Source organism: Hemitrygon akajei, chromosome 31 (genome assembly GCF_048418815.1).
Source record: "Hemitrygon akajei chromosome 31, sHemAka1.3, whole genome shotgun sequence".
Taxonomy (NCBI): Eukaryota; Metazoa; Chordata; class Chondrichthyes; order Myliobatiformes; family Dasyatidae; genus Hemitrygon; species Hemitrygon akajei.
This window is the reverse complement of record NC_133154.1, coordinates 18,589,313-18,833,105: the sequence shown is the minus strand read 5'-3', so window position 1 is coordinate 18,833,105 and position 243,793 is coordinate 18,589,313. Positions and strand designations below refer to the sequence as shown.

The 243,793-nt window shown below is 43.9% G+C and overlaps 3 protein-coding genes across 7 annotated transcripts in view; 1 reads left to right on the top strand and 2 right to left on the bottom strand.

Moving 5' to 3' along the window:
- Positions 1 to 1,346: 1,346 nt before the first annotated feature.
- On the bottom strand, positions 1,347 to 54,321 carry dmc1 (DNA meiotic recombinase 1). Of its 3 annotated transcripts, none has more exons than XM_073033344.1 (14): positions 54,273 to 54,321; positions 51,178 to 51,281; positions 45,507 to 45,551; positions 43,622 to 43,768; positions 40,012 to 40,094; positions 38,269 to 38,321; positions 37,004 to 37,045; positions 36,254 to 36,326; positions 31,768 to 31,859; positions 20,482 to 20,555; positions 12,870 to 12,984; positions 9,542 to 9,602; positions 5,447 to 5,563; positions 1,347 to 1,545 (listed from the first exon to the last, which is right to left on the bottom strand). In XM_073033344.1, the coding sequence occupies exons 2-14, from the start codon at positions 51,232 to 51,234 to the stop codon at positions 1,476 to 1,478; spliced, it is 1,029 nt and encodes a 342-aa protein (XP_072889445.1). In that variant the 5' UTR covers positions 51,235 to 51,281; positions 54,273 to 54,321; the 3' UTR covers positions 1,347 to 1,475. The 3 variants fall into 3 exon arrangements, with proteins under 3 accessions (XP_072889445.1, XP_072889446.1, XP_072889447.1); XM_073033345.1 differs by having other exon boundaries at positions 1,347 to 1,540; XM_073033346.1 differs by lacking the exon at positions 5,447 to 5,563.
- An 11,002-nt stretch (positions 54,322 to 65,323) lies between these two features.
- Positions 65,324 to 147,590, bottom strand: sun2 (Sad1 and UNC84 domain containing 2). 3 transcript variants are annotated; one of them, XM_073033534.1, is made up of 19 exons: positions 147,523 to 147,590; positions 133,699 to 133,837; positions 114,951 to 115,128; positions 104,829 to 105,010; positions 101,871 to 102,023; positions 97,595 to 97,663; positions 96,584 to 96,677; positions 96,342 to 96,397; positions 88,360 to 88,490; positions 83,979 to 84,215; positions 83,566 to 83,643; positions 80,843 to 80,886; positions 79,979 to 80,138; positions 78,579 to 78,803; positions 76,940 to 77,024; positions 74,005 to 74,120; positions 72,390 to 72,557; positions 66,398 to 66,490; positions 65,324 to 65,664 (listed from the first exon to the last, which is right to left on the bottom strand). In XM_073033534.1, the coding sequence occupies exons 3-19, from the start codon at positions 115,070 to 115,072 to the stop codon at positions 65,551 to 65,553; spliced, it is 2,127 nt and encodes a 708-aa protein (XP_072889635.1). In that variant the 5' UTR covers positions 115,073 to 115,128; positions 133,699 to 133,837; positions 147,523 to 147,590; the 3' UTR covers positions 65,324 to 65,550. The 3 variants fall into 3 exon arrangements, with proteins under 3 accessions (XP_072889635.1, XP_072889634.1, XP_072889636.1); XM_073033533.1 differs by lacking the exons at positions 133,699 to 133,837; positions 147,523 to 147,590 and adding an exon at positions 129,823 to 130,160; XM_073033535.1 differs by lacking the exons at positions 133,699 to 133,837; positions 147,523 to 147,590 and adding an exon at positions 129,823 to 130,160 and having other exon boundaries at positions 83,979 to 84,203.
- Positions 147,591 to 231,289: 83,699 nt separating this feature from the next.
- Positions 231,290 to 243,793, top strand: part of LOC140719441 (platelet-derived growth factor subunit B-like) — a 16,609-nt gene continuing 4,105 nt past the window's right edge. The window contains exons 1-4 of the mRNA XM_073034115.1: positions 231,290 to 232,027; positions 232,675 to 232,732; positions 237,891 to 237,980; positions 240,667 to 240,860. Of these exons, the coding sequence (XP_072890216.1) occupies positions 231,974 to 232,027; positions 232,675 to 232,732; positions 237,891 to 237,980; positions 240,667 to 240,860 (396 nt within the window). The 5' untranslated portion in view covers positions 231,290 to 231,973. The remainder of the gene's footprint in view (positions 232,028 to 232,674; positions 232,733 to 237,890; positions 237,981 to 240,666; positions 240,861 to 243,793) is intronic.

The following is a 243,793-nucleotide window of genomic DNA, read 5'->3' as shown; positions in this document are numbered from 1 at the left end:
GACTCTGCTGTTGTCCTTCATTCACTCAAACGGAACTTTAACATTCCAGCTATTACAGTGTCAACGCTGGTATAGTGACAAGAGAAAGCAATTTCACATCAGGAATAATAGCATAGCAAATACAGGATCAACAGGAAGCTAACCTCTCACATGCAAATACACAAATTTTGTCGTGGCATCCTGTCTCCAGGCTGAAAAAGAATGCAGAGCCTGGATCGGGGGTAGTGAATTGGTCTACTGAATAACAGTCCATAAGTGAATTACGCTACATTATAATGCAAAATAAAACCAAAATCTTCTTGGGTGTGGTCAAAAATTCTAATGGAATTTTTCCAGTTTCCAACTATTATCTGAAGTAATTCCCAGATCTATAAACACTTTCAATAAGTCCAGAGCCTACTGAGTGGCAGATGCTGCTGTAATGAATAGAGATAACTTAAATAGGGAATGGAAATGCAAGTTGCCATAAAACACAAATCATTTAACCAATGTTTATAATGGCTTGTAATTATTTAATATGGTTCTAATAAAAAAGACATAAACATTTAAAAACTGTTAGCTTCCTTGGCAGTTTTGGAGAAGTTTAAGCTGTGTTCCAGCTTTGCCTTCTGCCAAAACCCTTTGGAGACATTTCCTGGATGACTTTGGCTGGCAGTCCTTGTTCAGGAATTGATTTTAAAATGATGTTCAGCCCTCTGTGATCTTAAGGTTTAATTCTCTCTCAGCTAAATATTGAGATATAATTACATTATAGCATTTACAACAATGTTTCTCATTGCCTTGGCATACTGAATAATTTATTTCAAAACAGAGTGTATATCAAATATTTGACAGGTAATACAAGATTCAACTGTGTGGGCTCTGCTTATCTGTATGTATCTATTATACAGACTGAAGATTTTCCAGGTGTGTTGTGTGCAGTGCTACAAAGGATGTGGCAAAGGGGACGCGTGAATTACTGTAATAATAGGTTATACATATATAATCAAATAAACATTTAATATGTGCCTCTACATCTGCAGTGAATGGAAATAGCTTTTTAAAGAATGTCGTTAAGTTATACTTCTGTTGTTGCATTGCAGACCACTGCCTAAACTGCAAATACATAATACTAAATCATAAGAGACACATGGATTTATTCTATGGCATGTTCTGGTATAATTAAATGCCATCCTATAACCCAATCAAACTCAGGTTTGTATGCGAAAGAGTTCTACTATTTATTTTGTAATATCGTTGTAGTCTCTCAATGTGATTTACTTCCAAGAATTCGGGAGTGCCTAATTTTGAATGTGCCTAGACAAAATAGAGGTTAGATATCAAAACATACGTTACGCCACAAAAAATGATTTTTCACAGTTTTTTAATGTAAATCTGAATTAATTTGTAATCTTTTAAATTTCTATACTTTAATAGTTAAACAAATTAGTACTCAGGAAACTCAAAATATCATGCTCATCCCTGTTCTGGAAGTCTCACTCCTTTGCATCACTAATTCCTCCAGCAGTAATGGCAAAAGTGGCTTCATTCTCTGGTAAGTCTGGGCTGAAAACAAGGGAATAAACCTTTGCATGAAATGAAGAATATAGCAACAAGCAATTGATGCAACTCTTTGGTGCTTTTGCTCCATAAAAGCCTCTCCCACCTAATTTTACCTCATCACCCTATTCGCATATTCTTCTTTGCCCGTTTTCAACCTGCACTTGCAGTTTCCCTTAAAACATGCATGAGGAAATATCTCCTCAGCATACGGTGTACTGACCTTCATTAAAAATGGAACTGAGTTTAAGAGCCAAGAGGTAACGTTGCAGCTATATATGTTGGAGTACTGTGCTCAATTCTGGTCGCCTCACCACAGGAAGGACATGGAAACCATAGAAAGGGTGCAGAGGAGATTTACAGGGATGTTGCCTGGATTGGACATCATGCCTTATGAGAATAGGTTGAGTGAACTTGGCCTTTTCTCCCTGGAGCGACAGAGGATGAGAGGTGACCTGATAGAGGTGTATAAGATACTGGTGGTGCAATGGCATCAGCGCCAAACTCCAGAGCAAAGGCTCCCGAGTTCGAATCCAAGTCAGGCCACCCCCGAGCGCGCTTTCCATCCGTGCTGGGTTAAGCGTCGAGATAGCCACTCAGCCTCGTAAAACAAAAAGGGTCAAGTCAGGAACATTCATATCATGACCCGGTTAATCTGAAAAGGAGACCAATCCTGACACCATGCGCCAGACAAGAATGGCTGATTGTCTGGTGCAACATGCTAAAAAAAACCTAACCTAATGCAACCTTCCAGCACATTAAAAGCTGTGATCTTCAGGGCTGTGGATCAAGCACACAAGCAACTTTTAAATGTGATGAGAGGTTTAGACATTGAATTCCAGACCACTGCTGCCCTCAGGGTGAAAAAAACATTTATTTCTAATCCTCCTACCAATTACTTTAAAATTGTGAACTTTGGTTTTGACCCCTTAGCCAAGGATCTTCTCATACTTGCTTCCTGTCACTGATCCAAAATGAGATCCAATTTGTCACCTTTCCTTAGATACCATGCATCTGTATTATTCTAAAGAGCCTGCCACGTCAATGTTGTTAAAAACCATGTTAAGATTGTCAGACAACCTATGCAAGCTGGACAGGTTCCACTTGAGGTAGAACATCGTTGAGGGAAGGTTGGTGCTGTCAGGAAGGGTTTAAACTAATTTGAAAGAGAATGTAGTTCGTGGGGATTTGATGTCAAGTATAGAAGTCAACCCAGTCAGCAAAGCATGCATAAGGGCGATAAAGCACATGGGAAGAATGGAAGATTATACTGCATCTAATTTAATGTAAGAAGTCTGACTGGCAAAGTAGATGAACTAACAGCTTGATCAGCACATGGGAACATGATATTTTGTAAACACTGATACGTAATTGAGAGGACAGTAATGGAAACTCAACAATCCAGTGTAGAGAACCTTCAGACATAACTTGAGATGATGTAAGAGGTGAGGGCATTGAAATATTGATTAAAGGAACCATTACATCAGTACTAAAGGAGGATACCTTGAAAGGCTAATAAAATCAAATGAAGCAATATGGGTACAAAAAGGGGGTGACCCTTTTTGCTGGGGGTATATTACAGGCCTTCTACCAGTCAGTAGAAGATACAGAATAAGTCATAAAGTACTACAGGACAGAAACAGCCCTTTAGTCCACTTGGTCCATGCCAAACTGTTATTCTGACCAGTTCCACTGACTCGCACCTGGCTCATAGCCTTCCATACCCCTCCCATCAATGTACTTATCCAAATTTCTCTTAAGTGTTGCAATCAAACTCGCATCCATCACTTTTGCAGACAGGACCACCAGGTCTATGCTGACCTATCTGTCAACATAAATTAATGCCATTTGTCTGAATTAGGACCATATCCTGGTATGCCAAGTTTCCATCTAAATGCCTTTCCATGTTATCCCTCAGGTCTCCTTTAAAATTCATTTCTCTCAGCTTAAACCAACATTCTTCTGCTTATGCAGAAAAGATTTCTTTTTACTGTCTCCCATCTATACCTTTCATAAATCTTATATTCTTCAGTCAGGTCACCCTTCAGCCTTCTTTGCCCCAGGTGCCTTTCCAATTCTTCCTATAGCTGAAATATTCCAATTCAGGCAACATCCTGGTGAAATCTCCTCTGCATTCTCTTCTGTGAAATCACATCCTTCCTGTAGCATCACAACCAGAAATGCACACAGTATTCCAAGTGTGGCCTAACCAGTGTTTTGTAAAGTTGCAAAATAAATGTCCAAAAGTTATATACTGTTCTGTGAAATATAAAGGCAAACATGTTATAAGCCCTTTACTTTATCCTATTACGTAATCTTTGTCGCCTCTTTCTGAGAACTATGAACTTGATCACACCCCCTTCCAGGTTTTTCTGTTTATCAACATTCCTGTGACCTACCATTTTCTGTACATTAGATTCCCAAATACATGACCTTGTATTTGTCACGATTAAAGTCCAACAGCAAACGCTCCTCCCAGCATTCCATCTGATCATTACTTTTTGTGCTGTCAACTCAGTATTCATTTTATTTAATTATTCTTTTCAATTTAGAGATACGCCCAGTAACAGGCCCTTCCAGCCCAATGAGCCTGCGCTGCCCAAATACACCCAAATAATCAATTAACCTATTAACCTCTACATCTTTGGAATGTGAGAGAAAACCGGAGCAACTGGAGGAAACCCACATGGTCCCGGGAAAACATACAAACTCCTTACAGACAGCGTTTAAAATTGAACCCAGGTCACTTGTGCCGCATTAGTGTTACACTAACTACATCCCTCCACCAGTTCCCTCCTATCACCAAGCAAATTTTGGGTCCAATTTTAACAAGCTTGCCTTGAATCCCATACCTCTGGACCAGCCTACCATGTGGGACCTTGTCATGTTCTTTATTGAAATCCATATATACAACATCTACTGTCCTGCCTTCATCATTCATTGAACCTCCTCAAAAACAGACATCCAATTAGTGACATGGTATTTCACCTGCATAAACCATGTTAACTATTCCTGATCAGTTCCTGCATTTTCAAGAGTACGTAAAGCAAATCCCTTAGAGTTTACTTCTTTGGTTGTCCTACCACTGATATACATTTGTTATGCTAAAGACTCATCAAAGGAGGCCATTTAGTTTGAGCTTAAAGAAACTAAAAAAGGATTGTTTTACTGTGTGATAAAGACCTTGTCACAGTCAGTGGAAGATATAAGTATTGACTTGTAGACACAACACTATGTGGTGTAAGATACTTAACTGGGACTTCCCCTGAAAGGCTTTGAGAGGATAATTTTAAACTGTGTTCAAGAGATGTTTTTGAGCTTTTACGTAAGTAGCCCTATTCAAAAAGAGGCAGTACTGGATCTAATCTTAGGGAATGTAGCCAGACAAGTAATTGAAGTGACAATGGGAGACATTGACCAAAACCCTGTATGTTTCAAGATATGGAAAGGGATAAGGATGGATCAGAAATTAAAACCCTTAATTGAGGGAAGGCTGATTTCAGCAAGACAGGAAATGGGAGCAGCTGCTTGCTGTAAATGTAGAGCCTAAATAAAGATAGCTTCCTTGGGTTTCCACTTGACTAGGCAGATTTAGCACATTCCTAAGCTAAAGTTTTTTCATGGAAAATAGACATGACTAGAAAGGACAATCTCAATTGTCCTTCAACAGAGGAGGCAATTAAGAGTGAGTCTGGAGTTATACTGTATATGGATCAGACGGGAAGGACAACAAATTACATTCACTTTTAAATTTGTGAACTAGTGTAATTTTTATGGCAACTGGTAGTTTCATGGTTATCATTATTGATTATCAAATTTGCTGTGAGTTATGATACCTACACTAGTGAATCACGGTTTGCATTTTTTAGATTAAGCATTTGTGCTATTAATGCACCAAGTGCATTACCTATCATAGATTTTCGCAATACGTAGTTCACCCCGTCCTTTCCGTAGACTAATCCTTGTTGTAGATGCATGAGCCAGAATGTGACCACCAATTGGTTTCTTTGGATCTGCTTGGAAGCTTGAAACAAAAAAAAACATTTGAGGGATATAATCCATTAGAAATAATCAAGTATTGCTGTGCTATTTAAGCTATGAATCTAAAACAAAATATGAGGTAGTGATTGCAATAAACATTTTTATGTTCTCCACTGCTTTTTGGGTGGCACAGTAACACAGCAGGTAGTACTGCAACCTCACAGCTCTGGCAGCCTGAGTTTGATCCTGATCTCAGATGCTATACATTTGGAATTTTCATGTTTTCCTGTGACTTTCATTCTCCCCTTAGTGTTACGGTTTCGTCTCACATTCCAAAAGTATGCTTAAGTTAACTGGTGACTAGTAGTGGGTGTTGGGAGAATTGAATGGGGTTGGGATTGATGGGATTAAAGAGGTAAATTAATGGGAATGAGGAAAGATTCAAAATAGTATTAGTGCAAGATTAACATAAAAGGGTGCTTCATAGTCAGCACGTTCTGTGCTCTACATGAGAAAATAAACCCCCATATCACATACTTACAAGTAATACACACACAATGTTGGAGGAACTCAACAGGCCAGGCAGCCTCTGTGGAAAAGAGTAAACAGTTGACATTTCAGGCGAGATCCTGGGTCTCGGCCCAAAATGTCAACTATTTACTCTTTTCCACAGAGGCTGCCTGGCTTGTTAAGCTCCTCCAGCATTTTGTGTGTGTTACTTTGATTTTCAGCATCTTCAGATTTTCTTGTTTGTGATTCAAATACAAATAGTTATTCTGTATTTGTTGTAATAAATTGAAGTATTCCTACAAGAGCTTGGAGAAAAACAGCTGATTGCAAGTCAACAATTTTCCATTCATGGAGTGTAAGTTCAGCGCTCACTAATAGAAAATCCCACCACACTAAATCCCTCCATAAAGGATTTCTTACGTAGCATGTAATAATCATTTTTCTTGAAATAAACAATCCACTAAAATTCCCTACTACTACCATGCCTAAATTAAAGATTCATATTGAAATAGCGACAACCAAGTTTGAAGGGGCTTTGTTAAGTTCACTGTAGCTATTAATTATTTTTGTTGTCTCTTAGGGTGGTTTCCAGGATGAAGTATAAAACAGTTATGTAAGCTATAAAAGTTGAACAGATACAGTAGTTATTTATACAGGAAGTACAACATATGCTGCACAGTGTCAGGTCAGGAACAGAAGTATGCTCAGGAGGAAGGGAATTTTTTTATAATGAGAATGAACTCCAGCAAGGAACGAGAGTACATCCAGTTATGTTCTACCATCCCCTTTGTGCTCTTTTTCCACAGAAGGACAAACAAAAGGAGTGTTTCATATTCGGGTCACCTTAAAAATCAACATAATAAATTTCCTGTGTTTGTGAACAGCCCAATTCCAGGGATATTGAATCAACAAAGCTTGAGGAGTGCTACAGAGAATATTTATAGGTAATTTAAGATGCACGCATGCAGATTTTTATGGTCCCAATTCAGCTACAGGAAATCATGAGTGATTTTAAGAAACAATTCTATGTTGTCCTGAATCCTGCCAAACACCTTACTAAAGTCCACGTAGAGAACATACACATCTTTGCCTTGTCAATCACCTTCGTCACCTTCTCAAAAACTCAGTCAAGTTAATATGATATGATGTACTCAGCACAGTCCCAAATTAGGCTATTATTTCCCAAATGCTCATAAATTCTATCCCTACGGATCTCTCCAGAAGTTCAACACACTGTCTATAGTTTCCAGGATTATCCTCATTTCCCTTCCTGAATAATGGAACAACATCAGCTACTCACCAATCCTCCAGGACCTCACCTCTAGTTAGAGAGGACAGGAAGATATTGGTCAAGGCCCCAACAATATAAAAAATTATCTTAATGTGCCGTAGCATATTAGCATGCTCCACGTTGATCTCTGTATCTTTCACATCCTTTTCCTTGGTAAATTCTGATGCAAAGTACTTATTTACAATTGTTTCCATATCCTCTGTCTCCAAGCACATGTCCCTCCTTTATCCATGAGTGGTCTAACTTGTTCTTGAAGTATGTATAGAATTCCTTGGGATTCTTTTAAATCATACTTGCCACGGACTTTGAGGCCACTCCTGGCATTCCTAATTCCCTTCCTGAGTTCTTTTCTGGCTTTTGTATAATCCTCAAGGGGTCTACCTGACTTCCTAAAATTTATATATGCTTCCTTTCGCTTCTTGATTGAAAGCACTGCCTCTTTTGTCATCCAAGGTTCCCTTACCTTGCTATCCTTTTTCTTCCTTTTTACTGGTACAAATTTGTCCCATGGTCTGTGTAGTTGGTCTTTAAACACCCATCACATATCGAATGTGGACTTACCCAAAAACAGTTGTAGACCATTAACTTTCCCTAGTTCCTGACCAATAGTTTCCAGGATTCTGAACTTAAAGAAGGGTAACTTTGAAGGTATGAGACGTGAATTAGCTAAGTTAGACTGAATTTGCTTTGTTTCAATTTAATACTCTCTCACAAGGTCCATATTTATCTTATCTTATATAAAGCTATCTTAAAACTTATGGAGTTGTGGTCACTGTTTCCTAACTGTTCTCCCACTGAAAGGTCGGTTACCTGGCCAGGCTCATTACCCAACACTGGGTCCCGTTCAGCCCTCCTCTTGTTGGACTATCTACATATTCAATTTAGGAAAACTTTCCTGGATGCATCTAACAAATTTTCCTCCCTCTAAATCACTTGCACTAAGGAGGTCCCAGTCTACATTAGGAAAATTGAAGTCACCCACTACAACAACTCTGTTGTTTCTATGCTTTAACCTAATCTGCCTGCATATCTCAGTGTCTCAGTGGCTGGGGGAGGGAGGTGGTCATTAGTATAATCCCATCAGAGTGATCATATCACTTTGTTATTTTTTAAATTTCCACCCATATACATTGGATGAGTCCTCCATTATCTCCCTTCTGAGTGCAACTATGATACTGTCACTGATTAATACTGCGACCTCCCCTACCACCACCCTCCCCTCCCCACCCCATCTTACCCCTCTCTACGTTTTCTAAAACACTGAATCCCTGGTACGTTAAGCATCTATTCCTCACCCTCTCTCAGCCAAGTCTCTGTTATGGTCACATCATAGTTCCACATACTGATTGATGCTCTACATACATCACCCTTACCTTAATAATTCTAGAATTAATATCCATGGATTTCAACCCATCCAATCCATTGCCTTCTGGCCATTTATACTGGTCATGATATTTACCTTATGCTCAATCGCTCCAGTTTCCGACCTGATCTTTGGTTCCCTTCTGCCTGGCAGGCTAGTTTAAACCCTCCAAGTCACACTAGTGAGCTTCCTGGTCAGGATATTGGTTGCCCTCCAGTTAAGGTGCAACCTACCTCTCTGTACAGGTCACCCTGATTCCAGAAGAGGTTACAATGGTCCAAGAACTTGAAATCTTGCCTCCTGCACCAATTCATCAGCCACACATTCATCTATTCTGTCCTTCTATTCCTACCTTGAAAGCAGGAATACCTTTGAGGTGCTGCTTTTCAGCCTCGTTCCTAACTCCCTATGCTCACTGCGTAGAACCTCATTGATAGGAAAGGTTTAAAGGAACATGGACCAAACACAGGTAAATGGGATTTTCTCAGATGGTATCAATGGGCCAGGTTAAAGTGCTGTATAAGTCTATGGCTCTATTGCCTTTATTCTACTAAGCACATTTTATCTTTACTGAATAGAATACAATTAGCCATATCTAAGTAGAGGTAAATGTGATGAATAACACCATACCAGCCTGCCTAATTTAAAATGCTCACATTTGTGTTTAACTGTTTTCATGGCCCTAATTTTGTAATCTCCTGAATACCCTAGAGCTCCCCCAGGCCCAACACCAGTCTAACCCTGAAGTTTCCAACCCATCAGCATCAAGAAAATTAGCTGATATTCTCCTATGTGTTTCCAATGCCACCTGTATATGATGACATACAAATCTGATTAAAAATAAACTGAATGTTTACCTCATGGTTGCTCCGGGATCCGCAGTCATCTGATTGGAAACAAATATGGCCACATTGTATTCTGAAGGAAAAAATGAAGAAAGCAGTTCAACATAACCAATTGTGAAAAAAAACTTTATAGAAAAAGAAATCTGCCATGAATAAATACTCAAAACTTAACACAGTCTCACTTGTAGTAAGGTAAGTCAGCAAGATTCCAGATGGAATTAAACCCATCTTTTAATACCCTTTTAACAGTCATAAAGTTTTCTTTACATGTTAATTGTTTTTATTTAGCCATAATTCTTTCCAACGTATTATTTCACAGCTCTCCTAATATAATTATATAATCATACAGTACAAATATGAGCTATTCAGCCCACCATATCCATGCCAGCCCCTTTGTCCATCTATACGAATACCATTTGACCACATTAAGACTACATCTGTTTATTCCTTGTCTATTTAACTGTCTAAATACCTCTTAAATATAGTAATTGCATCTGATTTCTTCACTTCCTCTGCCAGTATTTTCCAGATATCAGCTGTTCTCTGTGTTATCAAACTTACTTATCAAGTCTCTTTTAACTCTTCTTTCTCTCACCTTAAACCTGTTTATGAAATCCTTATGATAGGAAAAAGATAACTACCTACCCTATTCATGCCTCTCGTGATCTTATATACTCCTATTAGGTCACCTCTTCATTCTGGAGAAAACAAGTCCAACCTATTCAATTTCACCCATGGATAAATCTTTCAGATGTTACTTCTGTGACATAACATGTTGGCTAATAGAACAGCCAATGAATTGGTCCCTATGATTCTGAGGAGGTAGTTGAAACTTCCAGCTGTGTCTTGCAGACATCCAAGTATTTACATGGGCAACTTCCTCCTAAGTATTTCTGCTTCATTTCTTTTTAAGTGCAAGGAACTTTCATGAAAGCCACACATGTTACAATAATTTCAGAAGAATCAGAGCAATATGACTCTTTCATGCAGAGGCTCTTGACAAAATTAGTCACCATATTATAGGAAAGATGTGGTAATGTTGGAGAGAGTGTAAAGGAAATTCACCAGAAAGTGGCCTGGGTTGGATTAGTTATGGGGACAGTGTGCATACACAGGGTTGTTTTCCTTACAATGAAGGAGGTTGAGTGGAGACCTGAGTGGTACATAAAATTATAAGAGGCATAGGCAGATAGTAAGTATCTTTTCACTATAGTCCGTTCATTATGTGCCATGTCGTATGACACAGGTGATCATAGTCTTTCCATGACCATGATTGTTCTTGGTAAATTTTTCTGCAAAAGTGGTTTGCCATTGTCTTCTTCTAGGCAATATCTTTACAAGATGGGTAGTCATATAACCAGGACTTGTGATACGCACCATCTGCTCATATGACCATCCGCCACCTGCTCTCACAGCTTCACGTGACCCCAATTGGGGTCTGAGCAGGTGCTACACTTTGCACAAGGGTAACCTGCAGGTTAGTGGAGGGGAGGAGTGCCTTACACCTCATTTGGTAGAGACATATCTCCACCTTGCCACCCAATTCACAATAATAGTTATTTTAAAAGGTTTAGCTTTAAACATAGAAGAGTATAGCATAGCAACAGGTTTGTGCCAAACCAGTTAGAAAGTCAATTAACATCCACCCCCCAAACTAATCCCTCCTACCTACCCAATGTCCATTACCCTCCATCTTCCTCACATCCATGTGCCTACCTAAATGTCTCTTAAATACCTCCTATGTATTTGCCTCTACCACCATACCATGTAATGCATTCCAAGCATCTACCGCTCTGAGTAAAAAACTTACCCCTCACACCCCCTTTGAACCTACCCCCCTCACCTTCAAGGCATGCCCTCTGGTATTAGACATTTCAACCCTGGGAAACAGATACTCACTGTCCATCCAGTCTATGTTTCTCATAATCTTATAAACCTCTATCAGATCTCCCCTCAGCCCCCGCCACTGCAAAGAAAATAATCCAAGTTTATCCAGTCTCTGAGGCACATGAGGAGGCATCCTTGTAAACGTCTTCTGCGCCCTCTCCAAAGCCTTAATGTTCAGGTGAGTAGTTGGATTTTTTAAAGGGAAATGGTTGAGATTTTTTAAAATTTGGAATTCACTGCCATAGGAGGTGGTGGTATCAGACATAATCACTTTGTTCAATAAATATTTAGGCAGGAGCTTAAGTAGATAAAGCAATGACGGCTGAGGATCTACTGCAGCCAATGGGATTAAGTAGATGGGCACCAAGGTCGGAGAGGCCAGAAGGGCCTCAGCTCTATGACTCTATGAGAGGTGAGTTTGGAGTAGAGTGAAGTAGCAATGCTTGGGAGTCCCAGAAGCATGGAACAGTGATACCACAACAATGGTTAAGGCAGGGATCGAAACAGTGGAAATAGGCTGTCTTTCTGATGGACAGGATAAGGATCAAGAACCCAGTTCATAGTCACACATCAGCCAGGGTCAAAGTCTGGTTTAATCTGAGACATCACCCAGGTTTTTAATAGGTCTAAAATCAATTCCAAAACTTCCTTGCCCAATGTTTATGATAAAACAACATGTCAAAATATATTTCCAAAATATCAAACGTAATATTCCCAAGCCACTTGGTCTGCACAAATAGTATATCCAGCAACTTTCCTGATAGGAATGGCGCTATAAATTAGAACATGCCTGGCTACAAGTTGAATTTTGCTGTAATGGAATTAGTAAAGCCCCTAGAGGAAAAGGAGCCTTAATTAGGTCACATATGTTTTGCAAAACATACTGGAGGACATGGGGATCAAGTGTACTTTCAGCTGGGTAAGAAGTATCATCAAGAGTTTTCTGTTTAAGTAGACAATGTAGGAATGTTTCTGATTGAAAGAATGTTCCATCCTTGCAGTGGAATAAGGCAGAAAGATTGCTATCAACACCACAAATATTCTAGTACATTTGAAGTCAGGGGATGCTAGCTTTGGCTGATATAGTATTAAATCACATCCAACATGGGTTTCCACTTCCAATTTTAGTTAATCCTGAAGAAAATGATACTAATTCAAAGCTTAAGTGATAGCCATATGGCTCTTGCTGTCAATTCACTGCCCAAAACATATGTATGATGACAGAACAGACTAGGAGAAATGGCATACGAAGCAAAAACAGAATCTCTGCTTAAAATCCAAGGCATCTTTTTTAAAAAGTTAACCATGAGAATACAGTCTCCTACCAAGGATACTGTATCTCAAAGATTAATTTTCAAAATAATACAGCGGGCACAGTGATCCCTCACTCTTCATTACTATACAGCTTTGAAATAATGAGCTTTGACATACACATTTATCTGTTAATGCTTACCCTCAGAGATTTTCTGCAGGCGGGAAAGCATCTGAGCCAGCTTCTGCTGGCGCTCTGCAAGCTCACCACGGCCACTGAAATCAACTCGAAAAAGTGCCATGATTGAATCTATGATCTGAGCAATAAATGACCTGTCAGAAAAATTCCTTTAAAAACACTATATCAAAGTTATTAAACTGGAGTTAATTACAGCTAAATTAGGAAACAATTCATTCCAAGCCCGATTTTGAAATATTTGCGGATTAGCAATTGGTAAAATGACTGGAATGTAGTACAGAATATTACTCAGTTTATTTTTGTCTGTGGCTAACCGAACATGATAAACAACACACTTGCCCCAGTATATACAGGAGGGTGCAGTTGAAGTACCTATGAGACTGGAATCATAGTGACACAAATCAACCAGGACTTATTTAGGATTTTCGGCTTTGTTTTCTGCCATCAGCCAGCTGAGGCTCCGGTGGCAGGAAGCTGTAGTTTTTCGGGGCTATTACATGGATGTGGTCTGTGGTCACAGCTTGTAGGCCCATGATTGAAGTGAGGGAACAAGTGGCACTAGAGATATGTGAGAGAGGCCTGTCACTGGAGGAGAAAGATCTGAGTAAAAGAGGAAAGCTGCTATTTTGTGAGGTAACATATCTATGATTGGGAGAGAAGCAGCAGTCGGCATTACAAGAGTAAGAAAAAACTGCATTTATGATGGGAAAGGGTCGACACAGGTAGGGGGAGAAAAACCCTCATTAGAAGGCCAGTCTGTGTTTAGGAAAGAGGCTGCAGATACTAATGTTGCAGAAGCAGGGAAGGACAGGTTCACAACTTCTTATTTTCCTCAAGGTAAAAAGGATGCCATTCAGCCCATCAAGGCTCTGTGAATTCTGAGCATTTCCATCAGTCTCTTTTACTTTGTGGCCTACTCTTTCTCAAATGACAACTTTAGCCACCTACCTACACTTGGGATAATTGAAAGTAACCAATTGAAAGTAACCAATGCAGCTACCAACACATCTTTAGGATATGTGAGATATAGAGAGGCCTGTGAGAACCCATGTTGTCACAGGCACAGTTGGTAGCTGAGATCAGTATCACACCTGGTTCACTGGAGCTGTGCAGCAGCTGCTCTGTCTGCTGCATTACTGTGTTGTTCTTTAAGAAAGCTTAGCACAGCACAGAAGATAAACACTGCAAGAATTTAAAAACAGGATAAGAGAGAGAGGCTCCAAAGATGTGTTGATGTTCCCCTGCCTGGAAGTCTAGTATCTCAGAAACTACTGGAAATACTCAGCAGGTCAGGCTACATTTGTAAGAAGAGAAACAAAGCTAATGGTTCAGGTTAAGGACTCTTTGTTAGAACTGGGAAGGAGCCAAAAGAAATTAGGTAAGCTGTAGAGGTGAGGGGATGTCTCTGATGGGGTAAATCAAGGGTGACCATGGGGGTATAATCTGTATTCAAAGTTATTTGGCCATGAGTGAGTAGGAGAGTGTAATTGCCTCAATTTCTGATCTTATAATAGAAGAATCATTACTGATAAAGCAGCTGAAAATTATTGAGAACTCCCGATGCACTGTCCTGAGGCAGAGTTGATTGACTACCAGTAACTATCTTTGTGCTAAATACAATCCCAGCCAGATGAATGTTTTCCCTTCATTCCTACAAAGTAGCATTTTCTCAGTGCTCTTGCTTCTGGCATTCACCTCCATGTCAAGGTCAAGGAGGCAATGGAGTCTGGAATACTAGTGGCTAAGTGCTGCTTAAACCACCTAACAAGAGTATTCTCTATGTTGATAACTGTGATTGATGTGATTGATGGGGCAGTATTAAAACAGATTGCGTTGATCTTTGTGAACAGAACACAACAGGGTATATATGAATGCTTTAATTGTGCAGGGCACAGTAGGAGGGGAAGAACATTGATACAAGAATGTAGGAGTAGCGAAATACAGAGCAGGAAGACAGACCCACCAGCTCAGATTAGCATGTCTTCCACTTCTAAAGTTCAAGGTCAAGTTCAAGTTTAATTGTCAATCATACATGAATACTGCCAAATGAAACAGCATTGCTCTTGTACGTGTACACACACACACACACACACACACACACACACACACACACACACACACACACACACACACACACACACACACACACACACACACACACACACACACACACTCACTCACTCACTCACTCACACTCTGCAACATTACCTAACAGTGCTATCAGCTGTTTAAACTCTGAAAAAGATGCAGCAGAGTGAAGCCTACACTGATCATTAGTGGCCGTGTTGAACGATAAGGGATAGAGGTAGGTCCATCATGTCAGCTAGAAAGCTGTTTAGTGACGTTCACATTGATAATCCTCAGCAGAGTTCACTGGCCGTCTGTTGCCGTAAGCTCACCTCAGTGTTTAAATGATGTCTCGTATTTCCAAAGGACTTTCTTAACAAACCAAGGCATAGAAGTTGTCATTAGTGTTACCAACATGAGAAAATCTGTAGATGCTGGAAGTTCAAAGTAAAACACACACACACACACTGAAGGAACTCAGCAGCTCAGGCAGCATCTATGGAAAAGAGTAAACAGTTGTCATTTCGGGCTGAGACACATCAACAGGACTGGAAAGGAAGGTGGAGAAGTTAGGTGTGGGGTGGGAGAAGAAAAGAAGTACAAAGTGGTAGATGATGGTGGAATAGGGAGAGGTTCAGTAAAGAGCTGAAATGTTGATTTGGTGGAAGAGATAAAGGGCTGGAGGAGGGGGAATCAGATAGCAGACAACAGACCATGGAAAAAAGGGAAGGGGGAGGAGCACCAGAGGGAGATGATGGGCAGGTATGGAGATAAAGTGAGAGAGGGAAACGAGAATGGGGAATGGTGGAGTGGAGGGTGGGGCATTTACCGGAAGTTCAAGAAATCTATGTTCATGCCATCAAGTTGAATTGGTTGTGATTAGTGCCTGGGTTAATGTACTTACCAGTATTATTTTAAAAGCAGAATGAAGAAAAAATTGGTTAGGGCCTGCGGTTAGCGTCCTGCCATTATAGCTCATGGCGTCAGAGTTCGGAGTACATTTTGTGACTTTGATTAAAGTCACCCGAGAGACACTGAAGCTGGTGGATATGGAAGTATTTATTCAACAAAACAATCAAGGCATGATACTGGAGTCTCTTGGAAGAAGAGACTTCCTGAACCAATATTACATGACATTTTGTTGGTTAAAGAACAAAGGCAACAACAGGACAATTTTTGTAGTTACTATGCATTCATCATGCTTCCTTTGAGTTGCACATAATTTCAAACAGCTAAATTGTCACATCACCAGGCCCAAAATGAGTGTTAATCACCTCTGGCTCTGAACTGCATTCATGCATATGTAAACATCTCAGGTGAATGGGGTATTTCCTGATCTGTAAACAACAACAGTTCCGCAGCTACAAGAAGACCATTGTTCTGAGCTGCATTTTAAATTCAATCTACAATCAGGTCTGAAGACTGGTTGCTGTTGAAATTAATATTTGCTATATTACATAATCTCCACCTGCACGTTTCATTTCCAGCATCATCAGTATGCAAATTTGTACATTTCTCCCCGCGTGTGTGTGGGTTTCCTCTCACAGTCCAAAGACATGCCTATTACTAGGCTAATCGTTGCTTTTTTTATGAGGCCGAGTTGCTAGCTCAACGCTTAATCCAGCATACATGGAAACCGTGTAAGGAGCTGGCTGGATTTGAACACGTGACCCCGAAGTCCGATGCAGCTGCCACTACACCAGCTGGCTAGTAGGTTAACTGGTCATTGTAATTGCCCTGTGATTAGGCTGGGGTTACATCGGTTGGTTGCTGGATAGCACGGCTCGAAGGGGCGGAAGGGCCTGTTTCACACTGTATCTCTAAATACTACACACACACACACACACACACTCACTCACTCTTACTTCAGCTAAATTAAGCCATTGGTTAATTGGAGCAGCTGCCTATTTGGGACAACTCTTAAAGAACAAAACCAAATCAAGAAAATAGCCAGGATTCCCTTCATGAATTTTGGACTCTATGCCGCTTAATTGGGACAGGAGACAGTCAGTCACACGCGCTCCTGTGGCCTTTAGACACTGTACTAGTCTTAGAGCAAACAGTTGTACTTGTGTTCTGTTATCAATTGGGCTGATGGTCACCGAATCAAAAAGCAGTGATTTTTGATAATTTTGTTTTTTAAAAAAATTTGACACCCTTGCCATGAAAAGATTTGACACTAGCCAAAAAAATTACCCTTCAGGACTAAATTAAAAGTTATCCGACGAACACCACTCATTGTTAGCTGTTAAGGAGGAGATTGACAGGTATCCAATTAGTCAGGGTATCAAGGGATACAGGAAAAAAAACGGAAATTGGAACTAGACGGGAGAATAGTTTAGCTCATGGTGGAGTGGCGGAGCAGACTCGATGGGCCGAATGTCCCACTTCTGCACCTTTGTCTTGTGATCTTGTGATCTAGAGATAACTGGAGTGCCAAAATCTACAATTACACATTCGGTACATCAACAAGAGGAACTGTGAGAAGGATGAACATTACATCACAAAACGAAAGCATGAATGTAAGGATCCAGATGATGAAGTGTCCCTCAATCAATGGTTTTTCATTTTAACCATACAAAGTGTATGTGTCAGTGGAACAAAGTTGAAAAAAGTCAGAGGAGCTAGCTAAGAAGGCGGTCACAAAGATTTTAAAGCAACAGATGGTTGAATGGCTCGATGTAAATGCAGGCACCACAATAAATTCAAGAAAGCACATGGTGAGAAGGGTAGTGCTGATGCTGTACATACAGTAACATGGATTTCTATAAAACTCCGACTTGCTTCAAAATTTTGTACAGATGATATCTACAATGCCAATAAAACAAGCCTTTTTTATCATTCCAGGCCAAATGGTTTCTTTCGTTACAAACATACAACACTATCAGGTTCAAAGAAAGCAATGAATCACATAACTGTGCTGTGTTGTTCAAATATGTCAAGAACTGATAAGAAAAAATAGTTGCTTTTTGGGAAATGTGTTAGACCTTAATCTTTAAGAGCTAAGAATGCATATTTTACCAAGCAAGTACTATGCCAGAGTACACTCAATGAATTTCTTTGTGGGTATCCATTATGAACTAATACACAGTTTTATAGTACTGTAGTGTTCCAATTTGTTCTGTATTTATTTCAAATAATTTGTTACTCAGTTAAATGGTAATTTGCCCTTTTTATACCTTTTAAACTATTTGCATGAAACTTTAGATAAATGGGCCAAAACGTATTGGTCCCGATGTTATAAAATGACTAGAGAGCAATACATTACATATTTGAGTTGCAGTTTATAGCTAGGCAGGAAGGAGTGTAGTGCACTTAATATTTCAGTAAATTTGAGTAACATTGTAAATATGTTGATTGATTAAACATTCTTTGTTGACATAATTCATTATGGGTTAAATATATGTGAATGGCATATGTCATTCAATAGGTAAAATGGTCTAATTCTGCTTATATTCATTACACCACCACATCATATTGCACGTGAGCGCTTCACTGAAAAAAGGGGGGAGGAACTAAGTAGAAAAGTACCCCAGCTCCTGTATTATTTTTTCCAATAGTTTCTGGAGTTACAAAACATAAACAGAAAGTATATTCACAGACGCTGACCAGAACTATCGACATTATTCCAATTGTGGTCTAACCTTTGTTTTTAAAGTTGTAACAAATTCTCCCTGCATGCCTTGTCTCTGCCTCAGCTAATGATGGCAAGCATCCAGCATGCCTGCTTCATCGCCCCTTATATACCTGTGCTACCAACTTCAGGGATCTTTGGATATGTATTTCAAGACCTTTTTGTTCCTTAATATTTCCTCTTATTCTATTATGGATTTATTGAGTATGCCCACAGGACAACTAATCTCAGGGTTGTATATGGTGACATATATGCACTTCAATAATAAGTTTACTTTGAACTTTGATTGTGCCACTCAAGGTATATTTCCTAACTTTTTATGACCTCCTAATGCACAATTTAACACTTACCAAAATTAAATTCACTCTGCCATTGTCCTGTTCAATCTATCAGCTTATCCTTATCATTGTGTAACCAAAGACTACCCACCTCACCATCAACACCACCAATTCTTGGTGCACTTACTAATTATACCTATGTCATTAATGTACTGTACATAACAAATAGCAAGGGTTCCAGCACCCACACTCTGTGATACATCACTGGTCACAGGGTTCAAATCACAATAGCAATCCTCTGCTATCACCCTGCCTCCTATTACAAACCTATTTTGGAAGTAATGTATCATGCCTTGATTCCCATGGGCCAGCATTCCATTTGGGATCTTGGTAAAGGCTTTATCAGAGTCTACATGAACTATATGAAGCACACTGTCCTAATCAATATATTTAGTTATCTCTTCAAAAAAACTCATTAAATTCGTTGGAAAGGATCTCCCATCAACAAAGCCATGCTGTCTGTGATCAATCCCTGTCTTTGCACTTGTAGATTATTCCTGTCCTTCATAATTTTTCCAGTAATTTTCCTTTCACTTACAGTGCCTTGAAGAAGTTTTCAGCCCTCACAACTATTTACACATTTTACTGTCTCATTTTTCAAATTTAAAATGTACTGATTTTTGAGCTAACCTACAAAACATAGTGTACCATGTCAAATCAAAAGTAAAATTCCAAAAGCCGCCAACAATTTACTAAAAATTAAAAACTAAAGTTATGAGGCTGAAAAAGTATTCATTCCCCTTGTAATTACTATACTAACTTCCCTCAGGTACAATATATACTGTATTACCTTTCCAACTCACCCAAATTGTTGATGTAGAAAATTGGAGGATCACCTGTTTTCAATTAATTCATAAGGCTAAATACCACCTCTCTCTCTCTCTGTAAGGTCTGACAGTATGGTAGATTTTCAATAGATCAAACCATAATGAAGGCAAGAGAGCATTCAGACAAGTCAGGGAATGATTAATAGAGAAGTACATATCTGGGGGAGGTACAAGACCATCTCAAAGGCACTTCCACGTGCATACTTTGGCGCTCAGTGCAGTCCACGTGGAAAAAGTGGGAAAAATATGAAACCACAGCCACACTGCCGAGGTCAAGCCGCCCCTCTAAATTTAGTCGCCGGATAAAAATGCCACTTGTAAGGGAGGCTACTGTGATATCAACATTCACTCGGAGTGAGCAGCAGAAGTCAGCAACTACAACTGAAGATGAAGCACATGGCTCCTCATCTCTAAGGGCTTGCACAAAAAAGGGAATTTATGGAAGAGGAAGAATCAGGTCCCTCTCTAAAATACAATCAGTTAATGGATCAATTTTTCAAAGTACAACCACATAAAAGCCCCATTCTCTAATAAATGCCTGTACAATAGAATGATGTTGTACCCTCTCTTCAACATATAACTAAATAATGGACACAGCACTCAATAAACAATAGGTCAATGATTCCAGGTGAAAAATAGATTAAGTGCCTATCTTGAATTATACTTCTCAAATCCAGAACACTAATATCTACTATCTTTCATGTACAATGTAGTTTTGGACAATTTGAAAATTATTAGTTAATGGATACCAAGAGTTTGAAAATTCCACCCTCTTCGTGGAATTTGGCTGCTACGTAATCCAGTAATTCCATCTGGTGTTCACCTGTCAATAAAACAGAATGTGAATGAACACAACAATTTTCAAATTCAAAAACAAATAGCAGATTCACATTTCATTAAATGACTCTTATTGAGATAATTTAGTCATTTCTGTTTGAATTCAAAGTGATACTTGAAGAATAATGTCTGATGATGGCAAGGAAAAATATAGTTTGCAATGTTAATAAGGGACAGGATATAAATTTAAGGAACATTCTTTAATTTAATTTTGTGTATTTATCTATGCAATAGCTGAATGCTGATATTAATTGCTCTAATATTGACCTTCCAGAATACTGAACCATAAAATTGTGTTAGGAATCTTAAGGATCTAACTGTTAATGATTATCCAGGCTGATATCTGTGCTTTAGCTTGTACCAGTTTAGCTTTTCATCAGAATATTCAACTCCTGCAATTCGCTGGAGGGGAAAAACAATGTGTTCTTTCTCAGTAGGTTGACTGAGACCCTTAGGTGACCAACAAACAACATGATGTGCATATGCCATGAGACAGATGGCATGGCTTTTAAAGCTTCATGGATTCTTTTCTCAAAGAATCCTTCACTACTCTCAACTTATTTGGCATTTTGTAGTCACATTAACAATCTGCACACAGGTATCATTCAGCTGAGATCCAGTTTGATCATCCTCAGACAGGTGCATTTATTGAATCAATTTCATTTGTGCATGCCATTAGGCTGCAGTAAAATCCATCAGGCTATGCAAAGCCAGGGAACCACTACAGAAAGTAAGAACATAAGAAACAGAAATTGGAATAGGCCATCCACTCTATCAAGATCATGCTTGATTTTCTACCTCAACACCATTTTTTAGCACTGTCACCATATCCCTTGATGCCCTTAATATCCAGAAATCTATCAATCTCTGTTTTGTATGCCTGAACTTCCAGCCTCCAAGATTCCACCTCTCTTGGGGGGAGAGAATTCAAAAGTAAAGACATTTTTCCTTATGTCAGTTTTAACTGGCCTTCTACTTCCCTCTCAATCTCAGTGTGGTCTTAGACTCCTCAATCAGGGGAAATATCCTCACTGCATCTAGTCTGTCAAGCCCTATAAGAACTTAGCATGTTTCAATTAGATTTCCTCTCATTTTTCTAAGCCCTGAAGAATCAGAATCAGGTTTATTATCACCAGCATGTGACATGAAATTTGTTAAGTTGTTGCAGCAGTTCAAAGCAATACATAATATAGACAAAAAGTAGTAATAATAATAATAAATAAGTAAATCTTATTCAGTATATACACTGTATATTGAATAGATCAAAAATTGTGCAAAAAACAGATATGCTACATATTTTTTAAAAAGTGAGGTAGTGTCCAAGGGTGTCCAGGTGGACATTGAATCAGATGGCAGAGAGGAAGAAGCTGTCCCCAAATCACTGACTGTGTGCCTTCAGGCTTCTGTACCTCCTACCTGATGGTAACAGTGAGAAAAGGGTATGCCCTAGGTGCTGAAGGTCCTTAAACATGGACACTGTCTTTCTGAGACACCACTCCTTGAAGATGTCCTGGGTATTTTGTAGGCTAGTACCCAAGACGGAGCTGACTAGATTTACAACCCTCTGCAGCTTCTTTCAGTCCTGTGCAGTAGACCCACTTTGAAAGTGGGCATAGAATGCCAGAATAGAACCCCAGTCCCTCAAGTCTAAAGAATTCTCATTACAAATCTATTATGGCAACACTTTCTTTGCTAAGTAAGGAGACCAAATTTACACAATACACCAGGTATAATCTTACCAGGCATTATACAATTGTAACAAGACCTTCTTGCTCCAATATTCAAATCTTTTTATTATAAAGGTTAACATACAACTTTCCCTCCTCATCTTCTGCCACACCTATGACTGACTAGAGGGCAAGCACAGCAAGTCCCCTTGAATGTCAACCTCCCCTCAATCTCACCATACAATGCTGCTTTTTTAGTGTTCATCAAAGTGAATGACCTCACCCCCACAATCTCTAGAAAGAAAAAAACTGAGAATTTACAGTACATCAGTTTTAAATGACATTTTGTGAATGTGTTCCATTGTTCAAGATTCTTCCACTCATAGAAACATTTCATCACCTGCTCTGTCATATTCCCTTAGAATCTCATATTTCAATAAGATTACCCTTCACTATTCTAAACTCCAAGGAATATATATCTATTTTCTTTAGCCACTCATGATAGGTCAACTTTTTCCTCCCAGAGTTAGCTTAATGAAGCTCTTTTGGACAGCTTTAAGTAAAGGGGTCAAAAAATTGTGCAATGTCTGGCCTCATATATATCCCGTACATTTGTACCTTTCCTAATTCTACTTCCCCATTTCTAAACTCCAGTCCTCATGCAATATATCCCAACTGTCATTTGGTCTCCTAACCACTTACTACGCTTATTGTGAGACCCAGTGCAGATTGAGGGATCACTTCTTGAGTACTTTCATTCTGTTCTCCGTAACAGCCAGTGCCTCCAGGTGACTAGCCATTTTAATTCCACTTCCCATTCCCACAGTGATATCTGGCCACAGCTTCCACATTGTAGCCAGATGCAGATTGTAAGGGCAACACCTCATATTCTATCTTGGTAGCCTCCAACTTGACAGCATCATTGGTTTCTCTAACTTCTGGTAACCACCTCTTTCCTCCCCCTGCTCCCTTTGTTTTTCCTTATCTCTCTGGCCCCTTTACCCCTTCTCCTCCCCCCTCACAATCTGCCCATCACCCACACCTTCCTTCTCTGGCTTTCCACCTCGTTCCCTTTGTTTTATGTTCTAATATCCTCTCCTATCAGATTACTTCTTCTTTAGCCCTTTGCCTCTTCCACTTATCACCTCCCAGCTTCTCACATCATTTCCTTCCCCCTCCCACATCTTCCTATCTTACTCCTCTCACCTGGATTTGCTTATCACTCACCAACTCATGCTCCTTCCTCTTCCCCCACCTATTTATTCCAGCTTCTGCCCTCTTTTCTTTCTGGTCCTGATGAAGGGTCTCAGTCTGAAACATGGACTGTTCCCATGCCTCCATAGATGCTGCCTGACCTGCTACGTTCCCAGGTTCGAGTACAGTATGTTGCCAGACTACCAGCATCTGCAGCCTCTTGTGTTTGTGCTGCACTTATCTGCTAACTTTCTGCAATTCATGCACAATACCTACATTCCATTGTGCTTCATCCATCTGCAATCTTTTTCAATTTAGAAATAGTTTGCCTTTATATTCCACTTACCAAAGTGCATGACCTCATATATCTTCACTCTAAATGCTGTTTGCCTTTTTTTTCACATGCTCACTCAATGGTGCTCACTGTGGTGAACTACATATACCTGTCTGGACACGCCCCCCCATCTGACTGCTCCTGTGGCTCCTCCCACAGACCCTGGTTTAAAGGCGATTGGGGACTCCGCCCCGGCCTCAGTCTCCAGGATGCAGGGTGGTGGTCAATTGCTGCTTGTTCTTTCTTCCAGCCAATAAAAGTATATCACGCCTCACGTCTCGGAGAGTTATTGATGGTGCATCACTCACAATATCGCTAGTTTAGTGTTATCAGCAAACTTAAAAATATGCTATATGGTTCCCTTGATGACAAGGCCTCCATTGATCAGGGTTGACCATGGATGTTGCATCCTAGCTGTCGTGATGTGCAAACCAGGGCAGTACGATATGGAGAGCAAGCTATTGCCCATGTAGCAAACTCCCACTCTCCATGAATCTGATGAACTCAAAGGAACAGCAGAGATTGATACAGTTAATAACCACTCATTTGATGTCAGTATGTCATGTGCTATGTGTTCTAACTCTATTGTCCAAACTCCTGTGAAGCTTCCAAAAACCCAAGTTCATCATATCCACTTGTAGCCTCTTATCTATCCTACCCATCACATCTTCAAAGAACTCCATATTAGTCAAACATCATTTTCCTTACATTATTCCAGGTTTACTTTTCTCAGTCTTATTTCACTTTCATTATAGATTCCAGGTTTTCCCCTTCCACTAATGTTAGGGAAATAGTTCTTGAATTCCTTTTTTTTCCTCTCCCCCTCCTTCCTTTCCTCCATGTTACTCTCTAAACATCTGGAGCAATTTCAGAGTGTGTTAACCCTGGAAGATGGCACCAGAGCAGCTCTTAAGCCACCTTCGTCAAAACTCAGTAGTTGGTATTTATCAGGTTCCACATTCACAAAATTCTTGTATATTTTTGATTAATTCTTAATTTCTTCTCTCTTGTTAGAAACTTAGCAAATTTTGTTTTCTTCCATGAAAAAGATACAAACTAATTATTTAATTTTTCCCCAATCATAACTTCTGTCTCGATCTGCAAGGGATTCACACTTGTATGTCTTTTCCACTTAAATGCCAATAATTAGCTTACAGAACATTTTTGTTTCTTGCCTTTTATTGTGGCGTTTCTCTGCTGAGTTTTAATATGCTCCCAGTTGCCAGGCCTACTGCTATTTCTGGCAACTTAATTAGTCATTTTATTTAAAATAACATTCTTTAATTACAAACAAGAGAAAAATCTGTAGGTGCTGGAAATCCAAGCAACACACACAAAATGCCTGAGGAACTCAGCAGGCCAGGCAGCATCTTTGAAATAAAGTACAGTCGACATTTTGGGCCAAGACTCTTCCTCAGGACATTTCAGATGAAGCATTTACCTTTTGGGTTTTTGTTCCTTTACAAATTTACATAATGAGACACTGCTGCAGCTAGTAGAATGCTGCCTCACAGCTCCACAGATATGGGTTGATTGTTGGTGGTGGGTGCTGCCTATGTGGAACCTGCATATTCTCTCTGTGTTTCTGCTCACAATTTGCAAATGTGTGGTTCATTAATTGTTGCAAATAGTACTTTGTGTTGATAAATAAAAGTATCATTGTGAGGAGATATTGGTCATGGGAATGTGGAGAAAATACAAGATCAAAAGACCATAAGAGACAGGAGTAGAATTTGGCCATTTGGCACATTGAGTCTGCGCCACCATTTCACCATGGCTGATCCATTTCCCTCCCAACTCCATTCTCCTGTCTTCATGTAACTTTTCATGTCCTGACTAATCAAGAACATATCAACCTCTGCCTTAAATACACCCAATGATCTGGCCTCCACAGCTGCCTGCAGCAACAAATTCCACAGATTTACACTCTCTTGACTAAAGAAATTCTTCATCTCTGCCCTAAATGGACATATTTCTATTCTGAGGCTGTGCCCTCTGGTCCTAGACTCTCCCATTAACAGAAACATCCTCTCCACATCTATTCTATCTAGGTCTTTCAATATTCAATAGGTTTCAATGAGGATTTCCCCCTCCCATTCTTCTAATTTCCAGTAAGTACAGGCCCAGAGCCATCAAACACTCCTCATTCAATAATCCTTTCATTCCCAGAAGCATTCTCATGAGCCTCCTCTGAACAGCACATCCTTTCTTTGACAAAGAGCCAAGAACTGCTCATACTACTCCAATGGAGGCCTCATCAGTGCCTTATAGAGCATCAGCATTACATCCTTGCTTTTATATCCTAGTCTTCTTAAAATGAATGTTAACATTGCATTTGCCTTCCTCACCACTGACTTAACCTGTGAGTTAGCCTTTGGGGGACCCTGCATGAGGACTCCCAATACACTATGCACCTCAGATTTTTTGAATTTTCTGCCCATTTAGAAAATAGTCTATGCTTTTGTTCCTTCATGACACAGTATTCCATCTGCACTTCTTTACCCATTTTCCTAATCCATCTAAGTCCTTCTGCAGCCTCCCTGCTTCCATAACACTACCTGCCCCTCCACCTATCCTCGTATCGTCCGAAAACTTGGCCACAAAGCCGTCAATTCCGTCATCCAAACCAATGAAAAGAAGCAGTCCCAACACCAACCCATGCAAAACACCACTAGTCATCATCAGCCAACCAGAAAAGGCTCCCTTTATTCCCAGCCTTGTGCGGCACTTTGTTAAAGGCCTTCTGAATATCCAAGTACACAACATCCACCCAATTCTCTTTTGTCTATCCTGCTTGATATTTCCTCAAAGAATTCCAACAGGTTTGTCAAGCAAGATTTTCCCTTAAAGAAACTAAGCTGACCGGCCAACTTGATCATGTGCCTCCAAGTACCCTGATACCACATCTTTAACAATCAACTCCAACATCTTCCCAGCCAAGGTCCGACTAACTGGCCTGTAATTTCCTTTCTTCTGCCTCTCTCCCTTCTTGAAGATTGGAGTGATATTTGCAATTTTCCAGTCCTCTGGAACCATACCAGAATCCATTGATTCTTGCAAGATCACTACTAGTGCCTCCACAATCTCTTCAGCTCCTCTTTCAGAACCCTGGGGTATAGTCCACCTGGACCAGGTGACCTGTCTACTTTCAGACCTTTCAGCTTCCCAAACACTTTCTCCTTATTAGTAACAACTGTACTTACTTCTGCTACCCCCCCCCCGACATTCTTGAATTACTGGCATACTGTTGCTGTGTTCCACAGTGAAGGCTAATGCAAGATACTTACTAAGTTTGTCTACCTTTTTTTGTACCTTATTACTATCTCTCCCATCATTTTCCAGCAGTCCGATATCGACTCTTATCTCTTTTGCTCTTTATATATCTGTAAAAATACTTTTGGTATCCCCTTTTATACCATTGGCTAGTTTACCTTCATATTTCATCTCTTCTCTCCTGATGGCTTTTTAGATGCGTTCTGCTGATTTCTAAAAGCTTCCAATCCTCTAACTTCCCACCAATTTTGCTATATTATATGCCATCTCTTTTGCTTTTGTGCCACCTTTGTCTGCCCTTCTCAGCCACACTTTAGAATACTTCCTCTCTGGGATGTATCTACCCCATGCCTTCTGAATTGTTCACAGAAAGTCCAATTATTGCTGTTCTGCCGTCATACCCGATAGCGTCCACTTCCAATCAACTTTGTCCAGCTCCTCTCTCATGCCTCTGTAATTCCCTTTACTCCACTGTAATACTGATACATTTGATTTTAGCTTCTCCCTCTCAAACTGCAGGGTGAGTTCCATTATGGGTTAAGATAAGATTAGGGTCAAAATGTGTGTAGATATCACAGACTCAGTTGCCCATTTCCATGCTCTTTCTTTGTATGAATCTAAAGGCATTTCAATATGTTCTCCCGATCAACCACAGCTGGCTCTCCTCTCCTTTCTTCGTAACTTTTATTTAGCATTGCAATTTCACCTTCACATTTAATCACATTACTTTCAAATTCAGTGTAAAATTCTATCATGGTATGACCACTCTTCTGCACCGACTAGGCGGTTCACATGTCTCAACATTTTATTCTCTCTTGGTTCTGATTAACGAGATACAAGAATATGGACATGGGTTCCTGATTGGTCTCCAATAGCTGCAGCAAATTGTTGATCATTGGCTTAAACCTTATTTCTAAGTTTTTCTAGTGTGATTTCCATTCATGGAGCTCTTAGAACATAGAACAGTACAGCACAGGAACAGGCACCTCAGCCCACAACATTGTGCTAAACCAATTAACTTAGTAATCAAATAGGAAACTAAATGAATCTCTTCTGCAAGCACAATGTCCAAATCCTTCCATTTCCAGCACATTCATGTGCCCATTTATCTGCCACCATCCCAGACTGCGCGTTCCAGGCATCCACCACTCTCTGTGTAAAAAGCCTGCCCCTCACATCTTCTTTGAAGTTATCCCCTTTCACCTTAAATGCATGCCCTCTGGTATTAGACATTTCAACCTGAGAAAAAGATACTGTCTTTCTACTCTTACCCATGTCTCACATAATCTTATCAACCTCTATCAAATCTTCCCTCAGCTTCTGCTACTCCAAAGAAGACAACTCAAGTTTGTCCAACCTTTCATCATAGTATATACTCTCTAATCCAGGCAGCATTCTGGTAAACCCCTTCTGCACCCTTTCCAAAGGCTAGATCTGTAATGGGTAATGGGCGACCGGAACTGTATGCAATACTCCAGATGAGGCCTAACTAGAGTTTCATAAAGCTGCAACATAACTTCCTATCTTTTGAACTCAATGCCTCAACTAATAAAGTCACGTAACATCAGCTCCTCTTTTAGCTCGAAATGCCCACTAATAAAGATTGTTCTCAACTACTCTGTCAACCTGCGTAGCCACTTTCAGGGAGTTATGAACTTGGACCCCAAGATCCCTCTGCTCATCAACACTGTTAAAGGTCTTGCCAATTGACTTACAAAGGTGCAACACTTCATATTTGGCCAGTTTAAATTCCATCTGCCATTTTTCTGCACATCTACAACTGATCTATATACCGCTGTATTCTTTGCCAGTCTTCTACACTATCCACACCACCACCAATCTTTGTATAATCTGCAATCTTACTAACCCACCCAAAAACATTTTCATCTTCGACATTTACATCACAAATCACAAAGGTCTCAGTACAGATCCCCGCGAACACTTAATCTGAGACCTCCAGCTAGACCTTCGGCCACTACCTTTGGTCTTCTATAGGAAAGCCAATTCTGAATACAAATGGCAAATTCACCATAGATCTCATGCATCTTCATCTTCTGGATGAGCCTCCCTTGAGGGACCTTATCAAAGGCCTTTCTAAAATCCCTGTAGACAACATCTACAGCCCTATCTTCATCAATCACCCTCGTTGCCTCGTCAAAAAACTCAAATCAATTTAGTAAGACATAACTTGCCCTCCACAAAGCCACACTAGCTCTCCCTAATTAGGCTATGGTTTTCCAAATGCTCATAAATTCTATCCCTAAGATAGAATTCCAGTAACTTCTCTATCACTGACATGAAACTCACCAGTCTATAGTTTCCAGGATTATCCCTGGTTCCCTTCTTGGATAATGAAATAACATTAGCTTCTCACCAGTCTTTCGGGAGCTCGCCCATGGCTAGAAAGGACAATCTCTCCTCTTGCCTCTCTCTGTAACCTGGGCTATATTCTATATGGCCCCGGGGACTTATCCAACTTAATGTTCTTTAAGAGATGCAACACCAGCTCCTCCTTTAGCTTAAAATGCCCAAGCTTATCAATATTCTCAACATTGATCTCCCTATCCTCCGCATCCTTCACCTTGATAAATATTGATGTAAAGTAATCATTAAATATTTCACTCACATCCTCTCCAAGAAAATGTTCGCCCCTCCATCCTTGAGTGGTCCTACCCTCTTGATGTATTTATAGAACGCCTTGGGAATGTCGCTTCCCTAGCTTTTTTTGCCCATAACAGATGTGCTGATATTTTATATAGGCATCCATTAGTCTCGTGAGACCATGGATTTGCGCCTTGAAAGGTTTCCTGGGCAGGGTTGTATGGGAGACCGGCAGTTGGCCAAGCTACAAGCCTTCCCCTCTTCACACCGATGTTGTCCAAGGGAAGGGCACTAGGACCCAAGCAGCTTGGCACCGGTGTCGTCGCAGAGCAATGTGTTGTTAAGTGCCTGGCTCAAGGACACAACGTGCTGCCTCAGCTGAGGCTCGACCTTCAGATCACTAGACCTGATGCCTTATCCACTAGGCTACGCACCAACACATGCTGATATACACTCCAAACAGGCCTCAGAGGTGTTGGAAAAAATTGGTAAAAAAGGTGCTGGAAACAATTAGTTGCTCGGGCAGTATCCATGCAAAATGAAACAAAGTTAATGTTTCAGATTAAAGACCCTTCATCACTTTCTCTATCCACAGATGCAGCCCAACCTTTTCCGTGTTTCCAACATTTCTTGCCTTTATTTCAACATCTAGTTTTTAAAATTTTCAATTGCCTCTAGGTTTAACTGCACCCCACTCATCCCCATGAATTCCTTGAGAAATGAAGCACTGCTCTAGATTCTTGTCGCTCATCTCTTGCACTGCTCCTACTAGGTGATGCTCTGTGGAGACAGATGCAATGATGCAGTGTATTGCACTCTGCAGGATTCCAGTTGTTTGGGCCCATAGTTGCTTCACTAGAAGACTCTGTTAATGAGTAATTCACCTCTGCCTCTGAAACATCCGCCTCTCTCTCCAGCTCTTGTGATTGTAATTGTAATAATGATAGTTAGGGAGAAACACATAAGTGCTAGAATCTGGAGCAACAGGCAACTTGCTGGAGGAACTCAGTGGATCTTGACCCCTGCTGAGTTCCTCCAGCAGTTTGTTTTTTCACTCCCTTGCTGTATGAATCTACCTATGTATTTATTATGTGTGTGGGGGGTTAAATGTGGAAAGTAAATTATTTTCTTTAGATCAATATTTATTTGAGCATGACATTGGACTTTGACATTATCTGGGTGTTAAAACTCTTTTTGGTACCGATCCACATTCCTCGGTGTGCTGATCACCCTCTTGCCTTCATGTGTTTCCACCAGGACTTCATATCTCTCTCCAAGTAACTCACAGGACACTTCCTTGATTTTAGTGTGCTCTCTGTGCAGTATAGTCAAAGACACACCACTTGTTTCAGTGAGTTTGGTAATGTTGGAGCAGCTTCTCTGAGGGCTGTGGCTCTTGCTGTAGGTGTTATAGGTAGAAAGGTTAATACAGTTGCATTATGCCTGTTGCCATCGAAGGCCAGGTTTACCATTTCAAACACAAAGTAAATGATTTTTAAATATTGGCAACTGTATATAATGAATGACACACCACAATTTCATCCAGAAACCACAATCTCACACGATCACTGGCATAATGTCTGCTACAATCTTCTCCTCCAGAACCCAAGGGAATAGTTACATTTTAGGTTTCTTACTTTCTCTAATACTGTGTAGACATATTAGTAACCCTAAGTCCCTCCCTGAACTCAATGTGTACTTCATTTACTAAGACCTCATTGAGTAGAGGTTGAACTGAAGGTGCTTCTTCCACCAAAGGAATGGTAAAGGGTTGGAACTCATAAACCAAAAGGTGGGGTAGAGGCGAAGCTGCTTCCATTTTAAAAGTGACTGGATGAATCCCTACAATATCATGATACACATGTTGATTTCCTAAGAACTGGGCAGTGAGATTAGTCCACATCGCTTTTTATTGACTAATGTGGACACCGTGACCTTCGCAATTTCTATGCTGGAAACTTCTATGGTTTCATAAAAGATGATTTACTATGTAAATACATGTATAAATAATTGTGGGAAACAGACAAAGATAAAAAAAAGCATTGCTATACATTACGTTAACCAATATCACTATGCTCGGGATTATCTCACACTTCTCATTGCTTAGTAATGCGTAAATATTTTCTTACTTGTATAGGCACGTGCATACAGCACATTATCCAACACTGCATCTGCATCCACATTAAACCGTTCAGCAATCCCACGTAGTCTATCTGGGCGGCTAATTCAGGATAAGGATTTTTGGTGTATATAACTGGATATTTATAGAATATCACATGATAATATCTAAGTTCCATCAGGATTAATCATTTAAATAATTGTAATACATCATTATAAATACTTAAACGTGTTGAATAAAAAAAACATACTTAGGATTTTACTGCATATGGGCACCATGCTGGATATTTCATAGATTCTGATTATTTAAGGTATCTAGAGATTGTAATTATGTTGTTACGAATGAGGAGCAACTCTGGTGGGCAGAAGGGTGCAGAGTCGCCCCCCCCCCCCTTTTTTGAGAATCGCAAAATCGCTATTATTTCGGGTCTGATACCAAGGGAAATGAGAGAGATAAACAGATCATGTCAGTAATAAGAGAGAGACAACGCAGGGATACACAAAGGTGGAATGTCTCTTCCTAACAAAAGCGGAATGGAACCACTGATTACTGCTATTGTCTCTTGGAGAAAGAATTGTGTATTGAGTACTGTTCTATTCATTGAAACCCCTCGGGGGCAACCAGAGTGGTCTGGTTGAGGGATTGCATCATCCCAACCTGATTGACATCTGAGACCCTGTGAGTGGGGATAAAAGTAGGGTCTGGGGAAACACCCCTCAGACGCACCAGGAGAGACGCTACGAGACCGGTGGGGCTTGTGTGTGTGTCCACCCTTGCCTGGGTGACGAGTCCTCCACGGAACAGTCTAGCTAAAGGACGGAGTGGTCATACGCGAATGGCCACAGCAACAACGCATCGACGGGTCCAGATTGTAAAAGGAAAGTCGGCAAAACCGCGAACAACAACTACTACAGCCTGCATGAACGAACTGAACTTTATATTTCCATCGGACAATTCATTATCCCCTAGACAACGATAGAGCTTATTTCTTATTGATTATTATTATACCCGCACTTTTAGGTTTAGTATTGATGACGTATAGTGTCTGTATATTTGCATTGATATTATTTTTGTGTATTTTTACTAATAAATACTGTTAAAAATAGTATCATCAGACTTCAACGGATACTCCTATCTTTGCTGGTAAGACACCCAGTTACGGGGTTCATAACAATATCTACGTAATAAATACAAATATTCGGCTAGGTCTTCCACAGATGAGATCCTGAGCAGAACAGGAAGATGTGTGTAATTGCCAAATGAATAGGTAGTCGATCTAATATTATGATGGAAGATATCTGGCAATCATTAGGAGTGAGCTATACCAGCTAGTTGAGTGATGTCGCAATGACAACCTTACACACACCATCAGTGAGACCAAGAGCTAGTTGTGGACTTCAAGAAGAAAAGAGGAGGGAACACAAACTAATCCTCATAGAGGGATCAGGAGTGGAGAGAGTGAATAACTTCAAAGTTACTGGGTGTCAATATCTCCAAGGATCTAACTAGGTCCCAACATTTCAATGCCGCTATAAAGAAGGAAAGACAGTGATTATATTTCATTAGGAGTTTGTGGAGATTTGGTTTGTCACCTAAAACACTGAAAAACTTCTACAGATGCACCATGGAGAGCATTCTGACTAGCTGCATAATCGTCTAGTATGATGGGGGGGGGGGGTACTGCACAGATTCATAGTAAGCTGCAGAGAGTTGTAAATTTAGTCAGCTCCATCATGGGCACTAGCCTCCTTAGTATTCAAGAGATCTTCAAGAAGCTGTGCCTCAGAAAAGTAGCTTCCATCATCAAGGACCCCCACCATCCAGGACATGTCCTCTTCTCATTGTTACCATCAGAAGCCTGAAGGCACATACTCAGCGACTTAGGAACAGTTTCTTCCCTCCTGCCATCCGATTTCTAAATGGACATTGAACCCATGAACAGTACCTCACTACTTTTTTTAAAATTTCTGTTTTGTACTACTTACCTTAATTTAACTATTTAATATACGTATATACATACGTATATATTTACTGTAATTCAGTTTTTCTCTACATTTATCATGTATTGCATTGTACTGCTGCTGCAAAGTTAACAAATTTCATGATATATGCTGGTGACATTAAACCTGATTCTGATCAGAATTGATTATTATTGCTTAAGGCCTTCAGACCTCCCAAGTACCAAGGAACTAAATCAGTGGAGAGAACTGAATGAAGAAGAGATCATCAGTAAAGAAAACAAGTAATGGAGGCAGAAACTGGAAGATAAATCCCAGATGTGTGAAACCCATCAATTGATCTTGCAATGAATGCAAACACACCGAACAAGGTAGTGCTGGTGATATATGGTGAAGTTTTGTTGGCAGCTCACAAAACTATTAGATATTCTACTAGATACTATTCTTGTGAACTACGATCACTGCAATCCACACTTGTAATTTCTCTTCAAGAAATCTACTTCTGTACTGTCTAAACGAGCTAACAATTTTATGATCTCCTGAAGGTTTCAGCGAACTTGACTCTCAGAAATGTAGGTACGGCATCTTGAAGATGAAGGTCGACCACCATTGGGGTAGCCATCGTTGGGGCAGACTTCAAGCCAAATTAAGGGTCAAGGCCCAAGAGCAGAAAAAAAAATGGTGTTCAGTCCCATTCTTCTGCACCAATCAAAGCTTCAAGCCAGATTAAAGCATCAAGGCCCCAGAATGGAAATTGAACCAGCGTTCAGTCCCATTACTCCATACTAGCCAAGTATGGGAACAGTTGTTGTCCTACAGCCATTGAGCTCCTGAACATGTTTCACTTGCCTCAACATTGAACCGACTCCACAGCCTGTAGACTAGTTTTCCCTGTCCTATGCATTATCTGTTTACTTTTTTAAATTATTTGCATAATTTGTCATCTTTTGCACGTTGGATGTTTATTTGTCTTTGTGGAGTGTGGTTTTTCCTGAATTCTGTTGTGTTTCTTTATTCTGTGGCTGCACGCAAGGAGATAAATCTCAAGGTTGTATATGGTATACATACTTTGATAATACATTTACTTTGAACTTTCATTCAATCTTCAAAGATCTTTATACAGGTTGAAACAAACAGACATCCCACCACAAGATAGCAATACATCCACGTTAACAAGATAGTAGCAAGTGGTAAGTATCGGTGGCTCAATTATACAGTTGGCAGAGCTGCTGCTTCGCAACTTCAGCCACCTGAGTTCATTCTGGACGCTTGGTTCTGTCTGTGTGGATTTTGCATGTTCTTATGATTCCTCAGGTTGCTTACCTTTCCTTCCACAACCCAAAGACACATGTAGATCTGTCTTTGTTGCAAAGTTTGCAGATGATACGAAGATAGGTGGAGGGGCAGGTAGTTTTGAGAAGATAGAGAGGCTACAGAAGGACTTATTAGGAGAATGGGCAAAGAGGTGGCAGACGGAATACAGCATCAGGAAATGCATGGTCTTGCACTTTGGTAGATGAAACGGTTGACTATTTTCTAAATAGAGAGAAAATACAAAAACCTGAGGTACAGAGGGATTTGGAAATCCTTATGCAGGATTTCCTGAAGGTTCATTTGCAGATTGAGTCTGTGGTGAGGAAGGTAAATGTGATGTTAGTGTTCATTTCAAGAGAACTAGAATATAAAAGCAAGGATGTAATGTTGAGAGTTTATAAAGCACTGGTGAGGTCTCAAATTGTGAGCAGTTTTGGGCCTCTTAGAAAGGATGTGCTGAAACTGGAGAGGATTCAAAGGAGGTTCACAAAAATAATTCCAGGATTAAACGGCTTGTCACATGAAGAGCATTCGATAGCTCCAGGCCTGTATTCACTGGAATTCAGAAGAATGAGGGGTGACTTAATTGAAACCCATCGAATGGTGAAAGGCCTTGAGAGAGTAGATGTGGAGAGGATGTTCAAAACCAGAGTACACAGCCTCAGAATAGAGGGGTGTCCTTTTAGAAAGGAGATGAAGAGGAATTTCTTTGAGACAGAGAGTAGTGAATCTGTGGAATCCCTTGCCAAAGGCAGCTGTGGAGGTCAAGTCTTTATGTATATTTAAGGCAGAGGTTGATAGATTCTTGATTGGTCAGGGCATGAAGGGATACGGGGAGAAGGAAGGAGATTGGGGCTGAGAGGAAAAATGGATTAGACGTGATGAAATGGGGGAGAAGACTTGATGGGTCAAATGGCCTAATTATGCTCCTATATCTTGTGGTCTTATGTTCTTATAACTTCAAAATTATGGTTAAGCCAACTACCTCTATAAATTTCTCTGTGCAATGAGCAGGCAGTGTGTGATTTGTAGATGCAAATTGAAATGCTTGTATTACATCATATTTCTCCTTGTGTCTTAGTAAAATATCTTAAGGCAGTAAAAAGTCAGGATCCAAATACAAGGTAGAAGGAAATAAGAAAATTACCTATCATGTATCAACAGGATCTATAACGACAACAGAAGCAACCATGGAATGCTAAAAGCTAATAAAACAAAGGATACAAGGTATTCTCTGTATCAATGAAAATCACCTTTCCTCCACAGTATCCATTGGGTCCAGGAAGCTGAGCAGTCACTACAATGGAAGAAATCTAAAATTATTTATCAAGGATAAATCAACTGATACAGTGCTGTACTTCTATCCACCTGTATACCAACCTTCCCCCAAGATAGTCTATAAAACTCTCTTTCAATATTTTTATTAGTTTCTGCACAGAGGAATACAGAGTACAAGATATATATTATAAATCAAAAAAAAGTACCAAGTACATTGTATTAAAAATAGAGTTACAATCACAAAACCCTGTATTCATAAAAATTAAATAGTAATATTGAAATATAATAATTTTGTTATACAGAAAAAAAATCTAAACCCACTACCAAAGTCAGAGCTGTTAGGAAAAGCAAGAAAAAAGGGGAAAAATCCCTTATCATGTAATAAAATATATATTAGCCACCATCTGTACTTTTACAACAAATCAAAGGTTTTGAAATCTCGATTCTCCCAAAAAAACTTGTCTGTTGATTACTTCCATCTCCACAAAAGAATCTAACTTTCCAATTACTGCAGGTAAAATGCTATCTTTTTAATTCCCAACAGCTTGCTTTGTTAAACTTTTAAGTATATAATTTGTACTGTTAAGTATGAATCACAACAAAGACTCAGATGTTCTAGTTCACATCTTGCAATTGTTGTAAATTCTTTTAATGTGTTGGCACTAAGCCATTAGTGTGTTTTAAATGAGTGCTTACCACAGAAAGTGTGTGACAGCTGTGTCTTTCCAGTTCTAAATTCTACAAATAAGGACAGAAATTAGTGACTTAAAAATAACGCAATACCCTGAAGATCTGAAAATGCTTTAATGTTAATGAATTACTTCTGAAGTGTAGTCTTGTATACAAATAACACAGCACATTAAGATACAACTATGAGAAATAAATTAAATGATGTTTCAGTGCCTTTGGATCCAGGATCAAAGTTGATCAGAACATCAGCAGTGTAATCCTTTAAATAGTGGCAAGTGGTAAGTATTGGTGGCTCAATGGCACAGCTGGTAGAGCTGCTCCCTTGCAGCTTCAGCCACTTGGATTCATTCTGGCTGCATGGTCCCGTCTGTGTGGACTTCGCAAGTTCTCCTTATGACTCGGGGTGCTCCATGTTCCTTCCATGACCCAAAGACTTGTGGGTTGTTAGATTAATTGTCCACCATAAGTTGCTCCTAGTGTGTAAGTGAGTACTAGAATTTATATGTTTCTTGTTATAGACAAAAGCCAAAATCAAAAATGCTCAAATGCTGATTAAATTGCTTTAGATGAAACAAATTCTATGGGAGATAAACCATCTATTGTAAAGAAACCCTCAAAGAGCACCTCTATAAACTGAAAAGTATTGGAAACATTCAGCATTCTCTTTCTTGACCTGGTGGGCATATCTCATATCCTCACTATTAACAACAAATTGTGCAGACAAGAGAGGATAATGTGCTTGTAATTTTCTCCTTTAACCCAGTTGGATTCATCCTATTAAAGTTATTCCCTTTGTTCTACCTAAATCATCTAATCCCTCCCTCACCTTCTCTAGTACTGAAATATAAACAAGTTTTTCTCCCTTTCCTGGTTCCTTCCAGAACCTGAAACATTTGTTTGAGACACAAGAGACTGCAGTTGCTGGAATCTGCAGCAACAATGTGCTGAAAGAACTCAGTGAGTCAGGCAGCATCTGTGGAAGGAAAAGGACTATTGCTGTTTCAGGTTGAAAGCTACTTCAGGATTGGGAGTGGACAGGCAAGATAGCCAGCATAGAGAGGAGAAAAGAATGGCAAAAAAGGTTTCAGGCACAATTTGTGGAATGAGGAGGTGTGTAAGATGACGGACAGATCGTGCCAGGTAGAAAGACTATGGCAGGTGAATAATAGATGAGGGCAGATAAAGGGAGTGAGGAAAAAAAAGTTGTAGTATTTTGATTTTATTTACTTATTCATTTATATTAACTAATTATTGTTTCTCTATGCACTCACCACCAAACGCCTCTGTAATTGCCATGCTTTCAATTCCTCCACCCAGCAATTTACTGCAAAACAATATGAATATTAATGATGCACAAAATCTCATTCATTTTCTTGCAAAAGGTGCACCACTCATCAGGTATGTTGACATGAATGTAGCAGATAACAATAGTACAGATGCACCCCGCTCAACAAATCCATGCCAACAATGGTGCCCACCCAACTGATATGAATTTCCTTTTTTACTCCATATCCCTCCAAGTACCTATCCATGTGCTTCTAAACGATGATATTGAATCTGTCTCAACCACTTCCTATGGAATGAAGCAGAAGGAAATGTTACCCCTTCGGTCTTTTTAAAATACTTCCACTCTAAGCCTAAACCTATGTCCTTGTTTTAAACTCATCTACCCTGTGAATAAAACTGATACCATCCACCTTATCTATGTCCCTCATTATCTTAAACATCTCTAAAAGCTTGCCCCTTATTTTCCTGTGTTCCAAGGAATAACTTCTTAGCCTGGCCAACCTCTCCCTATGACTCAGGCCTTCTAGTCCTAGCAACATCCTTATAGATCTTCTCTGCACTCCTTTAAATTTAACCATCTAATAGAGTGACCAAAATTGTACACAGTTCTCCAAGCATGGGTTTACCAATTACTTATACAGCAGCAACATAATGTCCCAACTGCTGTCCTCAGTGTCCTGCCTGAAAAGGCCAGTATTTTTTTATATGTGAAAAATATCTTTTTTTTAACCAAACTCTCTACCTGTGACACTTTTCAATGAGCTATGCACATACTCCTAGGATCTCTGTTCCATATACCTTCTTAGTGTCCTATCCTTAATAGTATAAGGCCTTATACTTTGACTTTCCAAAATGCATCACTTCAACCAGTGGTTACAACAGGCAAATGTTTTCAAAGTGAATGAGACATGTGCATCCCATGAATGTATCTCTTTCGTTGCTTTGTAGCTTCTACAGTAACTACAAGAAACATATGCCTAGAAATGTAACTGCACGTTTCTTTTCAGCATAAAGCAAATAAAATTTATTTTATCAGCATTGGAGACATGTGTTCTGAAGGAGGAAAGGTATTATCAGCAAGTACAAGGGATCCCGGTTATCAAAGGATGGATAAAACAAAAGGAAGTATACAGCAGGTGTAAGGAACTGAAAGGAGGCGAGGTTTTTCGGGTGTACAGAAAGTGAAGTGGGGTACTTAAAATAGAAATTAGGAGGGAAAAATGAGTGTGAAATATCTCTAGAGGACAAGACTAAGGGAAATCCCAAAACGTTTTCTAAGTTACTTTGGCCAGGAGGAGAAAGCAGGGACTAAACTGGTAATCTGTGTGTGGAGACACAGGACACAGGTGAAGTCAAAGAGGAATACTGTTAATTTGTATTCATTAAGCACAACGTATTGTAGTTAGAGAATTCAGGGATGGAGGGGACAATGAAATGCTAAAACATTAAAAAGGAACAGGTATTAAGTGTCTTAGCAGGCTAAAAGCTGCTAAATCCATTGGGACTAAGGTGATGCATCCTAGACTGCTACTGAAGGTAAGGTAAGAGATTGTAGAGACCCTGGACAAACTTAGAAGGCACTGGATCAAGAACTACTAAATGGGATTATTATAAATGGTCAGCATAGACATAAAGGACCAAACATGTCATTTTTGTTCTGTATGATTCTAAAATCAAAAATGTGCATATGTTCTGACTTTGCTTCCATAAATAAATATTATTCTCACTCTAATTCTTGGCTGCCAGTAGTAATGTGAAACACTGTTTTCCTCTTCTCACTGTACTCAAATGCAGTGAGAAACCCTGGCTCCTGCAACACATAAACAAGATTTGTTCACAAGTAAATCACTCAAAGTTTTTCAGAAATATCACTCTGCTTGAATAAATTGAACAAATATTGAATAACTATCAGAAAGAATTCACAAAAATTGCATTGGCAGTAGCCAAAAAAGCTATTGCAGTTACTTGGAAATCAGATTCATACTTAAGTATAGATCGTTGGAAGAACGAAATCTTTAGCTGTATTCCACTTGAAAAAATTACTTATAATTTAAGAGATAAATATGAAACATTTCTGAAAATTTGGCGCCCTTATTTACAAAAGATAGGACTAAATATATAGGTGCTCCGAAGATAAAATTACTGGTTATTTGGGGAAATAAATAAATATATATACTAAAGCTATTATGAACTCCATGGAGCATGTGGGGATCTTCCGATATCCAGGCATTCTTTCTTTCTTTCTTTTTTTCTTCTTTTTCTTTCTTTCTTTCTATAGGGATATGTTAGGGGGGAGGGGTTAAGGGGAGGGGGGAAGGGTTGATCAGTTTTTTTCTTTCCTTCTGTAATCATTGAAAACTCAATAAAAATTTTTTTTTAAAAGAAGAACTATCACTATGGGCAATAACAAGAAAATATCATATTATGAGCAGAAACAGAAATATAATAGTCTGCAGATTACATAAACACAAGATATTCCGCAGATGCCAGAAATCCAAAGCAATATATAAAATGCTAGAGGAACTCAGCAGGTCGGACAGCATCTATAGAATTGAATAAACAATCTTTGTTTTGTCCCAAGATCCTTCTTCAGGACTGGAAAAGAAGGGGGAAGGTGCCAGAGAGAAAAAAAAACAATGGGGAAGGGGAAGGTGATAGGTGGAGCCAGGTGGGTAGGAAATGTAAAGGGCTGGAGAGGAAGGAATCTGTTAGGAGATGAAAGTGGACCAGAGGAGAAAGGAATTCAGGGGAGGTGATAGACATGTGAGAAGAGTTAAGAGATCAGAGCGGGGAATAGGGGAAGAGGAGAGGGGGAGGGATTTCTTTTACCATAAGGAGAAATCGATACTAATACCATCAGTTTGGAGACTACTCAAGTGGAATATAAGGTATTGCTCCTTAACCCTGAGGGTGGCAGCTTGCATTTATGTGATATACCATTATAATGTTATTAATTAGTCATCTGAGTGCAACTATCTCAGCTTCAGGACATTGAGTAGAAGGGCCACAAGATCTAAATGACATTCAGGCTTTAGTTGCTAATAGCACATTACCTTTTTAATCATACAAATACAAAGTAATATTCATCTCCAACAAAATTTAAAGTACTGCCCTGTGGCACTCAATGCATTGCTGAATTCAACCACCTATAGATCTGCCATCATCCCTGGCCATGTATCTTACTTGGACATGCCACATTATTACTCCGGCAACATAAACAAGTGCAAGGTCAGACACCAAGGTACTCAATTTCATTACAGAATTCATCACATCAAAGTACACTTCTGATCAAAGTATGTATAATTTATATACCTTGAGATTTGTTTGCTTACAGGCAGCCACAAAGAAGAAACCAATTTTAAAAATTGCCCAAGCCTCGATTACAGTTCAGCATATTAGCAGGACAAAAGCGTGGTGAAACTTGCGACTCTGACAGCCACCAAAGAGAAGAATGAACACCGCAAGAGAGCAAGTGAAATCAGCCAGACTCTCGCGTCCGTATTCAGGCTTTCAGGTCTATATGAGTCAGCATTTAAATTGTCTAAGCACCAGGTAGTGCCTCGCTCTAGGATCCACGCCCCAGCTCAGCAGCACAGCTCAACGCCTTTCTTGATCTCACCAAATCGGCTCTGAGGGAGGGACAGCAGGGGACATAGTGCAGAGAGGGAGAGGATGATAAGTGGTTGGAATGTCAGCGGGAAAGCATTTTGGAATCAGCGACTATACTCTGTGAGTTTTAAGGTATGGAAAATGATAAGGATGGTCTGGGAATTAAAGTCCAGAAATGAAGAAAAGCCGATTTTAATATTGTAAGATATAATCTGGCAAATGTAGAGCTGGAGCAGCTATTTCCAGATCTCACAAGTGGGGTCATTTGAAGCAAACAGATGAGTTCAGGGCCACTGTGTTCCCACCAGAGTGAAATGCAAGAACAGAAAGGCCAAGGGACTCTGGATATCAAGGGATAATTAGAAATGGATAAAAATATGGAGCACATGGCTGTACAGAGAACTGAAAATGAAAGAAGCCCTTCAAGAGTAAAGATATAAAGCGGATACTATGAAGAAATTATGGGGGAGAGCATATGAGAAGGAGACAGGAAAGGGAGAATGAGACCAGGTGGGGGAAAGGTCAAAGGAGGAAATTGGGAGGAGTGAGGGGGTAGGGAATGGTTATGGAAGGGATGTACAAGAATGGAAAGTGGGCAAAAGAAGGAGGAGTACATGAGGGAGAGAGAGGGGAGGGGGAGAGGTAGAGGATGAGAAGAAAGGAGAAGGCACATGAGACAATGACATTCTTACAAACTTTGACCATTATGGTTAAGGTTAATAAACACTTCATAGCGTTTATTCCATGTACTTTAAGTTTCACTCCTGTCACTGACTTTAAGGATAATACCTTCCCCTAGCTACTTATCTACTGAAATGGATTATTAAATAGTTTGTAATAAAATAATAAATAATAGAATTAGAAGTGGGTGAGCAATAGAGTCATAACAACAAGATGGGAACCAGACAAGAGTTTCATATGTGTCCTGCACCAGATGAAATTGCTGCCAGGTATTTAATCATTGTAATTCCAAAGCCCAGTAAATCAAAATGAAGACTGTAGATGCTGGTAACCTGAAAAAGAAATGCTGAAAATACTCAGCCGATCAGGCAATAGTTATAAGAACGAGAAAATCTGCAGATGCTGGAATTCCAAGCAACACACACAAAATGATGCAGTAACTCAGCAGGTCAGGCAACATCTATAGAAAAGAATATCGAATATGAAGGGTCTGGGCCTGAAACGTTGACTGTTTATTCTTTTCCATAGATGCCACCTACCTGCCTGGTTTCTCCAGCAATTTTGTGTGTACTGCAGGCAGTAGCTATTCTGGTTTTATTGCAGATTTCCAGCAACTACAATTTTACCTGGACAATATGACTGTGAGTCAACAGTGAACAGGGGCCAAGAGATTTGCCCTGAGAGTTCTGATCCCCATTTTATAAAATAAATAACTGGATAGGTATCATTCTTCTGGGAAAATAAAACAGAAAAAATGATCTGATGTTATGACTATTGAAATATGGAAAAGATATTCTACTTATAGAAGATAATCACTAATAACTCCAACTAAGAAGATAGAATGTCAAGGTGAAACATTCAAATACATTTAAAAGGATCAACATGAAGGAGGAAGAAACAGAATTCAATGGGGAAGTGCGGAAGGAAGCTCCACCCTTCCTCATTGAGAAATATTGGTATAGTATGAATTAGGTCCATTTTTGGTCAAAAGACATTTGAGTTCTCTAATAATTGGGTGTAACAGGGTAAGTATGTTTGCATTCTTACAATGAGTTTGTTGGCTGCTTCCTTGATTTTATCAACCTTAGCTTCAGAAAGACCCTTAATGTTGCACAACGCCCTTCGTGTTGTCATCTGAATTCCTTTCACTGTACAGATTCCAACTGTTTTCATTTTCTTAATGTCAGCAACATTCTGTAAACAAACACCAAAAAAACCCAATCATTAAGTGCAGAAACAAAGAATTATTTTGTTTAAAATATGCACATAAACTGAAAGTAAAGGATTAGGTCCATTAATGTTTTGGTTTCATGGGCTTTCATCAAAATGGAACTGAAGTGAAACTCTTCAGCCAGAAATAGTTCTTTCTGTCTGCATCAGAACTGGACATTTCTGCCTTTCAATTTTTCTTATTCTATTCATATAGTCTAGCTTATGACTATGTCTCACATTCTCACTAATAACACAATACAAAACAAAATATGCTTATAACTGCTAAGCTAATTAATAACATTAAATGATTTGGACTAACCATATCATAGTTATATTTGCATTCTTCTTTCCACCATGGATCTTACTGAATACTAAATTGTTTTTCTTTTACTCATTTCTGACAAAGCACTCTAAACCATTAACTGCTTCTCTCTCCACAGAAGCTCCCTGACCTTATGAATGTTTCTAGCATTTTCTGTTTTTAATTCAGATTTCCAGCGCTCATCTTAACCCTAAGATATAACTGATATATTTGAAGATTCCTAACTTTCGGTAGAATACCACTTACTGGATTTGCTCACACTAGATCTCAAGAGTGGTATGTCAAAGATGTCAGACGTGCTGGAAATACAAGAGTTGAAAAACAAAACCTAGTCTTGAAAATGGGATCATTGTTATCATAATAAAGGAATAAATTTACTGATCTTTCATGTCTGCTACTTAGATAAGTCCTTAGTGATACAGTTCAGAAAACTTCTAAATAGTCATATTCTTGGAAAAAGTCTTTCAATCTTCGGTAGCAAAACACTTCAGATGTGCATCATAAACCATGATTGTGACATGAACAGCACTTCAAAATGAAGCAACAATTAATTTGAACAATACTCAGTTTAGAGTATTGCATTCAATGCTCACAATGCAGTTTCTTCTATATTGGAGAAACCAAATGCAAATTGAGTGACTATCTATGTAAAGCACTGTTGCAGGGGTGATCCTGAGTTTCCAATTGGTACTTTAATACTCCATCACACTCTCACTCTGACCTAATGGCGGATTCCCACACCAACCCAATGAGACTCAAAATAAACTTGAGGAACAGGACCACATTTTCCATGTGGGGGAACCTTTGGAATTCAATATTAAATTCACCAATTTCAGCTGATTTGTTTCCTCTGCATCAGAATGGTCAATCCTTCTACAATATCTTTGTATCATTTTAATTAATTTCTCTCCATTGGCATAGCCCTATGTGCTGTGCATTTTTGCATCTCTCACGTGTTTCACAGCCTTTACGTCTTTTTATTTGATTTTTTACCTCTCTATTTGCCCTCACTAAAAAATCTACCAAATGGCTTCATCACCAGTTTGTCACAACAAACCTAGCCTCAACCGTAAGGTTATTTCCTCTGTCCTAGCCTCAACCGTAAGGTTATTTCCTCTGTCCTAGCCATCTCTCCCTGCTATTTCTGCAACTTAAAAGAAACTTGTTTTCTTTCATCGTTGTGATGAAGGGTCTTCAACCTGAAACTTTTCTCTTTCCATAACTGCCAACTGCCCAACTGAACATTTTCTGTTTTGCTTCAGGTTTGCATCTTCTGCAGTTACTTTATTTTCATAAACTATGATTCAATGTACGGTCAAATCCACCAACAAATTTATTTGCAACCAAAAGTGAAGATCTAAGATTAAAGCTTAGATAGTCACAGTTTACAGTACTTACAATGCCATGTTTCTGTAAGAGATCAATGTCCTGGAAGAAGGATTCCTGAAGGAACAAAATTTAAATCACATTAGTTCATACCTTTCATCAAATAATACCAAGTTATTACCATAGACCAAAAGATATAGGAGCAGAAGTAGGCCACTCAGCCCATTGAGAAAGGGTCTTTAATTATTACCTCAAACTTAGTGCCTGTATATGTGGTGTATGACAATGACTCTACTAATTAAGCAGGAGGTAAACAGGACAAAGACCTGCAAGAGCTGGTCTGCATCAGAATTAGCTGTATTGTGGGGCTATAGTCATCTGGGAATCAAGGAGAATAAATTACATGGGGAAAACAGGACATCATCAAATCAATAGTTGAGAATGTTTGAGATAGGAGTTGGCAAATTGAGGGACTGCAATAATTAGCAAGGGTTTGGGTTGGCAGGTCTGGGGGTCTGAGCAATAGCCAAGGCTTGAGTGCAGGGATCAATGAATCATTCAAATGAGTCCTCTTGGCTTATCAATGCTAACTGTGATGCCAAGGGAGGTATCAGAGCAATGCTGAGTCATGATATGGAGACAGCTGATAGTAATACAAAAACAGTTCTATTTGAAATTATGAATGGCAGGGTAGAGAAAACACAGGTGGATGTAGTCTACAGACCCCCAAAATGTGATATCTCAAAAGGACACAAAAATAAATGGCAAAATATCTAGGCATCTTTAAAGAGAACTGCATTCAGCATGAGAAATTTTAATCTACATATTAATTGGATGAACCCAACTGGAAAGAATATCACAGAAGAATAATTAGAGGAGGGCGACAGACTTTGCTTTTTAGTACATAAGGTATTGAACCTTCCGGGAACAGGTTATTTTGGATTTGGTCATGACTAATGAGGAAGGATTAATAAGAGATCTTATGGCTAAATATCCCCAATATGATAGGATTCCAGATACATTTTGAGTACAAACATTACAGGAAGAAACAAGTGTCTTCAACTTCAAAAAGAGCAAATATAATGCTGTAAAGCTGGAGTTATCTAAGATGGTTTAGCAAATAAACTGAGAGACAAATCAATGGAGGAACAGTGCCTGATACCTAAACAGGATACTCAGCAGGAATTTATCCCAATTAGAAAGAGGGATTCCGTGAGAAAGATGAACAATCTGTAATTACCAGAGGAGGTAAAGGATAACATTAAATTGAAAACTAGGGCATACAAAATGCTAAAGGCTGGTGGTGGGCCAGAGGACAGAGAAGTTTCTAGGGCTCAGCAGTGAAAGACTAAAAAATTTATAAAGAAGATTGATTTTAAAATAAAAATTAAATGTAATAGCAAGACAAACAGTAAGAATTTCTGTGGATATATAAAAATGAAGAAAGTGGCTACTAGACCACTAGAAAATGAGGTTAGTGAATCAATAATAGAAACAAAGATATGGCAGATATATTATATCAATTTATTTCCTCAGGCTTCATTGAGTAATAGAACAATACAGGATGGAAACTGGCTCTTCAACCCAACATGTCCACGCCAACCATGGTGCCCACCGAGCTAGACCCACTTGCCCATGCTTGCCAGTGTAACGTTAAATCCCTCCTATCCATCTGTGTAACAGAATGTTATTTAACTGTTGTTATTTTAACTACTTCAACCACTTCCTCTGGCAGGCTCATTCCCTCGGAGTGAAAAAGATCCCCCCTAAGATCCCTTTTAAATTTGTATTCCTCATCTTAAACCTAAGCCCTCTAGTTTTTGTTTTCCATTTCTAACAAAAAAGACTATGCCCATTCACCCTTTTTATACAACTCATGATTTTAAGCAACTCTATAGGATCAGCCCTCAATCTCATATGCTCCAGGGAATAAAGTTCTAGCTTGCCCAACTTCTCCATAACTCAGGCCCTTGAGTCCTAACAGCAAGCATTCCTATAAAACTCATAAATCATATCTGTGCTCTTTCTGGTTTAATGATGCCTTCCCTTTAGCAGGAAGACCAAAACTGTACACAATATTCCAAATGTAATCTCACCAATGTCTTATACAATTGCATTATAACATGCTAACTCCTATACTCAATGTCTTGACTTATGAAGGACAGTGAGCCAAATGGCTTCTTCTCAATCTGGTCTATCTGTGATGCGACATTGAGCAAACTTTGTACTTGTACCTCTAGGTCTCACTGTTTCACAACACACACAGGATCTGACCAATGACTGTATAAGTCGTTGGAAACCAATCGACTGCATCCTTGGGATCTATTGGTTGAAACTTTTCAAACTATTTAAATTCTGAGAGGGTACTAGAAATTTGGAAAACATTCATTGTGATCTCCTTATTTTAAAAAAATGGCAAGAAGACAAGAGCTGTGAAACTATAGGCCAGTTAGTTTAATATCCTATTTTCTTGAGTTTTTCTTTAAATTTCATTTCCTTATATCCCCCTATGGTTTTTGTTTCTTCATTCAACCCTTGATATACCTTGAATCCAAGATTCCTTCAACATGTTGTCCTTACTTTTCACTGTTACAGGAATGTTTATTCCTGTCTAAAGATGCTGCCTGATATACTCAGTTCCTTCAGCATTTTGTGAGTGTGGCTCTATCTTAGTTTCCTCACAGTTATTAGATATAAATGGCTGTCCCAGTCTGATTTTGTCAGGTCCTTTGTTTTTTGGTGCTGAAATTGGCCTTCCCATTTTAGGACCTTAATTTTTGATTCACCTTTGCATCTTTACAGATATAGTCACTATTTCCAAAAGACTCTCCCACTAAACACTATAACCACTTACCTTGCAACATTCTCTTAGACCAAATCCAATATTTCCCCTGCTCTTGTTAGATTATCCACGTACTTACTGGGTGCAGTTTAAAAATTCTAATCGTCTTCCACATCAAGGTAATCCAGTTAATACTGGGAAGCAGGAATCGCCTACTACCCTTTTTCTCTTGCATCTCTGTATACCTTCAGTTCCTTCTATTTCCTACTGATTGCTAGGAAACCTGTGATATACCAGAAAAGCAATCGCCCCTTTTTCCTCAAAGCTCTACCCACGTGGGCTCACTTAAACAGGCTTCTTTGAGAGTCTCCCTCATTAGTGAAGCCATGGATTCATTATCAATATTGCAATCATCTCTCAATTATGTCTCAGCGGTAGCAACAATATTAAAATTTCCTGCGCTCATCAATGCTCTTAAGTTCATCTCCCTTACTAGTCAGACTCTTTGCATTAATATAAATTAGGAATTCAATCTTGCATTCCTCTCATATGCCTTATTACTCCTATGTCTGCTCTGCCCACTGGATTGACTTAGTTTTCCTTCTATATTTGACCATAAGTACATGCTCAACACTCAACAACTGTACATTTACTCCAGAATCCACGGAGCCAATGAAGAGGAGAAGGAATATTTTATGCTGTCCTTGTGTTGTGTGAGGGCATGGCTTATTTCCCAGTCAAAAGCTGCTTCCGCCACGTTGGTCATTGATTGGTCCATTTAAAAACTGCAGCTGTTTTTTCTTATTGGCTAGTTTGCGTGTTATGGCACCAATTTCCAGTTCCCGGCATCTTGGGTGGGGGTATAAAATAGCACATGCGGAAGGCATGGTCCTTCGCTCTCTCCTCTATCACCAGGGCATGCTTCATAGAACCATTGGGAAAGTAACCTCTGCATGCACTTTTAGTTAAATACCTGTTTGATGAGTACTTAGTTTTGTAGTTTGTGTAATTAGGGAGACTTGAATGTTTAGTCAAACTTTTTACTATTTGTAAATAAGCGATTAATAAGCTTATTTGTAGTCAGTGTTTACTGTCTCACTCACCAAACCCATGAACCTGCTTCCACATTAAAGCTACAAGACCCATCATCACGTTGAACAGCTTAACTCTTCAAAATAAGGAGGATAAATATGGCAGGAATTTGCAAACATATCATTGTTACTGCACACACTGAGGTACTATGACATTGGACAAACTTACCAAGAAGCAGGAGAAGAAATGAGAGTCTATTGCAGCAATGATTTTCCAATGGATGAGTAATAGTTAATCATTCTTAAAAGGCCAATAACAATGGTAAAAAAACTAAATTGGCCTCTTGCACCAACCTAATAATTGGAAATTGGGACTGAGCACCATTTGGTTTAGGCACCACCTCTATAAATGGGTTTGTCTTCATACAATTGATGCCTGAAAACCATGTAGAATTAGCAATTCAATGTGAAACATTTATAGATAACAGCTCGGCCTTTTTTCTAATTATATCCTCTAATTTACCATCCTTGTTAACCTGGAGGTAGCGGGGTGGAGATACTTCTCTACCAAAGGAGGTGTAAGGGGCTCCTTCCCTCCACTAGCCTGTCACCCTTGGGCAAGGTGTAGCACTTGTTTAGCATCCACCCCCCACCAAGCAGAGTCAAGTGAAGCCATGGGAGCAGGAGGTGGATGGTCATATGAGGAGCTGGTACATATCACAAGTCCTGGTTATGCAACCACTGATGCCAGTGTTACGAATGTGCCACAACTCTGAGGGGCCGAAGGGTACAAAGTCGCCCCCTCCTTTTTGAGAATCGCAAGATCGCTATTAATTCGGGTCTGGGACTCAGGAAATGAGAGAGAATCCACAAGGTTTTGGAATGTGTCCTGGCCTCAGCGAGACAAAGCCACGGATAATGGCCATTGTCTCTTGGAGACGGAATTGTGTATTGAGTACTGTACTGTTCATTGACGCCCTCAGGGGATGACCAGAGTGGGCTGGTTGAGGGATTGCATCATCCTAACCTGATTGACATCTGAGACCCCGTGAGTAAGGATAAAAGAGGGTCTGGGGAACAATCCCTTTAGACGCACCAGGAGAAACGCTGGAAAGCCAGTGACAGCGTTTTATAGCGAACGCTGGTGAGGGCCCGTGTGCGTCCTCCCTTGCCAGGGTAGCGGGCTCATCACGGAAGAACGGCTTAGCTAAAGGAGAGGCCACAAGTGAACAGCCACACCAACGGGACTCCTGACGGATCGAAATCATAAAAAGGAAAGCCGGCAAGTTTCTAAAAATCTCTCTCTCTCCAACCAAAAGGCTGCAGCCTGAATGAACTGAGTGACTTTTATATTTCCATCGGACAATACATTATCCCCTAGACAACGATAGAGCTTATTTCTTATTGATTATTATTATACCCGCACTTTTAGATTTAGTATTGACGACGTATATTATCTGTATGGTTGCATTGATATTATTTTTGTGTATTTTTACTAATAAATACTGTTAAAAATAGTACCATCAGACTTCAACGGACCTCTCTATCTTTGCTGGTAAGTGACCCAGTTACGGGGTTCGTAATACCAGGCAGACAATCTCTGAAGTGTATTGACAATGGCTGGGGTCACCCGTCTTGTAAAGACACTGCCCAGAAGAAGACAATAGCAAACCATTTCTGGTGAAAAACTTGCCAAGATCAATCACGGTGATGGAAGGACCATGATCATCCACGTCATACAACACAACACATAACGAACGAGCGAACAACGTTAACCTGGTGCAATACATGGCAAGAAACCCCACTTCCTAGATGCAGTATCACTTGAATAGTTGATTTCTGAATTGACTTCATATGATTTGGGTGTTAAATTCTGAATTCACTTCACATGACTTGAATGTTTCAGATTCTATTTCTAATATTACTATACCTCTTCATCCTGGAAACCAATGTCCTCTTCCACCACCTGATCCTCCACGGCTTTCATGGTTACAAACAGCAACGTACAGTTATTTCAAAGAATCAGTTGTGCATCTAGAATTACAGAAGACAAAAGTAACTGAAAGCAGAGAAAGAAAGTCATCGACATAGCCCCTTTTCTGAGTGCAGGTCTTACAGAGTTGTTACTAGTGTAATGGAGCAATGAAATAGTGATAAATAATGGTGCGAAGTGCCTGCCATCTTGTGGACTTTACACAGCATTGTCATTGCAATAGACTGGGAATAATAAAACCAAACAAGGAAACACTTGGTAAGCAGAACATGGAAAATTAATAACCTGTATACAACACATTTTCACTTTTGTCATATATTGATCCATTGTATGATGTTTGATCATGTTGTACATTTGGTTATCTGCCAGAAGTAAACTTCAGCTGCACAGGAACAGTAAGAACAGGAATTGCTAGGGATGGTGTATAGGTCAGGCAGTATCTGTAGAGTGGTACAGAATTAACATATCAAGTCCATGACCCTTCCTCAAACCTGGAAAAGTGAAAAAGAAAATCAGCAAGTACTCTCTCACTCACAGTCCACAATAGAGACCGATATCAGAATCAGGTTTATCATCACTCATATATGTTATGAAATTTGTTTTGTTTCTGTGGCTAGCACTACAGTGCAATACATAAAATTACAATAATACTGTGCAAAAATATTTTATATATATATTCAAAACCCCGATTCTGATATGGGTCTCTATTGTAGACTGAAAGTGGGAGGGAAAATCATGGTTGGGAAAAAGGGAAAGGGAGAGGGGAGGGAGCAGAAAGCACCAGAGAGACATTCTGTAATGATCAATAAATCAATTGCTTGGAATCAAAAGACATTTCCTGGTGTCTCAGTGCAGGGTGTGTCTGTACCCATCCCACCCAGCACTCCTCTGCCATATCAAGTCCATGACCTAAAAAGTGAAAAAGAAAGCCAGCACAGTACCGTACTAAGTTACAGAAATTGGGAAAGGTGCAGAGAAAGCCGGGAATATCATCGATAGGATGGAAATCAAGGTTATTCAATTGATGAAACTGCTCTTTATGCCATTTAGGAAGGGGAAATGACTGTTTGCTCTTCACAGTTATCTGTTTGGAAAAGAGTAAATAGAAGAAAATGAATAAAAGTAGAAGAGAAAAAAACATGCTGGAACCATGTAGTATAGAATACAATGTTTCTGGGAATGCAAAACAATTGAAAATCCATTGTTAGGTAGCATCCATGAATTCAGAAAAACTGAATTTAATATATACAGGTGGATGACCTTACGGAACAGGCCAGATCTGATGCAAACAAGAAAAGTTGGTTATGTGAAATTATTAAATATTGAATTTTTAAAGTTCAAAGGAAAACTTATTATCAGAGTATATACATACATGTTACCACATACAACCTTGAGATTCATTTGTAATGTGGCTGAATAGAAAATGAGATACTGTTTGCTGAGCTTATGCTGAGCTAAGGGTTGCCATTGATATCCCCATTTTTCTATCAGTTAACCGTTTGGTAATCTGTACCTGTGCATTTCTACTAATTCTCTGTCAGCAATGGTATCATTTTGCTATGAAACTGATAACTTCAGCAGCTGGATGAACCACCTCTGTTGGTGAAGGTTACATCCTGTTGTGCTCTAACCCTGTTGACAAATACCCTGTGTTAGGTTGCATTGAAAACCTTCTCTCAATGTAAAAGGCTTCAAGGAACCCACAGATGTAAACCACAAGTGAATATCAACAAAAGCACACTGGGTGAAATATAATTTGAAATAAAACACTGGTGCATGAAATGGGTTGAGTTTTGAAGATGGTTTTGTTTAAAGAGACCAAATACTCACAGGTTACTGAAAGCCATCATGAGGTGTGCATGAAATGGAGGAAAGGTGAAGATAGATTGGGGAATCACACAGTGGCATTAAGTGGAGGAGGTAGGTTTAGGAGAGGGGAGGTTCAAAGTAAGCACAGTAAATTGTATTATCAAAGGACGTCTGTCACCATATAAATCCCAAAATTCATTTTCTTGCAGGCAGGCTCTATAAATTCAACAACTAAAACAGAATCAATGAAACACAGCACCAAAAGGGCAAACAAACACGATGGCTGATTAAGTAACCTGTGAGTACATGGTCTATTTGAACAAAACCACTTCGAAAACTGTCCGCCCTGTTACATGCACCAGTGTCTTATTTCAACTTATATTTTGCCCAGTGTTTTTGTCGATATTCACGTAGTTGGCTTCTATCTCCTCAAAAGTTTTTGCGGGCTCCTTGAAGCCTTTCAGCTGAGCGGAGGTGGGTCTAGTACAGCTAAGCCTTTACGTTTAAAGGTTTTCAATGCAATCTGATATTGGGGATTTGTCAGCAGGGTTATGGCACCACAGGGTGAAACTTTATATCATGAGTTGCACACCCGGCTACTTAAGTTACCAGTTTCATGACAAAATTATAACATAGGTAACAGAGAATTAGTAGTTATGCACAGGTAAATAACAACTGGTTAACTTTTAGAAAAGATGGGATATAAAGGGATCCTCACAGGTCGATTGGCTGTGACTAATAGGGCACTGCAAGGATAGGGCTTGGACTCCAAAAACCGACAATCTACATTGGGGGGGGGGGGGTAAATGTCATACACTGTAGTCTGCTGATGATGCAAAACTGGATGTGGCAGTAAATAGGGAGGAGAATGTAAGGACGCATTAAGTAGACCAGCTGGGTAAGAGGACGAAGACTCAATAGATGGAAAATGTGGAAAAAGAGGACGCCATCCACTTCAATGCACGAAACGTATTTCCCACAACCCTAATTCCTCCACTCCCTTCTCAGTTCTCACTCTCCTCATCTTCCCGTCCTTTATTTTCACCACCCTCATAACCTTCACGCTCCATCCCTACCCCTTTTTCTACTGAGGTAGTCACCTCAGTTTCCCCCTGCCCCCATCATTACCTTATCCTCCACTCCCCACACCTCAATTCTAACCACTGCCTCCTCAACCTCTCTTCCTCCACTCCCCCGTCCTTTCGGTTCCCTCTCTATCTCACCAACACGGATGGCGTCGTGCGGCGGCGGGGAAACGACGCCTCAGCTGGCGGCGCGGGCGCGCTCATTGGTCGGTCCACTCACGTGATTCCGAGGCTGAGGCGGGCGGCGCGCTCATTGGGCGGTTCCGTCACGCGGCCTCGCGGCGGCTGCGGGCGCCAGAGCCGGTGTGGCTTGTCACGTGCTGCGAGGTGTGTGAGGACCTGCTGCGGATTTATTTCATCCGTTTTACTCATGTTTTAAACTGACGGCAGGGTTTGGTCGGTGTTAGGGCGCGGGTCGGGATGCCCTGAAGAATGGGAAAGCGCCAGGATAAAATCTTGCCTCACCAGCCGAGATTGCTGTCAGTTTCGATGGACAAAGCTGGCAGATCAGTTGCTATCACATCTGCAAAATCCACACCTATCGTTTCTTAAAGAGTCGTTTGACTTCATCCATCCCGATTCCTAAATTTCAGAAGCCGCACGTTGGCACCAATAACGCTTAGCAGCAATCGGGTTCGATCACCCTCCTTCGAAAGGTATTGCATATTTTCAAAGTAACCTACCCTTCATAGTTTAGATTCGCTGGTGAGTTTAGATGTTGATTTTCAAGTCTTTAGAGATTCTCTGGAATGATATTTAGAATGCAGCAAATGTCTATTAAGTGGTCAGTGACTGAATATCGTTAGTGCCCAAAGTTCAAAGTAAATTTTATTATCAACGTACGTATGTGTCAACATATACAACCCAAAGGTACTGTACATTTTCCTGTGGGCACACTTAACAAATCTATAGAATAGTAGCTATAACAGAATCAATGAACAGCAGTCCCCCCCCCACCCCCAAACTAGGCTAGAGCAGAAGACATCAAACTCTGCAAATGCAAAAAGAAGAAACGGTAATGGATGCTGCTTTCCTGCAAGTGTTTCATGTAGGTGTGCTCAATGATTGGGAGAGATTTACCAATGATAAACTGGGCCGTATCTACTACTTTTTGTAGGATTTCCCGCTCAAGGGCATTGGCATTTCCATATCAGGCTGTGATACAGTTAATATACTCTCCACTACTTATCTATAAGAGTTTGTCAAAGTTTTAGATGTCATGTCTAATCTCCACAAGCTCTTAAGGAAGTACTGCTGGGTGCAGGACAGATCCTCTGAAATGATAACACCAAGGAATTTAAAGTTTCTGATCCCCTCCACCTTTGGTCCCCGATGAGGTCTGGCTTAAGGAACTCCAGTATCCTTCTGAAATCTATAATCAGTTCCTTGGTCTTGCGGAGTAAGAGGTTGTTGTTGTGACACCACTCAGCTAGACTTTCGATCTCCCTCCTATCATCTGAGCTGTGCCAAGTTATAGATATGAAGTGCAGTTAATACAACTATTATTAAACTTACAGCTTCCTTCGTGTGCTAGCCTAGGTAACAACTATTCTGATAAAAGTCAACAACTGAAACATTAACTCTTCCTCCATAGATGCTGCCTGGTCTGCTCTGCGCGTTTCCTGTGCTTCCCGGTTTCATTTCTGTTTTCTGGTGTTTGGTTTTGTTCTGGATTTTCAACAAGCATTTTGTAAAATTAATCACACACACGAGTCAATTTGGACTTCTTTCTCAAGAGATCTATATCTGAATCCTGAGGACCAACTTAAAATAATTTTTAAAGGAACAAAGCTCTATGAAGAGCTTGGAAGTTCCAACAGTCTCATAATCACAATGGGTGTGCATTCTTCAGTGTTGTCAAGGTCATCTTAGAGTCATACAACATGGAAGCAGGCCCTTTGCTCCAACTCATTGATGCTGATCATTATGCCCTTTATGTTAGTTCCATTTGTCCCATATAAACCCCACCTATCTGTGTGTTTATCAAGAAGCATTTTGAATGTTATTGTACCCTCCTTAACCAGTTTTTCTGACAGTTTATTCCGTATGCACGCCATCATCTGCATGAAGAAGTTGCCCCTCAGATCCCTTTTAAATCTTTCACCTCTCACCCTTCTCTGGAGAAAGAAAGACTGTGCATTCACTGTATCACTGCCTGTCATGATTTTGTACACCTCTATAAGATCCCTCAATCTCCTGTCCTTCAAAGAATAACTTCCTAGCCTGCCCTATAACTGAGGCCCTCTAGTCCTGGCAGCATTCTTGTAAACTTCTTCATCCTTTCCAGTTTAATGATGTCTTTCTTACAAAAGGGTGACCAGAACTGTATAAAATGCTCAAAATATTTGTTCATAGCAACTGAATGTCACTAGTAATGCAAGCACCTTTTGTCCATTTTTAATTGCCACTGAATTGACAAGGCATTGGGTATCTGTGGCCCAAGTACCCACCCAATGAGAGCTCAAAAAGAATGGAGAGATGGTCAGTGCTAGGTGGAACACTTTGAAATATAGGAAACTGCAGATCTTGGAATATGGAGCAACACAAAAAGCTGGATGAACTCATGATAGGATGCAAAACTGGGCTGAGAAGTGGCAGATGGAGTTCAACCCAGATAAATGTGAGGTGGTTCATTTTGGTAGGTCAAATAGTATGGTAGAATATGGTAATATGGTATGTAGTGTCTGTGCCCCTAATTTATTCCCATTTGCCTAGGGTGAACTGCCATCGCCCCGCCAACAGTACAATACTTCGGTGTGAATATGGTATAATGCACACCCCCCCAGTATACGCTCTCAACACAAATTTCAAACAATACACCAAAGGCGAGTAAATAATTTGTGCACATATTTTAATACATTGGAGCTCACACCTCCATTAACAACGACCTTCAGAGCCTTTGGCCACCGTCTGAACCGCTGTCCGCTCCCCACACGTCCATCCTCCTCGCTTGTCTCCCGAGAAAAAAAGACCACAAACTCCTGTTTAGCTCACACATACAAGATAGCATAACAATTCTCCATTGGTTAGTTTCCCCCTTATCTGCAGTTAACACTCCAGCTACAGAAACCCATTACAGCATTAAGTAACATTACAGAGAAGCCAATGTGTTAGCCTTAACAGTTAACACCACAGTTAATGGTACTGAGAGCCCTACAAATATTAATGGTAAGACTCTTGGCAGTGTGGAGGATCAGAGGGATTGTGGGATCCAAGTCCATAGGACACTCAAAGCAGCTGTGCAGGTTGACTCTGTGGTTAAGAAGCCGTACAGTGCATTGGCCTTCATGAATCGTGGGATTGAGTTTAGGAGCCGAGAGGTAATGTTGCAGCTATATATACCCTGGTCAGGCCCCACTTGGAGCACTGTGCTCAGTTCTGGTTGCCTCACTACAGGAAGGATGTGGAAACCATAGAAAGGGTGCAGAGAAGATTTACAAGGATGTTGCCTGGATTGGGGAGCATGCCTTATGAGAACAGGTTGAGTGAACTTGGCCTTTTCTCCCTGGAGTGACAGAGGATGAGCGGTGACCTGAGAGAGGTGTATAAGATCATGTGGATTGTCAGAAGCTTTTCCCCTGTGCTTGAAAGTAGGTACAGAGGAGATGTCGGGGTAAATTGTTTTTTTTTTTAAAAACGCAGAGAGTGGTGAGTGCGTCGAATGGGCTACTGGCGACGGTGGTGGAGGCAGATACGATAGGGTCTTTTAAGACTCCTGGACAGGTATGTGGAGCTTAGAAAAATAGAGGGCTATGAGTAACCCTAGGTAATTTCTACAGTAAAGACATGTTTGGCACAGATTTGTGGGCCGAAGGGCTGGTATTGTGCTGTAGGTTTTTTTTCTATGTTTCTATATGGTGATATACACATACTTTGGTAATAAATTTACTTTGAAATTCAGCAAACTCTGAGAATGACACCAGAGTGTTGAAGGAGGATAAGTGAAGGTGTTTAAGGTGAGATATGGGAGAAACATGGTAAATGAAGAGGCAGGGATTTATTATCTTTACCAATGGACATATCACCAGGCCCAGATGAAATATATCCTAGGATGTTGAAAATGTAGGAGAAAATAGCAAAGTTTCTAAGTACATTGACTGCTGGATTAGATAAGAAGATTGTTAATATACAATTTTTGGAAAGAAAATTATATATCAAATACTCACCATTTTAAGCAGTGGTTGGTATGATATTGCAATTCATTCAATAGGGAGTGCACAAATATTTAATTTAACTAGAATAGTCTGGCCTAGCTGACTATTAGTAACACTCAAAATGCTGGAGGAACTCAGCAGGTCAGGCAACATCCATGGAGAGGAATAAACAGTCAATGCTTTGGGCTGAGACCCCTCATCAGGATGGGAAGCAAAAGGGGAAGAAGAGAGAATAAGGTGAGGGGAGGGGGAGGGGTACAATCTGGCAGGTGATAGGTGAAGGGAGGAACTTGAGTTGCCCCAGTATTTTGAGTGTTACTTTGGATTTCCAGTATCTGTGGTATTTCTTGTATTTATGACTAGTTGACTGTTACAATGGCAAACTGGTGTGATTCTGTAATGCCAACTGTTTTAAAAACTCCTATTAGCTCATATTAATGAGACCTAGGTCACTTGCTGTCACTATTTCATAGCAAAGGCCAGACAGCGGCAGCCATCTACCCAACCACCACAGATAGGAAAAATGCACACAGCTAGAATTACTTTCAGTCTGTGGTAAAACTAAGATTTGAAACGGGCTTTCATGCCTGTAAAATAGTTCCAACAACTTGGGAAAGTTTATTTGGATAATTACACACCACTACCACCAAAAGCCTGCTACCAATTTCTTAGCTTTAAACATTGAGAAGTGTATCACAACCTTTTCAATGCATTTGAAGCTTTATTTTTCAGCAGTGCAAACAATAAAACATCAGTAAATTAAGAGAAAAGGATTAAAAAAATAACTTTCAAAATTCTTTGAGTGGTGTAGAAAATGTTTGCATTGATCAAGTAGTTACATCATGATGGAACTGAGTTTATAATACATACAAGGTGTATTTGATTTTTTTTTACAATAGAACACGAAATCCAGAATGAAACAAATACTGTTAGTTTTGCATTTCACTTGAATTGTATATATTATCAGGAATCAAAGCATTATTTTATCACATTACATTAAATCCATGTTGCAATAAAATCAAACAGTAATATTAGGCATATTGGGAGAGAAATGCAATGTTTAGCTCCTGTATTGTAGTTTTAATATTCATTTTGGCTAAAACCTACTGCCTTGCACAGCATGGATGACTCTTGCTTCTTCAACTATTGCATTTTTTTAAAAAAAGCAGACCAATTTTAAGAAATAAATCTTTTGATGTCCCCATTTCTATAGATGGTAGCCCTATCAATAAATTAATACTTCAATACAATAATTATTTAAAAACATTAGCTGGCAATAGCTTAACTTCATTTTGCTGGTTCTTTTAGAATCATTGTGACAAATCCTTTAATAAATCTTAAAGGTGTCTGTGAGCAGTGCAATAGCATAGTAGTGCAAATATTGCCTCATGATACATATAGCAGATACAGTTAATACTGCTGGTCTTTAAGCTAGACTACTTAGCGACTAACATTGTTGTTATGACGTTTTCCATTATGTTATAACCACAGGAAATAAATAGTATGGGAAAGAATAAGATCAGAAAATTCCAATATTAATCTTACTGATGCTAGTGAAAATACAAGATAGTACAATGAAATCAACATGGCAGCAATGTACAAGTGTGAGAAATTTCCATCTTTGCTCTCAGCCTCCTCCCCCACCCTGCCATCAGATGCTTTAAGACAATTGCAGCTTTGAAACACAAATCAAATTAAATGGAATTAATTTAAGAAATAAATCCTGACTTTAAAAATCATTTCCAGATAGCTATAGTGCAATATTGGATGCACATGAATGCAACATTCAATGAACGTACACCAAACTCTCAAAACTCTAGTTCAGTTCATTACTTCCATTTTCCACACCGGCCATTGGAAACTTCTTGGTTAGGCTGCCAATTAGTACACCAGTCGACAATCTATTTTCAAGAACACATGACAGGATTCCAGTCCAAATGTTGTGTTCAAAATAGTCCATGATGCTAAAAGATAACATCCTAAACTACTGCACTAACCTGTTGGTATATGATTAAGTTTCATTTCAATGGCTAGTGAAAGCTTGGCAACAAGTTAATTTTAATAATTTCGAACAATCGTGTACTATAGAGTAAATAAATTTAAAATATTTCACAATTATTGGTGCAGGGAAAAAGAAAGCAGCACAAATGAAATGGAACTTCACCTTCAATTTTGGTGAACTGCATTTCTCTAAAAGCTCAGAGAAACAGCAGAGTAAGTTGTTTGTCTAGCAACAGGCAAAATTGTTGACCGTTTCTGGTCATGGATAAAGCACTAAATGTGTGGGCAGAGGATAAGGGTGCTCACCATCAATCATCAGGTGGGGTACCTTAAAGCAGGTGCTACTATAGGAAAGTAAACCGGAAATGCCATTTCAGTGTGTTCCTTCAGATGATGGTGGCATGATAGATTTTCACTGGATTTTGGTTGAATGGAAATGTTAATGCAGAAAGTACCTGCTTTTGCGTTTACCCTTCCTCAAAGCTCTCACTGTTTGTTTTCTAAATGGACTTTCCTTAAATAGACATTCCTACTTCACAATGTAGCCTGTTCTCCCTGTTCCATATATAGCACTGAGTTTATGAAGCATTGCCCATCCATGAACAAAATCATTTTGACAAACACAAATCAGAACAGTGATGCAAAAGGATCAAAAGAATGAATTGCATCAAGTTGCTAATGTATTTTTAGCCAGATTTCCTTCTTCAATTGACTTAGGTTAAGTGGCTGCTGTCCAATAGTTAAAAATTTGAGGGAATGTATAATTTCATCCTGAACCATATAACCGTATAGCAATGGATACTAAGCTGGAAGGCCTTGTAGCAGATGCATGTTGAAAGCAGCTATGTAAGTGATTTGATGATCTTGTACAAGAGCAATTAAGCTTTGTAGTCAGCATGGTAGCTGGTGTTTGAACTGACTCAGGTCTTTAAGCATTTTAAAATATACCATGTACTACTGGCATGCAATTCTAAAAATTACTGCCTGATTTATAAAGAAAAAAAATCAAATTAAGTTAGATGGCATTTGTTTGTCTGGTACCTTAGCACTCCCACTGGCAATTCCATTTACTGGCAGGGAAGTTAAATGCATACTGGGTGAACAGAAAAACATTCACTTAGATTTAAACTTGCAGTCATTCATAGACTACATACACCAAAATGACTTAAGTTACGGAAACCTGTAGCTCTTAATATTTGTTACAAATCATACAAATGTGCATACAAATTATGCACAGGGCAGGCCACTGCACCTCAAACCTCCTCCACAATCTAACAAGAACATGGCTTATCTAATAGTAACCTCAGCTTTGCATTCCCATCTATCTACATTATGCCTCGTTCTTCAGGAAGTTGTCTACCTCTGCCTTAAAAATATTCCAGGACTCTACCTCCGCCTTTTGAGGATGGAGTTCCTAAGGGTCCTGGTTCTCAAAATTCTAACTTTTCTCATGAGAGAAAACATCTCAGGAACATTTGTTTCAAGGAAGTCTCCTCCTGCTCTGAAAAATACTGCAGGAGATACAAGCCTCCTTTTCCAACTATTTCTCATTCAGGGGCATTGGTTCAATAAATCTTATCTGAATTGCTTCCAGTCCATCAAGAACCTTCCTTAAATGAGATTATTCCAATACACAGTACACCAGGTGAGATCACAGCAGTGCTCGCTATAATAACCACTCCCACCTGAATAGTACTTTTAATGTAGTAACATAGCCCAAGATGCTTCCTAGAGATCAAATTTAGTTTAGCACATCTGATACTTTGTGAAACATTAGTGTGCTGCCTTCAAGGCCCATCTATTTTTTTCATGATAAGATCAGAAGTATGAGTGTACAAATGATTCTATATTCCTCTGCTGATGAAATAATCCACACCTGCACAGAGCAAGAAAAAGGTTGCGTGCAAGCATCGGCTGATATGGGAAATACCAGACAAACAGCAGGTTAGATTGACAATCCTGCACCAAGTAACCATTCATAATTCTGTAGCGTGATGGAATAATCCCCATAAATTTGCATGTGTGCAGCTCCAACAACACAGGACGTTCAACACCAAATGACAAAGTATCATGCAGTATCATTGTCTCTACCAACAACACACAGTAGCTGCAGTCTGTATCATCAACAAAACAAATTACAATTACTCACACAGGCTACTTGGACAATATGTAATACCTCTAACACAGAGGACAAGAGCGTAGATGTGAGAACACACCACCATAACAACTTGTACACCATTCTGATAGAAGTACATCATCCCTAAATTTAAATGTTGTAAATCCTGTTCAGTGGGAACTGAAAGCAGCTTCCCAGGAATGTAGAGAGAGAAGTTGACACCTCATCTGTGCCTTCTCTAGGGCAAATAGGGATGTGCATAAATTCTGGTTTTGCCAGAGACAAACTTATCATTTAGATGAAATTTTAAAAAAGAAATTTAAAGACAGCACGATGTTTCCTGTTGATCTACAAAACATATGTTTCTATTAGTACTCCAAATAAAGACAATACTGGAAGCACTTAGGATCTACGCTGGGGTAAAACAGTTAACATTTCTAATGAAAAGTCATTAACTGAAAAAATGTTCTCTCTATTGATCCTACTAGGTCTAATGATTACAGTTTTAAGATTTTTTTAAACTTTCTTTCAGTACTTGCTTATAAACAATTGAACTGACTTGCTTTTTTCTCTTTTCCTGAAATGTTTCCAGAAATACTGGTTTTAAAATAATGAAAACTCAAGATAACAAAATGTTAAATAATAAATATAAAATAAGTATATTTTAACTGCACTGGGTATTGCACTTCAGAATCTAATACATTGAATGTCACACACTGTACAAATATGCAGAAGGTGTTGGAAAAAATGTCAAAACTATCATTGATTTCATAATCCCAGTTTAAAAATCCTTCCATTGTACACAGTAGTAAATCATAAAAATCTTTACTACAATATCAAATGCCCAAATGAAACAAGATTTGTAGGCATCCTCTTATGTAATGTCACAATTCATATTGGTTAGTGGAAGCTAAACTCCTCAATATTTTCGCCAACACGTTACATTTGCTCAACAATACAAGAAAAATATGTATCCTTTTATTTGAATTTTTGGAACTCCAGTGGAAGTCAACATTGGAATAGTATTTCAGGTCAAATACATCGAGTGAATGTGTCCATGGGCTATGATGAAATATCATTTTTAGCATTGGGAAATAACTGGTGGGGCCTGCTCTCTGTGGTTAAACTTCAGAAAGCAAGACCTTGCATCTATAATGATTTAGATCAGTCTGGATATGTATCAGTGACAAGATGAAAGTTTATAACCTTTCCTCGATTGTCATCGAGATGGTGGTGAATGAACCATATTTTTTTTGATCACTCATTATGATTTGGCAAGTTTCTTGATTGCTAAGCCATTCTGAAGGACAATTAAGAGTCAGAGTATATAACAAATTGTCATGGACATACAGTACATATAAGGGATAGAAAGGTAGGAAATTAATGAAGCAGATGGTCTTCAAACAAACCCAGTCATTGAACTGGATTTCATTTTATTCTTGGTTCAAGAATAATAAGTACTTTGACCATGAATTCAAAACAAATGGGAAATTAGCTCTTTCTGCATCTTGCTTTGAAATTCTGAGTGCTTTTTCTCACAATACTAACTTCAGCACTCAACTGAATATTTGAGAAAATTAATTAGTTGCCAAAGATAAACTGATTGTTAACTTTTATGGTGGGTGAGCCAAGCACAAAAAAAACTTTTACAAATGCATAAACAGCCAAAAATCTTATCCCAAACTATAACAAAGAGTTTGCCATTCTGACTTGTTTAGTAATTGAACCACTAAGTAACGATTTCAACCAGAAACCCACCACACCCTAGCTGATGCTAAGAGAAGAGATGGAGATTTTGGAAAAACTTTACTGGGCAGTGTAACAGTCCTATGTACGGGACCACAAACCCTCAACAGCAGTAGAACTGTGGTTAAATGACTAAATGGACAATTAGAATCTTAATAGGAAATGCAAGAAATTAAGTAACTGATCAGCTCAAAATAAAAATCAATAAAGTTGGTAATTTGTCAGAGTTATATTCTGGAAAGTAACCATGACAGCAGGTGATTTGGTAAAGAACTCTAGTCCAGATCAATGTGTCTGTTAAAACAGCTAGCAATGGACAATAACTTACCAGCTTTGTTCACTTCCCATGCACATACACAAACAAAAGCAATGTGGATTTTCAGACAGTGATTAATCTTGGTTCATCCAGGCCATCTGAATAGTAGGAATTAGAATTCTTATAAAGATTCCCTAAATTCCTGGGAATGTTGACATTCTTCTATATTCCACACCAAGCCAAGAGGTTTTTGTGTGTTGTGCTGACAAACTTGCATAATATTCTTGTTAAAGGTCTGTGAGGTGGGGTGGATTTATGTCAACTATCAGTTTCTGAAAATTATTAATTTTAGTTAAAATAGTACCGATTTAATGGCAGTGCAATTGGATGCTTGATCAGAATGAGTGTTCCCACAGCATGGTAATAGTTTATTCCTGACAGACACAATGCCTGCACTGGTCCATCCATTGGCTGGAATGTGTGTGGGAATGGCATTAGAATTTCAGTCGGGTGCACAATAACAGTTCTTCCAGCAAATACAAATATTCTACCGTTTGCAAACCATATACCCAGCAGAAGTTAATAGCTATTTACAAAAGAGGAAAAGCCCAGATGCCTCTTTTTAAAAAAAAAGTGAGGCTTTGTTTGCCAGTATTTCCTTGTTATTCCATTGCTGCAGTTGATAGGAAATCAACTTTGAATCAATGTTATGGAATTACTTTAATGTCCAGTACAAAAAGTTTAAAACCATTGCATGTGTTCAAAATCCATAATAAAAATACGTGCTCAAACTTTTCCATTGGGATGAACAGGTGGAAACTGAATCTGAAAGGTGCATTGTGATAGGGAAAAATTTTCATTAACAGTGCATCATAAATAATGGCACACAATAGATTTCTTCCAATCACTTCTCCATATATATTCACAATCTTGAAACTGAGTGTTTCTTTTCAATACATTCCACTAAGTACCTTTGTAATTCCTTCCTGTAAAATGTGCTTTTTTTATTTGCAATAAGCAACATAGCAGAGATTGGGCAGCAGTTAAGAGTAATCGCCAGCACTGAAGCTTCAGATGTGCAGAACATAAAACCTGGCCAGGTCCATGAAGGGCTGTAGAATGCAGGAGGGCAGACTCCTGGAGTTACATCACTGGCTCTCCATGGACACGGAATCGGTAGAGGCAGGTGTATTCAGGATGACCCCAGTTGCTATTCACCCTCAGTTCAATGACTTGATAGGCTGCAAGATCTTTATTCTACAAGTTTAAAGGAAGAACAAAAGACACAGCATCAATTCAGGAAACCTGTGCTACAGTACAAACATATGTGCAGATACATATCAGGGCTTTGGGATGGGGTGGGGGCTTACCTCCAGACCAAATTTACAATTGACATGTTAGTAGCCCATTTTCCAGTTTCACATGGAATCCGGGACATTCTTTTAAGACTATACAGCATTGATAATAAAGGAAAAGTGAAGCTATTGCTTCTTGTAGCATCATAGGTGGGGGAGACACTATGCTCCAAGGGTTGCTTTGTGGCAACTGATTGTGACTAAGTAGCTATAATATCTAAACCTGTACTCTGGTTGGGTTTAACTGGCTTGTGACCAACAACTACAAGTAGATCAGCCTTAAATCCAGTTGCCTTCTGTAACCAACTATAAAACGTCTAGAGGCAGCACATAGAACACGCAATTCATCTTTGTTACCGTGTTTCCGCTTACTGGAATGTATCAGTTTGATCTTCTACAAAGACTGACTGAAGTAAAAATGCCTGAAGTGACAAAATCTGGGTGAAGATTGAAATCACAGCTTAAAAACTAGAGCAAGCCAGTGGTCAGATATTGTCACTTGTCAGAAAACAACTACCAGCTACTATATTGAGCAGCATATTTTAGGAAAAGATAAACATATGAAAATAAAAGCACAAACAAGGTGATAGGATTATTTTAGCAAAGAACCAATGGCCTTTTCTGCACGTTCATACCTGCACCTGGAATGTCTGGATTGAATCTGCTTCTTGGTTATAGGTGTACTGTCCAAACAGGAACCCTTCATCCCGATTCTCATCATCTAAGCCCTGTAAACAAGCAAAATCAACAATATTCTCCAGACAGTAACAGCTGCACCCAGAAATTTCCCCTCCCAAGTTAGTTCAACAATTATATCAGGCAAATGAGTACAGCAGGGCTTTCATTCTTGTTTGTAAGAAAACTTTGTTGAATATAAACCATGAGGACACCACTATTACATCTTGGGGGGGGGGGGGGGGGAGGGTCAGAGATCAGAGTTCATTCCGTTGCAGTCTCTAAAGAGTTTGTACCTTCTCCCCATGACTGCATGGCTTTCAGTGCTCTGGTTTTCTCCTACAGTCCAAAGACATACAGGTTAGTGGGTTAATTGGTCATTATAAATTGTCCTGGGATCAAGCTAGGGTTAAATAGGTGGGCTGCTGGGCAACGCGGAACGTTGGACAGGAAGGACCTATTCCATGTTGTATCTCTAAAGTGTTTTTTAAAATTTAGAAAAAATCATGTTTTTGAAAGAGAATCAGTTCCCTAAATGTTTCAAACAGAAGTATTTCACCTTATTTAATATGAAGTGAATCTGTAACACAAGCAAACTGAATGAAGTGGACATGTCCGACACATGTAGCAAGGAACTTGGTCTCAGGAGCATGTCCAGATTATTGGTTTATTTGTGGCTTCATGTACAACAGAACAAAATCTATATTGTATTCGCTACTGAAGTAGTTCAGTACGGGAGGTGCAATGGAAGCTAGTGCTGCGAAATCTAGAAACCAAATTCAATACAGAGTTAACTGAGGAAAGGTTATTGAGCTGGAACATCAGCTGTGTTTTTTTCTTCTTCACAGATGCTGTCTGATCCACTTAATATCTCCAAATCTTTCTGGTTCAATATCAAGATTTCCAGCATTTGCAATTCTTTGCTTTTAGTCAACTGTACAAGCTTCTACAGATTTAACTAGGAATAGTTATGACCTGGAATGTAGGCACTGAGCCATTTATAACGTCATGTACTGCTGTGTTGCTATTTAGGATTGTGAAGTTCAACTCAATCCGAGTGCTGAATATTTAATCAGTGACGAGAAAAATTAGTGTAAGATGGGGGTATATTGGTAAAAGAAGCATTTTATTTGAGCTAGAGGAAAGTGCAGAGGTTGGAACTAGGAAATACAATGCCTCAAATTGATTTACTCAAAAGCATGCTCTGGAGAAAGACAAACCCAAAGTTTACTAGCCCCTTTACCACAAACATCAGTTGTAGCTGACAACCACAGCTTTTAGCATGTCTGAGCATTGTAGTAATCAAAAATTTAGGGGATTGGGGGTAATGAATACTGGACTAATCGCCCATTAGCACTCACATCTACGGTGATAAAGTACTTTGATATGACCAACTCCTGCAGAAGCAAGGACCTGGACCCACTGCAATTTGCCTGTCACCACAATTGGTCTACAGTGGATGCAATCACAATGGCTCTTCATGTGGCCTTGGATCATCTGGGCAAGACGATAGGTGCAGAAGAAGACCATTCGGCCCTTCGAGGTTGGGTTGCTGTTTATTGACTACAGCTCAGCATTTTAACACAATCAGTCCTATTGTTCTGATCAAAAAGGTCCAAAACCTGGGCCTCTATATCTCCCTCTGCAATTGGATCCTCGACTTTCTCACCAGAAGACCAGTCTGTGCAGATTGGAAATCACATCTCCGACTCGCCAACAACCAACACTGGCACACCTCAAGGATGTGTGCTGTTCTCTCTACACCCATTACTGTGGGGCTAGGCACAGCTCAGATGCCATCTATAAATTTGCAGATGATGCAACTATTGTAGGGACAATTTCAATTGGTGACAAGAAGGCGTACAACAGTGAGATAGATCAGCTAGTGCCATAGCAACAAACTTGCATTCAATGTCAGCAAGACCAAAGAATTGATTGTGAACCTCAAAGGATAAGACAAGGGAACACACCAGTACTCTCAGAGAGTAGAGTGGAAAAAATCAGAATCAGGTTTATTATCACCAGCATGTGATGTGAAATTCGTTAACTTAGCAGCAGCAGTTCAATGCATTACACAATATAGAAGAGGGAAAAAAACAATAAGTAAATTGATTACAGTATACATATATTGAATAGATTAAAAATGTGCTAACTACAGAAATATTGTATATTAAAAAAGTGAGGTAGTGTCCAAGGGTTCAATATCCATTTAGGAATCGGATGGGAGAAGGGAAGAAGCTGTTCCTGAATTGCCTTCAGGTTTCTGTACCTCCTACCTGATGGTAACAATGAAAAAAGGGCATGCCCTGGGTGCTGGAGGTCCTTAGTAACGAATGACACCTTTCTGAGACACCGCTTCTTGAAGATGTCCTGGGTACTTTGTAGGCTGGTACCCGAGATGGAACTGACTAGATTTATAACCCTCTGCAGCTTCTTTTGGTCTTGTGCAGTAGTCCCTCCCCCATACCAAACAGTGATGCAACCTGTCAGAATGCTCTCCACCGTACCTCTATAGACGTTTTGAGTACTTTTGTTGACATTCCAAATCTCTTCAAACTCCTAATGAAGTATAGCCACTGTCTTGCCTTCTTTATAACTGCATCAATATGTTGGAACCAGATTAGATCCTCAGAGATCTTGATACCCAGGAACTTGAAAGTGCTCACTCTCTCCACTTCTGATCCCTCTGAGGATTGGTGTTTTCCTTCGCCTTACCCTTCCTGAAGTCCACAGTCAGCTCTTTTGTCTTCCTGACATTGAGTGCCAGGTTGTTGCTGTGGCACCACGCCACTAGTTGGCATATCTCACTCCTGTACGCCCTCTCGTCACCACCTGAGATTCTACCAACAGTGGTTGTATCGTTAGCAAATTTATAGATGGTATTTGAACTATGCCTAGCCACACAGTCAGGTGTATATAGAGAGTAGAGCAGTGGGCTAAGCACACACCCCTGATGTGTACCAGTGTTGATCGTCAGTGAGGAGGACATGCTTTCACCAATCCGCACAGACTGTGGTCTTCCGGTTATGGAATGTACAGCAAGTCTTTGTAAGCACACACTCAGCCACATAGGTTTTAATGAAGTCGGTAACAACTGCAACATACTCATACAGGTTCAAAGATGAAACCCTGAAAACAGTCCAGTCCACTGATTCAAAGCAGTCCTGTAGACGTTCCTGTGCTTCCCTTGTCCATACCTTCTTGGTCCTCACCACTGGTACTGCAGTCTTCAGCCTCTGCCGATACTCAGGGAGTAGAAGTACAGCTAGGTGATCAGACTTCCCGAAGTGAGGGCGTGGAATAGCACGGTAGGTGTTCTTGATGGTGGTGTAGCAATGGTCCAGTGCGTTGTTTCCTCTGGTATTGCAAGTGATCTGTTGATGGTAATTGCTTAGTGATTTTTTCAGACTGGCCTGGTTAAAATCTCCCAAAATGATAGTGAAGGCATTAGGCTGCATCCGGTACTGAGGGGTTAACCAGGATTCCATGAAATGCAGTCCTAATGTCCCTCTGATCTCAGAGCTAGGGTGCTGAATCATCGATTTTATTCACCAGAGGCACCATGTTTGCCAGCAAGATAGTCATAGGGAGTTTAAAACCCCATTTCCCTAAACGCACTTGTAACCCCGCTCTGCACCCGCGCTTCCTCCGTGGGTGCTTCCGACCACAATCGGTGTTGTTTCTGTCAGTTTTAAGCAGCGATAGTTCGTTTAAATGCATTAATACATCTTTGTTGACTGTACTGACCTTGGAAGCAGTTGTGCTTTTTAGCTGTATCAGGCTGAAACGGGAATATTTAATCATACTGCTGCTATTCAAGTTGCACACAGGTGCCCCGGAAGAATGAGCAATTTCGTGTTCCAGGTTGTCAACAATCTGAGGATCTATCCTGGGCCCAAGCATATTGATGCAGTCACAATGAAGGCTATATTTCATTAGGAATTTGAGAAGATTTAGTATGTCACCAAAGACACTCGCAAATTTATACACATGTAACGTGGAGAGCATTCTAATTGGTTGCATCACTGTCTGGTATGGGTTGGGGGCACTGTACATGATTGAAATAAACTGCACAGCATTGTAAACCCAGTCAGCTCAATTATGAGCATTACCCCTCCCCAGCATCCAGGACATCTTCAACGAGCGATGCCTCTAAAAGGTGGCACCCATCTTTAAGGACCCCCATCACGCAGGACATGCCCTTGTCTCATTGCTACCATCAGGAAGAAGGTTCAGAAGCCTGAAGGCACACACTTAATGATTCAGGAACAGCTTCTTCCCCTCTGCCATCTGATTCTCAAATAGATATCGAACCCATAAATACTACCTCACTACTTCCCCCCCCCTTTTCTCACTATTAATTTAGCATATGCATTTCATTTTTAATTGTGTGTTACAATGTACTGCTGTTGCATAACAAATTTCACAACATATGCCAGTGATAATAAAAATGATTCTGAATATTGGAAAAGCCTTAAAGGTCTGAAGAGTGTCCTGCTCTAAGAGTGAGTGAGTGAGTGAGTGTGTGTGAGAGAGAGAGATTATTATATATCATTTAAAAAAAAAATGTTATTATGGATATGCCCAGCAAATTATTGCCCCCAGGATGTTGCTGAGCTTTCATCTTCAGCTGTTGCAGTCCTTCCCTTGAAGTTGGAGGGCGTTCCAAGAGTTAGACCTGGTGGTAGAGGAGCAGCAATACATTTCTAAGTCGAGATGTTATTCAACTTGATGGGAACCCACGTTATAGTTTTTCATGAGCTTGCTGCTCTTGTGCTGCCTGGAAATTGAGCTCATACTTTGGAAGGTGCTCCAGAGTAACCTGTGCATATAACCAGCACATTTTATATATGGCACATACAGTGGCTACTATTACCAGTGGTGGAGGGTGTGAATGTTCAGGATAGTGCTTTGTCCTGAGTCAACATCCTTGTGAATCTTTTCTACACTTTTTCCAATGGTAATTATGTCCTTCCTACTGCTTAGTGACCTGAATAACACAGTACTCCAAGAGCAACCTAGCCCATGTTTTGTATGACTGTAATATGGCATCTCAACTCTTGTATCAATCATGTCAGTAAGAGATCAGCAGATGCACAGAAAATGTTCAAGTATTTCTCAAAGCCAGCTTAGAAAAGTGCAACTTTCCTACTGGGGATCTCTGGCCCACAAACACTCAATGCAGGGAGCATTCAGGATAGTTGTGAGAACCTCAAGTTTATGTTGCTGGAACAAAAAGAAATATTTTGTGAATGGTGGAAGGAACACATATACCACTTTCCCCTACCTGTTGCCTCATCGCACACTTTCTTCCTTATCTGTGGTACAGTCAGCACATCTCACATAGGTCTCATTAGCCACTTTAGACCCACAGAACCAGAATGGAAACAAATAATTCTCATTTCTAGTTCACCATCATTCAGGAAAACACATGGCATCAATACAATACCATCTCATCTGCTCATCTACAGTTCATTATTGTCCATAGGATATAAGAGTGCATGGAGTTGGGAATGATGGGAATAGAAAAGGATACTTTTATAACAGGGTTTAACATTAGAGGGCTGTAGTATATATCAAACAGGCACTAAGATCTGTGTGTACATTAGAGAATAAGGTGGCATCACAATCAAATATGTAATCCCAAATGAGGCTGATGAAATTCATTCGGGTTACCAGCAACGTTGCTCTATACTGGAACACCGTATTTAGATTGCCAGCATTTTGCCTCTGGACCACTCCGCTATTTGAAAAGTTGTGCTCGTGACCCTTCCAGAATTCATATCCTAGACTGTACAATATTATTTATCCTGGAGCTTGTTAATGTTTACCAGAACCCATGCCAATGATTCCGTTGTGTGACATTAAACATTGAACCCAGTGTCCACAAATACCTCGCTTTGTTCAGCAGCATGCTGAAGAGTTTACTCATATTCAACACGTTTCACTTACAAAAACTGAGAAGTCGCGAGGGGCACTGCTGGTTGAGCCAAGGAGAGCAATTGACCTCGGAATGTGCTCTAGGGTAAAGGCTGTGGGCCTGATTCGAGCAGCAAGCTGAATGACAACAAAGCCTTGTGAGCCTTTGAATGCCCAACAATTCCCAGGGTGAACATCAGGCTGCAAGAGAGAACAAGAAAAACAAATTATGAAACTGTCTACCCACAGTTACCTCAGGAAATCTGTCTCACTTCTTAAAGGCGGTAGCATAGGTAGAGTGCTGAAGGTAGGCATTGACTATACGAGTAAGGAGATCACAATACAACTTTATAAAATATGGGTTAGGCCACCACCGGAATATGTGTGCAGTACGCGTTACCATACTATCAGAGGGATGTGATAGGACAGCGGGTACAGAGATGGAGTGACTGGATAGGTTGGGTTTGTTTTCCTTGAAGAGACCCCAGTAGAGGTATAAGAATATGAGTTGGTGATTGGATAGATTAAAAAAAACACAAACAAACTTCTCCTCAAGACACTGGTTTAAGGCAAGGGGGGAAAGGTATAGAGAGGATCAAAGGAGGAATTTTTGGTTGCCGTTTAAATATATTGCCTAAGTTTGTAGTAGGAGATACTCTCACCACATTTACAAAGTTTTTGTGCAAGTACTTGAATTGCCAAATGCCTTTACATGGGATGGGTACTTGGTCTACGTGGATGTGATGGCCAAAGGACCTTTTTCTGTGCTGTACAGCTCTGAATAGGTTTAGAAAATTTGAACTCTGCCAGACACGAAAAGGGATGTTCTTGCTTTGGAGGGAGTGCAGCAAAGTTTCAGTAGACTGATGTATGCAGAGAAAGTCCTTTTAAACTCCAGTGAATACTCTCACAGAAATCTACAACATCTTAACAGGACTGCAAAGATTAGTTTTAGGTACCTAATGTCAGGGACTAGGGTCACCATCTGAAGATAAAGGGAAGACATAAAGAGGGAGGAAAAATCCAGAGAGCATGAACCTGAAGAATTTTGACACAAGGTAGTTGAAATCAAATCATTAATTATGCTAATGAATTAGATATAGTTCTTAAGGCCTGAAGGATCAAAAATGTGGGAAAAAAATCTGAAGTAAGATAGAATTTATTATCAGCCATAATCATACTAATGTAGGAAAAAGGCTCAAAGGGCCTAATTGCCTGTTTGTGTTAGTACTTTTTATTTCAGTTTTGCACCTCAGAGCTGTGGTGTTTTTAATAAAATGCACTTAGTACTTTTTTTGACTTATATCTTCTTGTACTCTATATTCCTTTATGCAGAAACTAATAAAAATATTGAAAGAGAGCTGTGGTATTGATCAAGCATGCATAATGAACCAGTGCAAGACATTACTTGACATTTATACCAACACCCTGTCACGTAGTGCATAATTCTCCTAAGTGAGAACTTTTCACATAGCCAATGTCACTTCACATGTAAACTAAATGAATGCAAGTTCAAAGCAGGAGGCAGGCCTGAGTCCTGCTGCACTGAGCAGCAAATCTTAAGGTCGTACAGCACATTTGTACCCATCTGTCTCCAGGAGTCAGTGTCTTCAAGAAAGAAGGGAGCAGCAATGTGAGGATTACATACCTGAATGACAGCTCTGGGAGACTGGGAATAGTACCACAGTGGAACTCCGAACAGACTAAGAAGAGCAGTCTTGGTCTCAAAGGTTTCCGAACAGCGAGTGCTGATTACACTGGCACCTAACAAGAGAAAAATTGTTAAATCACTGAAAAGATAAAGACAATCAACTCTTCAAGAAATATCTAATGTTTAGAAAGAACAACAAAATTCTAGCATAGGGCAAGTGCTCATTTGTGCACTGGACACAAATAATGTAGTAATTTACCTAGGAACTTATCAATTCAGTACAACTCCAGAAGTTTCATAAATCAACGGTCTACAGGTAACTTCAGCACAGAACTTTCACTGATGCCCATCTCACAGAATTGTGGTTGGGTGTGAGAATCCTCATAAAATTTAGCATTAATTAACCCAAAATTTTTCCATCCATTGCAACTGTACTGAATGGAGCTATTTTTACAGTGAGTTAATTGCAATGGGGCAAATTTGTGCAGCATAAAATTAAACAAAACTAGAGTGTAAAAAATATTGTTTGTGGTCAGTTGCTGAGACAATTAACATGTCTATATATGATCTTCCTCCCAATTAAAGAAAACAGTAAAGCATTATATTTGACCTTGTTTCAGACAGTGACCAGCAAGGAAGATTTCTTATAGAACAAAATACTGCACAGTAAAGGTCCTTTGGCCCACCAGGTCTGCACTGACCATGATGCCAATTTAACTAACCACATGGTCTGTATTCCTCTTTCACTTCTGTTCATGGTTCTTAAACTTTGCTATTGTATCTGCTTCTACCACCTCACCTAGCAGCACATTCTAGGCAGCTATCACAGCATTAATAAAAACCTGCCTCACACATCTGTAAATGTTCCCCCTCCCACCCTAAAACTATGCCCTCTTCTGTTCCAGTGAAACCCAGTGTAAGCTTTAGAAGAACTATATTTCCAAACGCGAGTTTGTTTTCTTTTCTCGCTCTTCTACTGGTGTTTCAGATTTCATTTGAGTCCTGCTAGTTACCTCCTCCCCTAGCTGGCACCACTGCTTGACTCAAATATCTCCTGGTCACCAGTCTATCACGGAACTTTCCTTTTGTTCTCCCGTTCTCTACAACTTAAACCTTGCTTCAAGGAATAAAACTAACTGGCTAACAGGAGAGAGGACTTGTGAATGGACTTATCAACTGGAGGAAGGTTAAAACAAGTTCCCCAGGGCAGACAAGGACCTCTGCTTTGCTTCGTGTGTATCATACACAATGCTGAGTTTCCAAATCTACAAACAACACAAAACTTAGGGACACGGTGAACTGTGAGGGTCAGAAAGGAAGAAAATACAGATGAGCAGACAGGTGGCACCTTTAATGGAGTGACATGTTATATTTTTGAAAAAACGATGAGAGGAGGCGCAAAATAAACAGGAGGGGAAAATTCTAAAAGGAGTGCTAAAACAGACCTGGAATGAATGGCCCAGGGGCATTGTTCACAAAGAAGGAAAGATGTTTAAAAGAAAAATTAACTTTATAAGTAGAAGCACGGAGTAAAAGAGCAAAGAAATCACAGGGAACATTGCAAATGATACTAAGATAGGAGGCATTGTGGATAATGAAGTAGGTTTTCAAAGCTTGCAGAGAGATTTAGGCCAGTTAGAAGAGTGGGCTGAGTGATGGCAGATGGAGTTTAATGCTGATAAGTGTGAGGTGCTACATTTTGGTAGGAATAATCTAAATAGGACATACATGGTAAATGGTAGGGCATTGAGGAATGCAGTAGAACAGAGTGATCTAGGAATAATGGTGCATAGTTCCCTGAAGGTGGAATCTCATGTGGATAGGGTGGTGAAGAAAGCTTTTGGTATGCTGGCCTTTATAAATCAGAGCATTGAGTATAGGAGTTGGGATGTAATGTTAAAATTGTACAAGGCATTGGCGAGGCCAAATTTGGAGTATTGTGTACAGTTCTGGTCACCGAATTATAGGAAAGATGTCAACAAATTAGAGAGAGTACAGAGGAGATTTACTAGAATGTTACCTGGGTTTCAGCACCTAAGTTACAGAGAAAGGTTGAACAAGTTAGGTCTTTATTCTTTGGAGCATAGAAGGTTGAGGGGGGACTTGATAGAGGTATTTAAAATTATGAGGGGGATAGATAGAGTTGACGTGGATAGGCTTTTTTCATTGAGAGTAGGAGAGATTCAAACAAGAGGACATGAGTTGAGAGTTAAGGGGCAAAAGTTTAGGGGTAACACGAGGGGGAACTTCTTTACTCAGAGAGTGGTAGCTGTGTGGAACGAGCTTCCAGTAAAAATGGTAGAGGCAGGTTCAATTTTGTCATTTAAAATAAGTTGGATAGGTATATGGACAGGAAAGGAATGGAGGGTTATGGGCTGAGTGCAGGTAGGTGGGACTAGGTAAGAGTAAACATTCAGCACAGACTAGAAGGGCCGATATGGCCTGTTTTCGTGCTGTAATTGTTATATAGTTATATTATAAAACAGAGGTTTGGCCATGGCCACAGCTGGAGCAGTGTTTTCAGTTCTAGTCCTTCACCCTGGGAAAGATGCAAAGCTCTGTTAGAGGTGCAGAAGAGATTTATTGATGTGATTCCAAGAATGAGGGACTTAAGGAGATAGAATGAAGTTGGGCCTGGATTTAACAGACAGTGCCCTGGGACACAGCTGTACCAACCAACTGGCTGCTTAAACTTTAGATCTGTTGTGGCTGGTGCAACGTATACTGACCAGGAGATAAAATATTCAATAGCATAAACCTCAGCAACTGTGGGGAAAGCTGCACTATCAACACTGGATACCAGATGTACTTTCCCATTCTGGATATCCTCACAGCAAGAGAGAAAGCCAGCCCTCACAACACACTTTCAACTTGTTTCAACCAGGATTGTACTTGGCCCTGGATTTCCGAGATGAATACATCTGATATTTACCAGCAGATTCCAGTGCGTAATCCACCAATCCAATCCGATCAGCACTGTACAGTTCCAGGGCCTGCTCCACAACGTTTTTTACTTCCTGTGAGTGCCAAAAGGGAAGGCAATAATAAATTGGGAAAAGGATGGGTCAGTAGAGCACATATTTCTGCCCATGTATTCCCTCTATTCCCACAATCTGGAATTAACCACATCCAATAAAAGTTGGCAGTGGGGTGCACAAGGTGGCAGGATCATATGATAAGGTAAACAATCGATTATTAAAATCCACAAGCTGCACTGTAACCTAATGACAAGTAATGAGGAGTTAAAAGTGGTGACAGCTGTTGAACCTTTATCATCACTACCCAATCATGTTTTCGCACAGTGCTCCTGGCCACAACAGTGTAGGATGGGCAAAGAGCGTGTGATTCTATTAGTTCACCTGGTCACCACTCACTGTTACATTCATTGGTTACAGCTGCACTTCCTGACCTTCCTGCAGAAAACATTTGACCACATCCATCAGTGGTCAGCTCAGAGCATACTGCAGACCCTAGCAGGAGAAAAATCACAGTGGATCCTGTGGGATAATTCTCCAAGCAGAATTGAATCATTAGCCAGAATACTTCAATACTATACTCACCAACAGGTACCAAGACCTCATTTGGCTAGCAGAGAGGGGCCCTCCCTACCAGATATTTCCTGTACACTCAGACTCACCACCACATGCTGCCCCTCCCCTAAGATTATGAGCAGATGAGAAAAATCATCCACCTTGTGGGTTACGTTTGCCAATAGGACTGGAAAAGGGTGCAGCTGCACAACAGAAGACTCTGATCTACAAACCGTTCCCAAAGGTACAAAACAGATGATGATTAACTTGGTCACTAATTTTGATCTGTCTGAAATCTGGTCTTCCAGAGTAAGATGTCTGACTGACACATTCCAAGGTGCAGCTGTACATGCCAGGGAACACAATGAAGCTCTCAGTGTATGCATCATGAAGGCTCCAAGGGAAGGACTAGTCGAGGGTTGTTTCCACGCTCTTGACAGATGAATTGTTTAAAGGAGGAAACACAAATGTTTGTAAAACAAAGTATTGAATTGATGAAATGAGGAGAAAGGTGTGCCCATTGCATTTACTGTGTATACTGTGATTTTCTGCTGCTGTAGCTTATATTCTTCAAGATGCTCTTCTGCATCTTCAAAGGTGTTCAAAGATGCTCTTCGGCACACCACTGTTATAAAATGTGGTTATTTGAGTTACTGTCACCTTCCTTACAACTTGAACCAGTCTGGCCATTCTCCTCTGACCTCTCATTAACAAGGCATTTTCACCCATAGAACAACGCACTGGCTGTTTTCTTTATGTTTTTGCACCATTATCTGTAAACTCTAAAGACTATTATGTGTGAAAATCCCAGGAGATCTGCAGTTTGAGATACTCATCTGGCACCAATGGTCAAAGTTATTTACATCACATTTCTTCCCTATTCTGAAGTTTGGTCTTATGCACTAAGTTGCTGCCACATGATTGGCTGTTTAGATATTTGCATTAATGAACAGATGTACAGGCATATCTAATAAAGTGGCCATTGAGTGTATATTATGAATAAAGTACATTTCTGAAACAGAAATGTCTGTTAGGACGTACCTCAAAAATTCCTGCCCTGACAAGTGCTAAATTTTGCTCTGTTGCCTGACCAGGGTTGTATGAAAGACCTGTGAGAATCTTCTTCTCCAAGCCTGCAAGAAGGTTTTCAAGTTCCTTGCGATGCACCAGCTGTGCTGTCAGTGCTTGCCCTGATGGTACCTCTGTGCTGTCCAGCGATGAACCAAACAGCAGCTTGTGGACCAGCGGGACCAGTGCCGCCTGCACCTGAAGACAAGGAGAAGGGTCAGTGCTTCTTCTGGTATAGGGGTTAACACCACACGCAGATAACCAAATCTATGTAAATCAGCACGTTTGTCACCTTAAAAATATATTATGCTTTATTTTATGCTTAAATTTATGTCCTGGGGAGGGAAATAGGGCAAAGGAAAATATGATAGCTGAAAGGATACTAAATAAAATAGAGGAATAGAGGGACCTTTAAAAGCTTATCCACAGATCTCTGACAACAGTGAGATAGGTAATCTTGGAAAATCTGCAGATGCTGGAAATCAAAGTAATACACCCAAAATGTTGCAGGCCAGGTAGCATCTATGGAAAAGAGTAAACAGTTGACGTTTTGGCCTCCAGCATACTGTGTACATCAATTAGGTAATCTTGGAACTACGGAAAACATTAGATTCTGGTCGTCTCACTACTGGACGGGTATGATAGCACCAGAGAGGTGCAAGAAAGATTTACAAGGATGTTGCCGGGAATGGACAATGATGGTTATGAGCGGAGCATCTCCAGGATCTACAGCAGGAAAATGGGAGTAATTCTGAGATTATGAGAAATCTATTGACTTGGACTCAATGGGCTACATTGGCTCCAGTGTAGCAAGTTCCTGGACAGGCACTCACAAATCATTAAGAGAGGACAGGAAAAGGAATATGGTTGGAAAATAAGCCCAACTCAAACTGCCTGGAGTGAGGTATGGAACTACCCAGCCGTCATGCAGGGAACAAGGGCCACTGTAGTGGAGATAGAACTACAGATTATTCCAAGTCTTTTGGGGGGGGAGGAGGGAGAGAGAGAGATACCTTTGAGGTTCTAACATTTGACTATAGTTCATTCTTTGGGGCACTCCTCTGTTTTCATGGATGATTGCGAAGAAAAAACATTTCAGGATGTATATTGTATACATTTCTCTTAACATTAAATTGTACCTTTGAAATCCTAATCCGTTCCAACATTTCCCATCTTGTTAAATGTTAACCTTTTCATGACCTTTCTAGCAATACAGACAGTGCTGAGAATCAAATTCTGTCCATCTAGCTCCAGACAAAACATTCCTTTTCATTTTAAGTTCCTTAACAAGATTGCTTTCTCCAGGGTGACAGAGGCACTAACAAGAGTTTTGATCTTTTTACTGCTTAATAAAAACAATTTGTAGCACCTACATCACCCTTCATACTTTCAACCCTGTTGCCCAGTGCTTGCATATCGGAAACCACGTCTTTCTGGGCCGTGCGTGCAGCCTGCAGCTCCAGCTGGGTCTGGCTTAGTTGGTCTTCCAACTGGCCAACTGCAGACAGTAACTTCTTCTGTTCATCAGTCATGCTGCATTGAACAAGACAAACAGAAAGAGCAGGCTGACAACAACTTAGTTAAAATTTAGTTACTGCAAAATCCCAGAGTAGATTGAAAAATAATTTTTAGCAAATTCTGAAAACACATCAGCACATCCAAAGGAATCCTGCTCCACTCTGTTTACTGCAGCTGACAAGCGCCTCTCACAGCATCCAGAACCAGGAGATTCCCAGTCTCTCCAGTCACCTGGGAGATGTCAACCTCAGTGAGCCAGAGTTAAGAAACAGATAAGTTAACCATGTTTCTCAGTGATTTTTGGGGCCTAAATCTTTGGATCAACAACTAGACAAGGTTCAGCACTTTCGAAATGGTAGCAAGGCAGGAAACGAGGAGACACACACATTAATTCTGCAAGAAGGCAAGAGCAGAGTTGTCCAGTAAAGGGTGTTAAACTTTCATACAGCAGCCAGAGAAGCTCCCCTTCGAGGGGAAAGGCTGCGCTGTTGTTCATCTCCTGACTGGAAACATAGGACCAGTGTTATACTGCTTCCAGCTCAGCCAGAGGCAGACTTACTGCTGTGCAACTACGACAGGCTTCTGATATAGCTGCAGACAATGCGGCCAGCATGTCAACATCCAGCTGCTAATTTGGTAACAGTTAACTTTGCAGCTGTGCCTACCACTGTGAGCAGTTTTACAGTGTCAGGAAATGTGACCACAATCCACCCCTGTACCTTTCAACAGCAGATTCCACTCCCTTCACCTTCTGTAACATCTCCTAAGGAAGGAAATCAACAAAATTCATTTCTTCTTAAATTGCATATTTTAATTCTATTCATATCTACGCTTACCCCACAACAACATGTATATGCACACACACCAAATACATAGTGTCTTTATCTTTGCACTTAGGATATTTCCTTATGACATAGAAGGCAATTTCAGCTCATTGAGTTTCATGCTGTCACAGAAAAACAGAATCCATCATCAGCGACCCTCATCACCCAGGCCATGCTCTCATCTCGCTGCTGCCATCAGGAAGGTGGTACAGGAGCCTCAGGACTCTCACCACCAGGTTCAAGAACAGTTACTACCCCTCAGCCATCAGGCTCTTGAACCAAAGGGCCACTTGGCCACTGAAATGTTCCCAAACCTATGAACTCACTTTCAAGGAATCTTCATTTCATGTTTTTTTATTTCTTGCTTATTTTATTATTATTATTATTTCTTTCTTTGTACATTTGCACAGTTTGGTGTCTTTTTGTCGTCGTGGCCATTCCTCAAGGTCAAGGATGATGGTCTTTGCTTCATTTCCACAAAGCAAAGACACCTGTGCGTGTATTTGTTTAATGTGTACTTGATGTTGCACTCCAAGATCAATGGCATGGAAACCACAACGATGGTGTCTTTTGCATACTGGTTGAATGCCCAAGTTGTTGCACTCTCTCATTGGTTCTGTTATGGTTATTCTAGTATGGATTTATTGGGTATGCCTATAATAAAATGAATCACAGGGTTTATATGGTGACATGCATGTACTTTGATTATAAATTTACTTTGAACTATGCCTACTCAGATAGAATTTCATTCCTCCTAATTTCCCCTGTAACCAGTTCTCTGCATTTCCAAATACTTTCCAAATCCTACCACTCACTTGCACACCAGGGTCAATTTACAACTGGCATGTCTTTGGGATGCGGGAGGAAACCAGAGCATCTCTATAAAATCTACATAGTCACAGTCTAAAATTTATTCTACAGCTATTTCATTTAAACACTTGTTCCATCTGCACACAGATAGTACCCAAGGTCATGATCAAACTTGGTTCATTGGCACAGTGAGAAAGTGGGTCTTCCAGCTGAGACACTGTGCTGCCTTTCTACTGAAATATCAATAATGTCTTGTTTCTAGTCTGACTTCGTGGATTCCAAGGTGGGAACTGCAGACTTTTCCCATAGATGGGGCAGGAGGCAACTGCTAGGAGGGCAATCTGGGATGTGGTATGCATCTTCCACTGCTCACATAGGGAGTCTGTTTGCACCTGATGCATTGACTCGAGGTTCACTTTCAGCAGTCGCAAGCCAGGAATTCCCAGCATATAGTAGGTACACATCGTACATTTTTCCAGATCTATCTACCTGAGCCATAGGGTCTATACTGTGCTTTAGTGTTCTACGCTCATCAGTGTATCTCTTCTCACTACAACTTGGAATAGTGCATCTGTGCCTGACCTTATGTGACTGACTGGATATTGTCTGAGAGACAGCACTGACATTAGTGTGCTTATATCTCCAGTGAATATGGAAGATTGTGAAGGCAGCACTGGATATATTTTATAAGAGATCCAGCATGGTAACAGGCCCTTCCAGTGCAATGAGCCCAAGCCACCCAGTTAACACCCAGTTCAATTAACCAGTATGCCTTTGGAATGTTGGAGGAAACCAAAGAACCCAGAGGAACTCCACGTGGTCACGGGAAGAATGTACAAACTCCATACAGAGAGCAGCAGAATTGAACCAGGGTTGCTGGTGCTATAATGGCATTATGTTACTGTGCCGCCCCAATATCTCTGCAGCATTTTAAGATGTCTGCTGTAGAGAGCCCAGGTACAAGAGGGAAGGGACACTGGACTTTGATCTTGAACATCCTATTCCTCATACATACAATGGCCGTGCAGGCTCCCTTAAGGAGATGATGAAACCAGTTCACACTGATCAGTCTCTGGATGTGTGGATCCAAGTAGGAGACAGTGATGTTGAAGTACACAGAGACTTTTACCTGACTGGATTATTGCCCTACTTACACTGTGTCCTACCTGGTAGACTCAATAAAAGGCTCTTTGTTTCACACACAAGACCACCGAGAGGGCAGGCATGCCTGCCCAGGTTTGATCCAGATGCTTTCCATTTCCCATCCGTCTCAGATTTCAAAATGCCCGATGGTCATTTTTCTCCTTTTTCTGTATGTGCTTGCAACTATTGAATTTTCTAATAGTCTGTGCCCCATATCCATCAATGCTGGATTTGCCGGCTAGCTCAGAATGATCACAGGCCTGGACCAAGACTCCACTACCTGTCACAACTTAATTTAACTGCAGCAACTTAATACCCACAAGATGGAGTGGGATTCTCTGCCAATGAGGCTGGGGAGACTTAATCCCCAAATATATTCTAGGCTGAAGTGACTGACTTTCATATATGGAACATGAGGATAATCGGTTAGCATAGAACGCAGCTCTGAGGTATGGGGCGAAGGAGAGAAGGCCCACCTGATATTGGTGCCAGGTCTCACTTAGATGAAAAGTTATGAACTCACACCTGATTGATAGACAGTGTAGTCAGAGGGCAGGCACAGGATGGGAGATCGAGTCTACAAGAATCTGCTCCCCTAATCACAAGCAGGCCAAGAGAGACTGCCACACTAGAATCATCAACCCCCTTACCTCTCTTGTACCCACCTGGTTTTGACTACTAACTGTTCGTAGCTCAGGCTCCATCTGGCCCTCTTGCTTCTGCTGGATGGCAGCTATGTCAGCCTGGAAGTGAACAGACCAAGTGTCACCAAATTTCCCCAGTTACATCTCCTCTCTCCCCAAGGTCCTGAGCCTCACCAAGAATACACATCCTTACCCTGAGCATCTCCATCCCACACCTTTCCACAGAGAGATTACCAGGCTGCTGACAGCCAGAGCCAGATCTCCTGTGAGACTATCTGCCCACACCTCACCCAAATCACTGTCTGATAACCCCCTACCGCACCCCCCAATGAACTGAATCTCACTGGCTTCACATTTCCCTGATGTCCTGACTCGCAGTGGTGGGAGGGTCCCTAGCCGTGCTACCAGGAGCGGAGACGGAATTTGACACTCACCTGAACCTTTCTCAGCGAGTCAAAGGGCAGGCTGTCCCGAAGCTCCTCCAGTTTCTGGTTGGTCATCTCGCCGAGCAGCTTGGTGATGTGGGCCTGTGTTAGTGGGGGTGTGACATGATCGGGCTGTGCCTCCGTGGGCTGACCCTGCCCATTGCTTTGGTCCAGCCAAGCCCGGAAGTCAGTGGTCAGCTGTTCGAGCTGCAGCTCCATTCTCTGCACTCGTGCCTGCAATTCAGACTAGAAATGATGCTAGACATCAGCCCAGTCCAGTACATTACCCGCCACCACCTGTCAACCAGATGTACTGCCACAGCCAAGGCTCGGCTCTTCTGTGGGGCATCACAGTGAGCAGAGTGTCACCTGAAATCTAAAACACTGCCTTCGCAGCTGACACTGGCAGTCCTCATCTTTGCATCCCTTCAGCCCTCCCCAACTTCTAATCCCAATCAATTTGCCCCCCCAGCCAACCAGCTGCCTACCTCATTATTAACTCCCTCCTCTCTCCACTAATCCCTGTCCCTCACATTTCCTCTGACCCTCCCTTCAGCCATTCCTCCTCCTGTTGCTGTTTCCCTCTGTCACCACCTCCCCCTACTTTTCTAGCTCTCCCGTTCCCTTCTCACCAACTCCCTTGATCAACATTTCTCCAGTGGCAGCCCAGTGTTTGGTTTTAAGCCCTTACTGAAACAAAACACTCACAGACTGAAGAAAGAGCAAATCCCACCTCGGGTATCACGCCTTCACGATGTTAAATTAGATGTTGCATTGTGCCTGAGTGGTGGCAGGCTCTTACCAACACCTCATAACCACAGACACAAAGCAACAAGAGTCTCACTTCTCTTTCTGTGAGGAGACTGTATGCAGTTTGATTCCACATTTACTTACTGGAGCTGACATGCACACTATGGCCTCAGGTGCCTCCTGCACTGTAATGACCAAAATTATCCACTCAAGTTAGTTCTTTGGACTCTTCCTGACTTGTTGCCAATGGAGGAGGAATGGGTGCTAACCACACAGATATAGGCAGCTGACAAGGACTGTGCAAACTGCACACACATGGGTGCAGGGAGGGCAGTGCTGCATAAAATAACCAAAGGCCATGTGTTGTGCAATTCTTAGAAACCAGCCACAATTCTGTCAGCCTGTGAGTGACTGGATGACTGCAAAATAGGTCCTTAATGCTGAACTGGAAGGTCAGGACTCAGACCAGGTGTGTCAGAGGAAACGACAGCCTTCATTCAGAAACCTGCTAGGCCAGGTTTTCTTGAGGATCAAGAAATTAATTCGTGGCGATGAACTGCCCGTCAAGGCAAAAGAAATGCTGAAGCACTCTTCCCACCCCAGCCCTTCCCCACAGGATCTTTAAAGTACAGGTCAATGGCTGCATTACTGTGCAGTCAATTCAGATGTGGGTCCCATCAGATGTCAGCTGCACTGGAATGACAGGCAAGTGAATGGGAGACCAGACAGAGGCACCTTCGGAAGCTGGAGAGATGGATGTTTGATTGACAGGAAGGAGGGGGATAACCAAATCTTCTGTGTTGTGATTGGCAGGGAGGATGGGCAACCAGGTGAATGACAGGGAGGGAAGAATGGCTGATTGGGTCAGACTTGCCCTACACAAGGATTTTTTTTAGTGTGCATTGTCTCAATGTTGGAGGTGAATGGCATCACTCCTTCCCTCGCTCCCCATGTAGAGAGTTCTAACTCATGGAGTTCTCCATGATAATTTTGTAATACAGCCCTCTGATTTGATCACCTCTCTCTGTTTAAAGCTGCTTCTTGAATGAGCTGAAGGGAGAATTTTTCCCATTGGAGAACTGCAATTTGCGGACCAAAGACCAGCCACATAGCACTAGCTTAAGGAACTGTAAGAGGCAAGGGTTTATATACACAACTGGAACAGCATTGGTGTGCTGTAGCCTCTCCAGCTTCAACACCCTGTCAGCTCATCTGCCCACAGGAGGGAGTATATCCATACAGCCATTTCCCTGCAGTCCCCTGTGAGCACACAACTTGCCTGACATCAGTATCATGTGCAAAGAAATTTCCTCCAACTACAAGACAAAAGCAGTTGGTGAACAGTTCAGTGCACTGTTCAAGCCCAGCACCTGCTGCTTGTCCTTCGGCCCAGACTGAGTGCCAAACTGTTATAGGGAGGGAATTTCAAATTCGAAACTTTGATCTCTGAAGGCACAGTGAAGGCAGCAGATAATGGCATTTCAGTGTCCCGGACAAGATGAGTCCGAGTCCGCATGGATTTATGAAGGGAAAATCATGCTCGACTAATCTTATGGAGTTTTTTTTGAGGATGTAACTATGAAAATGGACAAGGGAGAGCCAGTGGATGTAGTGTACCTGGATTTCCAGAAAGCTTTTGATAAAGTCCCACATAGGAGATTAGTGGGCAAAATTAGGGCACATGGTATTGGGGGCAGAGTACTGACATGAATTGAAAATTGGCTGGCTGACAGAAAACAAAGACTAGTGATTAACGGGTCCCTTTCGGAATGGCAGGCTGTGACCAGTGGGGTACCGCAAGGTTCGGTGCTGGGACCGCAGCTGTTCACAATATACATTAATGACTTAGATGAAGGGATTAAAAGTAACATTAGCAAATTTGCTGATGACACAAAGCTGGGTGGCAGTGTGAAATGTCAGCAGGATGTTATAAGAATGCAGGGTGACTTGGACAGGTTGGGTGAGTGGGCAAATGTATGGCAGATGCAGTTTAATGTGGATAAATATGAGGTTATCCGCTTTGGTGGCAAGAACAGGAAGGCAGATTACTATCTAAATGGAGTCAAGTTAGGAAAAGGGGAAGTACAACGAGATCTAGGTGTTCTTGTACATCAGTCAATGAAAGCAAGCATGCAGGTACAGCAGGCAGTGAAGAAAGCTAATGGCATGCTGGCTTTTATAACAAGAGGAATTGAGTATAGGAGTAAAGAGGTCCTTCTGCAGCTGTACAGGGCCCTGGTGAGACCCCACCTGGAGTATTGTGTGCAGTTTTGGTCTCCAAATTTGAGGAAGGACATTCTTGCTATTGAGGGAGTACAGCGTAGGTTCACAAGGTTAATTCCCGGAATGGCGGGACTGTCATATGTTGAAAGATTGGAGCGACTGGGCTTGTATACACTGGAATTTAGAAGGATGAGAGGGGATCTGAGTGAAACATATAAGATTATTAAGGGATTGGACACGCTGGAGGCAGGAAGCATGTTCCCGCTGATGGGTGAGTCCAGAACTAGAGGCCACAGTTTAAGAATAAGGGGTAGGCCATTTAGAACAGAGATGCAGAAAAACTTTTTCACCCAGAGAGTGGTGGATATGTGGAATGCTCTGCCCCAGAAGGCAGTGGAGGCCAAGTCTCTGGATGAATTCAAGAGAGAGTTAGATAGAGCTCTTATAGATAGCGGGGTCAAGGGATATGGGGAGAGGGCAGGAACGGGGTACTGATTGTGTATGATCAGCCATGATCACAGTGAATGGCAGTGCTGGCTAGAAGGGCCGAATGGCCTACTCTTGCACCTACTGTCTATTGTCTATTGATTCGGACCTCCAGGGTGATTGAAAGTTGGTCAAGATAACAGAGGGGGAAGAACACAATCATGGACTGGTTTGAAACTGAAGAACTGCAAAATCAAAATCTCTCATCACAAAGACCCAAAGGTGGGTTAACTGCTGCAATAAATTATCTGTGTAAAACACTGATGGGCTGAATGGTTTTCTTCTGAATATAGATACAAGAGTTTTGGTGATCCAGTGGACGCAACACAATTGAAAGCATCAAATTGTCTGGGAAAGGGTGAGAATATCTGTCACGCATTTAAAAAAAAATCTCCACATTCAAGGGCATTGGTCCACTCTCCTGCATCATACTGAACAGGCACATTGTGAGGAAACTAGACTCTGCAAATGTAACTGGGGTAACAGCCTTTAGTCTGTTGGTCTGCAGGTGATGGGAGATGTCAGCTGAGGAGGCACCGAGGAAGGCAATAGGGCATTTACTTTGGCACCTACATGACTGAGGCTGTCTTTAAAGGGCCAGTTAAGTTTCTCAGATTGTGTTATTGTGGAAGAACTCCAGTGAGTATAGGGATGCACTGGGTATTCACTGGATTCTGGAACCATCCTCGAGTCTCAGATATGGGGACAATTACACTGATAACAACCTATGGATGTGCAAGTTGCTAAAGCCACTGATGGCTGTACCATTATCTGGGGGGAGGGGGGGGGGGGAGTAGACTTTGTGGGAACCTGCAGCCATAGTAGCTCCAGCAAATCTGTGAGCCAGGCTGGAGATGCGACTCCAGGAGCTACAGTGAGATTTGCCACCAGAGTGAACCAAGAGCTACCGACTTAATGCATAGGAGCTCACCTGTAGAGTGAGGTCCAGCACAGGGGTTGCCGGCTCCTGAGGCCCAACTACCCTCTTCTCAGTTCCTGCTCCTTCCACTGGCTTCTCAGCACGAGACCAGATACTTCTGGCTGATAGTAAGAGGCAAACACCTGCAGAGGCAGAACAAAAAGAAAGCATACATTTAAGATACAGGAGGCAATTTGGCTCATAGTGTTGGTGCCAGTTTCCCACTCTAACCCACCTCTGCACTACGTCTGCAGCCCTGCGGGCCTTGGCTCTTCAAGAACACACCAAGCTTCAATGTTGTGAGGGTTTCTGCCTCTCCACTCTTTTAGAGTTCCACACCCCAGCATCCTGGGGGAAGCTTTCTCATCAACCCTCATTTTATCCTTCTACCACTACTTTAAATCTATGCCTCTTGGTTCTTGACCCATCAGCCAAAGAACAGGTCCTTTCTATAAATTCTATCCAGGTTCCCATTTATGCACCTTAATTAAATGTCCCCTCAAACTCCTCTTAAAACAGCTCCAACCCATTCAACTTTTTGTCATGGCTGAAATTCCAGTCCTGGCAACATCCTTATAAATTTCTTCTACACCCTCTCCAGTGTAAACAGATCTTTCATGTCATGTTGAGACAAAAACTGCACAGAAAGCCTTCTGGCATAACCTCCTTGCACTTATATTCTATACCTTGATCGATTTTTAACAAAAAGTATCTTAAAAACATAGAATCATACAACTTGGAAACAGACGACTTGGCCCTACTTGTCCAAGCTGATTAATTTGCCAACCTGAACAAGTCTCATTTACTGACATGTGGACCATATTCCTTTCCTATTCGTATACATGTCTAAATGTATTTTATATGTTGTCATTATACCTTGCTCTATCATTTCTTATGGCAGCTCATTCCATATGCCCAGTACAGTTTGTGTGAAAAGCTGCCCCTATAGATTTTTCCCACTTGCCTTAAATTAATTCCCTCTAGTTTCAGACTCTAGCACCCTGGCAAAAAGATTAATCATTCTTAACTGTGCCTCTCTACATAGATGCTATTCAACTTGAGTATCTTCTGCATTGGTTTATTAGCATTTTGTACTCTCTATCCACTCCATTGGAGAAGAGGCAAGCTGCAGTGATAGGGGATTTGTTGGTTAGGGGTACAGAAAGGAGATTTTGAAAACAAGAACAAGATTCCTGGGTGGTATGTTGCCTCCTGGGTGCCAGGGTCAGGGACATTTCAAATCCAGTCCTCAGGAGGGGGCGCAGCCAGAGGTTGTGGTTAATCTCAGTACCAATGATATATGTAGGAGGGGTGACAGGGTACTACAAAGTGAGTTCAGTGAGTTAGGTGCAAAATTAAAGGATAGAACCTCCAGGGTTGTGATCTCAGGATTGCTACCTGTGCCACATGCTAGTAAGGTCAGAAATAGGAAGATTATACAGTTTAACATGTGGCTAAGGAGATGGTGCAGGAGGTAGGGCTTCAGATTTTTAGAAAATTGGGCTCTCTACCAGGGAAGGTGGGAAAGGAATGGTTTGCATCTCAATTCGAGGGGCAGCTAATATCCTAGCAGGAAGATTTACTAGTGCTGTGCAGGTGGGTGGGGAGGGGGGAGTGAACTAGAAAACGCAGGGGGATGGGAACGAGCACGCCATAAAAGAGTGGAGTAGTTGTAGGAAAGCCATTGTTATGCATACATACGTCAGGAATCAAAAGGTTGAGCATGATGGGACTAATATTCTGAGCTACGTACAGTTCAACACAAGCAGTATTGTAGGAAAGGTGGATGAGCTTAGGGCATGATCAGCATGTGGAGTTATGATACTGTAGCTATTGATTGCCATTGCTGAGACTTGGTTGCAGGAAGGGCAGGACTGGCAGCTCAGTGTTCCGGGGTTCCATTGTTTTAGACGTGGTAAAGCAGGAGGGATTAAAGGGGGAAGGTGGCATTGCTAGTCAGGGAAAATGTCATGGAACTATATTATAAACCACCCAACTATCTACAGGATTTACAAGAGCAAACTTGTAGAGACATTGCAGACTGTTGTAAGAAACAAAACATTGTGATAGTGGGTGATTTTAACTTTCCACATATTGACTGGGACCCCCATACTGTAAAAGGGTTGGAAGGGAAAGTTTATCAAATATGTTCAGGTAAGTTTCCTTAATCAGTAAACAAAATTCCCAACTAGAGAGAGAGTGCAATACTAGATCTTCTATTAGGGAATGAGACAGGACAGGTGACAGAAGTTTACGTAGGGGAACACTTTGCATCTAGTGATCATAATACCATTAGTTTCAAGCTAATTATGGAAAAGGATAGGTCTGGTCTGTGGGTTGAGATTCTAAACTGGAGTAAAGCCAATATTGATGGCATCTGGCAAGTGTAGATTGGGGCAGGTTGTTTCAGACAAAGGTGTACTTGGTAAGGGGGAGACCTTCAGAAGTGTAATTTTGAGAGTACAGAATTTGTACTGCATGTCCCTGTCAGAATAAAAGGCAAGGATAACTGATTTTGGAAATCTTGGCTTTCAAAAGATATTGAAGTCCTGGTTCAGAAAATGAATTAGCTGCATAACAGGTATAGGCAAGTAGGAACAAATGAGGCAGTTAGGGAGTATAAGAAATATAAGAGAACACTAAGGAGAAAATCAGGAGTGCCAAAAGAAGGCACAAGGTTGCTCAAGCAGACAAGGTGAAGGACATTCCCAATGACGTCTACAGATATATTAAGAGCAAAAGGATAAAACTGACAAGGGACAAAATTTGGTGCTCTGGAAGATCAATAAGAAAATCTGTGAGGAGCCGAAAGAAATGGGGGAAATCTGAAATTGATTTTTTGCTGCTGAATTTACTCAAGAGATGGACAGAGTTTATAGAACTAAGGCAAAACAGTAGTGAGGTCATGAACCCTATACAGATTACAGAGGAGGAGTTGTTTGCTGTCGAGGCAAATTAGGGTGGATAAATCCGCAGGGCATAACAAGGTGTTCACTTGATCCCTGTGGGAGGCTAGTGCTGAAATTGCAGAGGCCTTAGCAGAGATATTTTAAACATCCTTAGGCACTGGTGAGGTGCCAGAGGATTGGAGGATAACTAATCTTGTTCCACTTTTTAAGCTAGGCTCTAAGAATTAGCCGGTGAGCCTGACATCAGTAGTGAGAAAATTATTACAAAGTATTTGAAGGGACCGAATAAAGTATTTGGATAGACAGGGACTGATTAGAGATGGTGAAGATGGATTTGTGTGTTGTAGGACTTGTCTAACTAATCTCATTTTTTTGAGGAAGTTACCAGGAAAGTTGAAGGCAAGGCAGTGAATGGACTTAAACTGGACCTTTGAAAAGGTAGCTCATGGGAGCTTGGTCAAGAAGGATCAGTTGTTTGGCATTGAAGATGAGGTAGTAAATTGGATTAGGCATTGGCTTTGCAGAAGCCTGAGAGGTAGTAGATGGTTGCCTCTCTGACTGGAGGTCTTTGACTAGTAGTGCGCCACAAGGATCGGTGCTGGGTCCTTTGTTGTTTGTCATCTATATCAATGATCTGGATAATGCGGTAAACTGGATCAGCAAATTTGTGGATGACATTAAGATTGGGGATGTATTTGACAGTGAGGAAGACTACCATGGCTTGCAGCAGGATCTGCATCAGCTGGAAAAAAACAGATGGAATTTAATGCAGTCAAGTGCAAGGTTTTGCACTTTGGTTGGACCAGCCAGGGTAAGTCTTATACAGCAAGCACTAGGGCACTGAAGAGTGAGTGCATAGAACATGGGGATCTGGGAATACAGGTCCATAATTCTACGAAAGTTACGTCACAGTTAAGTAGGGTCCTAAAGAAAGCTTTTGGCACATTGGCCATCAAAGTATTGGCCATCCAAGTATTGAGTACAGAAGTTGGGATGTTATTTTGAAATTGTAGAACATATTGGTGAGGCCTAATCTGGAGTATTGTGTGCAGTTTTGGTCACCTACCTACAGGAAAGATGTAAATAAGATTGAAAGAGTGCAGAGAAAATTTGCAAGGATGTTCTTGGGACCCAAGGACCTGAATTATGGAGAAAGATTGAATAGGTTAGGACTTTATTCCCTAGAACGTAGAAGATTGAGGAGGTTTGATAGTGGTATACAAAATTATGAGGGATGAGGAAGAAAATTATGAAAGAGCAGGCTCTTTCCACTGAGGTCGAGTGAGACTAGAACTAGAAGTCATGGGTTAAGGGTGAAAAGTGAAATGTTCTCGGGGAACATGAAGGGAAACGTCTTTATTCACAGGGTGGTGAGAGTGTGGAATGAGCTGCCGGTGCAAGTGGTGGATGCAGGTTTGATGTCAACATTTAAGAGAAATTTGGATAGATAGATGGATGGGAGAGGTATGGTAGGCTATGGTTTGGGTGCAGGTCAATGGAACTAGGCAGGTTAATGGTGTTGGACAGACTAGATGAACTGAATGGCCTGTTTCTGTGCTGTAGTGTTCTCTGCCTATTCTCCTGTCCCCAAGGATCTGTGGATATATACTCCAAAGTCCTTCCGTTGCAACACACTACAATATTGTTCTATTGTTGCCTTGTTACAACTCCTGCCACAAATATTGTACTTTACACTTCTCTGGATCAAATTCAGTTTGTCGCCCCTCTGCCCAGCTGACCGGCCTATAAATAAGTGAGAAGGAGTGTTTCAGATTGAGGGAGATAGGAACATTTGAAGAGGGATAATACAATTAAGAATAGTCAGTATGGCTTTGTCAAAGGCAGGTCATGCCTTACAAGCATGATTGAATTTCTTGAGGATGTGACTAAACACATTGACTAAGGTAGAGCAGTAGATGTAGTGTATATGGATTTCAGCAAGGCTTATTGAGAAGGTAAGGAGGCATGGGATCCAAGGGGACATTGCTTTGTGGATCCAGAACTGGCCTGCCCACAGAAGGCAAAAAGAGTGGCTATAGATGAGTCATATTCTGCATGGAGGTCAGTGACCAGTGCTGTGCCTCTGGGACCCTTACTCTTTGTGATTTTTATAAATGACCTGGATGAGGAAGTGGAGGGATGGGTTAGTAAATTTGCTGATGACACAAAGATTTTGGGTGTTGTGGATAGTGTGGAGGGCTGTCAAAGGTCACAGCGGGACATTGATAGGATGGCAAAACTGGGCTGAGAAGTGGCAAATGGAGTTCAACCCAGATAAGTGTGAAGTGGTTCATTTTTGTAGGTCAAATATGATGGCAGAATATAGCATTAATGGTAAGACTCTTAGCAGTGTGGAGGATCAGAGGGATCTTGGGATGCGAATCCATAAGACACTCAAAGCTGCTGTGCAGGTAGACTCCGTGGTTAAGAAGGTATACAGTGCATCCGCCTTCATCAATTGTGGGATTGAGTTTCGGAGCAGAGAAGTAATGTTGCAGCTATGTAGGACCTTGATCAGACCCCACTTGGAGTACTGTGCTCAGTTCTGGTCACCTCACTACAGGAAGGATGTTAAAACCACAGAAAGGGTGCAGAGGAGATTTACAAGAATGTTGCCTGGATTGAGGAGGATGCCTTATGAGAACAGGTTGAGTGAACTTGGTCTTTTCTCCTTGGAGCGACTGAGAACGAGGGGTGACCTGATAGAGGTGTATAAGATGATGAGAGGCAATGGTTGTGTGGATAGTCAGAGGCTTTTTCCCAGGGCTGAAATGGCTGCCACAAGAGGGCACAGTTTTAAGGTGCTTGGAAGTAGGTACAGAGGACATGTCAGGGGTAAGTTGTTGCTTTTTAAAAAAAAACGCAGAGAGTAGTGAGAGCATGGAATGGGCTGCCAGCGCCGGTGGTGGAGGTGGATACAATAGAATACAATAGGCTCTTTTGAGAGACTCCTGGATAGGTACATGGAGCTTAGAAAAATAGATGCCATGAGTAACCCTAGGTGATTTCTAAGGTAAGGACATGTTCGGCACAGCTTTGTGGGCTGAAGGGCCTGTATTGTCTTGTAGGTTTTCTATGTTTCCAAGATCTATTGCAAGAACGTGACAAGTGCACATGCGGACAATCAATCAATCGTGCGGTGAATCATTGGCCCTCCTACGTGTGGGAGGCACACTGTTTGGCGTGGGCTTTCAGGTGCACATCTCTTTGTCTCGGTGAGTTCGGTTCATAGCTCTCACACTGTAAATTGTCCATCTTGTAACATTGTTAACATGATTCAGGTAAATAATGTTTAATCGTACTTCTGCATTGTCATTCTTGCCCCATGGATACGTAACATTTTGGTAAGAAGGATCAAAACAAGAATGGTCCATTAAAGCAATTTTTGGGTTGAGCACATTTACCTATAGGAAATGACTTTGGCTACCCAGACTTCACATCTGAATGTGTATTGTGGATTTAATTTGGAGAGCTGCTCTGAACAATAGGCCCCTAAAAGCCGTGAATCCCAGACCAGACAATGCTGATTAAAATTCATTTGATGTCTGTGGTGTGGGTGCGAATCGGGAGGTGTAAAGTTTGTGTGTAGTTTCAGAGAAAGTATTGTCCATACATTGTAAATATGGGAGGCAGTCAAGACTCTTCAGATTCAGACCCCTCTCAGAAATGTCAATGTTTGCCAGCCGATACTGGCCCATAGGCTACAGTCTCCACTGAGATCACATAAGATTCTGCAAGGCAGCCATCGCTGTGGTGGAAGTCATGCCCAATGGTCTAACTGCAAACATCAAAAGACAGTCTGCTGGTTCTACTAGCAAGTAGGGCACCTCGAGAAAGCATGCTTGGCTAAGCAATGCACCATGAGAAAATAGCAAAATTCAACCATTAACTCCATGCAAGGAGACAGCCAGAGTGAAGTGGGCAGTATTTTCCAAACCCACGACGTGAGCCACCAAAACCAGCCTCCTTACTTGGTTACACTCAATGTGGACAACCAGCCCATGAAATTTAAGCTGGATACTGGGTCAGCTGTCTGTAAACGTATTATCCTTGCACCAGATTCAAAACTTACCATCGTCAAACTCAATTTCTGCAGCTACACTGGAGAGAGCACTGACATGTATGGTGTACTTAGTGGAAATGACTCACTGGGGGATTTCTTTCACTTATCTGTGCCTGTAGTCAGGGGAAGCCAACAACCTAACTTGCTGGGCAGAAATTGGATTAAAAAGATGCTATCGGTGCTGTCCTGCATCAATTGGGGCAAACCCTGTATTGAATTCTATTGCAAAGGTGGCAGCAGATTTTCCATGCTGACACTCCAGTACACAGTGGTCCGGCAGCTAAGTTCAAGGTTAAGGATAACTGCCAGCCGAAGTTTTACAAAGCCTATCCAGTGCCATATGCAGCAGGCCCAAAGGCAGAAGGACTTGATTGACAAGAGATTAGATCTCCTGCAACCAGCCATCCAATATGCAGCAGGCGAGAGGACACAAACAAAAATATGATCTGCACACCAGGCTGCGAATGTTTGATGCCAGAGACAAAGACTAACACACTCATCTCGCGGAAGGAAAACTGGTTACTGGCTGTCATCAGGGATTGTCACGGCTGAGTAGCAGAGCTTGAACTGACAGCCGACTTGTCTTTCCTGCTCTGTGGATACATAACACAATCCCAACAGGGATCTACAACCCCCACCTACTTCTGCACCCTCCTCCTATGTTTATACTTACTGGAAGCGTGTGCATCAGGACAATGATGTTAACAAATACAGAAAAAAATGAATATACAGTACAACCTGCATTCAAACAGCTGTTTGCACCTCGACCTCCAAAATCCAATCAGAACTTTAGACCCCAGACACATCACCCTCAGTATTGTTCGTTGTCACCCTAACCCATGGGCCCCAGCTCTATTTTCAATCCTTCACCCGCCCTCCATTCAACCAGGTCACCACTCACGTCCAGCTTTATGGTTTGCCTCAACTGCTCCCACCTCAATGAGCAACTACTCTTCATGTTGTCCTGCAGACAGGTGATGAATGGAGTGAGTGCTGAGAGTTTAACTGGAGCAGGTCCTTACCCAATAATAACGCCAGCAACACCAGCAGCAGCCACTTCTTCACATAGGGGACACACCTGGAGGGGAAAATACACGTCAGCAGACCCAGCCACTCAGTCCTGCTCCATTCTCGAAACACAACCATAAGTACCAGTGAGAGCAGGCTGCCCCACGGAGGTTGTACTGGTTACAGTAATACGGTGAGGGGGAGGTAGACGAGCGACATTGGTTTTGTTAACCAGTTAGAGGCAGGGAGTACGCACCTAGAGAGCGTGTAGACGTCAAGCAAGGAGACAGCTGTTGTTAACCGGTACCAGGACGTGCCCAACCACCAGTACATCATGGACAGAGCTTTACCTGAAAGATTTGGTGGTACATTATTAGACAACGTTCAACCCAGACGTTTCTGGTCACTGGATGGGGCAATTGCCCAGTCTTTCAGACATGAAAGCCCAGTTAAACTGTGGAACTGCAGCTAGCTAAAGGATTGTTTCCCTTTCTGTGGCTGTGAGAATCTGGGGGAGTTGATGAGCATGTGAAAGAGGACAGGTTGCAGGGAGATGAAAAGGACAATGGCACCAATGAGGCACATAGACCCAATGAGCTGAATGATCTCCTATGTCCGAAGTAAATATGATAAAGTAAATGGGAAAGAGAATGCCTCTTCCTGCCTGCCAGGAGACTTGCTTTTTGGCTGGGCTGTGCTCCCTCATACAGTGGGAGAGATGGCAGTGCATCTAATACTATCCCATAGCAACACAAACTGTGTAAAACTTGCCATGAACATATCCACCATTACATTGCACCCCAATTTCTAAAGGGCTTCCTTTGTTGTAACGCAAGTTAGTAGGTCCAAAAGTGGTCCTGTTCTTTCATCTCCCAAGTGCACATGGATAGCAATTCTGCAACTCAAACCAAGCCTCCCCGAGGAGTTATAATAGGGTTTGATTTGGGTTCAAGTAACTGAGCACTGACAGATGTCAGTCTGTCGTCTCCTGGCCCTCCAGTCTGCAAATCCAACTAACCAATCATTTCTGAATGGCTCAGAAGGAACACACTGCAGTGAGGTCAGAGCGCTTCCCACCAATTCAGGTTCCTTCCCGCATTGTCCCAGCAATTGCAGGCTGCTCTAACAGAACCTGCAAACACCAGTGGTTTAAGGAAAGAGCTTCACTAACAGGGAGACCCATTTGTCAGCAGGTCATCAGTTCACTTGGGGAAACTTTGGAAGCTTTGACCCAAAAGGATTAAGACAAGAAAAGAAAAATTTGCACCTGGAGACAGTACCGAGACCCAGCCCCAGAACCTGGAAACAGGAGAGGTCGCTGCAGGCTGTGAGGAACCTAGAGGGTGGGAAAGAACAGGAAGACGTCACCAAAGCAAACTTACCTCCAAATGGTTTATAACACTCAAGGGGCCACTTGGCCCAGAGCTTGTGCAACTGTTCATAAAGAAACTCAGCAGCTAATTAGCCTCTCAAACTGCCCCCCTGCCCCCAAATGCCCCACAGCCTCTCTCTCTCCCATCATCCAACTCATTCTTCCCCAGAACACCCAATAACCAATCCCCCTCCCCAAATACCCTCCAGTTCATCTCCCACTCTCCTCCATGACCCCATTCTCTTGAAACAACCACAGCCCCTCTCCCGAATCGCGCACTCCTCACAACGCCATCTCACTTCCTTGGAGGTCACAGTGGCCACTAAGCAAGGGATGGCACTTGTTCTAATAACTCTGTAAACATCCTCCCAACCCCATCCTCCAGTCAAAATTTCCCTTAGTTACTACATTCCTAAACAGAGCAGGATTAGCTTCAGACTCTCGAGCACATCGGAGAATAGCTAATATAGCTATTATTTAAAGAGGTACAAAGAAACCAGGATAGCATGACAGTGGTGGGTACGCGTTGGGATTCACCAGCAATAACAGAGTGCCTGGTGAAGACTGATATGATCAGATACATGGACTCATGAAAAGGAAATAATTCTTAACAAGCCTACAGGAGAAGTTTAAGCATGAAACTTGCAGAGTAGACGAGGGGATGTAGGGCATTTGGACTTTCAACAGGATCTCACACAAGAGATTGGTTACAAAATTAAAACACTTGGGATTGAGGACAAGTACTGATATCAACAGGGAACTGGCTGATGAGCAGGAATAAATGGGCCCCTCTCCCCCCAAATGACAGGTCTCTTATGCAAGGAAGGGTGTTCTTGCTGGGGGAGGAGGGCCGTGCAGTGAAGGAACATCTGACCGATTTCTGGTTTCAGCAAAACTGAAGAGAAATTGAGTTAGAGGACTGAGATGAGAAGCTGTGGGATCTTCTACCACAGAAAGCATTAAATAATTTCAAGAAAAAGGCATAGTTCATAACACTAAAGGAACTAAAGGACATGGGAAGAAAGCTGGAACAGGGGATTGATGTGGTTGATTATCCATGATCACATGGATTGGTGGAGGATGTTTAAATGACTAACTCCTACCATTTTCTACTCCTACTATTTATCTTGTGTGCCTTCCTGGCAGCAAAGGTCATGTCATCCCCACCCAGGGCAACTAGACTGGGCCAATCCCCAGGGGTGGGTTTGCAAGCAGTGAGTCTGACCTACATCACACAGTAGAAAGCAATGGTCACCTACAAACAAAAGACTTGCCAATCACCCCAGCTTCAAATCCCCAGCGTCAATACCAGGGACTCACCAGTCTCCAAAAGTTCAATGTGACCTTAGGGGAATACAAGTATAGGGCAGAGGTTCAGCCTTTCACATAGGAACCCACCTCATGATTGGCAGATAGAATTCAACCCGGAAAAGTTTTAAGTGATTCATTTTGGAAGGTTGAATTTGAAGAAAGAATAATGTCAGGACTCGGCAGTAAGGAGGTATAGAGGGATCTTGGGGTCCATTTGAGGACCAAGTTACCAAGCAAGTTGATTGGGTTAAGGTGGTGTATGGTGTGTTGGCCTTCGTTAGTTGGGGGATTGAGTTCAAGAGTTCAACACATAAGCCTTATAAAACTCTGGCTAGACCACATGGAATATTGTGTTCAGTTCTGGATGTTTCACTATAGAAAGGATGTGGAAACTTTAGTGAGGGTGTAGAGGAAATTTATCAGGATGCTGCCTAGACTAGAAGGCATGTCTCATGAAGACATTGCGCAATCTAGAGCTTTTCTCTTTTGAGCAAAGGAGGATGAGAGGTGACTTGATAATGGTGTACAAGATAAGAGGCGCAGATAGAATGGATAGGCAGGAATACTCTCCCAGGGTGGAAATGGCTAATACAAGGGGGCATAATTTTAAGGTGATTGAAGGAATGTACCGGGGGGGGGGGGGGGGGAAGGAAGAGATGTCAGAGGCAAGTCCTTTACACAGAGTGATGGGTGTGTGGAAAGCCCTGCCAGGGATGGTGGTAGAGGCCGATACACCAAGGTCATTTAAAAGACTCTTGATAGGCACGTGGATGATAGAAAACTATAGAATTATGTAGGAGGGAAGGGTTAGATCGATCTTAGAGTAGGTTAAAAGTTCAGCACAACATTATGTGTCAAAGGGTCTGTAAAGTAAAACTCTGCAACATCTTTCCAATATGTCATCTCTCGATGAGTCAAAATTCTCAACCTCATCCAGAGAAAAACAGCTGGCTTGTTCATCATTTAGTCCCTCTCTTCCTCCCCAGAGTGCTACTGATATTATGACAGGAGCACTTGCAATAGACAAGATGCTCGGCAGCAGCTCCCAAAGCATCTGGAAGGACTGGAAAGAGTATTATCTGCAGATGAGGCACCATCCCGTCTCCTCCATCTATTACCAGACTTCCAATTATCAAATACACGAAGAAACAAACAGTGCTCTCGCCAACAAACAAACTGCAAACTTTCAACCTATTTCCTGTGTTAGCTGTCAACCAGAGAAAGACTGCTAAAAGAAGCTTGTCGCCGAGGTATACAGACCTCTGCTGGAGCTGTCAACAAGCTCCCAACTAACATAGTGATCATAGCTGTCAAAAGCAAAAAAAAAGACACACACATGCATTGTTTTTTGGATTACTGGTCATCATTAACACCATCACTGCCATCTCCCTCTGCATTTCACCATGTAGCTGTATGCACAAATAGGTAAGATTATTGAAAGTATGATGTGTTTCACACCAGGATTTACAGATCAAGGCATAAAAACAAAGAAAGGTTTGTTTATTTAATTTTTTTTAAAATTGAGAGCTGTGTAGACTAGTGGCTGGGCCAAGTAGGAGCCGCGTGGTGCTCCACACATGGAAGGATTTCAAGCCTAGGAAAAGACTCAGATAACTGGAATAACAGGAAGGAGCACTTTGGAAAAGTTAAGAATATTTTCCTCGGAATGAGGTGACCTACTAAAGGTTTACATAATTGTAAAGTTATGAAAGAGAAAATGTCTCACTGCAAAGTGATCAGCAACCATAGAGTCAGGAGCTGATACTGTTAGTAATTTTAAGTAGACAGATATACTTGGACAAAAACTGGAGACCTCTGAACTAACTGCTCCCTAGCAGAGTGGGGATGGCTTTCCTCTCCCCAGTTAATGGGTTCTAGGAATGGGGTAATTTGTTATCCCGCCAAAACTCTGTGAATGAGCAATAATCAAAGTGGGAGGGTGGGGAGACAAACGTTCATGTGCAGTGGGTGAAGTCCATGGAAGGCATCTCTCAAAAGTGATGGTGTTTAATGAAAAGTGGAAGCAAGGTGAAGGGCTCAAGCTTGAGAGGGGCATGCCTGTTCACTGCTGACCCTTTGAGAGCGTTGTGGCAGGACTGGTACATGAAAGGCAGGGTGTTTACCCACACACTTGGCTTTGTGGTTCAGGTCTGTACTGAAGAATCTCGCTCAGCTTTGGCACCGAGGAGAGATGTTTGTTATCACTTTGTGTCTCTTTATTAAGTTAACAAAGCCAGACCAAAGCCATGATCATTATTCACTTCCCAGATGGGAGACTCAAACATTTTTCTGCATTTACCAAGACAGTTAGTACATGGCTCTTAGGATCAGTAGTTCAGATAGTGACCACACCAAACAGTGAACTAACTAACACCACAATGTGCAGTAGATCACAGTGACCTGCATCAACGTGGCCAAACACAGTCTTAAAGTCTACAAATAACAAAATTGGGTGCCTCTGTGAAAGGGTCCACCAACATGGGAAGATCAGGGCTGCACTGTTTAAATATTTCCCCATCAGGAGCTGAATGGAAAGATTGTCCACCAGTGCACTACCCCTGCCGCCTGCTGATTGACTGCTCGAAACAACAAGTTACTCCCAATGGATGTTCGAACAAAGGAATGGCCATTCGAGTCCACCCACACTCAGCCCCACCCCACCTCAGCAACAGGCTGCCCACCCCCCACCCGAGTTAAAAACAATCGCAGTTCAATCACAAATGGCCAAACCTCCCTTGCATCCATTCCATAGTGTCCCCCCCCCCCCCCGAAAATGTAGCATCTAATGTACTTTCAGATAGGGATGTGGAGGGGTGGGGCGCAGGATAGAGGACAGAGAGATACAGATTGTTCTATTTACCCAGATGCTCATCCTCTGAGGAGTAACCAGATGTTGAAGATGTGTAGATATCCGAAGGAGCTTGAGATTTTGGCAGAATCGCAGTCCTAAAGCCATTTGCTCTCTTTACCGTCCCAGATAGCCCTTCGTAATTGTCCTCAAAGGTAGGCACACCTTTAGGTTAGAAACATCACACAAGTTACCAAACGAAATCATTTCAAGAAATCACTCACCTCCCAGTCACTACAGCCCAAGGTCAGTAATCTCTTGCAATCACAAGCTACCAGAACCTGTCAGTCCAAGGCCTCCTCTACTGCCACGATGAGGCCGCACTCAGGTTAGAGGAACAGTTTATAGGAAGCCTCCAACCTGATGGCATGAACATGGATTTCTCGAACTTCCAGTAATTGCCCCACACTCACCATTCCCATCTCTCACATCTGCTTACCTGCCCATCACCTCACTCAGGTGCTCCTCCCCCTTCCCTTTCTTCCATGGCCTTCTGTCCTCTCCTATCAGATTCCCCCTTCTCCAGCCCTTTATCTCTTTCACCAATCAACTTCCCAGTTCTTTACTTCACCTCTCCCCCCTCCCGGTTTCACTACCAACTCCTACCTTTTACTTCTTCCTTCTCTCCTCCCAGCTTCTTACACTGACCTCATTTCTTTCCCCCCCAGGTCTGATGAAGTGTCACAGCCCAAAATACTGACTGTTCACTCTTTTCCACAGATGTTGCCTGGCCTGAGTACCTCCAGCATTTTGTGTGTATTACTTTCACAGTCTACATATTGTACCCAGTTTTGGACTATTTACTATTGCAGACAACTCTTCTGCCAGTCTTCCTCACAGTGTCATGCAATAATCGCACAGCAGCTGTTATAAGGCAAGGCAGTATGCTGGTACAGCTCAGTATGTTGTGCAGCAACTGTGGGTGGGGAAGAACTGTTGACATTTCAGATCAAATCCCTGCATCAGTACTAAGCGTGGAGAGGGAAGATGACCGGTATAAAGAGGGGATAGTGGTGAGACAGGGACCTGCAGCAACTGAAGGACTGAGGATAGTGTTGGGGTTAATTCGAGACTGCCATTACAGGTCAGGAGTGGCTCACGTAACACACATAATGTTAGGAGGCCGGGATGCGAGGGAGGGGGGAGCGAAACTGGGGACCCCGCTACACTGATACTATTAGTGTCACGCGATTCAGTAAACAAAAGAAACAGGTAACTCGTGAGCATATGGCTGCGGGCCAATAAGATGGACACAAGTGCCCGATATTACCTAATATGTAGCGGGGGGTGTGCTGGGGGGAAAAGGGGTATAAATAAGAGCAGATTGTAAGGGGAAAACAGAACGCCTTCTCCAGCGACTCCGTGGATTCGCTGTGCCAGTTACGAATTCTGCAATAAAGCCACGTTTTGCTATATTCCGGTGTTAGTTGTCTCTCTTCCTAAAAGAACACAGGGCAGAATTTCAAGCCCAACAATAGGTAATGGATAATGGGCAGATGGAACCAGGGAGAGGGGAGCAAGTTGGTGCAAGCTAGGACAGCAATAAGCAGAAGCACAAAGGCTGGAGTCTGATAAGTAAGGAAGGTGATGATGGGAACCGTTAGGAGAAAGATGAATGGCTGATGAACACAACCAGACTGAGGTAAGGGATATGAGCTGGTGAGTGAACAGATGGATGGAACCAGCAAGACCACAGGGAGTATTGGAGTATAAAAGTATAAATTTTGCTGTGTAACCAAAACTATGCAGTTTTGAAACTTGCTATTTGATATGCATGTACTCAATTTAGTAGGAGAATGAAATCTTAAGAATGTAGAAGACAATGGTGTGTTAATGAGAGGTAACTAAGAGATGTAGATTAGAACATGATTAAGTCAATTGGTAGAAACAATGGTGGCAAGATGTACGTGTGGTACGTGTGATACGCAACTATAGACCGATTACATATGCTAATGCAACTGGACCAGGAGATTGCTATAAAAAATGCTGTGTTCGAGGATCGGGGGGCAATCAGCGACTAGCTCAATGACTGTCTCAGCCTTGATTTGCAAATTAAAGTTTAATACTTCTTGAAGAATCTTCTGCGTCTCCTGGTCATTTGTGGAGCACGAGAAACCACGACAAAAGGAGCAGTGTGAAAATGTGTGATGGGCTAGAAGACCAGGGGATAGAAGCTATGATCTTTGATATGCACAAGTGAAAATAGAAGGGCATTCAGAACTTTAACCTGCAGCAAAGTCTATAAAGGGTTTCTCAGAAGAGGTGGCTGAGGAAAGGCTCTTGGACTTCAAACCTATGCCAGGTTTTGGAACTGTTTCCAGTGAGAGAGGGTTGGACGATCAAGGGCCAAAATTTCTGATGAGCAGAGTTGGATGCTGAAGTTACACAAGGAGAACTGTGCAGGCCACAGGCAGGTGTGGGAGATACTGTCTAGGACACTGATCCTCCTTCCAAGGACTGAGAGGAAACAGGAAGGGCTGTAGTCAGACAGCTCTTTCAAAGTGGGTCGGGCCGAATGGCCTGTTATTTTTGCTGGACTGTACTTTGAGAATCAATCCTCAGTGATGTTGTAGCTTCAGCTCACTGGATCTGTACTGACCACCAATCAACCATTTGTACACTAACCCCACATTGCAATTAACTCTCCCCCCCCCCCCCCCCCCCACACACACACACAGATTCTACCACTCACCTCCATTCTAGGAACAATTTACAGCAATCAATTCACCCATCAACCTGCAGGTCTCTGTGATGGGAGTGGAAATCCCAGAATATCCAGGGGAAACAGGTCAGGGACAATGTGCTAACTCCACACAGGCACTAGCAGCAGCCAGACTCTCTAGCTCTCCTCTACTGCCCACCCCCCACCCACTATTTAGTTTCAGAACAAAAGCTGTTCAGTAGCTGTAAAGATTTCCACGGTGCAAGAGTGCCCAGCTACTCATATCACTATCTCCCAGGGACACATACCAACTGGCTCAGGCTCCTGCCAGCTGGAAATGCTGGCAAATTGCTGAGAGTGTGTGGAAGCGTTGCTGACATGACTGGCAAAGCTGCTCTGACTGTTCACTGAACTGTTGGATGTTGAACGCTTGATGCCAGGTGCAGATACAAGTCCCGAGCGCTTACTGTTTGACTTTCTCTTGGATAACCTGCAACGATAAAGGACATTAATTGAGAATGCAGGCAGAGCAGTACTGAGAAACACCTACATCCCAGAGAAACAGGATACTGCATCCTGAAATACAGCGGTTGTTGTTACAAGGGTAATGAGGCAGTCACTATGTACAAGTCCCATGACAGCTGGAAAGCAAATAGCCAGTCTGATTACAGGCTAAGGACGAGTGGCCAAGAACACAGGCTCCAAAAACGGTCAAGGTCATCAGGATTGCTGCTGAGCACTGCTCAGGTGTTTGGGTTTGCACAGTTGGAAGAATCCAGTTCTTAAAAGACTTATGATACAAGAGGCCATTCAGCCCATCCCTGCCAGTTGAGTGAAAGGAACAGAGCCCAAATCCACTATCCCAACAACACCCTGCAGGCCACACTTCTACAAGTGCATAATCGAAACACACTGAGGATTTCTGCCTTCATCACCCTTTGAGATGTGGTCACATCCCATCACCTTCTGAGGACAAGCGTTCCCCCCACCTCCTCTCTAACCCTACTACCAAATACATTAGATTCCTGTTCCTTGTTTTTTTAAACCCCCTTATGCTATAGGAAATAGGTTCTTCCTATGTGCTCTATCCCCACGGCATCATCATTTTACACCCCTCAATCTAGTCTCCTCTCAGTCTGTATTTCAAAGTAAATTTTCCACCTTTCATTCACAGCTGTAACCTTCCTGTTCTAGCAAAGTCCTCGTAAATCTCCTCTGCACTGTCTCCAACACTTTTTTTTTTACTGAGTTAAGTATTGTATGTAATTAGTTTTGCTACAACAAGTGTATGGGACATTGGAAAAAAGTTGAATTTCCCCATGGGGATGAATAAAGTATCTATCTATCTATCTTTAATGTGATGGTCGCACTGTATGCAATACTCAAGCTATAGAGCAAGTATTATACCCAGTTCCAGTGTAATCTTGTGCACTTCTGCTAATGAAGCATCCCGTGCAGCTTCTGATCTGCAGATGGACACTCCGAGGTCCCTCTGTTCCTCCCAGTTATTGTACCTCATACACCTCCTTAGTACATTAACTCATGCTTTGCCAGATCAAATTACATTTGCTTCTTTCCTGCCCCAATGATCGGAGGGTCTACATCTGCCTGCAGTTCTAAAGCCTTCCTCCTCACCATCAACTACGTGGACAATTTGTGTAACATCTGAAAACTTCATCACATCCCATACATTTATGCCTGAATCATGGAAGTACATTTCACACAGCTAGGGAATGAATCTCTAGCACAACTAACACAACCTCACCATCACTGAACACCCAAAATTACCTGTTTAGAATCCAATTTGCCTTTCTCCCTTGGGTTCTTCAACAAATCCAGGCTCACTGTTTCTAATTAATCCCTTCCTTTTTAAGTGAACAGGCTTTACACTGGCCTTTCAAATTTATCCCAATAAATTGTTCATTGCTCAAGGAGGTCATAATCAGGTTAGTTTTCTAACTTTGTAAAATTCTGGTTTTAAATGTTAGCATCCTCAAACCCTCTAGCATCACTGCTAGATCCAGACTGCACTCAGAATCTCTATACCTACCCTTCAGAACCTCTGCAATCTCCTCCCTCACCTTTTTCAACGTCCTGAATTACTTCATCTGGGCCTGACGATTCATCCACTGTCGAAGCTGAAAACTCCTTAATACTTTTCAAACATGAGAATATCTGCAGATGCTGGAAATCCAAAGCAACACACACACAAAATTCTGGAGAAACTCTGCAGGTCAGGCAGCATCTATGGAAAGGAGTAAACAGTCGACGTTTTGGGTCAAGACCCTTAGATCTTGAACTGAAATGTCAACTATTTTGTGTATGTCAACTATTTACTCTTTTCCATAGAGCTACCTGGCCTGCTGAGTGTCTTAACACACTTGAGATTTTACATTCATTCACCTCACACCATCAGCATCTTCCTCCTTTCTTGTGAAGCCGGTCACATAATCTTCATCGACCTTCCTTGTATCCTCTGCACAAAAAACACCTTTGGATTTTCTTTGCTAAATAGTTTCATACACTCCCTTCTTTCCTAATTTCCCTCCTTTATTGAGCTTTCTGTTGAATCTTGTCAGAAGCTTTCCTCCTCTCCTTAACCTACCATCTATGTATCTTTTCCTCAGAACTCTAGTTTAGCAATTCACCCTTTTCCTTCATGGGAACAGGTATACCCTGAACTCTTTGAATCTCCTACAGTGCCTCCCTTTGCTCCGAGACTGATTCGCCTTTGAGAAGCTGCTTCCACTCTGCTTTTGCTAAATTACTTCTGTTGAATGCAGTTGGCTTTGCCTCAAGTAATAGCCCAGTGAAGCTTACAAATGTGTTACAAATGACATAGGAACATAACGTAGGCTTGCTAGAAATGCTGCAAGCCATATTAAATTACTGTGCACTGCTGCACTTTAAAAACAAAACTCTTTGCTATCTAGCTTCAGCCCCATGGACTTTCAATTTTGAACCTCTGGTGCTGGCCATTTCCCAATACACCTCCCCCCCCCCCCCCCACCCCACCCCACCAAACCATATCCTACTCATCGATTGAACTTGGCTGCTTCAAGTAAGCGCACTCTGCCTCCATCCCTTTCCTTTCATCTTTTCCAAATATACTCCTGCCAGCTGTTCAGCTGCCTCTCTCACTGCACCTTCCTCCTGTAACATTCAGTGTAGCAGAATGAATCCATTCTCCTTTCAAAGATAGTTCTCATCCCACCAATTACCTCCTGTAACTTTATTATTCCTGATCAGGGCCTCACCCTGTCCTTCAGTCATTTATGTACTTCGCATTCACACCTAATTTATCTTCATCCTTTTCCATAACTGGGCTCAATACAGAAAAATGTTGACATCTCTCTCCCCCTTCACCCCTCTCCCCACTCCCCAACAATCCTGCCTCCTTCCAAACCTCATTTCCCAGATTTACTTTGCTCTTCTAAACTGGAGAACTCATTCCAGGAACTAAAATAAGGAGACGATCCCGGTCAAGACAAGAAAGATGCCATAGGTCACTGGATTGAAGTCCAACATCCCCAATTTAGACCTGCCCACAATTAGCACAATGGTCACCATGAACCAGGCATCTCAAAACTTAGAAGGGCACACTGGTGTCCAATAAGAAGATAAGAAGCAGGAGTAGGCAGTCTGGCCCGTTGAGCCTGCTCCACCCCATTCAATAAGATCATGATTGATCTGACCATGGACTCATCTCCACCAACCTGCCTTTTCCCCCATAACCTTTAATTCCCCTACTACGCAAAAATCTATCCAGCCTTGTCTATTTACTGAGGTAGCCTCCACTGCTTCATTGGGCAGAGAATTCCACAGATTCATCACCCTCTGGGAAAAGCAGTTCCTCCTCGTTCATCTCCATCCTAAATCTACTCCCCCAAATTTTGAGGCTATGTCCCCTAGTTCTAGTCCCACCTACCTGTGGAAACAACTGTCCTGCCTCTATCTTATCCATCCCTTTCATAATTTTATATGTTTCTATAAGATCTCCTCTCATTCTTCTGAATTCCAGTGAGTACAGTCCCAAGCGACTCAATCTCTCCTCATAGTCTAAACCCCTTCATCTCTGGAATCAACCTGGTGTACGCCTCGGCAATGCCTCCAAAGCCAGTACATCCTTCCTCAAGTATATCAGAAAGAAGGTTGACAGGAACAACACCGCAGGAGGGACATCATTCCACGTCACACACCTTCCACACACCATAGGCAACTCATGGCCAGACACAAAAGAAAACACAACAATGGAAACCTTAACTAAATTGAAGGACTGAAGGCCCAGAACTGTGCAACAAAGCCAAGCGTTCTGCTAAGAGAGCTGTATGTCACACCTTAACCCACAGCCACTGGAGGCTCCATGCAGCATTATTACAGACCCCAGCAGACATACATCACTCCATTCCAAGGAGCAATAAACTGTACCATTACCATTGTAACCACATCTGCAGAAAGAACTGATCACTGAACTAACTAGCACAGTTCAATACCAGGCACAGATTGCTGTGCAGTGACCCACAAGTCCCAAAATTTACAAAAAGTTTAACACCCCAGTGTGCCATGAGAGAACAAACAGTCTACAAATAGGTGATTGTGAGAGCAGAACAAAGAGGAGAGTGAATTTGGTTATGTTTTCTTCTCGAACCTCCCTGTGGTTTTTGACCATCCACAAAGCTGCAATGTTCACAACACAATCATAAGTATAGGCTCCACTGTCAGATAATATTGAGTTGCAGGGCTTCAGAGAAAACGCTTCATTACGTAAACAAAGTATGGAACTAAACAGTCCTTGTGTCTGAGGGAACTTGTTTACTTACACACAGCATTTCATGTCTTTGTACAACAACAGCACAGGTGGACGTTTGAAATCTGCATTTTCCCACCTGAGAGGTAACCCCTTTGTGAACACACTGGAACTGACTGCCCTCTTGAAAACTCACAGTAAGTGATTACCACATAGAATGCAAGTCACAGTTATGAATCTATACATAAAGTTTAAAGAAAATTTAACCATTTAAAACGTAAATTAAAATGTCACCATATACAACCTTGAGTTTCATTTTCTTGTGGGCATACTCAATAAATCTATAGAATATAACAGAATCAATGAAAGACCACCCAACTAGGGCATTCAACCAGAGTGCAAAAGACAACAAACTGTGCAAATACAAAAAGAATTAATAATAATAAAAATAAATAAACAATAAATATTCAGAACATGAGACGAAGAGTCCTTGCAAGTGAGTCCATTGGTTGTGAGAACATTTCAATGATGGGATAAGTGAAGTTAAGTAAAGTTATCCCCTTTGCTTCAAAACCCTGATGGCTGAGGGGTAATAACTGTTCCTGAACCTGGTGATTTGAGTCCTGAGGCTCTTGTACCTTCTTCCTGAGGGCAGCAACAAGAAGAGAGCATGTCCTTGGTGATGGTGCGGGTCCCTGATGATGGATGTTGCTTTCCTGCAACAGCATTTCATGTAGATGGGCTCAATGGTTGGGAAGGCTTTACCCATGATGGACTGGGCTGTATCCACTACTTGTTGCCAGATTTTCCAGTCGAGGTGTTTCCGTATTAGGCTGTGATGCAGTCAATACACTCTCCACTACACATTCATAGAAGTTCGTCAAAGTTTTAGACGTCATGCCAAATCTCTGCAAACTCCTACAGAAGTAGATGTGCTGCTGTGCTTTCCTTGTAATTGTACTTGCGTGCTGAGCTTTAAGAGCTAAAGGCTGATTTGCTCAAGTCAAAAGGAGAAAGTGGGAATACGAAACCTAACCATATAACAATTACAGCACGGAAACAGGCCATCTCGGCCCTTCTAGTCTGTGCTGAACACTTACTCTCACCTAGTCCCACCTACCTGCACTCAGCCCATAACACTCCATTCCTTCCCTGTCCATAAACCTATCCAGTTTTTTTTTAAATGCCAAAATCGAACCTGCCTCTACCACTTCTACTGGAAGCTCGTTCCACACAGCTACCACCCTCTGAGTAAAGAAATTCCCCCTCGTGTTACCCCTAAGCTTTTGCCCCTTAACTCTCATGTCCTCTTGTTTGAATCTCCCCTACTCTCAATGGAAAAAGCCTATCCACGTCAACTCTATCTATTCTCCTTATAATTTTAAATACCTCTATCAAGTCCCCCCTCAACCTGCTATGCTCCAAAGAATAAAGACCTAACTTGTTCAACCTTTCTCTGTTGACATCTTTCCTATAATTCGGTGACCAGAACTGTACACAATATTCCAAATTTGGCCTCACCAATGCCTTGTACAATTTTAACATTACATCCCAACTCCTATACTCAATGCTCTGATTTACAAAGGCCAGCATACCAAAGTTTTCTTCACCACCCTATCCACATGAGATTCCACCTTCAGGCAACTATGCACCATTATTCCTAGATCACTCTGTTCTACTGCATTCCTCAATGCCCTACCATTTAAGAGTAGGCTACAATTTTAATGACCAATATGGCTTTACTTTTAAAACAAATCTATCAGAGCCACAAAGACACTGCGGTTGAGGAAGGGTAATCTGAGCAGTCACCACAAGTCAACCTCACAGAATCAGTAGCTTGATCTCTCCCCACCCAAAGGGAAGGACAGAATCAGTAGCTTGATCTCTCCCCACCCAAAGGGAAGGAAAATACATGGGATTCAGATCAAAGCCTACAAGAGGGAGAAGGCAGCATTGATAACCTAGTGTCAGTGGCTCATTAAGGTGATTGTGATTTCTCATCATCTAAAGAGAACTGACCACTTCTCTGCTATAGATCGTCCATCTGTTATGTTAGCTCCGAGTATCAATGCCTGACCAGCTGAGCTGTTACCTCTGCCTCTACCCTCTCTCTCCTCTACCTCAGAGCTTTAGTTTCTTTGTTCATGTTCTCTTCAAAATCCTCATGAACCTAATCAACTAGATGCATCAGCAATACGTTATCCTTAATGAAGTGCGATTTTACCATCACAAGCAGCCATGCATCAACTCACTGTACAGTCACGGGGTGGATGAACCATGTTTTTACTAGAACTAGGCCCCAGTTACACTGCTTGGCATATTGAACTGACTTTATTTCTTACATCCTTCACATACACGAGGAGTAAAAATCTTTATGTTACGTCTCCATCTAAATGTGCAATAATAGTAACTTATGATAATTTATAATAAATAAAGCAGTCAATGTAATATAGAATACACTCAAGTCAGCGTGAGTTCATCAGTCTGATGGCCTGGTGGAAGAAGCTGTCCCGGAGCCTGTTGGTCCTGGCTTTTATGCTGCGGTACCATTTCCCGGATGGTAGCAGCTGGGATAGATTGTGGTTGGGATGGCTTGGGTCCCCAGTGATCCTACGGGCCCTTTTCACACACCTGTCCTTGTAAATGTCCTGAATCATGGGACGTTCACAACTACAAATGCGCAGGGCTGACCGCACCACTCTCTACAGAGTCCTGAGATTAAGGGAGGTACGGTTCCCATACCAGGCAGTGATGCAGCCAGTCATCCTATTATTCGAGGAAGTGGGGCTCTCTCTTGCTTTTCAGCAAGGTGACAGCTGCCTCTCCCAAGTTAACAGCCTTAGACCACAGTAAAACTCCAGCTCATCCTGCTAAGACCACAAAGGAACGTTAAAGCAGTGGAAGACTACAAGACATAGGAGCAGAATTCAGCACAACGAGTCTGCTCTAACATTCAACCTTGCTGACTTATTATCCCTCTCAACCCCATTCTCCTGCCTTCTCCCCATAAACTTTCACACCCTTACTAATCAAGAACCTATCAACCTCCACTTCAAATATATCCAGACTTAACCTCCATAGCTGTCTAAGGCAATGAATTCCACAGATTAATCACCTTTTGGGTAAAGAAATTTTTCCTGATCTGTTTTAAAGGGACGTCCTTGTATTCTGAGGCTGTGTCCTCTGGTCCCAGACTCCCCCACTATTAGAAACATCCTCTCAACACCCGCTGTACCCAGGCCTTTCAATATTCAATAGGTTTCAATGAGATCCCCCATCATTCTTCTAAGCTCCAGCAAGTACAGGCCCAGAGCCAACAAACACTCCTTAAACATTAACGCTTTTATTCTCAGGATCATAAGGGGTCCAAAACTGCTCAAAATACTTAAAATTGCTTTAAGACAAAGGGGAAACAGACAGAATTAACGTCAGGTTGGAAGAGCAATACCTTGTAATCCATCTGGGTAGCCTCCAACCTGTTGACATGAACATCGATTTTTCGAACTTCTGGTAATTGCCTCCCATCCTCTCCTTCACCATTTCCTTTTCTTGTTTCCCTCTCCCACTTTCCCTTCTTACCTACCCATCACCTTTCTCTGATGCTCCTCCCCCTTCCCCTTCCTTCCATGGTCTTCTGTACTCTCCCATCAGATTCCAGCCCTTTAGCTCTTTCACCAATCAACTTCCCAGCTCTTCACTTCATCGCCTCCCCCTCTCCTGGTTTCACCTATCACTTGCCACCTTGCATTTATTCCTCCCCCACTTCCTTTCCGGTCCCGATGAAAGGTCTCAGCCCAAAACATCGATTATTTACTCTTTTCTATAGATGCCTACTGGCTTGCTAAGTTCCTCCAGGGTGTCTGTGTGTGCATGTGCATTGCTTTGGCCTATATCAAATCTTCCCTTCCTGGGGGAAGATCCTTGAGAAATTCATTTTCAACCAACTCAAAAACTTTCTGAATGGGAACAATACTCTAGAAAAGTGTCAAGTCAGGTTTTAGAGCAATCCACAGTACGGAGATGGCCCTCACCAAAACCTTAGGCCCAGCACTGCTGCCAGAGTCCCAGTTCTAATTCTTCTAGATCTAAATGCTGCCTTTAACACAACTGACCACAACACTTTCCTAGATTGTCTTGAGAACTGGATTGACCTCTCTGGTAGTGCCCTTAATTGGTTTCGTTCATATACCTAGGAGAGAATCCTTTTGTCCACTTGGAGAGTAATCTTCTAAGTGAGACAATGTACCTTCTGGTGTTGCTCAGGGAAGCTGTCTCTTCTCCTTATACATACTCCCCTTAGGAGACATCATTTAAGAGCATAAACTTGATTTACAGTCATCTAGATGACACACAATTGCATAGCTCTATTAAACCTGATGATGATAACACCTTTTCTTATCTGACTTCTGGTATGGCTCCAATAACTTCATAGAACTAAATAAAGATTAAACTGAAATACTTTAGATTGGTTCCAAAGCCAAAAGCGATAAACTTCTCGATAAACTTAAGAACTTGGCTCTCCTTGTAAAAATCAGAAGTTACAAGCCTGTGCTTTATCCTTTACTCAGATTTGAATTTTAAATCCCACATAAAGAAAGTGACCAGTGCAGCATTTCCACACGGGAAGTCCGTTTCTGTCACGTAAAGATACTGAGAACTAATTTATGTCTTTATATCAAATAGATTAGATTACTGCAGTGCATTTTGTACTGGTCTTCCAAAGCAGTTTTTCAGAATGCTACTGTTAGACTTTTAATTGAAACCAGGATGGGGGAACATACCACTCCTATACTAGCCACTCTGCATCTTTTAGAATTGATTTTAAAAGTTCTCTTACTTGTTTTTAAAGCTCTTAATGGCCTAGGACCAAAGTACAACACAGAATCATCTTTGTCTTATAATCCTGCTTGAGCTTTCGGGTCTTCTTCCACCAGTCTCTTAAATTTAAACAATTTCCCTCAAAAGCTAATTGGCAAGTCAGGTTTTTGAACTACGCTCCTAAACTCTGGGATTCAATAGCTAAAACCGTACAGGGTATAGACCCAGTTGACACTTTCACACGCCAGCTCAAAACCTATTTAAATTTGCTTTCAAACAATGTCTTTGCCTTTTATTTTCATGTTTTATTTTTTAATTTTTTTTCATATTTCTACTTTTATACCATTGTACAGCAACTTGAACTGCATCATCTGTACGAAAATATATAAAATTATGTTATGAACTGATTACTTCTCTATTACAAGTATCACCTGTAACATTGATTCCATGTAGCCTGACCAGCTGATCTATCATCTCTTCCTCCACCCTCTCTCCCTTACCTATCTCATAGCTCTGACGTTTCTTTGTCATGTTCTCGTCAATCGCTCTCATGAACTTATTAACTTCAGCAACACTGTATTCTCATAGTGATCCTAGCTCCACTCTGTCAAAGATGTAGCCTATATCCTGTCAATCGTTGATTCGAGTTCCCACCCTGGAAGCAAGAGCTGTTGGGACTTGCTTTTGGGTTTCTATCCATAAACTGGAGGAAGGGGATGTGGCAGTGGGGTGGGGAAGGGTGAGGTTGATGATGTACGGTTTGATGTGCGCCTAGCCTGACCAAGGTGCAGAGGCCCAGGGGTGCAGAGGTTCCACCTGTACTGATAGCAGGGACTGTGGCTTAGAGAAAGAGACAGGGACTCACCTGACAGGGCTCTCCCTGTAGGATGGTGTACCAACGGTGACAGAGCCCCCGCTGCTGCTCGAAGCATCGTCATCATCCTGGTAATAACCACTTGTGGCAAGGCGTATGCTGCGACGAGACATCCTCGCCGGAGCGCGACCCGGATTCCAATCTGAGCAGTGCGAGTTGCTGACACTAACTGAAAGTAAAGAGAGACAGTGTGATTATCCAGCAGGAGAAGAACTGAAGCATGGGACAGTCCTGTCACCATATTCGTTAGCTGGGCTGGGGGTAGCTTCTCATACAGAGGAACATAGAAATCTACAGCACATTACAGACCCTTCAGCCCACAATGTTGTGCCGACTATGTAACCTAGTCTGGAAACTGCCTAGAATTTCCCTATCATGTAGCCCTCTATTTTTCTAAGCTCCATATATCTATCTAGAAGTCTCCTAAAAGACCCTATTGTGTCTGCCTCTACTATTGTCACTGGCAGTGCATCCTCCACTCTACGTAGAAAAACCTATTCTGACATCCCTCCTGTACCCACTTCCAAGCACCTTAAAACTATTCCCCCTTTTGTTAGTCATTTCAGCCCCAGTAAAAAGCCTCTAGGTATCCACACAATCAATGCCCCTCATCATCTTATACACCTCTGTCAGGTCACCTCTCATCCTCTGTTGCTCCAAGGAGAAAAAGCCAAGTTCACTCAACCTATTCTCATAAGGCATGCTCCCCAATCCAGGCAATATCCTTTTAAATCTCCTCTGCACTCTCTCTATAGTATCCACATCCTTCCTGTAGTGAGGTGACCAGAACTGAGCACAGTACTCCAGTACTCTAAGTTCTTATATAGATTTAACATTACTTCATAGCTCTTGAAATCAATCCTACAGTTGATGAAGGCCATCACACCATACACCTTCTTAACAACACTGTCAACCTGCGCAGCAGCTTTGAGTGTCCTATGGACATGGACCCCAAGATCTCGCTGATCATCCACACTGCCAAGATTCTTACCATTAACATTATATTGTCTTCAAATTTGATGTTGAGCTCCAAGTGCCACTTCTCAGCCCAGTTGTGCATCCTATTGATGTCCTGCTGTAACCTCTGACAACCCTCCATACTATCCACAACACCCCCAACTTCTGTGTTATCAGCAAACTTACTAACCTACCCTTCTACTTCCTCATCCAGGTCATTTATAAAAGTCTCACAGAGGAGGGGTCTCAGAAGAGATCTGGGAAGCATGTGGGAGTCACTCACATTCCTGCTAGGATTGGGGGGGGGGGGGGGTGTTATGGACGGGAACCTGTGACCTGAGACGACAGTGTGGGGCCCTATGAAGGACAGCTCCACATGCTGCTGGGTGTGTGTGGTGGGGGCCATGCTGTTGTCCCACATGAGCTCCCAGCATTAATCATGTACCTCCGTGCATTGCCACACTCCTGGGCATCGTAGGTTCAATCCTCACCATCTCACTCCCATACTCCACTGCAGCGGCTTCAACTGCACAAAGAGGAAACGGGGTTCGGGTCTGTCCGTGCTGGGAGTATTTCCCCCATGCCTTAGCCCAGCAGCAACCACTGGCATTGTGCTCATCATGAACAGCTCAGCTCAGTCAGTGATCAATATCCATCACAAACCCATGATCTTTCACAAATACCTCAATTTCACTTCCACTCTGCTTCCTGCACGGTCTCCATCCTAACCTGCACTTCCACTAGCTGTCATATCTGCTCTGATGGCAGATTCTACAGTTCCCCAAGATGTCTACTTCCTAAACTTTGGCCTCCTCTCCTCCACAGCTGACTCAGCTCTTGACCACTTCTCAACCATTTTCCACACCTTTACTCTCAATGCTCTCCTCCGACCTGCCCAGTATTCACGACCTCCTTTTTTCAGGTCAGACTCCCAACATCAACATGTTTTTAGCTTTTCAACCAGAGGCCGCCAGCCCTAACAAGAACACTGCTTCCACTCAAATCACCTGCTTATACAACAAGTAGTAGATAAAATCTGAAACACCAGCCACAGATTGCGTGACAACAAAGCTACCCACAAAACTACTGTTCACAGGCATTTACGCTGCAGAACTTCTTTTCAGAAAACTGTTCTCCACCTCTTGCTTTCTTTATCTGGATGACAAGTCTAAGTATTCTATATGGGGCCCATTATCAAAAAAACAGGCACTTTCAGCTGGGATGGGAGTGCAGCCACAGATACGAAACCTTCAGATACTGTGTCTGGTAGGTGAAAAGTTAGTTAGCAATGCCCAGCATCACAGCCACTGACTGCCTGCTTCTGGAAAGGGTGACCCAGTTCACTAACCAATCCCCCCCTCCCCCCCCCCCCCCCGACTGGCTGGTAATACATTGCACTTCCTGTATTTCTCTAGTTTGTTTACAAGGTTGGCTGGAGAGATTCCACTGGAGAGAAAATCTTACCGAAAATAAAGAAAAATATGGGTGTTTCCAATCACATTAATAACCCTGTGGCCTAAAGGTACTGGTCCTTCTGCCACCAGCTTCTCTTCCCGTACTTTATGCAAACCCTTCACAATTTTACACAAGCCTACCCCTGGCCTGCTCCACAAGTGTTCAGGTTCACTCAGTCCCAAATCCCTTCACCTCCATTTTGTCTCTGCTCTCATCACTGACCTCCTGACGATAAGGTATCCTGACACAACACCGCAGATGGTCCCAGCAGGAATTTTACAACCCACTTGCTTCAGATCCGATAAGCATTTCTTTTTTTTAAAAAAAAAGAGAAAACACTTCCTCAACAGTCTAACCACCTTTGTGATCTGGTGCCTGCGTGTGTCTGTGTTGACAGCCACATTTTCATCAACTTCCCCCAAGTTCTACCACTCACAGTGGGGGTGCAATTTACACATGGGTCACAGAGAGAACGTACAAACTCCACATTGACTGCACCGGAGGGCAGGATGGAACTCAGGCCACTGGCGCTGTGACACTGCGGCTCTATCAGTTGTTCCTCGTCACTTGGGTTTCCAGATTACTGATAAGAACTAAAGACATTTCAAACATTTTGCAAACCTTTTAGTTATTTTGGAAGAAAAAAAGCAAATCTGAAGTAAAAAACTGGGAGGTGATAGGTGGAAGAGGTGAAGGATAGAAGAAGGAGGAATCTAATAGGGGAGGACAGTGGACCAAGGACAATAAAGGAAATGGGGGGGGGGGGTGGAGTTTCCAGAGGGAGGTGATGGGCAGGTGAACAGAAGGGGTGAAAGGGTAGCTAGAATGGAAAATGAGAGAAGGGGAATGGCGAATAGTTAGAGATATTGATGTTCACGCCACCAGGTTGGAGGCTACCAATTCAGAATATGAGGTGTTGCTCTTCCAACCCAAGTTTGGCCTCATCATGGCAACAGAAAAGGCAATAGACCAACATGTCCGAATAGGACATCTCACCTATCACCTGCCAGTTTGTACTCCTTTTCCCTCCCCTAACCTTTTCCTGACTTCTGCCCCCTAACTTTCCAGTCCTGCTCAAAGGTTTTGGCCTGAATCGCCGACTGCCTATTCCCCTCCATGGATGTGATCTTATCTGCTGGGACCCTCCAGCATTTTGTGTGTGCTGCTGAAGATCTCCAGCACATGTAGAATCGCTTCTTGTGTTAGTGTCCGTGTCTCTTTTATTACTCATTGCACATCCAAGATGATGTTAATTTACTTCCATGTAGTTTCCAAAAGTTTTCCCCAAGATCATAAACGAATACCATGGCCTCTCTCTTTTCTTGAACGAGGTGCTAATAAATGCAAACTCTCTGGGTCCCTGGTACCAACCTTGTATCCAAAAGAAGCCTGGAAGATGTGGGTAATTTCCACTCTTATTGCCATCAGCAGTTGTCCACCCATCCAGGCAGGACGATATCTGCCTTGTCACCACATCAAGTACAGATCTCAGTTTCTGGCACCCGACTGGCTGCACCATTGACATCCCTTGTACTGTCAATTTTCCTTTAAAGGTCCACAGCATTCTGAAATTCAACCTCCTATCCTCTATATTATTTTCCTTCTAACCTCATCTGAGTGTTTATACCCTCATTCCCTCCTTTATTATCCAGCCTAACTCTGTTATGTTCTGTTTCTACTCTCCCCTTTCTCGCTCCCTCTTTCTCTTCCCCCTCCCACTGCACCTCTTTCTTTTCATCCTCTCCCTTCTCACTCTCCACTTCTCTCCCCTTCCCTTTTTTTTCTCCACCGCTTTCATTCCGTCTTCTCCCTCTGTCTGTCTGTCTCTCTCTATCCCACCCTCTCCCTCCCGCCCCCCTCCCTGGTGATACATAGTGCATTATCACACTAAAGAAAGGCAAAATCCTATTTCCAGGCGCAATTGCTGACACACACTTTCATACAGATCATTGAACAATGTTTCTGTACTTAACAAAACCTTTGAATACAATAATTGTTATTTTCAAGATGCTCTCTCATTACACATTCTCCACTTAAACCACTACATTCTCAAGATTCCAGCAATTCCTTCAGCCTGGAAGAACCACAATCAATCTTGTGTGCACATTTCAGCAATTCTTCCCGTCCTTCCCTTAATGCAATTGGTCAAATTATGGCAAACTCAGTCAGAGATCCTAAATACTGAATCAGTAAAAATTAAGATTACTGAGAGACAGGATTTCCTCTGGTCTTCGGTAGCATGTGTTGGGTAATCTGCACAGTTTCTTCTATCACATCTAGTTCCACCCATAGTCTGACTAATTTACCTGAGGTAACAATGGAAATGCAAATTGGGACCCACAGCTGACATCACAATTGCACAGTGACAGCAGAAATCAGTTCAACTCAAGTTCCTTGTGCTGCATAAAAATAACAACCGTGGCGCAGGCACTAGAAATGCTTGTTCAAGACAGGATGTGTTTCAGGGGACTAGAATACAGAAATCAAGGATGCAATGCTGAGGCTTCATAAGGCAATGGTCAGACTGCCCTTGGAGAATTGCACCCCCTTATCTGGGAAAGGCATGCTGGCATTGGAAAAGGTCCTGAGGAGGTTCACAAGAATGATGGGTTTGACATACGAGAAGCATTTGATGGCTCTTGGCCTTGACTCGCTGGACATTAGAAGAATCAGAGGGGATTCATTGAAACTTATTGAATACTGAAAGGCCTGGATAGGGTGGACGTGGAAGAGGATGTTAGTTGGGTAGTCTAGGACCAGGGGGCACAGCCTCAGAATACAGAATTATCCCTTTAAAACAGAGATGGACAGCAATTTTTTAGCCAGAATCTGTGGAATACTTTGCCACAGACAGCTGTAGATGCTAAGTTATGGGCTTTTTTAAAACTGAGGCTGATTAGTAATGGCAAAGGCTACGGGGAGAAGGTGGAAGAATGGGGTTGAGAGGGATTAATAAATCAGCCATGATTGAATCTGCTTCGCCTTTCAATGTGCCAAATGGCCCAATCCACCTCCTACGACTTATTGTCAATGCTCCTACACTCTCAACATCAAGAATTAGCTAACTATGGTGTAGGTCTAACCAGCAGTTCATATATTTAAATATAATCCTATATTTAAGATGGCACTGGTAATTGGTGACTCTGCGCGTGCTCTGCCGAGCAAACTGCCCTCTACACTATCCTATACCTGAGAAACCCTTCTAAACCTCCAATTTGCTACATCTAGCAAGATCAACAACACCCTGGCAAAGTTACTGACCCAGCTGGAGATCATTGACGCGCCAGAATTGGTTCAACTCCAGACCGTACCTGGACCCGATCGTCGAGGCCTGGTCCGAGGTCCACCACATTCCCGGAGACCTGCAGCCTGCTACCGTGTCAGAGTGCCTGGAGACATGGCCCATTCCGACCAGCACCTCTCCGAAGCAAACGAGCACACAGAAGTGATGTCAGAGACCTCAAGATACCCCAGACGCTTCCCCAGAGCGGCCACCGTAGAGCCTCGTTGGTGGCTATCCACAGCTGCCGGAAGTCTGGCCTCCGCCACCGACCTCGGAAATCGAGCCCAGGGCTCGGCTAGAGCGGAGGCTTCCGCAACCGTGACACAGTTCATGGACTTGTTTCAACCGGCAGCCCGGGCCCCCAACAGTTGGAAGTGGCAGCGGAGCCTCCCTCATCACTTGGCCCGACCTGGAGCGCCTGATGACATGACCCGCTGATCGATCCCCGCGGGACGCGTCCACCAACCTCAAAGAGCTGCCAACAACACACTTCATCAATGGAAACCTGGAAAGATGCACAAATTACCGAGGAAGCGTGGGAAAAGAGCTGGGCTGCTGGTCAGATTGAAGTGGAGGGACTTTAGGATCCCTCTGCCCACCATAGATGTGCAAGCCATAGAGAACAAGGTGGATGATCTTAAAGGGAGACTCACCTACTGCAGGGAGATGCAGAACTGCTGTGTATTTTGTTTCACAGAGACCTGGCTCTCCCCTGCCACCCCCGGCTGTGCCATCCGACCAGAGGGATTTTCGATCCATCGGATGGACCGCATGGCGTCTTCGGGCAAGACAAAGGGAGATGGAGTCTGCCTATGATCAATGCTGTGTGGTGCTCGGACACAGTGGCACTGACAAGCTCCTGCAGTCCGGACCTGGAACATCTGTCGGTGAAGTGTCGTCCTTAATATCTGCCACAGGAATTCACCTCGGTCATACTGACAGCAGTCTACATTCCCCCCCAGGCAGATGTGGAGTGTGCTGTGAATACACTGTATGCCAACATCAGTCAACTTGAGACCAGGTATCCGGAGGCTTTGCTCATTACAGCTGGGGACTTTAACCAGGCCAACCTCAGAAAAGCGCTGCCAAAGTTATACCAACATGTCTCCTCCTCCACTAGAGGGCCGAATATACTTGACCACTGCTACACAGCAGTCAAGGATGCCTACCGTTCCGTCCAACGACCTCACTTCGGAAAATCGGACCATCAGGCCGTACTCCTCCTCCTGGCTTACAAACAGAAACTGAAGCAGGAGGTCACGGTGTCAAAAGTGGTGTCGCGTTGGACAGAGGAAACGGATGAGGTCCTCCGTGTCTGCTTTGAATCGGTGGACAGGTTAGTATTCAAGGACTCGGCAGCTAACCTCGATGAGTATGCCTCAGCTGTTATGGACTTTATCTGGAAATGTACAGGGGACTGTGTGTCTCGCAAGATGATACGAGTATTCCCTAACCGGAAGCCTTGGATGAATTATGAGGTCCAGTCCCTTTTGAAGGCTAGAGCTGCGGCTTTTAGGTCCGGAGATACCAGTCGCTACACGGAATCCAGGCGTGAACTCCGGAAAGCCATTAAGGGCGCCAAGAGGCAATATCAAGCCAAGTTGGAAGCCGAGGCTAACCAGAGGGATGCCAGTAGACTATGGCAGGGTCTAAATGAGATCACTGGGCACAAAGAAAAGGCTGGGAATATCAATAACTGTAGCGCTTCTCTTCCTGATGAACTTAACGTATTCTACGCAAGATTCGAACAGAAGAGGAATGTCCCACCCCCTCTGGATGAACCGGACCTGGTGGCATCAAGATTCATCGTCACTGAGGAAGACGTTAGAAGAGCCTTCCTGAAGATAAATCCAAGGAAGGCGACGGGCCCAGATGGTGTCCCGGGACAGGTTCTCCGAGCCTGTGCAAGCGAGCTAGCTGGAGTGTTTGCTGACATCTTCAACTGCTCCCTGCTTCAGTCTAAGATCCCCTCGTGTTTTAAGAAGGCAACGATAATCCCGGTGCCGAAGAAAAGCAAGGTGGCAAGCCTGAATGACTACCGACCTGTGGCTCTAACATCAATTGCTATGAAGTGCTTTGAGCGATTGGTTATGGCACACATCAACCATAACCTACCGGTCAACCTCGATGCTTTGCAATTCGTCTACCGGAGCAACAGGTCAACGGCAGATGCCATCTCTCTGGCACTACATTCCTCCTTAGAACACCTAGAGAATAAAGACGCATATGTAAGGCTCCTTTTCATCGACTACAGCTCTGCCTTTAATACCATCATTACAAATAAACTGATTCCTAATCTCCAGAACCTGGGACTTAGCACTCAGATCTGCAGGTGGATCTTCAACTTCCTCACAGACAGGACTCAGGCTGTAAAGATTGGGGACAAGCTCTCCTCTACAATCACTCTGAGCACCGGTGCCCCACAAGGCTGTGTACTCAGCTCCCTGCTGTACTCACTGTGCACCCATGATTGTGTAGCCAAGTTTCCATCAAACTCAATATATAAGTTTTCTGATGACATCACAATTGTAGGCCGCATCTTGGGTAATGATGAGTCTGAGTACAGAGAGGAAATTAAGAACCTGGTGGCATGGTGCGAAGACAATAACCTATCCCTCAACGTCAGCAAGATGAAGGAATTGGTTGTTGACTTCAGAAGGAGTAGCGGACCACACGACCCCATCTACATCGGTGGTGCGCAGGTGGAACAGGTCAAAAGCTTTAAGTTCCTCGGGGTGAATATCACAAATGACCTGACTTGGTCTAACCAAGCAGAGTCAACTGCCAAGAAGGCCCACCAGCACCTTTACTTCCCGAGAAAGCTGAAGAAATTTGGCCTGTCCCCTAAAACCCTCACTAATTTTTATAGATGTACCATAGAAAGCATTCTTCTAGGGTGCATCACAACCTGGTATGGAAGTTGTCCTGTCCAAGACTGGAAGAAGCTGCAGAAGATCGTGAACACAGCCCAGCACATCACCCAAACCAATCTTCCATCCTTGGACTCACTTTACACCACACGCTGTCGGAGCAGTCCCATGCAGCCAACACACTTTTTGTCCCACTTCCCTCCGGGAGAAGGTTCAGGAGCTTGAAGATACGTACGGCCAGATTTGGGAACAGCTTCTTTCCAACTGTGATAAGACTGCTGAACAGATCCTGACCCGGATCTGGGCCGTACCTCCCAAATATCTGGACCTGACTTGCACTACCGTACTTTCCTTTTTCTATTTTCTAATTACGATTTATAATTTAAATTTTTATTATATTTACTTTGATTTGTACTTCAGGGAGCGCGAAGCGCAGAAACAAATGTCACTGTGATGATTGTACGCTCTAGTATCAATTGTTTGGTGACAAAGTATTTGTATAACATGAATCTGCTCTCCTTGAAAGACTGTACTCTGTCATAGATTTAAACAGCATGGAAATAAACCCCTTCCCCCAACACGTTCATATTCACCAAGTTGCCTACTTAGCTAGTCGCATTTGCCTACGTTGGCACACATCCTTCTAAAGCTTTACAATCTATGAACCTGTCCATTGTCTCTTAAACATTGCAGCTGTTCCCACTTCAACCACTTCCTCTGGCAGCTTGTTCCATGTAATTACCACTCTGTGAAAAATACTCAGGAGGAGGAGGAGCTTAGGAGGATTAATGGCGCCTAACTGCGACTCCTTTGCTTTCATCTTCAGAAACAGCTCTATTTCCATCTTTAACATCCCTATTTTACCATTTTAGGGTTCTTTTGAAGACCCTGACCTGGACTTACATGCTGACGATTGTTCTTTGCGGGAATGGGACCCACTCTCAGGGTTTCACGACCGGCTGTTATTCGGCACGCCAAGGACATGGCCTAAGAGCTTAGCCCACCTTCTTAGGGCAGAGATCTCGTGGCTCTGGAGATGGGTCAGTGTCACTGCAGGAGATCGGTGTGTCGTCAGGGGAGTCAGAAGATCTACGGCTGTGTGTCCAGAGATCCGAGAGCTTTGGGCAAAGAGCTCGGAAAAAGTGACACAATGGACTTCTAACTTTGTAAACCAGCGAGTTGTTTGTTATGTCTCCCCTCTCGCTGTGAAACTGACACACCTCTTTCTCCCTTATTCTCCCTGTGGTATGTCGAATACCGGGTGAACAAGTAGTCTTTGGAGTACGGCAAGTCTGTGTCTTTGATGTTGCTGTGCTCACGCTTGAGAGCTAGGTGGTGGGTGCCGATGCTTCTTTTGCCGGTGGGGGGAGGGGGGATCGTTGCTTGATGCTGCTTATGCGCGTGAGGGAGAGGAGTTGGGTGGGACTTCGGGGTTCTAACATTTAACTGTCATTCGTTCTTTGGGGGCACTCCTGTTTTTGTGGATGGTTGCGAAGAAAAGGCATTTGTATACATTTCTCTGACATTAAATGTACTTTTGAAACCTTGGAAAGTTTGGTCTCCTCAAAGTCTTGTACAGCTGAGGCACGATGCCTCAACTCCTGAGCAATAAAGGTAAACATGTCTTCTCCACTCTTTCTACTTGTGTTGTCACTGTAAGGAAACTATGTATTTGTATCCCGGGTCTCTCTATTTACAATATTCCCGAGCCCTGGTTTAACTTCTCAAAGTACATCACTTCACACTGTATGTTAAACTCCACCCACTTTCCCAGTTGATCTGGTTCCTGTTGTAATCTCAGACAACTTTCTTTACTCTCCACCACACTACCACCAATTTTGGTGTCTTCCATAGGCTTAAGAGTCACGGAAAACTACAGCACAAACAGGCCGTTTGGCCATCCAGTCCTTGCCGAACAATTTAAACACCCAAGTCCCATCGACCCTCTCTCGGACCATAGCCCTTCATACCCCTCCTGTCCAAACCTCTTAAAAGCGCTGAAATCAAAATTGCATCAACCACTTGCACTGCCAGCTTGTTCCGCACTCTCACCACCCTCTGAGTGAAGAAGTTTCCCCTCATGTTCCCCTAAAACATTTCACCTTTCACCCTTAACCCATTACTTCGAGTTGCAGTCTCACCCATACTCACTGGAAAAAGCTTGCTTGTATTTACTCTATCTATACCTGTCAGAATTATGTGTACCTCTATCAAATCTACCCTCAATCTTCTACATTGCAAGGAATAAAGTTCTAACCTATTCAATCTTTCCTTATAATTCAGGTCCTCTATTCCCAGCAACACCATGTAAATTTTCTCTGCACTCTTTCAACCTTATTTACATCTTTCCTGTTCGTAGGTGAGCAAAACTGCACACAATACTCCAAATTAGATCTCACCAACATCTTATACAACTTCCATACAACATCCCAAAGTACTCAATATTTTGACCTATGAAGGCCAAAGTGCCAAAAGCTTTCTTTACAACCCTATCTACCTGTGAAGCCACGTCCAATGAATTATAGACCTGCAACCCTTTGTTTTATCCCACTCCTCAGTGCCCTTCCACTCACTGTGTACGACCTACTCTGGCTGGTCTCCCAAAGTGCAACACCTCACACTTGGCTGGATTAAAATTCCATCTGCCATTTTTCACCTGTCCAGATCCCGCTGCAAGCTTTGATAGTCTTCCTTACTGTCTGCTACACATTCAATCTTGGGGTCATCCACAAATTTGCTGATCCAGTTAACCATATCATCATCCAGATCGCTGACATAGACCAGCCACTGATCCCTGCAGCATTCCACTATCACAGACCTCCAGTCAGAAAGGCAACAATCATCTACTACCACTCTCCGGCTTCTCCTGCAAAGCCAATGTATAATCCATTTTACTACTTCATCTTGAATGCCGAGCGACTGTACCTTCTTGACCAACCTCCGATGCGAGACCTAATCAAAAGCTTTGCTTAAGTCCACATAGGCAGCATCCACTTCCTTGCCTTTGTTAACTTTCCAGGTAACTTCCTTGAAAGACTGCAAGATTGGTTAGACATGATCTACCACATAGAAAACCACATGGATTATCCGCAATTATTCACTGTCTATCCAAATATTCATATATCCAGTCTCTCAGAATACCTTTCAATAACTTACCCACTACTGATGTCAGGCTCACTGGCCTATCATTTTCTGGTTTATTCTTAGAACCTTCCTTAAACAATGGAACACCATTAGCTATCCCCCAATCCTGTAGTACCTCACCTGTCACGACCCATCTCTGGTAGGGCCCCAGCAGTTTCTGCACCTGCCTCCCACAGGACCCGAGGGAACACCTCGTCAGGTTTGCCTCCACACCTCCACACTGATTTGCCTCAAGACAGCAACAACCTCCTCCTCTGTAACCTGTATAGGGTCCACAACCTCGCTGCTCCTTTGACTCACGTCTATTGACTGTGTCCATCTCCTGAGTAAATACAGATGTAAAAAATTCACTTAAGATCTCTCCCATCTCTTCTGGGTTCACGCATAGATTACCATTCTGATCTTCCAGAGGACTAATTTTGTCCCTAGCAATCCTTTTGCTCTTAACATATCTGTAGAAGCCTTTATCTTGTCTGCTAGAATAACCTCATATCTCCTCTTAAACCCTCCTGATTTCACTCTTCATGTTCTCTTGCACTTCTTATACTCAAGTATCTCATTTGTTCCTATCTGCTTATACCTGCTATGAACTTCCATATTTTTCTTAACCTGGGCCTCAATAACTCTTGAACACCAAGGTTCCCTAAACCTGCTATCCTTCTCTTTTATTCTGACAGGCACATACAAGCTTTGTACTCTCAACATTTCACTTTTGAAGACCTGCCACTTACTAATGTACACCTTAGCCAGAAAACAGCCTGTCCCAATCCACACTAGCCAGGTCCTTTCCGATACCATCAAAATTGGCTTTTCTCCAATTTAGAATCTCAACCCGCAGTCCAGACCCATCTTTTTTTACATATTTACTTTGAAACAAATGGCATTATGATCAGTAGGTGCAAACTGCTCCCCAACAGAAACTTCTGTCAACCGCCCTAACAGCAGATCAAGTATCGTGCACTCTCTCTTGTTGGGACTTCTACATACTGACCAAGGAAACTTTCTGAACACATTTGACAAACTCTATCCCATCTAGTCCTTCTACAGAATGGTATTCCCAGTCAATGAGGCAAATTAAAATCACTTACTTTAAGAACCTCATGTTTCTTACAACAGTCTGTGATCTCTATACATGTGTTCCTCTAAGTCCGGTGGACTGTTGGATGGTCTACAATATAGCCCAATTAACATGATCATACCTTTCCTTTGCTCAGTTCCACCCGTAAAACTTCACTAGATGAGTCCTGACTGAGCACTGCCATGACATTTTCCCTGACTAGTATCACCACTCCCCCACCCCCCACATCATGTCGAAAACAACAGAAACCCGGAATACTAAGCTGCCAGTCCTGCCCCTGCTGCAAACTTACTGGCACCTACTTCCACATGTAGAAACACCTGTTTCTACAAACAAGCAACAGGGGATAAAACTTATCCCTACAGCACACCGCCGCTCGTCAACCTTGTTAAACTCTAATGGCTTTGGTAAATTCACATTTTCCCCCAAAGTCACTTCACCCCAAGTTTTTTCTTTAACAGCTTTCCTCCCCACCATTGACAGTTCTTTAACCCCCGCAATATGTAATCCAAGTCACCTGGTACCCCTCAAGCATTCAAAGGACAAGAGAAGTTTGCTACCTGACATCATCCCAGCACCAGGTGAGCGTGGTTACAAAACTCCTTAGATGCTGACTATTGATGGTGAGTCATGGGTGTGGTGAGGATCTACAAGTACGGGGTGCCACTGGATGACAGACTTGAGTGGAGCACCAACACAGAGGCTGTGTACAAGAAGGGCCAGAGTCACCTCTACTTCTTGAGGAAACTGACGTCCTTCGGAGTACGCAGGCCTCTCCTTCACATATTCTACCAGCCTGTTGTCGCCAGTACAATCTTCTATGTGGTGGTGTGCTGGGGCAATGGTATCAACACGGGTGATGCCAACAGGCTCAATAAACTGATTAGAAAGGCTGGCTCTGTTATAGGAAATCAAACTGGACACACTAGAGGCTGTGGTAGAACAAAGGACCCTCCGGAAAACCCTGGCAATTCCAGACAATGTTTCTCACCCTCTGCACGTCACCTTGGCTGAACAGAGGCGCACTATCAGTAATAGACTAAGACGACTGCCTGTTCCAAGGAGCGCTATATGAGGTCATTCTTACTCTCAGCCATGAGGCTTTATAATGAGTCAACTTATAGCTGGGAAAGTGATTCCACCCCCCCCCCCGTTAGATTGTTTGAGAAAACTTATTTTTTCTTTCTTCTCTTCTAATACTTGTATATCTGTGCACTTGTACTGATACTGTGACACTAATTTCCTAGGGGATCAATAAAGTATCTACCTATCTTAAGAGCCAAAACACTACAAGCCAACAAACTCAATTCATCATGGTCACACCAGGCCTGAGATACTGAAACCAGTTCACACTCAAAGTGAGACCAGTGGACAGGGGGCTAGAATCTGGTATTAATACAGGGTCATAAACAGAGAATGTAAGTTTCAGACAACACACACAAAGTGCTGGTGGACTCCATCCTGACGAAGGGTCTCGGCCTGAAACGTCGACAGTGCTTCTCTTTATAGATGCTGCCTGGCCTGCTGTGTTCTACCAGCACTTTGTGTGTGTTGTTTGAACTTCCAGCATCTGCAGATTTCCTCGTAAGTTTCAGATTGCTTTTACAAAACAGCAGCAGATTTGATGAGCCAACTGGCCTCTCCCTGAATTAAATACAACCGTCAATAACTTCCAAAAAGCCGGGGAAGAATTGGGCACAAGAATACGAGTAAATCTGCAGATGCTGGAAATCCAAAGCAACACGCGAAATGCTGGAGGAACTCAGCAGGTCAGACAAGAGCAAACTTCGACGTTTCGGGCCGAGACCTTTCATCAGAACTGGAGAATTGGGAACATATTGTTCTCCCATGATCCAAAGTTAAAGTGCCAGAAAAAGAACAGAAAATCCTCTCAGCTGTAATGCATCTTAATCTTTTTAGTACTGTCTAATATTAGCACCTCCTATGACATCTCCATTCACTTAGTGGTAAAGTGCCCCAGATCGGATGGGGCTCTCGTTTGTTCATACCGAAGGCGGAGACTGCTGGAGGAGTGCCACTGATTCCCACCCACAGAACCCCAGGATAAGCGGTCACCTGTCCGGAGCCTCCTCGGTCACGTTGCCAGCATCAGGAGCCGCCCGCCGGCGAGCCGAATGCCCCTCGAGGAAGGCAGGAGCCGAGAAGGTGCGCCCAACGGAAATGAGATGCAACCTTCCCAAGTAGCACCGCAGATAACGGGTTCTCACGGCAGGCCTCCTCGGGGCCCGGCAGCACAGCACAGCCGCTTCAAACACGTTTGGAGCAGGCTGCAGATCTCCTCATCACCGCCGAGCTCGCAGACACTGGATAATAGCAGCAACCGCCCGCCGCTTCAGGTGAGCCTCAGTCCGGCCGCAACTGCAACGCACCCTTCCCTCCAATCAGACGTCGATCACCGCACAACGGCAGGCCGGGTCGCCGCGTCTATTGGGCAATCTTCCGTCAATCAAAAACATCTTTTTTTTCTTATTGGCTACCGTATTCAAAAGCAACATTTTCTGGTGTGTGTTATTATGACGGTTCGGCGGGCAGCGAATTAAAGAGACAGGCACACAAGGACCCTTGGAAAGGCTCTGGGTTGGCAGGACTTAAATCAAGGGGGAAAGAGTTATTGGATAAGAATGAAAAGCACAAATTTGCCTAAACTTTCCAATTATGCTGCAGGGTGGGATTCCTGATAACACTAATCTACTTTTGACCCATTTGCTCTTTCAAAGGGCAACATTCTCTTTGCACAAATCCACCCCTTTCAATTATAAACCAATTCCCTTCTAGATCTGTATCCATTAACTAGCCCACCAAGCTGGCGGTTCCAAGTGCTTGCCATTCCTGTAATACATGTTTCGAAGTACATTTATTATCAAAGTATGAACGCAGTATACAACCCTGAAACTCCCTTTGTTTCTTTACTTTGTTTTGCAGCCACTTTAAATCGTTACCTCTGACTATCAAACCCTCAGTCACTGCAAATAGCTTCTCTTTATTTAAACCCTTCGCAGTTTTATTGAAGGGTCTCGGCGGGAAACGTCGACTATACTTTTTTCCATAGATGGTGCCAAGAGTTCCTCCGGCATTTTATGTCTGTTGCTTGGATTTCCAGCATCTGCAGATATTCTCTTATTCAGTTTTGATATCTGCTCAGTTCCAAAGAAACGTTTTCATCTTCCCTCGCCCAGCCATGTACTAACTCCTCATTTCCGGAACGTTCCAGTAAATCCCTTTGCGCTCTCTCCAAAACCTTACCATCCTTCAGAACCTTGGGGAGCCTAGGACTGGACACAGAACACAACAGAGCATTCAAATGATAGTTCATAGACGTTTACTGTAACTTCCTGGCTCTGTGCTCAGAGGTCCGGTATGCTGCATTGTTTATAAAATAATTTGTTGCCTACCCAGCTCACCTTTAATCTTCTTTCCCCTCTTGGAACGTCTTTGATGTCTAAATGTCAAGCCTGACATTGAGTTTGCCACATCCAGGCATCACAAGCAATACGAATCATTTGGTAACACAGGAAGTGCAACGGCAGGCAATAAGTGTGAGGTGATGTGTTTTGGAAGGATTAAGAAGGTTAGGATGTACATAATGAATGATACAAACCTAGAGAGTATTGAGGAACAAAGGGACTTTTGTAAGTCCAAGGAGCCCCGAGGACAGCAGCACGGGCTGGAAATGGAACTGGAATTGGAGTTGGTTCATTATTATCACATGTAACAAGACACAGTGAAAAGATTGTCTTGCGTTCTGCTCGTACAGATTAGATAATTACACAGTGTACTGTATTGAGATAAAACAGGATAAAACAGTAACAATGAAGAATAAAGTGTAACAGCTACAGAGAGAGTGTATTGCAGGTAGAGGGTAAGGGAAAATGTCACAATGGGGTTCAAATTTCAATGTAAATTTATTGTCAAAGTATATCACCTTACAGTTCATTTTTCTTGCCAGCACTTACAGGAAAATAAGTACAACAGAATTTTGCAAAATAACTGTAGATAAACAGGCAAAGACTAACGAATAGCAATGTATAAAAGAAGGCAAACTGCAAATAAACAAAATCAAAAAGTAAATGTTATTATTAAAGTACATAGATGTCGCCATTAACAACCCTGAGATTAATATTTCTGCAGATATACTCAGCAAGTCTATAGAATAGTAACTATAACATTTAAGTAACTATAACTATAACTATAATATTTAAGGCAGAAGTTGATCGTTTCCTGATTGGTCAGGGCATCAAAAGATATGGTGAGCGGGCAGGTGTATGGGGTTGAGTGGGATCCGGGATCAGTCATGATGGAATGGCAGAGCAGACTCGATGGGCTGAATGGCCTAATTCTGTTCCTATGTCTTATGATCAATGAAAGATTAACCAGAGTGCAGAAGACATAAACCGTGCCAATGCAAATAAATAAATAAATAGCAATAAATAACAAGAACATGAAATAACAAGATAAGGTATCCTTAAAGTGAGACCACTGTTTGTAGGAACATCTCAATGGATGGGCAAGGGAGTGTAGTTATGCCCTTTTGTTCAAGAGCCTGCTGGTTGTGGGGCAGTAGTTGTTCCCGAACCTGGTGGTGTGAGTATTTTTTGGATTTAAATACAAATAATGCTGAGAACCTGAATTGTAAAGAGTCTTTGAAAATGAATCTGTAGATCATAGAATCAGTTGGGAGTCATGGTGAATTAAGCTATCCACACAGGTAGTTGTAGAGTAATAATTGACCTGGCGGTTTGGCACCTAAGGCCTTTGTACCTACTGTCCAATGGTAGCAGTGAGAAGGGAACATGGACTAGATGATGGAGTGTTTTTGTGATGATTGGTGCTGCTTTCTTGTGACAGTGCTCTATTTAAATGTAGTCAATGGTGGGGAGGGTTTCACCTGTAATGGACTGGCTGATTCCACAAGGTAGATTGTGAGATCAAGAGTCCAACTTACTGTGCTAGGGAATTAATAGTCTTACAACAGCGGGGTAGAAGCTGTCTTTGAGCCTGAAGAGATACGCAGAAGTTTTGCCTTCATTAGCCGGGAATGCAGGGAATGCAGAGGAGATTCTGCCTGGGCTGGAATGTTTCAGTCATTGGGAAGGTCTGGATAGATTGGGCTGGAGACGAAGGTCCTGAGGAAGGACAACGTTATGCTAGGTATGGATGGAGTAGATACTGATACGCTGCGTTCCTCCAGCGCCTTTGTGTGTCGCTCTAGATACCAAGAAACCTTGGCATAGGGCTTAAGGTAAAGGATAGACAATTTAGAGTAATATGAGGATGAATCTTTTCACCTAGATGCTAGTTGAAATCTGACAGGGTGGTGGAGTTAGAGGCTCTCATATTTAGATGAGCAAGAAGACCACAGGCTGAGTGCTGGGAAATAAGATTGATGGCATTGGATGGCAGCTATGGATGGGATGGGCCAAGGGGCTCTATGAATCCATGTCTTTATGGTTTCCTGCACTGAGTTTTATATGCTTTATTTCCTCCTGTTCCCATCAGCTTTTCACTGTTGTTGGTTCTGTTTATTATACTTCCTCTTTTTACATGCTCTGCACATTTCTTTCAGATTCTGCTCAACATCCCAAGGTCTTTCGCATACTGGTACTGCAGCCTGAGCTCTCTATGGGCTTCCTCTGGTGGTCCAAGACACACACACAGACACCACCACAGCTCAAAGAGTCATGAAGTCATCCTGCACAGACACAGGCCCTTTGGCCCACAGAATCTGTGCTATCAACTATCATTGATACTACAATAATCCCATTTACTTAATTCTTCCATATTCTCATCGACTTCCCTCAGATTCTACCATTCACAGTGGGGGCAATTTACACTGACCAGTCAACCTACCAACCCGCACATTATTGGGATGTGGTAGGAAACCAGAGCACCCAAATGAAACCCACATGGTCACAGAGAGAACAGACAACTCACCGGAGGGCAGGATGGAACTCAGGCCACTGGAGCTGTGACACTGCGGCTCTATCAGTTGTTCCTCTTGTCACTTGGGCTTCCATATTACTGATAAGAACTAAAGACATTTCTTCAAACACATTTCGAAAATCTTTAGTTTCTGCAAAAAAGATATGAGATGCACTGAACAAAGTTGTGCTGTGACTCTTTTGGCAGGTGATGGGTGAGGCCAGGTGAGGGATATGATGAAGTAAAAAGCTGTGAGTTGATAGATGGAAGAGACAAAGGGCTGAAGAAGAAGGAATCTAATAGGGGAGGACAGTGGGCCAAGGAAAACAAGGAAAGGAGGAGGGGTTCCAGAGGGAGTTGATGGGCAGGTGAAGAGAAGGGAAGATGAGAGAAGGTGGAGGGAGAATAGACAGAGATATTAATATTCGTGCCATCAGGTTGGAGGCGACCCAAAGGTTGGTGTTGCTCCTCCAACCTAATTTTGGCCTTAACATGGCAGTAGAGAAGGCCATGGGCCAACTTGTCAGAATGTGACTTTGCACTTCTCACCTGCTGGCCTGTACTCCTTTTTCTCCCCTAACTTTCTTTTCCTGGCTTCTACCCCCTTCCTTTCCTGTCTTGATCAAGATTCTTGGCCCGAATCGTCAGCTGTTTATTCTCCTCCATGGAAGCTACCTGATCTGCTGAGTTCCTCCAGCATTTTGTCTGCCTACTAGAATCTCTTCTAGTGCTAGTGTTGGTACCTCTTTTGTTACTCCTTGCACATCCAAGAAAACGTTAATTTACTTCCATATTATTGCTTCTAAAAGTTTTCCCCAGGATCATAAATGAATCCCAAGGCCTCTCGCTCTCCTTTCTTGAACATGGGTCCAACAAGTGCAAACACCCTGGGTCCCTGGCATCATCCTTGTATCCAAAGAAGCCTGGAAGATGTTGGAGCACCTGTGTAGTTTCCATTCTCAATGGCCTCAGCAGCTGGGACCCACCCAACCAGGCTGTATAATATCTGCTTTGTCACTATATCAAGTACTTCCTCTTTGGCTATTTTAATCTCATTTTAACCACCATAGCATTGGGAGGCTGAGGTGATAAAATAGGACATATAGAGAGGAAGTTACACACAAGGAGTGGGACACAAGAAACTGGGTGACAGTCAGGGTGGCAAAAGGGGTTTAAACAGCCAGTGCAGAGTTTCCCCTCAACATACCAGTTTGGATACTTTTGATGACCTAGCAAAGGAAAGTCACTGCGGTCAGGTCTCTGGCACTGAGTCTGGCTCTGTGACTCAGAAGGAAAGGAAGGGGAGAAGAGATGAGCTGTAATGATAAGGGATTTATTAGTTAGGGGAAAAGAAAGGAGCTTCTGTGGACGAGAATGAGGTTCTGGATGGTATGGTGCCTCCTTGGTGCCAGTGTTCAAGACATCTTGGATCAAGTCCTCAGCATTCCTAAGTGAGAGGGTGAGCAGCAGGTGGTCCATGTAGGTACCAATGACATGAGTAGGATGAGTGACGAGGTTCTACAAAGTGAGTTCAGGGATTTAGGTGCTAAGCTAAAGGACAGGACTTCCAGGGTTGTGAACTCAGAATCGCTACCCATGCCACGTACTAGTGAGGCCAAAAATAAGAAGATCATACAGTTTAATACATGGCTAGGAAATCGGTGTAGGAGGGAGGATGCCGGATTTTTGGATTATTGGGCTCTCTTCCAGAGAAGAAAGATGGGACCTGAAGAGACAGTTTGCACCTGATCTGGTGGGGGCCTAATATCCTAGCGGGAAGGTTTGATAGTACTACGTGGTGCTGGAAATGGGGGTTAAACTAGAGTTATACAGGGATGGGAACCAGAGTGCCAGAACAAATAGTGGAGAGGTTGTGGAGACAGATGTTGTTAAGACCTCAAACAAAGTCAGGAATCAAAAGGTTGAGCATGGTGCTACTAGTGTTTTGAGCTGCATATATTTCAATGCAAGAAGTATCGTAGGAAAGGCAGATAAGCTCAGGGCATGGATCAACACATGGAATTATGATATTATACCCATTAATGATAGTTGGTTGCAGGAGGGGCGGGACCAGCAGCTCAGTATTCTGGGGTGATGTTGTTTTAGACCCGACAGAGTGGGAGGGATTAAAGAGGGAAGAGTGGCATTTCTAGTCAGGGAAAATGTCACGGCAGTGCTCAGTCAGGACAGATGGGAAAACTCATCTAGTGAGGCTTTAAGGCTGGAACTCAGGAACAAGAAAGGTATGACCACGTTAATGCGGCTATAATATAGACCACCTAACAGTTCACAGGATTTAGAGGAACAAATTTGAAGAGAGAGAATACACACTGTTACAAGATACATAAAGTTGTTATAGTAGGGTGATTTTAACTTTCCACATATTGACTGGGACTCCCATACTGCAAAGGGGCCAGATTGGATAGAGTTTGTCAAATGTACTCAGGATTATTTCCTTAATCAGTACATAGAAGTCCCAACAAGAGAGTGTGCAAAGTAAAAATGTAGTTTCAAAGTAAATATTTGTTTCAAAGTAAATATGTAAAAAGGTAGGCCTGGCAGGGGTTGAGATTCTAAACTGGAGAAAGGCCAATTTTGATGGTATCAGAAAGGATCCAGCAAGTGTGGATTGGGACAGTCTGTTTTCTGATAAAGGTGTCCTTGGTAAGTGGAAGGTCTTCAAAAGAGAAATTTTGGAAGTTCAACGCTGGTTAAGGAAAAAAAGGAAGTGCATAGCAGAGATAGGCAGGTAGGAACAAAAGGAGGGCTTAAGGAGTTTAAGAAATACAGCGAACACTTAAGAAAGAAATCAGAAGGGATAAAAGAAGGCATGAGGTTGCCAGACAAGTGAAGGAGAATCCTAAGGGATTCTACAGATATGTTCAGCCAAAGGACTGCAAAGGACAAAATGGTCCTCTGAAAGATTAGAATGGTGATCTTTCAGAACCAAAAGAAATGGGGGGGGGGGGAGATCATAAATGGATTTTATGCATCTGTATTTACTTGGGAGACAGACATAGAGTCTGTAGATGTAGGCAAAGCGTTAGTGAGATCGTGGACCTTATACAGATTACAGAGAAGGTATTTGTTGCTTGAGGCAAATTAGGGAGATAAATCCCCAGGGCCTTACAGGGTGTTCCCTTAGACCCTATCGGAGGCAAGTGCCAAAATTGCAGAAGCTCTAGCAGAGATATTTAAGTCATCCTTAAGAGAGGTGAGGTACCAGAGGACTGAAGGATAGCTAATGTTCCACTGTTTAAGAGAAGCTCAAAAAATAGACCAGAAATTATAGGCTAGTGAACCTGACAGCAGTAGTGGGAAAGATTGGAAAGTCTTCTGAAGGACCAGATTCATGATTATTTGGCTAGACAAAGACTGATTAGGGATATTCAACATGGTTTTGTGCATCGTAAATTGTGTCTAACCAATGTTATAGAGTTTTTTGAGGAAGTTACCAGGAAAGTTGATGAAGTCAAGGCAGTGGATGTCATTTACATGAACATTAGCAAGGCTTTTGACATGGTCCCACATTGGAGGTTGGTCAAGAAGGTTTGGTTGCTTGGCATTCAAGATGAGATGGTATACTGGATTAGATTTTGGCTTAGTAGGAGAAGCCTGATAGAAATGGTTATCTCTCTAACTGGAAGCCTGTGATTAGTGGAGTGCTGCAGGAATCGGTGCTGGGTCCTTTGTTGTTTGTCATCTATATCAAAGGTCTGAATGATAATGTGGTTGACTGGATCAGTGAATTTGCGGTTGACACCAAGATTGAGTGTGTAGTGGGCAGCGGGGAAGACCATCAAGGCTTGCAGCGGGATCTGAAAAATGACAGATGGAACTTGATGTGGACAAGTGTGAGGTATTGCACTTCAGTAGGACCAACCAGGGGAGGTCTTACACAGTGAGCAGTAGGGTACTAAAGAGTATGATAAAACAAGGAGATCTAGGAATACAAGTCCATAATTCATTACAAGTGGTGGCACAGGTAGATAGGGTCATAAGAAAAGCTTTTGGCACATTGGCCTTCATAAATCCAAGTGCTGAGTACAGATGGGATGTTACGTTGAAGTTGTATAAGACATTGGTGAGGCCTAATTTAGAGTATTTTGTGTAGTTTTGGTCACCTATCTACAGGAAAGATGTAAATAAGGTTGAAAGAAGACAGGGAAAATTTCCAAGGATGTTGCCGGGACTGGAGCACCTGAGTTATAGGGAAATATTGAACAGCCTAGGAGTTTTGTGCCCAACTGGCTGCACCACTACTCTGACATCCCTTGTACTGTCAATGTTCCTTTTAAGGTCCTTAGCATTCTTAACTTCAATCTGTCTCTATCCACTCTTTTATTTTCCTTCTAACCTCGTCTGAATATTTACATCCTCATTCCCTCCTTAATTTTCCAGATTAATTCTGTTATGTGCAACACACACAAAATGCTGGAGAACTCAGCAAGCCAGGTAGCATCTAGGAAGAGAGTACAGTTGATGTTTCGGTCTGAAATCTCTTGTTTATTAACTCTGTTATATTCTGACTCTCTCTACTCTCCCCTTTCTCACTGTCTCTCTTTATGTTTTCCTCCCTCTCCCACCACACCCCTTTCTTTTCTCCATCTCCCCCTTTCTCCTTTCTTTTCTCATCTCTCCCTCACTTCTTTCTTTTCCCCCCCTCTATCCCTCTCCCTCCTTCTCACTCTCCTTTTCTTTACCTCTTTCTGTCCCTCCTCTGCTTTACCCTCCCCCTTTCTATCTCCTTCCATCTCTCTCAATTCCTCTCCTTCCTTCTCTCACTCCCTCTCTCTCCTTCCAATCCCTCTCCTCCCTTTTCCTCCCTCTCCCTCCCTCTTATCCTTCTCCCTCCCTCCATCTTACTCCCACTCCCTCACCCTCACCCTCCCTCACCATCCCCCTCCTCCTCCCCTCCCCTCCCCATCTCACTCACCATTACTCTCTCCCTCCCCTCTCCTCTTCTCCCTCACCCTCTCCCGCTCTCCTTCACCCTCTTCCTCTTCCTCACCCTCACCTTCTCTCTCCCCCTCCTCTTCCCCTCTCCCTCCCATTCCCCATCTCCCTCAACCTCACCCTCTCAATCACCCACTCCCGCTTTCCCTCACCCTCTTCCTCACCCTCTCCCTCGTCTTCTCCCTCATGCGGAGGCTGATTAGAAAGGGCATCAAAGGTTATGGGGAGAAGGCAGGAGAATGAGATTGAGAGGGGTAATAAATAAGACCATGAGACCATAGGATATAGGAGCAAAACTAGCCATGTGGACCTTTGAGTCTACTCCACCATTTCCTCAAGGCTGATCTGTTTTCTCTCTCAGTCCCAATCTTCTGCCTTCTCCCCGTTTCCCTTCATGTCCTGACTAATTAAGAACCTATCAACCTCTGTCTTAAATATAATCAAAAACTTGGCTTCCACAGCTACCTGTGGCAATGGATTCCACAGATTCATCACTAAAAAAATTCCTCCTTATCTTTGTTCTAAAAGGATGCCCTTCTATTCTGGGACTCCCCCACCCAAGGAAACATCCTCTCCACATCCACTCTATCAAGGCCTTTCAACATTTGATAGGTTTAAATGAGGTCATCCCTCATTCTTCTCAATTCCATTGAATAGAGGTCCAGAGCCATCAAACACCCCTCATATAACAAGCCATTCAATCCTGGAATCATTTTCATGAACCTCCTTTGAACCCTCTTCAGTCTCAGCACATTCTTTCTAAGATAAGGGGCCCAAAACTGCTCACAATACTCCAAGTGAGGCCTCACCAGTGCTTTATAAAGACTCAAAGTTACATTCTTGCTTTTATATTCCAGTCCTCTCAAAGTGAATGCTAATATCGCATTTGCCTTCCTCACCACCAACTCAACCTGCAAATTAACCTTTAGGGAATCATGCATGAGGCCTCCCAAGTGCCTTTGCACCTCTTATTATGAATTCCCTACTCTTTTGTTTCTTCTGCCAAAGTGCATGACCATACACTTCTTGACACTGTATTCCATCTGCCACTTCTTTGCCCATTCTCCTAATCTGCCTAGGTTCTTCTGTAGCCTCTCTACATCCTCAAAACTACCTGCCCCTCCACTTATCTCCATATTGTCTGCAAACTTGGTCACAAAGCCATCAATTCAGTCATCCAAATTATTGACATATAACATAAAAAGAATCGGTCCCAACACAGACCCCTGTAGAGCTCCACTAGTCACCAGCTGCCAACCAGAAAAGGCTCCCTTTATTCCCACTCTTTGCCTCTTGCCAGTCAGCCAATACTCTATCCATGCTCTTAGTATCTTTCCTGCAATACCATGGGCTCTCAACTTGTTAAGCAGCCTCATGTGTGGCACCTTGTCAAAGGCCTTCTGAAAATCCAAGTACACAACATCCACTGATTCTCCTCTGTCTATCCTGCCTGTTATTTCTTCAAAGAATTCCAACAGGTTTGTCAGGCAAGATTTTCACTTAAGGAAACAATGCATATTTTACCATGACATAATTGAATGGTAGAGCAGATTTGATGGGCCAAATGGCCTAATTCTGCTCTTATGTCTTATAGTTAAGCTCTTCTTTAAGCTGTGAGTTACTTCAGGGAAAGCCATTACATATCCATCGGGATGCATCACCAAGTTTTATGGAGGCATTCTGTCTGGATGCAGCCTGGTATGTTATGGCCATTGATCCGCCTGTGACCATAAGAAACTACTGAGAGTTACATACACAACTCAGCGTAGGAAACAAGCCTCCCCTCCGAGGACTCATCGATACTTCTCACTGCCTCAGTAAAGCAGCCAGCGTAATCACATACCCCAGCCATCCCAGATATTCCCTCTTCTTTCCCCTCCCACAGGGCAGAGGACAGAAAGGCCTGAAAGCACATAGCACCATGCTCAGGGAGAACTTCGATCCCACTGTTGTAAGGATTTTGAACAGTACCCCCTCTCCCACCACATGACAAGACGGACTCTTGACCTTATAGTCTTCCTCTCCAGCCCTTTACCTTTCTCACCCACCTGGCTTCACTTATCACCTCCCAGCTATTCCCCCTTCCCCTCCCCTCCCATCTTTTTATTCTGCCGTCTTTCCACTTCCTTTCCACTCCTGGAGAAGGATCTTGGCCCGAAACATCAACTGTTTATTCATTTCCATAGATGCTGCCTGACATGCTGAGTTCCTCCAGCATTGTGTGTGTGTGTTGCTTCAGATTTCCAGCATTTGAACAATCTCTTGATTTTATGATTTGCTGCCCCACCAGGCTCAGAACCGAGCTGCCCAAGGTCCTGGAGAAGATGGAGAAGATATTTCCTTTGTATGTTCTCCTTATGACAACATATATTTCCTCCGGATGTTCCAGCTCCCTCCCACATCCCAAAGACGTGCTAGTTGGTAAGTTAACTGGCTGCTGTGAATTCCCCCTGTTATAGAGGAGTAGTGGAATCTGGGAGGAGTTGATGAGAATTTAGTGTAAATGGTCAGTTGATGGTCAGCACGAATCACTGGGCCTAAGGTCCTGTTTCATGCTGCATCTCTCTGGCTTTGTAGAGAAGTATGAAGAGATTTGATGGCGATGGCAACATTTTTCAACCTCTCACTGCTATGGGCGGAAGTTCCCACTTGCTTCAAAAAGGTAACAGTTATACCAGTGCCTAAGATGAATAATGTGAGCTGCCTTAATGACTATCGCCCAGTAGCACTCACAATCTACAGTGATGAAATGCTTTGAGAGGTTTCCACTAGACTGAACTCCTCCCCTAGCAAGGACCTGGACCCACTGCAATTTGCCTATCGCCACAATAGGTCAATGGCAGATGCAATCTCAATGGCTCTTCACACGGCTTTAGACCACCTGGACAACACAAACACCTACGTCAGGATGCTGTTCATTGACTATAGCTCAGCATTTAACACCCATCATGCCTATAATCCTGATTGATAAGTTACAAAACCCGGGCCTCTGTACTTCCCTCTACAACTGGATCCTCGACTTCCTAACCAGAAGACTACAATCTGTGCAGATTGGTGATAATATCTCTTCCTCGCTGATGATCAACACTGGTGTACCTCAGGGGTGTGTGCTTAGCCCACTGCTCTACTCTCTCTATACCAATGACTGTGTGGCTAGGCATAGCTCAAATACAATCTATAAATTAACTGATTCTATTCCATTGTTGGTAGACGAGAGGGCGTACAGGAGTGAGATATGCCAACTAGTCGAGTGGTATCACAGCAACAACCTGACACTCAACGTCAGTAAGACGAAAGAGCTGATTGTGGACTCCAGGAAGGGTAGGACGAAGGAACACCTACCAATCCTCATAGAGGGTTCAGAAGTAGAGAGAGTGAGCAGTTTCACGTTGCTGAGTATCAAAATCCCAACATATCGATGCAGCTACAAAGAAGGCAAGGCGGCATCTATACTTGATTGGGAGTTTGAAGAGATTTGGTATTTCAACAAAACACTCAAAAACTTCTATAGATGTACCGTGGAGAGCATTCTGACAGGCTGCATCACTGTCTGGTACAGGAGGGGGGTGCTACCGTACAGGATCGGAAGAAGCTGCAGAGGGTTGTAAATCTAGTCAGCTCTATCTTGGGTACCAGCCTACAAAATACCCAGGACATCTTCAAGGAGCAGTGTCTCAGAAAGGCAGTGTCCATTATTAAGGACCCCCATCACCCAGGACATGCCCTCTTCTCATTGTTACCATCAGGTAGGAGGTACAGAAGCCTGAAGGCACGCACTCAGTGATTCAGGAACAGCTTCTTCACCTCTGCCATCCGATTCCTAAATAAACATTGATCCTGTGAACACTACCTCACCTTTTAAATATATATTACGTATTTCTGTTTTTGCACAATTTTAACCCTTTTGTTATATGTATACTGTATTTATTTACTATTATTATCTTTATTTAGTTTTCTTCTTCTATATTATAAATTGCATTGAACTGCTGTTACTAAGTTAACAAATTTCACGACACATGCCGGTGATAATAAACCTGATTCTGATTCTGATTCTGATGACTGGTTTCAAGAGGGTGAGGTGGGTGTCTGGATTAAAGAGGGTAGGTGGCTGATTGGATTCAAGAGGGTGGGTGATTGGATTCAAGAGTGTGGGTGACTGGATTCAAGAGGGTGGGTGATTGGATTCAAGAGTGTGGGTGACTGGATTCAAGAGGGTGGCTGATTGGATTCAAGAGTGTGGGTGACTGGATTCAAGAGGGTGGCTGATTGGATTCAAGAGGGTGGGTGATTGAATTCAAGAGGGTGGCTGATTGGATTCAAGAGGGTGGGTGATTGGATTCAAGAGGGTGGGTGACTGGATTCAAGAGGGTGGCTGATTGGATTCAAGAGGGTGGGTGACTGGATTCAATAGGGTGGGTGACTGGATTCAAGAGGGTGGCTGATTGGATTCAAGAGGGTGGGTGATTGGATTCAAGAGGGTGGGTGACTGGATTCAATAGGGTGGCTGATTGGATTCAAGATGGTGGATGGATGGGAGTTGTTCTTATTAGCAGATGGTTCACAGACCAGGATACAGAGAACTAAGATTCGGGGCAGATACTGCAAAGGGAGTGTGAGGAAAAAAATAATTACTCAGAGAATTAGAATCATAATCAGGTTTAATATCACTAGCGTATGTCATGAAATTTGTTGTTACGTGGCAGCAGTACATTGCAATACATAATAATAAAAACTGTAAATTACATGTAAAAGTATATATATATTTTAAAGTTTAATTAAATAGCTGATGCAAAAAGAGAAAACAAAGTAGTGAGGTAGTGTTCATGGGTTCAATGTCCATTCAGAAATCAGATGGCAGAGGGGAAGAAGTTGCTCCTGAATTATTGAGTCTGTGCCTTCAGGCTTCTGTACCTCCTTCCTGATGGTAACAATGAGAAGAGGGCAGGACCTGGGTGGTGGGGGTTTTAATGATGGATGCCGCCTTTCTGAGGTATCGGTCCTTGAAGATGAACTGGATGTGGGGAGCCTACTGCCCGTGATGGAGCTGACTGAGTTTACAACTTTCTGCAGCTTATTTCAATCCTGTGCAGTGCACCCTCTCCCCGTACCAGAATGGGTATAACCTAGAGTTAGGAAACATTGCATAAACTCCATGGGAATGTCATAAGGATGATGCAAGAAGGCATAGCATAGTTAGATTTTACAAGGCACATGGGAGGAATGCAAGGCTAGGTTACAGCTAATTTAATGTAAGGAGTCTAACTACAGGCAGAGGAGGACATTGATCAGCATATGCAAATACAATACTGTTGATTTTACGGAGACGTGATTGAAAGATGGGCAGGATTATCTATGGTATAGGATTTATAAGGATTATAGGGTGGAATATGGAATATGGGAATAGGGTGGAAAGACATTCTTGCCATAGAGGGAGTACAGAGAAGGTTCACCAGATTGATTCCTGGGATGGCAGGACTTTCATATGAAGAAAGACTGGATTGACTAGGCTTATACTCACTGGAATTTAGAAGATTGAGGGGGGATCTTATTGAAACATATAAAATTCTAAAGGGATTGGACAGGCTAGATGCAGGAAGATTGTTTCCGATGTTGGGGAAGTCCAGAACAAGGGGTCACAGTTTAAGGATAAAGGGGAAGCCTTTTAGGACCGAAATGAGGAAAAACTTCTTCACACGGAGAGTGGTGAATCTGTGGAATTCTCTGCCACAGGAAACAGTTGAGGCCGGTTCATTGGCTATATTTAAGAGGAAGTTAGATATGGCCCTTGTGGCTAAAGGGATCGGGGGTATGGAGAGAAAGCAGGTACAGGGTTCTGAGTTGGATGATCAGCCATGATCATACTGAATGACGGTGCAGGCTCGAAGGGCCAAATGGCCTACTCCTGCACCTATTTTCTATGTTTCTATGTTTCTAATATAACAGGAGAGGGCATGACTTTCTTGATCAAAGACTCCATCCAGTGGTAATGAGGAAGGATATAACAAAGGCTCTTCAAATTAAGCCATTTAGGAACAAAAATGCCAACCACTTTGCTTTAAGTCATTGTACTTTAAATTTTCAGTTTGTTGTGGAGAAGGACAAGGATATTCTGAAAATTAAGGTCCTGAGTTGAGGAAAGGCCAACTTCAATGTGATGGTGACCTGTAAGAATGTACTGGGTGAAACTACCTACAGGTCCAGGGTGACTAGTGGGATGGAGTTCAGGGCCAACAAGTTCCCATAAGGGTGAAGGGTAAGGATGCAAGGTGAATGGTTCCCTAGTATGACAAAGTAGACTGTTGACCTCACAATATACCTTGTTATGGCCTTGCACCTTATTGTCTGCCTGCATTTACTCTATATCTGTAACTCTTTGTTTGAATTCTGTTATAATTTTGCCTCACCGCACGGATGAAATGAAATGATCCTTGTGGATGGCATACAAAACAACGTTTTGAACTTTACCTTGGTACAAGATCACAAGTTCAAAGATCAAAACTAAATTTATTATCAAAGTACATTTACAGTATGTCGCCATATACAACCCTGAGATTCATTTCTTGCGGGCATACTCAATAAATCAGATTACTATAATAGAATCTTTCATTGATTTTATTACGGTTATTGGATTTATTAAGCATGGCCACAAGAAATGAATCTCAGGGTTGCACCAACAGTGCAAAAACAAGCCAGCTTTGGGAGCTTTGTTGCTGTTATATGGACTAGCAAACAGGTGTGCAGCTGTTATTAGTAGCCATGCAGATGACATGAAAATTAGTGGTTCAAGCCAGGAACCAGATGGGAGAGGGAAGTGTGAATGGTAAAGATAGAGGCTGATAGGTGATAGGTAGAAGCAGATAAGGGGGGGGGAGGGTGGAATGCATACAAATGGTGGATCCAAGTCTTCCTTAACTAGTTCCACCTATCACCTACCAACCCCTCCCCCTCACTCTATGTACCAGCTTCCCTCTACACTCTCTGCTGTGATGGAGGGTCTTGACCTGAAAGGTTGAACCATCCCTTTGCTTCCACAGATGCTGCTCAACCTGAAAATTGGTGGTGGTGTTGATGGTGAGGAAGGTAGTCCTCTACCACGGGTAAATATTGATCTAAGATAAGTGGAGCAATGGCAGATGGAGTTTAATCTGGCCAAGTGTGAGGTGGTGCACATTGAGAGGACTAGAGTAGGACTGTACACAATAAATAGATGGACTCTGGAGAATGCCAAGGCAGAGAGGGATCTCAGTGTACAAGTCTATAGATCCCTGAAGGTGGCAAAAGCACAGGAGATAAGGTGGAGAAAAAGGCACGTAGAGTTCTTGCTTTCATTAGTGCCTGCATAGAATGTAAGAACAGGGACGTTAGACCACAACGTGCAGTTCAGGTCATCACACAGTGGGAAGGACATGAGTGCACTAGAGAGGATGCAGAGGGTATACACATTTCTTTTATGAGGAGAGACTGGATAAGCTTTCTCCCCCTTCCCCTCCAGGCCTGATGAAGAGCCTCAGCTCAAAACATTTGACGCTTTATTCTTTTTCATAGATGCTGCCTGACCTGCTGAGTTCTTCCAGCATTTTGCTCTGGATTTCCAGCATCTGCAGGATCTCTTGTGTTTACAATTTGCTGCACAGCTGTGAAGCTTCTTCGAGGGATGCCTACCCTGAGAAAAGTTAAATCTTCTCTTCGATGGGAGTTCACTGAGACTCTCTCTCACTGTTCCCCCTCTGTGATCTCTGCTACTCTCCAACTCTATGAATATGCGCTCATCCAAACACACTACCAGAACAATGTGTATCCTCTCCCTCCGGTGTTCTTCCTCTCTCTCCAATGGTCCACTCGCCTCTCCTATCAGATTCTTTCTTTTTTGGCCTTTTACTTCTTCCACTAATCACCTTCCAGCTTGTACTGCTTCCCCTCCAGCCCCACCTTCTTATTCTCACTTCGTTCCCCTTCCTTTCCAGGCCAGGTGAAGGGTTTCGGCCCAAACCGTCAACTCTTTCTTCCTTTCCATAGATGCCACCTGACCTGCCCAGTTCCTCTGACATTTTGCGTGGGTTACTCTGGGTAAGCTGGATTTGCTTTCCATGGGGCAGATGAGACCTGACAATCATGCACAAAACTCTGAGCGGGTAATGGGACGGATAGTGAGGAAAGTTTTCACTTAGAAGAGGTGTCCAAGGTGATTTCAGAGGACGGATGAGATTGAGGATGGATTTGAGCATAAGAACTTTTCTTTTCACCTTGAGATTGCTTAGAATCCAGACCACACTCCCCGAGGGGGTGAAGGTAGCCAATACTCAATCAGCATTGAGGAACTCTTTAGTTGAAACTTGAGGGCCCATGGCACAGAAGGCTACACGCCAATGCTGTTAATTGGGATTAGCGTAGATAGGTAGTTGAAATCTGGCACAGACTTGGTGGGCCGAAAGGCCTGTTTTTGTGTTGTTACTCTAAATTTAAAAGGGTGTGATGAAGAAAGAGCAAAGGAGGACATATTTGGTAGAACACGGTTTTGGACGATCTGAGGTTATGCACCAGCAAAAAAAAGCAGAAGTGTCAAGTATTTTGAAACGGTGGGAGATTGAGAAACATTGACATTCAAATGTCCCTCTGAGAGCTAACTTGAAGGTGAGGGAAGCAGTAAGTGTGACCCCGAGCTTCCTGTTGTCACTTTAAGCCTCCATCTCGCTCCCACACTCATCTCTGTAACTTTGGCCTCCACTGCCGTTCTAATGAAGCTCAGCCTAAGTTTGGAGAACCAACCCTCATCTTCCTTTGAGGCACACTGCAGCCCTCAGGACTCGATGCTGAGTTCAACCATTTCAGATAACCAGCCTCTCCGGTTTGTGACAGAATCAGCCAGGTCATCCTCCTTACCTCAGATGTTGCCTCATCTGCAAGTAGTCTATTTTGTTTCGGATTTCCAGTAACTGTTGTGTTCTGCCTCTCACAGTTCCAGACAGTTCTTGTGTTTTATTTTACTTCCCTTTCTCTCTTATCTCCATCTTTCATCTATGACACTGACAGTCGGGGTGCCTGTGACAGGGGTGGGGGTGGGGGGGACGTCGGAGGGAAGTGCAGGAGATCCACGTTGCAAGGGTCGATCCAAAGAGGCTGAGGACTCATTTTCCATAGAATAGTACAGCACATTACAGTCCCTTCGGCCCACGATGTTGTGCTGACCCTCAATCCCTGCCTCACATATAAACCCCCACCTTAAATTCCTCCATATACCTGTCTAGTAGTCTCTTAAACTTCACTAGTGTGTCCGCCTCCACCACTGATTCAGGCAGTGCATTCCACGCACCAACTACTCTCTGAGTGAAAAACCTTCCTCTAATATCCCCCTTGAACTTCCCTCCCCTTACCTTAAAACCATGTCCTCTCATACTGAGCAGTGGTGCCCTGGGGAAGAGGCGCTGGCTGTCCACTCTCTTAATATCTTGTACACCTCTATCATGTCTCCTCTCATCCTCCTTCTCTCCAAAGAGTAAAGCCCTAGCTCCGTTAATCTCTGATCATAATCCATACTCTCTATACCAGGCAGCATCCTGGTAAATCTCCTCTGTACCCTTTCCAATGCTTTCACATCCTTCCTATAGTGAGGCGGGGCTTTAGGGCTCATTTTGCAAGTGTTCCTGGATTCTGAATCTTGCTGATTTGGAGAGGTTTGATTCGATACGGTCCTCGGAGAAGAACGGTTTGCCCCACAGCTTGCTGTGGTGTAGGCGGTGCGGTGCTGAACAGAACTAAACTGAATACCTGTGGATTCCTGGTTTGCTGTTTGACATTCCACACGTTGCCTGTTTGCCTTTTGCTGCTTGCACAATCGCTTCTTTTCTCGTGCTTTGGGCGGTTGACGTTTTCTTGAATGGGTTCCATGCTGTTCCTGTGCGTCGTGGCTGCCTGAGGGAGGACGAATCTCGGAGCTGTATTCTGAATGCATACCTTGATAATAAATGCACTTTGAATCTCGTATCCTCCCCCCTCGGCAGCTTGTTTCCCGTCATTTCTCCTGCGTCTATTGTCGCCCCCAGCACCCTGTGAGAGCCCAACGGACAGAGCAGCTGAACTGTTGATCCTGTAGCAGACCACTCTGGCCATCCATCCACGTTGTACCCTCTAAACCCCCCCCCCCCACTCCAGGTAACTGAGTGTGCTTAGCCAACTGCACTACTCTCCCTACACTCATGACAGTGTGGCCATCGGCCACATCTACAAAAGGTGGCGTCCACCATTAAAGACCCTCACCATCCCCTTTTCATGTTAGGACAGTCATGTACTTTGCTACTTAACTGACTGCCCGTTACGCCACTGGCGTTTAGGGCAGCAATGAAGGTCTTCCATCTCCGTCCTTGGCCATCCACAGATGTAGGAAGGTGCTTCATTGCTGTTTCCATAACAGTTTTGTTTGACCAGAATCAGGTTTAATATCACTGGAATATACCGTGAAACTTGTTAACTTTGCGGCAGCAGTACAATGCAATACATAATAATGGAGGGGGAAAACCTGTGAATTACAGTAAAATTATAAATATTAAATAGTTAAATTAAATAAGTAGTGCAAAAAATAGAAATATAACAAGTAGTGAGGTAGTGTTCATGGGTTCAGTGTCCATTCAGAAATTTGAAGGCAGAGGGGAAGAAGCTGTTCCTGAATCACTGAGTGTGTGCCTGTACCTCCTTCCTGACGGTAACAATCAGAAGACGGCATGCCTGGGTGATGGGGGTCCTTAATGACAGAAGCCACTTTTTTGAGACGTTGCTCCTTGGAGATGTCCTGGATACTATGGAGGCAGCTGTTCCTGAATCACTGAGTGTGTACCTACAGGCCATCAATCGTGCAAGTCCGGGGTGAGGACTCAGGAATACCGCAGCACCCAGATGTAGAAGGATTCTTCATTGTTGTTTCCAAAACAATTTTGTTTTACCAGGCAGGGTTGACCATTCTTCTGCTGGCCTCTACCCTTTGACCTGTTTGGCATGCGTGACCCTACCAAGAGCCAAAGCACAAGGCCCTGACTCCACCCAACATTAGCACTACACTTAACAGTACAGGTATTGGCCCAGGTTCAAATCCCTCCACTACAAGGTGGTTTGTTCGTTCTCCCAGGAACCGCGCTAGTTTCCTCTGGTTTCCTTCCACAGTCCAAAGACGGACCAGTTAGTAGATTAATTAATTATTCCTCTCTGCATTGGAGGATTGGGATTAGCGTAGATAGGTAGTTGTAATCTGGCACAGACTTGGTGGGCTGAAAGGCCTGTTTTTGTGTTGTTACTCTAAATTTAAAAGGGTGTGATGAAGAGAAAGCAAAGGAGGGTGCTACTTTACCAGGCCGAGTTGCTAGATCGACGCTCAACCCGGCGTGGATGGAAAGCGTGAAAGGAAGGAGCCGGATTCGAAACCGTGACTGCCCGCCTTGAAGTCTGGTGCTCATGCCACATGGCTCATGGCCGGCTAATAAATTAACAGGCCAGTGAAAATTGTCCCGCGATCGGGCTCGGATTAAATGGCGGGGGGTTGTTGCTGGGCAGCACGGCAGGAAAGGGCCTATTCCGCGCTGTATCCCAATAAATAAATAAATAAATAATCAGCTATCCAATTGCTTGGAAATTCCGGACACTCTACCACCTCTCCAACTCCCCCCCAGACAAAGGTGGAGCCCCTGTGTTCACCCACAGTTTCTGGGTCGCGGAGCCTCATCAACACATTGACGGGGAGAGCCCTCGCGTTAATGGACATTCACCAAAGTACTGTGGGCAGGTAAAATTAGAAGGAGGCTTATAATTTAAATGGAGAGGGGTTGCAGAGCTCGGAGACGCATGATTGACAGAAGGCTAAAACATAGGTCTAGTGAATAATTAACCACCTAACGGGATATTATTCCTGGGGGGGGTGTTGAACACAAAAATCAGGAGGTTATGTTTCAGAGTTGTAGGGCATTAATGAACCCACGTCTGAAGGACTGGGTACAGTACAGGTCTCCTTATTTAGGGATGGATGTCAGAGAGGGTTTACTAGCTGAACACCTGGAATGGGCAGGTTCTCTCATGAGAAGACTGGCTGGGCTTGTATCCACTGGATTCTCTAAAAGCCTGTAAGAACCTGAAAAAGTTTAACGCTGTGGATGATGACAGAATGTTTTCTCTTGTGGGAGAATCTAGAACTTGAAGTCTCTGCGTCAGGATAAGCTTCCCCATTTAAGGTGGAGATGAGGTGAAAACCCTTGCCCTCAGAGTCCTTGGAAAACCAAAGGGAAGCGGAGTCACTGAAGATTTTTAAGGCAGAGAGAAAAGGATTTATGAAGGGTCTCGGACCGAAACGTTGACAGCGCTTCTCCTTATAGACGCTGCCTGGCCTGCTGTGTTTCACCAGCATTTTGTGTGTGTTGTTATGATTCGCGACCTGGGCATGGTCCCGGTCTTACACACTGTCCCCGCTGAGCACGGTCCCAGTCTTACAGACTGTCCCCGCTGCATACAGCCCCAGTATTACAGACTGTCCCCGCTGCATACAGCCCCAGTATTACAGACTGTCCCCGCTGCACACAGTCCCAGTATTACAGACTGTCCCCGCTGCACACAGTCCCAGTATTACAGACTGTCCCCGCTGCATACAGTCCCAGTATTACAGACTGTCCCCGCTGCACACAGTCCCAGTATTACAGACTGTCCACGCTGCATACAGCCCCAGTCTTACAGATTGTCCCCGCTGTGCACAGTCCCAGTATTACAAACTGTTCCCGCTGCACACAGTCCCAGTATTACAGACTGTCCCCGCTGCATACAGTCCCAGTATTACAGACTGTCCCCGCTGCACACAGTCCCAGTATTACAGACTGTCCCCGCTGCATACAGCCCCAGTCTTACAGATTGTCCCCGCTGTGCACAGTCCCAGTATTACAGACTGTCCCCGCTGCATACAGCCCCAGTCTTAGATTGTCCCCGCTGTGCACAGTCCTAGTCATACACACTGTCCCCATTGCGCACAGTCCCGGGTTCCCGGTGATACACACTGTCGCCTCTGCGTACTGTCCTAGTCTTAGACACAGTCCCTGCTGTGCAGATTTCAAGTGCACAGTTCCGGCCGTGCTCGCACTCCTGGTTGTACAAGGACCCAATGTTACTCTCTGGCCCTCCCTTCCTCTTTCTGTCTCTCTCTCTCTCTCTTTCTCTTGCTATCCCTCTGATTCTCCGTTTTTACACCACGAATTGTGGTTTATATCGGGACAATCTGTCGTTATCTAGTTCCTGTAATTCGTTGTTAGTGTGTTTCTGGGTCTGAGTTATTAAATTGTATCAGGTCAGTGATATATTAATAGCCATTTGATTGCCACAGCCACTATTTTTAACGGAGGAAAAGGGTAAATGTAGTCAAAGGCCGCCAGACCATTCTCCTGTCAGGGGAAACGGCTCCCATTATTGGCACACAGATGTATGGGAGTGTATACACAGGCGAGAATGGGGTATTGTTCAATAGGAGACAGGATTCCAACAATCACACTCCAACAATGTGGAGCATCGCTGACAGGTGTAGCCATGACTAATGGTGACTCACATTTCAGCAACAGCACGGGGTGACTCAAAGTAAACCTGACGTTTCTGTATCCATCCCACACAGTCCCGTGGCCGCCTCGTCCACTACACTGTCTGGCCACGGTGTGGCAGCATTGCGGACCTGTGAGTGATGTGCAAGCAGACCTTCCCATCCAGTACACCGACTTGCTGCGGCGATCGGTTGTCCTGGCCTACGATCTCGGAACTGTTCCAGTTCGATGACTTGCAATGTTTGCTTCGTGAGGTCAGTGTGGCAAAATTCCAGCCAGTGTCAGGAGCAGCTACCTGTGGTCGGAAGGTAGCCGGCAGATCCCTCCCACCGGACCTTGCCCACACGTAGTAGCTGTACATGCCAGGCGTTTAATACAGTCACAGACAGCTGAAGCTTGTAGTGGGTGTGTCCCAGCTGCCACTCTACACGTACCGGGCTTTCCTCTGGTTGGAGGATGCTGAGGACCGTACAGAATTACCTGGAATGCACTGCCCCAGAGGGTGATGGAGGCAGAGACTCTCACAGACAAGTCGTTGAAAAGCCTACGCTGCCGGCTGATTGCCTGAAAATGGGTTCAGAATGACCCTAAGAGCAACATCTCACTCCTTCTTGAATATATTTAATAATTCAGCCTCAAGTGTGTTCAATTGAAGAGAATTCCACAGCTCCAGCTCACTGATGTCCAAGTTTCTCCTCTAGCCCCTTATCCTCAGCCTGTCAGGAATGCCTACCCTGAACTTTTCTTGCATTGATTCTGTTCAGTCCCACCAAGATTTTATAAGGTTCAAAAGGTTGCCTCTCCTTCTTCCAGTAAGTATAAGCCTTACCATCCCCAACCTCTTATACGACCATAAGATAGAGGAGCAAAATGAGACCATCTGGCCCATCGAGTCTGCTCCTCCATTCAATAATGGCTGATTTATTATCCCTCTCAATTGCATTTTCCTGCCCTTCCCCATAACATTGTCATCCACCAACTTCTGCTTTAACTATACCCAATGACTTGCCTTCTCCACAACCATCTATAGCAATGAATTCCACAGATTCACCACCCTCTGGCAAAAAATATTCCTCCTCATCTCTGTTCTAAAGGGACGGGCTTCTATTCTGAAGCTGTGCCCTCTGGTCCTAGACTCTCCCACCAGTGGAAACATCCTCTCCACGTCTTCTCTGTCCAGGCCTTTCAATATTCGATAGGTTCAATCAGGATCAGAATCAGGTTTAATATCACTGGAATATGTCATGAAATTTGTTGTTTTTTTTGTCAGCAATACATTGCAATACATGATAATAAAAAACTATAAACTATAATCAGTATATATATAAATAAATGAAATTAAGTAGTGCAAAAAGAGAGGAAAACATAGTGAGTTAATGTTCATGGGTTTATTGTCTATTCAGAGGCTACCTCAGTAAATAAATTTAAGACAAGGTTGGATAGATTTTTGCATATTAGGGGAATTAAGGGTTATGGGGAAAAGGCAGGTAGGTGGAGATGAGCCCATGGCCAGATCAGCCATGATCTTATTGAATGGCAGTGCAGGCTTGATGGGCCAGATGGCCTAATCCTGCTCCTATTTCTTATTTTCTTGTGTTCTTATGTAAATCTGATGTTGGATGGGAAGAAGCTGCCCCTGAAACATTGAGTGTGTGTCTTCAGGCTCTTGTACCTTCTCCTCATTCTTTAAACTTCTGTAAGTACAGGCCCAAATGCTCCTCAAACATTAATCTTTTTATCTGCATTCATTCTCATAAACCACCTATCTCCAATGCCAGCACATCCAGTCTTGGGTATTGGGCCCAAAACTACACACAATACTCAAGGTATAGTTACCCCAAAGCTCTGTACAATTGCAAAAAAGATGCATTTTTCACCTCCCTAGTCTACCTCGTTTGGTTTTGCTTTTTATTGTCTACCTGCACTGTGGCTGTTGCACTTCATTCTTTGATAATTGTTTTACCTTCTTCCACCTCAATGCCCTGTGTAATATTCTGCTCTGTATGAACAGTATACAAAACAAGCTTTTCACTGTATCTAGATAGATAGATAGATAGATAGATACTTTATTCATCCCCATGGGGAAATTCAACTTTTTTTTCCAATGTCCCATACACTTGTTGTAGCAAAACTAATTACATACAATACTTAACTCAGTAAAAAATATGATATGCATCTAAATCACTATCTCAAAAAGCATTAATAATAGCTTTTAAAAAGTTCTTAAGTCCTGGCGGTAGAATTGTAAAGCCTAATGGCATTGGGGAGTATTGACCTCTTCATCCTGTCTGAGGAGCATTGCATCGATAGTAACCTGTCGCTGAAACTGCTTCTCTGTCTCTGGATGGTGCTATGTAGAGGATGTTCAGAGTTATCCATAATTGACCGTAGCCTACTCAGCGCCCTTCGCTCAGCTACCGATGTTAAACTCTCCAGTACTTTGCCCACGACAGAGCCCGCCTTCCTTACCAGCTTATTAAGACGTGAGGCGTCCCTCTTCTTAATGCTTCCTCCCCAACACGCCACCACAAAGAAGAGGGCGCTCTCCACAACTGACCTATAGAACATCTTCAGCATCTCACTACAGACATTGAATGACGCCAACCTTCTTAGGAAGTACAGTCTAGATGCATCTGTGTTGGCAGTCCAGTCTAGCTTCTCGTCTAACTGTACTCCCAGATACTTGTAGGTCTTAACCTGCTCCACACATTCTCCATTAATGATCACTGGCTCCATATGAGGCCTAGATCTCCTAAAGTCCACCACCATCTCCTTGGTCTTGGTGATATTGAGACGCAGGTAGTTTGAGTTGCAACAATAAACCAATAACAATATCAAGTTACACTTCCCTCTTCATGTACTCAAATCCTATCAATATGAAGGCCAATGTACCATTTGCCACCTGAACCTTCTGTGTGCTCACATCCGGTGACTGATGTACAAAGACACCCTGGCACCTCCCCCTGTTCCTACTCTTCTCCTGTTCAGATGGTCATCTTCCTGAATTTGCCACCAGAGTGAATAACCTCACTTTTGTCCGCGTTAAACTCCACTTGCCACGCATCTTCTGTCTGAAGCATGGAACGATCACCCCTGTCTCCGCTTCACAGCTCGCCCACCCACCCAGCTTTATGCCGTCAGCACCTTGGAGAATTGGTTGCTTAATTCGCTGGTCGCAATCATTAATACCCTGCAGTAGCACACTGTACACAGCCTGACACTTGGAAAATAACCCATATATTCCTACCCTTTGTCTCTTGCTGGCCAGCCAATTCTCTGTTCATGTCATCTTTGCTACAGGAAGGCAACATCCACCACCTGAGATGCCATCTTCTCACAGCTACCATTGGACAGGAGATACAGAAGCCTGAAGACCCACACCTCCAGCTTCAAGGGCAGCAACTTCCCTTCAGCCATTCAGTTCTTATGGTCAAAGAGCAATACAGCACAGAGACAGGTCCTGCAGCCCAACTGATCCATGCTGACCACAGCATCGTCCCTGCTAGTCCCAACTTAAATGTTGCAATTCAACCTGCCTCAACCACTTCCTCTGACAGCTCATTCCAGGTACTCACTAGTCTCTGTGTAAAGAAGTTACCTCTCGGGTCTCTTTAAATCTCTCCCCTCTTGTATCTGTACCATACAGTTTTACACTCCCCAACCCTGGTGAAAAGACTATACACATCCATCTTATCCATACCCCTCATGATTCTGTCACCTCCCATGAGGTCATCCTCAATCCTACACTCCATGGAATACAGATCCAGTGTGGCCTACCTCTCTCTAGAACCCAGGCCCTCTAGTCCAGGCAACATCCTTGTAAACCTGTTCTGAAGCCTCTCCAGCTTGACAATGTTTTTCCAGTATCAGGGTGACCAAAACTTTGCACAATACTCCAATGTGGTTGTTAGAGCAATATTGGGGTTTAGGATATATACATTTAGCAATTGACTTTGGCTACCAGTCTTCACATCTGAAAATGTGTTGTGGATTTAATTTGCAGTGCAGCTCTGAACAAAGGATTCCGAAAAGCCATGAATCCCAGACCAGACAAATGCTGATTAAAATTCATTTGGACACCTATGATGTGGGTGCAAATGGGGAGGTGTGAAGTTTGAGTGTGGTTTCAAAGAAAGCATTATCCATTCATTGTGAATAGGGAATTGTTCTTCTGATGTTTAGCACGTGAAATATCGAGCTTCACGTTGGACTAGCCAGACCTTTCGACCGAAAGCATCTCCATATAATGCCTGCTGTGCCTTGTATTGTCGAATACAGAAGCTGCTTTGTATCTAACAGAACATTTCTCTGGTGGCGTCATTCATTCAACAGTGGTCTCACCAATGATTCACGCAACTCAATGCCCTGACTGATGAAGGCCAGCATGCTAAATGTCTTCTTCACCATCCTGTCTACTTGTGCGGCTATTCCCAGTGATACGTGCACTTGTGCTCCCAGGTCCCTGGGTTCCACCACACTTAGATTTAGGCTCTTCTAATATCAAAGAATGTTGACAGTACACAACCTGAAATGCGTACTCTTCACAGACGTCCATGAAACAAGAGACTCCATAGAATGAATGATAGAACACTAAAGCCCCGAAACCCCCCCGCCTCACCCTTCGCAGAAGCATCAGCAAAAGCATCACACCCCCACGACCCCATGACTCGCGCCAGCAAAAGCACCGACCCTCTCCCCCACCATGCATGCAAGCAAAATGACCTTGATTTAGAGTCCATCAAAACTACAGTCCAAAACCCAGCACTTCGGTATCTTAGCCAGACTCTCTCTCAACAGCGAGGGAAAGAGAGGTCGCTCCTGCAGCAACGAGAGAGAAGACCAGCAGCTAGCTGTTCCGATGTTACAAACTTCCGTGTCATTTCTCCAAGCCTCGAGGACCTACAGGCTCACACTCACCATCAAAAGAGAGAGAGGGATCGATCGAGTGCAGGGACCTTCTTCTGACAGCAGCCAGCGATTGGCAATCACACTGCCTGCTGTCCCGGTTTCAGTACCCCGGCGAGGAGCAGGGTTAGCCATCGGGCTGCACCCAGAAGGCGCACGCCTTCCAGGCCATTCCTGGAGATAGCAAAGAGCCAGGCCGCACAGCTGGTCCAAAGACCCACCGCTGGCGAAGGACCATAGTTTGAACTGCAGATCACAGACTCTGACAGAACCCCAACCACCTTGAAAGGAAAGGAAAGGCATAAGAGAAGAAGAATAAGCTGTTTCTCGGATGAACTGGAATAAGTCACCTGGGCCTACAAAAAAACCACTGGAGCCATCTTTCCATACACCTCCGCCCTTTTTTATCAGTGCCCTGCTCTGTATAAGTCCTACCTTTTGGTATGACTGTACAAAGTGAATCACCTCACACTTTTCCAAGTAGAAGCCCATTTGCTATTTTTAATCTCCTCAAATGATCAAGATTTCTTTGTAATTCGTTGTAACCTTCTTTACTATTAACCAGATCCACAAATTTAGTATCGTCAGCAAACTCGCTAATCGTGTCTCGAACATTCATATCCAGATTACTTACATAAAAAATAAATAACAGAAGTCCCAACACTGACCGCTGGGGCTCCCTGCTAGTCACAGGCTTCCAGTTAGAGAATCAGCCTTCAACCATAACTTTCTGCGGCATGTTAGCTTAGCGGTCAGTGTACGTTTCAGCGACCAGAAGATTCCTACTGCTGTCTGTAAGGAGTTTGTACGCTCACCCCATGATCATGTGGGTTTCCTCCAGGTGCTCCAGTTTTCTCCCACATTCCAAAGACATGCGGGTTAGGGGTAGCAAGTTGTGGGCACACTGTGTCGGTGCTGGAAGCATGGCCCCAGCATATCTCAGACTGTTGATCGTTGACACAGAAGATTCATTTTACTGTAGATTCCAATGTTTTGATGTACATCTGACAAGTAAAAAGCTAATCTGTCATTGAGCCAACTCCGAGCCACCACTTTGCTAACTCCCTGTGAATCCCGTGTGAACTAACAAGATGAATGTGCTATTTGGGACCTTGTCAAATCATCATCATCCTTATCGTTACATGCCGTGGCTGATCATGGTAACCGTGATTGTTCGTGGCAAATTTTTCTACAGAAGTGCTTTGCCATTTCCTTCTTCTGGTCAGTGTCTTTACAAGACAAGTGACCCCAGCCATGACCAAACCTTTTCAGAGATTGTCGGTGGTCACATAACCAGGACTTGTGATTTGCACCAGCTGCTCATATGACCGTTCACTACCTGCTCCCATGGCTTCACATGACCCTGATCGGGGGGCTAAGGAGGTGCTAGACCTTGCAGGCTAGCGGAGGGAAGGAGCGCCTTGCACCTCCTTTGATAGAGTTATATCTCCACCCCACCTCCCAATCTTGTCATAGGCCTTCATAAAAATCCATATACTCAACACCCACTGCTCTAACTTCAAATATCCCCTTAGTTAACGTTAAAGAAAAACTCCAAATGATTCATCAGAAATGACCTCCAATGCACAAAACCATGCTAAGTATTCCCGATGAGGCCTTGACTATTAGAGTGATGGTAGATCTTGTCCCTTAGAATTTCCTCCAGTAACTTCACTAGGATCACCAGCCTCTAGTTCCCTGGCTTGAACTCGAGGTACTTCTTGAGCAATTCATCATTAGCCACCCTCCAGTCTTCTGGAACTTCACCAATGGCTAACAACAGCACAAACATCTCTGCTAGGGCCTCTGGGATTTCTTCCCTGCCCTCCCGTAAGGTCCAGGGGTGCACTTGGTCAGACCCTGGGGGATTTGTTCTCCTTAATGTGCTTCACCAGGTGGCAGGGTGGAAATGCGTCTCAACCAAAGGGGGTGTAAGGCGCTCCTTTGCTCCACTACCCTACAGATCACCCTTGGGCAAAGTGTAGTATCCACTTAGCCCCCCCCCGATCAGGATTACGTGAAGCCATGGGAGCAGGTAGTGAACGGTCATATGAGCAGCCGGTGCCTATCACAAGTCCTGGTTATGTGACCACTGATGTCAGGCTGACAATTGCTGAAGGGAAGTGATACTGGCTGGGGTTACCCATCTTGTAAAGACACTGCCCAGAAGAAGGCAATGGCAAACCACTTCTGTAGAAAAATTTGCCACGAACAATCATGCTCATGGAAAGACCACGATTGCCCATGTCATTCAACACGGCACATATTGAAGCAACATGAATGAACTTCATGACTGCTAATGCAACCTGTGTCATCATATGAAGCCTCATTATTTAATACTTGAACCAACCAGCAAAACCCCAATCACTACAGATCAGCAACACTATGACCTCCTTGACCTCTTTGCACTAAAATGGACTTAATTTTGTCTAATTGCATTTTCTTCCAGGAGCATAATTTGTTTAGATTGTGTTTTCTTGTGAAAGCTGCCTGCAAGCAGCTTTTTCTTCAAGCTTGTGCATACCTGTACTAGTGCAGATGACAAACTTGACCTCATCTTCAATTTTGCACAATAATCTTTTTTGTGTGACCTTCTGAAAACTTAATCACATCACCTCACCCACTCTACCAGTTACATCCTCAAAAAAAATACCAGTAAATTTGTCAGCCGTGATTTCCCTTTGCGTATTCATGATGACTGTGGCCAGTTCTGTCATCAGTTTCCAATTATTCTGCCGTTAGACCTTCAGCAATGGGCTCCAAGAAGTTTGCTCAGCTCCTGCATCAGGCAGACCATTCTGTTTTCTCTCTTCCTCCTTCAACAACTTAGACCATAAGAGCATAAGACATAGGAGTAGAATTAGGCCACTCGGCCCATCAAGTCTGCTCTGCCATTCTATCATGGACGATTAATTATCCCTCTCAACCCCATTCTTCTGTGTTCTTCCTGTAACCTTTAATGCCCTGACTAACCAAGACCCACAAAGTTTGCTTTAAATATACTCCATGACTTGGCTTCCACAGCAACTGTGGCAACGAATCCCACAGATATATCATCTTCTGGCTAGAGAAATTATTTCTCATCTCTGTTTCAAATGGATGACTCCCTATTCTGAGGCTGTGCCCTCTGGTCCTCTACTCACCTACTATAGGAAACATCCTCTCCTCATCCACCTTACCAAGGTCTTTCAATATCTGATATGTTTCAATGAGATCCCCACCTCATTCTTCTAAGTTCCAGCAAATGCAGGCCCAGAGCCATCACACACTTCTCTTACGTTAACCCCTTCATTCCTGGAATCATTCTCATGAACCTCCTCTAAACCAACTCTAATGCCAGCACATCTTTTTTTTAATAAAGAGCCCAAATCTGCTCACAATACTCCAATTGCAGTCTGACTAATGCCTCATAAAGCCTCAACATCACACCCTTGTGTCTTATATTCTAGCCTTCTCAAAATAAATGCTAACATTGCATTTGCCTTCCTTACCACTGAATCAACCTGAAAGTCAACCTGCACAAGAACTCTCAAGTCCCTTTGAACCTCTGATTTTGAATTTTTTCCCCATTTAGAAAAAAGTCTATACCTTCATTCCTTCTACCAAAGTGCATGACCATACACTTCCCTACACCATATTCAACTGCCACTTCTTTGCCCATTCTCCCAAACTGTCCAAGTCTGTTGGCAGAATCCCTGCTTCCTCAACACCACCCTCCACCTACCTTGTATCATTTGCAAACTGAGCCACAAAGCCATCAAATCTGTTATCAAAATTATTGACGTATAATGTGAAAAAGCACGGTTTCAAAACCAATCCCTATGGAACACCACTAGTCACCAGCGGCCAACCAGAATATGTCTCCTTTATTCCGAATCTTTGTCTCCTGCCAGCCAGCCAATCTTCTATCCATGCTAGTATCTATCCTGTAATACCATGGCCTCTTATCTTGTTACGCAGCCTCATGTGTGGCACCTTCTGAAAATCCAAATAAACAACATCCACTCACTCTCCTTTGTCTATCCTGCCTGTGAATTCCTCAAAGGTTTCCAATATATTTGTCAGGCAAGATTTCCCCTTAAGGAAACCATCTGACTTTGGTCTACTTTAACATACGCCTCCAAGACACCTGAAACCTCATCTTTAATAATAGACTCCAACATATTCCCAACCACTAAAGTCAATCTAGCTTATAATTTCCTTTCTTCTGCCTCCCGCCCTTCTTAAAGAGTGGAGTGACATTTGGAATTTTCCAGTCCTCTGGAACTATTCTAGAATTTAGTGATTTTGGAAAGATAATTACGAATATCTCCACAATCTCTTCCGCTACCTCTTTCAAAACCCTGGGGTGTAGTCTATGTGGTTCAAGTGACTTATCTACCTTCAGACCTTACAGCTTTCCAAGCATCTTCTCCTTAGTAACAGCAATTACACTCCCTTCTGTCCCCTGACACTCTCAAATTTCTGGCATACTGCCAGTATCTTCCACAGAAAAGGCTGATGCAAAATACTTTCTTTGTTTGTCCACCATTTCTTTTGTCCTATTACTACCTCTCCAACATTATGTTCCAGTGGTCTAATGTCCATTCTTGCATCTCTTTTACTCTTTATATATCTGAAAAAGCTTCTGGTATCATCTTTGATATTATTGGCTGTCCTACCTTCATATTTCATCTTTTTTCTCCCTATGGTTGTTTTAGATGCCTTCTGTTTGTTTTTAAAAGCTTCCCATTCCTGTAAATACCTACTAATATTTGTTATATTATATGCCCTTTCTTTTGCTTTTGTGCTGTCTTTGATTTCCCTTGTCAGCCACGGTTGCGTCATCCTCCCTTTAGAATACATCTTCATCTTTGGGATGTAGCTGTCCTGCACCTTCTGAATTGCCCCCAGAAACAACAACTATTGCTGTTTTGCCATCATCCCTGCTAGGGTTCCCTTCCAATCAATTTTTCCCAGCTCCTCTTTCATGCCTCTGTAATTCCCTTTACTCCACTGTAATACTGATATATTTGGCTTTATGTTCTCCCTCTCAAACTGTAGGGTGAATTGTATTATATTATTATCATTCTCTCCTAATGGTTCCTTTATCTTAAGCTCCCTAATCAAATTTGGTTCATTACACAAATTGCCTTTCCCTAAGTAGGCTCAAAGACAAGCTGCTCTAAAAAGCCATTTTGTAGACATTCTAGAAATTTCCTCTCTTGGGACCCAGCAGCAATCTGATTTTCCCAATCAGATATTGAAATCCTCCATGACTATTGTAACTTTATCCTTATTACATGCCTTTTCTATTCCCTGTTGAAATTTATATCCCACATCCTGGCTACTGTTTGGAAGCTTGTATATAACTCCCTTCAGATTCTTTTTACCTTTGCAAATTCTTAATTCTACCCACAAAAGTTCTGCATCTTCAAATCCTATGTATGTCATCTCCCTCTAAGGATTTGGTTTCATTTTTTTACCAAGCCACCCCATGCCCTCTGCCTACCTGCCTGTCCTTTCAATAAAAAGTTTACCCTTGGAAATTGGGTTCACAACGATGATCTTCTTTCAGCCATGACTCAGTGATGCCTACAACATTATACCTGCTGATCTCAAACTTGGGACACATTATCTATTTTCCAATCCATAGCACCTGCTCTAGAACTGAAAGGTTGTTGGTAGATGGCCAGGTGTACATCCACTATTTCCCAGGCCATTTCCTTAGTCCACTGTGACGTCCATTGTTGGCCCTGGAGATTTATCAGCCTTTCAAATTCCCTCATACTGTTTACCCCAGTAATAACAAGTTCCTTCCTCTTCCTAAACCCTTGCTTTCCCAACATTTCTGGGAAGGCTATTTGTGTCCTTTGTGAAGACAAACCCAATTATGTTAGTTTGGCATCCCTGTGCTCCACAGTTTACATAGCCAAGTCTGCAGAGTGATTGCTAGAAAATGGGACCTGTGTGGCCCTAAGAGCAAAATCTCACTCTCCAGAATATTTTTAATAATTTAGTCTCAACTTCTTTTCCATGGTAGAGAATTCCACAGATTCACTTTCTCCTCTGACCACTTATTCTCTGACTGTGATTGCTGGTCGGGACATGCCCAGCATGGAAAAACTTCCTTGCATTCAGTCTGTCCAGTCTTGTCAGGATTTTAAAAGGTTCAAAATATTCTTTCTCATTCTTCTAAACTCAAGCAAATGTAAGCCTTATCATCCCCAATCTCTTATGCCAGACATGACTTCTCAGGAATCAGCCTGGTAAATGTTTGACATATTCCTGAAGCATGAAGGTCCTCCCTCAGCTAGGGAGACTAAAACTCGAGGCACAAAGATCTCAAGGTGTAGTCATCCCAAAGCTCTGTGCAATTGCAGACAAGACGGATGCTTCATCTCATATCTGCCTCATTTAGACTTGTCTGCTCGGCTGCACTTTCCCAGTGACTGTTGCACATTGTTCTGCGTTATTATTGTTTAACTTTGTTCTACCTCAATGCACTGTGTTGTGATTTGATCTGTAGGCAAGACAAGGTTTTCGCGATATCTCAGTGAGGCCCTCTGTAGGTTGGGATTGAATATGGAGTTTGCTTCCCAGCTGTCTATACGATACACAAGCCAGGACAGTACGACATGGAGAGCAATCTGCTGCCTATGCAGCAGGCTCCTCCCCACCTTCACAGAGCTGATGAATCCAAAGGAACGGCAGAGACTGAGACAGTTCGGCACCAGCTGCATCGCAGGAGTTGCCAGTCAGTGTAGAACTCAATGTAGGACTCCTTTAGGGTCTCCAGATCCGGATTTTTCCTTGGGGTTTACTCCGAAGCCTTCCCCACGAGTAGGGATAGGCACAAGGCAAGGGAGGTTTGAAAACAGTTTTCCTTCTCCTATCACAAACAAGAGAAAATCTGCAGATGCTGGAAATCTGAGCAACACATACAAAATGCTGGAGGAACTCAGCAGGGCAGGCAGCACCTATGGAAAAGGGTACCGTTGACCTTTTGGGCCCGAGACCCTTCATCAGGACTGGAATCAGGATTGCTTCAGGTCTCGGCCCGAAACATTGACTGTACTCCTTTCCATAGTTGCTGCCTGGCCTGCTGAGGAGATAGATAAAGTCAGGTGGGTAGGAAAGTTAAAAGGCTGGAGAGGAAGGAATCTGATAGGAGAGGAGAGTGGAGCATAGAGGAAAGGGAAAGAGGAGGGGACCCGGGGGAGGTGATAGGCAGGTGAGAAAAGGTAAGAGGCCAGAGTGGGGAATAGAGGAAGAGGGAAAGGGGAGGGAAAAAGTTTTTTTTAGTGGAAGGAGGAATCGACACTCATGCCATCAGGTTGGAGGTGTTGCTCCTCCACCCTGAGGGTGGTCTCATCTTGGCACAAGAGGAGGCCATGGACTGACATGTCAGGATGGGAATGGGAATCAGAATTAAAATGTTGGACCACAAGAAAGTTCAGCTTTTGGTGGATGTAGTGGAGTTGCCCAAAGAAGCGGTCGCCCAGTGTATGAAGGGCCCCACCAATGTAGAGGAGGCCGTATCAGGAGCACCAGATATAAGAAATGGCTCCTGCAGACTTCACAGGCCTTATACTCCACTGGCCATGCATCTTTTTTCCGAAGCATGGAACCCAAGCTGCATTATGCCGTCAGCACCTTAGGGAACTGGTCATTTAACTCTCTGGTCACAATCATTAATACAGATTGTGAGTAGCTGAGGTCCCAGCATTATACCTGCTGTCCCACACTGGACACTCCTTGTCACATGGAAAATAACCTGTTTATTCTTACTCCTTGTTTCCGGTTGGCCAACCAATTCTCTGTTCACGTCACCATTGCCTCAGGAGGGCAACATCCATCATCGAAGGTCCCCACCACCCAGGCCATGTCATCTTCTCACCATTAGACAGGAGGTACAGAAGCCTGACGTCCCACACACCACCGGTTTCAACTTCCCTTCAGCATTCAGTTCTTATGGTCATAGAGTAATACAGTATGGAAACAGGCCCTTCAGCGCATCTGCTCTGTTCTGACCAAGGCACCCTCCCTGCTAGTCCCAGTTCCCCATGTTTGTTCCAGAACCGTCCAAGGCCCTACTCCTATCCAAATGCATCTAAAAATGTTGTACTTGCTTCAACCACTTCCTCTGGCAGTTCATTCCGGGTACTCACCACCCTCCATATAAGGACATTACCTTTCAGACCTCTTTAAAATCTCTCCCCTCTTTCCCTCCTCTTTTAATCCACTTCATCCCTCTTACCTTATAAAGGTGCCCTTTAGTTTTGGACTCCCCAACCCTGGGGTGCGAGTCTTGAGGCACCTGTACCTACCTCTTGGCAGCAGTGAGGAAAGAGCCTGGCCTGGGTGTTGAGGATCTGTGATGATGGATGCTGCTTTTCTATGGCAATGTTTCATGTGGATGTGCTCATGGTTGGAAGTGTTTCACCCCGATGCACAGTGCCAAACCCACTACAAATCAAAAACTCTAATCCCTCCTACCTACACCATGTTCACATCCCTGCATCTTCCTCACATCCATGTGCCTATCCAAAGTCTTTTAAAAGCCTCCAATGCATTTACCACTACCACCATACCAGGCATCCACCAGTCTCTGAGTAAAAAACTTACCCCTCACATCCCCTTGAACCTACTCCCTCTCACCTTTGATGCATGCCCTCTGGTATTAGACATTTCAACCCTGGGAAACAGATACTCCCTGTCTACTCTATCTACGCCTCTCATAATCTTCTAATCCTCTATCAGACCTCCCCTCAGCTTCTGCCACTCCTGAGAAAACAACCCAAGTTTATCCAGCCTCTCGTGATAGCACGTGGCCTCTAAACCAGGCAGCATCCTGGTAAACCCCTTCTGCACCCTCTCCAAAGCCTCAACATCCTTCCTATAGTGGGGTAACCAGAACAGTACGCAATACTCCAGATGTGGCCAAACCAGAACTTTATAAAGTTGCAACAAAACCCCTTGACTTCTGAGCTCAATTGACCCTCCTGGAAGTTTAATTATATTACATCACCCAACCCATTCTACTCGTATCTTCAAAAAAATCGAATAAATTATTTTCAACCATGTTTCCCTTTGTATATCTGTGATGACTGTGGCCAAATCTGTCATCAATTTCCAATTATTCTTCCATTAGATCTTCAGCGATGGCCTCTAGAATTTTGTTCACCTCCTATGTCAGGCAGACCAGTTTACCGTTCCGGTTTCTCTCTCACTCCTTACATTATCTCTTTTCCAATCCATAGGACCTGCCCCAGAGCCCGTGATGACTACATGTATGTCCAGGCCACTCCCTTAAGTACTCTGGAACATCAGTTGTTAGCCCTGGCAATTCATTAGCTTTTCAATTTCCCTCATATTGTTTTCCCATTAATACCAAATTCCATCCTCTTTCTCTTTATGTTCAGGTTTTCCTACATTTCAGGGAAGGCTATTTGTGTCCTTTGTGAAGACAAACCCACTGTTCCACATTACACATCTCCCTGTTTCCGATTTTAAAGTTTGCCTTGATCACTTGCCCCCTTCAGATGTATGTAAAAGCTTTGACAGTCAGTTTTGCTGCTCTCTGCAAGCTAACTCTCAATCTATTTTCCTTCTCTTAATCATCCTGTGCTGAGGTCTAATAATTGCTCCCAGGACTTATGTTGGACTGATTTAGTCTCCTCTCAGATCGGAAACCATCCCTGATTTCCCCGGTAAGCCACGGTTGAGCCACTCCTGCTGGTTTCCTTTAGAGTCAGACCAACATGAATTGACTTTATTACTTACATCCTTCATATACATGAGGAATAAAAATCTTTACGTTACATCTCCGTCTATATGTGCAATGTGCAATTTATAGTAATTTGTAATAAATAGTATGCACAACAAGACAGTCAATATAACATAGAAATACAATTGTATCAGCGTGAATTAATCAATCTGATGGCCTGGTGGAAGAAGCTGTCCCGAAGCCTGTTGATCCTGATCTTTATGCTGCGGTACCATTTCCTGGATGGTAGCAGCTGGAGCAGTTTGTGGTTGGGGTGACTCGGGTCCCCAATGATCCTTCAGGCCCTTGTTACACACACATCTCTCTGTAAATGACCTGAATAGTGGGAAGTTCACATCTACAGATGCTGTCCACACCTCTCTCTGCAGAGTCCTGCGATTGAGGGAAGTACAGTTCCCATACCAGGTAGTGATGCAGCCAGTCAGGATGCTCTTAATTGTGCCCCTGTAGAAAGTTCTTAGGATTTGGTGGCCCATACCAAACTTCTTCATCTATCTGAGGTGAAAGAGGTGCTGTTGTGCTTTTTTCACCACACAGCCAGTACGTACAGACCATGTGAGATCCTCGGTGATGTTTATGCCAAGGAACTTAAAGCTGTTCATCCTCTCATCCCCAGATCCATTGACATCAACAGGGGTTAGCCTGTTTCCATTTCCCCTGTAGTCCACAACCAACTCCTTTATTTTTGCAACATTGAGAGGGAGGTTGTTTTCTTGACGCCACTGTGTCCGGGTGATGACTTCTTCTCTGTAGGCTGCCTCGTTATTATTTGAGATTAAGCAATGACAATGACAATGACAATGTAGTATTGTCAGTGAATTTAATTAGCAGATTGGAGCTGTGGGTGACAGAGGTGAGGGAGCCCACTCTTACCACCTGCTGGCAATCTGACAGGAAGTCCAGGATCCAGCTGCATAAGGCAGGGTCAAGGCTGAGGTCTCTGAGCTTCTTGTCGAGCCACAAAGGAACTATGGTGTTGATTGCTGAGCTGTAGTCCAAGAACAACATTCTCACATAAGCATCCTTCTTCTCCAGATGTGTAAGGACGGTGTGTAGAGCTCTGGCTATTGCGTCATCTGTTGATCGGTTGTGTCGATAGGTGAATTATAGGGGGTCCAGTGTGGGTGGCAGCATGTAGCAGATGTGGTCTCTCAAAGCATTTGCTTATTATTGAGGTGAGTGTGACAGAACGCCAGTCGTTCAGACATGTTACCTTGCTCTTGTTAGGTACAGGGACAAAAGCAGGAGGGTACTCTATACTGGGAGAAGGAGAGATTAAAAACATCTGTAAACACAGCTGCCAGTTGTGCTGTGCACGTCCTGACTACCTGCCCTGGGATGCCGTCTGGTCCCTCAGCCTTGTGACTGTCCATGAGTGATTTTGTGGTTCACCTGTGCACTCCTAAAATGTTTGCCTCACCAATTCACCATCAACCCCCAAATAACATTATTCAGTCTATCTTAGCCAACTCTCATGACAAAGTTCCCCGTTTTGATCAGGGGCTCCCAACCTTTTGTATGCCATGGACCCCAACCATTAACTGAGTGGCCCATGGACTCCAAGTTGAAAACCCCTGGTTTAAATTAAGAATATCATCTCAGTTCCTTAATGTTGTTATAACTGGGGGTGGTAATGGGGACAAGCTTCCGCTAACTATTAAATGCTCCAATGGCGTGCGCCTTGAATAGCCTCTGACAACCAAGTCCAGCTCCTAGCCTTCACATGTGGCTTAGCTACTAAGCCTAGCGGAACCGTTTCTACTGACAGGAGAAGGGGCAAAGCCGGGCAACTGGTGCCTTAAAACCAGTCACTTCAATAGGGCTCATCAACCATGGTTGGCAGCTCATCTAGGAGAAGGAAAACTCTGACCTCAAACCCCCACTGCCTGGCGGCTATACCTACTCATGGGGAAGGCTTCGGGAGTAAACCCCGAGGGAAAATTCTGGAGATGGAGTCCCTAAAGCAGTCCTACATTGAGTTCAATGTTGACTGGCAACTCCTGCGACGCTGCTGGTATCAGAATGTATCTCATTCTGCTGTTCCTTCGGGTTCATCAAATGCGTGGAGAGGGGGAGCTTGCTACATGGGCAACAGCTTGCTCTGCGTATTGTCCTGCCCAGGCTTATGTACCTAGACAGCTAGGATTCAATCTCCATGGTAAACTCCGACTGATGGAGGCCTCATCTCAGGATCAACACTTCATAATGAAGTGTTCTACAGATTTTTGATTTTTCTTCCCCATGAGGTCTTGTTCATCCTTTCTCATTACAGAACACTTATTCTGGAGCAGCCAGCTCTCCAGGTGGTTCCTTGAAGCACTGATCCAGCAAAACATCTCATATGCACTCTTCCGCAGTAACACACAAAGTCACCAAAGCAAAACAACTAGCTTCAGGATGCCTTAAACACAGGAGATTCTGCAGATGCAGGAGGTCCAGAGCAACACACACATAAAATGCTGGAGGAACTCAACTAGCCAGGCAGAATAAACAGTCGACGTTTTGGGTGAGGCCTGATGAAGCGTCCCAGTCTGAAACGTCGACTGTTGATTCCCCTCTGTTGATGTTGCCTGGCCTGCTGAGTTCCACCAGCGTTTTATGAGTGTTGCTACAGGAAGCAGCTGAAAGGGTAATTGGTTTACTGGCCTTAATTTCAGGAGTTAACTGGTGGCAAGATGTCCCGCTTGGAAGTGTAGTAACAACCCTTCTCATTGTCCTCCCAAAGTATGAGGCTGTACCTAACACAGGACAGTTCCCAGCCATGGTATACAGGTAGAGGGTGAGTGGGGACTCTGGTATCTTAGCTCAGTGACTTGGGCTGAGGAGGCCAGCCACAGTGTGGTGAGGGTGGAGGTAAGGAATGCCAGTGGTCAGAGTACTGAGAGCAAGCACACACAATGGGACAGAGTGCATGATGGTGAGGCTTCCATCAGTCAGTGTCAACCATGGATGTTGTGTCCTAGCTGCCTAGATACACAAAGCAGTATGCTATAGAGAGCAAGCTGTTGCCCATGTAGCAGACTCCCCCTCTCCATGTGTCTGATGAACCCAAAGGAACGGCAGAGACCGATACAGGTTGGTACCAGCGGCATCACAGGAGCTGCCAGTCAGCATTGAACTCATCTTCGGACTGCCTTAGGGACTCCAGCTCCGGAATTTTCCCTCGGGGTGGTTTTGTCCCGAAGCCTTCCCCATGAGTGGGTATTGACGCAAGGCAGCGGGGGTCTGAGATCAGAGTTTTCCTTTTCCTAGATGATCTGCCAACCACAGCCGACGAGCCCTGTGCAACAAGGCTTGCCAGACAGACCAAGTGATAAACTACATGCAGACTGAAAATCATCAGGTAGTGAGGGGAAAGTGATTTGGGGACAGTTTCTTGGAACAGTGTGTTTGGGGACGGGCAACCAAGGAGCAAGAATACAAGTATTGGCACAATGCATCGGAGTGGGGTGGGTTAGTGAGCTCAGGGTGGAGGGTGTCCCAGACAGCTGAAGAAATTTACATCCTCCTTAGACTGAGATGGGTCGAACGGGGGTATGAACAAAGCTACAGAGAAAGTAGAAGTAAGACCAGGACAAGGGGGTTGAAGCATATCAGGTCCAGAGGGTGGATGAGGAGAGGATACAGAGCGGTTTCCAGCACAGAGCCATTTCCCAGCATGGAGAGCGGGACTGCTGGGATACAGAGCAGTTCCCAGCACAGTGAGCAGGGCTGCTGGGATACAGAGCAGTTCCCAGCATAGTGAGCAGGGCTGCTGGGATACAGAGCAGTTCCCAGCACAGTGAGCAGTGCTGCTGGGATGCAGAGCAGTTCCCAGCACAGAGCTGTTCCCTACTCAGTGAGCAGTGCTGCTGGGATACAGAGCAGTTCCCAGCTCAGTAAGAGGAGCTGCTGGGATACAGACCTATTTCCCTACACAGTGAGCAGGGCTGCTGGGATACAGTGTGGTTCCCAGCACAGTGAGGGGAGCTGCTGGGATACAGAGCAGTTCCCAGCACAGTAAAAGGGGCTGCTGGAATACAGAGCTGTTCCCAGTACAGTGAGAGGGGCTGCTGGGACACAGAGATGTCTCCAACACAGAGCAGTTCCCAGCGCAGCGAGACGGAGAGGGGTTGGGGAAATCGCGGGGTGACAGGGAGTTCACGGCAGCGATGAGTCAGGGGTGAGGCCGCTGAGGAATGTTGTGTTTTCATGCTGCCTCTGCACCTGGACAGACAGCACTCAGACAAGGTGACATCATGCAGCACTGAGCTCACCAGCAGAGCTGAGACTGATGGCCAATGATTAACTCGGGAGCACATTCCAATGCAGTAATCTCTCTTGTCCCTGCATCACTGTCTACAAACAACCTCAGGAACACACTGAAATGGAGAGAGACAGACAGAGGTGCAGAGAGAGAGAGCGAGAAAGAGAGAGAGAGAGGGAAAAGCAAATAACAGGGACAGACATGGACAGAAAGGGATTGAAAGGTATTGAGAGGCAGAGAGTGAATGGAGGAACAGGCAGGGTAGGGGACAGAAGTTAAAAGAGGGGCAGAGAGAGAATGGGAGAGAGGCCAGAAAGGGGGAGAGGAAGGATTGCAGAGAGAAGCACAGATGGAGAAGGGGTGGGCATCAATCTTCAGACTGGGGTACAGAAGCACAGCAGAACTTGAGCACGCAGACTTTGGGGACGATGCACGGATGGGGATTGCATGGGAACTTGTGGAACTAAGGGGACCTTTCTCAGAATTGGCATCTGAATCAGAATCAGGTTTTCTACTTCCAAAGCAGATGACCTCAGATCTTTCCACACCAGCTGCCATGTCATTGCCCATGGTTCCGTCTCCCCGCAACGCTTTCACAATTCACATTTCATCATCAGTAACCTCGGATACTGTTTTCCTCAGTCAAATCACTGACGGGGATTGTCAGCACTCTGCAGACAGTGCTGGAAGAGGCGCAGTGGAGATTCACTGGGATGTTACCTGGGGTGAAGATTTTCTGTTGTGAGGAGAGACTGGGACTGTTTACACCCTAGAGGAGGAGGCTAGGAGGGCACCTTACTGAGATATATAAAATGATGAGGGTAGCTTGCAGGAAACCTTTCCTCGTATCAGAGATAGATAAGACAAGAGAACATAGAGTTAAGACGAGGTGAAGAGATCGTCTTTTTTATTTGCTGAGATACAGCACAGAATAGGCCCTTCCAGGCCTCTGAGCCTGACCGTCCAGCAATCCCCTATATAACACTAGCCTAATCACGAGTCAATTTACAATGACCAATTAACCTACCAACTGGTACGTCTTTGGACTGTGAGAGGAAACCCACACGGTCACGGGAAGAATGTACAAACTCCTTACAGAGGGCGACGGGACTTGAACCCGGGTCGCCAGCACTGTAAGGCGTCGTGCTAACCATTACACTGCCGTGGCCGCCCCAATCTGAGAACGGTCTAAGAATCACCTGAGACGGTGGTGAGGACCTGGTATAGACTACCTGAGGAGGTGGTGGCAGGAGGGTCAGTGCTTAAGAGATATTTATATCGCTTGAATCACCAAGGCATAGACGGAGATGGTCAAGGGCCTGAACATGGGATTGGAACAGATGGTGGTCTCTAGTCAGCACAGACATTGTGGGCCGAGTGGCCTGTTTCCATGCTCTGTGGCTCTATGATGCTATGGATTACATAATTTGTTCTTCAAAAATAATAACTTTCATGGAGAACTAAACAGAAAATAAGATAACGGGTAAGGCCAGTCAGTGAGGCACAAATTTACAACCAACAACCATGAAATACTGAACAATTATTCTGCTTTGTTATTTTCCAAGGAGATGACATTAGAAGAGATAGAATCAAGAGAGATAATTGCTAATTGAGTCTAATTTAGAGAGGTTTTACTCTCTTGTCTGAGTTAGTCATTGCATATTAAAATGCAGAGGCTTTGATTAAAGAGATCACGAAGGAAGGAAACTGGGCTGAGGACGAGGATCAGTTGACAGTAAATGTTACCCCGATTTGTAAAAAGGCCAGGAAACTTTGGATCAGTTCCCTCAAGTCAGTGGTGGGAGCAACAATGGATTTTTACTCACAGATAAATATAGATCTTTTCTGGTGACAGGACAAGTCGATAACGTTGTTAAAATAGCACACTGAATTGTTGGCTTTATTAATAAAGACTGGAATAGAAAGCCGAGGAAGTTATTTTTAGCCCTTGTGAGTCGCTGTTTGGCCCCTTAGTGAAAGCATTGTGTCCGATTTATTGTGTTTAAGGAAAGATTACAAAGACTTGGTGAGAGTGCAGACAAGTACTTCTCAACTGTCCCAGTTTATGTCTTTTTATCTTATTTAGCTTGTTTTCTGATGTTGTGTCATTGCAGCATCATCTTAGCCAAAGCCAAATGCAACATTCTCATTCAAAAGATAGCCAAGGCATTGTTCCCCTTTACAGAAAAGCCCTACAAGGAATTTAACTTAAAGTAAGTAGGATAATGTTCCCGTTTGGGTGGCGGGATGGAGATACGTCACTTCTTCCATCCGCTAGCTTGCAGGTCACCCTTGGGCGAAGTGTAGTACCAATTTACATGAGGGTCATGTGAAGCCATGGCAGCAGGTGGTGGATGGTGCCCCTCACAAGTCCTAGTTATGTGACCACCGACGCCAGGCGGACAATCTCTGGAGAGTATTGATAATGGCTGGGGTCACCCGTCTTGTAAAGACACTGTCCAGAAGAAGGCAATGGCAAACCACTTTTGTAGAAGAATTTGCCAAAAACAATCATGGTCAGGGAAAGGCCACGATCGCCCACCTCGTGTGACACTGCACATAACGAACGAATGAATGTTTCTGTTGCTAAATGTTGGTAACCCCGGGGTCACAGGCCCAGAAGAATCAGGGGAGAGAGACAGAAACGTATTTGAGACACAGGAGATTCTGCAGACGCTGGAAATGTTGATCAACACACACACTAAATGCTGAAGGAACTCAGGCCAGACAGCATCTTTGGAAGGAATTGGACAATCAATGTTTCGGGCCAAGATCCTTTCGTCAGGACTGGAAAGGAAGAGGGAAGAGGCCAGAATATGAAGGTGACAGAAGGGGAAGGAGTACAGGCTGGAAGATGATCGGTGAGGAGGGTGGATGGGTGGATGGGGGAGGAGGCTGATGTGATAATAAATTTAACTTTGAACTTTTAAGCTGGGAGGGGTGATAGATGGAAGAGGTAAAGGGCTGAAGAAGAAGGAGAGGAAAGTAGATCATGGAATAAAGGGAAGGACGTGAGGAACCAAAGGGAGATGATGGGCACATCATGAGAGCAGGGGGGAGAAGGGGTGAGAGGGAATGGAAAAAGAGAGAAGAAGGGGTGGGGTTTCAGAAAAAGAGGTGAGTGGTTACTGGAAGTCAGAGAAATCGCCGTCAAGTTGGAGACTCTCCAGAGAGAATATTGGGCGTTTCTTCTCTAATATGAGTTTGCCCTCATCATGGCAGTAGAGAAGACCATGGACAAACAGGTTGGCGTACGAATGGGAAGCTGAATTGAATCGGTGGCCACCAGAAGGTGCTGGCTGTTGCAGTGGACAGAGCGAAAGTGCTCGACAAAACCACCCCCCAACCTGCGTCAAGTCTCATCGACCGCACCAGGGGCACCAGATATAATGTATAACCTCGACAGACTCACTGGTCCTGAATGGTGGTGAGGAAGGAAGTGCAGGGGTGTTGTAGCATTTGTCACGATTGTGGGGATAAGTGACAGACGGGAGATCAGTGGGGAGGGACAAGTGGGCAAAGGAGTCATGTTGAAAATGGTCCCTTCACTCAACTTCATTAACCCCAATCTGAACTATTCTCACAATCTATGGACTCACTTTCTCTTCGTCTCAGGTTCTCAATATTTATTGCTTATTTATTTATTATGATTATTTTGTTTTCTTTTCCTTTTGTATTTGCACAGTTTATGGTCTTTTGCACATTGGTTGTTTGTCTATATCTTAGTGTGGTTTTTCATTGATTCTATTGTGTTTCTTTGCATTTACTGTGAATGCCCGCAAGAAAATGAATCTCAGGGTTGTATGTATATGGTGACAGATATGTACTTTGACATTAAATTTATGTTGAACTTTAATCCTGAGGGAAATCATGGGTGGTGGGCGGGGACAGGAAAGATGTGCGTGCTCGTAAGATCCCATTAGAGACAGTGGAAGTTGTGGAGAATGATGTGCTGGATACGGGAGCCTGGAGGAGGCAGGTAAACTTACCCCGTTCTATCGGGGGGATAGAGGAGATGTGGGTGAGGGTGGCATTGATTGTGTTGGAAGGGAAATCCAGTTTTCTAAAAATTAAAGAGGCCATCTCAAACATTTTGGAATAGGAAGCCTCAACCTGAGAACCTGGCAGAGATGTAGTAACTGAGAGAGGGAATAGTAACTTTTTACAAGTGACAGGGTGACTAGAGGTATGGTCAAGATAACTGTGGGAGTCAGCGGGCTTGTAAAAGACGTCTGTAGATAATCTGTCTCCGGAGATGGGGATAGAGGGATCAAGAGAGGGGAGAAAGGTATCGGAGATGGATCGAGCAAACTTGAGAAAAGAGTGGATGCTGGAGGAAATGTTGATGAAATGGGTGCAGGAAGTAGTACCAATGCAGCTGTCAATGCAGTACTGAGTTGGGGAGTATTGAAAGAGAAATCGTTGAGTTTCGCCAGAAGGAGGAGGGTGATGGTGGATCTGTTTGGGATCACTGAGAGCTGCAAACGAGGTATCATTAAAGATATTGATGCACATTGAGGTGGACAAACCCCCAAGGTCTTATAAAATCCATAGCTGAGTGTGATAGGGAGAAAGGAAAGAGACTTCTGGGGCTCCAGAGGAGATTTTTGCATCATCTTTATCTATACTGGAGGAAGCTAATAGGAAATAGGAAATAGGAGCAATAGGCCTTCTGGCTCGTCAAACCTGCTCCGCCATTCAATAGGATCGTGGCTGATCTGGCCATGGACTCACCTCCAGCCAACTGCCTTTTCCCGATAACCCTTAATTCCCCTACTATGAAAAATTCTATCCAACCTTGTCTTAAATATATTTACTGAGTAGCCTCCACTGCTTCATTGGGCAGAGAATTCCACAGATTCACCACTCTCTGTGAAAAACAGTTCCTCCTCATCTCAGTCCTAAATCTACTCCCCCCAATCTTGAGGCTATGTCCCCTAGTTCTAGTCTCACCCACCAGTGGAAACAACTTTCCTGTCTCTATCTTATCTACCCCTTTCATAATTTTATATGTTTCTCTATGATCTCTTATTCTTCTGAATTCCAGCGAGTTCAGACCCAGGCAACTCAATCTCTCTAATTTGTTATCATGTACAGCAGCGAGTAGGGATAACTCAGTAAACTGCAGGTTGCTGACCCTTGTGACTAGAGGGAGGAAACTACTGGAAAATATTCTTGAGGATGGGATTTACGTCCACTTGGAAAGGCAGGGACTGTTTAGGGGATTCATCTTGGTACTGTGACTCACGATGATTTGAGCATATTTCTGTTACATTGACTGTTCTATTTATTATAAATGACTATGATTGCACATTGCACATTTAGATGGAAACGTAACGTAAAGATTTTTACACCTCATGTATGTGAAGGATGTAAGAAATAAAATCAATTCAATTCAATTCATAGGAAACCATGCATCTTGATTCTGACTTTTTTTAAGAGGAGGTTACTCAGAATTTTGAAGGCAATGTGGTAGGAAGGGTGTAGAGTACATCTGTATAGACAGAGTGTACAGTACATTTACAAATGCAGGGTGTACAGTATATTTATATAGGCAGGGTGTACAGTACATTTGTATAGGCAGGGTGTACAGTACATTTATATAGGCAGGGTGAACAGTATATTTATACAGGCAGGGTGTACAGTACATTTATAAATGCAGGGTGTACAGTACATTTGTATAGGCAGGGTGAACAGTATATTTGTATAGGCAGGGTGTACAGTACATTTGTATAGGCAGAGTGTACAGTACATTTATAAATACAGTGTGTACAGTACATTTGTATAGGCAGAGTGTACAGTACATTTATAAATGCAGTGTGTACAGTACATTTGTACAGGCAGGGTGTACAGTACATTTATAAATGCAGGGTGTACAGTATATTTGTACAGGCAGGGTGTACAGTATATTTATATAGGCAGGGTGTACAGTATATACGTATAGATAGGAAGCCTAGATCTTCTGCACAGTACTGTGGTAATTTTATGTATTGCACTGTACTGCTGTCACAAAAAAATTAAATTTTATGACATGTGAATGATGATAAACCTGATTTTGATATGGGTCTCTGTCATGGACTGAGAGTGGGAAGAGGGTAGGGAGAGGGGAATCATGGTTGGGAAAGGGAGGGGAGAGGGGAGGGAGCAGGAAGCACCAGAGAGACATTCTGTAATGATCAATAAACCAATTGTTTGGAATCAAATGACATTACCTGGTGTCTCGGGGCTGGGTGTGTGCATCCACACCACCCCCTACCACTGGCACTCCTTCTCTGCAACCTGCCCCCCACCCCTCCCGTGGTATTCCACTCTTGCCGTTCCCAACAACCTTTGCTCTCACCAGATTTACAAACTTGCTCTCCGCTCCACGTTGATAAATACTGTACAGTGCAAAAGCCTTAGGCACCCTTGCTGCACACATGTGCCTAAGACTTTTGCACAGTATATACATTGACCTTAGCAAGGCCTTTGAGAAGGTCCCACAGTAGGCTGGTCCAGAAAGTCAAAGTCAAAGTCAAGGTTATGGTCATGTACACGAGCACCTGTGTGCAGGTAGAATAAACTTAGCTGCAGTAGCACCACAGGCACACTGCATCAGCCAAGCAGCGTTCACAAGGAAAACATGCATAAATTATACACAATTTCTACAAGAAAACACAATTAAATCAAAATTGCAAAAGTCCATTTTAATGCAGAGTTGTCATAGTATTACTAAGCTTTAATGATCAGGGTTTTTCCATTTGGTTTGAAGGGAAGTAGCTGTTCTTGAACCTGGTGGTGTGGGACTTCAGGCTTCTGTACCTCCTGCCGCAACTGGAAATATTGTGAGTAGTTTTTAGAATCAGAATCAGGTTTATTATCACTGGCATGTGTTGTGAAATTTGTTAACTTCGCAGCAGCAGTTTAATGCAATACATAATATAGAAGAAAAATAAATAAATAGATGCAGTAGATGCATATTGAATAGATTAAAAATCATGCAAAAACAGAAATAATATATATTAGAAAAGTGAGGTAGTGTTCACGGGTTCAATATCCATTTAGGAGATCGCAGAGGGGAAGAAGCTGTTTCTGAATCACTGAGTGTGTGCCCTCAGGCTTCTGTACCTCCTACCTGATGGTAACAGTGAGAAAAGGGCATGCCCTGGGTGCCGGAGATCCTTAATAATGGATGCTGCCTTTCTGAGACACCACTCCTTGAAGATGTCCTGAGTACTTTGTAGGCTAGTACCCAAGATGGAGCCGACAAATTTACGACCCTCTATAGCTTCTTTTGGTCCTGTGCCGTACCACCCTCCCCCCCCCCCCCCCATACCAGACAGCCTGTCAGAATGCTCTCCACAGTACATCTATAAAAGTCTGAGTATTTTTGTTGACATGCCAAATCTCTTCAACCTCTTAATGAATTTTGTGCTCCTTATCTGAGAAAGGATGTGCTGACATTAGAGAGGGTTCAAAGGAGGTTCACAAAAATGATTTTGGGATTGAAAGGCTTGTCATACGATGAGCGTTTGATGGCTCTTGGCCTCTACTCACTAGAATGAGGGATGGCCTCATAAAAAAGCTATTGAATGGTGAAAGGCCTCAATAGAGTGGATGTGGAAAGGACATTTCCTCTGGTGGGAGAGTCTAAGACCAGAGGGCACAGCCTCTGAATAGAGGGATGTCCTTTTAAAATGGAGATGAGGAGGAATTTCTTTAGCCAGAGAGTGGAGAAGATGTGGAATTCATTGCCACAGGCACTGTGGAGGTCAAGTCATTGGTTACACTTAAGGCAGAGGTTGATAGATTCTTGATTAGTCAGGGCCTGAAGGGATGCAGTGAGAAGGCAGGAGATTGGTGCTAAGAGGGAAAATGGATCAGCCATGATGAAATGGCGGAGCAGATTCAATGGGTCAAAATGCCCTAATTCGGCTCCTATATTTTATGGTCTTATCTTATCTAAGATAACTAATTTCTTTTATTTTTACCATCCTCACGGGGCTGTAAGTGGCAAGTCCTTACCCCCTCCACTTAGTAAGATAGCTCTTCTTCCTCTCATGGGTAAATTCTGTTCCTATATCTTATGACCATATGGTCTAATTCAGGAGTGAGAAGCTGGCACAGCCTGGGTGGTGGGGATCTTTGACTGGAATTAGAATTGGTTTAGTACCAAGGGAAAAAGAGACAAATTGGTGAACCAAGGGACAAAGTAAAACTTGTCTGGCATACTATTCATTCAGATCATTTCATTACAAGTGCATTGAGGTGGTACAAGTTAAAAAAGTAACAGAATGCAGAATAAGAACAAAAGAACATAAGAAATAGGAGCAGGATTAGGCCATCTGGCCCACCCAGCCTGCTCCACCATTCAATAAGATCATGTCTGATCTGGCCATGGACTCATCTCCACCTACCTGCCTTTTCCCTATAACCCTTAATTCCCCTACTATGCAAAAATCTATCCAGCCTTATCTTAAATGTATTTACTGAGGTAGCCCCCACTGCTTCATTGGGCAGAGAATTCCACAGATTCACCCCCTCTAGGAAAAGCAGTTCCACCTCATCTCCGTCCTAAATCTACTCCCCCAAATCTTGAGGCTCTGTCCCCTAGTTCTAGTCTCACCTACTGGAGGAAACAACTTTCCTGCCTCTATCTTATCTATCCCTTTCATAATTTTATATGTTTCTATAAGATCTCCCCTCATTCTTCTGATTTCCAGTGAGTACAGTCCCAGGCGACTTAATCTCTCCTCCTAGTCTTTAGCTAGGGAGCCCTCATCTCTGGAATCATTCCGGTGAACCTCCTCTGCACCACCTCCATAGTCAGTATATCCTTCTCAAGTAAGGAGACCAGAACTGCATGCAATACTCCAGATGCAGCCTCACCAGTACCCTGTACAGATGCAGCATAACCTCCCTGCTCTTAAATTCAATCCCTCTAGTAATGAAGGCCAACATTCCATTTGCCTTCCTGATAGCCTACTGCACCTGCAAACCAACTTAAGGTGTAACAGCTACAGGGGTTAATTTGTCTTCTTGAGGTAGCATGACTTGTAGATATCTCAAGTCAGCGTAGGACACATGGGATTCAAAGTGTTTTGGCAAAGTGGATCCAAAATTAGCTTGGTGATAAGAGGCAAATGACTGGAAGTTTGTAACCAGTGGTGTACCGTAGGGATCAATGCTGGTAATTTTGTTGTTTGTCATGTATATAAATGTCTACGGCCTGATAAGGAAACTTGCTGGCAACATGAGTTGTAGATAGTGAGGACAGTCACTCAAAGAGACAGAGGGATGTAGGTCAGCTGAAAAGTGGGGCTGATGGGTGGTCATCTAGACCGGAGAGAGTTGACACATTTTGGGTTGTCTAATACTGGCTTGACATATACAGTGAACAGCAGGGACTTCAAACATGTTGATGCATAGAGGGACATTGGAGTGCAAGTTCACAGCTCCCTGAAAATGTTGATACAGGTGGATCAGCCAGAGAATAAAGCATTTGAGTACAAGAGTCTTGACATCAAATTGCAAGGCATAGGTTAGATTACACTTGGAATATCTCACGTTGTTCTGGTCATTGCACTTTGTGGTTGAGCTGGAAGGAATACAGAAGAGATTCATTAAGATATTACCTGGAACTGAAGGCTGGAGTTATAAGGAGAGATTGGATAGGCTGGGGTTGTTCTCACCTTATTGAGGTTAATAAAATGATTAGGAGCAGAGATAGAGTAGATAGTCACAGTCTTTGTCCAAGGGTGGGGATGTCTAAAATGAGCGGACGTAGGTTTACGATGCGAGGAGAAAGGGTAAGGTTTTTACACAGACAGTGGTGGGGATATGGAACAAGGTGTCATAGGAGATGCAGAGGCAGATACAATCACAGTGTTAAAAAGCATTTGGACAGGTTCATGGGTAGGATCGGAATGTCGGAGTAATATAGCTTGGAACCAGGCCATTCGGCCCAACTAGTCCATGCCAACTAAAGATGCCCATCTAAGCTAGACTCATTAGCCCAGATTTGGCTCATATCCTTCTGATATATTTTTTGTAAATCTAATATAGAGTCATAGAACACTACAGCACAAAACCTGGCCCTTTGGCCCATCTAGTCTGTGCCAAACTATTGATCTGCCTAGTCCCATCGACCAGTACTTGGGCCATAGCCCTTCATACCCCTTACATCATGTACACATCCACATTTCTCTTAAATGTTGAAATCAAATCCATAACTATCATTTAAGTTGGCAGTCCATGGATGGAGTTCCCCCCAACGTTCCCCTTAAAGAATTCACCCTTTATCCTTAACCTATGACCTCTAGTTCTAGTCTTATCTAACTTCAGTGGAAAAAGACTGCTTGCATTTACCCTATCTATACCCCTCATAATTTTATATACCTCCATCAAATCTCCTCTCATTCTTCTACACTCTGGGGAATAAAGTCCTAACCTGGTCAACCTTTCCCTATGACTCAGGTCCTCAAGTCCCAGCAACAGTCTTGTAAATTTTCTCTGAACTCCTTCAATCTTATTAATATCTTTCCTGTAGGTAGATGACCAGAACTGCACAAATACTCCATATTAGGTTTCATCAATATCTTATACAACTTCAACATAGCATCTCAAAACCTGTACGTGATACTTTGGCTTCTGAAGACCAATGTGCCGAAAGCTCTCTTTATGACTCTATCTACCTATCACACTACTTTCAAAAATTACGGATCTGTATTCCTCAGTGCCCTACTGCTCACTGTGTAAATCCTACCCTGGCTGGTCCTCTCAAAGTGCAACACCTCACACTTGTCTGCATTAAATTCCTTCTACCATTTTCAGCCCATTTTTCCAGCTGGTCCAGATCCACTGCAAACTCTGTTAACCTTGCTGTCCACGACACCCCAATCTTGGTATCAAGTGCAAACTTGCTGAATCAGTTTACCAGACTATCATGTAGATCATTGATGTAGATGACAAACAAGAAAGGACCCAGCACCGATCCCTGGAGCACACCACTAGTTACAGGCTTCTGGTCAGAGAGGCAACCATCTACTACCACTCTCTGGTTTCTCCCATAGAGCCAATGTCTAATCCAACATACTACCTCATCTTGAATGCCAAGTGACTTAACCTTCTTGACCAAACTTCCATGCAGGACCTTGTCAAAGACCTGTATCTTTCTTCTAAAAATTATACATAACTTATATTTCTCTTTTGAATGTTGTATAAGTTATGCCTTTGATTTTGGTGCAAGTTAAGTTTTCATTACACCTGTGTATACATCACTTAGTTCATATGACAATGACTTTGACTCAAAACCTTTTTTATCCATGAGGGGAATAGAGAGATAGGGACCAAATGGAAGAAAATAGGATTAGGATTAGAATTGGAATCAAGTTTATTGTCACTGACATAAGTCGCGAAATCTGTTGTTTTGTGGCAGCAGTTCAGTGCAATACATAAGATAATTACTATAATCTTTTTTCTGAGGCCTCCGTTGGTCAGAGTTGACCATGGATATATGCATTCCAGCTGTCTAGCTACACAAGCCTGAGCAGTACGATATGAGAGGCAAGCTGTTGCCCACGTAGCAAGCTACCCCTTTCCACGCATCTGATGAACCCAAAGGAACGGCAGAGACTGATACAGTTTGGTACCAGCAGCATCGCAGGAGTTGCCAGTCAGCGTTGAACTCAATGTAATACTGCCTTAGGGACTCCAGATCCGGATTTTCCCCTCGGGGTTTACTCTTGAAGCCTTCGCCATGAGTGGGTATAGCTGCAAGGCAGCGGGGGTTTGAGATCAGAGTTTTTCCTCTCCCAGATGAGCTGTCAACCACAGCTGACGAGACCCATCTGCCAAAAGCGACTGTTTTTAAGGCACCAGTAACCTGCCTTTGCCCCTTCTCCTGTCAGTAGAAACGGTTCCGCCAGGCTTAATAGCTAAGCCACATGTGAAGGCCAGGAGCTGGACTTGGTTGTCAGAAGCTATTTGAGGTGCACGCCATTGGGAACATTTAATAGGTAGTGGGAGCTTATCCCCATTACCAACCCCAGCTATAAAAATCTTAAGGGACCACCATAATCTACAATGCAGTATAATACCATAAGTTATCTGACTCAGCATAGATGTGTTGGGCTGAAGGGCCTGTTTCTGTACTCTATGGCTGTAACTATAACTTGGTCCCTCAAACTTGTCCTGACTTTCAACATGATAATGGCTGCTCTGCCCCAGATCCCAACTCCTCCTCTGCACCAGATCCCCTTCACCCTCAAACCTCCAACCTTTCAGCACTTCCATTTAAATATTTCAGATGAAATAGCCCCCACACTCTCTGGTCTGGAGAATTTCAGAGACTAATTACCCTCTGTGCAACGAAATTTCTCCATACCTCTCTTTTTAAATGACTTTATCAATTCAATAGTCACTTCCCAAAGGTGAATTGGTACTTAAAAGAAGAAAGAGGAAGTGCAAGCATGGGTGGAAAAAGCAGGAGGTTGGAGCTAATTTTCTGAACTTCAGAAGAGATGTTATGCCAATTTAACCAAAAGAGGTGGTGAACAGATGCCCTACTTTTTACTGATGAAGTACAGTTTAGTGAATGCTTCCCGATCAGAGTACGGGCAGCAGGCTGAGTGACAACTTGGCTGAAGCAGTAGAAGACAGATATAGAGGAAAGTGTGCTTCCTCAGGTGGACATGTTCGGAATTGAGACTCCCTGGTCTGAATCGGGATCAGGTTTATTATCACTGACATACAGCATGTTGTAAAATCTGTTGTTTTACAGCAGGAGTACAGAGCAATACATAAAAAAACAATGAATATATAACAAATCAATAATTGATGCAAAAAAAGAACAAAATAATGTTCATAAACATCAGAAATTCTTCAGATGCCGGAAATCCAAAGCAAAACACACAAAATGCTGGAGGAACTCAGCAGTGGAACTGAATAAACAGTCGACATTTTGGGTCGAGACCCTTCAGGACCGGAAAGGGGTGGAGAAGATGTCAGAATAAAATGGTAGTGGGGAGGGGGGTGGCGAAGGAGGATAGCTAGAAGATGACTGGTGAAGCAATGTGGGTAAGAAAGGTAAAGAATTGTGTTCATGGTTTCACTTTCTGTTCAGAAATCTGATGACAGGGGGAGAAAGCTTTTCCTAGAATGTTGAGTGTGTGTGTGTCTTCAGGCTCCTGTCCCTCCTCCCTGATGATAGCAATGAGATGAGGACATGTCTGGATGGTAACATTCCTTAATGACGGACGCTGCCTTCTATTGAAGATGTCCTTGATGGTGGGAAGTCTATTATCCATAACGAAGCTGGCTGAGTTTACAACCCTCTGCAGCTTTATCTAATCCTGTGCAATGGCCCCTCCATACCAGATGGTGATGCACCAGTCAGAATGCTCTCCTTGTCTCATTTGTAGAAATTCACTAGTCTTTGGTGGCATCCAAACCTACTCAAACGCCTAATGAAATGTAGCCACTGTCTCTGTAACTGCATCAATCTGTTGGGCCAGGGATAGACCCTCAGAGCTGTTGATACCCAAAAATCTGAAACTATTCACCCTTTCCACTGCTGACCCCTCGATGAGAACTGTTGTGTGTTCCCTCAACTTCTTCTTGAAGTCCACAATCAATTCCTTGGTCTTGCTGATGTTGAGTGCAAGATTGCCACGTGACACCACTCAACCAGCTAACCTGTCTCACTCCTGTACGCCTCCTCATCACCACCTGAGGTTCTGCTGACAACAGTTGTATCATCAGCAAATTTATAGATGGTACTTGAGCTGCGTCTAGTCATGGGTCTAGAAAGCATAGAGCAGCAGGCTAAACACGCATCCTTGAGGTATGCTTGTGTTAATCGTCAGCAAGGAGGAGATGTTATTCCCAATCCATGCTGACTGGTTTCCTGATGAGAAAGTCCAGGATCCAGTTTGAGAAGGAGATACAGAGGCCCAGATTTAAAGGTTGTTAATTAGTAATAAGGGGACAATGGTGTTGAACACTGAACTGCAATCAATAAATAGCAGTCTGACGTAGGTATCGCTGTGGTCCAAGTGGTCTAAGGCTGAGTGAGCAGCCAGTGAAATTGTAGTCGCTGTAGACCTATTGTGGTGGTAGGCAAATTGCAGTGGGTCCAGGTCCTTGCTTAGGCAGGAGTTGATTCTAGTCATGACCAAAGCTGTTTGTCACAGCAGATGTCTGTGCTACTGGGCGATAGTCATTGAGGAAGCTCACCTTGCTCTTCTTGGGCACCGGTATAAGACCATAGGACATAGAAGCAAAATTAGGCCATTCCGCCCATCAAATTTGATTGATGCCCTTTTGAAGTAGGGGGAACCATACATGGCAACACTTTGGACTTGGAATGAATAGTTCCAATTTGCAGAGAATGCCAAATGCTGCATTATAGTAAATAATGAGAGAAACAAGGATACAATTTAATTATTAATAAAGATGCAGAATTATTACATAAACAGCAGATTATTTTTATTATCAGTGAATACAAGGAGGGAATGGATTGACAAGATACATAAATCATTAAAAATACCAGCAAGGCACAAGGCCATAAAACAAATGAAAGGCTTGATCCTTTGTGGAACAGGACCATCAGCCAATTGGGGTGTTGCGGCTTCTATTTCCACAACCCATGCCAATCCAATTTCTTCTCCAAAGCTGTGACTGACTGAAGAGATTCCTACACACTTCGATTATAAATGACTGGCTCTTTACCTTGAAAGATACCATCCTTTGGTTCGAGATCCTCCCGCTGGTGAAAACATCTTAAGATCTACTCTGTAAAGCCCCCTTAAGATCTTGAGTACACACATACAAGATATTGGAGGGGTTCAGGAGGTCAGGCAGCATCTGTGGAAGGAAATAAACAGTCAGCATTTTTGGACCAAGGACTCTTGTGTGTGTTAGCCAAGACTTCCAGCATCTCCCTTAAGATGTTATATGTTTCAATAAGATCTCCCCTCATTCTTACAGGCTCCAAAGAATACAGACCTGGCCTGTCTAGCCTCTCTTGACAGGACAATATACCGTAGATTTCGCACTACAGAGCGCACCTGATTAAAAGCCGCTGGCTCTAATTTTAGAAATAAAATCAATTTTGTACTTGTACAGGCCGCACCGGATTTTAGGCCGCACCGGATTTTCGGCCGCAGGTGTCCCACGTTGTAATATGAGATATTTACACAGAAAGATATTACACGTGAGGATTTTTTAACTTTTAATTAAATCCATATGGTAACATAAACAAATACATATTGCAAATGCTTTTTTTCGAACCGTGCCTGTAACGCGGCTACTTTTAAATATACGTTGCGTATACTTTTTTACTGAACAACATTCCAATATCTCCTAACGACTGGTAAGAAATATATATACTGCAGCCTACCAGGAAAAGTTATTGATCGCCTTTAACTTAAAAGCAGCGTTCGCTCAGATCTAATGCCGCTCGCGTAATGCGTTCCCCCCCTCCTTCCCGTTTATCGCAAACGGCATTTTTCCCACAAGACGCGGCGAAACCGGGTGTGACGTCATAGCATCCCGCGATGTAGTACAGAAAACAAATATAGTTAAAACACTTCTAACTTAGAAAATACTAACAAATGAATTACTAAGCGAAAATATTATAAACTAAATAACTGCCATAAAGGCAGCACAATGCTTTTCTTCGAGTGTTTTCCATGTTGATGAGGGTGAGTACAAATGACTGATTTACAATAATTTAATCGTGAAAGTGCACTTGATTTATCGTACAATTTCATTGGACCTCTGTGAACTACTCATCAATTTTATTGGTCTACTGTTACGAGGCAAAATGTTTTTGGCGGCATGAAAAAAAATCATGTATTAGCCGCACCGTAGTAAAGGCCGCAGAGTTCAAAGCTGTTCAAAATGTGGGAAAAAAGTAGCGGCTTATAATCCGACATCTACGGTACTCATCCCAGGTTACTTCTTTTGATATTTAAATACCTGTACCAGACTGGAATGCCAAAAGTCAACCTTTCCACTTTTCTGCAGCACAGCCCAGCCTTTAGCTCACAGCCAATGTAGTGAACAAGACAAGGTGGCACAGTAATGCAGCTGGGAGAACGGCCACCTCACAGGTTCAATCCTGACCTCAGCTGCTGTCTGTGTGGAGTTTGCACGTTCTCTTTGTGACCACTTGGTTTTCCTCTGAGTGCTCCGGTCTTCCTCCACTTCCCAAAGCTGTGGGAATGTAGGGAAAGTGAAATAGGATGAGTGTAGGCTTTGAGTAAATGGTTGGTCGATGGTCAGTAGGGACCCATTGGGCTGAAAGGCCTGTTTCCCTGTTGTACCTCTGTGGTTTAAAGGTTAAAACAGCATGGCATTCATCCTGAGGTGCTGCAGCCTGACGGTTGAGCCAGGTGACAGTGAGACAGTCCGGCTTAAGAAACAGCTCAAGGCTGACACCTATATGGACTGGGATCAAGGCAATCATCAGAGGCTGACAAACAACGACCGAAAGAGGGTCAGAAACATATCATGGAACAGTTTAGAGTAACGCAGACAGAGGAAACAATTGTCACAAATATGAGAGGGTCTCCAAAGCCTTGGGAAATTGTACGTACGAGGCAAGACAACATACTTCAATGCTTCAATCACATGGCAAGCAAATCTATAAGGGCGTAATTTTATTCAGAATGCAAATTTCATGCATCATAATCTGGGAACCAGAACAAACAGAAATCATCTCTGTGCTTCTCTCGGCCTTTCACAATATACCATTGTCTCCAACAACGAAACGGCCCCATTATTCAAAGGTCGGATGTTCATCTCTGACTTTTTCGGCAGAACCAGCTGCTTGGATCGGATCAGGGGCTGTTCGTTTGCTTCCTCTGCGTGTTGACAAGTGCCTGCCCACGGTCTGGGCCCGTCATCAATGAGCTGCTATTCTCCACAGTTCCTATAGAATATGCAGCAGCTTTAACCTTGCAGGGGCACAGCGGCAGCTTCATTCCCATGCCGACGCCAAGGAGCAGGCTGACGTCTCCACTGGAATGTGAGAAGGAGCAAAGATACAGTGGCCAGTATCAGCAGGAGCACTTTCATGTTCTGATTCAATGATCACTGGGTCAATTACTGGCTTGACCATCACTTCACTCTTGGTTTGGTTTGGGTAGACCCAACACTGGACACCTCTTGGAGTAATGATCGCTATTTACACAAACAGTCACACCATGGACGGACACCATGGTTTAATTGTCACTGGTTAGATGCAGTCTGTTGAGTAAGTAGTCGGTACCACCAAACTGTATCCGGTGGTCCCGGTGCGGCCTCCTGTATATCGGTGAGGCCCAACATCGATTGGGGGTCTACTTTGCAAAGTTCCCACACTCCTTCTACCAGAAAACTTGGGATCTCCCAGTGGCCACCCATTTCAAATCTACTTCCCATTCCCATTCCGACGTGTCTATCCATGGCCTCCTCCACCGCAATGAGGCCACACTCGGGTTGGAGGAGCAACACCTTATATGCCATCTGGGTAGGCTCCAACCTGATGGCATGAACTTCTGGGAAATGCTTCCCTCCTTCTCCATTCCCCATTCCTGTTTTCCTCTCTCACCTTATCTTCTTACCTGCCCATCACCTCCCTCTGGTGCTCCTCCCCCTTCCCTTTTTTTCATGGTCTTCTATCCTCTCCTGTCAGATTCCCCTTACTTCAGCCCGTTATTTCTTCCACCAACTAACTTCCCAGCTCTTTTCTTCACCCCCTTCCCCTCTCCCTGTTTCACCTATCACCTACCACCTTGTACTTCTTCCTCCCCTCCCCCTACCTTCTCACTCTGACTTCTCTTTTATTCTGGTCCCGATGAAAGGTCTTGGCCTGAACGTTGACTGTTTATTTTTTTCCACAGACGCTGCCTGGCCCGCTGAGTTCCTCCAGCGTTATGTGTGCGCTGCTTTGGATTTCCAGCTTCTGCAGATTTTGTTGAGTTACTGGTCACTGGTTGAATCAATAGTCATTGGAGAGTTACACTCACTGATTGATCTGATTAGTTTGGTGGGTTGATTGGTTGGTTACAATGTTACTGTTAAAAGTGATGGTTATTGATTAGGCAGATTAGTAGTCAGATAGTCATCGGTGAGTTCCAAGATTGGAGTTCCATGAGGACAGGAGGCATGAACAACAGTGACCCCTTAGGTACATGAATCAGTGATACCAGAGTTTCCAGGCTTGGTGTTTGGGGCCTCATTCATTGTCATCAGTAAGTTCTGGGCCGACTCTGACAATCGAAGACCGAAGATCAATCAGAAATCGAGATCGAAGGCTGAAGGTCAATCGGAAATCCCGATCAAAGGCCAAAGGTCAATCGGAAATCCAGATCGAAGCCTGAGGTACAGAAGACCAGGCCCAATGGTGGGAGCCCCAAGCCTGCAGATCTTTGCGAGTCCAATGTCCGTGAATCCACAAGTCTTCTGGAAACTAGAGGCTAGAAGCCAAAGATGGCCTGTCCTGGTGTTAGAGGACTATGTGTGTATGTGGGTGCAATGAGGGGAGCAACAGGGCTTGTTTCACTGTTGTTGCTTTGTAGCTAGGTATGTTCTGGCACTTCTCCTTGCAAGCAGAACAAGGGCTACACCTGCCCCAACACCTCCTCCCTCACCACCATTCAGGGCCCCAAACAGTCCTTTCAGGTGAGGTGACACTTCACCTGTGAGTCTGTTGGTCATATACTGTGTCCAGTGCTCCTGGTGTGGCCTCCTATATATTGGTGAGACCTGACATAGATTGGGAGTCTGCTTTGCCGAGCACCTATGCTCTGTCTGCTAGAAAAAGCAGGATCTTCCAGTGGCCACCCATTTTAACTCCACTTCTCATTCCCATTCAGATATGTCTATCCATGGCCTCCTCTACTGTCGTGATGAGGCCACACTTGGGTTAGAGGAACAACACCTTATATTCCATTTGGGTAGCCTCCAACCTGATGGCATGAACATCGATTTCTCAAGCTTCCGGTAATGCCCCCCTCCCCTTTTAGCATTCCCCATCCCCTTTTCCCTCTCTCACCTTATCTCCTTGCCTGTCCATTGCCTCCCTCTGGTGCTCCTCCCCCCTTTTCTTTCGGATATCCAGCTGCAGACTTTGTCTTGTTGATGTTCTGTTTTGTTGTGTTCCATGTTGTTCTGCCAACCTACATAGGCAACACTTGCGGGCTGTCCCCACACCCTTGGAGCAAGCAACGTATTTCACTGTATGTTTCAATGTACGTGAATAATGAATCTGAACCTGTCTCTGAGATGGTCAATGTCCATTAGTGGGATTGATGGAAGCTCACCGGTTGGGTAGGTAATTGGTTTATTGGTTTACCCCCTCCCCCACCCCTTGATCTTTACCCTTACTGGTTTTTCACCTGGCACCTGCCAGCCTTCTCCTTCCCAACCTCCCCCCACCTTCTTTACACGGCCCCCGCCCCCACCCTCTTCAGTCCTGATGAAGGGTCTCGGCCCGAAACGTTGACTGCTCGTTTCCACGGATGCTGTCCAACCGGAGTTCCTCCAGCGTGTTGTACGAATTGGTTGACTGGTTGGACTGACACAGCTTTGTTTATGGAACATTTTGAGTAAAATCTACCCCTCCCCGGCATGGAATGCAGGCACTGGATTGTCTCAAACTTCGGGCTGACCCGTGTTCCTAAATCATTATGCGACTAGAAAGGTATTGCTCTATGGCAGTCCTTTCACTCGAGCTTTGCAGCCTGATAGAGTCGTCCCCAGTGTGAGGGCCTGTCATGGACTTGTAGCCACGCTCCAAGGAGGTGATCCTGAGCAGGTACTAACGCTGTTGGGTCCACCTCAGCGTGGCCAATGGCACAGCCCTCCTGTCACATGGTAGTTCACAACATAAAACACAGGAGCAGAATTTGGCCATCCAACCCATCGAGTCCGCTCCACCATTCCATCATGGACGATCTCAGATTCCATTCAACCCTATTCACCTGCCCTCTCACCATCTCCCTTGATGCCCCGACCGATCAGGAATCTATCTTTAAATATACCCACAGACCTGGCCTCCATCGCAGCCTTTGGCAGAGCACTCCACAGATTCACCAGGCTTTGGCTGAAAAAATCCCCCCTTACTTCTGCTCTAAAACATTCTCACTTTAAACCCGATAACGTGCTGTCTCCTTGCTCGGTACAGCAGAGTATAACGTCACCGGGGCGAAGATGACACCGGCCGACGCGGGAACTGCAGGAGTTTGGTCAATGTGTGTGGAGAGAGGAACAATACATTTCATTTAGACATAGAGCATAGTAAAAGGCTCTTCCCTCCCAACAAGTCCATGCCACCCAGTTATACCCATGTAACCAATCAGCCTGGAACGTGGGGAGAAGCTACAGAACCTGGCGGAAACCCACACGGTCACAGGGAGAATGGACAAACTTCTTATGGACAGCGGCAAAATTAAACCTGGGCCACTGATGCTGCAATAGCATTACGTCACTAAGACAAAGGACACTATATGAGGTCACTCTTACCCTCGGCCAACCTGTAGTAACTTACTTTTTATTCTTTCTACTTCACTTCTAATATTTGTATATTTGTAAAGCTATTGTGAAACTTCCTTTGGGATTAATGTAGTATCTATCTATCTATGTTCACTTCTTGCCACCCCGTATCAATTACCTATCATCATAACTTGCTAGAATTCAACTAGAAACTGCATTCGAAGCCTAACCAGGGTTATATTCGCAATTAGCATCGTCTCCCCGTTTCTTAGGGTACATTTATTGTTCTGGGGTTGGGGTGTTGGTGGCAAAGACAGCGTTTATTCTCGCGTCCCCATTCACCCTTTAAATAAAAAGTGTTGGAAATGCCCACAGATCGGGCACAACTCCAGAGATCTTTCATTGGAGGTATTGCAGCGAAGCTGAGCGTGAGAGTGAGGAATGTTGTCTGAGATTTCCTTTAGGCATGCTGGAGCCCATGGGATTTAACATGAAGTTCAACAGTTTTGCAGTTCTCTCCTTACCTAATTTAAGGCCATGTGCTTGTAGCATTAACTCTACTTCTCTCTCTCCACAGATGCTGGCTGACCTGCAGTTTTCTGTTATATGTAATGCTACCAGCATCTGTAGCGTTTTAAATCGCAACAGTTTCTTGATTTTTGCTTCTTTCTCCTCTCTTGTTCATCCATACCTTCCTCTTGTTATAAGAATCCTTCATATGTTCCCTCATCTGGAACCTCTGGTCATTCAGTCTCTCTCTGACACACAGATTCACTTTGTCCTCTCCACAATCACCCCCCCCCCACCCCATCTCTACTGTACAAATATGTTCAGTTAGCAACACACCCGAAAAACCGGAGGAATTTATCAGCTCAGGCAGCATCTTAGGAGGGGAATAAACAGTCAATCTTCAGACCGAAACCCTTCATTAGGAAAGGGTTTCGGCCCATTATGTCAACTGTTTATTCACCTCCATAGATGCCGCCTGACCTGCTGGGTCCCTCCAGCATTTTGTGTGCGCTGCTCAAGTTTTCCAGCGTCTGCAGAATCCCTAGTGTCTGTAAATCTATTCCATTGTTAACTGCTCCTGGTTCTAATGGAAGGACTTTGACCTGAGGTGTTTCCTCCATTCCCTCCTCTGCAGGGGCTGCCTGACTCGCTGAGAGACCCCGGCACCCTCTGTTTTTATTGCAGGTTTTCAGCGCCTGCGGTTCCTTTGCAGCTTGGAAAGCTGCGTCCTGCGTCGAGAAAGGGCAATATGCTGACGAGCTGAATCCGGGCCCAGGCCTGACCGGATGTTCAACCGATGATGTAATTGGCCATGGCAACAAGGTGAGCAATGCTGAAGCAACACGCTGCTGTGTGCCGTGGCCTCGGGGCAGGGAACAGTGCTCCCTGCACAAGGGAAGAGTGTTGTCTGGGACGTGCTCACTGGGTCCACTCTGTGACTGCGAGAATTGCTTCACACAGGTCAGACAGTGACTCTTCAGTCACTGTGTCACTGCAGACATTACCCCACTCACTGTGACCGGGGCAAAGATATCACTACAGGTAACACAGAATCTGTAGTGATATCTGTGTTACCCGACCTCTTCCACCCACTCAGGGGTATCATGACATCCCAGCTCTCGTACTGATTACCCCAACTCACGGACACACACATTCCACGTGCCTTCTTCACCACCCTGTTAGGATATGTCACTACTTTCAGGGAACCACATACATACCTCCGGGGCTCTCTGTCCTACAAACACTCCCCCAGAGCCCTGCCAGTTCCTGCCCTGATGTAACTTTGCAAAATGCATCTTTTCACACATGAATTGAATTGACTTTATTACATCTCTCACACACCCAAGGAGTAAAAATCTTTATGTTATGTCTCCATCTAAATGTGCCGTGTGCAATCATAGTAATTTATAATGATTTATAATAAGCAGCCTGAGTTTTTATAATAAATAGCCTCACTGCCCTGAGTTAAGCATTATCTGCCATTCATTTGCTCACTTTCGGTTGATCTGGATCTCGTTGCAACCTTAGGCAGCCTTCTTCACCGTCTACCACACCAATAGTTCTAATGTCATCCACAAACATACTATTCATGGCTTATGGGGGACCTAGCACCAGTCCTTGTGGCAAACCACTGGCCACGGGCCTACGTACTGGAGAACAACCACCACCCCATTTTGACCTCTCGCCAAGCCAATTTTGTATCCAATTGGCCAGCTCACCTTGTTAATGAGAGAGGTCGGAGGAGAACGGCCAGACTGGTTCAAGCTGACAGGGAGGTGACAGTAACGCAAATAACCACGCGTTACAACAGTGGTGTGCAGGAGAGCACCTCAGAGCACGCAACACGTCCAGACTTGACGTGGATGGGCTACAGCAGTGGAAGCCCACGAACATGCAGAAATGCTCTCAGTGGAGTGGCCACTTTATTAGGTACAGGAGGTGCCCTACAAAGCAGCCACTGAGTGAACAATACTCAGAGTAAGGACAATGTGCTGGCAACATCCTCCCAGCGGCCAAAACACTTGTCAACCTTCACTCCCCGTCACTGCACATGTTTTTGGATCCAATTCAACCTTGGACAATGTGAACTTTCACTATACTGACTAGCCCATCATAATTTATCATACTTTCCTTTTTAAACAATATCAGCCATCCTTGTGACCATTTGCCACCAAGCCTGCAGCTGGTCTGATTCAAAATTCATACAATTTCCTCCCTTATTTAACCTTCTGGGATATACAGTATTTCATCCCGGCCTGGTGATTTATTGATTGTCAAAGGTAATAAACCCCTTAATTTCCTCTTTTGCCTTGATTAACCCATCCTATATTTATTTCACACGTTCACCTGGACAGCCATCATCCCCTCTGGTGTGGAGACGAGCACAAACGTTCAGTTACCTTACCAGCATCCTCTATCTCCACACGTGGATTACCTTTAAGGTCACCAATTCCTTGATTCTATCCTCAGAAATTATCTTCTTCTTTATGTACAAAAAAAGAAACTCGGACTCTGCTATTATTTGCCAACATGCCTCATTTCAGTTCTGTTTCTTTAATATCAGAGAATGTATACGGTATACAATGGGAAATTCGTACTCTTCACAGATATCCGTGAAACAAGAGACCCCATGGGATGGAACATTGAAGCCCCAAAGCCCTCACCCCTTCCCCCCCACACACAAGCAGCAGTCCCCACCTCCCCCCTCCCCCCACACAAGCAGTAGCACCCCCCTGCTTTCCTGGATTTTCCTATCCTTCAAGTACCTTATCATCTGGGTGGGGTCTGGCAGCCCCCTTATTGCTCTGTGGGAACGGGTGTACCCCGAACCCTTTGAATCTTCTTGAATATCCTCCACTCTCCTGAAACTGATTTACAGCCATTGATTCAGAATCAAAATCAGGTTTAACATCACCAGCATATGTTGTAAAATTTGTTAACTTTGCAGCAGCAGTATCATAATAATATAAAAAGACTGAATTGCAGTAGGTATTGTTATGTACCCTGTAACTGGGTTAATAGACCAGCAGAAATGGAATGATACATTGGAGTCTGGTGGTACTGTAACTAAAGGTGTTTATTAGTAAACTAAGCAATACAGTATCAAAAATACAAATATACATATAAAACAGGTTAGCAATGATAAAAACAGAAGTGTAGGAATAAGAATCAACAGTAAGAAACAAGCTCTATCTAAGTCTAGGGGTAAATGAATTGTCATAAGAGAATATAGAGTTCAGTTCAGTCCGTGCTGAGGTTGTTGTGTTGCAATGTTGGAGAGAGAGAGAGAGCGAGCAAGAGATGAGCAGCTGCAGCAGGCAAACCTTCTGTCGTCTTCTTGTTCCGTTGTACCGTTGGGGTCACCGGTTATGACCCTTCTGTTCCAGGCTAGACCGTTCTTCAGTGATGGACTCATCACCCAGGCAAGGGTGGACACACACACAAGTCCCCACCGGTCTGCCTTCATCCACCGTGCTCCAGACCGATTCTCCTGAACTGATCTTCCAGGCCCCCACTTTCCTGTGGATGCACAACACTCTTTCAGTGTCCACTGGTGTGTCTGAGGGTGTCACCCCAGACCCGTCTTTTATCCCCACTGACGGGGTATCAGCCATCCATCAACTCCGCATGTCCATGTCCATCAAACTAGTCCACTCCCTGCTGTCTCCTCAGGAACGTTAACGAGCAAAGAAGTGTCCTTGCTGCAAAAGATTGTTTACTTTTCCATCAGTGAAGAAGCCATAATACATAAATCATTTGTCTCTCTCTCTCTTATTTGTAGCAGATACCTCTACCTCTGTTCTTCATCCCTCTCTCTCATTAGCAGCATAGTTCCCGGGGGAGAGGGTCGGCCCTGGACCCCATTTCCATCTGGTTTGTTCAGTACACATAACACCCCCACCCTTCAAAGGATTTTCACCGGGTGAAAATTCTATCAGAGTACCACAGATATACTTTCAAATTAACACCTGGATAAACAATCAGCAATTACATTGTCAGTCCCCTTTACATGTTGTATTTTAATATCAAATTCTTGTAACAATAGACTCCAACTTAATAACCGCCAATTCTTATTCTTCATGTTAGTCAAAAATACCAAGGGTTTGTGATCAGTATAAACTATCAATGGTTTCTGTGCCAAACAAATGTAGACCTCAAAATGCTGTAACGCCAGGATAAGTGCCAGTAATTCTTTTTCTACAGTGTAATTCTTAGCTTAGGTGTATATTACAAAGTGTGAACCAATACATGTGTGATTATAATGTAGTACATTACAGAAGTTTGTGCAAATACTAATCTCTATTTTACTTTTAAACTTAACATTCAGTCAATCTACTATGATATTGTCTTTATCTTTCACAAGCTTCGTCTAAAAAAAGTCAAATTCCCGCAAAACCAGATTCTGTTATTCAAAGTGGCATTTGGTCAACCCTTGCCTCTTTTCCACTTAACTCTCACGTGGTTAGCTGGCTCACCAGCCCAGATTAGGCCTTCACAGACCCCCTCCACAGGTGCTAGCTTATCACCAATGTTTTCCAAACTAAGCCCATTTGCTGAACTTCCACACCACTCATTAATTTTAAGCAGGTCATTAATTTTATCTTCAAGATCTTTAATTTGATTAGTTTCCAGTTTAACACCTGCAGGTGATCCCTCTTGGTCAGAACAACACTTCAAGTTCCGATTCTCCAAATCACATTCAAAACAAACTGTAATTGACTAGCAGGCACCCTGTTAACAGACCACTGTCCCTTCAGCATTGTTAATGCTTCTAAAACCAATCCAGACTTTAAACTTCCCTTATTCAACAGTTGAGGAACAATACTTTTCCTTCAATAATATTCACATCACCAGCTTTCATCTCCTCACTATCTTTTAACACAAGTGACTGAGAATCCTCACTTTCTACTGGTGCCAGGGTTAACCCCTTACCCACTGAACGAAGTCCATCTGACCCAAAAGGATTGCATACCTTTTTAACCAAGTCAGACCCCTCAGACTTTTCCTGAGCCTCAACACTAGGTTCGGTACCCTGTGCATCCACAGGTACCTTCACAACCTGAACACAGGCAAACGGGACATCTGCCTCTCCTAGGCTTTCAATACCAGTCCCCCTTTCAAATTCCAAGTTCCCCTGATCCTCCCAGGTACTCTCTGGGCAACTCCCATCCGGAGTAAACTCAACCTTGCGGGTTAAAACAACCTCGTCTGCTAACCCAGCAGACTCCCTCAAGGTAGCGGCATCCTTTTCGTCTAGGACTGCCCTCACATCGTTGGGAACACGCTTAACTTCTTCAACTGCAAACACTCTGTCAAGCCAGATAGATCATCCGTGTCCAACCCTGGACCTTCTAACTGCCACATCTGTTTCTCATCTTGGCTCTGTGCCTCCATAACCTCCTTCCTCACTCCAAAATGTCCACCTAGGGGTATCTTATGGGCCAGGTTCAAAATTTTGTCCCGATAAACGTTCGGAACCACCACCTGGTGTACCACCACCCAGTCCTCATCTACTGGCACCGTGGTCGGCCTCCACTTTCTCATTAATACTCCCTCCTTCAGGTAGTAGCCCACTGGTTCCTTGTTAATTTCTGCTTCAGAGAGAGCTGTCTCTTTCAACGCCACAAACTCCTCATCATGTCTCTGCTCCTTTATAAATTCCTTCCTCGCTAATGGTAAATCCACCTCCTCTCCTTTACTTTCCTTAACCCCACTATCCTTTTTCTCCTCATCCAGTAACCCCTTCTGATACAAGGCTGGTAAGAACGTCTCAGCTAAATCAACGCCGGACTCATTTAAACTGGTTCCTGTCTCAGCCGCCTTTCTAGACATGCTGCGAATTACTGCGCAGGCGGGATAAATCTTGTAATCTATGGACGGGTCCTCAGCACTTACAGGCTTGCTTGTCAGCTTCATACACATCCCCACCTGCAAGATCATTACCGAGTAGGACGTCCACATCGTCCATCGATAGTTCCAACCGCACCCCTATTTCGACTGGTCCAGATACCAGGTCACATTTCAGAAATATCCTGTGCAAAGGTACAGCCTCAGTCCCTTTTCCGATACCTTTTATCACATTTACCTCCCCAGTCTCGGTCTCAGCACCAAAGTCTAACACCTTCCTTGGGATCAATGACTGACCAGCCCCAGTATCTCTCCAGATCCGCACTGGAACTGGGGTTTCTCCTTCCTTCACGGATATCATCCCTTCTGAAATAAACTTCTCACGCCCGTCTTGAGCTCTATCTAACCTCGCCTTCCTCATCGGTCTGTTGACCGGCTCAATGCAGCCAGTCGGGGTTGTCGTCTTTGCTTTTCCTGTCTCCTTCTTCAGAGCCATGCACTTAGATGCTATGTGACCAGCTTTCCCACAATTATAACACGTAAAGCTGGGAAACTTCCTGCCAGCCTGCTTTTCCTCCTCTTCACCCTTTCCACTAGTACCCGGCTTATTCTCTGACTTAACCGGTGGGGTTTCTCAACTGTCCCTACTACCCCTCTGGTAGCTCTTGTTTGGTGAAAATTTTATCTTATGGGTTAAGGCGTATTCATCTGCTAGCTTGGCAGATTCTGATATGGACTTATTCTTCTGCTCATTCAAGTATGTCCGGATACTATCCGGAACACAACCTTTAAATTCTTTGATCAGGATCAACTCTCTTAGGCGGTAGAAATCCTCCACCACCCCTTCTGCAGCGCACCAGTGGTCAAAGTACACACCCTTCTCGTATGCAAACTCTGTGAACGTCTGATTCCACTGCTTCCTTGAGTCCCTGAACTTTTGTCTATTCGCTTCGGGTACCAGCTCAGGCCCGAAGGATAGCCTGTTTTGCTTCCTCATAATCCTCTGCAACCTCCGCAGACAATGCCGCATATGCTCGTTGAGCCTTCCCTTTAAGTACACTTTGTAACAACACCACCCACTTATCTCTAGGCCACTTCTGGTTCGCAGCCACTTTTTCAAAATGCAAGAAGTACCGATCAATGTCCGCCTCCTCGAACGGAGGTACCAACCTAATCTCCTGACTAACATTAAACTTTCCCCCACGGTCTGCCCCGCTATCCACACGTTGCCATTTCTCCCTCTCGAACTGTTGCTGTTTTTCTGCCTCCTCCACCTCCAACTTAATTCTCTCCAGCCGCATCTCTTCAAGATGTAACTGGACCTCCCCTTTTCCTACAGGAAAGTGTTCTAACACCTCCGGCTTGAATATCTGCATCGTGACATCATGTTCAGCTATCTTACATTGTATCTCTGCCTTCGTCATCCCTTTCTTAACCTCCTTGAGTTCCAAGGTCTCCACCATTTCCCACAACTCAGACTTTTTAGCCTTCTTTAAACCCACAGGGTCCAGACTTAACAGAAACTCGTCAACATCCATTTCTGCTGTCTGCCTTTCTGGTTTCTCACACAACCAGAACAGATTAAGGGAATTCACCCCAATCAATTCACTGGCCCCCCAATTTTGTAATCAAATCCCAGACGAGCCCTCAATTTGTTATGTTCCCCATAACTGGGTTAACAGACCAGCAGAAATGGAATGATACGTTGGAGTCTGGTGGTACTGTAATTAAAGGTGTTTATTAGTAAAGTAAGCAATACAGTATCAAAAATGCAAATATACATATAAAACAGGTTAGCAATGATAAAAACAGAAGTGTAGGAATAAGAATCAACAGTAAAAAACAAAGCTCTATCAAAGTCTAGGGGTAAATGAATTGTCATAAGAGAATATAGAGTTCAGTTCAGTTCGTGCTGAGGTAGTTGTTGTTGTGTTGCAATGTTGGAGAGAGAGAGAGAGCGAGCAAGAGATGAGCAGCTGCAGCAGGCAAACCTTCCGTTGTCTTCTCGTTCCGTTGTACCATTGGGGTCACCGGTTATGACCCTTCCATTCCAGGCTAGACCGTTCTTCAGTGATGGACTCGTCACCCAGGCAAGGGTGGACACACACACAAGTCCCCACCGGTCTGCCTTCATCCACCGTACTCCAGACCGATCCTCCAGGCCCCCACCTTCCTATGGGTGCACAACACTCTTTCAGTGTTCACTGGTGTGTCTGAGGGTGTCTCCTCAGACCCGTCTTTTATCCCCACTGATGGGGTATCAGCCATCCATCAACTCCGCATGTCCATGTCCATCAAACTAGTCCACTCCCTGCTGTCTCCTCAGGAATGTTAACGAGCAAAGAAGTGTCCTTGCTGCAAAAGATTGTTTACTTTTCCATCAGTGAAGAAGCCATAATACATAAATCATTCCTCTCTCTCTCTCTCTCTCTCTCCCCCTCTCTCTTATCTGTAGCAGATGCCTCTACCTCTGTTCTTCATCTCTCTCTCTCTCATTAGCAGCATAGTTCCCGGGGGAGGGGGGTCAGTCCTGGACCCCATTTCCATCTGGTTTGTTCAGCACACATAACAGTATATATATGTATATTAAACAGTGCAAATACATATGCAAAAACAGAAACTTTAAAAAAAGTAGTGATATAGTGTTCATGGATTCAATGTCCATTTGGAAATCAGATGGCGGAGGGGAAGAAGCTGTTCCTGAATCACTGAGTGTGTGCCTTCAAACTCCTGTACCTTCTTCCTGGTGATAACAATGAGAAGAGTGCATGTCCTTTCTAGTGGGGGGTCCTTAATGATGGACACCGCCTTCCTGAGGCACCGCTCCTTGAAGATGTCTTGGATACTGCAGAGGTTAGTACCCATGATGGAGCTGACTAAGTTAACAGCTCTTTGCAACTTACTTCGATCCTGTGCAGTAGCCCACCACCCCCCTCCATACCAGACAGTGATGCAGCCTGTCAGAATGCAATCCACGGTACATCTATAGAAGTTTTTGAGTGTTTTAGGTGACAAACCAAATCTCTTCAAACTCCAAATAAAATATAGTTGCTGTCTTGCCTTCTTATTAGCTGTTGGGACTGGGTCAGGTCCTCAGAGATATTGACAACCAGGAACTTGAAATTGCTCACCCTTTCCACTTTTCATCCCACTATGAGGTCTGGTGCGTGTTCTCTCATTCTACCCTTTCAGAAGTCCACAGTAAGCTCTTTGGTCTTACTAATATTGAGTGCAAAGTTGTTGCTGCGACACCACTCCACCAGCTGGTATATCTCGCTCCTGTACACCCTCTCATCACCATCTGAGATTCTGCCAGCAATGGTTGTATCATCAACAAATTTATAGATGGCATCCGTTCCAATATTGACAAGTCACTTCTCAGTCTAATGCAATTGCGGTTTACAATATTTGCTCCTATTTTATCCTTTCCATTTCCCATAGGAGGTTCATTACATAATAACAGTGATCACAGAGGTGCTGTCACTGTTACTCCTCCCTCCTGATCCACCTCATTCACTGAAACTAAATCTAGAAATGTCTCACCACCCAACTCCTCCCAGTGTTGGGGTTGCTGCCATTATGGGGCTCCCAACCCTTTATATGCCATGGACCCTTACCACTAACCAAGGGGTCCGAGGTCCCCATATTGGGAGCCCCAGCTCCCAGAGAATATATGAAATTTAGGAATTCTGGGCTTTGTATCCTTTCTATTGACTGTATCCAGTTAATATTGGTGTTGGGGTGGGGGGACCAGAAATCTTCTGCTGTTGCTGCCCTCGTGGGCAACATCACTGGGATTAGTTTGCCTCTGCTGACTTTGTCCATGTTATATCCATGTATAGTTTGCATAAGTTCGGCATGTCACCAAAAAAATCTATAGATGCACAGTGGTTGCATTTTGTTCTGTGATGAAACCACCAATCCCCAGGAATGGGAAAGACTACGGAAAGTGATGGATACAGCCCGGTCCATCACAGGCAAAGTCCTCCCCGCCATTGAGTACATTTACAAGGAGCGCTGCCACAAGAAAGCAGCACCCATCATAAAAACCCCCACCAAGCAGGCCGACCATCGGGCAGGTGGCACAGGAGCCTTAGGTCCCACATCACTAGCTTCAAGAACAATTATTACTCCACAACCATCCAGCTACTGAATTGGCATGGGCAACTTCACTCCCCACTACTCTGGCCTACGGACTCACTTCCAAAGACTCTACAAAGCTCAAAGTAAAGTGAGCATATGTCACCATATATAATGCTGAGATTCGTTTTCTTGGCAGCATTCCCAGTCGAACAAAGAAATACAATTGAATCAGTGAAAAACGACACACAAAGACTGTCAAATAACCAATATGCAAAAGAAGACAAATACAAACAAAAACCAAAGTAGTAAGTAAGTATGTAAGAAAGTAAATAAAGCTGAGAACATGAGTTGTAGAGTCCTTGAAAGTGAGTCCTTAGGTTGTAGAGTCAGTGCAGAGTTGAGCTGAGTGAAGTTATCTATGCTGGGTCAGCAGCCTGATGGTTGAAGGGTAATAACTATTCCTGAACCTGGTGGTGTTAGTCCTGAGGCTCCTGTACCTCCTTCCCAATAGCAGCAGGGAGAAGAGAGCATGTCATGGATGGTGGGGTCTTCGATGGATGCTGTTTTCTTGTGGCAGCCCTCCGAGTAGATGTGATCAATGCTGGGGAGGGATTTTCCTGTCGTAGTCTGGGCTGGATCCACTACCAAGCCATGATGTAACCCGCCACTGCGCGTTGATAGAAGGTGACAAAATTTTAGATGACATGCCAAAGCTGCGCAGACTTCTAAGAAAATAGAAGCACGGCCAAGTTTTTTTTTGTAATGATACGTAGGTGCTGGTCCCAGGACAAATCCTCTGAAAGGATATTGCCAAGGAATTCATCTCACATTCTCAATATTATTTATATTTTTCCTTTGTGCGATTTGTCTTCTTTTGCTCATAGTTTCTCTGTCAGCCTTTGTTTGTGTTCAGGTTTTCCCAAATTCTGTTTCTTTGTTTTCCGGTAAATGCCTTCAGGAAACTGAATCTCGAGATAGTATATGATAATGTGTATGAACTTTGATATTCACTTTGTCACTCCTGGGCACCACACACTATCACTGCGGCACATCTACGGAGGCAAATTGCCACTGCGGATACCTTATCACTATCAGAGCATCTCCCTCTCTGGGGTCTACATCATCCATCAGACATTGACTAAGTGCCAATTGCTTATCACTGCAGCAACCATGTATACTGTTACGTAACCTCGTAACCAGGTAACTTACCAGCAAAGATAGCGGGATCAGCTGAGTCGGATGCTACTACTTTCAAACGTTTTATTCAAAAAGGGGCACAAACGTATGGTTAATACAAAACATTCAGATCATATACATTGTCAAAACTCAATCTAAAACACCGGTGTAATAATAATCAATCAGAAATAAGCTCTATAGTTGTCTAGGGGGTAATACTGAGTCCAATTGAAATATAAAGAGTCACTCAGAAGTCTGCAGGCTTTTCCCTTTTGGGAACCGCTGGGGTTTCACGTTGTGGAGAGAGAGAGATGGTTGAGAAAGGATAAACACTTGCCCGTTGTCTTTACAGAGCAAATCCTTGGAATCAGGGGAGCAGGCTTCCCTGTTGTTAGGTAAAAGCGGTCTTCCGTTGGTTCCAGCCACAGATCCAAAATTCGGAATCTAACGCACGTGGCTTCCTTCAAAATGACTCCCCACTCCCACGGGAATCGGTATTGTGCTTCCTTGGTGTCTCCTTGGTGCGTCTGAGGGTTGTCCCCCCCTCAGACCCTCCTTTATACTTCTTCATGGGATCGCAGGTGTCAATCAGGTTGCAGGTGATTGGTCTTCCGCACGTCTCCCTCTCTCTCTCTCATTTCCTGTGTCTATTCAGCACGTCTCTCCCCCTCTTGGGTCAGTTGACCCCCCCTTGACTAGGGCTCTTGCGATTCTCACAAAGGAGGGGGCCGAGGTCATAACACCTCCCCCCATAGCAGGTTTTTTACCAGCGGTTAAAAACAGGTTGGTACAGGACTTTTTTTTTTGAATCTACATACTACACAAGCTTTTCTCTTCACAGAGTACTACTGTTAGACATTCAAGTCAGTATCTAAACAGGTAACAAGTACAGTGCCCCTTTCTTTAATACTTTAACCTCACGTGCCATACTAAAGTCTGGTAGCATCAAACTTCAGCTCAATAACCACCTTATTTATTTGCTTTCTTCAGCAACATAACTAAGGAGGTGTGATCTTAGCTTAGGTGCATCTACAAAAGTTTATACAAATACTAATCGTTTCGGTCGTGGTATTTCACCGGCAGGTCTCCCAAGGGGTGGTCTTTATTATTCACAGGCTTTGGCGCGAACCCGTACAACCGGCGTTCTGATTTACAAAGGGCATTTCTATTACCCATCGCCTTTTCCCGGTGAGTCCCCCCGTGGGGACTGCGAGTAATTTGGCAAGGTACTCTCCCATTTCCTTCCCACAAGGGTTATTCTCTTAACTCCGCGTCCACCCAGGTAGTTAGCCCTTCTGCCAAGACCATACAGGCTGATGTGTTTCAGGGCGAACCTTTCCCCCTGGCCGCATTTAAATTTCGGCTTCCTCGCAGCGCTTTCTTGAATAACAATAGCGTGTGAGGTACCTTTACATTCCAAATCAACCCGTAATCGGTGCGTAGGCATCATTTTAGACTTTAACCTTTTTCCCTTCGAGTTGGGAACTACAGATCCACCGTTCTCCCCCACAACAAGTTATCTCCCCATTCATAAACTCCACATTAACTCTGAACACTCCCCTCAGCACAACCCTCTGGGAACTCGCACTCCCCAAGGTTAACCCTTTTTTCCCCGAACCAAGCCTATCTGATCCAAAAGGACGGCCGTCTCGTCCAGCTGAGTCAAATACCTCAGCTTTTTCCTGAGCTCCGTGACTAGGTTCAGCACCACGTGCATCCCCATCTTGGACACACTCAAACGGGACATTGGCCTCTTCCAGGCTTTCAACACCCGTACCTTTTTCAAATTCTAACGTCCCCCGATCCTTCCAGTTACTCTCTAGGCAGCCCCCCGTTGGGGAAGGCGCAACCCTGCGAGCTGAAACAACCTCCTCGGCCATTCCAGCTGACTTCTCCACAGCAAGGATACCCTTCCTCTCTAAGACTGCCCTCATTTCACTCTCGGGACCATCGGGAACACCTTTAGAACTCTCAACTTCTCCAAACAATTCTGCCAAACCAGACAGATCAACCATGTCCAACTCTGGACCTTTTAACAGCTTTATCCGTTTCTCATCTTTATTTCCTACCTCTAGGACCTTTCTCTTCACTAAGGGGGGGGCTATCTCCTCGCCCTTACCCCCTTTCACTTTACTACCTTCTGTTTTACCACCCTCGGAACCCTCGTGGTATAGGGTCGGTAAAAACGTCTTGGCCAATTCACTACTGGCCCGATTTAAACTGCTCTGGTTCTCAGCTGCTTTTCTCGACAGGCTGCAAGTGTCCGCGCATGCGGGATAGCTCGGGGACTCCATGGGCGGGGCCTCAACTATCAGGGCGGTTCCCATCTTCCCACCCGCAAGGTCATTACCCAAAAGGAGGTCCACGCCCTCCCCCGGTAACTCCGGCAGGACTCCTAGTTCCACTGGTCCCGACACCAACTCGCAATCGAGAAGGACCCTATGCAAAGGCACTACTTCGATCCAGTTCCCTAGGCCTCTCAGGGCTACCTCGCCCATCGGAGGTCCGAAGGGTAACACGTTACGGCTAATTAATGATAGCTCCGCCCCCGTGTCTCTCCAAATTTGTACGGGGATTGGGGGGTCCCCTTCCTTCAAAGACACGGTTCCTTCGGAACTAAATGTCTCCCGCCCCTCTTGTATTCCATCTACCTGGGGCCCTCTTGTCGATTTCCTGATTACCACTGACTGCACGCCCGATAGGGATCGCTACTCTCTCCCTCTCTGGCTCCTTTCTCGGAGCAAAGCATTTTGATGCGATATGACCCACCTTCCCACAATTAAAGCAGGTTAAACCAGGGGGTCTCCAGGTTTCCTGTCTGTTATCCTCACTTTTTCTGCTAGCTCCCGGCGGGATCTCCGCCTCAGCCGGCGGGCTTTCCCTGCCGTTCCGACGGTCTCTTGGGTAACTTTTTGGCGAGGAAAACTTTGGCTTGTGGGTTAGGGCATATTCATCTGCGAACCTAGCAAGTTCTGAGATGGACTGATTCGACCTCTCATTTAAATACACCCGGATCTCTTCCGGAACACAACCTTTAAATTCCTCAACCAAAAATAACTCCCTGATACGCCCATAATTCTTGGCCACCTTTTCAGCGGTGCACCAACGGTCCAAGAGCACACCCTTCTCATGGGCTAGCTCGGTATATGTTTGATTCCACCCTTTCCTTAAATTTCGGAACCTTTGTCTATACGCCTCAGGTACTAACTCGTAACCTCGGAGAATGGCCTCCTTTACTTGGTCATAACTCCCTTCCCTTTCCGGGGGCAGCGCGGCATATACCCGCTGTGCTTTCCCTCGTAACACACTTTGTAACAACGCCACCCACTGCTCTCTGGGCCACTTCTGATTCACTGCCACCTTCTCAAAAAGCAAGAAATAACTATCAACATCCGTCTCCTCGAACGGGGGGACCAACCTCAATGCCCGACTAACATCAAACCCCTCCTCTCTCTCTTGCCCTTGAGCTCTTCGCTCTTGCTTTCGCCTGTCCAGCTCCAATTCATGGCTCCTTTGTTTCTCTTTCTCTTCTGCTTCTAGCTGCTTTAGCTGGAGCTCATGACCCCGTTTCATCTCTAATTCCTTTAGTTTGAACACATGCTCCCTTTCCTCAGCCTTTTCCTTTGCAGCTACTTCTAGCTGCTTTACTTTAAGATCATGGTCCAACCTTGCTTTCTCCAACTCTGCCTGATCTGTCCCACTCACTAATCTCCTTTCGGGAATATTTTCCAAATCCTCAGCTGCAAACACCTTCTTCCCAACATAATACTGTTGTATGACCCTTCGCACTTCCTGCTTTTTCATTGCTGACTTCACCGCTGTGAGGTCTAACGCCTGCGCCAAATTTACCAAGTCTGATTTTGTAGCCTTCCCTAGCGCCTCTACCGTCGGGTTTCTCATAAATTCATCCACATCCATCTTTGCTGGTTTCCTGTCTGGCTACCTGCGTAACCAGATTTAAGTTTGGACTTACAGCCCGATTCACTGACCCTCCCCTTTGGTTTCAAATCCGGGACGAGAACCCCACTTGTTACGTAACCTCGTAACCAGGTAACTTACCAGCAAAGATAGCGGGATCAGCTGAGTCGGATGCTACTATTTTCAAACGTTTTATTCAAAAAGGGGCACAAACGTATGGCTAATACAAAACATTCAGATCATTATACATCGTCAAAACTCAATCTAGATAGATAGATAGATAGATACTTTATTCATCCCCATGGGGAAATTCAACTTTTTTTCCAATGTCCCATACACTTGTTGTAGCAAAACTAATTACATACAATACTTAACTCAGTAAAAAATATGATATGCATCTAAATCACTATCTCAAAAAGCATTAATAATAGCTTTTAAAAAGTTCTTAAGTCCTGGCGGTTGAATTGTAAAGCCTAATGGCATTGGGGAGTATTGACCTCTTCATCCTGTCTGAGGAGCATTGCATCAATAGTAACCTGTCGCTGAAACTGCTTCTCTGTCTCTGGATGGTGCTATGTAGAGGATGTTCAGAGTTTTCCATAATTGACCGTAGCCTACTCAGCGCCCTTCGCTCAGCTACCGATGTTAAACTCTCCAGTACTTTGCCCACGACAGAGCCCGCCTTCCTTACCAGCTTATTAAGACGTGAGGCGTCCCTCTTCTTAATGCTTCCTCCCCAACACGCCACCACAAAGAAGAGGGCGCTCTCCACAACTGACCTATAGAACATCTTCAGCATCTCACTACAGACATTGAATGACGCCAACCTTCTAAGGAAGTACAGTCAACTCTGTGCCTTCCTGCACAAGGCATCTGTGTTGGCAGTCCAGTCTAGCTTCTCGTCTAACTGTACTCCCAGATACTTGTAGGTCTTAACCTGTGTAATAACCGGTGTAATAATAATCAATCAGAAATAAGCTCTATAGTTGTCTAGGGGGTAATACTGAGTCCAATTGAAATATAAAGAGTCACTCAGAAGTCTGCAGGCTTTTCCCTTTTGGGAACTGCTGGGGTTTCACGTTGTGGAGAGAGAGAGATGGTTGAGAAAGGATAAACACTTGCCCGTTGTCTTTACAGAGCAAATCCTTGGAATCAGGGGAGCAGGCTTCCCCGTTGTTAGGTAAAAGCGGTCTTCCGTTGGTTCCAGCCACAGATCCAAAATTTGGAATCTAACACACGTGGCTTCCTTCAAAATGACTCCCCGCTCCCACGGGAATCGGTATCGTGCTTCCTTGGTGTCTCCTTGGTGCGTCTGAGGGTTGTCCCCCCCTCAGACCCTCCTTTATACTTCTTCACGGGATCGCAGGTGTCAATCAGGTTGCAGGTGATGCGATCTCTCTCTCAACCAGCCCACTTTGCCCGAGGGCTTTTCACGTGGTCTTCATGAGACAATAGTCAATATCGCCTTTATTCTGCTTCTCGGGAGAACGTGGTCTTCCGCACGTCTCCCTCTCTCTCTCTCATTTCCTGTGTCTATTCAGCATGTCTCTCCCCCTCTTGGGTCAGTTGACTCCCCCTTGACTAGGGCTCTTGCGATTCTCACAAAGGAGGGGGCCGAGGTCATAACAATACCAAATAGTAACGTGCACCATATCACCCCTGAGAAACTAACTTCCATGGCATCATGTCAGCAGGCATAGAGGGCACTATTGTACTGTGCCTAAACCCCACACCAATATACAACACTCAGTATGCTACGAAAGCTTCGTCACTGAGGGAACCATATCACGGTAGGCATCAGATCAGCTGGGCCCCATATTGCTAGGAGAACTATATCACTGGAACAACAAGTCTCCACAGCAACAATATCACCGTGGAAACTATGTGCATGGCATCAATGCCCCTAACTCAATGTCGAGCTCTCTGTCCATAGAGAGCAGTATCAGTGTGAGGAACAGATCGGCGTGGACACCAAAGATCAGGGCATGCAGCTGATCCCCGGGAAGCACAACTCTCTGGGTCAGACACCACCACTCTCCACAATATCTCAGTGGAACCACATCCTGTTGAGCATCGTATGCTGATGGCAGGTGCAGCATGGATTTAAAAACGGGAAATCATTTTTGTCTAGTCTATTGGAGTTTGTTGAGGATGTGATAAATAGTGGATATATTAGAATATAGAGCAGTACAGTAGTCTGGAACTTCAGCCCACGATGTTATGCTGACCGATATCAATCTAACCCTTCCCTCCATAACCCTCCATTTTTCTTACATCCATGTGCCTATCTAAGAGTATTTTCCAATGTCCCTGTTGCATCAGCTTCCATCACCAATCCCGGCAATGAGTTCATCACACTCTCAGTAAAAAAAAACCCACGTCTGACATCTCCCTTAAACTTTCCTGCAATGGATGCCCTCTGAGACTGGCCACTGCCACCCTGGCTGTCCTATGTGATACATTGACCCTTGTAGAAGACATTCCACAAGGTCTCACACAGGGTTACAATGTTAGACATGATATGCTGCCTACAGTGACAATATATACATGTACTTGCTTACTCTATTCTCTACTTTGTAAGACCTTGACTTTGTGGAGGACCTTGTACTACACACCTGCCAGAGAAGACTCGCATGCGTCTATCTTTAGTGGATAGTTTGGACTCAAGGCCAGCCAGAGAAAGACTGGGACCATGACCCTCAATGTAGATCCTCCTCCTCCTCCCCTCAGGGCATTTGGCGTTGACTTACCCAGCATCGGCAGATTCACCTACCTGGGCAGCATCTTTCGGCAGAATGGTGAGATCAAGGACGGCGTCTGGTGCACACTCGGCAAATCTAGAAACATCTTCACATCAATGAGCAACATATGGGGATTAAGGAAGTACAGTGCTCACACCAAGGTGACTCCCAGCACCCAGGGCATGCCCTTATCTCACTGTTACCATCAGGTAGGAGATACAGAAGCCTGAAGGTCACACACTCAACGATTCCGGAACAGCTTCTTCCCCTTTGCCATCGGAGACCTAAATGGACATTGAACCCGAGAACACTACCTCACTTTTTAAATATATATTATTTCTGTTTTTGCATGATTTTTAATCTATTCAATATACATATACTGTAATTGATTTACTTATTTATTTATTTTTACTTTTTTTCTTCTATATTATGTATTGCATTGAACTGCTGCTGCTAAGTTAACAAATTTCATGACTCATACCAGTGATAACAAACCTCATTCTGATTCTGATTCTGTACCAGAGCTGTGTTCTGCCCACACTCTTGTATGGGTCAGAATACTAGCAGAGAATGACCTTGACAAGCTGGCGTCATTACACACTGTGAGCCAACGTGTATGTGTAGAAGGCCTCAAAGCTAGTGAACAGGGAATTGGGGTCAATGCACTGACATGGACTGAGAATAGGTTATGGGACAGGTGACAAGGAATGGGAGGTTGGCGGGCTGTGACTAGTGGGGTATTGCAGGGAACTCTGCTTGGGTCCCAGCTATTCACAATCCATATCAATGACTTGACCTGAGGAGCCAAATATCACAGTTCGAAGCTTACTGATGGTGTGGAAGAGGGGCTTGTTTTGCTGTTGTTGTCTTGTGCTGTTGTTTTTGCTGTTGTTGTCTTGTGCTGTTGTTTTTGCTGTTGTTAGTGTTGTTCTGTTGAACATTGTAGGCCTGCTATGTTGTCGTAAACACAAGAAATTCTTTAGATCTTGGAAAGCCAAAGCAACATGCACACAATGCTGGAGGAACTCAGCAGGTCAGGCATGAACGAACAGTCATCGTTTCAGGCCGAGACCTTTCTTCAGGACTGAAAAGGAAAGGGGAAGAGGTCAGAATAAAGAGGTGGCGGGGGGGGGGGGGGGGGAAGAAGGATAGCCAGAAGGTGACAGGAGAAGCCGGGAGGGTAGGAAAAGTAAAGATCTGGATTGTCGTGGGAATACATGACAACACTCGCAGGCTGAGCTCAGCACATCCTCGGATGTGATGGTTGTTAAAGCAAACAAAACATCTCCCTCTATATCCCGTTGTATATGTTAATCTGAATCATAAGGTGGCTTCAAGCTGAGTGAGCAAACAAGGTGGTGGCAGATTTTTCGGAAATGTGAGCTTGTCCAGTTTGGGTTGCCTGAAGCAGAGTGTGTTTTAAATGGTGAGGTACTGGGTAATGCCACTAAAAGATAACATGCAGGAGCAGCAGGCAGTCATGAGGGCACGTGGCATGCTGGCTTCTGTAGCACAAGAGCAAGGATGACTTTCTGCAGTGGTACAGGGCCTGAGTTAGACCACATCTGGAGCGCTGGGTTTTGTGAGTTAAAACTACATAATTGCCACACAGGCAGTGAAGCACAGAATTACCAGACAAGAGAAGTAGGTTATTAAAAGTAGGTTATCCATAGGAGGAGAGATTGAACAGACGGAGACTTCATTCTCTAGAGTTTATAAGAATGAAACCTGCAAAATTCTCACAGGCTCAATAAACTGGATGCAGGGAAGGTATTCCCCCTGGCTGAGGTGTGCAGAACCAGGGGTGACACTTCATTCACAACAGAGACAGGTTTATTTCAGGATATTAAAGGAATTGCAGGATAAGGGGATAGCACGGGGAAATGGTGCTGAGGTTTGATGGACCAAATGGCCAACTCTTGCTCGCATTTCTCAAGTTCTTCCCGAATTATTGCCGCCCTGTGAGGCACTCGCAAAACACTGGAACAATTCACAGGACTCTTTGGCAGCTCCTCCCAAACCCGTGACATCCAACATCTGAAAGGACAAGGGCACGAGAATGCCAACAATTCCAAGTTCTCCTCCAAGACGCTGCCTTTCCTGGCTTGAAGTCAGTTGCCATTCCTGCATTGTTTCACAGCCAACTTCCTGCCTCAGAGTGGGTGGACCTTCCCCACACACAGAGCTACAGCACTCCTCAAGGTCAGATTAGGATACTTAAATCTTTTTAAAAATCCTTCCTTACTACAAAGTTTCCTGATATTTTAGGTCATTTCCCCCGACCTGGTAGATTATTCCAAAAAAGGTTCCAAACAGAATCCCTTCAATGGAAGTGTTTGAAATGAACGTATCCCAAGAGCAGTTCTAAGTCCCCTGATCTCAATGCCTTAGCCAGGCTTGGAGGAATTGGACGAGTTCTCACTGTTGGCTCTGTGCTTGGAGCTGAGCAGATGAAGTCTACAGATGTTGCAAGTCAACACCTGTGCATCAGGAGCTCAGGAAGCAACTTGTTCTGCTTTCTGCTGATAAGAGATTTCAGAACGTTCCAGAGGAAGCTCAGAGATCCCTGCACCTGTTTACGGATTTGTACCCCGTCCCTTCATCCTCTGTGAAATCGCAGCTGGCCGGGTGACGTCACAATGTAATCGGGCTTTCCTTGTTTGTTTATCAGGCGGGTGGTTTATAAAGGTCTGCAGAGCAGCTGTAGGGATCCGTGCAGTAGTCCACAGTCTTGTTTGTCGGATCGTGAAGGGCCCAGAGATGGCTTCCTTTGATGGCTCTCACATAGATTCAGAGCAAGGGGCAGCCCGGAACCAAGCCCACAGATTAACCAATCCTAACCTCATCCCTTTTTTAATTCCCCAGCTCCTAGATTCTACCAGTCACCCACAAACATGGTGGGGTAATTTACAGTGGCTGATTAACCCACCAACCCACATACCTTTGGGGACGCGGGAGCAAATGAGAGCACCTGGAAGAAATCCATGTGGTCACAGAGAGAACTGCAAACTGCACACAGACAGTAACCGAGGTCGGGATTGAACCCCGGTCTCTGGAGCGGCTCTGTCATCTGATCCAAAGGTTCAATTTAATGTCAGAGAATGTATAAAGTATTCAACCTGAAATTCTTACTCGTCACAGACATCCATGAAACAGGGGGGGAAAGCCCCAAAGAATGAATGACCCCCAAATCTCCTCCCCCCATCCCATGCACAAGTGGCAGCAAAAGCATCAACCCCCATCACCCACCATGAAATAGCAAGCTCCCAGAGTCCATGATCTACAGTCAATCAAAAACTACTGCAATCCCAGCTCTTCGACATCTCAACTAACTAGGGAGAGAGGGATATGGATCTTGGCGCAGCGAGAGGGGAGACCAACAACTCGCTGTTTTGATGTTACAGCCTGCAGTGTCACTTATTCGAGCTCCCCCCGACTCGAGGATCAGCAAACTCACTCTCACCATTGAGGGAGAGAGAGAGTGCAGAGGCCTCTGACAGCTGCGCCTTCTGTCTCGATGTTTCGATCTCCCGCGACACCTCGCCGACCGGTGAGGAGCCAGATCGTCCTCGGCTGCATCCCGACTGCACATGCCTTCCAAGCCGCTCCTGGAGACCCCAAAATGCAGGCTGCTCGGCGACCGAAGAGCAAGGACCCACCATCCGTGATGAACGTAGTTTGAGTGCAGCTGTAGATCATGGACTCTGACAGGACCCCAGCCACCTTGACACCTCTGAAGCATTATGGTGCTTCATCTCCATAGTTCCTCAACTTCTCCATCAAAGCTTCACCATCTTAGGTGTGGGACTTATTGATGAAAATTATCTGTTCACTTCCACCTCCTTACAACCCATCCATACAGTTCCTACTCTCAACAGAGGTGAGGGCCTCACTCAGGTGGGCTTTCAGAGGTTCAAGCAATAGAAACATAGAAAACCACAAGCACAAAACAGGCCCCTTTGGTCCACAATGCTTTGCCATACATATACTTACTTTAGAAATTACCTAGGGTTACTCATAGCCCACTATTTTACTAAGCTCCATGCACCTACCCAGGACCTATTGTATCCGCCTCCACCACCGTCACCAGCAGCCCATTTCACGCTCTCACCACTCTCTGTGTAAAAAACTTACCCCCGACATCTCCTCTGTACCTGCTTCCAAGCACGTTAAAACTATGTCCTCTCGTGCTAGCCATTTCAGCCCTGGGTAAAAGCCTCTGACTATCCACATGACCAATGCCTCTCATCATCTTATACACCTCTGTCAGGTCACCTCTCATCCTCCGTCGCTCCAAGGAGAAAAGGCCGAGTTCACTCAACCTATTCTCATAATGCATGCTCCCCACTCCAGGCAACATCCTTGTAAATCTCCTCTGCACCCTTTCTATAGTTTCCACATTCATCCTGTAATGAGGTGACCAGAACTGAGCACAGTGCTCCAAGTGGGTCTGACCAGGGTTCTATATAACTGTAATATTACCTCTCAGCTCTTAAACTCAATCCCATGGTTGATGAAGGCCAATACACCGTATACCTTCTTAACCACAGAGTCAACCTGCGCAGCAGCTTTGAGTGTCCTATGGACTCAGACCCCAAGATCCCTCTGATCCTCCACACTGCCAAGAGTCTTACCATTAATGCTATATTCTGCCATCATATTTGACCTACCAAAATGAACCACTTCACACTTATCTGGGTTGAACTCATCTGCCACTTCTCAGCCCAGTTTTGCATCCTATCAATGTCCTGCTGTAACCTCTGACAGCCCTCCACACTATCCACAACACCCCCAATCTTTGTGTCATCAGCAAATTTACTAACCCATCTCTCCACTTCCTCATCCAGGTCATTTATAAAAATCACAAAGAGAAGGAGTTCCAGGACAGATTCCTGAGTCACACCATTGGTCACTGACTTCCATGTACAATATGACTTGTCTACAACCACTCTTTGCCTTCTGTGGGCAAGCCAATACTGGATCCACAAAGTAAGGTCTCCTTGGATCCCATGCCTCCTTACTTTCTCAATAACCCTTGCATGGGGTACCTTATCAAATGCCTTGCTGAAATCCATATACATTCATCTACTGCTCTTTGTGTTTAGTCACATCCTCAAAAAAATAAATCAGGCTCGTAAGGCACAACCTGCCTTTGACAAAGCTATGCTGACTATTCTTAATCATATTATGCCTCTCCAAATGTTCATAAATCCTGCCTCTCAGGATCTTCTCCATCAACTCACCAACCACTGAAGTAAGACTCACTGGTCTACAATTTCATTGATATAGAAACATTGGAATCCTACAGCACAATACAGGCCTTTCAGTCCACAATTCCTGGGCTATCTCTACTCCCTTTCTTGAATAAGGAAACAACATCCACAACTCTCCAATCCTCTGGAATCTCTCCCATCCCCATTGATGATGCAAAGATCATCGGCAGAGGCTCAGCAATCTCCTCCCTCGCCTCCCACAGTAGCCTGGGGTACATCTCATCCAGTTCCGGCAACTTATCCAACTTGATGTTTTCTGAAAGCTCTAGCACATCCCCTTTCTTAATATCTACATGCTCAAGCTTTTCAGTCCATTTAAGTCATCCCTACAATTGCCAAGGTCCTTTTCCGTAGTGAATACTGAAGCAAAGTATTCATTAAGTACCTCTGCTATCTCCTCTGGTTCCATACACACTTTTCCACTGTCACAATGGGTTGGATGATTGATGCTTGCCTGGACAGTGAAAAGAAGTGAGAATCATTAAACACACCACTCACAGAGACTATTTTTGGAGGATGACGTGTGCTCTCTGCTTCTTTTTTTAAGAGTTGGGGACGTTCTAATGACACAGATAAACAGGATGTTATATCAAATCTTCCAGAGTGGTATCTCTGGTCCCCAGGGCTGACTGTTGATCAAATTCATTTGTAAAGTGGAAAAATGAGGTGTCCTCCCTGAAAACAGGAATACAAAACTTGGTTTCTGGAATTTATAGCCTCATTGGGAGATACGCCCTGTTTCCCACCCAGCACCCACCCCCCCAACTCCATTTAAAGGGACAGTCCAGCCATACCACCCTTCCACATTGCAAGCCACCCTTTCACTTCCCTTAGATACTTTCTTGCTCAACTCGGTTACACCATTTCAGCCCAAGTTTCCTCAAAAAGCCAAGGGAACACACGCCACAGAGCCCACACATCCACTGGGCCCCCCATTGACCACTCCCCTCGCCCCTCATCTCACTTCCTTCTTCCTGCCTCTTGCCCTCTGACCCCCACTTGGAGTTCCACCCTCTGCCCTCCATAGACAAGCTGCTTCTCATGGTGTCTCTGCCAAGAGATAATCCACTCCCCGTGAGATACTGTATAGTGGCTGGGTGGGGGACAGAAGAGAACCGGACGAGACCCAATGAGAGAAGACCCTGAAACCAGAGGCAACCTCAGCCTGGAGGGACCTCATCATGAACTGGGGTCCAAACAAACTGGAGGGCCCACCAAGAATGGGACCACAAGCCTATGGAAGCCATTCAGGGATTCAAAACCAGGCGAGGGTGGGCCCAAACCAGGTGGGAGATGAGGCAGAAGAGGAAGCTAAAGGGGAAGGAGCAGGAGAATGTGGAAGGACCGAACCTGGAGCAGTCACTCTGATGGTGTTTCCATTTGTGGTTTTTTGCTTGAGTTTTGATCTCTTCAGATAGTCCAAACATCTTGGTGTAGCCATTGCAGGCAAGGGTTAGCAAGTTGCAACAAGTGGAAGCTTCAAAGAGCCACTGTAAACCACGAGAATACTTGAGAGCTCCCAAGAGGCTCAAGATCAGCTTGAAGGCAGATATGCAAATGAAGCAAACCACAACACCTTTTCAAGTGTCGAATTAGCATGGAAAATTCGTTATCAAAGCAAACCCAAACTGAGAGAGCCAGAATAGCACAGGAGACAATAAATGTGACAGAGGCAGAGAGCTGGAGTCAGAAAGGGGATGAAAGCGGGAGGGTGGGGAGAGAGGGAGCAAGAGGAGACCACTCGGCCCCTCAGACCTGCTTTACTATTCAATGTGATCATGGCTGATCTGCCATCTCTTCTTCCATGCCAGATCCCCATTGCCCTCAATCCCAGAATCTGTTAAAATATGTATCTACTTCCACAATAAAGACTTCTAATAGCTTCTCCTGGTCAGAGAATGCCAGAGATTCACCATTCTCTGCATGAAGAAGTTTCAATGTACCTATATCCTTGTTCAAGATTGTCCCACTGGTGAAAACATCTTGGCACCTACACTGTTGTGGCTCCTTAGAATCCTTTATGTTTCATTAAAATCTCCCTTATTTCTTCTAAGTTCTAAAGAATACACTCAACCTGTCCAGCCTTTCCTGATAACACAACACTCTCATCCCAGGAAAGAGCTTGGCAGATTGTTTTGGGGTTACCTCCTCTACTATTATGTCCTTTCTTAGGTAATGGAACCAAAACTGTGCACAGTACTCCAGGTGTGACCCCACCAATGTCCTGTACAACAGTAACTAACATTACCATTTTTCTAAACTCCAACCCCCTTTGAGATAGAATCCAATATAACTCACCACTCAACTAACTGGTATATCTCGCTCCTGTACGCCCCTTTCATCACCAGTTGAAATTCTGCCAACAATGGCTGTATCATCTGCAAATTTATAGATGGCACTTGAATTGTGCCTAGCCACACAGTCGTTGGTGGAGGCAGAATAGAGCAGTGGGCTAAGCACACATCCCTGAGGTTGATTGTCAGCGAGGTGGAGATGTTACTTTCAATCCTAACAGATTGTGATCTTCTATTTAGGAATTTGAGGATCCATCTGCAGAGGGAGGTACAGAGGCCTCAGTTCTCTAACTTTTCGATCAGGATTGTAGGAATTGGTATTAAATGCTGTCAATAAACAGCATGCTGACATAGGTATTTGTATTGTCCAGATGATCCAAGGCCATATGGAGAGACATTGAGATCACGTCTGCTGTAGACCTATTGTAGCAACAGGCAAATTGCAATGGGTCGAGGAGTTGATTCTAGTCATGACCAACCTCTCAAAGCATTTCATCACCATAGACATAAGTGCATGAGGTCGAGACAACAGAGACTTATGGAGAAGAGGAGTTATAAGCCATGTCTCCCCTCTCTCATTATGGGCAATGTGAGATCGCTGGGTAATAAAATGGACGAATTGACAGCGCTAGTCAGGAGTCAGAGGACTTTTTGGGAGAGCAGTGTTATATGTTTTACTGAAATGTGGCTGCACGAGGACATACCCGACCAAAACGTTTCCATAGAGGCCTTCCAGACCGTTCGGGCCGATCGGAATTTCACTGAGAGCGGTAGGCGTAAAGGAGGGGAGCTTGCTGTTCTGGTTAACAACAGATGGTGCAATCCTGGTCATATTACAATCAAGGAATGTGTTTGTAGCCCGGATATTGAACTTTTTGCTGTTGGACTCCGGCCATATTACTTGCCAAGAGAAATCTCACATGCAATTGTGGTTGTGTACATCCCTCCCTCTGCCAACCCGACGTCAGCGTGTAATAGCATTCACACCATCATAGCCACACTACAAACCCAGCACCCGAGTGCCCTCATTACCATCTCGGGTGACTTCAACCATGTTACCATGGCTAGAACACTGCCCAACTTCATGCAGTCTGTGAGCTGTACAACCAAAGGGGAGAGGACCCTGGTCGATACTTGATGTATGCTAATGTTAAGGATGCTTACAGCTCCTCTCCCCTCCCCCCCACTGGGAAGGTCAGATCACAACCTGGTGCATCTCAAACCCTGCTACGTGACTCTGGTGAACAGTAAACCTGCAACCTCGAGGTCAGTGAGGAAATGGTCGGGGGAGGCTTATGAGGCATTCCAGGATTGTTATGAGGCGACAGACTGGCAGGCACTCTGTGAGCCACATGGAGAGGACATTGATGGGCTCACAGAGTGCATCACTGGTTACATCAACTTCTGTGTGGACTGCAATGTTCCAGCAAGAACTGTCCTTTGTTATTCAAATAACAAGCCATGGGTAACAAAGGACATTAAGGACATCCTGAACGCTAAAAAGGTGTTTAGAGATGTAAATAGGGAGGAGCTGAGGACAATACAGAGGGACCTGAAAACCAAGATCAGGGAGACTAAAGACAGGTATAGGAGGAAGCTTGAGTGGAAACTCCAGCAGAACAACATGAGAGAGGTCTGGAGTTGGATGAGGACCAGTACTGGGTTCTGGCAAACCAGCAACAGAGGAGCTGAAGGCAGTGTGAACAGGGCCAACGAACTTAACCTGTTCTTCAATAGATTTGACACTGTAGCCCCTGCCAATCCCCCACATGATTCATCTGTTGTCAGCCCCCAACCAACACTTACTCCACTCTCCCCTCCTCACAGCCCCCCACCCTGCACTCGTGACTACACCCCTCCCTCACCTGAAACCACCATGGTGGGCTTCACAGCTGAACAGGTGAGAAGACAGCTGAAACGTCTCCATCCAAGCAAGACTGCAGGCCCGGATGGTATCAGCCCCACGGTGCTCAAAGCCTGTGCCCCCTAGCTATGTGGAGTACTTTACCATGTCTTCAACCTGAGCCTGAGTCTCCAGAGGGTTCCTGTGCTGTGGAAGACGTCCTGCTTCATCCCTGTACCGAAGACGCCGCGCCCCAGTGGCTCCAATGACTACAGACCGGTGGCATTGACCTCCCACATCATGAAGACCCTGGAGAGACTTGTTCTAGAGCAGCTCTGGCCTATGGTTAGGCCACACTTAGACCCCTCCAGTTCACCTATCAGCCCCGACTAGGAGTTGAGGATGCCATCGTCTACCTGCTGAACCGTGTCTATGCCCACCTGGACAAGCCAGTGAGCACTGTGAGGGTCATGTTTTTTGACTTCTCCAATGCGTTCAACACCATCCGCCCTGCTCTGCTGGGTGAGAAGCTGACAGTGATGCAGGTGGATGCTTCCCTGGTGTCATGGATTATTGATTACCTTACTGACCACAGTATGTTCGCTTGCAACACTGTGTGTCAGACAGAGTGGTCAGCAGCACTGGGGCTCCACGGAGGACTGTCTTGTCTCCCTTTCTCTTCACCATCTACACCTCGGACTTCAACTACTGCACTGAGTCTTGCCATCTTCAGAAGTTTTCTGATGATTCTGCCATAGTTGGAAGCATCAGCAAGTGAGATGAGGCTGAGTACAGGGCTACGGTGGGAAACTTTGTCACATGGTGCGAGCAGAATCATCTGCAGCTTAATGTGAAAAAGACTAAGGAGCTGGTGGTGGACCTGAGGAGGGCTAAGGCACCGGTGACCCCTGTTTCCATCCAAGGGGTCAGTGTGGACATGGTGGAGGATTACAGATACCTGGGGATACGAATTGACAATAAACTGGACTGGTCAAAGAACACTGAGGCTGTCTACAAGAAGGATCAGAGCCATCTCTATTTCCTGTGGCGACTGAGGTCCTTTAACATCTGCCAGACGATGCTGAGGATGTTCTACAAGGCTGTGGTGGCCAGTGCTATCATGTTTGCTGTTGTGTGCTGGGGCAGCAGGCTGAGGGTAGCAGACACCAACAGAATCAACAAACTCATTCGTAAGGCCAGTGATGTTGTGGGGGTGGAACTGGACTCTCTGACGGTGTCTGAAAAGAGGATGCTGTCCAAGTTGCATGCCATCTTGGACAATGACTCCCATCCACTCCATAATGTACTGATTAGGCACAAGAGTACATTCAGCCAGAGACTCATTCCACCGAGATGCAACACTGAGCGTCATGGGAAGTCATTCCTACCTGTGGCCATCAAACTTTACAACTCCTCCCTCGGAGTGTCAGACACCCTGAGCCAATAGGCTGGTCCTGGACTTATTTCCACTTGGCATGATTAACTTATTATTATTTAATTATTTATGGTTTTATATTGCTATATTTCTTCACAATTCTTGGTTGGTCCGTCTGTAACGAAACCCAATTTCCCTCAGGATCAATAAAGTAAGTCTGTCTGTCTATCTGTCTGTCTATTGGACAATAATCATTAAGGCAGCTCACACTGCTCTTTCTTGGGCACTGGTATAATTGTCGCCCTTTAAAAGCAGGTGGGAACTTCTGACTGTAGCAGTGAGAGATTGAAAATGACTTTGAATACCCCTGCCAGTTGGTTGGCACAGGTTTTCAGAGCCTTTCCGGGTACTCCATTGGCCCCTGCCACCTCGCAAGGGTTCTCCCTCCCGAAAGACAGGCTGACGCCAGCCTCAATGAAATACTTGCCTTCCTAACTACTTTCTGAACTTACCTGTTAACTTCTTGTGGTTCATGCTCTGGGACACCTACAACTTCACTCCTTTACAATATTTTTCCATCTAGATAATAATCTGCCCTTTGATTTTTGCTTACTAAAAAGCATGAAGTCACACTTACCCCACATTAAACTCCATTAGCTCAGTTTTTCCCACTTCCTTGTGTAGGGCTCTCAGTACCATTAACTGTGGTGTTGTTAACTGTTCAGGCTAACAAAATGGCTTCTCTTGTAATGCTACTTAATGCTGTAATGGGTTTCTGTAGCTGGAATGTTTGGGTTATAACTGTAGATAAGGGGGTACTAACCAATGGAGAATTGTTATACTATCTTGTATGTGTGAGCTGAGCGGGAGTTCGGTCTTTTTCGGGAGGCAAGTGAGGAGGACGGACGTGTGAGGAGCGGACAGCGGTTCCAGGGCGGCGGATACTGGACATCGGCGGTTCGGACAGTGGCCGAAGGTTCAGAAGGTCGTTGTGGATGGAACCGGAGGCGTGAGCTCTGATGTATTAAAATATTATGTGAACAAACTGATAAACTTACTGATTTGGAGCCTTTAGGTTATCTGTTTCTACTAACCCATCACTAAGAGAGAACTATAAAGTTGCAATTATTTCCTCGCCTTTGGTGCATTGTCTGGTATTTGTGTACTGGGGGGGCATTACACCGTATTTACATCAAAGTATTGCACTGTTGGCGGGGCAATGGCAGTTCACCCTAGATGAACGGGGGTAAATTGGGGGCACGGAGGCTACACTTGGTTTATTTTTGACCTATTTCAGAGTCACAATCTGTCCTTTCAGTTACTTTCATACCGTCAGCAAACTTCCAATCAGAATCGAAACCACTATCACTGAGCTGACATGGAATTTGATATTTTGCCGCAATGAGTTACAAAATTAAATAAATTGTGCAAAGGAAAAGGAATAGCGAGCTAGTTTTTCAGATGTTTGTTGACCATTCAGAAATCTGACGGTGGAGGGGAAGAAGCTGCTTCTGAATCATTGAGTGTAAATCTTCAGGATCCTATGCCTCGTCCCTGATGATCACAAGATAACAAGACAAAGGAGCAGAAGTAGGCCATTTGGCCCATCGAGTCTGCTCTGCCACTCCACCATGAGCTAAACTATTCTCCCATCAGTTCCAGTTTCCGGCTTTCTCCCCATATCCCTTGATACCCTGACTAATTAGATACCTATCAATCTCCTCCTTAAACACCCTCAATGATTGGGCCTCCACAGCTGTATGTGGCAACGAATTCCATAAATCCACGACCCTCTGGCTAAAGAAATTTCTCTTAATCTCTGTTTTAAATGGGTACCCTCTAATTTCTAAGATTGTGACCTCTTGTCCTGGACTCACCCACCAAAGGAAACAGCCATTCCACATCTACTCTGTCCAACCTTTTCAACATTCGAAATGTTTCTATGAGATCCCCTCTCATTCTTCTATACTCTAATGAATACAATCCAAGAGCTGACAAACGTAAGGAGAAGATGACATTCCAGAAGATGAAGGTCTTTAATGATGGACACTGCTTTCTTGAGGCAATACCTCTTGAGGAAGCCCGTGATGGAGCCTGTTGAGTCTACAGCCCTCTGTAGCCTCTTGTGATCCAGTGTATTGGTGTTTCCATACCAGACTATGGTGCAACCGGTCAAAATGCTCTTCATTCTAAAAAAAAATTCAAAAGTTTTAGATGAATTACCAAATTTCCTCAAATGCCTAATGAAGTTGAGTTGCTAGTGTGATTGCATTAATGTGCGATAGATTCCCTGAGATAATGGTTTCCCAGAACTTGAAATTGCTCACTCTTTCTCCTTCCTGAGGTCTACAATCACTTCCTTGGTCTTTCTGACATTGAGTATGAGGCCGTTGTTGTCACAGCTCTTAACCAACAGATCTACTTTATTTATTTATTTGTTTCAGCGTAGTGGCTAGCACGATGCTTTACAGTACCAGTGATCCGGGTTCAATCCCCGTTGCTGTCTGTAAGGAGTTTGTACATTTCCCCCGTGACCGTGTGGGTTTCCTCCCACAGTCCAAAGATGTACCGTTTGGTGGGTTAATTGGTCGTTGTAAATTGCCCTGTGATTGCGCTGGGGTTAAATTGCGGGTTGCTGGGAGGCATGGCTTGAAGAACTGGAAGGGATTATTTCATGCTGTATCTGAATAAATAAATTAATTAACCAACCAATCTATCTCACACCTGTACGGCTCAACTTTGCCATCTGAGATTCTGTCAGCAACAGAAGTGTCATCAGCAAATTTATGCAGTAGATGGCATTTGAACTGTGCCTTGTCGTACTGTCACGAGTCGGAGAGAATAGAGCATGGAGCTAAGCAATTATCCTTGAGGCGCCTTTGATGACAGTCAGTGAGGTGGAGATGTTATTACCGATTCATAAGCCTTACAACCAGTCTCTTCTTCCGGGTCATGATTTTAATAGTAAATACCTACGGTGTTCGGATGGTGGGGTGGAGACATGTCTCTACCAAAGGAGGTGTAGGGCACTGGGAGCAGGTGGTGGACAGCCGTATGAGCAGCTGGTGCATATCACAGGTCCTGGTTATGCGACCACCGATGTTCTCTCTAAAATGTTCACACATACACACACACACACATCTTTTGCTTCTAGCACACAAAGGAAGTTAAACTGCGTTCAAAATGTTGTTACATTCTACCTCATTGGCATGTTTAGTATATTTCATGATCATACACAATCACATTTCCTTTTCTGATTTCTGATGCGGACGGTGTTGCCAATGTGGAGTTTGTGATGATTTGTCTGTAGATTTTAGGACTGGCTTATTTATACTGTTTTTATTCAAGAAATTATTGATTCACTATGTTGAATTCCAAAGAAGCAAATGGTGTGAAGTATAAATTAACTGCTAGTTCATTTAAAGTGGAATGGCTTAATGAAACAGTAGAAACTGCTTCACCGAGAGCTCATGAGGTCAGGAACATGCAGCTACGGGAAATATTTATGTATTTCTTACAGAAACTGGTGTTACCTGTTTGTCGCAATGCAAAAGTTGCTGGAGAATTTGCAGGTGGGAAGAAGTGGAGTGATATTTGGAAACCTGGCTTTTTAAAGCTTCATTTAACAAAGAAATCCTTCATTACTTGCTACAGGCCTGCTAATTGTGTTTTGTGAGAGGGCAGATGAACAAGAGTGGAAACGATCAAACCCAGAGGAGATCAAAATTCTTATTGACAGTGTTTTGCTAGCTGTTCAAATGAATACCTCAAGATATAAAATTCAGTGTGCACATGTTGTTGTCACTGAACAAAAAATTGCACAGCACAAGACTATTGCGCACACTGGTCATTACAAATTAGAGGGAACATTAGCAACCACTGATGCCAGAAAGACAATCTCTGAAGAGTATGGATAATGGCTAGAGTCACCCGTCTTGTAAAGACTCTGCCCAGAAGAAGTCAATGGCAAGCCACTTCTGTAGAAAAATTTGCCAAGAACAATCATGGTTATAGCGAAGACCATGATCGCCCATGTCATAGGACATGGCACATAATGAACGAACGAAGAAAGGTGTAAGAACTGATTCCTGGGGTACCCCATTTGTTACATTCTTCCAACCTGTAAAAAGCTTATTTATAACACACCACCTCCAAGAGCATAACTTCTTCACTTGTGTACCAACTTCTTATATTGAACTTTGTCAAATGCTTTAGAAAGTCCAAATACATCACATCTATGGGCTCCCTACCTGTCATGGTCTCAAAAAACTGAAGCAAACATAATTTGTAATTATGTTGACTTGGTTTGATTGAATTAAGCTTTTCCACATGATTAACTGTTTCTCCTTTGATTATTGACTCCAGCATCTTGCAACAGCAGATGTTAAGCTTATTAGCCTGTAGTTTCCTGCTTTTTACCTTCCTCTTCTTGAACAAAGGAATCACATTTGCCATTTTACAATCCATTTGTACCAAAATTCAATTTTATTATCAGGGTACACCAAATACAACACTGAGATTCACTTTCCTGTGGGCATACTCTGAAGATCTATAGAATAGTAACTACAATAGGATCAATGTAGAGCATAGAAGACAATAAACCAATCAAATGTAAATAAGCAGCAATAAATAATGAGAGCATTAAATATCAAGATAAAGAGTGCTTGAAGTGAGATCATTGGCTGGGAGAAAATCTCAATGGATGAGTTGTATCCCAGAACCCACCACCCAGGCCATGGTCGCTTCTCACTGCTGCAATCAGGTAGAAAGTACAGGAGCTTCAGGACTTGCACCACCAGGTTCAAGAACAGTCTCTACCCCTCAATCATCAGGCTCTTGAACAAAAGGGGCTAGCTGCACTCATTTAAGGACTCTTTTATCTTGTTACTTCATGCTCGTTATTTATTGCTATTTATTTCTATCTGCATTTGCAGAGTTTGTTGTCCTTTGTTTACAGTTACTGTTTGATAGATTTGCTGAGTATGTCTGCAGAAAAAGGATCTCAGGGCTGTAAGATCATAAGACATAGGAGCAGGATTAGGCCATTCAGCCCATTGAGTCTGCTCCGCCATTCCATCATGGCTGATCCCACTCAACCCCGTACACCTGCCTTATCAACATATACAAACCCTGACTGATCTGGAAATTATTAAATATATCCATGACTTGGCCTCTGCCACATTCTATGGCAGAGCATTCCACAGACTCATTCAACACACACAAAATGCTGGAAGAACTCAGCAGGCTAGGCAGCTTCTATGGAAAAAAGTACAGTTGGTGTTTTGAGCTGAGACCCTGCTGAAGGGTCTCGGCCCAAAACGTCGACTGTATTCTTTTCCATAGATGCTGCCTGGCCTGCTGAGTCCTTCTAGCATTTTGTGTGTGTTGCTTGGATTTCCAGCATCTGAAGATTTTCTCTTGTTTACCACAAATTCACTACTCTATGGCTAAAAAAAAATCCTCCTTACCTCTGTTCTAAAAGGTCGCCCCTTCAATTTTGAGGCTGTGCCCTCTAGTTCTGGATATCCCCACCGCATGAAACACATCCACATTATCTAGTCCTTTCAACATGTAATCTATAGCATTATAGAGTCAAAGAGCATGAAAACAGGCCACTCGGCCCACAATGTCCATGCTGACTAGTGAGCACCATCTGTCCCAAACCCCCGTTCAGGCCCTTGACCATCTCCTTCCATGCTTTGGTGATTCGAGTGATATAAATACCCCTTAAGCACTGTCACTGACCCTCCTTAAGTGGTGGCATGGGTGTCTGATAATAAATTTTACTTTGAACTTTGGAGCTCAGTGAGGTTTGAAAAACTTCAGCCAATGAACATTGAAGGAATGTCATAGAGTGAGGGAGGGGTTCAGACAGATAGATGGAGAGGTCAGTCACAGGTTTGCAGAAAGACAAGAGCAAGGACAAAGATAGACGGGAGAGTGATAATCAGATAGAGGGTCATAGGGACATTAAAGAGGAACATGGAAACAAGAAAATAGGGATAAAGGGAGGCAGACGAAGACACAGAGAACAGGAAACAGAATGAGATGTCAGAGAAAAAGAGACGGATTGCAACAGTAGAAGAAAAGAAAAACAAACTGAAACAGAGATTTCAGAACCAAGACAGAAATGCATAGAGGGAGTGACGAGACAGTGAATACCAGACAGAGAAAAATCAATCAAGGTGGGTACTGAGAGAATCTTGTTTTCTTTCTGTCATTTTCTGTTAAATATCTGATCAGGTTTCACTTACGACTGCAAATGGAAGAGGTTGCACAGGCCTTCATTGTTACCCTTCTCAAGATGCCTCTTGGCCTTCATCATCCCAGTTCTCTCTAACTTTGAGACCGAGGGAGACAGAAAGTAGGGGGAAATATCAAGAGAGATAGCATATTCTTCACCATTGATATCCTGGGGCCTTGAATGCTAAATATTCAACCGGACAGTCAACAGACACAGCAAGCGTTCGGAGGCAGCTCCAAGGAGAGTGTCTCCTGACACAGCAAGCTTTTCCATCTACAGATCAGGAGTGAGATGGGACATCGCTTGCCTGGATGACTGCGATTCCAAGGTCACCTCTGCTCAACCCAGAACCGATCTGATTGACTGCCTACCCTCCATCCCCAGTCCTTGCACAGGGTGACTGAGTTTGTTTACTCCCTGCAAATGCTTGCAGTTGTCTACCCAGGCTACTCCAACAAGGATCTTCCAAACCTGTGATGTCTACCATCAAGAACAAGGCTGCGGGCACATGGGAGAACCACTGTGGCACATTCCCCTCCGAGTCGTGCTCCATGTTGATTTGGTGCCAGTCCTTCAGTGGTGTCGGGTCTATGTCCTTCCATATCATCACTTAGATACCTCACTAGAGGGAGTGCAATGATTTGAGAGAGCATCCATGCCTCAAGGGCAACATTAGGGCATATTCTGGACAAGGTATAAAGCAAAATATTAATTCCAGTGACTAGCTACAGCAACCAATCTTTAGACCTGAACATGGACTGTGGATTAAGTTTAAAATGCAGTCCTGAACATTAGGTTCCTAGAGCTATGATCAGCAGTTAACTGAAAAAACAGGTTAACATTCATCTTGGGTGTCTGGAGTGTGGGTGCAAAGAATGAGGTGTGAAGTTATATGTAAATCAAAGGAAGCATCGTAACTACATTGTAACCTTTGATCTCTTGCCCAATGTCATGTAGCATTGGGTCAGATGGTCCTCTTCCTCCAAAAGGGTCTCACCTGTGGCTCCAAATAGCTGTTTGCATGCCATAGTGGTGACATCCCGGTACACCGCTTCGACAGGCAGGCTAGACCAGGTGAGGGTTGTCTGTGGCCTTATACCCTGGTGAGATAGAAACATGCCTGTTCTAACGTGCAAAGTCAGCTCTGGCAGACTGGGCGGATGAGACCTAACAGTGAGATACAACAGCTAGGAAGGCGGTACTGCAGCGATCCATGGAGAGCAAAGGACTTGACAAGGCACAGAAGATGTCATGGCCACCCACTGCAACCAAGGAAGACCCCAGTTTGTGACATTTGGAGCTGGACTTCTGAGGTTGAGAGAGTGGACCTGCTTTTCCACTTTACCAACTCTCCTACACGGACCTCCTACCATCGTCAGACGTGGCGGAGATCCACCATGGTAATATTAGAGCATTGTCAAGGTGTAGGATGCAGTATAGTACCCTCTTTCCCAAAAGGCCTGCGGAATGGACTTCAATCTAGAGAAGTGTTAAGTGACAACTTTGGACAGTCGAACCTGAAGGCAGTGTACACGGTTATCAGCAGGGTTCCTAGCAGTTGTGGTGGAACAGAGGGATCTTGGGGTCAGTTCTGGCTGCTTCATTATAGGAAGCTTTAGAGAGGGATGAGATAGAAGTGTATAAGATGGTAACAGGCAAAGATAGAGTGGATCGCCAACATTTTTTTACCCCCTTAATAAAGGAAGACATATTTTTAAGGAGATTGGAGGAAAGTATAGGGGGATTTCAGAGGTAGGTAAGAGCTTGGAGCGCATTACAGAGAAGCAGATACATTAGGAATATTTCAGCGCCTTTTAGGCACATGAATGAAAGAAAACTGGAGGGCTGTGTGGGAGGGAAGGGTTAGATTAGATTAGATCTTAGAGTAGATTAAAGGGTCGGCACGACATTGTGGGCTGAAGGGCCTGTAATGCACTTGACTGTTCTATGAGACAGAAAGAAAGGGATGGAGTCCAAGACAAATTATGGAGAAGGGGACAGAGAAGCAGAAAGAGGGATAAAGAGAATGTTACAGAGATAAAAATAAAGGAGAGAGGATAGAAGGAAACTGACGAAGAGGAAGAGGGCACAGAAACAAGAGACAATGATAGCAAGGCAGAGGCAGAAACTATTGTCTGTTAAAGAGCAAGACAGTAGCACAGAGAAGCAAAAAAAAGCAGTTAAAGTGAGCGGAAGTGAGGAAATAAAGTTGCAGAAGAGGAAAGGGAAATAAAGAGTTGTACAAGAGACAGAAATAGCAAGGGAAACGTAGTGAGAGTCAGAGACAGGAACAGGGAAACTTGCAAAACTGATGAACAGTAATACTGAATATAAATAATGACTGACAAAGACAGAAACTATGAGATCACAGGGAGGAGAGCGAAAGGGGAAAGAAATGATAGAGGGCAGCAGAGAGAGGGAGAGAGACAGATGAAACAGAAACAATGAGAGAGATAGAGAGACAGAGATAGAGATGAAACAGAGAGAGAGAGAGAGAGAGAGACAAAGAGAGACATCAGTGATGGAACGATACAGAGACAGAGAGAGAGAGAGAGATCAGTGACAGAGATACAGAGACAGGGAAAGAGAGAGATACAGACAGAGAGAGAGATGAGACAGAGAGAGAGAGATACAGATAGAGGCAGAGATGCAGAGACAGAGAGAAACAATAAAATGATACTGGAAATGTGCAGAAACAGAATGAGTTGTGAATGGATTGAGTGAATGAACAAAGAAAGAGGAACTGAAAGCAGGAAATGGAGAAAGTAACTGAGGAAAATGCAGTGGGATTCATTTCACGTAGGGCATAAAACACCTCTACCATGGACAGTCCCAACTCTGGCTGCAAAAGGAGGAGGGGTGGGCATGGAGCAGCCCCAACCCATTAAAAACCCAAAGCTACAGAAATACCAACAGGATCTCTGAAAACCTCATCTGTAGGAGAGGAAGGATCTCTGAAGATGGGCTACACCTGGGACTTGAGAGATTGGCTTTGGACAGATAACTTTGGTGAGCTGCTGTTGGTGGCCTGTGCCCCTGGAGGGGTGATGGGCTTGAGCAAATAAGTAAGGCATCACACATGGGCAGCAGGAGATAAAGAGCTAAAATAGTGCAGGAATAGAGAAAGAGGATGGGCAGAGAGCTGCGGATATTTAGTCACTGTAACAGATCAGAATCACTGACTTACAGTAAGTTGTGAAATTTGCTATTTTGTGGCAGCAGTACAAACTATAAAAATCTATTACAATAATAAATACATATTTTAAACAATTAATTAAATAAAGAGAGCAAAAATAGTGAGGAAATGTTCATGAGTTGGTCCGTTCAGAAATCTGATGGCAGAGGGGAAGAAGCTGTTCCTAAATCATTGAGTGTGTGTCTTCAGGCTCCTGTGCCGCCTTCTTGATGGCAGTAGTAAGGAAAGAGCATGTCCTGGATGGTGGGGGGACCTTAATGATGGATGCCAGCTTTTTCAGGCATCACCTTTTGACGATGTCCTCAATGCTGGGTTGCAAACCCCTTCGCCTTGTGGGTCCATTCTATCATCCCATATGCCTAACCCCTAACTGCTGCTGTTCACAGGAAATACGCCGCTCCTGAGTTTAAAATTCATCAAGTGTCAAAGAAACACAAGGCAGATGGAACTTAACCCTGATGTGTGAGGTAATACATTTTGGGATAGGACATTTACAATGAATTGTATGTTCCAGGGTGTATAGGGAGACATCGTGTACATCTACGGGCCCCTAAAGCTGGTGGCACGGGTAGATAAGGTGGTGATAGAGGCAAGAGAAGGGAGAATGCTTGCCTTTATTGGATATGGAATACAAGAAGTCATGATACTTCTTTATAAGCCCACAGCTGGAGCGGTTTTGGTCACTGCACTATAGGAGGGACATGAATACGTGGAGAGGGTGCAAAGGACATTTACCAGGATGTTACTTGGGATGAAAAGTTTCAGTTGCGAGGAGAGTCTGGATAGGCTGGGTTTGTTTTCCTTAAGGCTGGGAGATGTACGGAGTGATCAGGGGCACAGAGAAGATGGACAGTGAGAAACTTTCTCCCATAACGTTGAAAACCAGATGGAATAGGCTTAAGGTGAGGAGTAAGAGGGGATCTGACAGGGGAAAAAAGAACACACAGAGGGTGAGATAGGACGATGAGATCAGCTTCTGGCAAATGGGATTAGTATGAATGGGCTGAAGGGCCTCTTTTGTAATAAAATAGGAGCATTAGAATCAGAGGATTACAGGACATGTGAGAAGCTGGTTGAATCTGAGGGAGGGTGAGAGGGGCGACAGTCAGCAGAGAGGCACAGAGGCAGAGGCGAATTCACTGGACCAGCGCCATGGGGCACAGAGGTGACCAGTTCAAGAATCCTCAGAGAGGAAGAGAATGGAAGTGTGTGTCCCGGACTGTCAGACTCTATTCACAGCCCGTGGGCTCCTCCCAGACCTGTCGCGCCCGAGTCCCCTCCAGCCATGCTTTCTCTCGGCTTCACGGCCCCACCTTCCCCTTCAGATCAGCCGCGGCGTGGGGAATCCCCGCAGCACATGCGCATTCCTCTGGCACACCTTCAGCAAGCCCTCGATATAAGCGAGCCGGAGGAAGCGGGAGCCGAGGCTAACGCTGCTGGTGGAGAGAGACAGAGGGACACACAGGCGCAGTCACTGTCAGAGAGAGAGACACACACACAGAGAAAGAGGGATAAACGCACAGAGAGGGACGGACAGACAGACAGTCGCAGAAAAAGAAATACAGAGAAAAAGGCAAAGTCACAAACAGAGAGAGAGCTAAAAAAGTGGGACAGAGAAACACACACAGTGTAGCAGAGATACACTGAGGTACATACAGAGTGTATAGCGCACACACGGTAACAGAGTAACACACACACACACAGAGGCATACAGATTATAGTACAGACGCAGTCAGTCACCGCGGGTCTGGTACAGTGACACCCAGGCACGGAACGGACAGTCGGGACCAGTGTCCGGAGCCGGAGCGCGCTCTGTGGATATAACCTGCAGAGGGAGCCGGCGGCAGTCCGGGGCGATGAGCCGGTCAGGCGCTGCGCTGTGAGCGGGACCGAGGCTGACCATGAATTTGGGCGTCGCATTGCTCACCTTGTGGCACCTGTGGCTGGAGACCGAGGTGAGCAGGAGGTGGGGAGGAGTGGGGCGTTGGGGAGGGGGGTGGGAGCTGGGATCGAGGTCAGGATGCAAGTGCGTACGGGTGGGGTGAGTCAGGCGCCGGATGGTCCATGATTGACCCGGGCTGGACCGCGAGGAGTTCGGTCATCGGGGATATTTCATGTACATTTAGTAGAAGGCCATTCGGCCCGTTGAGACTGTGCTGGGTCTCTTAACAAACCCATTCCCGGTAATTCTCCCTGTACTATATTCAATCCACATTGCCACCCCAACTCCCTACGGCATCCTACAGCTGCCAAGTAATCCGGGGGAGCTGGGGTGTGGAAGGAAACGATATCATAACATTATGGGTCTCCCGCAGCCCCAGGATCTCATCCACCGCCATGACAGCAGCTGGGTACGGGCAATTAAATATTTGCTCAGTCTGTGAAGCCCACATCCTTTGAATTATAAGGGAGAGCTTGCAAACTCCACACGGACAGCACCAGAAGCTGGGCTCGAACTGGCCCTGCCGGCTATTCCAGTGGCCCGTGGAGGGTTAATGATTGGACTCCTTTCACCGCTCGTGGAGGGGGGGGGGGTGGGTGAGAGCGGGGAGTGGGTGCTTTGGGACCTTGCCTCACCACGCGTATTTCTCGCCCCCCACAGGGTGACTGGATCCCTCCTGAAGACAGACACCGGAGCTTCCTCTTTCATCCGACACTGGGTAAATGATTCCAGCGGTGTCCTGCAGGGGCTGGGAGCGGGGCGCGGGCACTGAGGAACGGGAGAAAGGGAGGGGGGGATGAGGTGGCGGTGCGAGGGTAAAGCTGCGGTGGAAGAGCTGCCTGGTAGAACATATCCACGGGGCTGTGACAGCGGAGTGAAGTCGCTGGGCAAACAGCCAAATTCTAGACGATAGCTTCAGGGGCAAGAGTTCAAATCTCACTGGCGACGAGAGTAGCTGGGGACTTTCAATTTAAGTAATTAATTAAATCTAGGAGTTGGGAACAAAAAAAGACGAGCAGGAGTAAGTCCAAATCTATTGGAAGCACGAGGCTGCAAATGTTGGAATCTGGAGCGACAATCTGTTAGAGGGGCTGGGTGGGTGGAGTAGTATCATGGTAGAAATCTTGCATCAGGCAGAGTGTAGTACAGTAGTGGATTGTGTACGAGAAAAAATCCACCTGATTCCTTTCTTCTTACAACTCCCAGACCCGCAAACGTGGCTAAATGCAGAGAAACACACAAAGTGCTGGAGGAACTGAACAGGTCAACGGGCTTTTAGTGTTTGCTGCTCTGGGCTACCAGCGTCTGCAGAACATCTTGTGTTTAATGTTCCACAGTTCAGGCAGCAAAAAGCAGTCAGTAGTTCAGGCTGGTGACCCCTCAGCAGTTCCCTGAACCCGAAACTCCTTCCACAGGCGCTGCTTGTCCCACTGTGTGTCCGCAGCGGTCCCCTGATTTTGTTTCAGGTTTCTGACATCTGTGGGTTTTTAGCTTTTTTATAAATAATTTTTTAAAAAAATAATCCAACAATGTACTGGTTATTTCTCCTCAGTTTGGCAGTAAGAGTCAGCGGTGCCAGCGGTGACCATGTCCTGTGAATTAATTAAAAGCAATATGGTGGGTCTGGATCACTTTAGAGCAGAGATGCAGTACGTGAAGCATATTGGTGGACAATGGTAACGGATCAAATCTACTCAGTAAGGATTGTGCAGAGTCGCCATGCCTGCGATAGCCCTAACCGTACGTCTGTGGAATGTGGGATGAACCCGGAGCACCTCCACGCAGTCGCGGGGAGAACGTACAAATTCCCTGCAGACCGCAGCGGGATTGAACCCAGGTGCCGGGCGCTGTGATAGCGTTACGCTCACCGCTCCACTACGTTGCTGTGCAGCCCTGGGGCATCACTCACGTTGGCCATTCCGCCCGCTGGCGTCCGGGGCAGCAATGAAGCTCCTCCGTCCCTGCTCAGGGCTTCCTTCATCGCGTCAGTAGCTCGGTTTTCTGCCAGTCCCAGGAATACCGTCCCACTCAGATGTAGGAGGATTCTTCGTTGCTGTTTGCGTAACAATTTTATTTTGACCGGTCAGGGTCGTTGGCCCTGAGCTGAACCCCTGAACCTGGATGACCGGTGGACCACTCCCAGTCTGGCCTCTACCCTTTGACCTGTCTGGCATGGGTGACCCTACCAAGAGCCAAAGCTCAAGGCCCTGACTCCAGCCAACATAACTCCCGGGTCATTGAGGCGCGCAAGCCTCCAAACCCTACGGCCAGGATGTGGTCCCCTTGAGGATCCTGTGGCATTAGCGTGATAATCTTGCTGGCCTGAGGTGTTCTATAGGTAGGGTCAGTGGTGCTATCCCTCCTCTTTCCAGCCAGATCCCGCTGTCTCCTTCATATCCAACGGTAACCATGGAAGGAATAGGCGACAAGATCTGCCGCTACTTGTTCAGGTCACAGCTCTGCTGGGAAGGGGACACCATGCGCTCCCTGGGCTTTGTGAGTGGGACAGCTGGTGGGGAAGACAGGAGGTTTCAGGACGGATTCTTGTCGTGTAGAGTTGCCCTGAGAATGGATAAAGGTGCGAGGAGGTGTGCGCGTGAAAGGGGTGAGACTGAGTTTGACATTGCGGCTCCTGGCATAGCAGCTGAAATTGCAGAGTTTTCTGTGGTCTGTGTTTTGAGATCAAGCGGTGGCGCTGAGGTGTGTACGCGGGTCAGGGGCCTGCTCCGCTCCCCATGCTCCTGAATGCGTTCTTTTTTTTTGAGTTCCATAATGACATTTCAATTCTTGCCTGTTATGTCTGCCAGCTATTGCAACCTCAGTTCAGCTGCTATCTAAGAAAGCCCAGTGTTTCCTGGAATTGTCTAGAAGTCGAAACGACTTTGGCGAGGTTCCACTGCCTCCTTGCAGTCTAACAGCGCGGCATCACGTGAGGCCGCCGGGCTACCCATGTTTCTGGGTTTTGTCCCACCATTGTTAAATGCCAGTCTCTCTCTTGTTTTTCAAATACAATGAATCTGCTTCTAAATATAGGCGCCCTGTTTTAACATTCCAACTGTCCTGACCAGGATGGAATTTGTCGAATAGTTTCCTGATAGTTTGTGTTTGCAATTGTCTGAAACATTCAAATGAACAAAGTTTCTTTATTTTGCCCGCGGGTCTGACCTTCACATTAACATTTCTACTTCGTAAATGTGACACGATTAACATTTCAGTCTGCTCGATCCTTTCTCCGTGCTCTTAACCCTTGTGAGGCTGGAGCGACACACCCATTCTCTGCGGAGCGGGATCTGTGATGCGGGTTTAGCGGGAGGGCATCATGCTTTCAGCCGGGGCTTCCCAACCATTTTTACGCCGTGGACCCCCTACCATTAACCGCGGGGTCTGTGGACCACAGGTTGGGGTCCCCTCACTTTAAACCAATCACAGTTCCATCACTTTGTACAGCAGCAGTTTTAAATAGTTTTCCATCAGGGGCTCTGTCCCTGATCCCTGTCAGGCCCCCACCTCTATCTGGTGCTTATTTAATATTTTAGAAATGCAGTGAGGTGTGCCACCCACCAACCCACCACTCTAATCACAGGACAACCTGCATCTGTCAATCAACCTGGCACATGTTCTAACTGAGTATGCCCGCAGGAAAAGGTATCTCAGAGTTGTGTGTGGTGACTCTGATCATAAATCTTCGAACTTTGAACTGTGGGAGGAAATCGGAGTATTAGGAGGAAACTCTTCACGGGGGAAAAGCACAAGCTCCTCGCAGAGGGTGCCGGAATCGAACTCTGAACTCCAAAATGCCGTGAGCTGTAATAACGTCACACTAACTGCCACCGCGGTGCCCAGTGCTGTACTGTAGTGTTGTCCTTAAACCTATCCGGACTGAAATTTTGTTCACCCATCCTAATACTTCTCCCTCGCCTTTTTGTTGAAAATACTCCTCAGACAGACCTGTGGACTCGGTTGTGTCAGAACTTCTGTAGGAACTGAATGGATTATTGTGCCTGTGGAAGACTGTTCCCCTCCCATTGCCTCCCGATCCCCATCCACACCGCCTGCGTCACTCTGACGTTCCGGAGTTTGATTCGCTCTTGTGTGAAATATTTGCTGGCTGGCTCCCCCCACTGACCTGTAATCCCCTCATCTGAGGCAGGCGTCCCCTGGGATTTGGCCCCTAGGTTCCTGGTAAGAATTTACCTTGACCAACTCTGCAACTTCCTTTGTGAGTTGATGAGAGAGAAAATTGATGTTTGTTGAAACATCCTGATTACAGGCCAAGGGGACAGGTGTTTAAATTCAGAAAGAGTAACAAGGTATTACCAGCGTCATACATTCCACGGACTGGGTGATCATCAGAGAGAATGTTTGTATAGGAGATATTGAAATTGGGCTGGAGGAGGGGGAATCTTTCCATGTGCAGAGCTGTGAGACTGTGGTGTCCATCACCAGGTTCGTGACTGAAGCAAAGCTGTTGCCAAAATTAATGACTGAATTTGATTGTTGGATCAGAGAAGGAGAATGGAATGGACAGAAAGACAGACAGAGCTTGTAAACATTCCCTCAACTCGCTGTTTTTGACGAACGGTGAAAAAAAAATTCCTGCAGATGCCAGAATACTGAAATAAAAGCAAAAAGAGCTGGTAGTGTTTCAGCACAGTACTGATGAGAGGTCACATTTTAACCTGTTACTCTGTCCGCAGATGCTGCCTGATCCCCTGAGAGTTTCCAATAAATCCTGTTGCCCAAGGACATGATACTACTCTGCCCAGCTCTCAGGATCTCTCCGCCTGAAAGCTGCGAACCTTGTCTTTTGATTAAAGACTTAGACTGAGACAGGGAGATTTTTTTGTTTGGTGGATAGCACAGATCATGTTTGATGGGCTGAGTGGCCACAGCTGGGACAACACTACAACAGAGAGACAACAGCAGTGTGAAGGTGGTGCAACCCTCTGCCTGAAGTTCTGGTGCCTGCCACTCTCAGTTTAAATGAGGTGCTGGATGATTCCTGGCGGGCAACATTTTGGGAACTACGTTGACAACCCCAGTCAGATCCCTAATCCCACTCGGTATTCAGCTGCTGACCCAAGATGTGTGATCTCTCCACAGCCATGTCATCATGGAGGTAAAATGAGTTATCCCTGGCATTTCACACTTTATCCCTCTGGAGGAAGATGTGTATTAAATGATCTGGATTTCAGTGGAAGGCTGTTACTGATAGTGGCTTCAAGACACCAGCTGTGGTGACCAGCTCCTGGGCCAGTGCACTCGGGTAATTGGATCACGAAGAGGCTGGAATTAGCTCTGGAAGTCAGCTACGGAAACTGTTTTCTCACAGGCTTCGGACACTGCCTTCACGAGCACCTCTCGACTTCTTAACCTGCAGCTGTTCCCCCAACCTCGCGGCATGAGCCCTGGAATTTTCAACCCCAGATGCTCTTAAAGCTCTCACTTTCTTATCTCCATGCCAATGTAAAAGGCATGTGACTGGGAGGTGACCATTCGGCCCCTCTGATCTATCACAGGAGGAGTCTGCTCAGCTCCTCTGATCTATTACAGAGCGCTGTTCCAACCCTTGGAAATAGTCTGTGTGGCCGACTTTCATCAGCTTCTCTGCATTAACTCCCAGGGGCAGTTAAGAAAATTAGATCTGGCAGGCAAAAAACAAGGTGCAGGAGGAACTCGGTCAGTCAGGCAGCGTCAGGGGAAGGAAAATGGAGAGTTAACATCTGGAATAAAATATAACACCATTCCGCTTTTCTAATTCAAAGGACGAGGTGAAAATAATTTATATTAGTCTTCAACTGACCTGAAAGGTGAATAACTTTAATGTACAATTTCCAGACTGGTGTGGGTGGTAACCAGCTTGTGTTTGGTTTCAGAGGCGGACATTGAGAATTCTGACGACCTTGGTTTGGTGTCCATAAGCGAAGACGATCGTGCGAAAGTGGTGCGTGTGACCCGTAGTACAGGTAAGGGGTGTTTCAGTATCAATTGCCTAGGGCCATATTTATTTATTTGGCAATTCAACACGGTAGAATCAGCGCTTTGAGCCATGGTGCCCCAGCAAACCCCTGACAAAACCAATTCACCCTTACCGAATCACAGGACAATTATACGATGACCTGTTGACTTGCCCCGCACGTCTCTGGGTTGAGGGAGGAAACCGGAGAAAATCCATGCATTCCACGGGGAAGACATCACAGAGACTCCTTGCAGAACCCGCGCCGGAATTGAACTCCGGAACGCCCTGATCTGTAATGGCGTCGCACGAACTGCCAGACGGCCGCGGCGCATTTCGGCAAATGTTTCCAGTCTGTCGTTACCTGGCCGGGCTGATCAGCAGCCCAAGCGAGGCTGTGATGCTTGCCGCAGGAGTGGTTCGTCAGGGTCCCGGGGTGCCGGGGTACTTGTAGTTAGGGTCAGAAGGGAGTGCGGTTAACGAGGGGTTAGTCGCCAGGAGGAAGGTATTTAAAGAGGAAATTCCCGTGACTGGGGCTTTGATAGCTGGAAACATGGCCGCCAGTTGGCTGGCATGGTAGCGAAGTGGGTATTGAGTTCAATTCCGGCGTGGTCCTGTAAGGAGCCTGTACATCCTTCCTGTTGGTTTTTCCCCACAGTCCAAAGACGTACCAGATAGATTAATTAGTCATTGCAAAAAAGGGAACACCTCTCTGTGGTATGTCAAATAACCGGGTGAATGGGTGTCTTTGGGGTACTGCAAGTCTGTGTCTTTATTGATGCTTGAGTGCTTGGTGGAGGGTGCTAATGCATTTTTGCTGGTGGGGGGGTGTCGTTGCTTTGTTGTTGCTTATGTATGGGAGGGGGGTTATTTGGGGTTCTAGCTGTCATTCATTCTTTGGGGCACTCCTCTGTTTTTGTGGATGGTTGCGAAGAAAAAGAATTTCAGGGTGTATATTGTATACACTTCTCTGGCATTAAGTGTACCTATTGAAACCTGTTGAATTGTCCTGTGATTAGGTTAGGGTTGATCGGGGCTGTGAGGTTGCTGGGGCAGTCTGGCTCAAAGGGGTGGAAGGACCTACCTTGCTGTATTGTTAGGTAGGTAGTAAGAGGTCAGGGAGAAAGGAACATGGAGATATTAGAGAGGGTCGTAAGCAGGGAGCGGTTAACACGCCAGGAGTGGGAGGCTTCTGAGGGCTTGAGAGAACAAGAATCTGTGGATAGAGGTGTAAGTAACCGGGGGCTGAGTGATCCTAGCCCACGCCGACCCGTCTCCACCCACACCCACGTGGGTTTAGTGATTCACAGGCTGACGTTTGTCGCGTGTCCCTAATTGGCCCAGAGTGAGGGGGAGGCTAACTGTCAACCACGTTGTGGGGCTGGAGTTATCGACCAGCTGGCTATCTGAGGGACGTCAGTTGTGAACCACGTTGGTTTTTCCAGCATCGGTCTCTTGGTTCCAGCTAAATCCAGATGTTTGCCGTCAGTCGGCTCCCCATCCTGAATTTAGCTTCAAAGGTGGGATTTGAACTTGTGCTCTGGATTGTTTCCATTGCTAGTCCGTTACCCAATCACTGTTGTGTCCCCAGTCTCCAGTTAAAATACTCCTTTCCATAGTCCACTCCCTTCCTGTCCTCACCCCTCCCCTGGCAGGTAACCCCCCGCCCCCCGCAACCCCTCCCATAGATGCCCCAAGCTCTGGCGTATTGGTGCCATCCTAGTTGTACCTGAAGCCAGGGGCTGCCACAACACCATCATCCCCTCACCTAAATGACTCTAAGCTAGGGCTTCTCAACCTGTGGTCCACGGACCCCTTGCTTAATGGCATTGGTTCATGGCATTAAAAAGTTTGGGAGCTGCTGGTTTAAGTTGACAGGGTCAAATGTCCATGTCTGGTCTGCCCTGACCTTCCCTCTTTTTGACTTCAGAATCAGGTTTATTGTCATAAGACATAGGAGTTGAATTAGGCCACTCAGCCCATCGAGTCTGTCCGCCATTCAATCATGGTTGATTTATTTCCCCTTTCAACCCCATTCTCCAGCTTTTAGCACCCTTACCAGTCAAGAACCTATCAACATCTACTTTAAATATACCCAATGAATTGGCCTCCACCACTGTCTGTGACCATGAATTCCACAGATTCACCACCCTCTGGCTAAAGAAATTCCTCCTCACTGTTCTAAAGGGACATCTTTCTATTCTGGTCCTAGACTCTCCCACAATTGGGAACATCCTCTCCACATACCCAGGCCTTTCAATATTTGATGGGTTTCAATGAAATCTCCCCTCATTCTTCTAAACTCCAGCGAGCGCAGGCTCTAAGCCTTCGATCGCTCCTCATATGTAGATATTAACATATGTTAACACTTTCATTCCCAAGATCACGGATGTACATTGTTGAAATTTGTTTTGTAGCAGAGGTGCAATGCAAACCTTAAAAATTACTATAAGCTGCCGGATTATTAGTGCAAAACACTGAGGTAATGTTCATGGGCAGTTCAGAAAAATGATGAAGAGGAAGAAGCTGTCCTTAAAATATGGAATGTTCTTAAACCTCCAAATCTCTTCCTGATGAGGAGGACGCGTCCCAGATGAAGGTGGTGTTGTGAGGCAGTGGGGGGTGGGGCTCAGCTTGAGGGAAGGGAGCGTGCCCGAGGCCCCGCTGACTGGTGATCCCATTCCTGTCTCTGCCAGTGGTGGAAATGGCCAAGCCAGCCGAGTGCAAGGTCCGGCCGGAGGTGGTGGAGATAACGCGGAGCATGGTGGATCCCACCAGGGCCAACTTCTACCTGTGGCCGAGCTGCGTGGAGGTCCAGCGCTGCTCCGGCTGCTGCAACTCCAGGATCTACAAGTGCCAGCCCACCAAGGTACAGGAGCGGCGAGTGAAGGTGAGGACCGGCTGCGGGGAGCCGGGGTGGAGAGGGTTGGGCTCCCGGGGGGGCCCTTGAGCCTTGGGAGGATGGGCGGCCAAAGATCTGTGCACCTGGGGTGAGACTAGCTGGTGTGCCGGAGCTTTCAGGAGGATTCTGGACATCGAGAGCTTGGCTGGGAGGGTTAGGGTAGTGTGGTCGCAATAATAATTACTATCACTGACCTACGAATGTCATTTATTGTTTTGTGGTAGCAGAACAAGATATAAAATTATGGTAAGATACACTAAAAGTAAACAGTGAAGAAGAGGAATTGCGAGAAAGTATTCATGGGTACAGGGGACATTAAGAAATCTGATAGTGGAGGAAAGGCTTTTCCTGAACCACTTGGTGCATGGCTTCGGACTCCTGCACCTCCTCTCCAGTGGTGGGAATGAGAAGGGGGCATGTCCCAGATGGTGAGGTTCCTTAATATTGGAACCTCCTTTAGGCACTGTCCTTGATGGCCGGAAGGATTGTGGTGCGTTGGAGAAGGCTGAGCCTCCGACCGTCTGCGGCCTCCGTCGATTCCGTGGGTTGGAGCCTCCGCGCCAGGCTGCGGAGCAACCAGTCAGGATGCTCCCCACCCCGCGCGACTTGGGAGGGGTGGACGGCGGGTGACAGGGAGCTTGGAGTCGGGTGGGGGGGGAGGTGAGTGACGGGCTTTGCAGAGTGGACTGAGAGAGCTCAGTGAGCCCGTGTCAGGGTCATGGCTGAATGGGGAGAGGCGGGCATGGCTGCTGGACGAGATGAGAGCCTGTGGTGGCGGGGGGAAGTGTCAGCAAACGGGCCTTTCTCAGGCTGGAGGGGGTGTGACTGGTGGAGCTCCCACCCCACCCATCAATTCTTGGCCCTCAGTTATTCACTATTTATATTAATGACCTGGAGGAGATTGCAAAACACAAGGCCTCCAAATCTGCTGATGACACAAAAATAGGTGAAAGAGCAAAAGCAGCTTTGGGGACGCTCGGGTTCTGCAACCGGATATTGATCAGTGCACTGAGCGGGCGAGAAGTTTAAATTTGGAAACTGAGGTCATGTGGCTTCAGTACCAGGAACCGCTGCACAGACTTATAAAACTGGAAAGAGATAGTAGATTAACAAAGTACAAAGATCAGTATCTTGCTGCGAGAAGTTTGAAATTGGAGAGTGTTGTTACAAGGGTACATTTGTTGATAGAATGGTCCTTGGTTCTGGTCATCTTATTTAAGAGGCAGACCAAAAGAGGTTCACTTGGCTAGTTCCTGATCTATCAGGAGTGGTAAAAAGAAATTAGAAGCCTATTCTTTAGAATTTAGGAAAATCAGAGGTGTTCTTATTGGGAAAAATGAAATCTTAAGGGAGCACAACATTCATGGGAGGGTCACAAACGGAAAAAATCTGCAGAAGCTTGAAATCCAAAGCAACATGCACACACACACACACAAAATGCTGAAGGAACTCAGCAGGCCAGGCTATGGAAAAGAGTGAACAGTCAATGTTTTGGGGCAGAGACCCTTCATCAGGACTGGAAAGGAAAGGGAGAAGTCAGAGTAAGAAGATGGGGGAGGGGAGGAAGAACCACAAGGTGATAGGTGAGACCGGGAGAGGGAGAAGTAAAGAGCTGGGAAGTTGATTGGTGAAAGAGATACAGGGCTGGAGAAGGGGGGATCTGATAGGAGACGAAAGAAGGCCATGGAAGAAAGGGAAGGGTGAGGAGCAACAGAAGGAGGTGATGGGCAGGTAAGGATGTTAGTCATGAGAAGGGACAGAGGCATTTGCCAGAAGTTCGAGAAATTGATGTTCATGCCATCAGGTTGGAGGCTACCCAGACGGAATATAAGATGTTGCTCCTCCAACCCGAGTGTGGCCTCATCGCGACAGTAGAGGAGGCCATGGATTGACACATCGGAATGGGAAGTAGAATTAAACTGGGTGGCCACCAGGAGATCCCGCTTCTTCTGGCGGATCTCACGTGAGAGAGGCAAGGTAACGGGACTGTCCTTTAAACCGGAGTTCTGCAGGGATTTCTTCTCAGATGGGTAGCAAACCCCTGGAGGGGCCCTGGTGTCGCTAAGAGTTGCAGAAGTCAGATCGTCACAAAAGGGAAGTGGATTGTTGTTTTATGAAAGATCAAATACTCAAGGACTTTGGGGAAACGTCCCAGGAGTGGAGGTGGAGTCTGGGACAGATTATTCAGAATCAGATTTAATATCACCGGCATATGTTGTGAAATTTGCAACTTTATGGCAGAAGGACAATGAAATGCACGATAAATATATATATATATATAGAGAGAGAAAACTGAATTACATTACGTATATGTGTATATATATATATATATTTTAATAGTTAAATTAAAATAAGTAGTGCAAAAAAAACAAAATAAAAAAAGTAGTGAGGTAGTGTTCATGGGTCCGTTCAGAAATCAGAGGGCGGAGGGGAAGAAGCTGTTCCTGAATCGCTGAGTGTGTGCCTTCAGGCCCCTGTACCTCCTCCCTGATGGTAGCAATGAAAAGAGGGCATGTTGTGGGTGGTGGTGGTCCTTAATAATGGACACCACCTTTCTAAGGCACAACTCCTTGACAATGTCCAGGATACTACGGAGGCTAGTATCCATGATGGAGCTGACTAATTTTACAACTTTCTGCAACTTATTCCAATCTTGTGCCTTAGCCTCCCTTCCCACCCCCCATACCAGATGGTGATGCAGCCAGTCACAATGCTCTCCGTGGTACTTATGCTCCTATTGAATGGTGGGAATGGCTTGAAGGGCTGAATGGCCGCCTGCTGCTCCAAGTCCTTGTGTGCCCCGACACTTGGGGAACTGTGACCCAGACAAGTGCCTCTGTGGCTTCCTCACCTCTTGGCTCTCCCCGATCAGCTATCTAAAAATAACCCGAGCTAAATGTGCACGTGGGTCAGAGGTCAAT

Excerpts from the sequence above, each read along its gene's own strand:
- sun2 (XM_073033534.1), bottom strand. The coding sequence starts at position 115,072 with ATGTCTCGTCGCAGCATACGCCTTGCCACAAGTGGTTATTACCAGGAT. Across the intron at positions 105,011-114,950 it reads TACAGGGAGAGCCCTGTCAG|GTTATCCAAGAGAAAGTCAA; the intron begins GTGAGTCCCTGT and ends TTATCGTTGCAG. Across the intron at positions 96,678-97,594 it reads GGTCTCGGTACTGTCTCCAG|GTAAAGCTCTGTCCATGATG; the intron begins GTGCAAATTTTT and ends CAAATCTTTCAG.
- dmc1 (XM_073033344.1), bottom strand. The coding sequence starts at position 51,234 with ATGAAAGCCGTGGAGGATCAGGTGGTGGAAGAGGACATTGGTTTCCAG. Across the intron at positions 45,552-51,177 it reads TTGGTTTCCAGGATGAAGAG|GAATCCTTCTTCCAGGACAT; the intron begins GTATAGTAATAT and ends TTGTTCCTTCAG. Across the intron at positions 12,985-20,481 it reads GTGGAATTTTCAAACTCTTG|ATCATAGATTCAATCATGGC; the intron begins GTATCCATTAAC and ends TTTATTGCTCAG.